This window comes from Coturnix japonica, chromosome 5, assembly GCF_054131305.1.
Source record: "Coturnix japonica strain WE chromosome 5, WE-NBRP24, whole genome shotgun sequence".
Lineage (NCBI taxonomy): Eukaryota > Metazoa > Chordata > Aves > Galliformes > Phasianidae > Coturnix > Coturnix japonica.
This window is the reverse complement of record NC_140667.1, coordinates 22,404,318-22,658,330: the sequence shown is the minus strand read 5'-3', so window position 1 is coordinate 22,658,330 and position 254,013 is coordinate 22,404,318. Positions and strand designations below refer to the sequence as shown.

Below are 254,013 nucleotides of genomic sequence, written 5' to 3'. Positions count from 1 at the left end.
GGCAAGTTTGCCCACAAAGACTGACTTAGTGGATCAGGTCTTTCTATATCTCCTTACATCAGTAGGGATGTAAATCCAGCATGGGGCTATGGTGCTGTGGCTAGAAATTCTTGTTATTCTTCTCCTGGTTACTAACCAGGGAACTGCTTTCGTTCATAGTCTGCAGTATATGCAAGAATCACTTGTGGAAAACAAGCTCTATGCCTTCTAAAGAGAAATGAGTCCTTCCAGTTAAACCCAGCACAGCCCCCTGAGCTTCACTATCAATAGCTGCAAGTATATTTAAAAAAAAAAAAAAAAGAAAAGTGCTGCTTCCTTATGTAGACTTGCATCTTAAAATTAACTCTGCCTAGTGCTACATATAGGCAAATACAGTTTTCACTGCACATTAAGATGGAAAGATTTTATGCAATTAAAGATGGGTTATCGGCAATAAAGCCTTTATCAGTGGGAAAGTAGTGAACATGGATCTTCTCACGGGGTCTGGTATTTACTTTATAACTAAGCTTCAGTTGTTAGGCATTAGATCCCACAATACCAGTTTTTCTCTCCATGTGGAAGTAGACTGAAATAGCTCTTGGGGGCTGGCTAGCATGCTTTGAATTTATTTCCTGCTTCCCTGTGCTCTGATTATGTCTTGTGGACAAGCCTGTTTGTGTCATTTGGCAACCTGAAGAATCAATTCAAGTGCATTAAAAGAACAAAAATACAAAATATCACTAGCATAATTATTTATCCCTCCTCACATTTTTTCTCCTGGAAGCAGATGAAGTTGATTTGATACCATGCCATCATGGAAGTTCTGTCCGTCTTTGTGCAATTGTGTAGCTCACTCATAAATAATTTAACCAACTCTGGATGATGATACTTTTAATACTAAAGTGTCATGTTTTCCATGTACTACGTGAAGCATTATAAACTCTTTGGGTTACAAAGAAGTTGAATTGGAAACCGGGTTTATTCCCTTGTGATGTGGTATTCTAGTCTGGGCAGGGGGAGGTGCTTAAGTATATCATGACACAGGGAGGAAGAGGTCACACTCAGGCTCTGTTTACTCAGGTGCTTTTCTTTTACCCAAGAACTTTTATGGATCCTAAAGAAGAAAGAGAAAAGCTTCTAAGATACTTCCTCTTAATATGTTTGTGCACCCCAACCGTTTGCAGCTCTGGCAGTTCATAGGCTGGATGTGGTTTTGAGGCATGTAGTAACCCTTAGAAGACTTCTGCTTGAGCCAACGGAGGGTTTATCCTCTTCAGCATTGCTGTGGCAAGGAGTTGCTCAAGACCACCATCTATCACATGAGGAACACCTTCCTTGTTTGCTTTAAACCTGACTTTTGTGAATTGCTGCTCTTCTCCAGACTAGTAACTTCAGTCATTCTCTGAATGGAGATCATTTCTGTCACCTTTCAAACTTACTGCTAGATTAGAGCCCTTTGATAATATAAATTATTTAATAGCCTTTTGAACAGTGAATCCTACAACTTGCATTACACAAACAGGTTTATTTCCTGCATGTTCCTCCATATCTATGTCTCAGGTTCTGAAAAGTTACAAACCTGTAAGTGTGCTGGTTTCAAAGAAGGTGGATCCATTCAGACCAAGTGGGGCTGCAATCCAGGATTTACATTTCTCTTTGTTGACAGTGATGTAAAATTAATAGGTGTCTATAGATTTTTACCGCCTTTGTAGCCTACTTTACAAATAGTGAAAATTTAAGCATACAAAATAATCTTTCTACAGAATTTCTTTTTGAATCTAGGCCTTGTTTCTCATTGGATTTGGTGAGAATCTGTGACAGCAGTCACTAAGTTGGACATATAACCTCTATAAATTATAAGTCCTGTAAATTGGCTGCATCTAGAAGGAACATTCAGTAGCATTCAAAGTGAATAGGAACTGAAACAAAGACTGGGAAACGAACAAAGTGGAGTCAACTGAATGGTTAAGACAAGGAGTCTGGGAGAAACAGGAAAAGGTGGAGGTGTAGCCTACTTTTTTTCTGGCTATTAAAAATCAGCATGCAAATTCTTCCTCCAGGAAGCCGCAGCAAGGCAAAACTAAATCAAGCAAGCTGCTTCAGTGCCTGGCAATATTTCACCCAAGCAAGGCTTGTTCCTTCTTGTCTGAGAGTTGCCAGCTAGAGCTCCAGGAAGTAACAGTGTTGCAGCCAGTGTTGCAACGACGCAGGCAGCAGCTAGCTAAACAACAAATGGAGCATGAAGTTGATGGTACTTTGCAGAGCTGGTCACAGTCTTATTGTGTGCTTTCAGCATATAAATATTAACTCTGATCTACACCTGTGCTATTTTTCAGTGGTTTGATGAGTCATCCATGGCAGCCACCTGATAAAAGAGTTTGTTTGCAAATTTGGAGCAAGATAACATTTAGCAGGAAGCAACTCATACAGCTGAGTTCTCAGTTCAAACCTGTCATATGCCAAACCGTATTTAACATCTAAAATAGTAGGAAATGTTACAATTTGTGGTTGCCACTGGAGTCAAGTGCTGTGCCTTTTTGAAAGAGAAATCTGATTTCTTTTTGGCTTGGTAAGCTGTGGGCAGAAGATGGCAGACTTAAGACCCATTTGATATGTTACAGTTTCTGTTAATTCAGACATCCAGTTTCAACCAGATTTTGTATAATCAATGAAATCAAGGGCTGATCAGGGCTATAGACTCTCATAGTTCAGTAATTAAATGTCCATAATTGCAGAAGATGAAAGGGAGAGGCTTTTTGAAGAGGCAGGTTATTTGTTAACTGCTAGTGGCAGAATCTCCTTAGGCTCTTCTTGAAGTACCTGCTGTGCAAATCTTGTGCACCGAGGAATATGAAAACATATTCTTGCTGCAGAAGCAGAACAAGCATGTTTCTATAAAAGAACCAGTTAGCCTCAGCTTCACAGGGAGCTGCAGGGCCCTCTGCCCTGTTCTCAGCAAGTGCGAGGAGCGCCTGAGCTGCAGGCTATGCAGAGCTGAGGCAGGGAAGGCTGCTGCAGGGAGCTCAGCACTGTGCACACCATTACGAGCACTGGGGCTCCACTCATGTTGTCTGTGTCTGTGTCTGTGCTTCAACTGTTTTCCTTAAGAAGGCCTGTTTTCCCTCTATGGACACACAGCAGCATTTAGGGAAGCTTTTAATTTTATTTTGGCTTCTAAACCAACTCAGTAGTACCTGAGGTCCTTTTACTCAATGCTGTTTATGTAACAGGTAGTACTTTAAGTGTACACCCTACAGGATCCCAGAGCATTTTCCAAAGTAATACACAAGTGTCATTTACTGAGCACTGTATGGGGTTTATTATTTAAAGCTGCATTTTACAGCTGAAGAAACTTGCCTCCCATTCAATAAAACCTTAAGTTACAGCCTGGGCAGTGTAGATCTTAGTAAGAACTGAAGGCAGTTGGTGTTGCTGGACAATATAAAATCTACTGAAATGAATTTGAACCAATGCATCTGTTAATAGCCAGGGAAAGTCCACAGGAATAGGGCTTGTTGGGAAAGGGAATTAAGTTTTCAGATCAAAAAGCAGCTCACTTGCATTCACTGAAGGTTTGAACTTCTCAGACAAAAAGCTTCAATACAATTAAAACCTTCCCAAGATACCAATCAAAGAACAAGTTTTCATGCCAACAGAGAAATAAAAGTTTGCAGTAATTTCTGACAAATATCCAGTATCCATTATTATTTATAAAGACCACGTAGTGCCACTGCTTATTACATCCCATTGCTGTTCTTTGATCTCTGAGCTTTTCTCAACTGTTGGCTCATTTCCCATGAGACAGTTGTCACCTCACCATTCTGCACATGTGAGTGGGAAAAGGGGGGATGAAGAGGATAATAAAGCTCGTCAAAGTTTTCCCTTTCAGCAGTGCAGATGGGAGAAACAAGTCATCTTGATACCAGTTCCTCTGCCATAGCTGTATTCATCTGTGTTTATGTTACATTTTAACACGGAACTTGCCCTGCCGGGTTAGTATGTTTCAGATGTGTAACTATCTGTGCAGCTGCCTACTGGAGAATACTTAGAACTGTGTAACCATTGTCTGTTTGTGACAACCCCTTCTCCCCTTTCAAGAGATGAAATGGTCAAAGGTTTCCTGTGTGTTGTGATTGTTGTGTTGATAATGAGTGTGGGATTCACCACTGGCTGCCACACAGGACTCAGGAAAGCCAAGGGCAGGTGGGACATGACTAGTATCCTTTGTTCCAATGGGAGCAGTGGCTCTTCCTGGACATAGAGGGTGTTTCATTGATACCAGTAGCAAGGGATCCAAGGGATGCTGCTGGTCAGCTTCTGAGGATATTCCTCCAGTTGCTTATGCCTTCACATCTTTGGTTTTTTTTGTTGTTGTTTTTTTTTGGTTTTTTTTTTTTTTTTTTTTTTGGCTGTGTTGTTGATACATTTGTAGTATGCATAAATATATACATATGTACTTGATAACACTACGACTTATTTAATTATGAAATTACATTATTTTATCTGTGCATAGTTTTGTGCTATGCAGGTATAAAAAAATAAAGCTTATAGTTATTGTTACAGGTTTGAAGTCTTCTGGAATGGTGCCTATCCTTTACGGAGTGACTGTAGAGAAATAATTGAATGATTAAAGGCTGCTATATAAATGCAGTTGTTCTGATTTGCTATTAACACCCTTTTGACTTCTCAGTGGTTAAACTATAGTGACACACATCATCTCTTACCAGTTCTCTCACATGGCACTCCTGTTTTCATTGTCACATATGAGCTTGGCAGCAAGATCAACAGGAAATAGAAACATCAAAAGGAAATAATAATTTGCTTTAAAATATGTTTGTAAAAGATTATATAAACTTTTCATCCTTGATGTCTCCAGTGATAGAGGAGCTGAGCTGCATTCCACCCTTCCCTGGAGGCAGCTCTTAGTTCAAACACATAGCAGGTCTCACTTGAATGTGGTATAAACATATACCGTGGCATTGCCTATGAGTGCATTGCCGTAGTTACTGTGATATAAGGTAGTATTAAATATATTGCTATCTACCAGCTGCTCTGTGGCCACACTGTAAAAAAGTAAATTCAGTTAGGTGGAGTTTGGTAATAAATTTTTGTTCATGTTTGCCAATGTAAGACTGAACAGATTGTATCTGTTTCTCTCTTTGGTCTGTCTGTCTACCACCTGCACAGAAAAAGATCATTAGAAGAGACTCACCCATTCTGAGTCCTTAAAAGATTGAAATCCTCACTTACGAACTACATGCTGTTGTGGCTTATCTCACACATTAGTAAACTGATTTTCCCTAGGTTTCCCACATAAACAAAAGTAATGTTGTGCCATCATTTTTGATAAGGTGAATTTGATGGTAACCAGGTTCCAAATGCAGCAAGCCTGGCAGACAAAAAGGACCAGATAAGCAATAAAATACAAACAAGTTAAATACCTTGTCAGAGAACAGCTATCAGACTTTTCAAAAGCAGTAGCTATAGATAGCCAAAACTGAAATAAATCCCAGTGGATTGTCAGAGATACCCTGAAGTCATTGCTTGGATTAGCATGAAAAATTAGTAATGAAAGTCAGGTTCAGTCCCTCAAACTATGCAACGTAAAATTTTTCCAAATTATAGGACAGTCTGAACAATTCGGCTTTTCTAATGATAGTGAATCTTATTTTATTTTTTAAGTTAGAAGTAATTGATTATCAAAAGAGTTCAGAGAAATTGAAGAAGCAGCCAGTTTTGAAAGGCGGTAGAAGTGTAACAGCTCCTCTTGGGTGGAAACAAGTTCTTACTATTGCTAGTGAATGTTGTTTGTAGTTCTGTGCTTGCAGTGGGACATGACCGGAGCTTCTACAAGTGGGAGTTCTGCGGGCTAGAAATACAGCTTTGAACAGCCTTGACATCTGGCTTAGAGCCACTGCAGATGACAGAGTAGCGCACTCACAACTGTCCTTCCTTCTCTGCATAGACCTTAGTGTGCTTTGAACCAGCTGGATTTTTTTCCAGTGATAATAGAATTTATTAACTAAGAGCAAAGTCCTGGATGCATCCGTCACTGCCACAAGACCCGTTCCCAGAGCTGCAAGTGGATGTTTTAGCTCGGTTACCTGGAATTCTGTTGGTGCTGGGAATATACCTCTTTCTAGTGGGAAATGGGAAGGATGGAGCTTTTGCTGTCCACGACCAGGAGTGCAGCAGAGAAGGCCAGCTGCAGAAGAAGGGCCTCTTCTACTTTCTGCTGCTAGGAGTCAAGGCTGAATTTCTTTACTGGTAGATAATTTATGATTGTGGGAAGATTGTTTTACTTCAGGAGATAAAAAGTTGTACTTTATACTTGTTTGTTAGCCATGGTTGTTGCTTTGTGCTGATGTTGCTAGAAACTGAACTGAAATCCAGCTGGAGGCCCTGAATGTAACTTTAATGCCCAGGTAGGATACAGTATCTGGTGCATCTGACACTTGCTGGCAGGGAGATCCCTTTCCCTTAATGTACTTGCTAATGAAAGGAAAAACTGGTCATTCGAGTTACACTGTGGGGCATGTGATTTGAGAATGGGCTGATAAGTTAGCGGTACTGATAAATGGCCTTGGCTTGCTTTTCTCACCATTTCCCCCTTTGTACCAGACACTGGTAGATGAAATAACAACTAACTACCCATGGGAAGTTTAAAACCTGTTTCAGTTTTAGCCACTGATGTAATAATAAATGCAAAGGCCTTTGTCAAAAGCAAAATAAAACCATCAAGCTTAATGAAAGTTTAATTCAATTAAAAGTATTTGTCCTGACTGGTTTTGGTTCACAGATGTACTTTTGCCCACAGCTCAGCAGAGTTTCACATGAGCTGCTGGGTCAGTCCTACAGACTGTCTTTCTGTGTCAGGTCTTCCATCAGCTGCTCCTCCTTTGCAAGTGTGTGCATAAACCATTTGCAAAGACAGCACTGAGAGGGAGGACAGCTGGGGTCATCATTTGAGTAGGTGATAGCATTTTGCTTGTAAGCCACAGATAAAGTGTTCCACCTCTCTGTTTCAGGTTATAAAATAGATCAGGCTGTGCTGGAGTGTAGGCTTACCTTCACAGGAAATCCATTGTTCAGAAAGAAGCTAATGGAGCCACCACACCCCTGTGCACACTGATGGAGCTCTCTGATAACTCCCGGCTCTCCAACAGACAAGAATAACTAGAAATTATCTGATGATGCTATTGTTAAAGCTCCAATATTAAAAATCCTATAAGAGATGGTGGATTTGTTTTCACAAACTTACTGAACTTTGTCTCAGCAAGGAAGCAAATTGCCAAGTAGAAATTACAATGTCCATTCCAATGCAGAGCCAACACCAGAATAAATTGCTGGAAGTTAGCTAGAATAGCAGACCCTAGGGCCAAGCTCTTCTTAAAAGAATAGAGCGGCCTTTGGCACCTCAGGGACAAAAATACGGACAGTCCAGTTGCTTCCTGTTTCTTGTAGGTCTATGCAAAAAGCAAACTACCCAGAAGAAACACTGTTGTATTTGTAAGCATTCAAAAGTAAATTTCACTTTCCCCTTTCCTCTGAGGCAGAAATAGGAGCCAAATAAAGTGAGGAAATCTTTGTGCTGTGCTGCTGATGAACAAGTACATCTTCACAGTTTCATAGAGGGAAATAGTGACTGGAAGAGAGAGTGAACACAGCCTTAATGCACTTTGCATAGAATGCAGACTCTAGAACTCTTTTGAGTATCATGCAGCTACATTGTAAAACTGAACAAGAAATCCTTGAGAATTAGCTTCCTTTCTAGCGGCCTGTATCGTGTGCTTTAGATTTGTGACAGAGGTAGTGCTGATAACAAGTGATAACAACAGAGTTGCTGAGCAGTACTTGCACAGCATCAAGGTCTCTGCTTCTCACTCTGGCCTGCCAGCAGAGAGGCTGGGTGAGCAGGCAGCTGGGAGGGAGCACAGAGGTGAAAGCTGGCCCCAGGGCTAGCCCGTCCAACAGAGCCTGTGCTCATCAATAAAAGCATGGGGGAAAGGTTTGCCAGAGCTGCCATTGCTTGGGGGCTGGTTGGGCATTGATAGATTAGTGTTTTCATCACTTGTTTTTCTTGATTATATGTTTTTGTATTTTTTTTCCCCTCCCTTTCACATATATGTGTTCTAATCTTTATCTCAAGCTTAGATTTTCCATCTTTTGCTCTTCTAATTTTCTTCTCCCATCCCACTGGAGGTCAGTGAGCAAGCAGCCATGTGGTGCTTAACTGCCTACCAGGGTTATACCACATTAAGCAATTTGTTTCTATGATTCTTCTGAGTATCATCGAAGTATTTACTGTGAATTTTATTTATTTATTTATTTATTTATTTATTTATTTATTTATTTTTATATTATACACTTCTTGGCTCCATATACAAACAGCCTGACAAAATGTGAGGTGATTCTTTGAAGAAGAGCTAAAGTTATATTCTTCCTACTGCAGTAATCCTGAGAGGTTTGGAATTCTGACTTTGAACTTAAAGTAATTCAAAAGATACCCCAAAAAAGGGTGGATAGGGTTCAAAGCTTTGAAAATGCCAGTCCAAATGGTTGACAGCTTATGAAATAAATATTTCTGCTATAAGCAACTGACATGGGATCTTGAAGTAAGAAGTGTTGGGCAGTCTTCAAGTGGCACTGTGCATGCTGCTGGTGCAGCAACATGCAGGTTGCGTAGCTGAGCTTTCATCCTAAAGCAGCTCTTAGTGTGCATAATTTTGCATGACCCAAAACACTTCTGAATATTTTGTAGTTTAATTGCTCATCTGCGGTGACAAATGACAGTGTTTGCATAGCCGTATTATCTGTGGCTCAATACTGTGAGCTGACCCTTGCTGTTCTACTGTGACACAGACTGCTGCTGTGCTGGTGAATCTGTCCACATAACCACGGGCACATCTAATCTAAACTGAGCATCTGCAATGTGATTTTGTGATTATGTGACCTGCCCAGCTCATTTTAATAGTGTTTGTACTTCACTCCTTTTGACCTTTAAGTGCTACTTGCAGTAAAACCAGCGTGTAGTCAGAAAAAAAAAGTTGTATACCATGTCAAACTTGTTGGAATTCAAAGCGAAGCATTGCAAGTGTCAAGAAAGAACAAGTTTACACTGATTTATATAAACACTTTATTCAAATGCTTTGAATACAGATAAACATTCCTTGTGCAATGTTTGTTATGGTTTCACCTGCTTTAAGCTGGAAACTGAAAGTGTTCTGCTAAATGAGACAGAAAAGTGTCTTGGGCTGATCTAGAGCTGCAAGTGCTTCCTTATATTATGCTGAAGTACTCATGTCTTGCAACATCAGTGCTTTTCAGTGATTAAAAAAGACATGTTTTTTGTTTTTTGTTTTCTGTCCCCCCCCCCCACACACACACACACAGAGCAGGAGCCATGGCCTCATACTGCATTTACAGGGGACTGCCTGTACCTGATGCCTCATGGCATTTCCTAGAAAATAAGGTCCGCTGATTCTGTGATCTTCTTTCATTGGCGTGTCTGTAAGTCTGAGTTAAAATGTTGCAGAAATCTTCTTGTAACACTGCACAGTTCACACAAGTAGAAAGTCTGTATCCTCTGAGCACTGAAGATGGACTTTGGATGTTTTGTTGTGTGTGTGTTTGGGCCAGACAAAGTTAAAATGTCTTCACATTTCATGTTAAGGTGCTATTCAGAGTAACTTCTGAGAAAGGTGGCAGGACGTCTCACCAGAGTAAAACTAGACTCACTGTGCTGAGTTTCCACCTGATGAGTAGAAGTGCTCCCACCTTCTTGCTGCCTTGATGCCAACAGGTTTTGAGTTTGTATCAGTTACAGGCAAGGTATTGAGACTATGAGGTAAAGCACTAGGAAATGTGCACAAGGCAACAAAACCTAAAAGCCTCTATCTTAAAACTGCAGAATTGTTTAACATAATTGTTTCCTAATCATAAGCATGAGAAGGTTCCACAGGTTGTAGTGTGAATTTCCCCTCATAGCTACTTAAGCTTTTCCTGAACTAGTAATTTAATTCTTAATTACAATTTTCTCTGTTTAGTTTCCCCATTGGGCTTTTTTAGGGGGTGTGGGAATGTGTTGGCACTAGGAAAATGGAGGAATATTAAAGCAGTCATTGCCTGTTAGACAGAGATCAGGGACTTTTCAAATGCTGACAGAGCTGGTTACATAGAGGGGCTTGGATGCTGCATCAGCTTCTGCTGTGTATGGCAGAAGAGGTAGCTGGAGACAGGTCTCCTACATCCATTGGATGGCACACAGCTTCCCAGGTGCTGCAGTGAAAATAGCCACAATCTTTATGTATATTGAAGAATCTGCATCTGTGTGTGCTGCAGTGCCCTTTATCTTTGCAATTCAGTGTGACTTAGGCATGAGTTAAGAAGACTGAAACATTGCTGGGAATGTGCAGGAAACATAATTGATGAAAACTTAAGTGCTTTTAAACTTCAGAAATATATGCTGTCAGTTACTCTTGATTTCACTTTTTCCTGAATTTCTCTTCAGTCTTTGTTTGATCTTAGATTTATATTCTTTGCTTAAGCTTGTTCAGTCCGGACTAAAGCACCTGATTCTTTTAGTTTTATTTATTTATTTATTTCATGATGGGGACAGCCTTATCATAAATGTCTCTCTAGGTTTGAATACACTCCATGATGTATAGAAATCTTTACCTGCACATGCACAGCAGATTTTATTAGAGACTTGTTGAGTTTGGCAACAGATTACATTTGCACTGTTGATGTCCCTTGTCTGGCTCCTTGTGATGGCTCAGACAATGCTTATTGACTTTTCTGTATTGACACCTTCATTAACCATAGGAATGATATCTTTGCATAGGTAAATGCACCGTACTGCTTGTGTATGGTCACTGTACCTTTACAGCCACTACCCAAATCACCACATTTGCCCAGGCCATGGATATGATTAGGAATTCTCAACTCTAAAAACATTCTAGTGCTATTTGGTGAATTGGACAATGGCCACGTGGCTCCATCAGGTCTGTGCAGAAATAAAATGCTTCCAGTGTTGCTAGAAGTCTTGTTAGCTGAAGTGCTTGAAGCTTTCGCTGTAGATTTAAAAATCACAGATCCAGCCATTACTGACATTTGCTTAAGGAAAGACTGTCATTCAGTTCTCATTAAAATTTCACATTAAAAAATTATGGTCGTTGCAAAGGGTAGATATGAATAAGGACAGATTGTGTAGTAAAAGGAGCTCTGACAAGTTTTTGCCTCTATGACACTGATTGACATCAGTCAAGGCACTTAAAAGAGTCTTCAGGAATGGGTATTCATTGTCCCTGGGGCTACACAGTACTCAGAGAATCTGAAAAAATACAGTTGGATTTTTTTAAATATGCCCATCATTTTCGGTTAACTTAATAAAGAGGAGGAATTTCTTTGTGGAATTAGAAGAGAATCAAAGGTATCAAAGCATCCATAAACTAAGGCTCTGACCACGTGTCACCTGGTGATGGATTTGTTGGAGTCACGGATGAGGTTCTACACTTCAAAATGATTTATACTTTGTGGCTAAAAGAATTCAACTACTGACTTTTTAGTTTGGCTTCGGAAACGTACTTCTAAATGTATGTACCTGCTGCACTGAGCACATATAAAAAGTCAGCACTCGGTAAGACTCTCTACTCATTTCATTTCTTCCATTAAGCCATGGCTTAGCACCGCTCAGGTCACCACTTGCACTGCCTCAAGATGAGGCTGCTAACTGTAGGTGCTGCAACGTGCTTACAACTAGAATACAAGTAAAAGTAATTGCTTAAGATAATATGCCTATAGCACAGGATACTGTGGGACTGGAAGCCGATAAACCAGCAGTAGTATCGTTATTACATTAAGAAATGATTTGAAATGCATTTAATTTCACACCATAGTAAGTACAGATGAAACCGCTACCAGCATAGTGATGAAACAGCCCATTTATTTGAGCCTGATTTTCTGCCAGTTTGTGGATGTTCTGTCTCAGAAGTGTTTGTGGCAAATGTGCCCATGTCATCTGTGCGTTACTGGCTGGACTTATGTGTGTCTGCACATCTCTATTTTCTCAGCACACAGGGAAGACCAATCAGAGAGAACTTCAGTTCTCAGATGCCTTCCTGAGCCTTGCTGTGGGTGAGATCCTCCAAGCAAAGGCAATGTGCAGTTGAATGTATCCATTGGAAAGCTGTTCATTACTTTCTGGATCGTCTCTGTGCAGCTTCCTTCCCTTGCTGGCGCTGCACACACTTTTGGCCTTGCTCTGCATGTTTTCTTTTGCAAAATGTATCTGAATTGTTGCATGTTTTATCCCCACGTGCAAAGGGTTCCTAGGAGAGCAACTTTAAGGTTGTTAATGACAGTTCATTTTTTCTTAGTTTTTCCTTATCCACGTTAGCGCTTGTTCACTGATGGAAGTGCCGCACAAATGGGAAACCTCTGTGACAACCTTTATTCTTCTACCAGTGTAAGCCATTCACTTGTCCCCGTGGGTTTTGGGATCCAAGTCGTTGGCTGAGCCTGCAGGCAATAGAACTGATGGTAATTATATCCATCCATTAATAGCGGCGAGCAGCAGCTCAATACAGGAGAGCCATTGGCAATCCGCTTACCGTTTCAATTTCCAAATTGATCTCTGGAGCTGGCAGGAATTGGAACCCAAAGGAAAACGTTATTTTTGTTATCTCTGCCTTTCCGGCTCTCTCCAGAAGGTTGCCGGGGGCGCACAATTTCCCAACTCTCTGTCCCCCACACACCGCCGTCGTTGCCCTTCCCCGCGCAAGATGGAGTGTCCCCGCGGGCCGCCATCTGCGCGTCGCAGGCCCGGGGCCGCCGGGCTCGGTGGGCTGCCGACCCGGCGGGAGCGGAGGATGCGGCGGGTCGTGGGGCGGGGCGGAGCGGGCTGTCGGCTGTCGGCTCTCGCCCGGCCGGGGGGCGCGCGGAGCGGGCGTTTCGGGGAGGGATGCCCCCGAGAGGCGCATGCGCTCAGCGCTGCGTGACGAGAGCGCTGGGGCAGCATCGGGAGGCCGCCTCGCCTCTCATAGGTCGCCTCCCAACGGCAGGCGCGCTCCCGCGACGGAGCTCTTCCGAGTAGGGCGCGCGGGGGCGCGCGCGCGCTCGCGCCGTCGGTTGCTCCCGGCTGCTCCCGTCGCACGCCCCGCGCGCTCCTCGTCGTCAGCTGCTCGCGCGAGCGCGCCCCGCCCTCCGCGCGCGCGCGCCCTGTCAGCGTGTCGCGCGCCGTGTCTCATTCCGCCGGCGGCTCCGCTACGCGACGGCGGGTTCCCGCTTCCGTCCCCGCAGCCCGGCGCCCGTTCCCCCCGTCTCGGCGTCTCCCCGCGCCCTGCAGCCTCGGCCGCGGCAGCGCGGGCCACGCCGGCCGTGCCGCACTCGGGTAAGAGGGATGCGGGGGTTGCGCGCGATCCGCGGCGGCGGGGGAGCGGATGCCGAGCCCGGAGCGGAGCTGCTCCGACCCGCGCTCCCCATCCCTTCCCCCGGGCCTGGCCCCGCCGCCGCCGCTGCTCGGCAACCGCCGCCGCCGCCACCGGGGGGGAGGGGGCCGCCCCCCGCCGCGCGCCGCTCCCGGCCCGCTCCTCACCTGGGGGCGACACCGGGGCCTGAGCCGCCTCCGCCCGGCGGGGAGCGGGCTGGGGAGGATGGGGCGGCGAGCGGCGGCCTCGGCACCGCCGGAGGTTGCGGGGCCGGGCCGGGGCCGGGGGGCGGCGGGGTGTCCGTGGCGGAGGACGGGCGCCGGGATGGTTCACCGTCCCGGGAACCGCGGCCGCCCGAGGGGACGCGCTGCCCCGGGCTGGGAGATAGAGGCGGAACTCGGAGCCGGAGCGCAGCTGGAGGAAACGCTCGTTCTCACGGGGCGTGGAGCCATACCGGCTGCTGCCTCGGGCGACCTTTACCGTGCTTCGGTACGTTGCTTGCTTTGGTCTTGGGCTCTGTTGGTGATAAGGCCTGTTTTTCCTCTCAAGTTTGGGTATAACGTCTGTTCGGGTCCTGTCGCACGTGTATGTGCTCGGTGTCCCCTCCGAAGGCCAGGCTTGTGCGCCTCTGCTTTCGGAAGCTCCTGACTCGAGGGGACAGAAGAGGTGGTGGAGAGGGCAGAGCAGCGAGCGAGTCCAGCGCTGCTGGTCGGGCTGAGCATCTCGTCTCTCGCACTGTCACTCGGTGCAGTTTGCTGCTGTTACTCAGTGCTATTTGCTGCATCGTACTGTGCTCCAGGTTGTACCAAAGAGCCTGAAGGCACAGCCATCAGCTGACGTTTTGCTTGGTGAAAGATCCCAAGTTCCTCGGGGCAGTGCTGGCTTTTGTGCGCGCGGTGCTCGCATAGTGTAACATTCAGCAATATGATGTCAGCTGCTGTGGTCCACACGCTGTGTGGGTGTGGAAGGGGAAAGCAGCCAGGTGTTCAGAATGCTCATGACTTTGTCTGTGGTGTATATAGTGTATATGTGCATACATCATTAAACACACACAAACACTTTAAGCCAAAATGCAGTGTTTTGATGTCTCGGTTTCTAGGCGTTAACTGAAAGCTGCTGGAGTAAATGCTTCAGAAGGAGTGCTTACGCATGAAGCATTTTTGGATATGATAGCATTAGTCAAATTTTGTTCCAAGTTATTCTCCAGTGTATGCTATCAAAAACTTTAGACAAGTCTGAGATCCAGAAACAAATGAATAGTCAACGTTGGCCATGCTGCTGCCTGGGGCTGTTTTACAGGCACCTCTGTTATAATTCCTTCCATTATTAAAGAAGCCCGGTTACTAGGACTTATCAGTCGGTGACTGCTTTGAAGTATTTCCAGTAATATCCATTTCTCTGGTTATTACAGGTACACAAAGTCTCATGTTTGTATGATACTTGTTGGTGTTTCATGTGTTGGTGTGTACCTAAAGCTGGCAAATCATCAGATTGCAGAGTTTGCATATTTTCCCAATAAAATATAACAAGACGACCATTTCTCAGTGTTGAAAGTTTAATCAATTATTCATATTTTCTGAGGAAGCGGCTCAGTAATGAGGGGAGTGCAGGAATCACCCAGGAATAGCAAATCATGCACATGGACTAATTGAGTGATGCTGCCAGGACATGCAGGAGTACAGAAATGTAGCATGTCTGGCTACATTGTAGCAAGTTGTAACTTTCTTTTCTTTGATAACTTTTATAACTGGCAAAATTCTAAACAAAGCAAGACGTATTAGCTGAGCGGGTTGAAAGACATTGTCTAGCTAATATTAGAACAAGAAAAAAGCATCAGTTATTCTCGCTGGAATACAAATCTATATTTTAAGTGAATTAGCGAAGGTAGTACAAAACCACAGAGTGACTTCCTTTTGTTTTGGCATCTGTGGTTTATGATCGGTCTGCAAACAGAGGCTTGATTGTATAACAAAGTTACCATGTTATCCATTCATGGGATTGCTCTGAAAAATTGCTTTTTTTGGTCCACTCCTGTCTCTCTAGCTGTACAGATTTGCCTCTTTATCTGTCACATCTGTTTTGAATCGAATGATTTTTTCAGCCTTGGAATTTATGTACAGTAAGGAATAATAGAAGATATTTTTTTGCGCTGACATTCTTTGATCAGTCCGTTCATTGAGATTTAAAGGGATAAAGAAAACTGGGACTTGAGCATTTAAATTTCATTGCAGTCAGAATTTAAAAAAAAAAAAAAAAAGAAGTAATTATTGTGACGTTCGGCTGGTCTGGAGGGGGAGCTAGTGTCAAACTAAAATGGGACCTGCTTCTCCTTAGACTTATTTAAAGCTTTCTTGTTGGTCACAGAGTTTGCTTCCAATTCTGTAAGGCAAACAAATGTAGATGATGCGTGCTATGTATGATTGCATTAATATGCATCTCTTTTATAGGACAACTGTAATTTGGAGATCATGCGTATGTTTTTCTATTGTGCAACAACAGACATCTTCAAAGAACTTTGAAGTTACAAGATGAAGCTTTCATAAGTGCCAGGGATTCTTGTCAAACTGTAACTTGGCCTGTAAATATACGATTAATTGTTGCAGTTTTCGCTACAACGTATTTTTTGCTACTTGGAGTAGAATGGCAGCTGTTGTATTCAGTCAGCAGCGTGAAGTATTTTTTTTCTTGGTACCCAACAATGTGTGGCCTCACCTACTCTTTGCTAAGTGCTGCTCTTACTGCACCTCATTAGCTTCCTCTTTTCCCATTTCATTGCCATCAGTCTGCAGTGCTTCTGTGTTTCCCTAGAAATACCGTCACAGAATTCTCTGGGGATGTGTTGTGTCCCATCATGTAGAGTATCCAACCCGGACATCTTTCAAAGTTAGCAGTGCTTTAACGGTCTGCATGCATTGAAATGCTTTCTTAAAAAGGTCTTTCTCCCTTTGTAATTTACTAACGGCTACCTGCATTTCCCTTGTGACTTGTTTTATAAGTTACTTAGCAGGGACCTGTGAATGGCCTTGCTACAGAAGCTCTCACTGCTTGATTTGTTGTTTGGTGTCTGTTGATTTAGACTGTAAATTTTAATGTTTAGATGTACTGTGAAGTCAGCACTGAGGTACGAAGTCAGAAATTTTGATTATCTATTGAAATACTCCTTTATTTAGGGAGGGGGAAAAAAAAGGACTTACCTACAAGGCACAGTATCCATAGTGTATCACTGAGATACAGTTTAGATGTCGGTGGTCCATCTTGATACTCAGGAAAACAAGCAGATGTATCAGGAGATGATCTTGGTGTCTGATCTCCTGTGCAAAAAAAAAGGAGGATTCAAGCAGTGGAAGTCAGGACAGAGTACGAAGGAGCAATGCTTCAATGATTGGACTCAGAGTAGCGGTTAATGGATCATATCCGGATGTCAGTAACAAATGTGATGCTTTGGAGGTTGATTCTGAGGCCTTGAGAAAGTGATGGAATATTACATTTGTGGAAGGCAACAAATTGAAGAGAATAGTGTACGAGCATCAGGGCAGTGCTGCCATTTGGGGGGACTTGGGCACCATGTAGAAAAGGCCTAGCCAAAACCTTATGAAATACGACAAGGCCAATTGCAAAGCCTTGCGCCTGTGTAGGAAGGGCACTTTGTAGTGATATGGGCTGTGGAGTAGCTCTTCTGGGAAGCTGTGGCAGCAAACATCATGGGCTGGCAGTAGTGTGCTGGTCCAATAGGAGCACAGCCAGTAGACGGAGGGAAGGGATTATCCCTCTGTCCTTGAAACTCATCAGACCACATCTACAGTGCTATATGCAGTTTTGAGATCCTCAGTACAGGAAAGATACTGATAAACTGCATTGAGTGCAGGAGGGGGAGGGGGGGGGGGGCTGTCATGATGGTTAGGGGCTGGAGTGCTTGCACTGAAGAATGGCTGAAACACCTGGGCTTGCTTCAGTGGGATACAACAACAATGTGCTGATACCTTTGAGGAGATCAGTGAGAAGATGAAGCCGTGCTCTTTACTGAGGTATATGATGGGAGCGAAAGGGGCAGTGGTTGTAAGTTGAAACAAGATTTAGACTGGATATGAGGAAAACTTTCTTCAGGAGTGTGGTCATGCTGTGGAAGTGATTTCTCATATAAGTGACTGCTCACCAACTGCTCTCTGTCTAAAAGGTTTTTGGTACCCAGCTGGACAACAAGCTGAGCAACTTGGTCTGATCTCATAGTTGACATGAGTTTGAGAAGGAGGTCAGATGAGGAACCTTTGGGGGTCCCTTCCAATGTTTATTGTCCTGTGCATCTACAGCTGCAGATGCTTCAGAGACGTTCTGTTGGAATGCAGTCAATACAGGCAGAATGTTTTGGTGACTCAGCTGTAACGTACCAAAGCAAAAGAACAAGGTTGCAGTCAGCTTAACAAAAGCATCGTTTGTACGTCAGGATATACCTTTTGCTGTCTCTTAGGAAGATGCATGTGGATCTTAAATGATTAAACTTTCTAAAGAAAAGATTGCCTTTTGTAACGTGAAAGGTTTTTTCCTGCGCCTGTCTTTGGAAAGGTGAAAAATGTATGTTTTGCATAAAATGAAAATATTGAAGGAGCTGAGCTTTAAGATGGATACACCCACAGAAAGGGTCATCTTGGAAAGCCTTTGGGAACTTAAAAGAAAATGAAAAACGAGTCTTCTATGAGGAAATATCTGGCAGCCTTAAACATGAGTGATCTTTCTGGGTCATTTGTCATGATAGGTGTGTTAATTCATATTATGCAGCTCATAATGCATCATTTCAAGGTGGTGATTTTCTGACTATCTGCTAAATTGGTTGCAATCAATTTTCATTCCCCTCCCCCCCCAATACATAATTATTGCTTTATGGTAGCAGTATTAATTCTGAGTGTAAATGCTTCTTAAGAGTCTGCTTTTGTTATGCTTGCTTCAAAACCTTATAGTACTAAGGAGAATGGTTTTCTGTGAAGTTAGAGTTGCTTTTGCAGGACAGTAATAGCAATAAATATAACCATGACATGATTAATTCTGCAAGGAAAGGAATTGGGAATGATGCTGCTAATGTCTTATGGAAGCTATTTCTGGCTTGCTATGTCTTAGCATCAGCCTTATGCAAGGATCTCTAAAGTAATAATAATAATAATATTTCATATTATTATTCAATAATAATAATTCTATTCCAACAATTTTCCTAATGTTTAACTTTTTTATTACATTTCTCATGCTGAACTTCACCAAAATTTGCCGACAGACAGCACGGTCTCTTCATAACTTTCTTTTTAGGGAGTATTTGTGAGCACATATGTAATAAAGTAAATATATCTGATGTGCTGTTTATTGATTGGCTCATAGTACTTAGTGGAGGTTTTTTTTTGTTTTTTGTTTTGTTTTTTTTTGTTTTTTTGTTTGTTTTAATTAAATGACTTTTTTACATTATCAGAACATTCAATTACGTGAATTACTTCTCTGTCCATGAGGAGATTTCTGCTGACCAAGAAGAAGCAACTCAGCATCTTCCAAAAATGTGAACTTTCATTACAATTGCCTGGAGCCTTTGTCTTCGGTTCCCTGCCTTTATTTATGATGATAAAATACGGAGTATACTTGAAAAATTAGTATGTGTTTCTGTTATGCTGTGCTAAGCTGACTTTTTGCTCCTTCTTGGGTATTTGCTAAGCAGCTTCCTCTCACAGTCATTATGGATATTCACACAGTAGATGGTCGTGTACTTGAGGTTGAATGGTTTTTGCTCTTGTACTGTACGTAGTGTGGAGATGGTCTCCTCTGAGCTGATGGTTTGAACGTGTTACGGAATTATGATAGTTGGTAAACATATATTTTTGCATTTACAATTCTCTTGTTAAAATAATATTTGATAAATACATTATTGTGTAGTATGGCTTGATTTTTCTATGCTTTTGTTATCCACTGGAATTACTGTAAGTGGATTTTTATGCTACCTTAGACCTCCAGCCTGTAGTCAAGAGAGCTGTCTGAAAGCTGGTGGCTGCTATTACTGGTAGAAGCGGTATGGCGTTTCTGCAGGGCTGTTTTCTCTTTGCTCAGGGAACTTAATATTTGAAATGAAGGTGTCTCATTTGTTTATCTGAAACCATAATTGCAGTGTTTTCTGTATTTATTTTTTTACTTAAGAAAGTTGTTTATATTTTGAAGGAGTTTTAAGTGAATGCTCAGGTTAAGTGCCTGTGGGTTTATACTGAATTATTAAAATTTACTTGTGCACAGTGGTTAAGTTTACTGTTTCTTCTGGATAACAGCAGCCCAACACTTTGATTTTCACCTCTCATTAAGATGCCCTTTTTTAAATTTAAATTTAAATTTTTATTATTATTATTTTTGTGTGTGTGTGTGTGTGACAGGTCAGCTCAGCATTTGGAACAGTTTCAATAGGCATCATTTTGTCAGATGTCATCACATGTGAGATGTGTATTTATTTATTTATTTATTTTCCAGACTAATCTTTCATTAGTCCTTTCATATAACACAGACCCTACTATTTTGTTAGTTTTGTGGGTCCCTGCTGTAGGACTTTGACCTGGCAGGCTTGGTTAAATAATGTCCTGCCCGCGCAAGTACAGTCCCCTTCCTAGAGAAAGTCTGTGAAAGAGTCAGGCATGCTGGAAGATGAGATGAGCCACGATACAATGCAGTAGAGGCTTACAGCTCATACTGTGTGCCATGTCATACTGTGGTGGTGAACACATCCATGTAAAACTTCAATTTTTCTTTCTTTATTATTTTTTTTTTCCTACAAATTATTTAGGAAACAAAATGATTGCTCTTGAAGACTGCTATTTTTGGTGTATTTCTGTGCCTAATTATTTATTTCTAGAATAGCTCATCTAGTGGCTGGGGATGCCATTTGGTGATCCATCAGAAGCATCAACCAAGCCATCAGCTGCCTTGTTATTTCTGAAAATAAATGTGAAAAGAGGAAGCAGAATTGTATTCCCCTACTTTCAGAGCGCTGGTTTGAGAGCGCGTGCAGATTTTTCAAAGCATCTTTGACTTCCTTAATGTTTGTATAGTCAGTGTAAATATGGAAACGCTTCTTCACAGTTCAAATATATTTTCTCATGACACTGATGTGAAATGTTACAATATGTTCACACTGGTTTAGACAGCAAGGGTGTATTCTGTGAGTTCATGAAGGTTATTGTTTCCTGCTGAGAAGTTTGAGTAGTGGGTGTAACTCTGGGATACCTGCTAGTCAAACACAACCAGCACAGCTTTTGTCCTACAAGGGGTATTTCATTTGTTGGACTCCATAGGCAGTAAGTGACTGCTTGCTTGCTTAATGTTATTATGTAGCAACTCCCGCATTCAAGTAGGTCTCAAAGTTATAAACATAGTATCATTAGATTGATAACATCTGTTAGTAGCTTTTCTCCTGAAGTCTCTTACAAATGTGTAATATTGTTGTTTAAATGTTTTAACTTCCTGGCAGAAGCAACCCTAAGGAGATTGATTATTTCTTTATCTGACTAAGACATTTCTTATAAAAAAAGATGATAGCTTTAACTGTGCTTTTCAAGATAGTAAGTGCTTTGAAATGAAAGTGAATGGAATGGACTTTTGAACATCTCTTTTCTTGGATGTTGCTCAACACTACTGTACCAACTCAGTGTTTATTAGCTGCCATCATTTGGTGGTGAAGTACATCTAGAGCTCAACAATCCCCTTAGAATGTGACTTTTTTTTAACTTATATATACCAGATTGAATGTAATTCCAGAGAAAAATGTGTTGTGAGCTGTGAATTGTCATCTGAGAATTCTTCATCTGTGTTTCAGCGTGCTTGCTTGAAGTCTTTACTGTATTATGAAGGAGAACAGTCCCAGATGTGCACAGTTAGAATGAATAAACATAAGAGAACACCACCAATAAAAGAGAACACAAATTGTAAGCTACACTTACTGCATGTGTCACTGCCAGCAGTTCCTTGGTTAGTGTGTCTTGCATGGAGACGTTTTGAAGGAGGAGTCCCAGGTTCTTGAAGATGCAATCTGAGCCTCAGCAAAACATTTTCTCTACAATCTTTTGCCTAGCCCTTTTTCAGCTTAACTCTGTGTGTCCTGATGGAGGCTTTTGAAGGTTAGTCCTTCTTTACCCTGTTTAATGAGTTCATGGATAAGAAGCATGTTGTCAAGTTGTATCTCTGTAAAACCGCATATAGTGAAAGCTACCACAAAATGTGCTCTTACATCAGACTTATGTTTGCATGTCTGTGTTTATTTTTGAATGATGTCTCAAAGTTTTTTGTTTATTTATTTGTTTTTCTCCATTTTCTTTGTATATATTGCCTTATCCTTTCTGTTATTTAGTCAAGATTTAGTGGAAAATCCAATTTCATAATTCTAAGCCCTTGACTTCCTTGTATGTTTGTCTGCACCTCCTCACTGCTGTGGGAAGGGATGACCTATGTGATATTGTTATGAATGAAAACAAAGGTAATTGATGTAACTTAGGAGGTTGTTTTCTGTACGGAAACAGGGTTATCCTTTAGTCTTATACTGGTCACTCAGGGTAGCTGGTACCACAGTCATTGGATAGTATAGAGGAACCTGGGTTACTACATATATACATACTTGCTTTGGAAATAAATGAAGGACTCAGTTGTGCAGCCTTTAACTCTAAGGAAATGCTTTGCAGGGAGTCTGTTTTCTTTCATATGTATTACATATTGAACAAGAGAAGAAGATGACATTGAACTGTATTAAATTAAATAGCAACAGGGCTAGAGGGAACAGGCTCAGGTTGCACCAGGGGAGGTTCAGCTTGGATATTAGGAAAAATTTATTCTCTGGAAGAGTGGTCAGGCAGTGGAACAGTCTGTCCAGGGAGGTGGTAGAGTCACCGTTCCTGGAGATGTTCATGAAATGTGTAGATGTGGTTTGATCAGGAAATGCTGATGGTTGAACTGGATGGTCTTAGAGGTGTTTTCTAACCTTGATGATTCTATGATTCTAAATATGTAGCTTTGAAAATGTTATTTTCTTTTTATTCCTGAGTAGGAAAGGTATGTATAATTTTCTAGAAATTTCCCTTAAAAACGAAGCATAAAAAGAACAAGGGAGAAATGCAAGATAGCCCAATGTGTAGTAAAAGCAGGATAAGAAGGCATTAGATCCACTTCAGAAGGAATCGTCATGCAAGCATTTAACTATAGTTTTTTCTTAACATCACGCTATGTTGGTCTGTTTATGGGCATGTACAGGTATGAAAAAGATGGGTCACAAAATGACTATGTGAAACTGAGCAACTTGAAAGACCCAAAACCTCTCTGAAATACAGTGTGCCTTATTCTTAGTAGATTTTTGTTGTTGTTGTTGTTGTTGTTTTTTCCTCTAACATTTAGGCACTATAAAACTTTGCATATGGTATTGAAGAATGGTCTCAAAGGTGTATTTTGGTGTACCAAAACATACAAATAGCATATTTTCTTGTGTGTAATATTAGCGCTGATAGAAATATATTTAAATCAATTCTTCGGTGTTTTTCATGGTCAGGTAGCATCAGCCACATAACAGACAATTTTTGACAGCATCGTTCAGGTTTTTCTGAAGTCAGTATCTCACTTAAAATCTCTGACCGCTTCTTTGATCTTAATTGCTTGTATCTCAGCTCTGATGATCTTCTTGATTTTTTAAATTTCATTTCTTTATTTAATTTTTAGGATCTATCTTTGATTAGCGTGTGTCTGATAAATGTGAAGCCATAACTCTTTAGCACTGAGGGAAGCATTTCAGCTGTTTTTTTCTTCTTCACGTTGTCTGTATATTCCTTTAAGAATTTAATTTCTCTTTCCTGATAGATTTTTGCAGTCTTTTCTTTCAGTAGGTTTTGTCTAGGGAGAGTTCTCTGTAATTCTGTTGCTTCTGAATTTGCTTTTTTTTTTTCTTTTCTTTTTCTTTTTTTTTTTTGTTTCCTTCAGTGTTTTTTGTTTGTTTGTTTGTTTGTTTTTATTTTTTAATTTTGTTAGATCTCTGAAGATGGTTGCTGTTTTCCCTTTAGTGCTTTTTCTGTTTTAATGGGGCGTGTGTGCATTTGTGTGTTCTCTTCCAGATTTATCTGCACCTAGTTTCTGTTTTCTTAAGTTAATTTGATTTCAAAGCCCTTTTGGTCTTATCAGCATCAATAAATGGAACCATTGTCTGGTCTTGGGGACAGCTGTCGTGGAATGAGATTTGTCCATTTGGTGCATCTCTCGGCTTTCAAAGCAGGTAGCTGCACACAATACCACTTGCAAGTTTTCCTGGCTGCATGGTAACCTTGATGCTGTTTGTTCCCAAGGGCTCACTGGGACAGTGCTGTTGACCCTTTCCAAAAGTATTTTATTGTTCTAATATAATGTTTTGCACTTCAGTGTAGCAAAGTTGCAGACACTAGTATATTGATGCAAACTTTCAGGTTCACTTTGACAAAACCAAGTCAACTCAGTTACTAACAGGGTTAGTACTCATGTCCTTGATCTGCTTAAAGCCTTACTCTGTGAGTCATTAATACTAAATCTCGTGCTTTGAAAATTCTGCTAGCTGTCAAAAAGAAAAGCAAGAGTCAAAACTAAACAGCCTCTCTCCCTCAACCACTTTAATCATCTTGTTTGGTAAGTTTTCTTTTCTTCTCTCATATAAAATTTTCCTGTTAATGCTATGTGGATACTTTCAGGGTATTTGGCTTCTGTGACTCTAGATTTCAAAATGAGCGTATAATCCTTTGATATTCATGATAAATTTCCTGCTTCGCCATTTGCGTCTGTATTTTCCAAGTGAAATATATCTTCTAGCTTCATGAAGCATCTCTCTAAACGTGTCATCAACTGAGTTGTATTTTTATTTACATTCCAGCTCATCTTGTTTTATTCTCCATAATTTTGTCATTAGCTTACAGAGAATAAGAAAGCTCTAAAGGTAGTCTACTGATTGCCGTCTTCCCTGTGATTCTTTAACTAACTGTGCTCCTGCTCCTCAATTTGGGATCAATATCTAGATTGCCATTTATAATTTTCATTTTATTAAAGAGGGAAGTCTCTGCCTTTAATTTGCTCATTGCTGATACAAATGACAGCAGATTTTTAACTTGCCAGTTTGGGAAGCACAGATGGCGATTCACATGGCTGAGAAGAAATGGGACTCTGGGGAAATGAATCACAACATACGTTTTTCTGGTTTGGAGGGAGCTAAGAGAAATCCAGTGCTTTCCTTTTCCCCAAGTTTCCCCAGATCTGCATTACACATGCAAGTGTATCACATTGAAGAAATTTCGTTGTAGTGTATGTGAAACTTTGTTGAGTGAGAAACACAGTGATGGAGGTACATCCCAGATCTGCCTTCTGGAAGTACTGGGATGTGTCAGTGAGCACCATTTGTTTTTGAAATAAAAGGGAAAAATGAGTCAAATATCTGGGCCAATGCCTTTTGAAGGGAGTGGAGAAAGAGCTTAGGAAAACAGTTCAAGTGCTGTTGGTTTACTACATCCAGGGTGAATTGCTTCTTCACAGTCTAATAGATTGAAAGTGTTTTTATATTTGGGATGTTGCTCAATAACGGAGTTATTAGATTGGCCTTTAGATATGTTCATGAAATAAATCCATTAATTGCATCCAATGAAATCCATTAATTATATACATTCTCTATCAGTTCTGTAGGCTGAAACCGGTATGTATGAAACTTTTGATATCGTAAAGGGACTTTATAACAGGGTATAAACCAAGACAAAAATCGAAGTAGTAAAGTTATACCTGATAACAGAAAAACAAATACAAGTAAAGCCCTGTACTTCTAGGCTTGTTTTGAGAACTTTGAGGGGAGTGTCATGCTTTCAAATTTGCATCTTCTTTGATTAAAGTAGAATTTAATTGGACAACTATATGTCCTCCTCAAACCTGCAATAGTCAAATCTTGTTTGAAGGGGAGCACAGAAGGAGTCCTCTGCATGTCGCTGCGTAATGGCTGATTCCTGAGACCCTTTATTTGCTGTGCTGGAGAAGTTAGGTGTGACGACTTTCATCCTTGAATATTGTGAATTCAGTATAGCTTAGCTTTTCCTAAGGTGTTAATGGTGAGGAATCTTTGACTAATATTTGTAAAAATTATTTGATACGTATAAAGATTGTCTTTACCTCTGTTCCCCTGGGTTGTATTACTTTTTTTACACATTGGTTTAAGGAAATTTGCTTTGTGTTAGCAGCTTGACTGATTCCAGACAGACGTATTGCAGGGTGTAAGAAATCAAATTCATTATTGAAGCTAAATAACAGGTTTTTTTCCCCCATAAATTTAACTTTCTCTTTTGTCTTTAAACTTGGAAACAACTTGGAGCTCCACCTAATTTACAGAAGGAATCATTTCTTATTTATTTTTGTTTAATAAAAATAAAAAAATGATCATTGTAACATTTTTAACTGTTCTTGTTGTTTCTTTTCTACAGATAAAATTGTTGGAATAAATTGTTTCTTTTCCTGTAAAATTTTTTTCTGAATGTAATTTTAGTTCTTATGCCTGCCAGATATGTGAAATAATAGAGACTGCAAAGTAACTGACTTTGCTAAAAATCTGGCCTGTTTCCTTCTGAATAGGAAGAAATGATTATAATACTCAGTAGCAGAGGATGGTTTATGTGTTTGGAGCAATAAATAATGGTTCAAGTTTCATAAAAGAAAATTAAAAATGCAGATGATTTATTTATTCCAGTGCTGACAAGAACTCCTGGCATAACTAGACTGCTAATCAGAGGTACAGGGATCTGGGCCATAACACAACTCTATCTGTTTTCTTCTCAGATGGTTCTAAGGCACACCAGGTGGTTTATAGCTTTTAAAAAAGGTTGCTAGGACCAGCCAATAAAGCACTAGTTAATTTGCATTTAGGACATGGTTTGTAATACTGATCAGTCACACTTAGAAAAGACGGAGTCTCTCAAAAGACCCAGGAACAAAAGAGTTTTTGGGATTATGCTTAAGTTGAATTCAATTTCTTAAAAGAGAATGAAAGAGAATTTGGCAAGTGAAGCTAGAAAGAAATAAGAATAGTCTTTGCTGAGTGTTGGAGAGTGCATGGGAGAGAGAGACAGCACAAAGTAAATATGTCTGAGGGAAACATTTAGTTCCAAAACACTGGAAAGTCAGATGATGAAATTTAGTCTTGAAAAATTAGTAATGGTGAGAAAGAAAATCAGTGGTTTTGTATGGTCTTTTCTACAGTTATATAAAGAGGATATGTTAGATGACAAAGCTGAACCTGGAGGCAAAAGTGATAGGTGAGGATTTGAGATTTTTTTGGTTCTGGAATATTGGAAATCTTGGGAAGCTGAGAAAATATTTGGTTGTTGTTAGTTGTAATTACTCCAATTTTACCTGTTCTGTTCTTTGAGGCTTCTGCTGGTACCTGAATGTAAGAGACAAGAGCATTTATTTATTTGTTTATTTCCCTTGTGGTGTGTAATTTATGTTTGCTGTTTCATTAATTCCCCTCCAAATAGGAGGCTGTTCATCACTGGCCAAAGATGAGATCAAAGTGAGGTGATTCTTCCTGTAGTAGTAGGAAAGTAGTCCTGGCGTGAAGAATGGGTCTGATATGTGAAATCAAATGTAAATGTTTGGCACAGTTGTGTGGGAAAGGGAGGGTTGGTATATTTGGATTATTTTTTTTTTTTTTTCCCCTCTGCATACTGAAACGATCAAATTCTAATGGGAATTTCCGCAGATTTACCATGTTTGGAAGATCATGGGCTCTGATTTTACAGGTGGAAGTTATGTCAAATAATTTATTACATGGTTAAAAAAAAAAAAAAAAAGTACAGAATTAACCATCTAAAAAAAAAAGTTATCCATGTTACTACTTGTGACATAATCTTAGAGTTGCCAGAATGGTTGCTCAACTTCTTTTCAAAATATAGGGGCACTTAATAACTTTTAAGCAAAAATAAGATTAATTTGGCAGAATTGTCATTGAGGTAAAAGCAGATGCACTTATCATTTTCTCTTCACTCCTGTTCCTGGTGCTATTGTTACTATAATTAGTTTCTTATTTATTTTTCTTTTTGCCTGCTTCCCCAGTTTCGTCCCTTTCCTTGAAGTCAAATTAACTTTTTCTATATCCAATTTATACTATCTTGAAGTCTGATATTTGCAGCTTTTGATTGCTTTTTCTCTTAAATGATCAGCAAGCAACACTTAGTTCAGTAGTCTGCAGCAGTTCTGAGGTAATGAGAACAGAGTTATAAAGTGAGGTAGTAACTCCATGCCTTGATAACTCAAAAGTAAGAGTTTATTGAAGAAAATACACTTTCTATACACTACAATCTGCTATGTATGTTATGTAAAAATATAAACAGACCAGTTCAATTTACTTATGTGTTGTTTAAAGGTAGTTGGTTTTTTTTGTTTTTGTTTTTTTTTTTTTTTAATATATTTTTGGCTTCTGAGACCATGTTTTAGAATCTTACTCCTATGATTTTTTGCAGTTCTCTTCCTCCCCCACCCAGGCCCGGCTATATATATCCAAAGAATTACTCCGCTGCTTTCTTTTTCCCTCACATCCTGGGTTTGTTTCCCAGCTGCCTTGAAAGCATCTACTTTGGGGCGGGGGGGAGGAGGGTGGACTTGAAGCAAACATCACTATTTATATTGCAAATTTTTTCAAGTTTCTAATTTTCAAAAGAGATTATTCATGTCTATTGATTTCTGTTTTCAGAGGAGTTATGGGACATGTCAGATGTTGAATTATAAATCATAAAACAGAGGAACTTTTTTAAAAAATATGGATGTTTACATGCATCTCTTGAATGTATGTAGTGGCTAAAGGATGAAAATGCATATAAAGATTTAAAAAGAAGAAGGGTATAAACTAGTGATCTTCTTTTCCTCTTCTGTTTTCAGAGAATTAACTGGGTTTCAAAATGAAAGTGAGGAAGTCCTGGGAAATATTAATTTGAACAGGAATTATTGTTGGTAAGTAGATACTTTTTTTTTTTTTTTCCTCCTGCAATATTGCTGCCACCAAAACAGCAATACGGCTGAGTGTAAAGAAGCTAGATGAGAAACTTTGCTACTTAAGTAACAATCAAAAACTGCCCTTCTAATGGTAAATCAGTGTCAGCTGGAAAAAGCAAACTTTGCAGCACAGAGGTCAGGTCCTTTGCTGGATGTTTTGTGGATTCCATTTATGAAGAATTTTTTATTTTATTTTTTTAATGTCAGATTGTTGACAAGTCTGGGTCAGTCAGACACCTTTCACCTTTTTCTTTCCCTATCCCATCTAAAAAGCGAAGTTATTTTATAGATACATTGTGTATCCTCTGTCATGTGTACAATGTACTTTGTCTCTATTCTTGGGTCCTTTCATTTGTATCTCAGTTGCAGATATTGCATTTCTCAAAGCTAAGTAGTACTTCAGTACAAGTTATACACACATCTGCTTTCTCTCTATCCGACCTGTGAGCAACTTGATCATTGCAGCTGAAAATAATTGTGTGCTTTGGGATATTCTAAATCCAGGGCTCTCTTTCCTCAAATAGTGACATATTAAAAATGTAATATTACACGTTCATATGCTTTTGAAGGTCTATCCAGGAACTGTAACTTACATTCAAATAAATGAATGATAATAAATACATCTTAAAATCTTCTTTTTAAATACTGATAAGAGTGAAGTTCACTGAAATGTGGATTCAGGTGTGAACTTAGAACCCAATCCTGTTATGTTTGTTTGATGCAACTATAGGGAGGACTCTTATGATCAGTAACATTAGTAATTATGGTAAGGATAAGAAGATTGAGAGAGCTTCTTGAATTTTCAAAACTGAGTTTCACAACCATCTCAGAGTAAGTTTGTTGCAGACAAAGATGCTTTTACTATTCACACAACTTCAGTAATGATTGTGAATTAATCTGGAGACAGCTAAAGCACTCTGAATTATAGCGATCTATTTGGAAGTATGGAAGTAACTCTTGAAGTTTGCTTAAGAATTTGATGTGTGATTTAAAAAAAAAAAACAAAAAACCTAAACAACAACAACAAAGGAATCTTGTGGCCAAAACAGAACAAGGGTATGGAGATAACTGAATGCTTGGAAAGCTGGGTTTCCTGGAATTGGGTTAGCCATTGTTAACAGCCCGCAGCTGGAAGACATTGGCTGTATTTCCTGAACACTGCTCTCACTTCACTTTGTTCTATTTCTGACTCCTGCTGAAACCATTTGTGAATTGATTTATGTCAGAAACCTACCAAAAAGGTGAGTTAGTGGGTTGGATTAGCTCATGTAAGAGTTCAGAAAGTGTTAAAACGATGCAAAGGATGAAATCAGAATGTGCAGGTGGTAGCAATGAGTGTGAGGGCATAACCTGACCGTTTAGGTAGCAGAAAGTCAGTAGATCTGTCCAGCAACTTGTGGAAGGGTCAAAGTTATTAGGCTAGAAATAGCCAATGTTACTTTTGAGTAGAACAGAATACAGATTCTGTGATAGTGTTTGACTAAAAGTAGGTGATCTTGCAAAATTTTTCCTGGTCTTTGCTGTGAGTAGGGGGTGACCTTCCTGTACTGACTGGAAACAATGATTCACAGAGAATAAGTTTTGAAAATCTCTTGGCAGACAGTAACAACATCTATAGTAGTCTCTCTCCCTCCCTATATGTAAATGTATGTAAGTATGTATCAACTTGAATGGTTTGTGCAAACCATTTATTATCTGAATTTGCTGATCCCTTGAACATGCTGCCCTAGAAATTCATAATACAGCAGTTGCTCTGTTGTCTTTTACTCATTTTTTGTGTCCCTATTTGGCTTACTTGTGAAGTTGGTGTTACAAAGCACTGTAAAGTTAAAAGGGTGATCTATATTTGTTTTCAGTGTGAGCCTTGGATGTAAGTGTATATACTTGTTTATATTTAGTTTCTGTAGTACAGTTTGCACTATGCTCACACTTCCTTGGTTTGTCAGTGGTGGTGGCGGCAGTTTTTCCTCTGTTAGATAATCAGTCCCTCTATCCTAACTAAAGGAACACCGAGGTTTAAAACTACATGAAACACCTTTTTGCTTTCTCTTTTCAATTTTTGTCCGAGGACAATCAAGAGGAATTGTACAGGCCTAAGAACTGCAGTGTGTAGGGCACCAGTTCAGCTGGTGGTTTTGGATTTATTACTCAACTACTGGGGCAGATTAGACTGAAAAAATTATTGAAAAAATTATTTTTTATTAGGAAAAAAGACAAAATAGTCTGAGAGAGGAATTTTCTGAGCTTCTCTTGTGGTTTTAAAGATATAAAGGCTCATCAGCAAGCAGAGATGGGAGGGAGGATGCAGCAGGACTGCATAGTGTACTGTCCACTTGAGAACGGGAAAAAAAAAAAAGGAAGATTGCCATTGACTTTGAAAATGGAACTGAAGTCTTACTTTATTGCTGAGGGAATAAATGTATTACAGAATCTTGCAGTCATACCATTAGCTTCTCAGTATCACGTTTCCTTTTGCTAACATCTTAGCAGCTGTCTTACTCTTAGCCAAATTCAGCATATTACTGGCAACATTTTACACCAAGTTCTATGTAAAACACAATGTGTAACAGTAATGGGGATATTAAATACAGTGAAATCTGTCTTTATTTAAAGGCATTACAAGCTTCTTTTCAATCAAATGCTTATTAAAGGGTCATGTTGCATCATCTTTTACAGCAGTTTTATCACTCCTTTTTTCTGTTTATAAGTATTTATCCTGCCGGACTAAGTGAAGAATACTTATTAACAACTATTTGTATTGTAATTCTGACACAGAGTATATGCTTTTCCATGAAAAATGCTAATTGTTTTTTAGAAAATCCTGTTCTTAAGAGTGTTTTCTGCACCCTCTTGCCCAACCATGATAACGAATATTAATTTTATTATTATTTCTTAAACCATGGGTTGTACTCCTTTTACTTTCATATTTAAGATTGGTTTAGAAAGGCAGAACTGGTAAATATATCTCCACTCTTGATCTGTCTCATTTTAGAACTTCCGTTGCCTTAAAATGCTGTGGATTTTTTTTTCCTGCATATTACAGTTGTGGTGCTACACAGCAAGTCATGTGTTCAATATCTCTTTATATGCAATGATTTCAATTTAGTTCATATTTCCCATTTCCAATTGATTATCTGATACCTGATGGTAGTCTGGGATTGCAGACATCCAGAGAGCAATCATTCCCCCTTTTCCACATTACCAAATGACTTTGACTGCCGTCAGTGGTGTTATATGGCAGTCATATCTGGCATGAATGTGAACTTCCTGTATTAGAAGGATGTGAAGAAATTGCTCATTGTCCTGTGACAGTAACAGTGAGTGATCTTATAACTCAGAGCTTTTTTTTTTCCTCACAGACCCACAAACACCACTCAGCACTGTGCAGCTGCTCTATGAATGCTTGCAGCAGTTGGTGATTTTTATGCACCATCTGTATTATGCATCTTTTCTCCTTGATTATCTTGTCTTAATTTCAGCATGATTTGGTAGTTGCTGCAGTCAAGTAAATATGGAAAAATTATGTGTGCTTTTGTTATATGTACGTAATACTCATCTGAGATGGATGATATTTCTTTGGAAGGGTAGCAGAGTGAAAACTAGTGTAAGGAGCCACAGATATTTTAGGAAGAGCGCCCTAAAAAGCATCTAATGGGAACTCTGAGTTTTCAAAATTCCTTGCTGCTGTGATTAGTACCCCACAGAACATTGCAAAGCCATCTAGGAATTGTATCTTAGGCAATGATAAAGATGGCTCTGGAATGTGACCTGTATTGGACATCTTTCTGTTGATGGAAGGTCTTGTGAACAGGAGCTGGAACATTGGTGAGGACAATTGTATGTGCGCTGTAATATGTCTCTATTAGCAGTAGGTTAGTTCTTGAAACTTTTTATGCTATAGTAATACTATTAGAATATGTTCTGAAGTTATTTTACTCAAAATATTTTATTGTATTTGTACTTTTCTATTACTGAACTAATTTTATTTTAAATTAACATCCAGGTCATCGATACCTGCACTAATTTTGTCCCACTCCGCCTTTTTTTCAATCAACCACTCTTTATTTTCTTACACTCTTTTAGGTTGTTATGTGTTTTGCATAGGGAATTTCAGAAAAGTAACTTGTGTACTTGGAGCCTCTGTTTTTCAGTCAGTAATTGTAGCTATTACCTTGTGGGTAGTTCTTAAACTGTGTTACAGTATGAAATAATTTGTATGTGAACCTGAATTATTAAGATTTTTTTGGAGGGAGGAAGGTAATTAGTGCTCATACATCTAAAATTGTTTTACACAAATTGTAAATTGAATATTCATACTATGTCAGCACTTTGCAGTAAATTTACAGCGTGGCTTATGTTCTGATACATACCCTTTGAGTCAAAATATGCTTACATGTGCAAGTATTCCAAACATACTGCACAATCACAGAACTGTTAATACAATTCCAGTGATTTTCAACTGGTAACTTACAGCCTTTGGCTTTTGCTGTTCAGTGCAGTAGGAGCAATCCAGGGTATATCAGTATGTTGTGCTCAGTATAAAATAATCTCTTGAGTCTGGAGGCATTTTACAACATTAATACCGGAGTTTGTTATTATTTTGGTGCTTTACTAGAGCAGAGAGCATAGCAGAGAATGATGTTAAGAATGAAGGAAAGTTAAGCTCTGTTCACAGAATCTCTGGGATGTAATTCACGCATTCTAATGGCTTCAGGAAGCATCTTAATAACATAAGTGCTCCCACGCCCTCACTCTGCTTATTTCTTCCACATACTCCACATACATGCCTTTTGAAGCAGCAAGCTTTCAGGCTTCTGTAAATCCCTCCAAGTTTTCCACTCCTGTGTTGTGGGTTTTTTTTTTCTTCCCATTTATCTTACATTGAATGATTGCTCATTGCCTGCATTTCATTCTTTCCTTTGCATTTACTATTTCATAATTTAGTAACTAGTTATAAACAAAAGATCTGGAGATGGAGTAGATGACAGAGCATGTGGGATATTTCCCTGATGTATGCCAAATACAATTGTTAGATTCTGTATGATTTCTTGACAACTACAGATCTTGTCTAGCGCTTTATGTACTGAGACTCAAAACAGTCTATAAAGAAGCATCAGAAGAATCAACTGACTGGTAATTTGAACAGAATGTTCTTGCAAGTTAGTACGTCCATGTAGGTGTGCGTTGTCTAAATCTGTAGACTTTCCCCAAGTCACTGCCAGCTACTTTTGTTAGTGCTTTGTGTTTCAGCAGGCTCTATGCTTATGTGTTTTTAGTGACCTTTTGTCATGGTTTTGTAATTTTGCTATCAGTATTCCACATCATAACATCATGTAAAGTATGGATACTTCTATTGAATGTGCAGTCCACAGAAGAAGACTACATATCCCAGAGAACAACAGGGGTAATGTTAAGTCATGGGACCAGGACGCTATATAATCTTGTTCCCAGGCTGGAGTGCCCTCCTTCTTCTCTTGAACTTCTCGGGGAGTGGGAAGCGTTCCAGCCGTGTCGCCTAGAGTTCACAGTAGGCCTCTCGGTTTTCGGGGACTCTCTCTCTCTGTTTCGTTCGATTTGTTAGCCTCAATTATATTATATTGTGTTATCTTGTATTTTGATATCACATTTAGTAAAATAAGTTTTTCCTCCTTAGATTGCCACTGTTTTTATCCCATTCCCCTTTTCCCCTCCTTTCCGGGCCCTGGGGAGGGGGGGGGGGGGCACAGGGTGGCTTCCCCTGTCACGGGCATAGGTAAATCTAAGTAACCCGTGACATCTTTAAAGTGAGTATATACCCACATACGTACAATGGTTTTTGCATTTAGAATTTATACTTTTTAGCAGAGTATAAACAAATGCTTTATCATATTTTTTTATACACATACATTTTTTTTTCCCTGAAATGCACTTTGTTTCTCTGCTTAATTCTTTTGATTTTTTTTTTTTTTTTAAATCTAATTCTTTTGCAGTTATGATGAGCAATGAACTGTCTTAGTCATCTAAAAATTGATTGTATTTATGAATTGATTATCTTTCTTCAGCTGCTCAGTGTGACTGCTGAAGAATCCTGGAGGCAAGAAGAATTGGGTTGTTCCCCCCCCAACCCTCTTTTTTTTCCCCCTGTCATTTTGCTATACAAAATTAAGGAACAGATTGGAAATAAGTTTTTTTTTTCCCTAAGTGAGCAAGTTATTTTGTAACAAGCAAAGAATGAGTTGAGCACTAAAATACATCTTCGAAAAAGTGTCAGTGATGAGAATTCTTTTGAGGTTGTTTTGGTAGAACTGATGACAGCTCAGAGTGTTTAGGTGAAACTGGTACTTATTATCAGGAAAAAAAAAAAAGAAAAGGATGTTTTTTGTTTCACTTTGTTTTATTATCGTTAATAGTCTGAACATTTTAAAACCATCTACATTTCTGGAGTTATCATAATGGTAAATATATAAGGAGTATTTTGATGATTGATTGAGATGACTTATGAGGTTTCATGTCTTTTTTGTATCCTAATAGTGTTTTTTGTTTATAAAATACTTTTAAGTCAAGCAGAGGGGGAAAAACAAGAAGCAAACATGAAAAAGCTTATGCAAAAAGCCTATATTTTACAGGAGAAGGCTTCTTACTCAGAACTGAAATGATCGTCCACAGTAATGTGAGTGCTGTTTTCATAGGATGTAGCTCTATCCCAATTGGTTAGAGTCTATTAGGATCAGATGCTGCACATATTTATTTAATAGAATTAAGTTTGTATAATATTAATTATATTGGTATCTGTAACAGAAAAAAATAGAAGATGACAAACTGAACAGAGCCCTGTTTTAAGAGAATTCCAAAGGCTGTGTTGGAGGCAAAAGATCTGCAAGTTTCGTTTTTGTACCAGGCAGATCTGGAGAAACTTTGAGAAAAAGTTGTTGGGTATATGCCTAAGTGTGGTGTATTGCTTTGTCAAGTGATCTGATCAGTAAACTGTACTTAAGTTTTCTGTTGTTTGCAAGGCTTTTTGACACTCTCTGCTGGGAGAATAAAGATGTCCTGTAATAAGAGAAACTGACATTTGGTGAACTTGTAACTCAGTAAGGGAACAGGAAAAACTGGAGTGTATGGTTGTTTTTCTTAATAAAGTATAGTGCAAGGATGAATCTTATATCACTCAAGGAACTGTGCTGAATCACGTCATAAGAATAAAAATTATCAGAAAAGCAGAGAATTGGAGTTTTTCTCAATAGACTGCATTGAAAACCTTAGCATTATACACGGAAGTAATCTTGACCTAGTGTCAGTTTTTGTATGCTCATCTCTTACATGGAGTAGGTGTAAAGAAAGTTAGCAATGAGCATGTATTGGGTAGATAATGCATTTTAAATATAACACAATCTGAATTAAACAAAATAAAGCTACAAATATAGCATTTTGTGGAAATGGTTATGTGTTATTTGGGACAGCGTATGAGCATCTTTTTACACACAGTTTCAAAACGTAAAATGACAACAATAGAAGCTATCAGACAAAAACAACAACAAAAAAATCAACCAAACTATTTTACACTTTATATCTATGAACTTTCATTGGGTACCAAAGAATTTTTTCTTCCTTCCCTTGTGCTCTGAGCCTTTCTGTATTTCACTGGAGCTGTTTTTATGCACGTAAATAACCAGCAAATTTTCCAGTTCAATCTGTGTTGGTTTAAGTTTAGCAAAATGTCAAAGAACTGCTCCGAGTCCTTTTCTGATTCAAGAGAAAGTGAGATTTTAAGTGAAATTTTTGGGTTCAATTCAACTCACTGCATTTAAGGCATAATTCAAAACACTGGCCTTAAATGTTCCCAATCTTAATATTTATTACTTAGGGAAAAGAAGTGAAATATTTTGTGCAGCAGTTGTTGCTATTTATGGTGTAAATAATTTATTTTTGTGTATTGCAATATGAATATTCAAATATTTTTAAAGTATTTTTCATTCTCTGACAATGCATTTCTATATTTATGCATAACTGAGTTTCTTCCGATTTATTTATTTTTTAATTATTAAATAACTTGAAACAGATTCTTTGGCATTTGTAAATCTGGTGATAAGCACACAGTTATTCTTCCTAGCATCAGAAATGTCTTACAGTTTGAGAAGTATTAATGGAGCCATAAAAAGCAGATCAGTGTGCTGCTGTCTTTATTTTTTGTTAAATATACATTGGATCTGAACTTTTGGTCACCCATTGCTAATTTAGATATATGTCTCCCATCGTTGCTCTAAAAATAAAGGCCTGCTCATATACTTAAAATGCTTACTCAATTGCATATATGTTTTTAAAAGTTTAAGTATGACTGAAATAAATGATTAAATAAAGCTCTCCATCTCAGGGTATTTTAGTCAATGAGAACTGGATCAGAAGTATTGTTTTTCTCTGGAGCCACCTGTGTGAATCATAGTGAGATAAACTCGGGTTGGATAATTTGCCTTTTTTTGTTGCAAGGAGTTTTTCTTTTGAGAAAGAGACTTTTTTTGAGTCTATTCCTTAGTATTAGACAACTTATAAGCCTAATGTTGCCTGATGCAGAAGTCATATTTAGTGATCTGTTATTCTTGTGCTCTCTGCAGCCTTTTTGAAAAACATATGGTGACGCTCTCTTCCCTTGCTGTGGAATCAAAAGTGATAACTTGCATTAACAGCCATGAATTTCATGTTATTTGAATTCTGTTACCATAGGTGTAGTGAGTGATTTAAGTTCCTTCTTAGTAACTGCTTATGCATGTACTTTGTTTAGCTTTCCTGCTATGGCCCTGTATTTAAGCTGTTGCAGTTTAAACATCATCTTACCTTACAGAATCTTCAAGAGTTTTAGTTCTCTTATGCTTATAAAAATGGCTCATAAAATTCTGTCTTTTGAATCAGACAAGCTACCATAGGGCTTCACTAGCGTTAAGCATCTGCTTATCTATGTGGGTGATTACATTTCACAGTTAAAACCTGCCTTCCTGTATCCTTTAGGATTCTTTTCATTAAAAATTTACTCTCTGTGTGAAAATGACATCAGTATCATCTAAGATCAGGTTTGTGAGACCCTTTCTGTCTTATTTTCTTTTTTCATATTGCCTCTTGGCCCATGAATCTGGAGCTGGTTGATGGAGATCTTTAAATGTCTTCTCAGTGTACTTATCTCTGTCAAATCTTTGATTTTAGCAAAACCAACTCAAAAAACATCTGATATAAATGGAGAGTTATTGAAAGAAATATCACTTGCAAGGTCAAGGAATTATGGCATGCTAATAATCAACAGCTAAACATATAGGAAGAACTGACCGTGAAATAGTTACATATGTATTACAAAGTGGACAAGGTGTTTATTTGGAGAGGAAAACACCACTTCTCTCTTAAAGAAAATGGCTCCCCAAGGTTGATAGTTTCTAACACCACCGTGCTTTGACGGCCAATTTATGACTTACTGATAACTGCATTAAAAACAAAAATAGAAAATCTGATTTACTATGTAATCTTAATCCTTGACATTTTATTAAACAAAATTAAACAAAAAGCTAATACCTTCCAAAAAGTGCTTTAAACACAGTACATTTTAAAGCCATATGTCATTTTCCTTTGGTAATGTGTTATATAAATTCTGAAACGAAAAGTTGTTGCCAGATTTATCCGAGATTTTGACTTGCAGCTTTCACAGTCTGGCTTATTCATGGCCTTGCTACTGTAGGAAGTAATTTTGAGTGTTTCAATTAATTCATTTTTTAATTAAAAACAAACAAAAAACCCAACCCAGATGTGGCCCACTTGAAATCATATTCTGGCATATCTATTGCACAGTTGTCAAATCACCTGATCTCCAACTCTCCCACATGTAGTAAGGAAGGCTTTTAGCTCGGTTCTGTGACTTTTTCAGCTTCTGAATACGGTACAGCCTTGCCTATGCCAGGAGTTTGCAACCTGGTTGCAAATAGAAGTCCAGTTTTCTTATGGTTGTTGTGTCATGCATTTTTGCATAACAGTTACAAACACTGCTTACTTATCTGTCTGCTATTTTGTCTTGATTTTTGAACATCCTGATAACTTGTAAACAGGCTGGTGCTAAGTTTCTTGTTTATTTTAGATATTGCATGTTGCTTTGATGCCAGTCGGAGAAGGAAGATCCTACCTCTGACCTGGTTTCTGATACTTGCAGCTGTTATGGAGTGATGTGCAGAAGCTGGTGGAAGAGAAGATTTGGTGAAGAACTTCAGCACCAGCAAGAATGAAAGGATCAAATACTAGCTAAAGGTTGCCTGTTTCTGCCCCTACCGCACTGTTCCTCACCCAAGGTATTCAGATTATGGTGCCAGTTAGCAGCAATGTCCCCCAACAACATCTATATCTTTCACCATTTTCTCCAGTTACTACCTCTGGCAAATGTCCATTCCTAATAGTCAATTGGTCAGTGCTTGTGGGCCTGAAGACCTCTATATACCTTCAAGAAACAGTTTCCACCTGGCTTTGTATCCCTGAATACACAGCTGCTACTGTAACTTGTATTTTTGTCTTTCCTGTCTGCCAAACTTATTTCCCCTTCATTTTTCTACATTCATCTTTGTAATCACCAAACTACAGCTACAAAATTTTATGCAGTTGCATTTCTAGCATTTCTTGTAATGGCAATAAGAGTAGGTTGATGTTTCTATACGATTGTGTATAATATATGTACTGCCTAATTCACATAAAATTTTATATGCTGCTAGTCAAGGACTTGCAGATACTTTTCAGTCTGACTTGTTGTTCAAAGTACTGCTGATTGCATGTGTAGTAGTTTGCTTTTCAACTTTTATTCTGGTAACTGCAGAAGAGGCAGCTTGTACTTCATTCTCAGCAAGGCACTAAAACAAAAAGTGAAGAAATTGCATGTATGAACCTGGATTCAAATGCAAAACTGTGTAGGAAAGTAATATCCTGGGGGAGCGGGGAAGTATCCCATTATTTAAAAAAAAAAAAACATGGTTAAGGGACTGTATTGTGTATGAATATGTATTGTGTATTCTAAGTACCTTTGGAAAATAGGTCCTTTTCTTAAAGCTCCTAATTACTGTGAGAAGTTCAGCTTGATATAAAGAAAAATGTCAGATAAAATCTAGAGAGCATTAGGTTATTTTTAAATTTGTGGCATTTGGAGAAAAAACAAAATCAGAAGTTAGATCTTAGTGGTTACCAGGTTGTCTGGAAGTTTATCAAGTTTGGTAAGCATTGTTGAATGCATTTTAACTGAGTCATGCTAAAGCACCTTGAGATATATTCTTCTGTGAAGTGATAGCTAATGTGTAGCTTGCACGCAGCTTAATCACAATTTTGTTTTGGAATCACATAATGATTGGTCATGCTAACACAGGGACTGTTGGTTAATGTAAATCCTCAGATGCTGGAGGAAACTAACCAGCAGCTTGTTACATTCAGTCTTGTTCTGATTTCTTTCTCCCTTCAAAACCTGCGATGTGTTTGGCTATTCATCATTCTAAGATTTTGGCATGTGGCTGTGATGTAGGCTAAGACTGGCCTGCTTTGCTTTAGTGGTATTCTGCTGAATCCCAGAAGTATTTCACACAACTATAGGCATTAAGTTCAATGTTTATTAGAAACATAGTTGGTTTTAGGTTTGGGGAAGAAAGCATGCATTTTTTGTTGTTATCAAGTCCTTCCCGACTTGTGCAGGCCAAAACTCAATTATTTTTAAACTCTAGTACATTGGTTTATTTTTTGTAGACATCTTTGATGCTTCAGTTTAAATTGGGTAAGTGGCGGAGAGTCCATTAGTTCATTAAATTATCTGTTTCAATAGCTTGTTCCTTCAGCGCTAGATACTTATAGGTGTAGGTTTTCCTTTCCCATCCTCATAAGATCAGTTTGATTAGATTAAATTCCTAGGCTTTAGGTAATGACTTTGTTTGCAAATGCAATCAACAGTTTATCATCAGAAATCCTTTATTTTTTAATATAAAGTTATTGTATTTTGCTAACCTTTGTAGTCAGTTCTTTTACGGTATCACTTCCACAGATTTACACTCACTTCTTGAAAGTAGGTTTTTACAAGAGCTTCCAGTAGATTATTCACTTATTACTTTGGAGAAAGATTATGCTTGATGTTTGAATTTTTAATAATTTGTTCTTGTCTGTGGCTATATTAGATTAGACTTGTATGGTGTTAATACAGTAAACAAACAAGAATAAATAAACCTTCCTTCTTATGTGGTTGACCTATTCATTTAGTAAGACAGCTGTATCTTCGAAAGGCATTTGGTTAGTTAATATAAGGCAAAGGTAATTTTTTTACCTTGCTATATTTCTGGTTAATGTATTATTTTTATAGTTAAAAAGACATTGTAAAACCAAATAGTGCCTTATTCATTGCATATTAAATTGAGTCTCACTCTATAATTTTCTTGGAGGAGCCTATTATTCTGATAATAATCCTCTCTTCTCCCTCTGAAAAAAAAAAAATCCCAGTTATTTTTTATCTAGGTGTTTGAGAGAGAACCTTATAAGTATTTGGGAAGTAAGCTACATTTCTCTTTCTAAGATACAATCCTCTCTTTTGCTTAAAATGGTATCAGTTGCTTACTGAAACTGCAGTAGTTGCCTAGGTGAAATGTTTAGTTTGTTGATGTCTTGTCTACCTTTAAAATGGTTTTACTTTGTTTAATTCTAAACTCCTCTTGAACTGTTTCATGTTCAATGTCCTATGTATACTTTCTTCTTAAAAATCCTGCACTGCTGGTATTTCCTCTTGCCAGGGAGTTTTCTGTGCTGAGATCAGAAATTATAGTATATGAAGGCTTCATTACTGAATAAATCTGCACTTGTAATGAAATTCAAATGGGTGGTGAATTTTCCATCAAGAAAATGTTTAATTAGAGAATAATCTGGTTGTATAAATAATCTGCTAATCTCACACAAAATTATAAGGAAGTATACAAAGGGAAAATCGCACAGATTGCTTGGAGGAATCCATTGAGATATACAATTAGGTTTTTATGGAAGCAGTAGTATAGCTGAAGGTATGGATGTAAGAATAAATAAGACTTGTGATTATATTTGCTTATTTCCTATTATGCATGTAAATAGAAATTAAGATAGAAAAGAGGAGTAACTTTACACAATAATTAAGTATGCATTTGGAATACTACAAAATGTGTCTGCGTTCCAGAAAAAGCATTAGAAAAGGAAGTGGGTGAAGTTGTGAATTGACATTGACTCATGCTGCAAGGAAGAATATTAGACTGGAGAAGAACAAATATTTGTGAAATTCCTTATGGACTGCATCTGTTACCTATTTTAGGTAAAGATGATGTTCTGATATGACTGTCCCAGCTATAAGGGATTCTAATGGAAGTTGCCTTACAAAGTAGATAATGGTTGTGATGATCAGAATAATGTGCAGGATGTATTTTACTTGTGATACTGGACTAGTAGAGTAGGCTTAAGTATAATTACACCAAGTGGAAAGGATTAATAAGAACTTCTGTTTATAGGATGGGAGCTCATCAATTTGAAGAGATATAAGTGCAGAAAGATTTGGAGCTTTCATAACTGAGGACTGCTGAAGTAAAGCGGCCATGAAAAAGACAAATCCGGTCCTGGGATGCGTCAGACAGAGGAAGTCCAAGAGAGAAAAGCAAGTATTTGTTTCGTGCAAGATACTGGCAACATCTTATGTGCTGTGTATACAATTCTGATTCCATATGTTATGAAAAGACTTAATCTGAATAGGAGCTTGTCCAAGATGTGGAAAATCTGTAAATCTCCTGTGGTGCAGTGCCTGCTATATTTTAAGTAGCACATAAGTCTGAGAAAGGTTATGCATGCTTCCTGTGGATGCGCTTTTGAGTACAGAAGAAGCACAGACTAAGGTCTCTGAACAGAACGTATACTTGTGCAAGAAAATAACTACAAATTCACAGTGTATAGATTTAGTTTGAAAATTAAAGAAGGAAGATGAAACTTAATTAATTAATGAAGAGGTTTCTGTGGGGTGGTTACAAGAAATATCAAGATGTAGATTTTGACTGAAGAAATCTTTTCTAAGCCCATAAAACTTGCTACGTATTTGCTTATTTGTATCAAAAGCTAGCATCATTTTAATCTAAAAATAATTATTTCTTTAGTTTCCAGTCCTTTGTCAGAGGCTGTGCCGTCACACATAGTCACACAGGAGTTAGAATTTACAGTTCTTTTCCTAAGATTAGAGCAATGTACTTAGAGTAGTATGCTTTCCTAAAGAGATAATTTAGTTGGTGAAATTGTGTATTAAGAGAAATTAACAGTGATGAGGGAGTTCAATTTAAGTCGCATGTGTAATGAATGTATCATGTTTTTTGAGTGTTTCACGTTTAGTGATTAAGAAGTCAATGTTATACCACTTAATAGTGGAGTGAGTTTCATATTTCATATTGTGAATTTTTTTTATTTTTATTTTTTCCCCACCTTACGTAAGTTATATGTGAATAGAGTGGAGAGCCAAAAGTTTGCTTGCTTAGAACCAAGTTTAAAATATCTGAAACTGTACATTGCCAAGAAAAACAAGCCTTTTCTGGGGCCATAATTCTGACCAGCAAGCAAAAACAGACAGGAAATCTCCACTCTCTCACTGAATTTATTATTGAAAGCATACTGCAAGTAGTAAGTTAATGAGGACCTTATTTAAATCATAGAAGTTTCTAATTTTAAGTATCACCTTGATCTGTAAGTAACCACAAGACATTCTGGGTGCATAGTATAGATTTTTTCATTAATTAATCATTTTTTTTGGTGTATCAAAAGTACTTTGACTTGTATGCATATTTTTCTTCTGATGATGATTATGGAGATACACATCAGTCTCTCATTTTTAAAATAAATAATTCTAATTAAGTTTGCATTATCCTTATCATTTCCTTTAGTCATTTTGTATACACTGCATTCGCTCCTGTGAAGTAGTGGTTTTTAGCAAAACATTTCCTTTTAGTTTGACCACAAAACATTTTCTATGCTTACAGTGAATTGTGGTTTACATGTGTAGTATGAATTTTTTGATTTTTTTAAGGCAAATATTCTATCTTCTCTTTATTGGGGTCTAAACAAATTTGTGAAGCTAACTGCTTTTTCTATGCTGTGCATTTAGCAGTAAATAAATTTTAATGTGACTTTTTCTTACAGCTTTCTTTTCCAATCAATTGATGTATTAATGAATGTGTATTCCTAATAATTTCTAATAGCAAATACTTATCAAAACTTTTTTGTTTCATTAAATGCTGACACACTTCATAATTTAATTGCTCCTGCAGGTGTAGCTGGTTTGGCTCTAGGCTTACTTTGCTTGCAGTAACAGTCCTCAATGAGCTCTGGGAATGGCCTGCATTGTTTTATGTAATGTGTGCACTTTTTATTTGGTCTCACACTCCTACTAAGTTAAAACAAAATGTGTATAAAGCCGTCTTAGTGATCTGTAGAAGATGACATTATCTTAAAACATAGAATTCTGCCTTGCTTTCAAAGCAAACAGGTCAGGTCATAATTCATACTCTCAAAAAAAGCATTAGATGGAAAGAACTCAGAGTTGTGCTACAGATCTTTTCCATTTCCATCGTGCACGCCATCCTACTAGTTTTAAATGGAATTCTTGTGTCTCTTTCAAACTTATACAAACAAAAGTCCTCCCACGAAATAGCTATGGGAAATTTTCAGCACTTTATATTAAATTTTACCTTTTTTCCTACCTGGAAGTAATTGCTCAGTGTGTATCCCTGGGATTGTACAAACTTGGAAGTTATTGGGAAATCTTTTCTCTAAACAAGAAATGGAATTGAAACAGCAGTAAAGGGTGAATGGGGGGAAAAAGAAATTAAGGTGAAGGAATGATTACACAGAAGAAGAACTTGGGAGAATGTGGGTGTGGAGAGCGTCTCAGAGAAAATTTGGTAGATTTACAGATCTGAGAATTGGAGATAATTTTGAAAATTGAGTACAAAAGGCATCAGGATAAAAAGGTGTGAGAAATGCTTTTGAACATTTTGGATGAGTCTATTGATTAAAGTTTAGTTTTTTAGTTTAGTTGTTTAATGATGTTTTGCCAAATGGAACATCAGTTGAGGTGATCTTGCATTTTTTTATTTTTATTTTTTAATGGATGCGGTGTTTTAAGATGAGAAATGGCACTTATTAGGCAATTTCATACTTGTATTCATGTTACTTGTCAAAATGATTTTAGTAGTTTTAACACAGAAGAGACCTCATTTTAAAAATTAAGTTTCTATGCTCAAACCAGATTTTCATATGTGTGAGTATCATAGTGCTACATAGTCTTGCTTGAAATCTCTCCTCTTTCTTTTTAAGAGTTTATTGTTTTCTTTAGCAAATGCAGTGGAAAGGTGTAGAGAGAAGCTGTATTGTCTGAATTTTGGCTTTAATTTTAAACAAGCATTTCAGGGTCTGCAAGAAAGGAAGATGGACAATGGATTATGTGTCTAGAAGCTGTTTCTTACAGTCTTTTCCATGCTTGCAATTGCTTAATTTGTGGTACAGCTGCCCCTAGGCCAGAGTACTTGGCAACTGTAAAATATTTTGTTAGAATGGCTATAACAGTATACAGATATATAGTAAGTGTACGTATATGTGCGTGCATATATATATATATATATATGTACATATATATGTACTCTTATAAAAATTTATGTTTCTTCTGGTCATTTGAAACCCAGAATTGATTGCATTTTGTTTATGTGATTTGTTCTTCAACTCAGTGGAAAGTTAAAAGTGCTTTTCTGCTTGTCAGAAAGTAATAATGTTTTTGGCAATTTACTGAATGTTAATGATCACACTTTTTGCTTAACTGCAATCAAATATGTTATATATCAGAATTATAATTTTAGATTTCTTAAAATTCTTTCCACAGAATATAATCCAGGAATGATACAATGTTAATTCTATGTTCAACTCCATAAGGATCTTCACTAAGGAGTTGCAGTGAAACAAACACAGAATAATTTTTCTTCAGTACAATGTGGTGAAGTGGAGGAACTGAAATTGTCCTCTTCTGTACAGGCTAAGGACTTAAAATGTGTGTTGCTTTGTGAACAGAAGCAGTTCTGGAGTGAACTGAGCATCTGAAAATGCGGCCATGGACTGGTTCCTGGCGTTGGATTATGCTCATCCTCTTTGCTTGGGGAACTTTGCTCTTCTATATTGGTGGACACCTGGTACGAGACAGTGAGCATCCAGATCATTCTAGTCGTGAATTGTCCAAGATACTTGCTAAACTTGAGCGTTTAAAACAACAAAATGAAGACTTAAGGCGGATGGCAGAATCTCTCAGGTAGGATCTGAAAATAAAATTATTCAGAAAATGATTATGTAGGATAAAAAAAAACAGACTTAAAGGTTGCTATTTTTTTTTAAATTTTTTTTTAATTTTTTTTTAAAACTTCAAATTTAGCATATTTAAAAATGCGGAAGTATTTGAGTCAGTGCTTTAAATGAAAATGTGCCAAAACATTTAAAGAAGTTAAATAATGTTGTATGTGTCGTTTTGCTTTAGTTCAAAGTTATTATTTGTCTGAGTGCTGCTGCCAGTATAACAGAGTGACTGACTCTTCACTGTCAACTTCAAATAGCTGCAATTGTTGTGATGTTTGAACCAATTAGAAAAGCTAGTGACTTTTGTGTATTTGTCTGCAGTAACTGAAAGCTTTCATTTTAAAATTGTGAGAATGTGTACAGCTTGTTGAAGATGTGTGTGAACTTGTTGAAGATGAACTGGTTATCACTAATATTTTTCTTTACTTTGCTGCTAAACCTGTAATGGTTCTTGTAGAATAGTGCAATCATTTCTGTTTTCCAAACTATTTGTTGTATTACAAATTGGAACTACTGTGGTTCAGAATGTTTTCTTTCACCTTTACAGACAGAGAGCTCTTCACACAGGTATCTCTTCTGATATCTCTGTATTTCTTTCCCAAAAACTTGTAAAGGAAGAACTTATTGGGGTAGGATGTGATGCCACATTCAGATTGCATCTTGGTTGCATGAACATTGCTGCACACAACCTTAAAAACCTTACTTAATAGAGGGGACAAGTGCAGAGGCTTTGTAAAAACCAGAGGAGCAAAATTCAGTACAAGATTTTAGAGAATTGTAGAATGTTATTTAAAATACATGTAAGTGATTTTGTGATCTGAATTCATTTACTTTTCCATCACAATCACATTCAGGCACCAGGGCATGTGTAGAAGTGCTCTTGAGAGCTGGCAATAAATTCAGGGCCTTCAGCAATTAATTCAAGCTTGTCAGCAAACATTATGTCTTGGGAATTTTTTTTCCTTCCTGGATAAGCAGGACATCTGGAGCCTAAAAGCAGAGTCTTAACATTCCACAAGCCTTGAGGAGGTACGCTGGACTTTGCTAGGGTTGATAATGTAAGGTCTATTACCAGGTCAAAGTGCTAATTAGAAAATAATTCAACAGCAGTGTTTTTTTGTAAATAAGTTCCTGACCACATGTGGGGCCTGGTCTATGTAACATGCAGATTATAGTTTGCTCTGATTTGTATCAATAAAGCAATTAGTTTATTTCTAATCCAAGCGTGTTAGAGTAGAACATTCCTTCTCTATACTACAGGTAATTGCTGCATATTTCTGGGCTTAGGCTAGATGATCTACTAGGATCATAACTGTATTCAATTCAGTGTTTATATGAATACATTACTGAAGTGTTTCTGAGACATTTTGTCCTAATGATTTTGTGTAACTACAGAAGAATTTGAAACTCCAGCACAAGAAAATCTAAAATGACCTTAAAGGCCTATTTGATTAGCAGCGTGCATACATGTACCTGGGGCTGGAAGGTGTAATTTTTTTTTGAAGGAAGTGATCTGAGATTGGTGAAGCACTAGACTTGGAGGGAAGTGATGTAAGACAATGTAAAGGCTTTCCATTATTTCTGTTGAACAAAATCAACTTCAGAAGATTACTGTTGCTCTAGATGTAGAATATACTGTGTCATGAAACAGGGTAAAGTATACTCACAAATTTAAACGTTTCAATATTAATTCCAGCTCAAAGTCATTGGGAATTTAAACATAACAGGAGTGCCTAGCCAGAAATTTGCAGTAATAAACAAACATCTGTTTAACTTCACAAATGAGAAGTGGAAGAAGATGCCCAAGTTAGCTTAATTTACCTCAGTGGGCAAAGAAGCTTTGTGAATGGCAGAAAACTACCATAGTATTCAGCTCTGCCATTAATATCAGATAGCTACAGCAAGGAGGAAAGGAACAGAAAGTGGATGTGATTACAAGAACTGTGTAGCTAGAAGTCACCGAAACAATTCCTCTTCTGAAATTAGAGAAAACTGGTATTTGATCATTAATTGTTTGGAGTCCTTATTTGTATAGTAAAATATGTTTAAGAACAGTACATTTTGATTGCTCAGTATTTCTCATTGTGATGTGTTGTTCCTGTGGCTTCTTTGACTTAATCTTCACTTGATAACAAAGCTCAGTCAATGGGGGGGTGCTGAAACTTAAGAGCCAGGCTGCACTTTGTTACATTTAATTGTGTAAAGAATTTTGGAGAATTACCATAATCTTTACATATTTATAAACAATACTAGTGTGAGCAAATCTGGATTTATTTTCGAAGCAGCCTACATTCTTATCAGTATGAGGCAGTAATAACATGAAGTTCTTTTATAGATTTTACTGATCTACTTCCAGTAGAATTGAAAGAGCTCTTTCAAGAACACATTATAGATGTCAGGTCATGCAGAAGAAAGAGAAATCTTTACTATAATTTTTGTTATTGTGGAAAACATGCTAGAATGTGGAATAAATTGCAATATTGCATAATGTTTCATTGTTTGCCTGCATTGCAATTTTGTCTGAAGTTTGAATTTACTAGTATGCTTATAATGCGATTGCTGAAAGCTGTCATCGTTGCATATAAATGATAGAAGGCTTTTAGGAGGAGGGGAGCTTAAAATGGTTTTTGGTTTTTGTAAATGGAAACTGGAAAAGGTACTTGTATGCCATCATCTGTTCCATAGACTTCATTTAAAAAATACATTAATGGCTCATAGTATTCATGTATTCCTTTGTAAGGTGCTGAGAAGGTGCTCACAGTTTTGTCTTTTGCAGTTAGTGGTATCCTTTCCTGGCATATTTGCATGACATTTTAGGAACCATCATTTTCAGAGTTCTCTGCAGGGAAACAGATAATCTTGCTAAATGTCTTCATATTATGTTCATATTGCTAATATGTCACACTTCATTTATATTTAACAATATGTATTTATTCCCTAAAGCCTACTAAGTATTACATATTGCAGAACCTGCAATTGTTGTAATAAATACAATAACCTATTTCTTATTTGAGTGGGATCAAATGTTATAAAGCAGAGCAGGAGTGAAAAAGGGCAAAATGTAATCAAGTAAAACTAAGAACCAGTGATTCTAGACATCATTTTTGTTTTTCTGAGTGTAGCTTCAGAGCAAAGAGTACATTTTGGGAGAGCACTATAATTGCTTTAATGCAGTTGGTGCTGAGGCTGGGACAGAATCCAACCTCAGGATCAATTGATTATATGCAAATCTAATTATTAGAGTACTTGTGTCCATTTTTCTGGGCAGTTTCTGGCTGCACTAAGCCTGCAGAACCTAATAAGTGTTGAAAGGCAACTGGATGCAAAAAATAGTTTTGATGCAATTCCAAATACTATTTTAAAATGTTATTTTAAAATATAATTTTCTATTAGATGCATTTAAATATTGCAAATTCAAGGCTGAGATAATCTCACAGGCCAAGGTGTTAGGAAGAAAATCATTCAGGTATAGCTGTGAATTTCTGTTCTTTATTGTTTTGTTGTTTTCTTTCTTTTTCTTCAATGATGAATTAAGGAAAGGGGCACATCTTCAGTGGATATAAATTAGCTCTGCTGATTTAAATTGGCTGGGAATTTTTCTTGCTGGAGGTAACCTTTAGTATTTCCTTTCAGTTTTATTTACTGGGGTGGTTTTATCTTAGAAGTGTGAAATAACAACTTAAATTCCTTCTGTTTGTAATTACTAATAATCAATAAAGAAAATGCTATCTGAATGTAGATTACATTATTTGTGAATCTTCCAGCACTATGCAAAGAGCTCAGAAAAGTGTAAATGAAAGAATGAGAAAATATTTGTGTGGGAACCGGAAGGTTATGGCCTGAACCTGTAATGGAGCAGCTGGTGAAGGGTTGTAGCCAGCCCTAGGAACACAGGTGCAAACAATTCAGCTCCCTTACCTCATTTAATGACTGGACATTCTCCCTGCGGGAGTTCCTAGTGAGCTGTGATCCTCTGAATGGGGGTAATCTGCTCCTTTATGACCAAATTGTGATCGCTGACTTTCTTAAGTGATCTGAAACTGATTAAATGCAACTATATCTGCTGCTGCTTACAGAATTGGTGTGAGCTTTTGTCATCTTGTAGTTTTCCTTTTGCTGACTATTTATTGTAAACTTTTAATACGTTGGAAGTAGGATAATATTAGCATATTTTTAATAATTTCTGGTTAAAAAATCTTTATAATATTTTACAAGTTATGGCAGTTAATTGAATGTCACTATATGACATTTTTGAGTGCTTCTTTTTGCTTTCAGAGGTTCCAGTTACAGATGGTTAATTTACCATCCATCCATAATACAAGAAGGCAAAAAAAATGGCTTCAGTGATATGTCTGGTATAGGTTACACTTCATTCTTTTTTTTTTTTTTTTTTTTTATCCTGGAGTGCATCTGGATTTGTTAAACAAGGAACGAAGCAGGAACTACATTCTATATAACTTAATCTCTCTGACATTCAAAGTTCTACAGTAATACATTCATGAGTTGATTATGTAAAAGACTTATAGTTAATTAAACTGGTAAGAAACAGCATGTGGAAATTACAACTTGTAAGTAGTGAGGCAAATGCTTAAAATAAAACTACTGTTTGATGTATTATCATGGCTGACTGTGTGAGTGGGTTATAAATCTATTTACTTTGTATTTATAACTTAATTTACAATGTTATCATAGCAATAAATGAAGGTTATGTACTAGGTGCTTACTGACATTTTCATTATTATTGACACGAATGATCATAATTCAGATAAACTTGTTTAAATTCACTTCTCGAATTTTAAGGAGCAAGTCAGTTGTCAGGACTCATTTTGGTAAGGAAAGTTATGTATATCTCAGTGAGAATTCTTGTTTGTAAGAATGTGTTATTTATAGGATTATCTGCACTGAAAACTATCTGAATAAATATCATGAATATAGGTAAGGATTGCAAACACTTTTTCCTCAAATGTTACCTTATCTTCAACTCAGTGTTATACTTGTAGAAGGCATTAATGAGAAAGCTGTGCTAATTATTGATAGAACCTTTTCCTTAACTCTAAGACTGGAGGAAGACAGTAGTTCCAAGTCCAACTAATCACAGAATCACAGATCACAGAATCACAGAATGACCCGGGTTGGAAGGGACCTCAAGGATCATGTAGTTCCAACCCCCCTGCCTAGCAGGGCCACCAAACATACGCCTTTACTAGATCAGGTTGTCCAGGGCCCCATCCAACCTGGTCTTGAACACCTCCAAGGACGGGGCATCCACAACCTCACTGGGCAGCCTGTTCCAGGACCTAACCACCCTTCTAGTAAAGAACTTTCCCCTAACATCCAACCTAAATCTTCCCTCCTTCAACTTAAAACCATTTCCCCTAGTCCTGCTATTATCAGCCCTTTCGAAGAGTTTACTCCCCTCCTGGGAGTAAGTTCCCTTCAGGTACTGAAAGGCTGCAATGAGGTCACCCCGCAACCTTCTCTTCTCCAGGCTGAACAAACCCAACTCCCTCAGCCTGTCCTCATAGGGGAGGTGCTCCGGCCCCCTGATCATCTTCGTGGCCCTCCTCTGGACCCTTTCCAAAATCTCCATATCTTTTTTGTACTGAGGGCTCCACACCTGGACACAGTACTCCAGATGGGGCCTCACAAGAGCAGAGTAGAGAGGGACGATCACCTCCCTATCCCTGCTGACCACCCCTCTCCTGATGGAGCCCAGGATCCCATTTGCTTTCCGGGCTGCCAGAGCGCACTGCTGGCTCATGTTAAGTTTCTCATCTATCAGGACCCCTAGGTCTTTTTCTGCCGAGCTGCTCTCAAGGACAACTCCTCCCAGCCTGTACAGGTGCCTGGGGTTCATCCGGCCCAAGTGCAAAACCTTGCACTTTGCCGTGTTGAACCTCATTAGGTTCACCCGAGCCCAGCTTTCCAGCCTGTCAAGGTCCCTCTGAATGGCATCCGTTCCCTCCACCGTATCGACTGCACCACTCAGCTTGGTGTCATCAGCAAACTTGCTGAGGGTGCACTCCATTCCCTCATCGATGTCATTAATAAAGATGTTAAAGAGCACCGGTCCCAAGACAGACCCTTGAGGGACACTGCTCGTTACCAGCCTCCACCTGGACATAGAGCCATTGACCACCACCCTCTGTCTGCGGCCTTTCAACCAATTGCTTATCCATCTAGTTGTCCACCCATCAAATCCACCTCCCTCCAATTTGGAGATGAGGATGTGATGGGGGACCATGTCAAAGGCCTTGCTCAGGTCCAGGTAAATGACATCGGTCACCTTCCCTTCATCCACCAACGCCGTCACTCCATCATAGAAGGCCACAAGATTAGTTAAGCATGACCTTCCCCTGGTGAAGCCATGCTGGCTGTCTCGGATCACATGCTCGTTCTTTATGTGATCAAGCATGTTGTCCAGGAGGATCTGTTCCATAATCTTCCCAGGAACTAAGTAACAGATTAAGGAAAAAAAAAAAAAGTTATCTTTGTTTTATCCTAAAGTGGTGTAATTTTTAAAAATCCAAATAACTTATTTAGGGTAATCCTTTCCTACCTCCATCCTTGCTCTTTTTGTCTTGCAATGGAAGCACTGTAAGCATTTTCCCTGCAGTATGTCAGAGCAAGTTGAGTTTTAAATGGCATATGCTTCTCTTTTTTAAAATCTTGATTGTATCAGATGATAACAGTTACTGTGCTTCATTCATATTATCCATCCTTCACTAGGATTTAGTTGCTACATTAGCAGACTGAATTTATGTTTGTAGGCTGTCTGAAGATTTCAAAGTAGAGCAATTTTATATCACATAGCTTACTTAATAAGTTCTAATTTAGGGAATGTGGCTTAGGCAAAGTAAGCTGTTTCATTTTTCCTTGAAAATTTACAGTAAATCTGTGGTGAGTTCTCCTGTCACAATCTAAATTGTGGTTCCAAATGGATGGATTACAAACAGGTTTCAATCTTGTGGTCACAAAACCTACTGCAGGAGCTGAAATTCGTTTCAGTTTTTTTTTTATTTTTATTTTTTTTAAGGTTGGCTTGTTCATGGTTAATACCATGTGTTGGTCCAGTACGGTACTATGACACTGTCACAGAATCAAATTCACTAACATGTGGTCTTCACTTGTTTATATGGGAGGGGGATATTTTGTGAGTACATGTGATTAAGCTTAGAATATTTTCTACAGTTTTGTTATGCTTGCTCTGTCAGTGCACTACAAAACAAATGAGGTTATTGATCGCTCCTTTCTATTTGCCACGGTAGAATGAATGGTAAGAGTTTTAATACGCAGACAAAATATCTCACACTGATTTAATTATCCCTATATTTCTTCTAACATGGAGTTTTAAGACTTTAGTTTTTTGTTGTTTTTTTTTTTTTAATGAATTTCTATGAGGCCACACAGCCCTTCTTTTATCTCCCTCTTCCCTCTCTCTCCAGAGGGGGTGGGGAATTAGGGGGGGCCTCAATGCTGTGCTTCATGTAATACACCTTTCTCATACACATATTAAGTATTTATCCCTTTGAAATGTTTAGGTGAAAACAGACTTTACCATCTCCTGAATTTATGTTACTTTTTCATTATCCAGATCAGAGGTTAATGACAGCCTTCTAAAGATCCTACTGAGATGTAATTTCAATTTTAGGGTGATGATAATCCCTCTAGCCTGTGGTTTCTCTGTGCAAGAGGCATCACTGGTCTGGCAGAAGATGTCCTTTCATTGTCTTGAAACAGTGTATTCATGTGTGGAGAGAGAATCTCTTTATGATCATTAGCTATTTGGTGATAATGAGGCATCATCTTTGTGATTTCCAAGAATTGTTTTCTTTATTGTTTTAGGGATTTGTCTTCTTTTCCTATTCAGGGTCATTTTTTATGAGAGTTTTGTACAAAATTGAATAGTTTTTATTGCTCAGATCCACCAGAAGCTTCATTTCTGCATAGTTAAAAAGGGTTTTTATTTTCTCTCCCATAAATTTTAATTCATGAAACATCATCTATTTCTATTCTTCCAAAGTTTCAGTTTGTTGATTTTTAAAAAAAATTTTTTTTTTATTTTTTATTCAATTTCAGTTGATAAGAAAACCTCTATAATATTCTAAGGGCTGATATGTGACTCACAAATTTTCAAAATGGTGCATTTAAGAAGATACAATCTTGTGCTGAATTTAAAAAACAACTAAAAGAAATACCCCAACACATTGCAATCATGTTTATATATGTAGGACTATTAATTGAAAAGTGGAGTTGCTATGGAAGTCAGAACTTGAATCTTTTAAAGACACATCCCTGAATTAGCTTGTGTGTCTGTCAGTCCAACAAATGTCTTTGGTTATTCCTATCAGAAAGGGAGTTAAGCTGCTGCAAATATTTCTTAAGAAAGAAAAAATTTCTTAAGAAGGGCCTTGGATTGGTATTGTCTGTGAGGGGAAGTCTTGTAAACAGCATAGTTTAATGTTAGGTTGAATCTATATGCTGCAGCTATGTTATACATTGTTCTATGTCCTTGAGCTTTTAACGTCTTTATGTTAATATATTTAATTTCTTCTAGTTAAAATGAAAAATCAAACCCAAGAACAGCAAACCAACATGTAATGGAAGTCAGAGGAGAGATGAAGTATCACACACAGTCTAGCAAATATAACTTGTTTATAAATGGTATTTCTTTATTTTGTATGTCGTAGGATACCAGATGGACCCATTGATCAGGGACCAGCTGCAGGAAAAGTACATGCTTTAGAGGAGCAGCTTTTAAAGGCCAAAGAACAGATAGAAAACTATAAGAAGCAGACAGGAGATGGTTAGTAGATAAGCTTTCTTTTACTTTTAAAAATGTTTTTGGTATTCCATGTGACAAACGTTTTAATTTCTTAACAATTGCTGATGCTTTTTTTTTTTTTTTTTCTTTTTTTCCCTCTCTGATTTTAATAGGAGGCCTTGGAAAAGATCATGAAATACTGAGGAGAAGGATTGAAAATGGGGCTAAAGAACTTTGGTTTTTCCTCCAGAGTGAATTGAAGAAGTTAAAAAATTTGGAAGGAAATGAACTGCAAAGACGCATAGATGAATTTCTGTCTGATCTGGGGCATCAGGAAAGGTATTTGTATTAGTTGCTTTTGCATGTGTAATGGAAGAACAAAGAATTGATTTAAGTATAATATTGATGTACTGCTTAAAAATTATTTGGGTAAGTTATTGGTATTTGGGCTAAAACAGCATGTCTGAAGCATGAAAACAAAACTATGATTTTATTTAGTGGGAGGTATAAATTATATATTCAGTTTATGTTACTACAGCTTACAGTGTAACTCTTTAACTTTGGATTTTTAATTGAAAGATCTGGGCCACAGATGCCTGTTGTTGCTTTTAACTTGCATCCATGTATGTGCATGTGTACTGCTTTGGTTTAACCCCAGTAGGCAGATATGTCAGCACCGCACAGCCCCTTGCTCACTCTGCCAAGGTGGAATGGAGAGAATTGGAAAGATAAATGTGTAAGAGCTTGTAGGTTGAGAGAATATGGTTTTCTAGGTAAAGCGAAAGCTGCACATGAAAGCAAATGAAGCAAGGAATTAATTCACTACTTCCCCTCTGATGTTCAGACACTTGCATGAAAATCAGGTGTGGCCTACGCAGCAGTTTCTTGGAAAGACAAACCTCATCACTCTGAATGTTCTCGCTTCCTCCTTCTTCACCCAAGCTTTTATTGCTGACTCTGTGTGATATGGAATGTCTTTGAGTCTGGGTCAGCAGTCTTAGCTGTGTCACCTCCCAGCTCCTTGTGTATTCCCAGGTTTCTCATTGGCAGGGTAGCATAAGAAGTAGAGAAGTCCTTAACTGTGTGTAAGCAGTACTATGTAACAGCTAAAGTAGTTAACACTACTATTTTCATCAGTAATCCAAATAACTGAGTCATAAATTATGTTGATTACTACATAATTGTAATTAATTTAAAATTGTGTACGGTCATTATTTCAGGATTAGTTATCATTCTGAAGTCATTTTCCTTAAAAATGACCTTAAAAGCTTAATGAAGAATATATTAGAAATTATCTTTATTAAAGTATTCATTATTATGTTGTTGTGGATATTCTGGCCTCCATATTATTGAAATACTATTATATTATATTAACATTCTCTATGAGTTTTGTTCATTCTCAACAAAATTAATTCAGTAAGTGTTGCAAATTCAGTGAAACCTCTGTAAACCTATTATATTTAAAATGTTATCTTCCCAACAGGATTACAGTGGCAATTTCTGTCTTGTTAGTAAACAGTCAGAAGAAAATTTTGGAATTAATTAAATATACTTCCTTAAACAAGTATCTCTCCCCAAAAAGCTGAGAGACCTGCATGTTTGAACATCAGTAGTAAAGCATGAGCCTTTGAAAATATTACTGTAGTAGAAGGAAAACCTGGTAAGAAACTTTTGGAAGTCATGTAAAATAATATTTAAACCGATAGTTTAAAAATAATGCTTTTGATTATAAGTCTGGGCAAAGACTTCAGTTGATTTAATTTTATAATTTAATCTTTCAAACATAAAATGTCACAGATTGATGGTACTTAAAGTGAGAAGGGACCATTCAATTATCTAGAGTTATTGTCTATATAAAATAGATCATTACATTTCATCCAATTATTTCTCTGCTGAGTGCAGTAATGTATGTTTGAAGTAAAAGAAGAGCTTGGGTAAAGCAGAATTTCAGAAAGACCTCATATCTTCTGTTAAGCAGTCAACAAACAAACAAATAAGCTACCAAATTCCCTAGGCAGTTTGTTTCAGTAATTAACTCTGAAATATTTGTTCTGTTCCACAGTTATCTTCTTTTAGGCTTCTTAGACTTCAAGCCATTGATTCCTGACATATCTTTTAAACTGTGTGCCAGAACTGGAGCAAATAGTATGTCAGAACTACTGAGATCCATCATGGAGACCAAATATCTTCTGTACACTACTGCTGTGTTTATATGCCCTAGTTCATGTTAGGCTGTCACGACAGTTCAATCTTAAATTGTGGTGTGATTTGACTGTAGAATATTTTTGTCTCTCTGTTACAGTTGGAAAAACTAATGTGGTGGAAAGGTGACGGAAGAGTGTAACAGCAAAGGAACTAGCACTGATGAAACGGGGTTGTGAGGGAAAGGAAAAGTACCCTCCCATCTCCAAAGATCTCTGCTTGCAGGAAAGACTCCATGAGGGATTTATCTCTAATCAGAGATCCTTCCACAGTGGCAGTCTGCCCTTAAATGGGGTCTGAGAGATGCAGCGAGGCTCCACTCCTTCTGGTCACAAAGGGGATTGTGCTCCCAGGGCTGACCAGGTCCTTTCCCCAGGTGCTGGATCAGTGGTTCAGACCATGATTCAACTGTTACCATACACCCTGCCTCCTATGATGAATTATTTTCTTATTCCTTTCTTTCCAATACCAATGACTGCTAGCTCATGAAGTCAACATGAAAGTTACTTGTACTTTTGTCTGACAGCCTTATCTTCATTTCTGTCTTTACTTAAGGATGTGAAGAAGCACGTACTACTTTATGCTAAATATTGAAAATGTGCATTGTAGACCTCTGAAAGTTATTAGATGAATAGTTCTATGGAATCATAGAATGGTTTGGATTGGAAGGGATCTTTAAGATCATGTAGTTCCAGCCCCAGCTATAGGCAGGGGCACCTACCTGTGACCAGGTTGCTCAAAGCTCTATCCAGCCTGGCCTGGAATGCTTCCAGGGAGGAGGCACTTATAAAAAGTTCCTCCCCAGCGCTTTCCTGTAGACCCCCTTCAGGTATTAGAAGGCTGCTATAAGCTTTCTCTTCTCCAAGCTTAAGAGCCCAAGCTCTCTCAGCCTGTCATCATAGGGGAGGTGCTACAGCCCTTTGATCATTTTCATAGCCTTCCTCTGGACCTGCTTCAACTACCTCAGGTCCTTTTTGAGTTGGGGGCTCCAGCATTGGACACAATACTCCAGGTAGGATCTCAGAAGAACAGAGTAGAGGGGCAGAAACACCTCTCTTGACCTTCTGGTTACTCTTGTCTTGATGCAACCCAAGATATGATTGCCCTTCTGGGCTGCAAGTGTGCACTGCCAACTCATGTTGGATCTCCCATCAATCAGCACTCCCAAATGCTTCCCCCTAAGGTCTGCTCTCGAGACATTACTTGCCCAACCTGTATCTGTGCTTGAGATTGCCCCAGTTCAGAGGTCAAACCTTGCACTTGGCCTTGGTGAACTTCACAAGGTTGATATGGGCCCACCTCTCAAGCCTCCTGTCCAGATCCCTCTGGATAGCATCCTTTCCCTCTAGCAAGTCAACTGCACTGCTCAGCTTGGAAATCTGAAACCACTGTGGTACTGAAAGAAGTTTGTATGTAAGATATAATCAATAGCAATTGTGCTTATTCTAAAAAAAAACCAAAAACCGTTACAAGCAAAGTGTCATGATGCCTGTTGAGTCTTAAAAGCAAATCTGTGCAGACATTCTGTATGGTAAGGTCCTAAAAGAAGACTGAAGTTTTTAAGCAAAAATTGAAATCCAAGAAATTAGAGAGTGGCTCACTTTGTTTTTAAAAATGTGTAGAGTGCTATTTCAAAATAGGAAAACCAAAAGAAACAGCATAAGAGAAAGCATACATAAATGCTTTGGCTGTATTCAGCCTCTGTATTCTGTATTTGCAATGTTGACTTCAGGTACCGTAAGAGCAGTACACTCTTTTTTGTTGGCTCTAGTCAATACTATGTTTGTTCTTTCATCTTTAAAGGTCAGTCTGCTTCTTTCATTGTCATGTCAGTCTTTCTCAATAAGCTGCAAGAAGGCTCCTATGTGCGTGTCCCTTAGCCTGTGAGGAACTGCTGTCTCAGTTGTCTTTTCCTTTAGGATACCCGGTAGCCACCTAGACTCTTTTTCCCCACACACAGTCTGTCTAACCTATTCCCTGAAGATAAGCATAACTTTAGAATGAGTGAATCAAATGCAGTCATTCACTCTGAGAATCACAGGATTTGGGGTGTTTTGGTAATTGCTGTGTTTTTTTTTCCTTTGGAAGTATGGGTGGACTTGTTGATTTGTTTTGGAATTTAAGAAGTTGTTGAATGTTCTTTTGTTGACTGAAGTAATGAAGAATGGTTACATATATATCTTAACTAACTGAAATTTCGTATGTTAAGTTGGCAATATATATACACACAAACTTGCAGATTTCTAATCAAAATTATATTATGGTATGAGAAAAATATTATTAATTTTGAGTACTTACAGTGGTTTTTAATTTCTTTGTCATGGGGGAAGCTGATGTAGGGGTAGGAAATGATGAAGTGACAAGATAGCTGTTGAAGCAAAGTAGCTGATTTTGCTCATGAACAAGAAGATCTTGTGTAATATGGAAGACTTGCTATTGTAGAGATGGTAGAATTGAAGATGGTTTCTGTGACTCAAGCTAAGCAGTATTGGAGTTCCTCATTAAACTTAATGCTGTTATGCAAATAGTCTATTACTAACATGATAGTGCTTTTACAGTCTGATGCCTTAATCATTATTTCTTAGTTATGTCCTTGGATTGTGAAGATTTTTCTCCCTAAGGGTGCTGGTCTTGGAAGATGTTTTAGTCCAGTACTTCATTACTACTTCTACTGAAGAAGCAATAGGGTTTGTTGCAAGTATATTATTATAGTTGCTAAAGGGAAGAGAGTCTTTGAGATTAGCTTATTTTAACAATGGAAAGGCTTTTTGATATAGAGTTAATGAAAAAGAACAAGTTAAACTACTAGTTGTCATGACTGTATCCTATGCTGGCATTCTGTTGTTTGCAAAGTGGTTGTTACCATATTTCATTCCTTCTCTTCCCCTTGAGCTTTTATCATGGCTTTTGTGGTAGCTGACCAAGCTTTAATAAATTGTGTTTGGCGTAATTTCAATTTGATGACTCATCTTTTTGTCCTCTGATTTTTTATTTATTGTGCTATGGTCCCTACCATGCTGATGTGTGATTTTTGTCACATGACTAGGAGAAATGTCTAGCCCTTTAAAATGTCTTAATCCATCTATTTATTTATTTATTTTGTGACAATCAAATGCAGATGAAGCATAGATCCAGATTCTTTAATTCTTTATTCTGCTTTCTAGGAGCAAAATAGTTTTAGACAGATTTTAGATTTGAATTTGTGATAGAAAGCAAACATAGCAAAAACCCATTTATGCTGCTAATTAGAAATACAATGAAAGACCAAATGTGACTGGAAATGGAGTATCTGAAGTCTTTCTGCCATCTTAACACCTGCAGTATCCTGTAATAATCCTGTACAGACTCATCTTTTGTCTGTGTTTTCCTATCCTGGGCCTATTGATCACTGGTCCACCTACTATAGCTCTCTGTACGGAAACTCTGGTCATCGGTATTTGTCCATGTCTTTTTTAAGTCTGTATTATAAAGCCAAAATGATGGTGTCTAATGCTCAAATGAACATGCCAGCTGTAAACCTAAAGAATGCATATTTCCCATCAAGAAAATTAAAGGAAGTCTCCATAACTCCAAGTTATACTCCAATTGACAGTACGCTATTGTGATTTTTCTTATAACATCTGTGAATTTTATTTTTTTTAAACATATATATATATATAAAAGTTTCTGGACATGATGTGATACCTCTTGAATGATCATAAGGTTAGGTTTTGTTGTCACGTGGCAATGTTGACTTTCTGTAGATGATACAGAGCATCTTCTCTAGTGTCCATGAGAATGATTCAGGATGATTTTTTTTATAGTCCATCTCCTATGTAACACTATAGTTATTTATGGTTATGGAACATATGTTAAGTGGAGAACACAGTCTTTCTTGATTGCTGTTTGAATTATGGGGTAGTATGAAGAAGCTGTTTTTGAGGCAATAAAAGAAATAACTTTCATTTTTCTTTGATTTAATACTCTTATGTTGTAATATTACAATTGTTTCCCATTGTTGTTTATAGGTCAATAATGACAGACTTGTACTACCTCAGTCAAACAGATGGAGCAGGAGATTGGCGAGAAAAAGAGGCCAAAGATCTAACAGATCTGGTACAGAGGAGAATAACTTACTTACAGGTAAAAAGAGTAGAGTATGTTTTTTAAATCAAGGGAAGCATTAAGAAATTTTTTGGTAGAGCAATTGGCTATATTTTTGTAATAGAATAATTACACTATAGATTGAAGTGAATGCTTATATATATACAGAATTCATACAAGAGAAGAAAACTCTCCCAATTCCATAAACCAAAAACTTGATGTGGAGTATTCTAGTAAATTTTTTTCACGTCGAAGGAATCATAGTACAGTATGGCTTTCTTGCTGGGATGTGTTTGACTGTGACAGCTGTATTATTTTGAGACATCTCCTTGGGAAATCATTTAGCTGAGTGATTGTGAATAGTGATGACTGCACTTTCATTTGGATGGTATTATCATAAATTTGATTTAATGAGGCTACATTTAGCTTGTTCCTTGTAGTCTGAGCAATACGTAAAAAACTAGGAGCTTATGGTTAAGCAAAAGACAGTATTTTCAGAGATGTTCATCATCAAGCCATTCAACAGAATGCATAAAAGAAGTCTGATCTTTAAGTTGTCAGACAAGGGCTTCAATAATATACTGTATAGCATAATACTGTGTTTTAGAAGTGTGATAGAGTGAGCAAACAATTAGAAGACTGGTATTTCATTTTCCTGCTCTTTTTAGAATTCATCTATTTCAGGAAGTTTGAGATATCACAGTGCCATCTCCCAGTAGCAGAATGTGTTTTGCTTTCAATTTTAAAAATTAAAAAATGACATTTAGTTTAACTTTGGAGGTTGAAAATATAGGTTAGGTGAAAAACCTAGTCATCATCATCAGTTACAATGGTCATAGTTTGCTAAAGTCATACTATTTATTTGAGGTGTTTGTGTGTGTATATGTATGATGTATATATATATACAAAGAAAAAAATTATTTTATGAAGTCTGAATTTCCCAATATTATTGTTGATTTAATGTGTAATTTTTTTTCCTCTTTCTACCCCTTCCTACATTAAAGTTAACATCAGTTTTTAATAAATGCGCTTTTATGAAATAACAGCAACAAAGAGGCTCAAGGTGCTTTGCGTATGTGTAAAGGGTTGTACTTTTCACAACTCTGATATGTATAAAATTGTATGCTTCAATAATTGAAATCTAATAGAATTTAACTTTTCTGGAATAAGAAACAATAAATGAACTTGTGGTAGAATTAATGTGCTAGAGGCCGTTAAAGCTATTTAGTCTTTTGATTTACATAGAACGTTTGTGACTAGAAACACGATCTGTTCTGCTCTCACTGTTCTTGTTGGTTATTCTATTTAAAATATTGCTGTTTGTTTAGGAGAAAAGTAAATCCTCATTCAGTGGTGTCCGTTTCCCACTAGAGGTATAATTTCCATCAAAACTTTTTCCATGTTTTTCTATTTATTAGTCTAATACATTCCAGGAGTTTGGTCTCTCTCTTGCTTTTTTTTTCCTTTTTATTTTTTCTTTCTTCTTTTGTTGCTGTATATATATATTTTTCTTTTGTATCATTTATTATTTTCTTGTATAATTCCTTTTTGCCTCAAAAAATGAAGGAAAATATAGTTGGATTTTTGATCAATTATTGCAAATACCTGTATTTAATACCATGAGTATTCTGCCAATCCTGTACTGAAAATTCTGAGACTGAAGCTTACAGAAGCATTTCATGCTGTTCAGTCATAATCCAATTGTGCTATCTCTTATGGGATAATAAATCTGTAGATTACAGACACCTGCACTGAATTATCAGTTATGTACAAGAAAGAAGGCAATCATTAGCATACACAGACATATATACAGATGACAATGCCATTGAGTAACAAGATTTTAAGGTTATAGATATTGCTGAATACAAACTATATTTTCACAGAATTATCTACATCATGGATATTCTGTGCAGTTTTTGTCCTGTAGTGTCAGAGGGGATGTAACAGGACTAGAAAACCTGAAGAGGATGATCAAATATATGAAATGGATAGTTCCAAGAACTAAGACTAAACAGATGTAGATTTCAGTCTAAGAGCTGAGAAGGACATGTACGAATGTCTACAAAGTCATAGCATGGAGAAATGATACAACAGTCTAGTTTCTTTGTAAAAAGACATGCTTAAATTAAAGGAGTTGAACAGCACTGCTCTTGCTGAGCTAAGGTTGAATTTAACAAGGCTTAAATATTTGAGATGGTCGATCATGATAGTATGGAATTCATTTCAGTTTCATTAGTCTTCTTGTAAAGATTTGTAGTGCCAGCCTTTCTCTGGTGAATCATAGATACTAGAAATAACTTTATTTAAAGGCTGATGGTTCCTGTTTAGCATATCTTAGGTAAAATAATTTTTAAATGAGTTCAGGAGAGCTATTTTTAGTAAGAGAAAGTAGCAACCTAAGTCAGTTATTTAAAAGAAACTATTCAAGGTTATTCCTTCAAACAGGCAAATCAATTAATGTTAATTAAATCCAAGACTAAACACTACTATTTCTGTGAGTAATAATGCAGTTTTGAGGGCTGCAAAGTAATGCATGATTTCCCAGCTGCAGTAAAGATGATGTCAGCCATACTTTTTTATCTCTGCTAATGGCCTATTGTACCTCATTACAAAGGTTGTTAAGTAATAAGAAAAAAAAAATATGGTGATAGATTTCTTGTAGCGGAAACCTGGATCTACCACTTTCCTTATAATTTAGATATACAAAGGCATTTGCCGTACAACTTCTTTGGGATAGAAGGAGCTGGAATCTCCAAATGCTAAGTAGGTGCAAGATAATTGCAAATTACCCTTGAGACAATTCAGTGGTCCACCCGAGATGCTTTTCCCTTAAAATGAGAAAGTGAAATCTTAAAGTAAGATGGTGATATTTGTTTTTCAGATCTGAATTGTTTTCCTTCACACAGTTGAATTCTGAAGTTAATTTTTTTTCTTTTTTTTCTTTTTTCCCCGAAATTTGTATTTTCTTTAGGATCACTGTTCTCCAAAAGGTGCTTGTTGAATGTGGGAAAGACCTGATTTGTTGTAAAGCTTTAATTACAGAAAATTTTATTTAAAGATGTCTCAGTATAAGAAAGTATCTATTCCTGTTCCAAATATCAGTATTTTCACAGGTTAACTGAAAACTAAGTTTACATCCTAGCGATTTTATAGGGGGGAAAAAAGCTTTTTGGAATGCAGAAATACATTGAGAGAAGGCAGGGCAAATATATGCAGAAATCTATGTTTCACAGAAAGGAAAGCTTACATAGATTTTGTTTCCACCACATTCAAATATCTAAAAATATTTAATGGTTGATATATATAAATATACTTAGCATTCACATCCCATGCACATTTGGAAGTATAGCATATTATGGATAGTGTGTACTGTCTTTTATCAATCTATTCAGCTATCTGTTTTGTATTCTGTATATGGTGTGTAGTAAATTAGCCTGGGAAGCAGTCCAATAATAAATGTTTTATTTTGCAGCCAGGTGAATTGAGATTTTTTTCTTTTTTTAATGTAATGTATAGACATTGAAAGAGAACTGACAAACTTGGAGGAATACCAAAAGAAAATTAAAAGAAGACCATTCTAAGACTGAGAATTATGTTGGTTAAACATGAATGATGTGTAGAAATATTCAAGAATCATGTTGATTGTATGTAAAATCTGAGTGAATTCAAAATATTCAAGAATCATGTTGATTGTATGTAAAATCTGAGAAGCAAATATTAGCTTCTCCCAACAGATATGTACAAGTGATAAACTGATTGAAGATATTCTATTGTACATAGTGAAGTATGCTCAATAACAGTTTGTGTTCATGGTGAAAGACTTGCATGAAATTTTCACGGAGCTGAAGCTTGCTCATTCATTTTAATGGAATGTACAGCAGGATGACTTGTGATTTATGACATTTGTCAGTTTTTCATAAAGAAGTATGTAGGTCTTTCTGTATGTCTGCTCTTCAACTTTACTTTTTCATCCATGTTTACAGAACCCGAAGGACTGCAGCAAAGCTAAGAAACTTGTCTGTAATATTAACAAAGGTTGTGGCTATGGTTGTCAGCTTCATCATGTAGTCTACTGCTTCATGATTGCTTATGGCACTCAGCGAACACTCATTTTAGAGTCTCAGAATTGGCGCTATGCTACTGGTGGCTGGGAAACTGTATTTAGACCTGTAAGCGAGACATGTACTGACAGATCTGGTACAACAACTGGACACTGGTCAGGTAACACTTAACTCACTTAACTCAATTTCTATTTATTTATTTACTACAAATTCTATCATGTAGGACTATATTGGTAACTCTTCCTTATGTGAACCGTAGTAACTATAACTGCAACTGTATGCATAAACATTGTTTAAATTTTATTTAATTGGTCTACTGAAAAAATAACATCCCTATTAAGAGGACACTACTGCTTTGGCAGGGATTTTTTTCCCTAATAAAACTTTCACATTTTAAATATAATCCTTCATCAGTCTGCCACTGTATTATGAGCCAGATATGAATTTGGTTTTTGTGGAAATTGAAATGTAAGCAGAAGCTGTTGTTCATGAACTTTGAAATAATAAAGCATGTCTGAAGTATAAAAACAATGTAAATATGAGGAAAATGGTATTCAGTGGGGGAATTCACACACATACACAAAACCATATTTGAAATACCTTTTAATATAAACAAAACTGACTCAAACTTCTAGTTATAAAAGTAATGGCAAAGTTAAAAGCCTTGCTATTTGTAGATCAATATGTTGATCCAATCTTATTCTGGACTGAACCATTTTGCTAGAAAAAAACAAATATTCAGATTGGCATTCATGTTTGGAGGATCAGATAGCTTTATCTCAAAGAAAACAGAGCATTCATTTTAATGAAATTCTTCTGGTCAACATCATAAGAGACTTAAAAAAAAAAATCAGCGTAGTTTTATAGTTTTTCCTATGTATTTAAAACCTAATTTGGGCATCTGTCAAATTGAGTAGCTGTAGTGTAAATGTAGATCACTGACATTTTCCTCTAAATTCATGCTGAATTTAGAAAGCATGAAAAGAATTTCTTATATTAGAAATACAGAAAGAATTTCTTATATTAATTTTTCAGCACAGATAACTTTTATGTGAACAATTGTTAACTTTTAAAACTGGATTTTTCAGACTCCGCCTTCCAAATGGTCTTAAAATAGTAATTTATAATGGTTTGAGTAATCCTGGTTGCTTTCTCCAATAATATGTTGAAGAAGAGTAAACTAACTGAGGGGTTTTTTTGTTTTTGTTTTTTGTTTGTTTTTTAAGTAATAAAAGAACAGTAAATGGAAGAAGAAAAACAGATTAAATCAGAATAAGGACAGGTCATAATACAGTTAGAAGTTATTTCTGCATTACATGATAGACAATGCAATTTACATGCTTAAATAATGGTATTTTCTCCCATGAGACCTCCAAACCATTAAGATGGATCATTAATTGACACAGGAAACCTGAAGCAAAGTTTCCTGCAGCTTCATTTGAATATTGACTCGATAGCCTCTAGGTATGGTTTTATGGATGAATTGTTTGAGGGCAGGGCTGCCCAGAGGGAAAGAATGTCAGAGCTGCTCATTTGTTGTTAGCATCAGCTTTCAAGTATTCATTGAACTATAATTTTTAAAATACAAATTCACTGATAATTTTATATGTATAATTCAAGACAGAGGGTAAAGATTAGTTATTTAGACACATAAGGGTAATCTAGGTTTGAGTGAAAGTCTCATCTAAAACATCTGTATGTTCTGCTTTACTTCGTATTTAAAAGATAACAAATTCTTACGTGTAAGTAAATCATGTGTCTGCAGTGTTTGGTTGTTTTCCATGATCTATTTAGTTTGCTGCTTACTTTCATAGCTTAAGTTCTTCAAGACAAGAATTGTCTCTGTCAGTAGAACAGCAAATTCAGTGGTTCGAATTGATGTTAGAAAAGCTGGCATTTACTGTAATAAAATGTATTTGAAAAGTTGAAAGTAAATGAAAATTACATACAAAAAAAAAAGTATATATAGTTTTGTGTTTTGTTTTGTTTTTAACAGTTTCTTGGGTATCAAACAGTCTACCTACTTTTATCTTAAGCAACTGAATTTAAGCATTTTAGCTAGCAAGTTACATTCAAGTAAATGTCTCTCCATAGTAATGCTCTGGTCATACTAAAAAGGAAAAACACGTATGAATATGTGAACAGAAATACTTAGCTTTTTTTGATTGCCAGTTTATAAATCTAGCCTAAAATTGTGTGGTTTTTTTTTTTTTTGTTGTTGTTTTTGTTTTTAAAATTGTATTCCACTAAAGGCAGAAAGTGTTTGGTGATGTTTTTGAAATTGAAGCTTTTGTTTAGCTGATATGCTTGAGATGTTGCAAGGCAATGATAAAGCTCAGATTTACAGATTAGTAAACTATCTGGCTTATCTTGGTATTGTTTTTAATACAGGTGAGGCTAATGATAAGGATGTACAGGTGGTGGAGCTCCCTATTGTTGACAGCTTACATCCACGGCCACCTTATTTACCACTGGCTGTCCCTGAAGACCTGGCTGATAGACTAATTCGTGTTCATGGGGATCCTGCAGTATGGTGGGTTTCACAGTTTGTCAAATACTTGATTCGTCCACAGCCTTGGCTGGAAAAAGAAATAGAGGAAGCCACAAGGAAACTCGGATTCAAACATCCTGTGATTGGGTGGGTATTAGTTTTCTTTATTTGTCTGTGCATTAATATGTGTATACAATTATTCCTGTTCATAAGTGTTGTTTTTTTTTTTATAATGGTGTTCCAAGGGCCTGAAGAATTTTGAGGGAGCAGGGGGGTAATTTTTAGATTGTCATCATTATTACTAAGCTGTGTATAATACAAATTGATCACAAGTATTCATTTTCATCAAGCATACTTCTTGTTCTGTAGTTGAAAATTGATGTAGGTTCAGTAGAAGAATTAAATGTCCTTTGATATCTAGAAATGTAACATTGAATTACATTCACGTAAATGACTAGCAGTTTGTATTCCAGACACTCTTCTATCTGTGTCTTCTTTTAAAGTGATCATAGCCTTTATCATTGGCGAGACTGTGCGCCACAATCCAGTAAATTTGTTGGAAGCATTTGAGCACAGTGTGTGCCTTTTCTGCTGATGCTTTAATGGCTGTTAGCAGCATCTGTAGATTGGAAAGGACTGTGTGGGGAGCTGTGGGGAGCAGGAAGGTACCAATGTGAAATGAAGAATAGCTTGTGGAAGAAAGGTTTTTACTGCCTTGTGATGTGACAGTTTTTGCTGCTGCTTCCTTTACTATATTATTCTTTCAATCCTTCATCTTTCTTTTTCTAGTCTATAGTAGTTCTGTCCAAATGTTAGTTCTTTAGATGGCTTTTGACCATTGACCTGGTAGGCCACACCTCTACTGGCAGGTCTTAAGACGTGTTAGGTTTCAAGAGTAGGAGGAAGATGTATTTTAACTACTTTCATTCAAACCATGCCGTATAGTGGTGTCCCAGTATACCTATGATGCAAATATTCCTATTTTGCTTATTTGCTTATGTATTAAACAAGCATTACACTTGATATTTTCTGCTAATAAGAAAATACTCAGTATGTTTTAATTGAAACTCCTTCATTTTTTTTCTTTCAGCTACTCCATGCCTTACAAGATAGGTTGCTCCAAAATTAATGCCTCCTATTTATTTCCTTGGAAACTACAACAGATAAAAAAGGACATGTTATAACACTATTTGGTAGAGCAAACTCTCAGCTACAAAACACTGGTTTTAAACATATTCACCACCATTAACTATGCACCAGTGATGAGCAAATACGTGCATACTACTTCCATAAAAATCTGAATCAGTGTTGCCACTGATGCTGAAATGCATCACCCACTATCTCACCATGTTTGTGTTCAGTGTTTGGTCACCATAAACATTCAGCAAGCATCGATGAGTGTCAGTGGGTGCAGTTTTTCTTGTGTGGAGGAATTCAGTTACACAGATTCGCTTCATATGTACTTCCACGTCAGGTGCTGTTTTATCAGACTACCCCTCTGCTGCCATCTATTTCAAAGCAACAACATGTAATGACATATTGATGGGGAGGTTCATCCTCCACTGCCATTCCACCCGCACCTGCCTCTGGCATTGTGGACAAACAAATTAGAAGGAATTACATAGCAGCCTTCATATATTGCATTCAAGAGGAGGCTGACAGTAGACTTAATGTTATTAAAAAGCCCGATATATGTTTCAGATTTTGCAGTTAATTTCTCAGTTCAGCATGTCTTGATGGATATCAGCGACTAATTCTAATTGTTCCTTGTTTTATGTGCAGGTTCAATTTGCAGCATAGGCATGAAATTTAAAGTTAAAATTTCACTTACTTAAGTATGTGCTGTGTTTGTATGCTGAATTCCTAGTTTCTGTCCTTTTCCAGTGTTCATGTTCGGAGGACAGACAAAGTGGGAACAGAGGCAGCATTTCATCCTATTGAAGAATATATGGTGCATGTTGAAGAGCGGTTTGAACTACTTGCTCGTAGAATGCATGTTGATAAAAAGAGAGTATATTTGGCTACAGATGACCCTTCATTATTGCAAGAGGCCAAATCCAAGTAAGATGAACTATGATTGTATTACAGTTTGTTTCTTCTAATTACTGTTTACAGTTTCTGGCTATTGTGGGCACAGGTCTTGGTATTGCTGTTTTATGATCTTTTATACAGCAAAGAATTTCAACTTCTTATGCTTTTTATTTTTCTCTTAGAAATTCTTTTTATGGATGACTTTATATATATATATGTATATATGAATATGTATATTCACCACATAAAAGATGTTGTTTTTTTTCATTCTATCAATGAATAAATGTAAGGTTTATCTTTTATGTATGTGGGATTCTTGGTCTGTATCATTGTCTTGATCACTTTATTGCTCTTTGTTTAATAGCTCTCTAGAATGTGGCTCTAACAAACTTTCCCTAGCTCTCATAGCAAATGTAACTGTTCAAACCTGTGAGTGCATGTATGCATTCATTTACTCCTAATATGGCCTGTGTTTTCCCAAACAAACTTGTTAAGTTCCATAGTTTGGTAAATTTTGCTGAGTTGGTAAAAACTTCCGTTTAATACAAGAAAGCAGATGCATCAAGGATTAATAACATTCCTTCAGATGTTTATGGCATATAAACAATCTTACAAATGCTTATTGCCCTGACTGGAAAGTAGGATAAGTACTCTAGGTGCATTGAATTTAAATGTATTTGCTTCAGAGTAGTAGTGCAATTTAGCATATTGTCATTTTCAGTGCTATTTATTTTTCTGTATACTAAATAGCTCTTATTTCTACTTCCAAAACTTTTTCTTTTGTGCAAAAGAAAGGATTTTTCTATTAAGCAGGGGAATGAAAACTTTTTTAAGACAGAGGTAACATGAGAATGGCAATACCTGAACTTGGTAGCACGGTTGGAAAAATATTTAAGATAACATACTGGATTTTCTTTGTGTATACAAGGTAACAGGAAAGTGTTATTTTCTAACAGGAATTATTTGCAGCCTTGCAAGCCTGTGTATTTAGATTTTGTGATTTGTATTTTACTTTTATATCTGTAAAAAGCTGCTGTTTAAAGTTATGGAGTTTTGAAAAAACTAAATATGGTGGCATTGTATATGTTTCAGCTGTGGATGGTGGAAATCTAATCCATCCTTTTTTTTATATGTATAGACAAGAACAGTAGCAGAAACAACTAGGGTAACATAACTTTTAAAGTGCAGATTTGAACAATGAAAAGACAAGTAATACAAAATTTAGGTTGTAATATTTAATGAATTCACATAATCACAGAATTGTAGGGGTTGGAAGGGACCTCCAGAGATCATCGAGTCCAAACCCCCTGCCAAAGCAGGTTCCCTACACCAGGTCACACAGGTAGATGTCCAGGCGGGTCTTGAATATCTCCAGAGGAGACTCCACAACCCCCCTGGGCAGCCTGTTCCAATGCTCCGTCACCCCCTCCAAAAAGAAGCTCTTGCACACATCCGTGTGGAACTTCCTATGCTCCAGTTTCTGCCCCTTTCCCCTTGTCCTTTCTCCACAAACTGCTGAAAAGAGTCTGGCCTTGCCACTTTGCCCACCACACCATAGATATTTATAGACCTGAATCAGGTCCCCTCTCAGTCTTCTTTTCCCAAGGCTAAACAGACCCAGTCCACTTAGCTTTTCTTCACAGGGGAGATGCTCCAGGCCCTTCACCATCTTTGTGGCCCTCTGCTGGACTCTTTCCAAGAGATCCCTGTCTTTTTTTGTACTAGGGAGCCCAGAACTGGGCGTAGTACTCCAGATGAGGCCGTACCAGGGCAGAGTAGAGGGGGAGGATCACCTCCCTCAACCCGCTGGACATGCTTTTTTTAATGCACCCCAGAATGCCGTGTTCTATATATGCTATATTCTGATTTTCTTTATTAAACCCTTAAATAATGATTAATTCATAAAAATATAGTATTAGCTGACTTTACTACCTCATGTAATAAAGTGCTTTGTAGTTGCAATGAGTTTTGAAAGCTGTATTTAAATTGTTTTATAATTAGCCTAATAGTGTGGATTTGTAGTTGGCATGTTAGTAACACAAGTTGCATTTCATGACTGAAATAAAATGGTACAGCAGTGTAATTATCATCTTAGTTGCATCTTTGTAGAATTTTTCATATAAAACTTCCCTTTGTTTGGAGGCTGTTTGCTTAATCCATCCTACTTTCAGCCATTTATTTCAGTTCTTTTGTAAAGGTTAAAAATATCCCGAGAAATACTATTCTCCTTCAAGGATTTAAAAATATGTTGGGTTTTTTTTTTTTTGTTTCAAAGTCATAGTTACCTGTTAAAAACTTCTGATTTGCTTAATGTTTTTAAATTGCAAAACCTGTTCTCCACACAATCTTAACTGTGAAAAACAGTTTCCTTTTTAATTTAGATTCATTTATTTAACTTGTCCCTTTAGAGGTGACTACTTTCCTTGCATGTCATAATAATCAGTATCTAGTAGTTTAGTAAGGACAGTCCTGTATTCCATTTAGTAGTAGAGAAAGCTAAATGTGTACATTTCATGTAGAATCAGTAGGATTAACAGAATACAGCATCCACTTCCTGGTATTTTACATTCATATCTTTGACTTTCTTCTTATTTAAGTTCCTTTTGACAAATTGAGGGTATGCATGGTGTAATATAATGAGTAATAATATTCTAATAATAAGTAGTAATATTCTAGAGTGTAAAGGAGAGACTCACATTAACTATCTTATCTTACAGCAAAGATGATGTTTCTTAACACCACCAGACTCTACTGTTAATGGCATATTATATTTTCATAGGTATCCAAATTATGAATTTATCAGTGATAACTCCATATCTTGGTCAGCGGGACTTCATAATCGATACACTGAAAACTCCCTAAGAGGTGTTATTCTGGATATCCACTTTTTGTCTCAGGCGGACTTCCTGGTCTGTACATTTTCATCCCAGGTAAACTGCAGTATAAATACAGTATAGAATATATGTACTGGTTCTGAATAGTATAGAATATATGTACTGGTTCTGAATCTTCCTTTTCTTCTTGCTTCTGAAATCTTGGTCTCAGTTCTCTCTGATGAAAATTTCATGGGACTATTGTGGGTTTTTAAATTTTTTTATTTTTAATAATATGTGAAAATTGAGATGACTTAGCACTGGTTGATTACTTCTCCCCTATTGAAGTTATTGGCTTAATTATGGCATTTCAATTAAGAAAAAAAGTTTTCTAGCTTTACATAAAGTTAATATATAACTTGTATATTTGTTTCTATACAGCTTAGTTAAGGCATGCAAGTAAGTAAAAGTAATTCTGAACATGTTGCTTGACTTAATAGCAGGAGTGACAAGGAAAGGAGAAATATAATTTCTAATTAAAGACTATTATGTTTCTAGAGATCCGAGGACTTTTATTTTATTTTTTTTAAGGACTACTTCTTAAAAAGCATATTTTGAAGGTTATTAATGTTGGCTACTTCAGGGCAAGATATGAATAAACTCCAAACTAAAAAATCCCTGGTAAGAAAAGCCTGTGAGAAGCTATCCACTTCTAAAAAATGCTCTATTCACCTATATTGACAAGGTGATTATCAGCTAAGAGCTAGGACTGTGTATGCCAGATGTGGTTAAAAAAAAAAAATAAAAATAATAATATTCTAAAGGAATGTTCTTCCTTTATTATGTGCTTTTCAGTAAAAAGAAAAAAAAACCAAGAACAATGACAAAAAACAACTTAATGAAAAATTTATGATGTGATCTGCTATTATTATATTTAGATAACTGTGCTGAAAACATGCTGGATATAAGCATAGAAGAACAGTGTTTAAGTTTAGGTTTTACAATTGCTTTGACAGAATATATTTTAGGTGAATTTTAACTGTTTCAAAAGACGAATATATGTTAAAATATATTAGTATAAAGTGATGAAGATTGAAGGGGAACTCTGGAGGTCATCTGGCATTAACCTCCCTTTGAGAATACATTTGAGTTGCACAGTATCCTTGAACTCTATCCTCATTCTCCATCTCTGTGCATTAATAGTAGATATTTCTGCTGAATTTTCAAGTTTTCAAGAAGTGTGTAAAATATATTCATATATATCTACTTTCACTATCCTTTCATCAATGAAATAAACAGTTTATTAGAATATTGGATCACAGCAATGCCATGCTAAAGATGACTCATCCAGTATGTAATCTGTGTGAAGAGAAAGTAAGAGTGAGAATTTATTTTCAGTGTGATTTTGGACTGTATATTTTATACTGGATTTTTTCCATTTTTCTTGAGGTGCAGGGGGAAATCAAGGTGTTTATTACAGAGGTATTTTTAGAAAGTTATTATATACTTGAATAGGATCAAACTTTTTAGGAAGGATCCTATATTAGTTCTTCTTTGTGCTATGAGGGCTAAATGAGTACCGAGTAGAAGTCTGTTGTTTAAAAATCAGGCATGCCAAGAGAAGGCCAGATCTACCTTGACACTGTTTGTAATGTGTCACAATAATTGAATTGCCTGAAAAAGCCACAAATTGCCACACAATTGCAGAATTAAGGTTGTATATTAAAACAAATAGCAATTTTGTCTCTTCAGTCTTCATTTGGATGAAGTTGTAGCTCTGTCTGCGAGACTTATTTTTCTTGATAATCTCATTTTCTTTTGGGGTTTATTAGTCCTATGTTTTGCATTGTACCCGTAAGTATATAGCTTACAAAGCAAGTAAATCTATGACAAAAATAAGAGACTTATTACTTAGCTTCACATATAATTCTTTATGTGGATTCTTTGCCTGCTGCTGTTGACAGGTTGGTTTTCTAGGTTCACAGCTTTATAGCTGTGGAAGTAATTACTGAATGGAAATTTTGCATGCTTTGTCAGATTTGAACGATTTACTAAAATGACTCATACTGAAAAAATTTAAAGTCTTTCACAGCATTGTGTGTCTTTCCTCTTTACTGGGTGCACACACAAAACATCAGAAACAACCACAAACTATGAAATAACCTGTTACTAATGTAATGTTAATAAAAATCAGAGAAAGATGTAGTAATCTAGATTACAAGTCAGAGAGATCACAATGACCAAATCAGGCATCTGACATATGAGACCGAATGTGTTCAAGTCTGTGGGGCCCAATGATATGAATCCCAAGGTCCTGAAGGCCACTGGTGATATAATTGCAAAGCATTCTCCATCATATCCAAAAATTTGTAGCTGTCCCATGAATTCCTCAGTGACTGGAAAAAGGGGAACATCACTCCCATTTTGAGGAAAGGGAGAAAGGAAGATCCAGGAACTGGACCACCATTACTGTGGAGTAGACTTTGAAAATGTAAGTTCTAGAAGTTCATCAAGAAGTAAAATATACTTCAGTCAAAAAAGAAAACAAATCTACTTTTGTTTGCTTAGCTAAAAGTTATCCATCTTAAGAGACATACTGGCTGGTGTTCATTTGGAAGTTCACAATTTTTACTGAGAAGTAGACCATTGCAAGTAGTTATTTGCTGTGTCTATGCAGAATCCCAGTTCAGAGCTGCATGCTGCTCGTTAGCAAATACATAGCATTTTCAAGTACTTCTTAACAAATAGACTGAATATTCCTTGTTCTTTCTTTTATAAAATTTAGTTGTTACACATTGTTTACTATAATATATTTTAGGCACACAGACACAATACTTATACGTTGTTTTTTTTTTTAATTTATTTCCAAGGTTTGTCGAGTCGCCTATGAAATTATGCAGACGTTGCATCCAGATGCTTCAGCATATTTCCATTCTTTGGATGATATCTACTACTTTGGGGGACAGAATGCACATAATCAGATTGCTGTTTATGCTCATCATCCACGAACTGCTGATGAAATTCCTATGGAACCTGGAGATATAATTGGAGTAGCTGGAAATCACTGGGATGGTTATTCGAAAGGAATCAATAGGAAATTAGGAAAAACAGGCCTGTACCCGTCCTATAAAGTTAAGGAGAAAATTGAGACAGTCAAATACCCTACATACCCAGAGGCTGAAAAGTAGAATAAAAGGAAGACATTTGGCAGTTAAATCTCACTTCTTTGACTCAAATCAGTCAACATACTAATGGTTTATATGGGATTTGAATTTGCATTTTAACATGCATTTAAAATCAAAGCCTTTGGTAACGAAACTGGATAAGAAACTGAGAACAGATGGATGGGCTATTATCTGAACTCACTCCTAAACATGTTTTGTTATATGCACTCTCACACATGCACACACACAAATGCATACAGCAGGAAAACTGTTGTTTTATACTTTTTGTCTCTTCAAGATTTGTCCCAGTCAGTAGTCTTATGTGAGCTCTCAGCTCTTTTCTCTGCCATTATATGACAATAATGCTCAGACTTATAACACTGCCATATTGTGTAATTTGAGTAACATGAACATATTTTGTATGTGCAAAATTTAAAACATGGTGCCTATATCTGAAAGATTTGTGACATTTTTAAAAGAGCCATGCCTGTTTCACTGATGCGCAAGAGTCAGTTTTCAGTTGTTACCATGATCACTGGATTTACTTCAAAGAGATTCAAATTTCAGACTAGATTTCTTTACAAGTTTATTTTTAGCATTCCATTGGTTACTTCTCATGATTAATAAAATAAAGGATACATCCAACACTGAAATAATCACTGTCTGTTAGGAGCTTTTGTAAAACCATGCCATAAACAAATTTGTCAGTACTGAATGTTTTTGGACATTGCTTTTGATTTAAAACAAAACAAGAACAAAAAACCAGAAGAAGAAAGTGGCAGAACTGGAGTTTCATCAAATGTACATGCACTTAGAATGACAGCAGGTGGTGGCAGAGTGGTTCTCGGTTCTGTGGACAGCAGGTTTTAACAGGATGACTTCAGTGGCATATTTTCTTACACCTGTTTTCAAGCATTTTCTTTTACCCTCTATGTTTCTCTTACGAAAGTATTTTTTTAGTACTACAGGTAGCTATTTATAGTTCAGGCATTGTATCTTGTTGATTTGAAGCAAAAATATTCCGGGTCCCCTATTTTTAGATCCCTTCAATTCACATTAATTCACAATTCAATTAACAATTCAGGAGGCGTATATGCTGTTTTCACTGCATTCGCGCTCAAAAAAGAAATTTAAAAAAAAAAAATCCATCAGTTTACCCAGAAATTAGTAGGTTCCAGTAAAATATACACAAGAGTACAGTTTATGCATGATATTAAGTTGTTAGTAATTTTTAGTGTTTTGAGGTCTGCTGCTAGTCTATACAGAAAAGAGAATTTAAAAATTTTACAAACAGATTCACAGATTTTCAGGGTTATGTATGTGTGTGTATATATAAATGTACAAGATATTAATAGTATTTCCAATTGAGAATAGTATTAAAAATATTGTACAGGTTCTAGTGCTATCAGAGTTGGGATACTGGAAGTAAAGACAATCTTTACTCTTCAGATACTGAGAAAGTGCCACATGAGTAAATGTTTTTAAAAAGTGTGGCTGTTAAAGCTTAAAATGATATTTAATTTTATTTATGAAGACATCAAGGACAGTTTTGACTCAAGAACGAATAAATGCACTTGATCATGAATAATTTCTACTATAAAGTAGATGGAAATCCCTGGAGCTGTGAAGTTTAGCAATAGTTTTCTAATTGAAATAGTGATGAATTAGGTGAAGTATGGTTGGTATATGGTCAAATTAACTAATTAGTTCGCTGTGGCATTGTTTGCAGGGCAGATCCTGTAGATCCCTTGCAGTTATGTGTTTCTCAAGTGAAAAGCTATTGTGTTTTGAAAAAGAACAAAATCAAAAGTGCTGTGGAGAAAAAAGATGTTACCTGCTACTAGTATTAAATAGATATCTTGGTAAAAAATATACCAAATGTTTTAATGAATAACTGAAGAGTAAAGGCAAATGAATAAAAGAAAGGCAAGAAATGCTGAAATTGAATATTTGTGACTAAAGCTGACTCAAGTTAACTAGTATTTCTGTATTTTTAAAAAGAACTGAGGAAGCTGTTTGGCGTTAGATTACCATCTAAGTGATTTTGACAAATTTTCTATCAGCTTAAGCCAAACTTGTGGCATTTTGGAGGTACAAATGAAAGCTAATACATAACTTTTCCTTAAATTTGTATGGTCCATGTAAAGCTATTATTGTTATTGAAACTTGAAAATATTGAAAGGTAAAAATATTTCTTAGTGGTTAAATCAATGCATTTTATCTTTGGGAAATGTAATTTATAACTATTTCCATACAAGTATTACATTATCTATTGGATATTTTTAGATTTTGGATGTTTTATTTTTGAAGCTCTTTATTTACACCTTCAGACATCATAGTTCCAAGCTCGTTTATTGAGACTGGCACAAAAATAGTATAAATGAATTAACATATGAGAAAATCCTCTGTAGTCAGGGAAGCTGATAAAAAATATCACAAGAAAAGATAAATAACAGAATATTTAAGATGAACCCAAAGGCAAGAACATATCTTCTGATGTAGTGACCATAAAACTGAAAACACTGATGCTGTGGAGTAAATATCCATATAATTTGGCAATTGCTTAACTAACTGTAAAGCTGACGAAATATTGGCAAGGTGCTTGTGTGTTCTTACGTATTCCAAGTACCTAATAAATAATTCTCTTATTGTCTTTGATGAAAATGATGGTTAAATCATATGAAATTATAGAATTATTGTTAATAATTAAGACACGTTTTAATGTAGATGCTGTGACCTTATTCCTCTGGATCATATTCTCTATTGCTTACAGTGCAGTGCTTCTCAGAGGAAGCATCATAGCAGTAGGCTGTTTGCTGGATGTATCTGTCTCTAGAGATGTTTTCCTAAAGACTGTGAGTCAGTTATGGCCTAGAGTTCTGGGACCTTGGGATGTTAAAAGTGATTATCAATTACAGTGAAATCAAGATAGATCCCTCTTTCCGTACTATGGTTAAATGAAGATGAGACCTCCAATTTTCTATTGTAGCTAAACAAACAAACAAAACAAAACAACAACAACAACAAAACAGGAATAAAAAATTGTCTTACATACCTGAAAGAATGCAGAATTTTTGAAAGTTTTTAAACTCATTAAGGTACTATCCAGAATACTTGCAAGCAGGCATTTACACACCTCGTTTCTTTCATTCACTTTGTAGCTCTGCAATGGTTTTTGCCTCATACCAAACTACCAAGTCCTTATACAGGTCCTTATAGTCTCTCAAACAAGATAATATTTAATTAAATTTTTTCTCTTTAAGAAGCATTTGTGCATGTGTGAGTGTGTTGTATTCATAAAGAAAAAAAAAAAACCATAAACAAGAAACAATACTGTTTCCTTCTTTGTTAATTTATAATTGTTATGTTCTTTGTAATAACTTATTTTCTAGGTAAATGTAGTCTCTGTATACAAAATATTCTAATTCTCAGTAGCTGGTCTAAGAACTATATTCTGACATTCAGTTAACTAGTCTTCTGTGACCATGGTGCACCTTATAGCCTGGGACCATAGTCAGCTCACTGCTGCAATTACACCAACCTGAGTTCTGTTCTTAATTTTCAGCCCAACATGCAGTCACTTGGATGGAATTCCCAAATTTCCTCTTCCAACATGCTGTCTTGGTGAACTGCAAAATATTGTGGATTTGTTCATGAAGGATGATGTTTTATTTCAAAATCTAAAAGTATTTTTCTTCAGAGAAATGTTTTGTCTACCCCTTCTACCAATGGACTTCAAGGAGACTTGTGATTATCAGAAAGATTTATCTTTACTGATTTTTCAGAAAATAGAACTGATCATACTTCTTTTACGGAGAGGGATTCATAATCTGAAAGCTTCCTCCAAAACTGAAACATGTTTCATTTTCATGATAGGCTTTTGTTTCTTTAATATGCAGTTAGAAGATCTGAGTATCAGCTTCTGAGGTAGAATCATAATAATATGTAAAATAGAAAATTTTCATTACATGTTCTCCTAGCTAAAGGGAGAATGACTTTGCTTCATGCCAATGGAGCAGCACCTACGACTTAGGTCTTTTTCAAAACAGTGAATTGAACTTTTGGTTTTTCAGTTCATAGGAGTCTTTGCAATGTAATCTCTCTAACGTTTGAAGAATCCAGGTGAAAAGCCTTTGCTTAGTTTGTGAGGTGGGGAATAAGTCTAAAACAACTAGATATTTTATACTTCTAAGTTGCTGGATCAATTTTATAAAGCCACAGGATACAAATAAACCTTTCAGAGATTAATGATCTTTGCCAGCAGATCCTTGCCAAAAATACTTAATTTGCAGTCCCTTTTTTGATTTTGCCTTGTACAGGTCTTAGTCTTGTTTATAAACATCATGCTGGTTATGTTCTGGTCATTGGCTGTTACTATATTACTTATTTATTTGTTGTTTTGTTGATGAAGTCTAGCTGAAATGTTCTTAAAGGACTTAAATTTTATTTGGTTTACTTGAATTAAAATCACATTTATATCTCACTAAAAATTCCATTTGCTGAAGCCATCACTAGAATTCTTTTCAGAAGCTGCAGGCTTATGTCAAGGGCTACATTATGTACTGCAGATTTTTAAGGAGCAAGACTGTAGCAAAAAAAAAAATAATTTTTTTTAAATCATGTACAAATATCAACCACAAGCAAGTTGGGCTGGACTTCTTAGTATTCTGTCATTTCTAAAGGTGTGAAATATGACATTACAAGGAACAAGTAGGTGGGCAGTATAAAATTTCCAAGCCTGCAAAAAATTGTTAGTGTCTGCCTGCATGACTGGTTGCATTAATTGTTTACAAGATTATTTCAGAATCAAAGTACATGAGGAAGAGTGTGAGGGGAATCTGAGAATCCCTGCCACAGTGTGGGTGCAATAAAAAGTGGTCCTTACCGCTGTTGGTACTTTGTGCAAGTGCCTAATGTTACTGATGGTGTTTGCTGTTCAATTGAACCTTTATTTTGCATGTTTATTTCCTTTGATGTAACTTATTTGTTGATGGAATCCTGTTGCCACTTCAGTTGAAACAAGTTTGGATTATACAAGGGTGTGCCAATTATTTGCACCAAAATATCTTTTATAGTTTCCTAAAATTATCTCCATGCTCTTAGGCTGATTTTTAAGGAGAGATTGGTGAGGGAAGGATCTATGTCTGCTGGCACGGACAGTTACATAGTTGCTGACACATACAAGTTTTACTTTCAAGTTTGCATGATTTTTCACTTCTTTTTATAGATTAAAAGTATATTTTTTTAATTTTAGTTTATTTATGAAGTGTTTTATTGACATGGCGAGATAAAGTCCCAACTGTCCTATGCTTTGTTGAATAAATCTGTCAACCCATTTCCTCTCATTCTCCTAGACATCTGCCAGTCTCAGCATTCCAATAGGAGGACCTTCTAGATGGTTATTTTCTGAAGACTATGACTTTTTTATGCTTTTTCATTAACACTGCTGACTGCTTGCATATGAGCCTGATCTGTATAGTTCTGTATGAACCTTTATCAAACCTTTCTGCTTATTGTATTTCGATTTATTTATTTATTTATTTTGCTTGACCAGAAAAACAAGGAGACAGCAAGTGTGAAAATTTAGTGTTTTTTTTTTTTTTTCTTCTTTTAGTGGTTTTATTTATTTGCAAAATGCATTTGAATCAGAAGAGAATACTTGCTACTCGTACCACAACAAATTTCTTGACCAGATGAAGGATTTCTTTGGATAGTGTTTTTTTTTATTTGTCTGGCACTTCTAATGCATTAACACTTGCAGTTTAGACAAGTGATAAAGGACGTAATCTGAATGCAGTCTTTTACAGAACTGTAAGAATTGAGTCATGTTCTTTGGTCTTAAAGTCCTTTATTTTAGCTTTGTCTTAGGCTTCCTGCTCTTTCTTTGGCATATATTCTGCTATAATAGAGCTGCACAATTCTCAATTACTTGACTAGAAGTACAACCACAAGAATATTACATACTTGTCTGCAAGAATGCATTGAATGTGGAGACTACTGTCCATTTCAGCTGTCTACAAAAGATCTGTCTCTGAAATAAGCCAAATGTGTTTGGTGAAGTCTTTCCTGAATTGCAGCCTGAAGGTGTGGAAGGAGACCAAAAACCAGGACATCCTACTTAATTCTTCACGAATGGAAGGAATCTGACATCTGTTATATCCAGCCAAGATGCTGGAAAGGAACTGACAAGTTGTCTTATGCTTCAACTTAGTGTTGGAGAATGATCTGCGATGAATTTATAATTTTAAATTTGTGGTCTCTTTGTAACATCTATAAAACTTGATTTGGTTTCACGTGAGTATGAAATTGTTATACTGAAGGAATAAATTCAGACTTATGGGCTTAAACTGCTAAATGGTATTTCTTCTTGCCTTGGATGGAGTTCATAGTACATTAACATTTCTTAAAATGATTTTTTATGTCTGTATTTCAGTTAATCAGCAAGTTGACCATTTTTAACATAAGCTTAACTAGATATTGTGCAAAGGCTGGAATTAATGAATCTTTACATGATAGTTTAAGGATCAATGGGTGTATAATTTTTTTCCTTTGTACTTGTATTTTTCTTTTTAATTTGATTTTGTAGTGTTTGCTTTTATTTCTGTTACATTAATATTTTGTTTAGGTGTTTATATTGATTACTGTTGTGTGAAAAGAAATTCTTAAACCAAACCAAACTGCTAGCCCAAATATCAGACGTCAGATTCGGGATGTATTTTTAGTACCTTTCTACATGCTGCTGACATTTCTTATTGTTAGCATATTTATATGTTTGATTCTGAAACAATGCAGTGGTTTAAGAAATAATCTGTTTGCTTCGTTGGCTCCCATTCCATCTTTTGTATCTTAGCAACTAACCTAGCATATGCTAAATGTATTTCAGCATGAACTGAATTAGGTTCATTTATGCCACTGCTGACTGAATTAGTGAGAGTTTCAGAAGTAAACATGAATGTATAAACTTCATTTTTGTGCTTCTAAAATTGTGTTGTAGGAGAGTCAGTGCAAGAACAAATGGAATAATAGGTTTTTGTCACCCTTTGCTGGCCTGGCTAGGGCTTGCTCCTGCCCCTTTTCAGTCTCAAGATAATAATTTGCAGTAATGTTTTGTGGAGTAAAATGATATGCCTTTGCAAACATATATATTTAATCGGAAGGGATGAAATCTGTTGAAGAATGTAGAAACCTCTAGAAGACATGGAGGATGTGACCAAAGTAATGGTTGGCTTGACATGAGATTGACTGGAGGTCATGGTCTTCCTGGTCTGCCCTGTCAGAACTAATATAAGACATTGTTCAATCATGCTGGATAGATGCTGGTTTCAGAACATGCTGTTTCTTTCTGATGAGGTGCATCTTGTCAATGTAGGTGCTCTGCTCCTTTATATAGTGAACAAGCCTAGCTTTTCACTGCGGTATTTACTTCATCTTGATCTCCCTTGAAAGTCTCCCTGGAAGCCTTTTTAGTGTGAGAAAGAAAGGCATACACTGGGATTAAAAAAAAAAAGAAAAGAAAAGAAAAGTCTTTTGATGTTTGTGTTTCATGTTTTATTTCTGAGGTTCTTGTAGTTGGTCTTCTTAGAAAATCTCAACATAGATTTTCCTTTCTTTGTCAAGTATTGAGATCTATAGACAATAATCTGGAGTTACTGTCATCTGAGAGGGCAGTGACCCCTTAGACAGTGGACATACAGAAGACATACAGAATTCTCAAAAAGCAGTTTGAGCTAATTCTGTTATATGTTTCATACAAGTATTGTCACTGTTTTGCCTTATACCTTTTTTATCCAGCTTTGCTTCAGAGTTTATCTTGCAGTTGCAGAAGGATGTGACAATATTGTTTCCTGTGCTCAAAAGGCAGTTGTAAATCAATTTTCCAAGTATGCTGCTAGTACAAGGCACAACAATGGTCATTAATCTCTTCATTTATGCAATTTCTTCCCCAACAACTTCTCTACAAGTGGTGCCAACTTAATTTCTTTTTTTACAATTGATTTCCTCCATCTCTGTTTTTATGCATAGAATGCTCTGCTACTCTGTTCATTCAGATCTCTCTGAAAAAGAAAAGGTTTTTATATGTAGAAAGAATGAAAACAGACTAAATACAATTATATTAACAGATCTGCTTTTTCATCCAATTCAATATTTTATATATCCGTTTTCTTATAATTTATTTTTACGCAGGAGCAGAAAAAAAAATGTTACTGCTCAAAAGTTCATGTATCATTTTTTAACAGTAAACAATAGAAAGGCTTATAGAGGGAGTGAAGCCTTTCCTAGCGCTAACATTAAAAACTAGAAATTCCATTAAATTCCTAAAAACAGAACTGCATGGAAGATTACTCTGAATGCAGAGTAAGAAACATATGGAATTATATTATTTCCTGACTCCTCAGTTTTAACTACCTCATCCAAGTTGCTTCTTATCTTTGAAGAATCAACATTAATTTTCACCTGCTGAAACGAACAGATTCTTTGATTTACAGACTATGTATCAGAGCAATGATATGAAGTTTTGTCTCAACATTCTTAATCATAAGATAAAAATGAACTTGATGTTTGCTTATTGCATATGGTATTTCTGCATCTTGAGGGATCCACATAACTACTTTATAGTGATACATAGCATGAATGATAGAACCTTAAATATGTGTATCTTTGGAAAGAGTAGGATTGTCTGCTTATATGTGAGGGCAATGGATTGGTTTGTCATGTTAATTAATCATTTTAATTTCTGTCACGAGTTATGCAAGTTGTATGACTGTCTACTGAACTTCAGTAAGGCTAAAGAATGATTTGTGAAAAATCTTGGTCCATTTTACCTGGATGCTTTTATTAAATTATGGTAATTTATGGATTCAAGGCCTGTCACCTTTTTATCCTGTCACACTTTCAATGACTTAATAATAAACTGTAATAAACAGAATTATATCTTATTATGCTAAGATTCAATGGGTAGCTTAGTCATGCCCAGCAGCAGCATGAATTTATTTGGGGAAACTCCTCAAAATATATAGTGAGCACCAGTACTGTGTTCAGAGTTTCGTGCTCGAGACCCTACAAAATATCTGTCTAGGAAAGATTTAAGTTTCAAAGCTGTAGTTTTCTTTGTAAACTTTGGGCACCTCCCAGTATTTACTGTGTGTGCACTTGCAATTTCTTAGAGCCTTCTGTCCTTTAAAAGGCAGTGTCCTTCGTCTTTACACTCTTCCATGAAATTTCTAAAATAATTTTAACTTTGCAACATTTCATGCATTGTGTTGCCTTTCTTCCATATTTTTTTTATCTGTACGCTTTTTAAGACTGAAATGTATAGAATATTTATTCGGAAGTTTTCACATCAGTCTTGTGCATGTGCTCTGTTTCATTGTTACAAGTTTTCCATTAAGTCATAAATGAAGACCCTAAAAACTGCAGAAAATATATGCAGCTCAGCTGTCATAATGGCCATAATCTTTAGTTGGTTTTGAATTAAGCTATTCAGAATTTGCTTATTTTGAGAGACTGTCAAGTTCTATAATTTGCACCAAAAACGTTCAGACTTCGTATCCCAGATAGGCAGCAGAGTGCAATGTTATGAACTGTCAATGATACCAGTGCTGAATATAGTCACAGTTCAAGTATTTTAACCAATTTCACTCATTGGTGCACACAAGAAAGTGATGTAGGCTTCTGCACAGACATTTTACAAAGCATTTTGAACAACTGTTCTTCTGGGTCTGTTTTCCATCTTGGATTTATTTCTTACCTCAGTCATTTATTGATGACAATTGAATAAGTATAAACACTTGAAGAAAAAGTTAATTGTGTATTTAAAAGCTTTACCTCTGTAACCAGTATATTCCCATAAATACTCTAATTTCATCCAACTTTTTCCTTAGCTTCAGGTTTGCTTATACTTCAGGAAATCTGTAATGGAGAAGGAGAGTGTTATTGTGTCCTTTACAACATGTGTAAATGGCAGGTGTGAATTTATGAACTGAGGGGTCTTAATTCTCTGACTTCAGGTTCAGGAATGCATGCCCAGCCCCATGGGATTGTACACAGCAGCAGTACACCTGGAAAACAAGCTTCTAAACAGGTATGTGCTTTTTTAATTATTAAGGTTTTCATATTAAGGGAGCGGTGTATCTGCTCTTCTCTCAGTAGCTGTCTTTCACATATATTCTGCTCTTCATTGTGTTATCAGTGTCACGGATTTTTTTAATTATCTTCTACAACACTTTTGGACTGAGTCAGCTCTTATGGCTGCAGTCTGAGGATTTAGGGCATGTGGAGAAAGCTAGTCAGTTCTTTCCCTCCCAGTATAGGCTAAGTGATGGAATAATTAGTAGAGTTTTTTCCAAATATATAGTAGCCAAATTAATAATTATCTCTTTTTCAGCCATTGCTGACTGTAGCAGTATTTGTCTATCAATGCTAGTTCTAGAATATGCGTAAACATCTCACTGTCTATTTTGTTTTTAAGCCTTTTATTTTGAGGAATGTAGTTAGAGGACACTGACTACGTTTATGAGAAAACCTCAAGTCATTTATCATAGGATTTTTTTTCCCTCATTATCTGAGTCCAAGTATCCACAAACAGTGGTGATCAAACTAAATGTCACTATGACACTGTAAATGATGGGTGCTTATTAGCCCTAATCCTTCTAAGGTCACTATAGCTTTACATTTTGGTCTTGTCAGAACTTGAACCCTGCTCAGCAATTTCCTTTAAAACAATATTATTTTTTTTCCTGAAGTAGAAATAATGCTATCACTAAGTGCCAGGGACACCAGAACTACAGGTGCCAAGATTTTGGACTGAATAAACAACTTAGTTTCAGTCATTGCTTAGACTAATCATGTTGATTTTAGCAGTATTGCAGAAGAATCTAGACTAGATCAGTGTTGGCTAAATACTAGCTGTAGCTATTACTGCAACACAGTCTTATTGCTGAGTGAAGTCACGGAATTTGTTCTCTGTCTCAGCAGGATAAACAATGCATATTAGCAAGACTCAATCCATTATCTCTAAGAATTCAACCACCTGGATGTGAAAATTAATTCAATCTCTATGCAAGTGTGTGGGAGATGTGCTGAATACAACTCAGCTGGCAGTTTGCTTTGTTTACAATTAAAACCTCAAATACAGTGCAAATCCATATATTCTTGTGGTCTGAGAGGAGATACATGAAACATGTTTTTCATATGGTTAGATGAGTAGCTTATGCATGAATGATGCTAGGATTAATCTCACAATGGAAGACTAAGCTTAGATCATATGGTGTCTTCACTTCTTAGCTGAATTAGAACTGTGTTTAATTGCAGGCCTGGGTTTTGAATTTATTATTAGGAGGTCTATAGTAAAAAACAAGTGCTAGGCAGAGACTCGCTGAAGTGAAGAAAGGGGTCAGTCACTTAACCATTGCTACCTTTAAGCAGTACACATAGTTCTGTGGTGACTGAGTGTAAATGTGGCTGAAGTAAATTCTTAGTTCATAACACGTAAAACTGACTTAAATATATTGTGATTTATAGAGGTTAAGTGTATTTCATGCTGTATGAACTGAGCTATTTTTGTCAGTAAATTGGGTACAAACCAACTATTACAGCATGTTAATTTCTTTACTCAGTTTATCACAGACTGTTTTGTATTCAGATTGATTCACTACTTTCCAGCATCATTTACTCAGCTGCATTATCATTTATGCACACTGTAGGTTTTTATTACTCTAATTTCAGGATCCATATTGATCTCTAGAAATTTATACTGGTAATACTATAATTGCTGGGAAAGCAGCCTAATCTGATCATATGTTGAATGAATAGAGGCTAATTTTTGTTGATGTAACTGTTACTAAAGATATGCCATCAGGTGGTGATCTCTATCATTGCCATGACTTCATTTAGGTTAGAGCAGTGGCAGGAGCCTCTTGGCTTCTAGCCAGGCAGCACATAATACAAGCCTTAAAATACGTGAAGCATTAGAAACCTGTGTTTGAGTTCATTCAGTGTCATTATCCATTGATGTTAATAGTTTTTAAAGTTTTAATCAACAAAAATATTAATATAGTGTAAGTTTAATTATTTACGTTGAATCTGTTTTCAGTCCAAATAATTGGTTCTCTCTTTTAAAAGTGAGGTAGCATTTCAAAATTAGAATTGAGGCTTGAAAGTCTGGGCTGAATTGCACATCTCAAATAATAGCCACTTATTTGATACTTATTTGGAAAAGTCTTCATGTGGCTCATCTCATTTGGTTTGAAAGACAGTTTACATTTTAGTTTCCAAGAAGTGTTAGCTTTTCTTGTATTATCACATTCTTTCTTGTTAATAAAATCACAGATACTTATTCCCCTTTCAGCACATATTAAACCCCTAGTTGGAGAATGAACCGCTTTGCAGCTCAGAGAAACAGGTGTTTGACTAATGTTCAGTGAAGATGAAAACATTTCCTGACAGATGTTCAGAGAAAAAAGAAAACATAATCATTATTGCTGGGTAATTATAAATCAATTGAGGTTTGCTTTAATTGTGCCTTAGTCTGTGAGTGCCATAAGATGGTAAAGCTGTGAGAAAAGTCCTGATCATGAGGTATGTTTGTATCTCAGTGGTCCACTGTCTATACTTCAGTTCAGCATAGTCAGACACACTTTATACAGTTTTGATACACAGTCTGGGCTAACAGCAGCAATCTAAACATAGTGAAGTGAAACTCATTGTAGTGTAACTAAATCTTCATTCTTCTTGACCCTGGATTAAGTGTACCTGTCCAACAGTAATGTTAATGCACTTAAAAAAAAAATTATTCTGAAGCGGACTTAAACTCCAAATGGCTATCAGACCTAATGAAAACTGTTTTGACCATCCAAATATGGCTACCTAATAGTGCTTAAGCACTTATTAATAGAATGGGGAGTCCTATTCAAGTCAGTTCAGAATTTTATCCTTTCCTGTTGGCAAGTTATTATATTCTGAAAGTGATTGGTTAGTTAACATATTGTGACCATGAAGGGAGCAGGGGGTTATTTGCTTCTTGTCCCCTGGAAAGAAAAACAGTATATGACCTTGGCTTGTATCTTGTGAAGGAATCCTAAGTGAATGTTCTGTACCAAAAGTGGAAAGTTACCCATCTGTTTATTTGTGACTGATTGCTCTCTATCAAATAAGTTTTAAGGGAGTTATTAAGACTTTTTAATTTATACTTAATTTTAGATTAAGTGGAATCTTTTTCCCTGTTCTGTTTGTACTTCTCTTCTGATTCTTCAAAGAATCATTATAGAATGTTTTCTTTTTATTTTCTACCTTTCTGAACTGTGATACATTTTTGACCTGTTATGCCTTAATTGTGGATCACAATTTTTAGTTTCTTTCATTTTTTCCCTTGTTCTAATTGCTTGCATGCTCGCTATTTGAAGAACATTAGTAGATTAATTCTGAATATTCTGAGAACATAAAATCAATTTCTGTGGCAAGAATATCTTTTCTTTCCCATGAAGCAAATGCTATTTTCCTCTTTGTCAGTACAGAAGAGATCTCATTTCTGACCCATTTTTTATTTGTGAATGAACTGGGCATACACAAGTCCTGATATGGACCTGACTCAGCAAGTGCTGATGAAGCTGATGAAGCTTGCTGATGTTCTTGCAAGGTCACTCATAATTTATTTATTTATTTATTTATTTTTAAAGGTAATTGTGTTTAGGGATGATCCCTAAGGGATAGAAAAAAAAGCAAATATCACTCCTACCATCAGGAAGGGTAAAAAAGAGGAGCTACAAATTGGTCAGCCTCACCTCAGTTCCTGGGAAGCCATGGAGGAAATAATCAGGGAAACTGATTCTAAACAAGTTAAAGACAGAAGATGATTGATAGTAGCTGGTGTGGATTCATGAAAGGACTAAATATGGTAAATATAGTTATTGAAAGGATGATTGGCAAGGTAGATGATGGGGGAACAGCAGATGTTATTTTTCTTGATTTTAGTAAGATTTTATGTAGCCTCCAAGTTACATAATTTAGAATAACTTGAGAAGTGCTGACTAGAAAAGTGAACTGTGGATTGAAAACTAGCTGAACTGCTGACCTTAGCTGTTTTAGTGAGCAGCATGAAGTCCAGCTGGAGACCAGTCAGTATACCAAGGGTCAATACCAGGATCGATACTATCTAGTATTTTCATTGATGGCTTAGGTTATAAAATGAGAGTGGACCTACTGCAAGTTCTCAGGTAATACAAGATTGAGAAGGAAAATTGATACAACAGATGGTTGTGCTGCTATTCAAAGGGACTTGAGATGGTTATTTGTATGTAGTGAATTTTTATAAATAAAACTGCAGACAAAATATAGAAAGCAATCTATTCAGTGTTTTGAATGTGAAGCTAAAACGTGGATTTTTTAAAATTTTTTTATTTTTTTAAGCAAAAAGGTTTTCTTCTCTAACCAATATATTGAAGCTTGCCTTTGAAAGCAAAAGAAATATCTTAGTAATCTTGAAGGTCTTCAAAATCAAACTGCGAAAGTTGCTGAATAATCAGGGCAGTTGCTTAGAACAGTGTTAATGGCTCTTTCCTGCTATGGTAAGCAAAGCAGCATCTAGGAAACTGCTCTTGTTTCAGGAAAGATCACGTAGTAGATTTACTGTTAAAGGTCTTTTTGATGACAACCAACCTACAAGAAATTGTCGCTGATGAAAACTTGCATAATACAACCTGGTAGAGTACTGAAATATAGTCAGACAATGAAAACTAAGCTCTACCAGTGTTCCTGGAAAGGTAGCATGAAATCAAGTAAACTGTATAAAAGACAGATAGGTTGTATGATTTGTCTATCTAGATCACATGTGCACTATAGCCAAAAATTAAAAATGAAGATTGAAAATTTAATTTAGTTATGAAAGACACAAAGTGAGAAATGTGGAATCATTGTTACTGGGAGGGCTGGTAGTGAATTCACTCTTAGGATTGTTTAACATTTTCCATTATGTTATAAATTTGTAATACCTTTTTCTTTCTTTCTTTCTTTCTTTTTTTCCTGATGCTTCTTACAGGGTAAAACAGAAGAGAAAAAGGCAGAAAAAAAGCTATTTAATTTCTTCTTTTTGTTCTTCCATGCTGATCATGGGACATCTTTCCTTATCTTCCTCTCTAGTAAGGAAACCTTTCAAGCGAATATAATTTTGGTTCTGGAGTCATGTTCTCAGATACTACCTTTGTGGTTGCCCATGTGAATTTTATTCTATTTCTTTAAATCTCTGTATTACAATACAGTTGGTAATTACATGATCATGCTATTCTTATTTAAGATTTGCATATCGCTTAGTAGCCGAGATTTTTACATAAGGGAAAAGATTAAAGTTTTATGAGGAACTTTTTCCATAAGGTTTTACTTTTAATGCAACATGTAAAATAAAGCAAAGAAAGAAAAATAAACTCAGTGGAATATTATTCTGTTTAAAATACCAGTGCTAAAGGAAGAGAACATTTGAAGGAAATAACTGTAATATTTTAGGAAAAATACAGTTCAGCTGGAAGGTTTACTGCTTTCTGAAAGAAAAATAGTCTAGAGATGCGGGGACCTGATCTGGTGAGGATATCATTTTGCATAACTTATTTGCTTCTTGTCAGTATTAGAATTGTGTAGAATATTTTCACAGAGTAATGGGAAAATGTAGGAAGGGGAAGATGCAGGCTTAGGGAGGCCTGTTGGACATTTCTGTAGCAGCATAGTCATTTTATTTTTTTTTTAATGATCCAAACCTTCAAAGTGTAGAATACTGAGACTGCAATTTTTAAGGATGGGGAATTCTCAGAAGGTACGTGTGTGAGTGTTGCTATCTAGCACTAGAATATTCAACTTCAGGGATTGGTATTAGGGTTTATGAATATAGAATGCAAGTAAAGCAGTAGATAAGTAATAGTGATCCCCAATTTTTGCTTACACAGTCATGTAAGATCTGCTGCTTACAATGAAAAATTCCTATGAAATATCTGGTGGTATCTCAGCAGAGAAAAGAGAGAGAGAGACAGGCTTGGTAGGAGACACTGTTTGTGCTAATTTGGACAAATTTACATTTGGCTCTGATTTTGATGCAGATGCAGTGAAGGTTGAAGAATGTGTGCATATATATATATTTTCTGTTACGCAGCTCAAAATGTGAATAAAAAATCATTTATGACATTGACCTGAAAATACATCGCAACATTATCTTATTCAGTCTTCAGTATCTATTCTGAATTTTGAGGGATATAATGGCCCTAAAAATGGTACAGATCTATGTAAATAAATGCTATGCAAAAATGCTTGATGGGAGTTCTGTCCTTACAGGGCATAACAATTGAATAAGGGAGATTATTTAAAAATAAACAACTATTAGTAACTTCCCTGACACTGGTTTTATAAACTGCTGCTGATATTGTGATGACTTGTGTATTTTAAATTAAGCCAGTTTAGGATAATTTCTTTTTCTACTACTCAAACCCATTAAGTTAGCGTAATTATCACAGTAGGGAACTAGCTATATAGTAAGAATGCCTGGACTCACTTTCTCTAGAAGGAATAAATGACAAATAGAAGAACTCCCACCAACTCTAATACAATCCACAGATTTTGAAGAAAGAACATTTTAATAGGATAGATTTAATATTATACCTCTTGGCATAATAACTAGGATATATCTTAAAAACATCATGCACAATGCAAACATAAGTAACAAATATGTATATACATGTATATGCACAGTATATAAAGTACAATACTCCGTGTTTCTTTGCATTGTTCACAAGAGGATATCAAAGAGACTTAGAAATGTTAAGTGAAAATATACTGGTTAGATTCAGTAGGATTTTAATCTGTACCTGACAATCTTATATTTAGTCCTCAATACTTCAGTTTATTCCTTTTCTTTATTCTCATGTAACAAACCGAAACACTACTGTAGGTTAGAATTTCTGATTAAGCACTTTACATCTTTCCAGATGTCATTACAAATGAATAGAGTAGATGTGCCTAATTTCTGTACCAGCAGACAAGATGTGCAGTGTGTTGTTTAAGGGAAATAGTGAAAGATTTCTACCCAAAGTGCACCACAAAAACTTTGCACCCTTTTATTCTGTTGTCATTCTCAAACCTCTGTATAGTTCACAGGGCTGCATAATGAATACCTGTCTGATAGGACGTTAATTGATGGGGCAGAGATCAATTACATCTTCTGTCTACTGTTACCAGAGTCTTACTGAAAGGAGTGTTTTGAGTTGTTTTCAGTGCTTTCTGTGGGAGAGAAGAAGATTTAGTCACATAGATGCCTGAAGTTACATTTTATATCAAACAAACAACATATATGAATAGGAGAGTTTTTAAAGAAGAACCTATCTAACAGTAAGACAATGTGTAATTTTTTCATAGTTCTTATTCTATGGGGTTTTCAGGACATGCTGTCAGATTGAAAACAAAAGATAAAACTTGGCCATAATTTTTTAAGAAAGCTCAGACAGGATGAATTCCCTGTGTCAAGGAGAGAAAGCTAAAATGATGAAAGTGATGGAGCTGAGACAGACTTGGTAATATGAGATGTGTATGGAAAGGAACCTGTACCTAATGCAGTCTGAATTGCATTATCTGAAAGTAAAACAGTTGATGATGGAGGTCCATCTACACAACAAATTGTGTGAACTTTGCAAAGCTCTGAGAGTAAACACTGTCTGGATTATGTTGATTTCTTTTTTTTAAAACCCCCTCATTTCCAAAACAAATGTTGGCTGAACGTTGATTGAATGTTACTCAGTTGAATGTCTCACTGCTGAACAGGTGGCTAAGACCTGCTTATTCATGTTGTCAACCAGTAGCATTAGCTTAACAATATTTTGTAGGATACAGTACTTTGCTAACAGTAACAGGAAATAAAATATTGGAAAGGGGTGATCTTTTGAAACTTCTACTTTTTACTGCATAGAGGAGCGAAGCCAGAAAAGAAAGTGGTCTCCTAAATCAGTCTTCAGATCATAAACTAAGAGAAAAAAAATGCACACAAAAAATAAATCATTGTATTTATGTATCAACACAGTAAATCTCTAGCACAGGTAAAAGGGATGAACTGTAGGAATGAGTTTCTTCAAAGATTTGATCATGAGGAATACGGAGAGGAGATTCGGAAGTATCAGTTGTCAGAATTTCTAGACTACATTTGACTAAGGTCTTTAAGGACAGCTGGGATGTGTAGATCATGTGTTGCTTCATTTAGCTGTGGTAAAGTTAAAGTGACACGGTTCTACATGATAAACTTTTTGACAGTTGTGGTCTAGCCTGATGTGCTTCTGTTGAGTAAGCACTAATTTTGTTCGTTTATGAGGAATGACAGAACAAATTTAAGAGAAAGGCAGCAAAGATTCAAATGTAGATGTGTTGTTCCTCCAAGTCTTCAAAGAAAGCAAAGTAGAATTCACAATTTATTGATTTTTAATCTGCAGTTAACTCATAGAATACTTTTGTCCTGCACTATACCCATTGAAGAAAATACAATTGCAAGGTAGGAAATGAAATAGATCTTCAGAATTTTTTTTTCTTCTGTTTCTTCTTGGTAGAAGTGCTAAATGGTCATTCCTTTCTTCAGGTGATTCTCATACTATAAAAACTGACATCCCTTTTCTCTACTACTAGGCAGGCTGCCCACACACTGGCTGAAGTAAAATACGTGTCCTCCCTGAAACATCGGAATTTGTTGAGGCTATTTATCTGGCACTTCATTTGTGTGTGTCGTAGACATTTGAATTGGTACAGCTTTTGTGATTTCACAATTCTCCTTTCTCCATAGCAAATACAATTTATATTGGGAATGAAAAGACATAACAAGAATTAATTCTGAGGCTTTATTAATCCTTTAAGTGATGAGATTCAGGATTATTTTTTTTCACTGAGGCAACTATGGGTTCTCTAATTGAAGGCACTGAATGCTAATTAGAATCACACCAATAATTCTGCAGAGGGCAACAGTTCTAATAAGGAAAATCATGGAAGTGGAACATTTCTAAACAGCGCCATTAAGTTTCTTCTATCAGGACTCAGATAACGATATAGAAAGAAGATGAAAATAGATGTTACATTTGGCTTAGGGAAGTCCTAAGCTGCGCTATAAATACCATATGCATCCTCGTGGAGATACTGGGGAGAATCCTGTCCTCATCTCCCTCTTTCTTTACAGACATTTACCATTTTGAGAGACTGATATAATTGTTTAATATAAGGAAGCAGTTGTGGAAATAAGAAAAAATAACATTATCCTAAATATATTTATGAATTTCAATTGAGAGAGCTAACTTCTTTTTCTGTCCCATTTAGTTTCTTATTCCTTTATTGCTTTGGAATTTGTATGTGAATGAACACAGGCATAATAACTTATAGGTGTTGGTTCATTTAAATTTCTAAATGGAATTGTGTGTGTTGTTTGCTGTCCTCTAAAGATCAAACAAACCTAATAACATGAATTTGAGTGATATCAAAATATTGTATTGTTCAAGCTAGCTACTCTTTAAAATATACTCAAGGAAAAGATAATTAGCCTCTGTCCAGGGACTGCCATACAAACGTCCTTCAGTGAAATATCACTTACACTTTCAATATATCTTGAAAGGCTTTATTAAAGCATAATACAAAATTCTCTCAGAGCACTGACACATGCCAGAGGGCAGATTAATGAGAGCTGGGTAGCCAAGCCACCTGTCTGATTTCTGAACTGAGAATTTGCTGGAGATGTAAGAAATTGCTGGATGAGTCAGTAATTTTTCATTGCCAGAGGTACAGAATCTTAGAATTTCTTTGACTTCCTCTGCAATATAAGGGGCAACAAGTGAAAAGCAGTCTTAGCTGCAGGGACATTTGTACTGCTTCTGGCTGTAATGTCAACATAACTGTCACATTTGTCACCTTATACGGTAATTACTTGTATCTCAAAGAGGAAGCAGCTGAGTGTTGGGGATTCATCTTCATGGCTGTTTAGCTGGAGTTAGAAAGATTACAATGGAATATTACAAATAATTAAAAAATGACAAGTATCATATGATCAAGACTGATGCATCACTGTTTTTGCTCAGCTCTTAAATAGTATAGACATACTTGTTTGAAAAGGCACACCAGTGCAACATTTGCTCTGCTGTGATTGATTGTATCATAATATATTCTATTTCAATAACGGATAAGACTAAATAACTTGCAGATTTCAGTGAAATTTATTATGGCAGCTTAAAATAGTGACAAATGAGAAATATTTACCTTTAAATCCTCTGATTAGAGCTCTGACCATTATTTCCTCTGACTTACAGGTGTTACTGTGATAGCTTCTTGAATATTCTGTATCTGAGAAGAGCTGTCTTCGTCCCACTACACAAGTAATTTTACTGTAAAAAAAGTTTGTAGTTGGAGTGAAGAATTGTCCATAGACAGCAATCTCTGTAGAGGAGATATAGGCTATACTTCCTTCTGAATTCAAGGTGCAATGCTTGTTAACAACTACACTGTTGACGTATTCATGAATGCTTAGTGTAGGAAGTTGGCACTGTCAGCAGCTTCCTCATCCTCAGGACTTACAGATTGTTTACTGGAGCTTGCTACTTCCATGGCATTTTTGTATGGCTTTGCTCTTCCTTTGGGATTTCATTTTTGTGTGAATCCTCTCTGTGGAGTTTCTTGCATGATTCTTGTCAGTCACCTTTTTATTTTATTACTGCTACTTTTTTTTTTTCTTTTCTTTTTTTTTTTTTTTTTAATTTATTATTGGAAGGAAACTTAGGTGCCTGTAGTTGAAAAAGATTTTACTCACTATTGAATGTTCGACTGGATTGGCTGCTGAAGATATTTTATCTGTCAATAATATGATAATAACAGTTGTCATCTCTTTGTGGTTTGGTTCTGTGGTGTGGAATCATCATAAAGGTCTCTAGAGTAATGAGGATGTTCTATCTGGAAAGAGGTTCAAACTCATGCAACATTAGGTAGGGTCTTTTGACCAATCTGATCTTGAAAGCTTTCAAATTCGAGAATTTCATTGCTGTCCACAGGCTGGAATAGAGTGTGCCTAAGCTTTAGACTTCTAACTTAAGGACGACTTAGGTATATCCTCACCTAAAACATCTCAAAGAACTGGCTTCCTTACCCCAGCTCCTCCAAAATGACTGCATCTTTCACTGTATTTGGGAAAGATGTATTCCCCTTAGGGCTGTAAGCATCTGACCCCTGAATCTGGAGCACCTTTTTCCTTTTCAAGATTTGGTGCAACTGGGCTTTTTCCCTTACTTCATACCTGTACTAAATTGAGAACTTAGAGGAGAGTAGGTGAGATTGAATACAGTATGGGGAATTCAAAGTGAATTACAGTGAGGTTGAACGAGCTATAGGGAAGGGCAAGAATCTTCTACTGTGCATGCCAGATGTGTCATGCCAGAACATTAATCTGGCTTGCTCCCACCATTTTACTTCACAGCAGCCCCTCAGAAGACAGGAGTCAGTGGGCTACAGGGAAAATAACTTGTGCTGGCAGTATTTATTCCCTGCTATACTGTTCTTTAGTAACCTTGCTGCTGATCCTCCTCCTGTCCCTAGCATGATGTCCCCTATCATGGGAATTACATGACAGAATACAACTGTAGTTAAAGTGTGGGGTGCAGATTCGGCTATGTGGCATGACTGCTTGATTCTCAAGCTATGTCACAGGGACACTCTCAATGTACCACCAGATGTATGCTTATTATGTTATCAACATAGCATATTTTCCATCATATGATCAGTGTTGAATATGCTGATGTTTTTAGAGCAACTGTGGTATCGCTTTGCTTTTGTAATGAGATGGATGGGGACGCCTGAGCACTAGTGCCTATGTGACTTGTTTTCTTTAAAAATAACCCACACTATTGTAGAATATAAAGTCTGCAGAAACTGTTCTATTCTTATATTTACTAGGAGATCTGAAGAAAGTGGCTTAGAAGGAAGCAAATTTATTACTGCATCTGGTTCAGTTCTTGCCTACAGAGCTTGTCTCAGGTCAATGCATACACAAATTAAAATTCTCAAATGTGACAGATGGTATTTGTTTTTGGTGAGTGTTCTCAGTTGCTCTCTGTGTCCCTTTGAGAAGTAGATGTAAAAGCAGCCCTTGGAAATGACAACAGGGGAATGGATTCATCTTCGGGGAGAAAGGAGCCTTGTCTGGGGAGCAGTTTCCAGGGCTGTAAGGTATGACATTAGGAGAATCTCGATGGGAGGCTTCAGCCTAGAGGGACTGAGAGACTGCTCAGAGCAGACAGCAGATATCTGAGGTAACAGAGTGAACTTTTTTGTTATCAGAGGAGACTAACAAAGTTCAGCACGGTTCAGAAAGCCAGTGAGTTATCCAAAGCTATGCCTACAAGCAATGATCTGTCTCCAGGGACACAATGGGCAGAGAGCAGAGTTATTTATGAGATTGTTTTACTTTCTATCTGTTTGATGCAATTGCTTTGAATTTTTTTTTTTTTTCACTCTAAGCATGGGTATCTTTATATGTATATAAACTTGTCCCTTCCATTTTGTGTCTGAGGTTATCTTGCTATAGATAAAGGTCTAAGCAGATCCAAGTCAAAGCTCTAACCAATATCAGCTTCCTTCAAGTCAATAATTTCTGTTTATTTACTGTCTTTACAGTTCCTGTCTATAGAGGACACCCTCAACTGAACTTTGGTGTGTGGCTCACTGATAGTTTTGACATGACTGTAGAACAAACAATAATGTCTAGAAAGTGAAACTTTTGATCTGTTGTTTCTGCTATATTAGTGTTCCCCTCTCTACCAGCACTGCATCTTGTTTCAGTGGCCTTTATAGAAAATGCATGATTTTTCTTTTCTGGCCTCTGTATTACTCTTAGCCACTCTTCTACTTACATGCACAACTCTTCAAAGCATTTGATGACTTAGCTTGTTTGAAACATGCAATTTTTTTATTTATAGTGCAAGTAGGAAGAGATCTAAAGAATACAGTTGGGTCTGAGTGATTGTGGGCAGCAGAGTTCTTCCACAACTTCACAGAATTTGCCAAGATGTGTAGGTGGTGAGAGGAAGTGGAGTCTAGTGGCTTGAGGGTAGATTTTCTCAGCCATCCGTGGGACTAGAGAAGTATTTATATTGTGACTTAAGACTGTGTTGGATTTTTCCCTGCTTTCCTCAGTTCTTTTTGCTCATCTCTGGGTTTTCTCACATCCAGTCTTAGCATTTACAGACTTGCACAATGACACACAAGTGAAAAAATCTGCATTAAAGAAACTCACAGAAGTTCTTTAGATCATAACATTATATTGGGCTGTAGGGAATATGGGATAGTTGCTTGTTATGCTGCAGTACATCTTATCTGCTGGTGCTCTTGCCTCATTCAGCAAGTGATAGTTCTATTATTTTGCAGGCAGATGGTCTCAGAGCTACAAGTGTTAAGTTGGCTGTAGTGCTTGTGGACTGGATTGGCTGCCGTCTCTAACTACTAAAAAATCAGTAAGTGCAGTGGAAGAATCCTTCCTGCCTTGACTTCTTTCAAGCCATGCTCTCTCCCTGAGCTGTAGCAATGTGTAGTTAGCCAGTTTGCTGTCCTCTGCAATGTTTCCTTCACGGGAACTTTCAAAAAATATTCTCCATCACCTTCAAGTATATGTTTGCAGAACTTTTATTTTCTAAAGAAAACACAGCAGTAAGATAAAGAATTAAAAGTATAAAATCTCCAGAATGAGGAAAAAACAATGAGTAAACCATCAGTGTTGCTTGTCAATTCAGAGAGATGGGACAAAATGAAGAGACAGTTTTTCCCAATCATTGTTGGTCTTAAGGTTGACAAGCCTTAAGCCAAGGATATAAAAGGAACATCCAAACATTGAACAGTGTTTTCCAGTTAAAGAAGGAGCTGGATGATGTTATGAGGACTTGACAACTGCTGTCTTTTTTCCATCATAGCCAGAATACTTGGTGCTTGTGAATATTATGTGGGTATGAAAGAATGAGTCTAAAATAATGAATGAGTCCAATCTATGAAATTGCACTCTCAGGCTGAGAGTGAAATGAGTTTTGATGAGATTTCTTTTTCCTTTCTGTTCTCTCATTGAGTTTATTCACACTAGCTGTACAGCACCAGTGCCCAAAGTTCATTTCAGAAGCATAAAACCATTTTTACAATGTAATAGTATCACTGATATTATGACATTTAGGGAAGGCGGGAGTAGAAACTCATAATATTTGAATATTTACTAAGTGTAAGGCAAAGCTGAAGAATGAGAAAGGGGGAGGACAGAATTATTAGTCCTTTCTTTAGCATGTCAGTAGGCAGTTAAGGAGGTCCTGTCACAATTCATTCAACATTAAAATTATATATTCTGTTGAAAAGTGACTGCTTCTATTAACAGCAATTACAGTCAAGGAAGTTCATTTCTGAGAAGTGATGCAAAATTGCAGAGTTGTAGTTATATGCACTGTTTCTGTATCATTTAGTTTTCATTGTTTGCAATGCTTCTTACCTTGAATGTAGTATTAGACTGTAATCTAGAGTCCAGTTTGCTTTTGAGCCAAATACTAATAGAAAATAGATCGTTCATAGCCTTAGATCACTATTGCTGCTGAGGCTCTCATTGTGTTTTATCTGTGTGCAAAAAGGAGACATACCAACATTCACAAACTGAAGTGAGATTGAGATACGGGATCATGGAGTAGAAATCACAAACATCTAGATTGCTGTCCTAGACCGATGAATTTCCCCATACCACAGAGAAAGGAACACTGTTGTGGTGCTCAGTACTGGGTTTATGAAATGCTGTGTGCTCTTTGCTATGTCACAGACCCCTCTGTGCCAAGGGGAATTTTGCCTGCTATGAGACATTAATACTGAGGTCACCATCTGCTTGTTTCTGCTTCTGAGTAAAAGGAAGGACTGTCTTTTATCATATTAAGTAGATCTGCAGCCAATATTTATTTTTAATATCTTTGCTAAAAGAAGAGAAAATTATCCTAATAATTATTCTAGAGGCTTTGTGCCCATGAGTAATCCAGGAAAAGCTGTCAGGCTGTGCAACCCTGAAACTAATAATATTTGTGCAATAGAGTTTGCTGCATTTGATAAGGTGACAACACAGGTTCTTCCAGTATATTACAGCACTGTGAATGCTCTGGTGTTTTTCTGAAGGACAGTGGTCCCCTCAAAATATTAGTCACAGACACTCCTGTAGTATCTTCTAGTATGTAAGATGCTTAAAGCTGCTTTCTGATCTAATGTATTTGTGTTTTCTCTACGTGGTCATTTGCACTCTCTTTGCACAGATTTAAAACACAAGGACATATGCATTTTTCATTCTATAGTGTTGCATCTTGGTTGTGCAGAAGCACTAGCTAATAAAGGTGTAGAGCAGTTCACAAGCGGTTTGTCTAAATCAAATTAACTCTCATCAGCTCGGAGAGATGTGCAGTCTCCACTGAAGTACCAGTAGCCTTCAATTCAATACAAGACCAAATACTCTGTAAATGGATAACAATGGGGAGTGCTTGCTGAGTGAAATGCTGGACAGTTGTGATACTTGTTCCAGGAAAGAGCTAGACTAATTGTTCATCACAGAACAAAACTAAACCACTATTTCTGGCCAGAGCACAGGAGAGCTTGATTTGCATTATCAGTTGTAAAAATACAAGATTCATCAAAATATCAAGGTTTCTGTGTGCTCCATCAGCCCTTTGAATCTTTTGAGATTTCTCAGCTATTTATAATACATATCTTAGTCATTAGATTGTGGAGGCTGTGTTCTAATGCCTTTTAAAGCTGGAGAGTCAGTGGAAATATTACAATTAATGTGACAACAGTTACTTTAAAACTAACCTTCTGTCAACAAAAAGCCCTCAGAGCTGCTATTTTGCTTGTTGGCTGTCATGCCTCTTGTCTCAGGGGAACCATCCCTGGCTGATTGTGCTGTGACACTGACAGCTTTTTGCTGCAGGGAATCTTCACATATTTTCCCCAGGTAAAGAGACAGCAATATTATGTCATTTGAGCTGTTTTGGAGAACAGACACAGTAAGACAGGCAAACCTAAAAATGCAAATGCATGGAAGTGGAACTATGTGGCTCTCAGTACTAACAAGTAGCTGTGAGATGCCCGCATTCTATTTCTGGCTCTGTCGTTTTCTCATACCATTGTGAACTAGTAAATTAACCTTGTTCAGTGACTGCAGCACCATTAAGAAAATGGGAATGGTAATGCTTAGCACCATGAAGGGGCAGTGTAATTCTTTGCTAATTAATATTTATATAGTGACAGCTTCTCCATTGCTCTGCACCTTTGCAGTAATTTACATATGTGCAAAATGAAGACAAAGTGGCTGAAAAATGCAGCTGTGTTATACAAACTCTGCCAGTATGAAGGGCTATGCCAGGATTGCAGCAGTGGAGAGTCTGTCTTTAATTTTCAAGATGCTTTTGCCTGTAGACATTAGATCTGTTAGTTCAATAGTGGAAGTATTTGTAATATTTCAAGTGCTTCCTTCTTAGACTATAGCAGATGAAAAGGTTAGTGTGGTGTTAATTAAGGTACAAACTTACAGGACACTAGTTACTTCACTAGTTATGTATATTTGTGCACATGTTCTTACATTGTAAGCTACCATATCTGTCAGTGAAAAAGGAATAAACCATATCTGAATTACTGTTGAGGTGTGAAAAGTCATACTGTAGCATAACCTTGCAGCAACTCCTTGATACTTGTCTTATATTTTGATAAGTTCAGTGGTTACATGTACTCCTCTTGCAGCAATAATGAGTTCTAGGGATGATGAGGAACACAGGAGTTCAGTGATTCAAGAGAAATGTTGGCTTTTGATCTTTTACCAAATTTCTTCTTTTTATAAAGGAAACCTTTGGAGGTGAGGATAGCAATAACTTTTACCTGCTGGAAATCTAAGTGCTCTGACAAGTTAAAGGAAACAGTACTTGCTCATGATTCTCTGCTAGGCAGACTAGAAGACAGCAGGACTAACTGCCATCTTATTTAATTAATGAAACTGAATCAAGGACACAAGTAACAGAAGAATCATCAGGTTATCACAGGTGGTGTCTTTTTTGTCATTTACCAAGATCCTGACAGACCTCTTTCTGCAGGATCACTGTGAGCAGTGCCTGTTTGCTATCCCCCTGCCTGGAGGTTATCCTATCCTGCCTGGTTTTTCTTACAACTAAATGTAGAACGTTTTTGAACTCTTACTGCATTATATATTCTAGGCTGTAAAGGAATGAATAAGGAGTACCAATAGTCTTGGAACTGGTAAGTTATTTATTAGCTTGTTTTTCTACTGTTCTCATAGACTGAAGAGAGTATGTGACTGCAGCTTTATTCCTACTCAGTTTAGATTTTATTTGCAAAATCATGGGAAGAATTTTTTTTTCTCTTTTTATCCACTTGTTCTTCTCAGCACTGTTTTCCATGCAGCAGTGGCCAGAATCTTATGTACTTGTTAGTCACAAAATTTAGTGCACGTTCTTATTGCTTCTTTGATTGTGTGCCTGTCACCTAGAGTCTAACTATCTGTTCAGAATGCTTTCAGATGAATCATGCTCTTCTTATCATACACTTTACTTTTAGAGTATCGGATAATATTCCTTCTTGCTGAGAGTTAAAGGATTCCCAATAAATAGAAACTTTAACTGTTTGGAATCCAGACAGTGTGGTCTCCATTAATTAAGTGACAGGAAACTATTCAGTGATCAATTTGTCTTTACAAAATTATCACATTACAGCACTCTTTACAGGTAAGAAAAACGCTAGATGAGGTGACATGATGTAAGCATAAGCATGACAAGGAAGTATAAGCTGATATTAAATGAACGTCCTACCTTGTAAACTTTGTGATTACTTCCCATCTGCTGTTTCTGCACAAAAAGAAAAGCCTTTTCTTTTGACATCTGTTCTGTGTTTGCTCCTGGAACACATCATATAATTGAAACAATCCTACTCATCCTGTCATAAAGAAAAGAACAGTGGCCTGCATCCTGTTCAGTCTATCTTCTGGAGCCCCAATAGTATGAGTTGTAGTTCCTTGTCCAGTCTGGAGCTCAAGAAACAGAATTTTTACTGCTTGTCTGTGGAGGCTCTTCTACAGCCTGAAACCATGGATAATAGGTATTTTTTATTTCAGAGCTGATCAAGTTAGAAAATAACACGTTACTCTCTCAATATCCTTTTGTATTATTAGCAATAAAAAGGGAAAGTTAAGTGGACTTGGGTGGCAGGAAGGAAGAAGCTAAAATCTGCTTTCTTGCCTTGTTGTTCTGTAAATTTTCTGAAGATCTGGATCTTTGTGCAGTTTCCCCCACCTTGAAACTTAGGCCCTGCAGGAATATTTCCTTATTTTTGTAAGGCTGTGAGATGAAAGGGCATAAAAAAATCTGAGACCTCCATTTCCCTTTATGTGTTGATGAGCATATTAAATATGTATATTATGTACTCATTATATACGTGTATATTTTTATATTTTGACAGCAGACAAGTTATCAAAAGTGATCAGTCAATGAGTTAATATAAATGTCAGCAGTTGACTTACATCAGTCTTCTACCAAAGCAAGATTTTAGGTCTTGAACAAAGTGACATTACAGTGATTTCCCTGGTCAAAATGCAGGTTTATCCTAGTGAGTGAATTACCATGTTTAGCAAGTTACTATTGTGCTTGATTTGCAGTATTGTTTATGAGTCCACTTTTAGCATGTAAAAAGCAAATTTGATTTAATTTAGTCAGCGATGAAGATATCTTACAGTGAATCAGATTTCCTCATGTTGAGAACAAAATAAGAGTAAATACACAGTGTTGTTCAGTTGAATCACAGTAGCCTGTTAGAGCATAGCAAGGTGACATCAGTCCTTACTCTAGTTGGAGGTGCAGACCACACAGAGAACAGGGAAGCAGTGTAATATAATACCTGATATAAGACTTGAATTTTAGGATGCCGTTGTTCAGTTTCTGCTTTTCCCAGTCAATCTGAAGCATGATGGCAAAAAATCATTTCCAACTCTGCACCTTATTTTCTCCAGATGTTGTTACTTGATAATAATTCTGAGCTGCTCTTAAAAGACATTTTTATATCTTTTAATCAAAGGTCAAATTTAAAGCCTTCTATATTGAGAATTTCATTCAGTCTTCGTTACGTACCAGACTCCTTATGAATAGGTGCCTTAACTGAGAAAAATCTTCTGCATTGTTAAGTAGCCAACTAAACATAAAATGACTCTTAAGTGTGGCTAAAATCAGATGCAGTTTTAGTCAAAGAATGAAACTTTTTTGTAAGGGTAAAATTGACCCCTATATGACAAGTTGGTGTGAGATTTTCACATCAATTTGACTCTGTTCAGGTTTATTTTTTTGCAGCACGGTGACTTCCAAAAACATGGCTAATCGTTCAGTTTGTGATTCTTCAACCAGAACTAAAATTCACAGATGGTATGCTGCTCTTCTTTAGTCGCAATGTTAAAACTCCAGTCAAAACTAAGATTCCTTCACGGGATGGGAGGTAACATGAATGTCAGACACAGATGCTTCTCTCTCATCCTTTGGGTAGGAGCAGATATCATGCATGCAATTTGTTCCTGTTCTCATAGGGCATTTAGTGGGAAAACCGGACCATTTCTTCAACTGCACACCCTGTAACGTATTTCCTGAGGGAAGGACGATCACAGATCTGTGAGTGGCAGTTGGAACTGAAAACAGTAATTCTGTCTTTGGCAGTTGGTGGCACAATCCTCTGACTTTTGCAACACTGTTGCAACACTTAGCCCAGGCACTGTGCACCTTGCAGATAGAGACTTTGAATGGGCCACCCTGTGGAGCTAAGGAGCACCACAGATCAGATGCCTTTGTGGAATGAGACTATCATGTGAAATTAAAAGGAGGAATAAAAACATGAAAACTGAGGGGGAAAGGTTTCACTTAGGAGTAATCAATGGAACTTCAAGTCATTTATTTTCCATTTACATGTCTCTAACTTTAAATCCAATTTTGTAAGTTGGAATTTACTGTTTAAATTATACTTAAACATTTCAATGTATTTTGTATCAATTCATTGAAGTCTTTATGTGTACAATAGATATTTACTTTAATGTGAAACATAGCCTTAACAGAAACATTATTTAGCAAGTCTGCAGTCTGCTGAGATCTGCCGAAACAAGGACAATATTTTTTCAGCTGCTACATTCAGCTTACTCATGGACTCAGTAAGTTTCTCACACTTTAAGAAACTGAGAGAGATATGAATTTGAGGTAAAAGTACATGAGTTCCTATGAGCCTCTTGAGGGACATTCAGCCTCTTTATTGTGTCTCGTTATCCCACAATGAGCTATTTCAGGAGTTAAGCTGGTTAGGGAAAAAAAAAAATAAAGAGTTCAGATTTCCTCTTCAGAAAATATCTGAAGAATTTTACAGGGGCTCAGATCATCAGTGCTGGCAAGTGGTTGAAAAGGGAGCACATGACAGAAAGTGAAGGAGACACTGTTCCTTTTAGCAGTAACATGAAATTTGATTGCTTTAGTCATGAAACCACCAGTGGCTGAAAGAAGTTACTGCACTTTTATTCACTGAAGTCAAAGTGTTTTTCAACTGCACACATGCTGGTGAATAAAATTCCTTTGAAGTTTTACTTCATTTGATGAGATTTTTAGATAAGAATTATACTTTTCCTGAAATGTTGTCCTGAAGTGCTAAGTAGTACATAGACCCCCTCATCAGCACATACAGACTGATTTCTAAATATTTCAGGATGAATGTTTTCAAGATGCATCAGGATTTTCTATATTTTTGCCACTGTTTATTGGAGTGTTACTTTGTGTTGAAGTTCCTCAGTAATATTTGTTGAAAGATCCCAGTTAAATCTATTGAAGGAGATAAATGAAGCCTTGTTTTATGTTTAAGGAAATGTAGGAAAGAGAAACAAATAATACTTGCATTTGAATGAGATACTATGTGAGATAATAGTCTAGAAAATCTTATGCAGCCTTATGGTCCAGTCATCTCATTTTGTTACCAAATAAATGATGAGGTTTTCATTCTTGCAATTTATACAGAAGTCACGACTTAAAAATGAACTATCAGTAGGGAAAGTTTGACATTCAAAAGAGATTACAGCACAACAAAAAAGCAAACAATTGCTCAGTGCTGCAGAAATATTAGTTGAATAATTTCTTTATTTTGATGCTTTCACATTTGAATTTAATTTTTATATGTATAAATGAGTGGTTGGCTTTTGAAAGTAGATTTGTTTTTCCTATGTGGTTATGGAATTGATATTCTCATTGGTAATAGAAAAATAATTCAGTTAACCACATTCAACATGGGAATGCATAACTGTTATACTAACTCAAGAGAGGAAACAAGAATGGCAAATGCTGTAGCTTAATTTTAAGTGAAAAATATTTGGGGAACTCTTCTGATTGGTACTTTGTGGTAGAAACTTTTGATACGTTCTATTTGGATCTCCAAAGATAGATAAAGTTTCGACTTTGCTCTTGACGTGCAGTGTTTGAATGGTTCTCCCTGCCTTCCTTCTATTACTCTTACTCTTGAAAATCAGAGCAGCTCCCAGCTGTTCACTGAGATGTCTCACTGAGCTGCTTCCATGGCAGCATCCTTTAAGAGAAAAAAATCCATGGATAAGATTCACTCCAAAAGTTGCCTCTTGTTGTGTTTTGATTTGCTTTTTTGTTGTTGGTTTTTTTTTCAAGCAACAACTTATTTTTTGTTCTTTTTATTGCCTTTTCAGCCAGTCCCTTTCCTTTCCCTGTCTTTTTTTCTTTTTCTTTTCAGTTTTTTAATTTTCTGCTTCTTTATCTCCTTTGCCTGCTTTGTGTGACTTTTTCTACAAAGCAGATATTGCTTTATTTCTTAGATGAATGTAGTATCTTTTTAGCAGTACATGCAGTTAACTTTAAGGAAGAATTTTAATGATAATAAATTGATCTTGTGATAATATCTTTTTTTTTTCTTCCCCAGATATGTGTATGTGCCATAAAACCTAGTAAGCACTGCTTGTAACACAAGCATTCTTTTGTGTACTTCCTAAGGCAACTGTTTGAAGATTTTCATCTGTATCTGACCATGCAGTTGTAAGTTTTGCTGCAGATGCCTTTTCAATGGCAGACTGTTAACATTTCCTTTTGTGAAAATGGCTTTAAAAATAATAGTCCTTGAAGTGGCATTGGACATTGCAAGCCCAACGGTCCATCCTAGAGGGGAGTAAGAAATCATAGGCTACCATGTGGATAGGAAGTCACTATTAACATGAACTTAATGTTGGAAATCACTACCTTTAATCTTGTTGCATCTTGCCTATAGATCTGTTAACAAAAAGCTGATCTAAGATCACTTAAGTCAGTGCTGTTTGTATAAGAATCCCAGATGAAAAGAGGCTTGAATTCCTCTGTCCTCTTCATAATCTGTTTATTCAGTGTTTACTTTCTTTACTTTCTTCTCTGTTGTTTGGTGTTTTTGTTTTTTGTTTGTTTGTTTTGTTTTTGTTTGTTTGTTTGTTTTTGTAGTTTAATAGTTTTAATTGTTTTAATGTAGTTTGTTGTTGTTGTAGTTTACCTGTGTCACTATAATGATGCCATAAATAATTGACTCATTTTTTTTCCTTTAGTCATTAATTCAAGAAAAGTAGCAGGAATTAAGGAATATGTGTTCTGTAATTCACTGCACTTGAGGGCAGGGGCAATATCATAATTTCTTTGTGGGAAACCCACAGAAGGGTCATAGACCTTGTTGCTTACTCTTACAGCAGATGAGAGAATGGAGGCAGATGGCTAGATCCTGGTGATTTAGATTTGAAAATCCCAGTGTCCATTTAATTCTTTCTCCTTCTTTCTGAAAATAGTTTCAACATTGAACATTTTCCAGATTGTACAGAAACAAAGAGAAATGACTTTTAGTCAGGATGACTCAGAAGGAAAAGCACAGGATGGGGAATCAGAGAGTGCTGTTCCTTGCTCTGCTAAGTTGGAGGAAAAAAAAAAAGCATTAACAAGCCTAGGAGTTTTCATTAGTTTTCCTTCTAGACTTTCCTTCTATCTAATTCACTGAGGAAATATGAGACTTAATATATTTGTCTTCAATAAGTGCTTCATAAATAGGGAATAGGAGGTACTGAAAAATGCAAATGCAAGAAGATTTCAAAAGATGGATCTAAATGCTAAAATACTAAAGATTGTTTGTTTCTTCTTGGTTGAAGGTTTTTGAAGTAAAAAAAAAAAAAAAAAAAAAAAAGAAGAAAATTAATAAAAATGAAGACGAACAAGGAAGTCTGACCCCAAGCTGCTTCAGAGCTTCAGAACCATTTATAATTCCAATGTCTAATGTGGTAAATACTGAGGTTCTGTGTGACAATTTGTGTTGTTATTGACCACTGTGTGACTGGGGTATATATTTCTATCTGCATTGGGCATCTTATTGTCTAGCAAACACAGAACATACAGGTTTTTGTTCTTGTTTTTTTGTGATCACATCTTTCTCATTAAAACCAATCCTAGAAAAAAGCAGAGAAACTAAAATAGAAAAAATATATGTAGCAATTTTATGGGGAAGGGAAGATAGCCTTTTAGTACTTTACTTGTCTCTTCTCAGGCTTCTCTGCACAGGCAGATCTTTCTTAAAAAATTTATAAGAAACTCCCTTTTACAGCCCCAGCTTTCCCATGTTAATAGACTTTAAAGGAGTGGTCAGCAATGAGCAGTACAAGATGATTATAAAAGGATGGATGTATGATAATTTACGTGAATCTCTATAAGCATCTCCTATACATCTCTTTTTAGTTTATCTGATTACTCATTTTATCATTGATATTAGATACAGTTATGATTTGCATTTTCTGGAGGGGTAAATGTGTAACGCTATAAATAATTCATTACACATGTATTTTAATCAGAACGGGCGAAAATAAATAGTGTGAACAACAGAAACAAAGGCAATGAAACGTGTATTAGAGTCCGTTCTTACTAAAGTACAGGTAGTCCTAAGAGATTGTTCCAAATTGTCCACAAACATATTCTGCTTCCCTTTATTAAGAAAGAGCATTTCCATTTAGCTGTGCATTTTACTGATCTCCTGAGGAGCAAGCAACTGAAGTAAGTTTTAAGCATAATTGGCACTTTATGAATGTAGAGAGCTATACTAATGTGTAGCAACTGGTGTGTTTTCTTCACATCTAAATCTTGCTGAGTAAACTCATTCCTCCAGTCAGAATGTTATCTTAATTTTTGAAAGACTGATTCACATCATAAAAACTTAGTGGCCTACTTAAATACAAAATATATTAGAAGTGTGTTTATAAGTAACTTTGTAGTTGTTGCTATTTTGTGCTTTAATAACAAGTTTAAAACTCTTGGCTATTCTTAAGGAAGCATTTAATGCAGTGGTTGTGTTTTGTAAGTGAGCCTATGGCTGTCACTGATGACTTGGAGTTAAATTCAGGACATACAATAAAATCTGTCATTCCTCATTTCCTTTCATAATATGAAAAATATTAACCCCAGAATTCAAACACAGCAAAATTGGGATAAGTAGATAGTTTGGGTCTCTAAGGCTTAAATACAATGAATATCCGCAAACCGTACTGAAAATATTAAGAGAAACAAGGATACTCTGTAGATAAGGATAGATCCATACTTTTTCTGACCTTGGAAAACTAATATTTATTGATCTTAAGAGAAACTCAGTGCCAGGCCCTGCTTCCCGAGAGTTTCATCTGTGCAGTGTATGTAATAGAATTTGGCAAGAGAACTTAGTTACGTCTGTAATATCAGAGACAATTCAGATTGCAAGGCAGCAGAAAACATCTCTAGTCCAACCCCCACCTCAGAGCAGGGTCAGCTATTGGATTGGGCTAGGATGTTAAGCTGTCTCAAACCTCCAAAGATGGAGAAAGCACAGACTTTATTGGCGGCCAGTTCTGCAGCTTGGCTGCCCTCTTGGAAAAAAGGTTTTCATTATATTGAGTCTTAACCTCTTTCTCCAGCCCATTGCACCACACAGCACTGAGAATTTGTTGTGGTTGTCCTTCCCATAACCTCCCGTAGGTGCAGCCAAGCTGCTGCAGTCATCTGAAGCCATCTCTTCTCTGGCTGAACAAGCCCAGCTCCATAACCCTCTCCTCATAGGATAAATGCTGCAATTGCCATAGCCCTTTACTAAGCATTTTTATCTTTCACCAGGAACTAAAACTGGAATCAGCACCGTAGATGTGGTCTAACTTGTATAACAGAGACATATAATCACTTCCTTTGTGATTTTCCGTATGTGCTGGTGTTGGCACAGATCAGGATACTGTTGACTTTCTTGTTGCTGAGGTGAGCTGTAAGGCATGTTGCATGCCAAGGCTCCCTGGACTTCATCAGCACAGCAGCTTTGCTGCTTGCTAGGAGACACACTGGAAAGTTCAGAACTGAAAGTGAAGATATGAAATATTTTATTCCAATTTCCAAACAAGACATTTTGATGTGTTCGTTGTTGTTGTTCCTTCTATTTTCTTTGTGCAGTGAAAACCCAATTACATTGATCTAATTTTGCAAAAAGCCAGAGCTACGACAGAATTGAACGTCATCCTATCTGCATTTCTTAAATCAGCTGTAACTATTAACCTGTCCTCTTTCTCAGGAAGGTCCTCTTGTGAATTGTTTAAATAATATTACATTTATTCAATTGAGTTTGACTAAAATCCATTATATTTCTCATACTGATAACTTAAGGGAGGGGAAAATATAACATCTAAGCCACCAGTGCAGAAAGAAAAATGGTATGATGAGGAAAAATGAAGCAAAAATAGTATCTGCCAGAAGTGCAGCAGTTATTCTTTGGCACCTGACTTGCAAAATTGATGTAATTTTTGTACATAGATCATGCTGGTATAAAATAAATGAAGCACGCAAGCATTTTGTGCAGGATTCTGTGGACTTCATAGCTCGTTGTTGTGCTCTTTGTCATGAGAAAGGACAATAGACTGGAAGAAGTCAACATTAAACAATAAATTAATGAACTGTAATGTCTTTAAATCCCATTGTGAGCTAATGTTAGATTGTCATTGGTTAAATGCTCTCAAGGACTGATATTAATAGCACTCTGAAGCGAGAGATGTCAGTTCTCTAATGGAATGGAGCCATTCAAGTAATATATTTGAAGACTGGTCAGCAAGCTAGCGAGTGCAAAGTGTATGCATGGAGACAGGGAAGAAGAAGATCAGAGGATCTTCACTTAATCTGTCCATCTTAGATTGTCAGAAATGAGAGAAAAGAATAATTTTTCAGAAGAACAGTTTGTCCTGCTGGGCTTCTGTGATGCTTCAGTTCCAGGAACAAAAGCAACAAGGGATGATTATTATTACAATGCTGCACTGAAAATGAAATAAAGGGAATGAAATTTTCTTTTCTCTAAATACAAAACAGAAGTCGGTTAAATATATTTCTGTCTTCTAGTTCTATGCTAACATTCACCTCACAGGTTGTTTAAACATTTTCTTAACGAAACTCCCAATCCTTATGGAAGGGCTTTGATTTGTTCTATTTTTCACAGCATTTACTTGATACAGGTTGGAAATGAAGAAAAAGTAACTGTTCAAATGAAAAATAAGAGGTATTTTAGTAGAATTAGATGGAATGATGGAATTTAGCCAGTTCATGCCATAATAGCTAGTAATGGTAATAAGACAAGACTTGAAGCCATATACTACTCTGTCTGTATAATTGCAGAGTATTTCTCTTTCATCTAGAGGAGGTGAAATTACATTTAGGTCAGGGCAGAACTCTCTGGTCTATAGAGCTACAGCCTCTTTCTCTGTCTTTCTACAGTTATGATCCATAGGTGCTTAAATCTTCTTTTAGGCTGGAAACCATTCTCTCTGAGCTAAGTTAGCCATGGTAGAAAATGAGATTGGTGTTGGGTACTAGCAGCATGCTACACTAAGAAAGCTGTGTCATGGTTTTGAAAGGCTTTATGATTGCTTGGAAAGTGTGAAGCTGGCTTGTATTGATTCTCAGAAGACAGCATGGGGAATGCTGAGGTGGGAGAATGTTTGGTATTTTATTCAGGGAACTATCAGAAGCTCTGTCTAAACCTAGTTGTGTTTCTGGGCAAAGAAACTGCTCATGTATTTACCACAGGTACTAGTAGTGCATGTGCCCAGGCTTCACCTTCACATCTGTTACAAGAAGGGGACTGTTTTGTGAATGCAATGGAAATGAAGGAAGTGTCTCTATTTTAAATTGAGATGTGATAATCGAGGATGTGTATACAGTTGCTGTTAAGAGTAACATAGCTGTTGAAAGAAAACTAAAACAAAAAAGCAAGCAAAAAACCTCAAACCAGAACCCTGTCATGACAGAGCTCAACTAGCAATTCATCCTTGGCCTAGGAACATATAACACTACAAATGTCCTGAAACCAAATAGCTGCATCTTGTCACTACTGGAAAGAAAGAGGGGGGTGAGCAGATAATGATCTTCTGGTGTGGTGTGTATATTTACAAGCCCCATAATAATTTTGGGATATATAGATACATCCTTTGGATGCTGTCTTATGTGTCCCAAGGAAGATCCCCTCCTCTACAACACACACAGTGTGATTCTTGATAGCTTTGACTGAACCTTTGTCATAGTTTTAAGAACATTCCAAAATATGGATTTGATTACATGATTATTCAGCCTTTATTAGTATCAATTGTACATTGGTGTCAGATTCCTTTCTTTGAAAATGGAAAGAAAAACACCTTGTGTGTCCACAGCGATCTATTGAAGACCAAATGGTAAATGTACAATGACCAAAAAGGCAATGTAGTGAATACACAGCAGGGTCATGTTCCAGTTACACTTCTGAGAGAGATGGATGTTCCTTTCAAACAATTGTATTGGTTAAATGTAATCACACAAAGTAGACCAGTCCTCACAGATTTTTAGAAGGTGATACTGTGACCCATAAAAGGAATACAATGTCTTTACATGAAAGATTGCTGCTACAAGGTAGCATTTTTGTTCTGTTTGAAGTCAGCATTTTGCAGGTGTTGGTTGATAGCGAGAAACAGTGAACTAATATTTTGAATGTAACACAGAGCATATGGCATGTATGTGGCAAAACAGTGAACTCTTCTTGGTGAATCCAGGTTTAAAAAAAGGGGGAGAGAGTTTGTAAGAGCAGTAAATGCAGCGTGTCCAGTGATAGAGGTTCGTCATGTGAATTTAACTGTTTCTGAAGGCTTTTCTATTTTAGTGATATTATCCTATTTGGGAAAATCCAATCAAGGCCTAGTGCAAGCTTACACTCCTTATATCTTTTTCTGAAGAGAAAGTTCAGTACTTCTCATGTTCCTCAAAGCAGTTTGCTTGAATTTAAGTCAGGGAAGGAGAATTGTGCTGTATCATCATAGTAACAACAAAAGCTCAATGTTGTGCCAGGCATCAGTGCAGAAGTTGGCACATAGCTGCCAGAGCCAAAAGGAAAAGGGGAAAGCATGGATTAAAACCAGTTTTAGATACTTCTATGGGTGTTTTGTGTGGCACTTTATAAACAGTTTGAAAACAGGTAGAGGTAGTTCATTTGGTGCCCACTTCAGAGACTGTCAGCCTGTGGGGCAGAGGGTGTAATTCATGTCTTCTGTCTTTGTGCACAGTAAGGACTCCAGACTTTTTTGTGAAGACAAAAAGCAGAAGTGCAATTGCTGACACAGCTTTATGTGTCTGATGATCTCCTGTTTCTCCTTTTCCCCTCACCAGATGGACTATCAGGGAAGCAGTGAAGAAAAACAGTTACTTCTGTTTCTTGTACTTCAGATTCCTTTGTGTGCAGAGGGAAAAGAAAATGGAAAGAGAAAATGTGCCAAGCACGAACAGAATCAAAGATAAGTAGGTGGAAATGGTGGCCACCCCATGTCTTATCTTAAGTGAGGGAGAGTAGCATAGCTGAAGACCACATGTATTTACTGAGATTTCTTCCATCCTGTCTGCAACTCCACACCTGCCTTGTCTCTGTTCTATAAGAAATTCCCCATATTTGTCTGTCCTGCTCTGCTTCCATTCTGTTCTCATATATATATATATATTTAATCAGGATTTGCTGTCTTCATCTCTTCCTGGCTTTGTTGGGCAGAGTGATGTCACAGTGTCCTCACACAGGGTGAATGGTGCAGATGAAAGGCTTGTAGGACTCATCTCTGCTCATTCCAGTGTAGGAGTTAGTCTTGAATCAGAATTGGCCTGATCTGCTGAACTTCTTTCCTCCAGCCCTTCATCCTGGAGAAATAGCTCGGCTCCAAGGAGGAGCTCTTTTCCCTGCTTGGGGGAAGACATTTAGTCATAAGTAGTTTCTCAAAGGAAAACTGGAATTCATATGAGAAGCAGAGAGCCACTCAGCCAGCTGCCACCACAATGGTGTGACTAGAGAATAGCACAGGCAATGCTGCAGCAAGCAGGATGCTGCCAACTGTTACTTCATCTGCCTTGAGAGTTTGGGAGTAAAGAAACAGAGAAAGGAAAGCACAGCCAAAGGCACTTAAATATCATTAGAGTTATGTAAATCAGGAACGTTAGAGAGACAGAACTGAAGTGTTATTTCCCTCCTGAGGAGTTCTGAGGATAACTGAAAGGGGAGAGGGATGTCTTGAACAAAGATGAATTGAGTTTTTCTACAGTGAGATGTTGTGAGTAGACAGGAAATAATCTCATATTAATGTCTCCTTTTTCACAGTCAAATATAGGTACACAATATAATTCTTTAAGAACAATATTTTCAAATCATACTTCAACATTTCACCCGTGCTGAGTGCTGGCCCCTGAAACAAAAATAAATGCATTATGTGCATTTTGTTTGTTGTTACATGCCCAGAATGATTAAAGCAGTTTACCTTCAACTGCATATGACTTGGATTATTGTTGAGTTGTAAACAAGTATTTCAGAAATCTGAATAACTAAAAAAGCACGGCTATTAAGGACTGCAAAGACCTGCTTCCCTAATGCTTACCTTTCAAAGGTAGGATGCGTTACACCATAGCATAAATATTGGGAAGTTATTCCCTACAGCTGTGCTAGCAAGGATGTTGTTCAGCAGGGTACCAGAGACCTGTGCAGCTGTACTGTATTGGGCATGTGGCTGGTGAGATGATGAGTGTATTTGCTCAGTGCTTGGCCTTTGTGGGCATTTCAGTTAGATGAAGATGGGACTGTATTTAATAAACTGTACACCTTGAGGTGTCCCTGATCTTTTGCGTAGAGGTCCAAAAGTAGGAGGAAGATGAATTGTGGTAGCGTAGAGAAGACTACTCAGAAAAGTATGATCAGATTACCACATAGTTCTCTGGTGCACATGGCTATGGACAGGCAGTAGTATGTTATGAAACCTAGATCAGTGTTTCCTATGCTACAGATTTCAGCTTATGCCTCTTCACATTCATTATGCAGATGTTGATTCTTGGAAGCAGCAAAATTACTTCTGATAAATTCTTTGTGATACTAGGCAAAGCATCGTGGGGAACATCAATAGTTACATATAGGAAAAAGTGATCTTGCCCAACTGGTCATAGAATCTCTGGCAACAGAGCACACCTTGTCGGGAAGCAACCTTTATTCAGGAGATATTCTTTCTTTAGTGGCTAGCTCTTGAATGAGGCCAGGAGGGAGTGGACCCCTTCTGGTCATGTGGGAAGCATGGGTAAATTGCTTGCACCTGTGCTCCCTGGGCCAGCCACTCCACCAGCTGTTCAATCATCAGGGACCTAACAGTTCTCTTACAATGGGGGGAAAAAAAATCTTAGTTGAGTGTAAGGCACTAAGGATGGAGATGCTAACATGTAGAAGCGTGACTTCCTACATGTAACCAGCCTACTGTAGGCAATGGCACTGCAAAGAGGTTGGTTTCCTGTAATCAAAACTTTTGGCTGTTAGCAGAGATACAGCAGATGAGGAGGTGGGAAGTTGACATAAGTGTTGGGGAGCAGTCAGCCAGGGGCAGCACTGATTTCTATGGAAAAACTATGCATACAGAGGAGTCAGCATTTAGAAGAAGACAGAAAAGAGCCTGGGTCCAAAAAGTATGTGGGAACATTTTTGCCTGGAAAATCCTACCACACAGAGATAACCAAGCTGTGGCTGCAAGGAAGTCTGTCTGGAATCACAAAGCCCAGAGGCTGAGGCTGATGGAGGTTCTGACTGCTGATAAATCTGAGTGTTTGTTACAGATGGTAGCTCTGGCATAAGTTCTGGGCAAGCTCACAACTTCCAGTGGCAGAAGAAAACTCTTCATATCAAAGTGAATGGAGGGATTTAGAACCTGTTCTTAATTTTAAGAAACTTGTCCTATCAGTTGTCTTAACACTGTACCTTATTACTTAAGAAAGTGTGATGGTTTTTGTTTTTCTGCAGAGATCTTAGCTGCTGAGCGTTTGGAAAGGGATGTGTTACAGAAGCTGGTTCAGAGCTGCGCTGCCTGCCCTGTATGTCTTCATACATACAAAAAAAATAAAAAATAAAAAAATAATAAAAAAAAAACCTTGATATTGAGAATTTTTCTGACCGGCGAAGGGACATTTTGTTTTGTATCCCATCATGTACACAGCACAGTGTCTTCTGAGAACCTGCTGCTTGGGGTAAGGACAGCAGTAATGTAACACAGGTGTGGTACATTGTTATCAGAAATAGCCAGTCTGCAGTGCCCATCAACTCAAGGATGCTCTGCTTGAAAGCTTATGTTTAAATTCTAGGTCTTTCTATTGCAAACACTTATTCTAACTACTTCATGAGGTTGTATGAGATTCTCAGGGCTGTCACTCACCAGTGGAACAAATTCTGCAATAAGGAGGAATACATGTCAGCATTCTGAAACGTTGCTGTGTTTCAACGATACAGTAAGATGCTGTTTGATGATACTGCCTCATGACTATTTTTCAGACTAATCTAAAATTAATCTCAAAACATTAGCATCAAGACACTTTATAGGTACCTGCTAATTGGACTACTCCCCTGGGGAACCTTTCGACCTCTGTCACAGGTGAAACTAAGTCATACGTTCATAATACTGTTTTATTCATAGCTCTTAGGTGAGAGATACAGAAGTGTGAAGTGTGCTTTCAGACATGCAGAAGAAAAAATAAGGAATGGGATGCAGTTTTAAGAAACCTGAGAGTTGTACTGAAGAGTTGCAAAATGATTCCCAGCTGAACAGAGCCTCACCTGAAGAGCTGCAGTACTGCTGAGGTCAGCAGTAATGGGGAGTGTAGAGCTTTCACATCAAACAGGCAAGAAATGGGTGACCTTACTGAGTCTGGACTTGACTATAAATAAAAGAACAGCTGCTGCTTTCAGAGTCAAAGTACGATAAAAAGCAGGGATTTACATCTTACAGCGAGTCTGGGACTCAGTGAGGCTCGCAGACCATAACACACAGTGGGGGAAAAATCCTGTGACCTAAATCAGTGGCAGCTGCTGTATAACAGGCTTGGTAATTTCCCACACCTGTGGAAGGCAGCTGTTTGGGAACCACAGCAGTTCCTCGTGCTCTCTGGCACTGCAGTAGGTCCCACCAAGTTCTTTCATGTGCTGCAAATGGAGATTTTCCACTCTGAGAAGACCAGCATGGCTGTTTCAATACCAAGGAAGTGATAACGTACACTGTTCTACCTTCGCACTGCCTTGAAATGCAAGGAAGAGGCAGCCAGCTGTCTGCCCTGTGCCTTAGAGGGGAGTATTATGCAGCTGTCTGAGTTAGAAAACTCTGAGCTGTTCATGCTATTTCTCTGGTGCAAAAATTCCCTAGAATGCACTGGGCAGCATGTGACAAGGTCTACAAACAAATGCTGAGGCATAAACAGCCAAATTTCTTATTCCCAGGTGATAGCCAACTAATTAAAATAATTATACTGCTCCAGGAGGTTTTTACAGCCTCTTTGCAGACATGTAAATGTATACTTAGAATATAAAAACCATGGCAAATCAGAATGTACATCTCAAACTCCACTGTTTTATGCAGCTTCAACTAGGAAAGGAGAGAGCTGATCACTGTGCAGAGGTGCTATGTACCATCCCTTGAACACACTTGCCTTGGCTGTATTCACAAGAAATAAAACTGCTGCTAATTGCCTTCAAGTATGGGACTTTGCCCTTGTGAGCAGTACAAAACCATGGAGATTTGGTTCATAAGATCTTAGCTTGCTTTCATATCTTTTACTGAAGTAGCTAATGTTGTATGAGGCCTCAGAAACATTTGAGCAATTCTCCTGGTGCATTAGGACTGAAAACAAATCCTGACTGTGTGATCTTAGATTTATTCTGCTGTTTGGTGAGCTTTTAAAGTGCCTTTTACTGAGAATAACCGGTCTGTTCTTGGAGTTTCTTTTATTTATCTTCTCCACTGTGCCCTGTGAGAACACTGACTTAATGGTACTGTTTTCATTGGTAAATGATGTTTTCAGTTCAAATTAGAATATGCATTTACTTAACGTAAGTAGGAAACATCTCATGCCCTGCTTAGAAATATGAGTTAGAAAGTAGAACAGCATAATGTAAAAGAAAGCTATTGAAGAAAATGTATAAAACAGAAGCAATAATTTTTTTAATTGCATGATAGTCCTATATGGGCCCTGGAAAGACAAAGCTGGAAATACTCTCAGAACAAGATCAGAAAATGGAAGGAAAAAAAAACACTCAACAACCACCAAAAACTCAAACCTGACTAACATAGCACATGTCCTGTGACAACAGCCATCTCACAGACCCAAGCTACCTTGCTTGGCTGTTATAGGTAGGGGTGTGCTGAGCGGTACACTCAGGCCACAGGTATAAGGAATAAAACCTGTTCTCCAAGCAGGTGACCAACTATCCATGAAACAAATGAAACAAGAGCCTACCTTCTTTCTCACATGGATCTCATGTTGCCTAATGTGCTTCTCATGTTGAGCTCATTTGTGTTTCTCTGCTTTCATTTTAAGTAATGGATAAGCATGAGTGATGCTAGCATGCTAAATTTAACACTTTGAAAGGACTGTTAATCTGTGCCAAGCTGATCACGTAGCAGCTGTAACTTTGCCAAGTGCTGGGCAGTATTTGAGGTAAGATGCTTCTTTTCTATTTTTATGTTTTTCAGATAGCTACTTTCTCTTGATCCAGTGAGTGCCTTGAGGTAGGTACTCTGTCTCTCCTGAGACAACTGCATATTAATGTACTGAAGTGGAAGGAGTGCTATTTCTGAATTCTTGTCTCTCTTTTAAACACTAAAAATTTCCTAATGTGTTGTGGCTGTTGTGCACAGCTGCTATGGTGCGTAAGCTTGTTTTAAATGTCTGCCTGGTGACTGCTTGGAGTTACAGGAAGGCACACAATCACTGAAATTTTATTTCTGACAGGGTTGCTGCGTGACTTCTGGTGAATGGGCATTTCCTAGGTTGTGTTGCATTGTTCTGATCTTGAATTCTTAGGATCGTCTTTTAAGACAGCTGTATCTGACCTTGATGTAGAATCACAGAATGGTTTGGGTTGTAAGGGACCTTAAAAATGACCTAGTTCCAAGCCCCTGTCATGGGCAGAGCTGCCCCAAACCAGATGAGGCTGCCCAGGGCCCCATTCATCCTGGCTTTGAGTGCCTCCAGTGATGGGGAATCCACAGTTTCTCTAGGCAACCTGTTCCAGAGAAGGGACGGTTTATATTTGATAGGAAGAAAAGTGCATATAGGAAGTCATAAGAGAATCAGAATTCTTGCTTCTCTTTAGGCTCAGCTGGAACTTTGATACCAATTTATTGGAGCCTGAGAGTGAACAACAAATTTACTGCTTAATTATTCCAAAAGGTAAGGCTCAGAGTTTCATGACTGCTGTTCTTTCTTCTTCTCCTGCCCCCTTTCCTTAATTTATTTCATTAATATAGTAGTTCTGTCAGTGCTTTTCCTTCTGCCTATACCCAACACTAACTTCAGACACAGGCAAAATTGAGTGTGGCTGCCTACTTGGCTTTAAGTTGGTGCTACAAGTGGTGACAGTGACAGAAGCTGCTACTGAGACGTGTCAGGATGTGTAGTATGATAGGAATGGTTGGATGAATAAGACAAGATGATAAGAATTTTGTATTTGCTCCTCTTGAATATTTACCTTAGCTCTTCATTCCAGTTTTGCCCTTCACACTCTGGTAGCAAGAGCAACCTGGCTTTATTTTCCTCTCTAGTGTTAGTTAAATTGCTAAGAATACTCAAGACATTTTTGTTTATAGTAAAGGCCTGGGCTAATTTCATAGGAGCTAAAGAAAAGCCCTTGTTCTTTTGACTTGTAAGCTAGATCCAACAGACATCCAGCTTTTTAGAGACCTATCTATTGATTGTGTCTGCCATCAACTGTGTAATATCAGTGGGAGTCCTCTCTGCAAAGTGCTCCAGTGTGTACAGACATTTTGGGTAATGTCATGCTCTAGGTTTTTTTAGTTCTCAGTCATTTCACTGTTTTTTTCATTCTCGTCTTAATAGGGGCAAGTGGGAAGAAGTTTTCAAGTGTTCTTTTGTGTCTGTTTTTTGTGTAGATATTCAGAAAGTTAAATTTTAAATAAAAATGCTACTTGCTTTGCTTTTATTAAATTCTAGGCTGTCCATATAAAACAGGATTGTTTATGCCAAACCTTCAGGCTGACTAATAGCTTCTGGACCATGCTCTGGGTTTGTCTGTCTCCTGCACTGTTATTGCGTTGGTCTTGTTGAACACATTTTGCCTTTGGTTATACATGTTTTTGTTAGTGCTATAGAAAAAATGAGGGAGTTTCTTTCAAGATAGCTGGAGAAAATTACAAAGATATTTGTTTAAAGATTTAGCAATGGTCAGTAGGAGGTGTATTTTTGTCTCCTGGTAAATTTATTGTGAGGCCACAGCACCGGTTAGTTGTGTTATTTGAAAACCATAGTTAGAAAAGTCTACTGTCTTCTGGTTGCTTTTATAAGGGTTTCTGTCTTCAAAGCTTTTGTGTGTCTGGGAGGTGTAAAGCTCAGTAGAAACATTTATGCAAGTTTATTTTTTCCTCACAGCAGATAAGCTTGAATCAGCTACTTCTGTGCGTTTAATAGCAACACAATGGTTTTCACTTGCATAGTGCTAACTGGGCCTCTGAAGTCAGTTGTGTTAGATGTGGGGATACCCTCAATACCAGATGGGGTGTGTGTGTGGGAAGCAACTCAGCGGTATTCTAGCAAGTTATTTCCACAAGCATCTGTTGATGCTTTTTTTTAAAGCTATGAAGTATCTCCTACTCACTGGTGGCTTCTTCTATTTTATGTGGCAGCTGAAAGTCAATCTAGGCTGAGGCTTTGAGTTAGTGAGTACATCTCCAAAGCCAGGCTTCTGCAAATGTGTTTATGCTGCAAAGCTGGTGTTAAATCAGTTGCAGCTGTCCTGGGCTAGTTTGCTAAGGGTTTATTCAGTTTCTTGCATTACCTTTGCAGTCCATGCTGTCACATGTGCGTTGCTAGCACTGCTCAAATGAGCTAATTAAAATCTGTGCTGGGTTGCACTGTAGATGTAAGCCTGACTCAGCAGAAGAATTCTTACTTAACATCTTAAAAACTCAGTCTACCTGAGTAGTGAGCTGCCTGTGGGATTAGGAGGTTCTCCATCTCTGCATTGTGGTTGCTGAGGGTGGGTGTTGGACCCTCAGTTGGGATCAGGCACTGGCATTTGTACACTTATTAAAGTCAAACAACAAAAACCTGCTTGCAAATGTTTACTTCAGAATGTCATTTTCATCCATAATTTTAAACATGGTGCTGTTTCTGTTATTTCCCCAAACTGTAGTGTCAGCTGTCGTTTTCAGTGATCACAGCTACTGAACTCCAGCGTGCAATAAATTACCTTCTGATCAAGAAGGGTTCATTTGCCAAATGCTGCAGCCTGTCAGAAACTTGTACTTAAATGAGAAGAAATGTCAAAGCTATCTATGCGTTAATTGCAGTGCCAAAAATACACTTACCTCAGTAACCTTGCCTTTATGGGATCATCAGTGTACCGCTTCTGTGAACAATAGAAAAGATTGGTATGGCTAGATCACATCAGCCCACTCTCATGGCCTGTTACAGGATTCCTATGCCCTCCTATAATGGCTTCTCTGCAGCTTATCTAGCCTGTTATGAAAGAGAACAAGAGATGATAATTTCTGTACAGCTCTTAGAAGGTATTTCTACCACTGAATGTGATTCTTGCAGTGTTTTCCCTGATGTTCGTGTTACATTCTAGTTTCACAATTTATAATAATAACAAAAAATAATGAGAATCACTGACATAAAAATACGTGCAGAATCAGCTCCATTTTTACACTCATCCGTACTATTTTGAAACTTAACTGTTGCACTCCGTAGATTCTGATTTATTTATTTAAATCTAACACATGCTATCAAATATAAACTATTGCACCAGGACCAACTATATTCCACTGTTACCACTAGAAGTATCCAGAAGTGAAAGGATTCTGTTTGTTTGGTTTTTTTTTCCTAATGGGTGTCTCGATATGTGAATATTTCAGACAGAAGCAAAGCCAGTGTGGTAAAGTTGGTTGTATTTAAGTATGACATCATGTGGTGAAGGGAGCTGTGCCTATGAGTAGAATGATGGTGATGATTGTTAGTAGTATGGCCTTGCAGATACTTCGAGCAAAATGATGGACAGTGAGGGCATGTGGATAATTCAGCAGAATGCAAGAGTCAATATGAGTATATCCTTCAGCCATTCAGTACTGCCTCAATGGTTAAACAGGGCCACCTAATTTTACAAAAACAGCAGTTTCTTTACCACGTCCACAGGTCATCATTCTGTCCCAGAGTTTGTATTTGTTAGTACAGTAAATAGAACAAAACTGCCACTGGGCATTCATATAGCTACTGAGTGTTGAGCTAAAGGAGCCTCTGTCTTCTGCATATGCTTTTCAGATGCATAAATGTTGTGCTCTGAAGTACAGCATCATCAATTTATGCAATGTAGTTGCTGTCAGTTCAGATCATCTTTTCAAATTGCTTACTGTAAACTTAATGGGACAAATGAGTGAATGCAGTCTGAGGAGCTGGGGATTATGTATCATCAAAGCAATGCATGAACTGTTGCGATGTTATGCTTTGTGAGCTTTGTGGTTGGTTGGTTGGTTGGTTTGGCTTTATGTTCGCTTGTTTGGAATGAACAGAAGTTTTAGTTGTGTTCCTGTGAGGTTCCACAGAATTTTGTGGACAAATCCTGCAATAAGTTCAATTTAATGCATTCAGAAAATATCACTGGGATAATAAGACTGTGGGTACCCTTTTCTTATACCTTATCCTGTAATCATATGCAGCTGTCTTCTCAAGTGCTCTTCCTTGTGTAGCCCTCCACAGGAACAAAACAAGTACAAGTTTGTGTGCTCCCACGGTGGAATCAGCAATGTGCTCGTTTTTGCTTTCTCAGTTAGCTTGTGTTCATTTCTATCTAGACAGCATAATATTAATAAATCTACGCTAGATGGAAGCCTGATACTTAGAATCTTAATGCTCGTGTCAAGTGTTGGAAACCTTAGGTTGCTCAGGTGGTTGGATTCTGAAATATTTGGAACTGGAAGTCCTGTATGGTTACCATTAGGTGATAATTAATCTCCATGTTCTGTAGTTTATGTTCATCGGTGCTGCTGAAACTATGTAATTGCGCTGTAGCTGGTGGCATCTGCTCTCAGCTTTGTTGTAACCAGAGAGAATTGCTGCCATGTGTGGCAATATGGTCTGTGTGCTGTAGACTGCAAGACAAGCAGAGTGGCTGCTCCCTCCATTAGAAACTACTCATTCTTGCTCTTAATAAATTGCAAATAGTAACTCAAATACTTGATTAAAAATAAATGCTACAGTGCTAAGGACTTGCAGTTATAGCTTGCTTTGTCCAGTGGGAGCAGTAAAATAGAGAACTAAATGTATTATTTCCTATATTTTACAGCTTTAAGATGCCCGTTTAAGTGGAATCTATCACGGAAAATTGTACTAGAGCCCTTTTTTGGCAAGGTATGGTATAGTGACTCTGTAATGCTGCCTCAGGGGCAATAGCATATCTTGAGCTTGTGTGCTTTTTTGTCTTTGCTTTTATGAGGATATCACTGGAAACTGGTTTCTGTTTAACCCTTGGCCTATTTTTAGTTCTACCCAACTATTTCTGCGGCTCTCCACCATAATTAACTGATTGTTGGTGTCCTCCCTTCATGCGTCATTTCTCTCTCCTTGAATATTCCTTCATTTTGTGTTTTTCTCCCCTGCTTCCTCCTTCTGTCTGCAAGGCTTTGTGAAGTCCTACATAAACAGATGCTGAGATGCATCGCTTACTTGTCAGGAAAATCTGTAGCCCCAGCTCTTCTTTGTGAGTCGTTGATATGCACATAGTTGTTCTGCTTTGCATCTGGTTTCTGAGGCAGACATTTAATCTCTCTTAAGTAAACAGCATCCACAATAGCGGGGAAGCTTAGCTGTAGCACTCTTAGAAAGTTGCTCTTTCAAATCCCTCTATGGAGAAGGGGGAGAAATCAGTAAGTTTACTCAGATGGGAAGTACTGTACATAATCTTGCAGAATCCTACAAACCACTGAGAGCTGCTAAAATGATTTTCTGGGTATCACCTATGCTTTGCAGTAAAGACAGGCCACAAGAGAGGCCAGATTACCTTCCAGGTAAATAATCCCACAGTCAGGAGGCAGATGAATTTCTGTCTTTTTCACCAGAAATTAATAATTTGCAGGTAGAAACAGTGAGCTTGCTGCATGGTAACAACATTCTGTATTGCAAATACTCAGCAACAGTGTGGTCAAAGAGTGCTGTTGATGTCATGTGGCCAAAACCTTGTCAGATATTTCCATATGAAGAGTGGCTCTGCAACCTTACTTGACCTATAAGTGTGTATTCTGTTCAATGTAATCCATAAATGCATTTATTGTGGCGTTGCTCCCCTGTGGAGTATTGCATTAGCCTATAAACAACAGGTATCTAATATAGGGATGGACTGGGAATATAATAATTATTTGTTGCTATAGCAAGCAAGCAGAGTGTACATAGCAATAAGGTTGTTTAGAAACTGTTCCGGGCAACTACTGGGATGTCCAGCTGCGATCTCCATGTCATACAAAGCCTTTCAGTTAGAGCGTGCTTTTCAGACATGATTAGTTGTTCTGTGTGCATTTTAGGTATCTAGAAAATCATGAAACCCAGGGTCTGACTTGCAAAAGTACAAACTACATGGAGATGCATTTAGAATCTAAGAGAACAATGTGCAGATAAATAATCATAGAGTTGGAGGAAGATGAGAGAATATCTGTTCTGTATTATGCCGTGTGGTAGCACTGACTCAGCCTTTATCAGCCATGGAGATGCTTGTCTAATTTGTTCTCCAGATCCTTCAATCAGCATAAGCAATTTATTACAGTGCTTATCTGGGTGGTTTTTTTTGTTGTTTTTGTTTTGTTTTGTTTTTGTTTTGTTTGTTTGTTTTTGAAAGTGAAGTATTGTACCTGATTCACTCTTCTTGCAGTAATGGATAGGACAAGACAAACAGGGTTAAGCTAACATTGAGAGCATATTTTTGATAACAATAAAAAAGGCTATCTTGGACATAGAGAATTCTCTTCCCTCAGTCTTTTAGGGCTCTATGGTGCTTATCTGTCCAGTCTGCTTTTTTGCAAGTGCTGTGTTTTAACTCTCATTTTCATTTCTCTCAACTGGATATTCTTGGGCTCGATTTTATCACTCCTGAAGTACCTTCCCCAGACTGCTGGTGATATTTCAGATGAGGCTTTATCAGTGGCGCTCAGTGCAACAAAAATACAGCTTCACATCTTGCTGGCTGTTTCCAGTGTGATAGAGAGAAGCAGGAATTTGCACTCCTATCTCACCTTGGATTTTAACAAGTACAAAGCAGCATTTTTCAATTGTCTGTTCTGTTTTCAGAAATGGATGAAACAATGAGGTTGTAGCTTTCCCAAATCATTTCATTTGAGAGGGGGAAAAATGTTTCAAGCCAAGTAGTTGGAATTCAGTGATTACAGGCAACAGGAAGGCTCAGATATTAGCCAGACTCAACCTTACCTATAATAAAGTTGTATGTAGTTAAGTATCTTTGCAAAGGTTCAGGATAATATCATTTTCAATCTGGATAATATCATTTTTTTTTTTTTTTTTTTTTTCTCCCAGAGAAAGCCTCGATGTCTTTTCTGAATAAGGGAGGTCAGAAACTGGGCATGATGACATGAATTCTGCCAGCCAGTGATTTCCATGGGAATCCGCTTCAGTGTTCAAGAAAAATAGCTTGCTTAGTGAATTGCCATCCTCATGTCTTGCACCATAGGGGTCTGTGTGTACGTTGGCTTTATTCTCTTCATATCTTTCATGTAAGATGACTACATCCTTATCAGCACTGAAATCAATGTGAGGGGAAATTTGACATTTCAGCTGTTTTCAAAACACCTAATATTTTTTGGTAGAGTTCGTTTAGTAGAAAATAAATTTAAAGTACTAGATGGTCAGTGTAAACATGTAAGATATACCCAGTATCTGCTTCCCATGTTTTCAAAAGCATTTTACTGTGATAGAAAGCAATGTTTGACTAGGAGGCTCAGTAATTTTAATAAATCTTTCATGTACAAAGCAGTGCCTTCTGTCAGCTGCTTCCTACATAGGTTTCAGGGTATGTGTTGACAGGCCAAGCAGGAGATATGCTCTGGTTCTCAACTCTTCATCAAGAATTTACAAGAATTCTTGTAATACTTTATTCCGTGGTAAAACCTTCTGGTGTCTACTCCTAAGTGATTATGTACTGAGAGGTGGCAGAGGAAAAGGGCTTCCATAAAACGTTTTCTGAAAGTTGCAGTGTCTAATTTGTATTATGCCTCATTAAGTGAAACAGTTGATTATTAGTTCAAGGTTCTGGATAGTTTTTGAACGTGGTCAGGCACTGTTGAAGCCTTGCTGCTGTCAGACTCATTAGCGAGAGAGCAATAAGCTGCTAGAGAAAGATATTGCTTTATTATTGTGTCATGATCAGTGTCAAGAGGAATAAGCTTTCAGTTTTGAAAATGGTTATAGGGAAATATGAAGGGTAGTTTAAAAGTTGTCTTTCTGCCTCATTTGTGGGCTTTCTCAGATTTCAAGCGTAACTGGATTCAGATAATATAAAAGTTAACATTTTCTCTGATAGATGTGTAAGACTTCTCATCAATGTTTCTGCCATCCAGAAACATGAAAGTTATAGTGAAAGGCTGAAAATTTCATCCAGATCAGACCTGTGCGCAGTAGTGCTGAATTCTTAACAGTGGAACACTTAGAGTCATAGAATCACCAGGGCTGGCAAAGAGCACTAAGACCATTGAGTCCAAACATCAGTCCATCCCCACCATGCCCACTGACCACGTCCCTCAGTGCCACATCCATGTGTTTCTTGAACACTTCCAGGGATGGTGACTCACCCCCACCCTGGACAACCTGTTCTAATGCATTACCATTTCTTAGAAGAACTTCTTTCCTAATATCTAACCTGAATTTCCCCTGGCACAATTAAGGCCATTACCTCATTTGCAGGCCATTACCTTCATCTTGCTAGGTAAATGGAACATTTTTCTTCTTTGTTTAATTATCTCTTCTCCATCTTTGGTTATTGTCATTGGTGTGACTGAACAGAAACCATTTATCATAATTCTTAATGATTCATTGTTAACTAATTAAGTCAGTGAAGTTCAGGAAGAGCTTCAAGGTATCCCCGGTACTGAAGGTAGGCATCTTGTAAGACAAATAATAATTTTACTTTGTGACAAATACTGGTATTCTTCTCTTATCTGCTGCTGGAAATCCGCTGCTTCAGACCACATTTGGTTACCCACAGCTGATGTACCTGATCCTACCTGAAAGTTCCCGTGGGGAATTGCTTAGTTCTGGATGACTTTATTGTATTCATAGTTGATCCACTTTGGAAACAGTGCAGTGAGGAGTATCAGCATTGCTACCATGTCTGGATTACTTTGATAAAAAGATATAATGCTTTCATTTTATCTGCTCTCTGAAAAAATGAATGAACTGGACTGTTCTGGTATTTTCTTAACCTGTTGAGTGAAGAGAAACTTTGTAATAGACAATCTTTCTTTAGTAAAGCTTCTTGTTACAAATCTTTATGCCGGGTTGTGTATTTGTATCTCTACTCAACCTGCTTTTGTTCTAGCAGATCTTAGCCTGTGGCGAGCTAAGGGGAATGTGTTCAGCCCTAGCAAAAGTATTCAAATCGGAGTTTTGTGAAAGCAGCTAGCAGCAGATCTACAGGATTTCAGCAGCTGCTTTAAACATCCTCCAAATGCTTTTATCTTGCCATTTATGTCCAAAAGGCAAAGTCATATTTTAGCCTTGCTCCCACTTAGTTCTTCAGCTGCCTCATAGTTGCAGTTGCAGGCTCTAAAGTGCATCCAGCCTAACAGTCTGTATTAACAGTCTGTTCTCTGCTAATTGACACTTAATACCTCTGCATATCTGAAACCCCACCACCACAAAAAACAAACAAACAAAACAAAAAAACCCCAAACCTGCAAAAGCCAAACAAGAACAACAAAAAGAAACATCAGCAAGCTTAAAAAACAGGACTCTGCTGAACTCCCTGTAAAAATAACATTAATTCCCTTCTTCTTTCCATTTGCCCTCCACAACAGCAACAGCAGCTCTGTCCTGGTGTGAGTGAGAAGCCTGATATGTGAGGCTTACACAGCTGTGTAGTTTTGGACTCCAAACAGAGGAGTCAAGCATCTGGAGCTAGAATATAATATATGTTTTGGAAACTGCAGTCTTAAGCTAACAGACTAGAGAAAGCTAAAGGGAATAATATCAAGATAAAGAGGATGCACCTGTAAAGTAACTAATAAAAAGCTTGAAAGGATCCAAAGACTGAAAGAATCTTTGGAACCCATGTTGCATACAGTTAGTGAAATAATGCTATGCTTTGCTGCACTGGGACTTTGTTGTACAGTGCAGGGGTTGCTATTGTTGAGAGCAGAGGGAGAACAGACAAAAAAAACCCCTCTGATCTTTGGCAGTAAGTCACAGAGGTCACCCTCAGGAAGGAGAACAGACAAGGCCTGACAGCTTCTCCACTGTCTCTCAAAATTGTAGATCAAAGCAGTTCTGTTGCTGTGGTGAAGACAACAAAACAACAACTTTCTTGTGCACTCATGCTCTCTAGAGATATAACGGTGCCTGCCTTCACGCTGACACCAGCCATGAGGACTTCTATTCAGATTAAAGGATTATTGAGCGGTGTGCAGTTTGATTCAGAATCTCAAGAATGAAACATGTCTTGAAGTTCCTTAGTAAGTTGTGTACAAATGAGCTTCTTCCTGTTATTGATGGTGATGTCTGATCTTCATTTCAAGGATAATCTGGTTCAGTTTACATAGATGGTAACCAGATTTCAGCAAAGAAAGCAGACTTTACAAGCTGTATTAATGGCGTAAGTGACAATAATGTGTTCTGGCGAGTGAGGTCCTGTAATGTTGTTTTAAAATAAAACTAGTTTAAAGTGGACTTGCTTTCCTGGGAGCAGTAAAATTAAAAATAATTTAAAAACAATTTATGAAGTTTTTAAAACTTTTTTTTTTTTTTTTTTTTAACTTAAATTGTGGACTTAAAATATGGAGGGTTTGGTACTCAGTAGTTAGAGCTCTGTTCTCAGAAGGTGCCATGGAATCTCCCTTCTAACTTTCCCTTGCTCAGGAGGGAAGGGGAATAAGAGCTACTGTGCGTAATGTCTGTGCAGCAAAGGAGAAACAGGACTCTGACGGCTAAGGTCATCTGTCACTGAGGCAATGTGTTCAAACAAATGTAGATTAATGCTCAACTTGTTTAAAACTTGATAGCTGAATCTACTTGAAAAGAAAAATATTGAAGCACTTTCATATAGCATCAGCTTGGCACAGATTGTCGTATATTGTTTAGGCTTTACTGAAGGAAAGTTGTAGATCTGTGTACCTTTCCAAGTGTTTCCCCGGAAGATTTCCCTGAAGTAATAGGATTTTCTGCTGAGAAGTGTTTTTCCCCAGCATCTTTCAGGGCCCTGTAAAAAAATATACCAGTTGCACAAATCCCTGTCCTAAGAGCTACACTGCCTGACATTTTTAGTCCTAAGCTCTGAACATACAAATAGAATACATAGTACATATAAATATGGGATTTTGACTACAAGTATCACTTGCATTGAAATGAATCTGGTGGTTGTCTGGCTTATCTTTATCAGGTAAATTACATTTCTTTGAAGTTTCAGGTTGTGTTGGCAAGCTTCTACATTGGATACCAAAACTTCTGGGGCTTGAACCAAAATCTGAACTCTCTGAGAACTGCCTGAGTGGCAGAGATGGCAATCAGAGTCTGAGTGAACCTGAGTGGCTCTGATATGAGATCCTGGGGTAACAAACAATTTAAAAAGGTCTGTGCCCAAAACTGTAGGTTGGGACATCTCATGCAAGGGCTAGTTCCTAACCTTGTCATGGACAAATGTGTCTGTGTAGCCGAATTAAGGCTGAAGGGCATCATAAACAAGCTGAGTCACTCTTCTGGTGTTGGGATGAACTGGCCTTATGGAGACCTGTAAATGGTAATGCTGCCTGGAAGGCTGAAACTGTAACTATTTTCTTTTGATGTGGCTGAGTAACCAGATCATAGAAGGCATCTGCTTTGGAAGTGCATTTGGCATGATAAATAATATTTACACAACTCTTCAGTAAATATCGCAGTGACATTTACTAGGCGTTTGTTTGTTCTTCTGTTTTTTAAAACCTGTATCCTTATCTTACCTTGTTGAGAGCAGAAGATCATCTGCTTTAAAGAGAGAGCTTATATTTTCCTCCTCCGAGCACTGGTTTTCTTACCATTCCAACAGTGCTACAGAGATGTGTGGCAGTTTGCAGATGTTTCCGGATCTTTACTCAGAGGGTTTTATAATTCAGACCCTGATTGTATTTCAGATTTTTCAAGAACCTTCTTCTTTGGATCTTGAAGATCCATGGCAAAGTGGGTGAAGCGCCCAAATGGAATCTTCCTGCCAGGTGTGTGAAGGGGTGGAAAAAGCCTCTGTTGAATTTCCAGATCTTGACTATGTTCCCTCAAGAGCTTCTGAGAAAGCCTCACTGAGAAAATGTATTTGCTTGGGACAGATGTGTGTAGACCTCCCCAATTCTGAGGAACAAATCTTACTACGGCCTCAGACTGTCATGCAGCCAGCCAGGTATGTACCAGCAGCATCCAGTCCCTGCCATTCAGAAAGCTGAAAAGAGAGTTTATAGTGTCATTAAGAAATTTGTATATATGGTCTTTGATGATACTTGCGCAGATGTTTGTGAGGATCTGCTATACTTTTCCACACAGAGATGGAAAATGTCTTATGTATTCTGATATTATTGTAATGACAGCTTGCTTGGTTTACCTTTGTATAATGAATATTTAAACGGTATTTAGTCTATTAGCTGTCATATGTGCCGCAACTCATAACTTTGTAAATCTTACTTTAGCTTGTAGTAATACACACTTGAGTGCTGGCACAACACCTTTACGGTTTGACATATGCAGATATTTGTACCTGGAGGTACTACAGCCCTGCAAAGTATCAGAGTTGTTTTATGACACTGATAGTGATGAACACTAAAACCTGTTGGATGTAGCATTCATTTGTCTTTGCAAGTTTGAAATTTCAATTAGATCAAGCAGGAGACTGTTAGAATTAAAGAAAAATAGGGACTGCAGAAAGGGAACTGGAATGATTGATTTCTATTTGTTGTTTTTTTCCATTCTTTCATGTCTTCTGGCCTATTCTGTTCTGCATCTGCTGCCCAGCATGCATTTGCCTCCATGTGCCTTGTTATAACATAGTTTTTCTCCATGATGCTCAAGAGTCATCGCTGTTGAGAATAATCAATAGGAGAACCTATCTTGTTCGGTGTCTATTTCCTTGAGCTTTTCTTATAAGCAACCTTGTTTATATTAGGGTGAATTAAAATGCAATAAGTTAAAAAGATCTTCACCTTCCCTTGAGCTTACATTCTACAGGAGTCCATACATGATCAATTTCTAGCATGCTGTTTTCCTAGCAAATTTTCTTTCATACCTGACTATATGACTCCTAGCAGAAACTATGCTGAAGTTTCCGCATTTTCTACTTCCTTACGAGAGGTGGTGGTACAAGACATCTGTATTGGGCTATTTTTCTTCATAGCAGTCAATATGGTGCTTTGTTTTGGATTTTTGACCAAAACAGTATTGATCACACACCAGTGCTTTAGTTAGTGCTGACCAATGCTTTAACAGTGTCAAGACTTTCTCCCTCAGCCCCCCCTCCCCAGTGAGTATCTAGGAAGGCACAAGAAGCTGGCAGACGACATAGCTTTGCGCAGCTGGCTGGGGCTACCAGGGCACACCACAACATCTTGTCTAGATTTAGGAATGCTGATCCAAGGAGTTGGGGCAATATGTAAGTGTATTAAAATGAAGAAAAGCAAAAGGGTTTGCAAATAAGCTAAGGAGTCTTTTTATGTATTTCTCTCTCCAAATGGAGATGAAAGCAGCTATGGCGGCTGAGGGACTGCCTTAAAACATCCCTCGGCAAATTGCAGGCCAATTCAGTAGCCATATGGGAGGCAAAACAGGGTGTTTTGCCACCCTATACTGCTTTGTACCTTTCTTGTCTCTGAATGAGACTTTAAAGTTTGGCTGTGTTCTGAAAATAAAGTAGGAAGGCTTTGAAGTTTCCATGTCTGTTGTTTCTCAAAGAAATGTGCTCAGTTTAAAAGTAAAATAAGGCTTCCTTTCCTGCTGCTTTTTAGAATGTTCAAGTGGAACTTTTTCTTTGGCTTTTACCTGTTACTAAGGCATACTGCCCTAGATTTAGACCCTTAAAAGCTAAAGCTGAACGGGATTTGTGGCCTTTTTTGCTTTGTTTTTTATTTCCATCTAACTTCACCAAATGTTTGTTTGCTAAAACTTTAAAGCAGGTTAGCAATTCTGGTGTTTTAGCTGGCTGAGATAAAACCATTGGCTGCTCAGTGTCGAGTTTTTCTCCTGTGTAAAGCAAACAAAAAAAGCCAAACCGAATTAAAAACAAAGAACATCATATTGTTATTAATACATTGGAGATTTAAAAAGAATTCAATAAACTTTTTGTGTAATAGTGACACCAGTGGTACACCAGTATCACTCCAGTGTGTGAGTAGCTGTGTTGATTTAGATTTACTTCCCTTAGCTGTATCTGCTCTGAAAAAGCCAGTGTTGGCCTTTTTCTGTGCTGACATCAGTAAGCCTAACAGTCACCACATAAGGATAGGTACATCTGAAGCGAGGTCTGTGTGCACATAGAATCTATTCACCTTGGAATCGTTAATGAATTTATTCGCTGTTTTGCAAGGTTGATAAAAGGTTATGGGTTTTTAATTTCCTGGTGGTGAAACTGAGGCATAGACAGTACAAGATATTGTGTAATCTGAGACTTCTGGAATTTCTGTTCTTACTTTTCCTTAACTTCATGTTCCAGAAGGCCTGAAATGAGCACTGTGTATATACGCTGCCTGCATGTGCGTCGTGTGTATGTCTCTATGCACTCACAGTAAAATCTGTACTGAGAGGAGAAGGAACAAAAATTTCAGCAAAGCTACTTTTTGGAAATCCTGTGTGACCTGAGACTTTTTTGTCACTAATTCATTCACTGTTTCATTTTAATTCTTCCTCCCACTGAAGGCAGGAGTTTTATACTGCCAAATGACACAACTGGAAGTTCCAGCATGAGTCACCAGGGTGAAATGGTGGACAGAGCCTGCGTGCCTGCTCTGTGCAGGAATCAATCACCTAAAGCACCTGTGAGGTGAATGGCTCACTAGAAAATTAAGCACTTCTGTCATGCTGGGTATTGTGAATCAGGTGAGTGTCAATTGCTAAGTAGATCTGGGACCAACTGTACTTCCCTGGGACTAAGGGCCTGCTTATAGTTAGGCCAGATGCTGGGTCTTAGCTATAGCTGTCTTCATGCTCATAAACCAGTTTCACTGTACTCCTATCCCTTCAGTTCCATTCACTCCCATATCAAATTTTTCATTGTCAGCATTGAGCTTTTCTCCCAGGTTTTCCTAAAAAGAACATGCATTCATTAACTTTAATAATGAATGAATCTGCCCTAATGGTCCTGTTGTGACCAGTGTATTCATGTTTGCTTCAAGCAATCTCAGTTCTATTTAAATTATTATTTGTCTGGTAGTTACTGTCTCTGTCTCCTTACTTTGTTCTTTACTCATTTTGCTGATTTTAGATTTTGAAGAGAGGTTTGCAATTTCATCAGATGAAGTTCTTCAACTCCTTGATGATTTGCATTTTCTCTTTTATGCTATGAAGGTAAACAAGAAAACTTCATACTTTGTATTACAGCAAAATTGTCCAATAGTTCACAGCAAGGAGTATCCATCGCTTCTGTTTACAAAGTTAGGCCTCTATCACTTTGTTAGGGGGCAATAAGAATGGACAGATAGCAGGAAGATCTCAGAAGTCTGTCCTCAAAATCAAAGTCTAACTGACATGAAAGAATGTCTCCTACACTTTGTTGATATTTTAATCCTTAAAAAACCCACCAACAAACAGCAAAAAAACCCATGCAGACATCTTACCATCCCCCAAAACATTATACACTAGTTGCACGAGGAGATTTTGATTCAAAGTTCATTCTAATGAGACTAGGCAGATGTTTGAGATTATTGCATAAATCGTGAAAAATGGGGGAAAAAATGATCTAGATTCCATAAATAAATAAATAACCTTATCTGATCTTCTGTTGGTGTGTGAATTACATAGAAAATATTTTGTTATACTGTGCTTCTAAGAGCTAACGGTGTAGCCAGAGCATTTTCTAGTCCTGGATGCTACTTGGGGCATTTTCATGGCCAAGAAGAGAGAAATTTTTCTTTCTTGTTTAAAGGTTCTGGTCAGAATGGATGAACACCTACAGGTAATGCCTTCATGTGATTTGTGTGGAGGATGCTGATGATGTTTTCAGAGCCATGCAGATGTGGAGCACAGACAATTGTGATAATAGAGGGAAATGTCTTTTATGATCTTTGTGTATGTTTGATGACAGTGTGATCTGTGACCATCTATAACTATCTGTTGTAGGAACAAATAGAAAAAAATAAGTTCAAAGAAGTTCTAATGTTGGAACTGAAAATTAAAATGCAGTTGAGAGTAGGGTGAAGGCTACATACTTTGATTCCTATGTTAAGTTTATATTGCTGTCATTAGTAGTTGGCAACCAGTGAAATACTACAGGGAGTAAAAAAAACCTATATTTTAGGGAACAGACTGAGATTTGTATCAGAGATGGGTAACATGGCTGGTTATTAAGACCAGAATTATTTTATCTTCCGTTAAGTATTTGGCATACCTGTCACTCAGCTACATTCTACTGAGCTAGATAAACCAAAAGCTTGATCAGGTATAGCTGATAATAACTAGTCAATAATGTTATTTCTTGATCAGTATTGGTCTCCACTTTGTATTGCTTTACGTAATAGCATTTGTTTCATGTTCTTTAGAGCCTCTACACAGAGGCTTTCTTCATCTGATTCTCTAAGAACTTGCTCTTTATTTTTTTTATTCAGCCTTAAATTTCTGTTTAAATGTGTTTAGCAGTAGTGCTATGTGGACTGTTTTCAATTTGTGCAGGTTTTCACTCTGATTAATAATTTCATATCTTTATGTAGTGTAATGCATATAGTAGATGCCACCATTTAACTTCCAGCTTTTTGGAAATCAAGAAATGTCACAGTGAGTGATATTTTTCCTGCTGTGGGTTTGTTTGGAAATGTTTCTAGATTTTTTTCCACGTCTTTTGTCGTCGATGTTGTCAGTATTTGCATGTCATGTTCATTCTCTTTGCTTTTTCTGATTCTTAAATGGGAGTTCACCTGTAATTGCTCTGCTACAAGCAACCACTCAAGTACCTGATACAGTTTCTGCTGAAACACCTGTGGTGTGCAGTATAAAACAAGTCCAGTTTATAAGCTCAGATGCCTGCTAAATGAGATTGCAAAGAGCTGCTATGCACAATACACTACACGCCAAAATCCATTTAGCTGTTCCTTATTAGCAGCTCCAACTGAAAGAACATGGAGTTCTGTTAATCTTGCCTAAGTAACATCTTGTTTCCCAATCAAGTGCAATCAGGATGATCTGATCTAACTGTATTATCAGAATGACTATTTTGATATGCTTCACAAGTAGTTGCTTAAATTTACTGGGTGTTGCTGTTGTTGGGCTGTTGGTTTTTTTGTGGTTTTTTTTTTCTGTTGTTTTTTTGAATATTCTGTAAGAACAGGGGTCTTTGTGTTTGGTTGGACGTGTCTGGGTTGTTGAGATGTTCTTGTTTGTTTTGTTTTTACTGCAGAATGAGTTTTGTAACATTTAGTGGGCATAGAATTGTGTCACAAATTTGTGATGTCTATTAATACTTCAAAATGTACAAATTATGGTTTCCTAGTATTCATTAATTTTTCCTGGCTCCTGCTCCATTGAGAATAATTGACTCCTTTTTATTGTTTCCTTCATCTGGAGTTACAGAATTAATCCAATATTACAGTTGTCTCATCTGCACTTGTCTGTTCTGCTACTTTCCCACATTACAAGTACTTGAATGCACGATGATCTTGGTTTTAACCAGAGAACAAAAAGTTTCTGCTTTACTTTGTGTTTTCTGACTTATTTCATTCAATATTCATCTTATTTTTTATGACAGAAAACTTTACTGCTACTGTACAGAAGTCACAGAGAAGTGCACAGGCTTTTTCTTGATTTAAAATTTCCAGTTTTTCAGAATAATATCCATCTGCTCCCTTCTGACACTGGAGGACAGCCGGTGTCACAGAACAAAGAAGGCTGAGTCCCGGTAAGCAAATTGCTTTGGACAGACGTCAGCAGGCTTCCCACTTGTTCAGAATTTAGAAAGAAAAAGTCATTTCTGTGCTGTAACTATGGACCCAAGAGCAGTGTTTGTTGAACTAGGACTTATGGCCAGTTGTAGAAGGATTCATTTTATCAGTAAATTCAACACCTTCATGAGAGAACAGGTGTATTTAAGGCCTGGTTAAGAGGCTTCCATATTGTAGTTTGAATACTTTTCCCCCCATCCTGTCCCTGTTGTCATTAATATCTATAAATCTTGATAGAAGTTGCAGAGCTGATGAATTGTGCTGGTCTGTAGTCTGTGGCGATAAGTAACTCTGATACTGGCCCAGCAAATGAAATGACATTATTTAGCCAGTACCAAGTACATACGATCAGTGCTTTCAGCTTTGATACAAGATAGTCACACTTCAGTGCTAGTTAACCACAAGTAAGGGAGACGGAAGGGTGGTGGGGTCCAATGCTCAGAATTACTTACACTGTGTGTGTCTGTACATGCGCCCATCATAATAAGCTTTTCATTTAAATGCTCATGTCTTCTGGCTGTGTGTTAATACTCAGAGTTAAGTCTTGGAGATAGGAGGATCTCTGAATTTAACCACTGAATGAATAATGTCAAAGTAGATGCCAGGGAGCTGCATCTGTTTGTTCACAAACGGAGTGGCTGAGGTGCTTCAGACAAGATGAGTAGTAAAACATTGGACCAAGACTTTGTGCAGGAATTCAACGTCTACATAAGCTCTGAAGGAAAACTACTGGGCGAACTTTCTGGAATTCTGACCTAGGTAGTTGTTATATTTCTAACTGTGCCTGTGTGGCTCCCTCTGTCTTTTCCCTACCTTGCCATTACAGTGGGGACAGCTGGAGTGCAGGACAAGTACCCTTCTAACCATTGCTCTCATGGTTTTGAATTCCTCAGGTAACTTTTCTTTGGAGTGAGGCTGTCCTGTAAAGAATATCCTACCTTGTCTTGACTTTTCACTAACATTTTCATCTGTCCTCTGAAGCTCAATTTAACTTTTATAGCAAACGCCACCTCTGCTGTACCTCCTGCTCTGAGGTCTTCATGGTTGATAATACATCCAGGAGTCTCAGCAAATTTGAAAGAATATGAAGGTTTGTTTCTTGTTTTTCCCATTTGAACTCTTACTTAAACACTTTGCAGGCTCTACTGACACCAAGTGCCCCCTCCTGCCCCTGTTTTGTCATGCACAGGGTGTATTTAATCTCCCGCATCCCAGCTGTGTTTTGAGGGCTTTTGCAAACTACTGCCATCTTCCTGGGGAGAAAGAGTTGTAGGGAAAGACATGCTAGACTGAGGGGGAAAGAAAAAGGAGGCTTTAAAATATTTTGTATACTCTGACAGAGGAGAGAAACAACGACAAGATAGAATAAGCAAGAAAACTCTCCAGGGATGTGACAGCTGAACTTTTGAATGAGCTGTGAAGTGCTTTTCAGCTCTTCTGTGCGCTGGTATTCAAGATGGCATCTCCTCATGAAGGTGAGTACTCTCTCTGCCTTCCTGTGCCTATCAGTGTTCACCCAGAACACTGGAAGGTATGAGAGGAATGAGCAGTACTCTTAGCTTCCATAAATTAAGGTACTCGAGCTCAATTGGCTCAGGTCTACTACTTCACAGTAGAGAATGCTATTTATATGCAAGCATGCAAAAAGAAAAGAAAAGCCTGTCAGTCACTGACTGAGGATCAGAGCCAAATTCTAGAATTCAAATGCTAGGTCTCAAGGATGCTTAGAAAAATATCACTGCGTTAAGGTTGTCTCAGCCTATGGAGAAGTCCAGAAGTTCAGTGAAATTTTTTCCCCCTCTGCCTTCTGATAAAAGAATTCAATAAAAGAATTCCCATCTATTTTGCAAATATTCTTCTTCTGCCATTTTAGTCAAGATCTTAGTAGTTTGTCTTGCAATATCTAATATGATTTATCCAGACAGGCTTTTTGTTTTTACTAGGAAAGGGACTTTTACTGAATACAGACCTGGATTCTGCTCTATCAGTGTTTGTCTGATGCCTTCAGGAGGTGAGCTTCTACACATCAATTCTGCAGAAGTGAGTACAGCTATTACGAGCTGTACAGATTATTCTGTTTAGCAACAAGGGAAAGGAGAAGGTTTGGGGGGGTGGGATTTTTTACCATTTTGCTTTTGATCAGCATTAACTGTAATCTTTCACCCTACCTGCTTCTTTCTGTCATTCAGCTCTGTTTCAGAAAAGTATGGTCCCTTGTACAGCAAAGTGTGGTTTTTTTCCCTCCATTGAGCTGTCCTGGATGAAATTCAGTGTGATGTATTATTTCATAATTTTTTGCACCCTAAGTGAGGAGTTACTCATGCTGAGATTTGAAACTTTTAATCTTATGGCGAATGTGACAGTACATAGTTTCAGTCAGTGCCATGGCACATATTTCAAGTTTTTCTGGAGTGAGAACTTTGAAGCTGAGGGTGGCAGCTGAATTACCCACATTCAGTAAGAAGAAACCAACTCCTTTCTTGTAAGTGATTTTGTAGGAAGAACTCTTTCCTTTGCCACTGCTATCCTTGATAGATCTGTTATAAAAGTTAAATCATTTATCAAAACTGCCACAGCTCCCGTGACCCATAGAAGAACAACCATCAGACCTTAATTGCAATAGCCATGTAATTTCAGAACTTCTCTTCCCCTGTTCACCTACTCTCTGACCTTTGTGTCAGCTTCTAATTTCCTTTTGTAATTGACTCTCTTTCTCATAGTGCAGCAGATGCATCTTCCTAATATGGTGTAAGATCCAAATAGTGTCATTGCATGCCTAGCAAATTTGCTTGTATCTATTTAATATTCAGGTGCCTGAGGGGAAAAAGATACAGATTAAAATATTACTTGCCTTAGCAGGATAGTGATATACCTCCATTTAAGATACAAGTCTACTTAGCTTCTTTTTTCTGTCTCGATTTCCTTTCAGGGGGTTAGAGGTCAGCTAATACCATTATGGTTGAAAACAGCTTTAACTTGAAGAACAGCAACAGCTGGAGGTCAAGCAGCTATCATCCCTGAAATAGTTGCCTCATGGATTCAAGGGATACTTCAGAGCTTAGCACAGACCAAACATTCAGCTTAAAAATCTGAAATTGCACAAGGTAACTTTGGAGGTTGGAACATTAATTAAAGCTGGTTTTGCCTAAGATCAAAATGTCTTTTGGTACTTATGGCATTAAGTGCCATTGTTGAAATAATTATTTGGAAGGAGAACGAAGACTTCATGAACATTCAACAGAAAAAAACTGAATCTAAAATGATAAACTAGATATGAAGATGCATCTTCATACTGCATTTTTGATCCTTGCTTCCAACCCTTTTTTGTACCTAGGGCAAGATAAAGCTCTCTTATTTATTTATTTATTTTTAAAATGCATTATAGGTCAGCCTTCCAGTATGAAAGTGCAGAATTCTTACAGTGCCAGTGGATCTTTGGAATCATAAAATGGTTTTTAACCATTTTATGGTTAATGAAGAACAATGTCTCTTGTTCCTCATTGGCTTTTCTCTCAGCTATAACTACTAGAAGACAATACTGAAAGCACTTCTGGAATTCTAAAGGAAAATTAGTAGTCATTACTTTTCAAATACAATGACAGGGCTTTATATACCTGTCCTATTATGTGAGGTGTCTCAGATCTGTCCTCTTCAAATCTGGACTGATGACCCAGACAGCACAGAGAGCTGTTCAAAGCAGTCAACATTCATAGGTTGTAATCTCTGATATTCTACTCATAATGTCATATTGTCATAATATCATTCATCATAATGAAATAACGCGAAGACTGTAAGAAGCACTACACTGTATTGGTTTTTGTCCACTTTCCCGAACATAAAATCTATCCCGGTCTTGCATATATCTTTGAAAGCTAAGGCGCACTGTTTTGCAAAGAGAAATAGTTATAACAGAGTACGAGTATACTTGGAAAAAGAAATACTTCGCATTTTGCTTCAGAGAGTACAAAATATGTGTTACCCATTTCATAAATCTTTTGTCTACGTCTCCTTAAGTCACACTTGAATAGCATGGTTCTGAGAGAAATGGATAAGACCAAGTTTTGATGCCTAAGGTGCTTCCATTCTGGTGATAGGTTGAAATAAAAAAGCATAGGGAAGATAGCAAGAAAATAATAGAACCATAAATAATAAATGTATTCTGCAAGTGTCATAGGAAAGCATCAGAAGCCACTTTAGTAAGCTAGAAATGTGCATGCAGATGCAAAGCTGTGAGTGAAGAGAGATGTAGTGAAGAAATAGATCTGGTGAGAGCTCAGACAGAAGGGGAAAAGTAATATTCTATCAATAATGCAGAAATAGGATACATGTTTTGTCTGATATAATTGTGCCTCTTTGGTATGACTGAAAGGTAGAAGCAGTAATTAGTCATGGCTTGAGACACGCTGGGTAAGCTGAGCAATGGGAAGTAGCAGAAGAAATTATTTTCTCCAGAGAACAAATGATGCACATTGGTCTAGGCATACAGCCCTGCTTTTGCACTTTCTTTCCTTGTAATGCAGCTGTTCCCAGCTAACAAAGAAACTCTGCATGATAAGCTCTAGTCATATCACTACTGTTGCTTTATATTTAATGAGGCAAGTATGAACTGTGAACTAGGGAGTAGATTAAAGTTTCTCAAGCAGACAAGAGAACATTTCAAACTCAGCCTAAGAAAGTGTTTGTGCTACTGGTGTCCAGTCCAGAATTAGTACACTGATAGAGATTAAATTGCATTTTCTCTGCCTGTAAAAAAACCCATTTACTCCATTATATTATCTGAAGATAAGCAGTGATCCAGATTGCTGCTGAGAAGAAATAAGCATTATAGGCCGTAGCTGCATCTACAGCCTGAACTTTGAATCTATCCCTTTTGTAACAATGGAAAGCCACTGGGGTCTACGGATGGAAAAAGTATTGATCCAGTATCTTAAGGTAGTTACAATGATTTTGTGTTTGTGACCATTTTACACTGCAGATTTTAGAAAAGATTATGGAAAAAAGACAAACTCTTGATGTAGTTTGCTAGATGTAGATTTCCATTGTTTTGTCTAAGTATTTCATTTCCCTCAGTCAGGGTTTCTTGAGATGGTTTTCTTCCTAAATTCACTATTATTATTGTCAGGGGCTGACTGCTTTGATAGACAGTGATAACTAAATCTACATAATCTGGAGAGCCCCTGCAGGAAGCTGAAAGTTATGGGACACAAAACTGCAAGAGAGACCCTGTTTTGAGGGAGAAACAGGTAGAGAACCTTCATTTCAGAGACTGTAACTTATTTTTTCTTCTGGGTGCTAACTTTGAAGAGAAGATTTGTCTAAACTTTCAACATTTTGTTCTTCTTCCCTTCATTATTTCCTTAAAAATTTTTAAGAACTCTATTGGGATTATAATAGCTGAACCCTTTTTAGATTAATAGCTTTCGTTTAAACAAACTTCCCCCTTTTCATTAAACTCACTTTGCTCTTGTTAATTAAAATCAATCTTTGGAGTATAATAGTGATTACCACCTGATTGTCTTCTCTGCATACTGAACTGGGACACCAACTGTAGTTCAAAGAATTATAAAGAATGTTATGATTTAACTACAGTTTAAATGTGCGGAGAACAATGTAAACCCAATTTGCTAAACATTTGGCAGTAACTTAGGAAATAGACAGTAACTAAGATGGTACGGACTCATTTTTTTCAACTGTTGAGATATCATGCTACAAAGAACTTGTCCTACTTTAGAATTTGACTTTTCATTCAAGTAGCCCTGAAGGAAAGTTTATTCTGTTAATACATATGACTTCTATGCAAATACATTAATTGCCTGTTAAGAAATGAACTTTCTAGGCAATACTGTTCTGTGCAAAAACCAAACTGTACAATCCTTATCCCTGGTCAGAAAAAAAGAAAATCAAACCAATCCTTGTTTCATGTAACACACAGCATTTAAATCACTTCCTCCCTGTCTATACTAGCAAGGTTTTTTACCTTCTGGAACACAGAAGCAAGATGACTCATGACTGTAACTCATGCTTCAAGACAAAACTTGTTGCTGACTTTTATTGAGTGAGTCCATGTGTACCAGTATGGCTTACCATGTACTGGGGGGAAAAAAGAACAAATCAAACAAGGAAAGCTTACCATCAAGCTCTTATGCTGAACCAGATTACAGAAATACCTCTGGCTTTAGCTGCATTTTGGTACTCACCCTGCATATAGATGAACCTTAGTTGAGGACTAAGGATCCCAAGCAGCAGAAGTAAAATGTTAAAAATGGAAGTTTGTTTTTTATACACTAAAGACACTTACTTGTCTTAGAGCTGTGGATGGATGTCAGCATATTTCTGGTTAGGACACACCATTAGCAAATAGTGCAAGTCTAGCCAGCAGAGCCGCTGCAGATAAGTTAAAGATTCCATCTGTTCTGTACAGATTTCTTTAGGCAGGTTTACCAGCTGGAAAAGAAAAAAAGGAGGCTAAAGGGGATTTTCTGATTTTTCCCGCCTCTCTTTCTCCCTCTTAGATATACTTAATTATCCACTTCCACTCTAAGAAGCAGGATGGCCAACAGCTAGATATATGGAGGACTTTGGATAGACAGTACTTCTCATTCCTCTTTGACATTTTTCTGTATTTTCTCTTTCCCATGTCCTTCTGGAGTGTCTGAAGCAATTGTTCATTCTGGCACTTAAAACTGTGAGATTCAAGTACTGTATCTCCCTGACAAACAAATTGCATGGCCATGAGGAAATGCTCTGGGACACTCTCCACAACGGCATCCTATTTTGCTTTTAATAAGTTAAAAGCAGGTGGGACAGGAACAAAGCACTTCATGGCATTAAAGCTAGGAAAAAACATGACCAAGTGAGCTGAGCAGAGCAAATGTCTTTAAGGCAGTATATTTTAAAGGTGACCGAAAGATTTCTGTGTTCTTCTCTATTTTCTTTGCAAGGAGTTTTTAGTGCTAAGATTAGCAGAAAGAAAGCAAGTCATGGATACAAAAAGTGTAGAAGCATTTTAAGCCAAGGAGCCAAAACACCAAACTAAATTCTACCTTACCACCCAAAGCCCTCACACCTCATTACTCATGTGGCACCTGGCAGCTCCGTTGCTCTGGTTTAGTAGTGGGTTTCTATATTCTACTGGGTGCAAATTGGTTCTATCTTTATGCTGTACTCACACTTGCAAAAAACACCAAATGCTGCACAAGTATCAGAATTGTTTTCATTCTGACAATTTCCAGGTGCCACAACACTTAAAAGAGCAGAAAGCACTGTTTACTACTCTGCAGTAAATAAATTTTCCCCTATTTACCATCCTACCCCAGTTTGTTAGAACTGAATTATTCCCCTTCCCAGAAATTAGTGACTGATTGAGGAATTGTAGATTCTGAATGATGGGAACCGGCCCTATTGCTGGCCTTGTTGCCCTGCTGGGGCTGAAGCAGGATTCTTACAGAAATTCTTCCAACTACCATGTGCCTGATTTTAAAAGCCTTAATAGTGCTGTTTTTTGTTGTGATTTTTTTTTTTTTTCTCATTCAAATTACTTTCTACCTCGTTTTTATTAGCTACATTTTCAAAGATAGCTGTGAGTTAGACTCATATTCATCATGTTTTTTAGTATAAGAATGAACAGATACAGCTGAAGTGGTAGTTTGCAAAATAATCAGATTCTCCCCGAGACTTACTAGAAAGTGCAAAATTCATTTGTCACAATCTTAAATTCCAGTTGTTTCTTTAAATGCTGATTTTTGCAGAGGCTTTAACTCTCCATATGGAGGCACTAAGCACCAGCTCATTTTGTTCCAGGCAAAACTGGGGGAAAGCTTATTTCAAATTTCTAATTAAAATTCTTTCTTGCTGCATAAAGAGTCCTGATGGGATTCCTCAGGGTAGTTGGATGGGTTTTTGATTGAATTACAACTGGCCTGATTGTGTGAATATTTCATTAAAATGTTCTGAACTGAAAACAGCAATTAATGACAACCTGAATAATAAAAAGCACCATTTTACCTTCAATCCTCTCTTCTCCCACAGTTGATTCAAATTAGATGCTTAGTCACTAGAAAAAAAATAAACAAACCAACCAACCTAGAAACAAACAAACAAACAAAAAACGATTAAGCAGGCATCAGTGCAGGGAAAGAGGAGAAGACTAAAGACATCACCCTTGAGTTCAAAAATGCTGTAGCTGGAGGCAATAATTGTATATGTGATTTTGGCAGAGCTGCCATCATGAAGCATAACTACACTCCTGATCTGTCATTTTTTCTCTATTCTATGCTAACTTTGGTGTCAATTTAATCTCATGAAGGGTAATTTCAGTCTACCTTCTCTTGTATTTATCAATATCATTGCTGAGTTTTACACTGTAGAACCACACTGTCCACTAGGAAAAATCTGGTTAAAAAATTCCCAAATAAGTAAATTAGCCAAACCAGGTTTTGGGGGTGAATTGCCTACACTTACAAATGGATATTATGGTTGGAGCATTTAGATATTATCCAACTGCATATTATGGCCTGGTTGGATTATGGCTGTCTCCAAAAGCTTACAATCACCTGCTGACAACTTTGACAGGCGCTGTGTGCACCTGGCCTTCTGAGAAAATTAGTTGAACTTAAGGCCAGGTTTAGACCATCTCAAATATGTTCGTAATTAGTAGCTGATGATTGATACGGACCTTTACAAATGGAAGAAAATAATACTACTAATGATAACCTTTACCATAAGGTATTAGTGATCCAGTCTTAATCACAATTTTAAATTAACAATTTAATCATCACAATTTTAACAGCACAGTGACTGAACTTGGATAAATTATTAGAGGGAATAATGTGTTCCTATTACAGAATATTCAATGACTTTGTCAATAGCCTTAGACCAGAATAAAATCTCTCCTTATTGTCATAGATCAGCAACGCCTCAAATTCACCTAGCAGAATTATCCTGGCACACATGCATGCAAAAGAAAAGAAGCACGTGAGAAGGACAGCAAAGAAACGTACCCACAAGCTATTTAGGCTTCTGCAACACATGCAATGGAGTCAGCACAAGGTATCACACAAGGTTTAATGCTACGTTTCTCTGGTACAAATATATGGGCATATTCTGGCATTGGAAACCATTCTCGCCGTCTGACCCTTGTTAGCCAGATATTATCTTTCACTTGGATTTACTTGTATGCTATTACCTCACAGGCAGATTCTTCAACATCAAAGTGAGCTGTTTCCTTACTTCAAGAGCGTTTGAATTGATTTTTAGACAGAAATGCACCAATATTGTATTATTTAAACATACCATTCTTCTTCTGGGGTTTTATCTCAGTTTCAAAATTCTGCAGATCATATCAACAATTTATTACATACAACTTTACACATATTCTACATCGTTCTTTTTCTGCAGAATAAGCTTCACACTTAAGGTGTGTTTATAAAAGTACCTGTACAGCTTTTTGAGCCCCTATCCTCACAGTAGGAACAGTTTCTTTAAACATATTCTCCCTCAATTTCTCATTCTAGCTTTGGTTCCAAACAAATTCAAATCTGTAAGTAAAACACATCTGTTACATAAAGAGGCTGAGAAAGCTGGTACCAGTTATGCTGAAAGACAAGGCTCAGGGAGATCTTATTACTACATATAAATACCTTATGGGATGATGCAAAGATGATGCAGCCAGGCTCTTCTCAATGGTACCGAGTGAGAGGATGAGAGATGAGACAGGTAGAAGAGGAGTTTGTTCTTGGGCATATTCAAAATCCAATGACTCAGTCCTGCACAACCTTTTCTAACTGACTGTGCTTCAGGAGGGGTGGTTGAATGGTGTCCTCAATTAGTTTATGATTCTATGATACCTGTTATGCAGAAAATATGGAATGTCATTGTAAGGCTATACACTGCATGTTTATTTAATCTCTTGAAGCCTGCTACATGCTTCCCCTGCCACCATGGAGGAGAGTGGGCAAGATAGAGAGGGCAGAGAAAGCATTGACTCCCATTCCTGGAAATCACTCTGCTGTCATTACCAAATTGAGTTTCATTGGCTTGCACATGGACTCACATGCAAAGAGGCAAAAATTCGTCATTATCTTGATGACAAAAAAAAACCTTGAACACATTATAGAACACTTCTTAAAGAGTCAAATATTTACCCTTGATGGAAAACAGTTGAGTCAGGATTTCCCCTCCCCCATTATGTTTCTGTTACCCATAACTTTTAGATATGACCTTAACGTTCAGATCAACTGTACAAGACTAAGCTATATCTTCTGGGTAAGCTGGTTCAGAAACTTGCTTGGTTTGGTTTTCATATGAAAAACATTTTCATCAACTTTTATATTTAAGCTATATCAAAGGAGTTTCATTTTGGAAACTTGATAGAAACATTAAAAGGACCCCGGCTTTTGTTTCAAGAGTAAAACGTTTTGATTTGAATTCAGAACAACCTGTCCAAATTAAACTGATATTAAAAGTTAAATAAAATTTATAAGAAGTCGAATTACATTGACGTGATCTGATTTTAATTAAACGAAAAGAATTTGAGTTGTCCAAGACCTCAGTTTTCCTTCATGAATTTCATTTTACAGCATAAATGAACCATTTCTTTTCCTGTGTTCAGATGTGTAAGAAAATTTTTAGAAGTAATAAAACCTCCAGCTAAGCACAAAGCCTGCTGTTCATTCACATTCCTTTTATAAGAAAAGCTGCTGCATTTCTGAGATTAGATTGCTAATTCAAAACCTCCAACCAGGAGTATAAATTAATACAAAACATCATTTCAACAACTATCAGAAGTACCCTACAAATGAGTATGTACAAGTGTCTATTGCTTAGATCATTACTTGTTTAATTTTTCTGATATTAAACTATTCTTTTTATTTTCTGGTCAGATTTAGACTTCTCCAAATTACCGAGTATGCATGCCCTGGACTATTCTAGAAAGTCTTTTCCATTCCATGACTTTTATATCTGGTCAGAGACTTTTCCTACCACAAAGGAAAAACAGTTTGTCTGGTACAGGCAAGGTGCAGGTTATAGAAACAGAAGAAGAAAGGTGGAAAGTCTGCTTTGCCTTACCTGCATTAGAAACACAGTCAATTAGATTTTAGATTTGTAGCACTTTTATTTGTAGGAGTAAATGAGTCAGAGCCAGCTGGACAGCAGTATTTCCAGAGCTCAGTTGGAAGTCCTGGTGCCAATACTTAATCTGTCTTTTCACTGCAAGCGTAGAGCATGTCTGATTAAAACACAGCAAAACTGGTGTAAAAATCACACAACTATAACAGCTTATGAAAATAAGGTTATGCTAAGTTTTTGTTCGTTTGCTATAAATAAGGGAATGGAAGAGCAGTTAATTTAAGAATGAAAAAAGAAGTCTTCATACATTCTTCATTTATCTGCTTCCCTAACATATAGAACTATTATAGTTAAGGAGGAGCATTTTTATCAAATAAATACTGAGCTCTCAAGGCTCATGTTAAGTCATGTTTACATTTTTGAAGTTTCTAATGTACTATTAGCTACATCCAAACAGGGTGCAGTCATTCAAGTACCGCTTTACACACAAACACAGAGGTTAGACCCTCAAGCTCCCTTGCTCAGTTGCTGTTCTGGAGATAACTAAAAATGGTGTTTAGCCATTAGACTCACAGAGCACTCCACAGTCGAAGCCCTGATGGTGATTCCATTGCATGGTGTCCAGCACCGGGACGTCTGTTACATGAAGCATTTCTTCGAGCTTGAGGAATGACACAAAAAGGTAATTATGGTTAGAATATTCCAGATATCTTTGACTTCCCAAAAAGTACATAATGGCTATGATGTTCTCCTTCTCCTTGATATGTCCTTCGCTCTGGTTCTAATCAGTGCAGTTTTGTAAGCAGTACTGGTCACCTTTCTATCCAGATTTGTCCCCTGCTTCTGATTTGTCCTGCTTGTTTGTGGTGACTGAAAACTTTGGCCAGAATAAATTACACCTTTGCTATGGGAGAGCTGTGAGACCTGGGATGTCACATGGCCAACAAGCTGCAGAATGCTGGTAGTGCTACAGCTCTCTGAGTGTGGCACTATAAATATTTGACAAACCAACAGTGCAAATAATTTTCAACACTGCAACAATTGCCACTCAGAAAATTTATGATTTTGTGGGTTTTCTGTTTTGTTTTGGGTTTGTTTTATTTTTTGCATGCTTGTTGTGCCCTACAGAGCTGTACAAAGCAATTTATTATCCATTAAATTCAATGAGGACCTGCTACAACTGCTTAACGCTAGTATAGTGACAGGTGAGAAAGAAACCTAAGGAAAGAAAACGACTAAATTTGCACTGATGGTGCATGCTGCAAAACACAGAATAAAAATCAGAATTGCTTGAAGCATCTGCCACTTCTGAGATATTTAATTTTTAAGTTACTTCAGATGCACACACAGGACTGTGTAAGAGAATCCATTACCATATAACCCCATGATAGCTGGAGACAAAGCTTCTCAGATTTGCTTAGAGTTAGGAATACTCAAACCTATTTAAAATCCTGAGATACAGAAGACAAAGCCCTGATACCATTCTGTATTTATGGCTTTCGTTAAATGTAACCTGCCTTACTTTGTTTTGAAAATGTTACAGAAATTTTAGCAAAGTAAGTGTCCCACGCAATCGAGCATGGCACACGTTTATACACCATGCAGGTGTTCCCCAGCATTCAAGCAAAGCAACTCTATCCCACAAAGTGGGCAGGAAATGAAAACACTAGCATGTTCTTCTTATTGAAATAAAAGAATATTATAACGCTTTGGAGCAGGGACACATTTCATTACATGGCTTCAAAAGGTAAATGTGAAAACTACCTGCTCAGTGATTTGCATCCTAACAAGTTTGGCAAACTGCATATAACTGAAAATATTTAGTTTGTGCCTAGTCTTATTAAATAGCTAGAATAGAATAATATTCATAATGTGTCTCGTGTCTCATCAGACATCCTGTAGCTGTAATGCATTTCACACAACTTTATATATGTCAACTTCATGCATTTCCCCAGGTAGGAATTTTATTTCCTTATAATAAGAAAATAATTGTTTTAACAGCTTAAATCGTATTCACATGGATTTCATTGTTTAACAAAAGAAAGCGTTTCTATTTCAACATCCATAACAGTACTTTTTATACATTGTTCAGAAGTGTGTGAGCTGAAAACAAGAAAAAATTGTTTACATGCTAAAATGCCTTTCTCAAATTTATGTTTTTAGACAAGAGAAGTGAAATTAGATCCCAAGGGCACACTGAGTGATTTTCAGAATTTTTTTGAATTTTAGAAGACATACATAATACCATATCATGATGACTGCGTTATCTTAATGCTTAGATAACACCGAACTCTTTATTAATAGCTGTCATGTACATCATGTGCTTGAAATCAGCTGCAGTGTGGAACAGTGGACATTCAGATGAGACTGCTAAAAATCCGGAGCCCATTCAAAAAAATAAAACAAATTCCCCACCCCAATTTTAATCAAAAAGGCACCATCTTACTGAAAACACACTGACAATCTAAGACAGTGTGACCTGCCTTTCTGGTTTTGAACAAATTGCCTTCTTAGTATGCTATTCTGTTTTTACTTCAAAAAGTGATTGAAGTATTCCCAAATAGTTTTTCAGCTGTAACACAATTCTTAGTCTAGTAGCTTAGAGACTGTAGGTTAAGAAAATGCATTTATTACAAAAGACCTTAGAATGGAGTAATTAAGTTGCACAACTGAATCATAACTAGAGGAAATCTCAAATCATATTGCATGCACACAGCCATGTTTTTGCTCCCAGACACACAATATACATTTCTGCCATAACTGTAAATTTGCTCCATACCACAGCAGCTCTCAGCAGGAGCACTTCTACAGAAGTTATCTGGGAAACCAAACCCATGGAGTACACCAATCCTGGATGGATTTGTTTTCTACTTAAGAGATGCATGTCTTGGTAAATTTGCCCACAGAGCACAGCATCCATGAAACACTGATGTGCCTGGGAAAGGAGCATGGACCTCTGAGTAGCACAGCAGGCTCAAGAGTCCAGACCTCCACTGCCTGCTCTTTCAATACTATTAATTATAGTAACCACCTCAGAGCCACCTTTAAAGAAGGTGCCCCTTCTTACTGAGCATGTTAATGTGCACTGTAACTGAGACCATGTCTGTGTGAGGATACTCAGGAGAGAACTAATCTCAGTTCCCGAGGCTTTACATTTAAAACATTCTAGAACCCCGTTGTAGACAACCATTTGGAAATAAATTTAGTTCAATTAGATTAATTCAGTCTAGCTGTAATATTGTGTTTGCCAGAGTGTTATATTCACATACATACATATAAAAATACAGCATGTATGTTTGTATGTATACTTATGTACACATTAAAGCCACAGGATTGTTACTGGATTTCAAGTAAAAAACAAGTAATAGGAACTCAGGGTATTTTTCTCCCCTCTGATTAAAAACAGAAGCATTGGGAATTCATGGCTGATGGGTCTCTCAGTTGCACACCACATTACCAATTTTCAACCAACAAAACACCATGCTGGCAGCAGCCTGCAGTACAGCCTGAGCCCTTTTATTTAAAATTCAGCTGAAATATTCCTTTGTAGATATGCCCAGAAAAGGAAGAGCACAGGGGAAAGGCACAAAGTACTGTGGTTGCAAAGGAGGCAAGCTGTTACATTGGACACCACTATAATTTTCCTTCCCCCCACCAATCCTCCATGTCCCCATTTCATTCTTTTTGCTAGTGGCCACACAGCAGGACACTAGAGTTTCACATCTTGCTGCTGCAGCACTGGCAGGAGCGCAAATTGTGTCACACTTTCCTGCAAGTTTTGGCATTTTCAGAGCATGTCTTCTCACCACAGGTAGCTTAGAAAATAAGGTGCCCCACCTTCAACTCAGCATTGAAATAGAACATTTTCTTTCTGTATTATTAGCAACAGGCATTCAAACCTGCCCCAGTCCCAAGTAAAGGTATGAATCCAGTTCTCTTCCTATGTTCTCAAAGTACTAAGATTCAGGATATTCATTGGTATCTAAATTATAAGTTCTTTTTCTTGTCATAAAACATTGAAACAAGATCTTCCCAACAAGTTTTCCAGCAGTCACAATAGAGTAATATTTCTGACTTGCTGCATGTTTTGAACTCAGAGATGTAGCCTCTTGAAAATGAGATGTTTTTGATCAGGATACCATCTATTGAGCAATACATGTACCTCTCTATATGAAATTAAGTAGAGAAAGAACATTAGTTTTGGTCTCCTACCAACCATATGTGGATCCTTAATACTGGCTGTTTAAGATAAGTGAGGCACTGGTGCTCATCTTTCTTTTTTTGAGGAGATCTAATTGGCCAGGTTTATAAAACTAATTTGGGAAGAAGGTTCACAGCTGTGAAGCCAGATGGAATATTTCTCTTAACCCTGGGGATAGTTGACTTGATCTTGAAAGAAAACTTTCTTAGAAAGCCTCCCCACCTGACTCCTTCCTCCAGCCCCCAGTGAATTTTCTGGTATACATGGATTCCATTAGTATTCGGACTTCCTATGCAATGCTTTGAAATATTACCAGAGCTCTTAATATGCTTTCATTTAAAAAAACAAAAATAAAAAAAGAATCTCTCACAGCCACTGCAAAATGACATACTGGTTACCAAAGAACGTTCTGATAATAAAACTGTGCAAACTAAGTTTCTTGCCCACCCTCCCATCCCTACACGACCCCATGCAAACAATAGCAGAAATAAATAAATAATAGAACAGCCAAAATCTTTACATTCCTCCCTAATGTACAGCATAATTTTGATTTGCAGCAATTCTATTTGTTTCAAGTTAGGATGCTTTGGTTAGTCAAAGGTGCTGGTCAGGCACCAAAACAATATAGAAAGGAGTTAGTTTTGTAGTTCTTACTTGACCCGAAGAAGAACTGAACTCAGTATCTCACAGTGAATATGTTTTAAATATGTGTTTTTTTTAAGCGCAGAACTCTCAGTAAGCATTAGTCAGCTTAGCTCTGCTGCAGTGAATGCTCATTTGCACCACTGGATACTATCGACACTGGCAATTCTCAGAACTCCACTGCTACCCACACTGTAGATTCCCAACCTCTGTCATAAAGGTTGTGTTGATACAAGTGCTGGTTAAATCCCCCATAAGATACTGGAGGTCTCAGCATGTTTAAAATTGAGCTTAACATTAGAATGCAGATAGAGCATAAACCCAAGTTTTTGCTTGCTTCCTTTAATTATTTTGATTCTTGTATTCCCACCAGCATTTGAACAAAGCTAATCTACAGAAAAGACATAAAAAAAGTTTAAACTCTAATTTGATTAATCTGAGGACACACAAAAAATCATTTTCTAAAGAAGCCCTTCTAGCTTTACAAATTTACAGCAATGGGAATTCTAATGAACTAGATCTTGTTTAGCACATTGAAAAACAAATTCAACAGTTCTGCTATTTTGCCCCTTCCTCCACACACTTACTTTAATCTGATCCTCTCTCTTTCAAGCGGAGCATTTTTGAATGTGTAGCTAATACACACTCTGTGTCCCTCTCCCCTCTTAAAAGCAATATTAGGTTCTTTGTCTCCAGGAAATGATTTAATCATGTAATCAGTCATTGCAATTTCTAGGGAGAAAACTTTGCTTAACATACCTTTCTGCTGTAGTGCACACAACATCCTCCCATAAGTATTTCTTGAATTAAGAGAGAAGGCAGACAGCAGTGCCACTTCCAACAGCTCTTGGCAAGTTTAGTGTACTCATGTGGAAGACCACTCTGCCTTCTTTTAGGTGGATGCTAGTGTTAAGACCTGGGAGGCCTCCTACGTTGTTTTGCTAAGGGTACTCAGCAATCACTGTGCACCACCCACCACCTCCCTGTGCTCACATCCACTGTTTGGTCTCCAACAACATTCAGCAAGCATCTGAGACTAATTTCAGCTTGTTTGTTAGGGGGCTGAAACTAGATGATCATGGTCCATTTCAACCCAAGCCATTCCGTGATTCACAATAACTGAAAGTAAAAAGAAAGAAGAGGTTGTAAGATAGATAGATATAGAGCTATACTACAGTCCTTCTCCAATTAAACAGACAACTTGTGGCTGCAGTTTTTATCTGGAGAAATTTGTTTAATGTCAAGAGATCAGAAAGAATACTAGTGTGAAGAAACCTAATCTCCATAAAATCCTATGATCAGTTTCTGTGCAAAATTGAGTACTCGTCTGGATGGCTCAGCTGTCATTTAGACCCAGAAAGAATGAGCTGTCTCTACCCTCCAGCTTTCTCCCAGTCTGAGCTCTTCAGGTTTCTGATGGTCAATCGGATTCAATCTCATAACCAAGTAGATTTAAAGTGCAAACAAAATTCTGCACATACTCCTTTAGTTCTATAATAAAATATGCAGCAGGATCCACCATCCCACACATCTGGCCTACATACTCTTCTCAGAAGCCACTTAAAACTATCTGCTGTCCAAAAATCATATACAAATCCTTCAAAAGCTTGTTCTGCCTGACCTCTTTGGATCAGCTTTTATTGTATCGACTGCTCCCTCTCAAAATTATTTTGTCGTAAGCTCTTACACTGGCCACTTAGCATTTTTCCCTTTCCTTTATTTTTGATAGCCTTACCAATGAATTAAGGAAGCTATGACTAATTTCAGTGCATAATCTATTAAGTCCTTCTTTCCCAGAGACATGGATACAGGCAGAATCTGTAGTTCATGCTGAGCTTAACACTTTGTGTAACACCACAGTCCTAAGATAAGCACCCACCTCTATACTGAGACAAGCACTTTCTTTCCCTCCAGTTACTGAAAGCTGTATTCAGATCATATTTTCAGCATCAGTTTTGATTCAGACTGATGATAATAATCTTCCAGATTTCTCTGACCTTTTTCTCCAGGAACTTATCCCAGTTGCCCCATGGGGATGACAAGAGACAGGCCATTACAGAGCTGGGACAAAGTGCTCCTTTAGAGCTCAATACCTGAATCAGCAGTATGCCACTTTAACTAGCTGACACAAATTATTTTGCCTTTCTAGAAACAAGTGGGCTTCCTGTCTCAGAAGACCAAAGTGAAGTGACATGTTGAGGCAGTACTGGCATTTCTATTATCACCATTACCAGGGCTTGAGTTTAAGAAGGATAAAGGTATAATATGTAGCCATAAGAAAATTGACAGGTTATAGCAACAAAACATCACTTTGACTCTCTATGAGCCACAGGTTAAAATGATTAAAGGAATCTGATAAAGAAAGCATGTTTACTACACAAGCCTTTATATGGAGCTTTGTGTGTTCTCTCTGGTACCAAGAATAAAGCCTGGGAAACAAGTAAAAGGACAGGAAACAACAAAACAAAACGAGGAAAGCCAGTCATTTTCCCCATCTACACCCCTTCTTGCTTCACCCTACCCCCTCTCTCAGCTACTTCTCTACAGATTTTGGTCCAAGTAACACGTGCTACCAGAGGAAGACACATTATATGTTTCTGAGTTAATAACCCTGTCAACACCAATCTTCAGTCATTTCAGGCCAGTGTGAGTAACCAACGCTTACTGACCTATAAGATGCTGAGCACATGGTACAGGACTCTGTGGGTGTCCCTTTGAGCACAAGCTGTTGTATTAACTGTCCCAATATATAAAAAAATAACTCCAGAGGAACAGCTGTATTAGCTATCAGTGAGCCACAGGTATTCAGATTATTACAAGAGCTTTAAGGGCAAGAACCAACTTTTTTGTATCAAAAATCTCTTTAAGGCCAAGAGGCTTGGTTTACAGACCAGAAAATCTCAGTTTGGCCCATTTTGATTTTATACCAGTGTACCTTTATACCAGTAGGGCAGAACACAGGTGAAGTCAAAGGATTTAAAAGAAAGGGAATCATAAAGACATGACCTAGAATTTGTACAAGAGCTCCCAAAAGATTTTAGTTATTCTTTTTCCCCTTTAGCCTTATTCTCCCACATTATTTCACATAGAGAAACACAATGCCAGAATACAGAGATTTTGCCAGACAGCTCAATGTTCATAGCCAGAAGTTGTTGGGTGTCATAATTTTAAAAAGAAAGAAAAAATATATAGAGAAAAAACAAATCCCTACAACCCCACAGACACTGAAGTATGGAAGTGCCCTTACTGCAAAGAAAAAGGCATCATAATTACGTAGGCCACTCTGAAAGCTATTCCTTCTATTTATTTCCATGGAAACTGCAACAGATACAAAAAGCACAATAACACTTTTTCAACATAGTCAGCACCATTAGCAATGCATTTTTGCCAGTCATCAACAAGAGCCTGCCTACTGCACTGAAAATCTGCACAGGTGGAGGTGACCCACTTGCTATTGCTGAAACACAGTACCTGACAACTCACTGTGCTAATATCCACTTGTTTGGTCTTCATAAACATTCAGTGAGACCCCTGTGCTCTTACTACTGGTTATAGTCTGTTTTAGGTAATACGTGAAAGCAATTTAGGAACCTGGTGTAAATCCAACTCACAGCAGAAACTCTGCAGGCTAACTCTGGTCCATTCTGACATGAAAAAACTCCTTGTGGAAGTGGCCACTGTTCTGCTGCATTTTAGTTCTTGAAGGACTCATTGGTGACTGATACTTCTATATGACTCTCCTACTGCTGCAAAAGTAATTTCTCACTAAAAAACAGGCCCTTCTTCATATACAAAGAAATCTTGCATTAATCTTGCCATGCCTTAGTTCCCCAGATAAGCAGAGAAGCATTACCTCAGTTTTGCAGGCAGGATTTTAAGAGAATAAACGTAGCATTGTTTAAAAATGACTTATATTCTGTAGTCACTGGAGAATGCTAGATGCACATAACCTAAGCAAAACAAAACACACACACGTTCTTTCCTATCTATTTCTTCCCTTCTCAGCTTATTTACAAAACTTCATTCTGGATTTATGGTGGCAATATTGACGTACAAATCCATCACAGCATGCTACTGGGGTCCAAGCACCTATAAGGAGCTGGAGTTCAAGCAGTAAATATCTTGCCAGAGCAGCTCTGCAAAGAGCCTTCTCTCCCTTCCCTACATGCTGGTAATGTTAGGCACTAGCTATGCTGGAGAGTGCAAAGTTTATGGAGAACAGAAGCGAAGTAGATAACATGTTAAGCCCCATATTCCTTCATCACTTGGTTATGTCTGGTATTTTATATTTTCTAGAAGAATGTTTTGGAGTTACTTCAGATTTTACTTCCAGAGCTCATCAGTCATCACCACTCTGTCTGGGCAGAGAATCTGATATAGATGTTTCAGCTATGACTGGACACTGTGACCTTCTAATAACGTCTAATAAAAATTTGTGCCCACTTCCTCTCAAAAAACTTGAAGATCTGAAGAGCAAAATTTGATATTTCAGATGTAAGGCATCACAGACTAGTATTTCTCCCTGTTATTGTTTGCCCGTGTCAGAATCTAGAAGTTGTTTAACAGAACCAACAGATTAATTCACTGCGGTGACCAAAGTGGTATGTTACACTGCACAGTTCTATCTCCATCAAATACATCTCACACATATGTTCCACCTCAGCTTCAGGTAACATGTTATGAGGTGACATTAATTCTTTGATCATTTGCTCTACATGGAAGGAATTTTCCCTTCTGAGCGCAACACCATGACTAAGAAAGGTGCTTCATCTAGAGATCAAACCACAGTTCCACAAAGCTTACATCTCTTGTCACAGTGAGCTTAATCCTTATGTTGGAGCCCTGAAACTGTCTCTTCTGATGGAGACAGACAATGGGAAAATTGCAATAGGATTCTGTCATTGACTGACTGCGTATGCACTAGGGAATTATAAGCAATCATTAAGATGCCAAAACAGGAAAAATATATCATTAAAAAAAATCACACTAGTTTAACTGGATTTTACTTAAAATTGAAACATACAATTGCTTATTCACATTACAGATATCACAGTTTTGCCAGAGAATACCTTCTTGTCCATATGGGCTTTCTACTCCTGATCCTGATGGATTTCTCCTGTTAAGCTGTGTTAGCTAAGGTCAGTGTTTTGATATGAGAACTCCAGTACGAGGGAAGAGGAGAGGAAAAAAGTCAGGAGACAACTAGAAACATAAGAATGACTGAACAAAGCATGTTTTTGCTTTTCCTTTGTCTTGAAGCAACACACAAGAGCACTACTTAGTCAAACAGTTTACTAAAATCTTATGTTGCTAAAGATTATTTCACATCTCAAGATGCTTGCCATTTTCAATCTAGAACTGTTAAAATAATCTGGTTAACCAACTCTGTGCTGTGTCTTTGCAGGATTTTTAATTCTAATTTGAATCTAAATGTGTGTAATGTTGCCATGTGCTGTTGTAAATTGAGCATTCTTCCCAATTGCTGCTTTTCAGTGGCTACAGAAATGAACTGTCTAGAGCCATTGTATGAGAAGTACCATTACCTGTCATGTTTAGTCAGCTCCACTTGCCATTCAAACCCCAATACTCAAGAGCCTTACTATCTCTAGTGCATTTTTTCCCCCTCAAATTACTGCTTTGGTTAGGAAGGTGTTGTTATTCAAATGTACAGATTAAGACACAAAACCATGAATTATCTGCAGCCATACAGATAGGGAGCAAAGCACCCCAGCAATTCTTTCATGAATCATTAACAGTCAACAAAGGATTTTATAAGTCTTTATTTGCAGCAAACTTCAAAATCTCAGCTGAATTTGTTTTAATGTGGGACAATCTGACATATATTCTCAAGAATTGTTATTTCCCAAAATTGTTCATGGTATATAGTGTTTGCAATCAACTGGTTACTTTTGGGATTCAGCAGAAACAAGTAATGGTATGGTAAACCCACTCAGAGAAGCTCTGACTCAGGACAGGGATAGAAAGTTAGTCTATTGTATTGCTTGCACTGGACTTGAGAAAGGAAAATAATAAATAAATAAATAAATAAAAACCCATAGTGATCCTGGTATCCAAACTTCAGAGAAGAGCAAGCAGAAAACCTTTTACTAGAAGGCCCTAGCTCAGAGCACTGAGGAGGAGACAGCCAGCCAGTGGCAGTCCTAATTATTTATTTGGAGGCTCTGTATTTTAGACACCAGTAAGATGGGACTGAAAGAAAAAAAATCAGCAGAAAAATAACTTTTCTTAAAAGCTGTATAATCAACAAATATACAGAGTGGTAAGGTTAGGCTGGTATCTACAGATTATACAACTAGAAAGATTATCATGGCTGAAAGGGATATTAAAAAAAAAAAAAGATAAAAAAACTCACCTATGTCCTGAGCTCACAGGAAAACTCCAAAGGGAGCAATCTCCAGAAAAAGATGCTCCTCCAAAGGCAATCAGCCCTTAAATGGGGTCCAGGAGAGATGCAGCCAGGCTCTACCCCTTCTGGTCACAGAGTTGCCTCCACCTGTGTTCCCAGGGCTAACTCAGTGCTTGTTCAGCCCATGATTCAACAGTTCCCATACAGAAGCAATTGAAGCTCCATGTCCCTGTGAAACTGGCTTTGAGCCATCAGTCTTTGAGATGCCTTGCATTCCTACATAACACAATGGCCTGAATGCCAGAATATTTTGTTGGCAATGTCCAGTGATTAGCCTACATCTGCTGTACACACAGCCTGCTTCCCCACCAGGTGTCCAGATCCTCAGACTTGGATACACCATCTAAGCTATGTAGACAGAGTGCTTGGGCACACAGAATCTATCACACAAACTTTTCAACAGGGCTGTTTTGCCACATCTATTTATTAGGGCAACAGCAGAGCTGAAGCTGCCCCCTTGCCATGCTGCCTTTAAAGCCTTTCTCTTGACTATGCCTCTGTCTCCATCCACGGTGATTCAGAAATGAAATTAATGCTTTGAGCCTAAGTGGATTTACATAATTTGTTTTAAACATAGCATGTCATCTCCAGATGAAGAGAATAATGCAGAGAATACATCATTTGTTCTTCTTCCCCAGACAAAAGGCAGAGCTGAGCCAGAAAGATACAAAAAGCAAAGGAGAACAAGCAAAGTGGAGCACAGAAGCAAAACTGACTGTTATCTGATAGCATCTTCCTAATTCTGAAAGCAAGCATTTACTGCTGACTTCTGGCACAAGCAGGATACCTGCTAGGAGTGGGCATGTTGAATTATTCATGCTTTTGGTTATAAATAATGCACTGCCTGCATATATCTAATTTAAATAGATCCATAAAGCCCAGTGGATTAGTCACTGCATGCTGCCTCAAAGTAGCAGACCATCTAGCCAAAGTCTCCTGGCTATTAACTGCCCTTAGCAAGCTTCTTTTAGAGGATAACATTTTAAAGAAATTTGCTCAGCTGCTTTTGTTGATGCAGCGATAATATTTCATATGGAAGAGCTTAAGAGACTGAAGTAGGAGTGCAGCATTGTACCAAGATACTGTCTGCTTCAGATTGTTCCTGCATAATTTTCCCATATGATCATATAGTAAAGAACAGTGCTGTCATTACTAACAAGGAGACTGCACATCTTGTACTGCAGACAGTAAAAGAGTTGGCAGCCCTATCACAGAAGGAAACTGTGCCTCGGGACAGCTGTTCTTTGGTATGATTTAAACAACAAAAATAAAGCTTGCACTCAAACCTTAAGCGCTACACTTAAATAACAGACTATATTTCTTGTTTCTATGCACTCAAATTTTGTACATCAGTAGCCACCTTCTGAATCTCCACTGTGTGTAGAAGTCATAATACTAGCATAATAGTGGCCCAACAACCCTGCTGTCCTCAAGTTAAGTTTTCATGTAGGCTAGAAACAAGGGAAAACAGGATGGTTTTTCATTTTGGGGCATCCCACAAAGAATCCAAAGAGAGCACGTACTTCTGAGATAACAGACATTGGAGGCTGCTTGCCATTTTTACCAGCCCTTCTGGGAAGGGTTTTCATGTTCTGACTGATAGAGGAAGACAATTCCAGCCAAACTGTCTTACAGGAGTTCCCTATGAGATCCTGAGAATTACTGTGTACCTGAGGTTACACATGCCCATTGTAAGTTCTGTTCTAGGATGGACAATCAGAAGTTTTAGAACTGCTCTACCCACAGTTCTATGCCTACCCTACTGCTGACATGACAGTGTCCTACCACAACACACCATCCCAGAACAAGAAAATGCAGGCCATCTGCAAACATTACTTTTTAAAGGATGAGTGAGTGCATATCTCCTCAGCTAGTACTAGTGAACAAAGTCTTAGTAACCACAGACCTAGCTTTTGGTTTCTATATAAGCAGTGCTGAATGTTTCACCTGGTGTCTTCCCTGATCGTCAGAAAAGCAATATCCTGATGAAGTTGAAGTTCCTGTTTTATTGAAATTAAATGCGTTTAGACAAGAATCCTCAATACATCCTCCCTCCCACAAGTGATACTTTTTTCTTCATTTGAGCCTAACAATAATGAAAAATAGGGGTAAGAAATGTCCTTTTAGCACATTTCGTCACTTTTTTTTTTTCTTTTAGCAAATGATTTCCGCACAGAATAGGAAATGTATTAAGCATTATTGACATGGTGGTTACACAGCAGATGAAATATTCATCTTAATTCATAAGAGCAAGCGCTATATAGTACTGAAAATATGTTGTCTATTTCATATTCAAGCATTCCTTTTTCAGAAGAAGGGAAAGGAGATCTCTGGCTTCAAGAAGCGGAAACAGTATATTGGGCTTCATTCAACACAACTTTGCCAGCAGGTTGATGAAGGCCAACCTCTACTCAACACTGGAAAGACTGCATTTAGAATTCTTTCTTCAGTTAGGATGTCTTACATGAATTCCCTCTGTGAGATGCTGTGAAGTACTGTGCTGTCTCCCTATTTTCATAGTAAATTAGAGGTATGGAACAGCCAATCTGTGCACTGTAAACCACTGTATTCAATAGCATTGAATTCTGTGCATTCACAGCAAACTGATAGAGTAGCATCAGGAACATCAAGGTTTTGTATCTTCCCTCGAGGAAAAGTATGAGATAAACTTTATCAGGAGGCAGTAAATCTTATTAAACCATCATTTCCTATGTCTACGCCTTCTGTTTCAGTCCAGGGAATCCTCAGCTGGCCTTTATCTCACTTGTCACACAGCACACCACTGTACAGTGTTTAGGACACCAAAGGGAATTTTTATTTTTATTTTTTTCTACAGGCATAATTAAATGCTAAGATCAGCACTAGAAGGTAACACTAGTTAGAAAATGACATTATGTTGCAGAATTCTACTAACGTTATTTCAGTCCTCAGAAAAAAAAAAAAAGAAAAAGAAAAAGAAAAAAAAAAAGAGTAGTAAGAGTAATATTCTCCTCAAAACAAAACTAAACAGTCAAAGCTCCATGAACTAAGAAAACCCACCAATAACAAATGGTGTGACAGAGAGCCAGTCTCATTCCAGCTACATACAGAAGTACATTTTAACTACCCCAACAGGTTAGGCATTGCAAAAATAGCATGATGTAATGCACTTAATGCACCAGAGGAAATTATTGAAATGGAAATTGTTAAGGCAATAGAATAATCAGGTAGCACTTCCTGACAGCTATAGTGGCAACAGTTTAAAGGCAAAAAATTTTTCTAGTTATTGTTATTGCTACAGAGTTGACCATTTGCTAGACATTCGTTGCCTATGGATAAATTATGGTTTAGAAGAGTATCATTGAGAAACCAAAACCAAACAAAAAACCAAACAAAAAACCAAAAAAAGCAAAAAAATAAAAAAAATTACTCATCATAAAATGTATTTATCATCTCACTTGTCTTCTAGTTATTTTCTACAGATAGCTTCTGGATGTAAAGTTGTTCTCATCTTCCCCTCCCTATGCCCTCATAGACAAGCCCTAAATCCCTTGAAATACAGAAATAACAATTAGCTGCTTGTTGCTTTTCAACACTCCCAATGTATAAATATCTGTTTTTGATTTTCTACTAACCTCCATTTCAGAAGTTCTCCAATCTCCTCTGCTAATAGAATTTCAACATTTGCATGCACCCACTCAATACACTCTATTTAGAATAAAAATTCATCACATAGAACATAACTGCACACTGCAATTGCTTGTTACGGATTCAAACCTTACACAATGATCAACAGTATCTCCAGAGATTTTATATTGATTCAGTAAAATTTTGAGGTCTGTCTAGGATCACATCTGCCATGAAAAATCTGTGGGTTTTTTTTGCATGAAACAAACAGACCTCCTCCTCCCTTGACTCAGTAATTTCAGTGCGATGTTAGTCTGGGGAAGAAACAGAAGCACTGAATCAGGATTGTAGAGTTTATCCACCTGTTAAACTAGAGCACTAACCAGTTAACTCTCTTGTTCACATGTCCTCAAACACTGTTTTCTCTTCTTGAAAAAGTCACTCAGTCTATTACTCATGTCAAGTCAAGAACTAGTAGATGCCAAGAGAGGAAGCCAAGTACAATTTGGAAGAGATTTCCAGAAAGCTGTATACCACGCACTTTCCATGAGTAGCATCCAGTCTGCAGAAGAGCAGGTGGCACACCGAGAGGAGAACTGGCAGTGAGTTTGAGTTGGTAGGAAAAGAAAAACTTGCCAGAGGCAAGATCACCATATCATCCTGCTGAAAACATAATATAATCTCCAAAGCATCCTTCTCTGCATCCTAAAGACAGAGACTTCAGAGATGACACACCATTTGGGAAATCTTTATTGGAGATGAAAGTCTTCCCCAGCACTATTGTGTGGGGAATATGGAAGAAAAGCTTTCCTGCTGGACTACTTCCATGGCCCTCCTAGACTTCTGTATCTTTTATACTTCACTGTTTTATTTTTCCTCACACTGTCATATTCAACAACAGCATGTATGCCTCCTGAAGGTTTAGGCATAAATGGGCACACAGATTCCCAGATCAACAAGCTCATCTGGATCCATTTTGTATTGACTAACAAAATCTCATGATCTCAACATAGTAAAACTGGCTTATTTTAACTTTATACTAAAATAAACAATAGGCAGACACACACAAAACAAAAACAAACAAAAAACCACAAGGACAAAAGACACCACACTGCAAAACCAAGTTTTTGAAAGAATCATAGAGTCACCAGGGTCGGAGGGCACCTCTGGAGATCACTGAGTTCAACTCCCTCGCTAAAGCAGGTTCCCTACAGTAAGTTGAGCCGGAATGCATCCAGATGAGTCATGAATATCTCTGTTCTAGAAACAGACTGCAACACAGCATCCCTGGGCATCCTGTTGTAGTCCTCTGTCACCCTCACAATAAAGAAGCTCTCTTGCATGCGTGCATGGAAGAACTTCTTGTGTTGCAGTTTTTGTCCATTGCATCTTGACCTGCCACTACACACCACTGAACAGAGCCTGGCCTCATCCATTTGGCTTTTCCACTTTAGTTAGTTATGAACAGTTATGAAATCCCCTCTCAGTCTTCTCCAGGCTGAACAGACCCAGATATCTCAGCCTTTCCTCATAAGTGAGATGCCCCTCTTTGTGGCTCTCTGCTAGACTCTTTCTATGAGGTCCCTCTGTTTATTAAACTGGGGAGCCTAGAACTGGGCACAGTACTACAGATGTAGTCTCTACAGGTCAGAGCAGAAGAAGAGGATCACCTCCCTTGGCCTGGCTGTGCCTTTTTTCGTGCACCCCACTGGCCACAGTGGCACACTGGTGGTTCGTGGACAACCTGTTTGTTCATCAGAGCATGTAGGTCTTTCTCTGCAAAGCTCCATTCCAACAGATCAGCCTGTAACCTGGGCTAATACATACGATTATTCCTTCCCAGGTGCAAGACTGCATTTGCTCTTGTTGAATCTCATTAGGTTCCTCACTGCCCTGCTCTCCAGTCTGTCCACGTCCTGTTGAATGGCAACCCAGCCACTCCTCTCAGCTTTGTATTATCAGTAAACTTGCTGAGGATGGACTCTATTATTTTGTCCAGATCACTGATGAAAATGTTGAACAAGACTAGACCCACCCCTGGGGAACACTGCTTGTTACAGGCCTCCAAGCAGGCTCAGTGCCACATTCAGATTTCCTCACTGGAAACCTATCCTGTTAGTCCTGTCATTTCCTTGCATACACAGTCTATGTTCTGATCTCCATAGAAGATCTCAGTACACTATGCTGTACTCAGCTAGCTTCCAGGTTGTGTAGTGCCCCTTTACAAAATGATCTTCTGTTATCTTCTACTTTTGCCTTCCAGGGATTGTCATTTTGATCAATAAGGCATTCATGGACAGCATAAAATGGTGTGTCCAGAATCAGCTACAGGTGTTCAACACATTACTTGCACCTATCAGCATCACTAATCCTCTTCCTGTTCAAAATAAAACTCTAACCCAAACAATACACCCCAACCTACAAAAGAAACCTCGTTAAAAATACTTTTTCCTCCTCTTCCTTTCACCCTAACTTTTCTTCCCCAAGTAGAAATAGGGTTAGTTTATCCTATTCTTCACCCCAGACTGGAAGCATTAATAATACAGAATAAAATTCTCAATTGACTGAAGCAATTTTATTTTCCGCCAGCTGCCCATTAAATAGCAGTTAGGAGCTATTGCAGCTAACAGAGTGCTCCATGGCCTAGGGGGATGCCACGCCACATTCTCCTTCACAGTCACTGCTTTAGTTACCCTGCATATTATCTAAGTTACCTATAATACAGCCTTCTCCATAAAAGCTATATGAAAGGAGAGGGACTATATGAGATTTTGACTTTTTTGCAATGCATTACTAACCCCCATCACCAGCTCAAAACACTAATATGTTGAATATTCAGAAGCAAAAGTTGGAATAATTTGTTGGTAGACAGTAACCCTATTTTAGAGGGAAAAAAAAAATAAAATCTGATGCTTTCCACACACAAACAACAGAATTGAAAATGTTTTTGAAGTATGAGAACTCTTCAGCAAAACATTTAACAAAGACTTCAGTTTCATGTTTTCTACTGTGGCAAGAGCTCTCTTCCTAACACAACAGAAAACATATCTTCTGAAAGTCTCTGAATAAACTGTGACTTTTTCCAGGACACGCCCATTCGATATTGATTGTGATACCTCAAGCACAAAACTCCAAAATTCTATTTTCTTTGTCTTGTAAAAAAATTAGGTAAGCATCTGGAAAAAGCCTGCATAAGATGGACAGACTTCATATGAGCTTTAAGAGGTCCAAGTTGCTGGCACTTTAAAGACTGAGTGAAACCCTAGATTGAGGAGTGACAGAAAAACACGCGAGTGTGGAAGAACACACAGTTCAGAATAATGATTTGTGGTATTCAATCATGAACATTCTTTAACTTCATACATATGACATGTCAGAGGCTGAAACTCGAGTAAGAAAGAGAAATTATTTCCATTAGATAGAATTAGAAGACAATTACAAAAATACCACATGCTTACTTCTGCATACCAGACAGATAACAGTAGACTCTGCACAAGGAAGTCAGGAAGTCTTGCCCTTCAAATTATGTGAAGAAACCAGAATGAATAGCTAAATATTTTTATAAGGCTTCTAAACAAGCCAAGCAGCAATATGTTAGAAAGGAACTTCCAGGAATGGGTGAACAATTGGCTAAAAGATTGAAGTGGAGGAGGTGTGAAAGGTAAATGCTTCCAATGGAGGGAACAAAGCTGTGAAATCCAATGGGTTTCAACTATTGGAAAAGGTGTATGTGCTAAGGCAAGTATGTTTGCCTGTGATACCGAGTATGCTCACTTGTGGTATAGTGTATGTTCAAGGGAGTAAGGATAAGATTGGACTGGGAAAAGCCACTGTGAAACCTTTCAAGATTCATCGGTAAAACAGCAGGTGAAACAATGAAGAAATAAGCAAAATGAGCTGGACATCACCTATAGTTGGTTCCACAAAGTCAGTTCTCAATAACAGTTTCATAAAAAGGTAATCAAAAACAACAACCAAAGCAAACACATGAAGAAGTAAGCATTTGGAATTAGGAAAAGAATGGAGAGCAGAACATAGCATTGTGTCACTATTTAAATCCACTCTATTTTAAGCGCTGTGCACTGCTGAATGTCTGGGCTTGACAGTGATCTGCTATCAGAAAAACAAAAGCATCCAGAATACAATAGAATAGTTTGATTGGAAGAGATCCTTAGAAAACATGCCTGACAACTTCTGAGCTAAGCAAAAGTTAAAGGAAGTTGATAGGGGTATTGTCCAAATGTCTCTTGGACGCTGTCAGGCATAGGGCATCTAGAAGGCCTGTTCCAGTGTTGGCCACCCTTACAGTAGAGAGATTTTTCCTTACAGGATAACAGGGATTATCAAAAGTATGGAATTCCTGTTGAGGAATAAAGGTAGGCAAAACATTTCATCTTGTGGCAGAGATTTGTAGGGGCTGTGCAAGGTCTACAAAATCATGAGTGACATGAAACGCACGCATAGGGACAGATGGTCTTTTCAAAGAAGCCCATATCTCACAAATCCAAAAAGTAAGTTTCCATACTACCATTTCCTTCAAAGCAATACCAACCCTACCTATGTATATGTAATATATATAGAGAGAGAGACAGAGATATAAGTTTTTATCATTAGTTTTTAAGTAACAGGTGAAGGTTAAGAGTACAAGAGGAGGGGAGAAAAGCATAAAGAAAGATTTCCAGAAACCAAAAGGATAACGTAACCTTTGAAAATTTACTAAGGCTTAAAATACATCTACTCAGACACTGCTTTTACCCATTTCATTAGATTTTAATTTTCTTTTTACGTCCTTTTCCTCTACAGATTCTGAGAAGTAATTATTTTAATATCAATTGATTTGGAGGAACAGTCCCAAGTCAGAATTAAGCAGCTTATGGAAGTTTGTCTTGTTCCTGGTTAAACATTCTTGCTATGCAGCTGGTTAAGCTGCTTGCAGTAATAAAATCCAGCTGAAATAATGGAATTGTGCTTGTGAGCCCAGACTTGGCTTGGCTAAGGGGAACTTCTCAAATGGCTCCCATCAATGTCAGAGATTTAGATAAAGCTTTCCCAAATAATCAAGCAGAGGCAAAGAAACAGAAAAAGCTCAATCTCTTTCCTCCAGTGCTTCTTTCATGAGAATATGATATTGTTACACACTAAACCAATAACAGCAACAACGGTTAATCTGCTGCTTATGTTGTAATAAGCAATTAGATTCAAAACCAATTTTTCCATTTCAAATGCAAAAGGCTCATAATCTATAAAGAAAATTCCAAACTGGCAGTTTCAGTTTTCAGGTATGTCAGATAAATTCATACGCCAGAAATACAATTAAATAAACAAACAAAAGAAACAAACAAAGCAAACAAATCAAATCAGTAGCTGTTTTGGAAGGTTCTTCCATCAGTTATTTCTAGAACTCATAAATTCCAGGAACTTAAACTTACACTTCAGATTTTCATCTCTTTTTATATTTTCACTTACAGATGAACAAGGAAGGTAGGAAAAAAACCCTGCAAATATTACTATGAATTTTAATAACTAGTTATCAAATCAGTAGAAAATAGGAGCTGGTCAATAACTGTATACAGACAAAAAAAAATGCTTCAGTATCATAGCTTGCACACAGCTGCAGGAGCAGGCTGCCATCAGTACCTTATTCTAAAGAGTGGAAATGGCTGCTCGGTCTAGAAGAGGGACAGCATGTGTAACTGCACTCTTTGCACAAGGCAATCTTCTATAATCCATTCCTTTATACATACAGTAAAGATGCCATAGGAAGCTACTTTTTAGGCACATCTATTACTAGAACTGCAAAGAAACACATTCTGTGCACACATGTAAACAGAATATTTGCTTATTTAGGGGTAAAAAACATGATCCTTGCTTATGGAGAGCAAAGTTAAGAGACAGCATTGCACAAATGAAACTCAGTAACACAATTTCAACAATCCTGGTAAGCACCCTACTGAGATGCTTATCAGACTTCAGAAAAAAATCTCTGTTCTCTGAATATCTCAGGCCTCTGAACTGCAAGGAATGATCAGATCCCAACTCTATCTCACAAACCCTGCAATTCTAATCAGGCTTTCGAGATTCAGGTATTCTCATTTGTACTCTTTCCAGAAAACTAAGGCTATACAATCCAACAGCCCACATCCATGTAGCAGCGCTATTCTTCCAGAATCTATTCAGGAGTAATTTAAAATGTTGCAGCAGCTACATTCTGGATAATATTCTTAATGAGACCCCCAAAATAAATCATTTTTTCGCTCTTAACCACCACATGAGGTATAACCAGAATTTTGAAAATAGTCAACTGCAACCTCCTTTCAGCTTCTCTTCAGCAGTAAGTTCTTCCATTCCTTCAGTACTTTCTTCATTTGCTTGTGCAAACTTTCTAATTTCTTTTAAATGCCTGTTACTGAAGTTGCCCTTCTGTTAAAGTTCCAGCCCTGGCTCAAGCCAGTCTGCTTTTGCTTGGCAGCAGGCCACCCAAAATCCTAACTATTCCCTGGCTGCAGCTAGCTTATTAGTTAAGGCCAGGAAAGCAGACTGCATTTTAGCTAGCACCACACAGTTCAGCAGGGAGAAACGTCCAAAGAGAAGCCAGGATACAGTGTCTTTTATAAATCAACTCAACAATCACAATCACAAATGGAGTTTGTGGATAGATACACAGCTGTCCAGTGCTTCCACTGAATTTCTTAGCCACCTTCACCACAAACTGACCTTTAAAGAGTTCTAAAAATAGGACAGGATAAATCCCATATTGGTTGCATTAAAAATGCTGCGCAAAGAAATCCATTTAAAACACATACAAGTCTGTCTCCTTCATCTTTTGAAAATCAGAATGAGTCACACATTTCCTGGTACTTCAAACTTTTTTTCTGAACTATATTTAGATTTAATTAGTTCTAAGGACAAGAATTCCTTCTTTAAAGACTTGGCCAAATGTTGCCTGTGCTAGACTTTCTTAGGAGCACAGTAGGCTTGGGGAAAGGTCAGGTAATTCATCAAAAGTAACTGCAAGAAAAGTCACAATCATAAGAAATCCCTCAGCCATATTCCTCTAGCTAAGCTTCTCTTCACCTTAAAGCATACCTTAAATTCACAAGACAAAGTGAAATTTTGCTGTTGAATCAGAAAACAGCTTCTGCCTTGAGATGTTGGTAAGTAGGGAAGATGTTGAATGACCTGGGTCATCACTACTACTCACTGGGGATGTTTTATTTCTTTTTAAATCATTTTATCAGAGGGGTAGATAGCAACAGTGAAATGGAAAAGTTAGCCTTTGCTAGAGAACTACTTTTTTTTTCTTTGAGAAATACTTCGTTATTCATAAGTTTAATATAAGTTTATACACACACACACACAAAAACAATCATCCTTCATCTAAGCTGGAGATGGTCATAGACATAATTTTGTGTGTTTCTTAGAAGGCTAATAGCTATCAAATATATGGTTGTATTTGTACAATGTCTAATTTGAACAGAATTCTTTCCCTTAACCTTTTTTCTGTTTTAGTCATATCTGCTCTCTTATCTCATCGTTAGACATCAGTTTCTTCAGGCATGAAACATTCCTTTATATTGGAGCTGGACAGCTATTAGTGAAATAATAATATTTATTAGTGCTTTCAACTATTGCTACAATGCAAGCACACAACAAGAGCATTCAGACTCCTATTAAAATGGCAACACACAATTCTTTTCTTTCCAGGGAAAAACTTAGGCATTTTTAGCTAACACCTAAGCATTTTAGCTACAGCATAACTGCCCTATATTAAGCATAATCACAATGTGTTTATTGAGGAATATCCTAGACTTTATAACATCTGAATGGATGATAATCCAACTAGGAAACATTTTACAAAGTGGTTTTCCAATTAAGACTATATATTTTTTCTAAGCAATTGACAGGACCACATGAGAGGCAACAAGCAGTTTTCAGTACAAAATCCCTCTGAATTACCCATAGCCTGCATGCTTCATACTGGATTGCTACCCAATCATACAAGCTTAGTAATGGAAAGTAATGAAAAAATAACTCAGTGTTTTATGCTCCAGGATGTGCTCATGTAGGCTTCCTTTGTCCAGAACTCAAAAAAGGGAAGAAGAACTTTGATAACTTTCCTGTTCCAAGCTAAAAATTTGATTTCACTGAGCACAAACAGAAGCTTGTTTTAAAGCCTGTTTTTACTTTGCATTTCTTGCTGATGAACTTATGTTATACACCTGTTCATCTCTGTTACTGAGGCACCACCTGTTCCATTTGCCTTTCCTGGGAGAGTCTGGCAGCACTTGCTTGTCCACTAAGGTAAAAAAAATGTTTAAGCTCTAATGTCTGTATAGTTGTCTGCAGTTCAATATTGTTCAACAAGGCTGAGTTGGGTGTGTCGCTGGAAGTATTCTGCTTTAGTCATAAATACAGCTAACAGGATGTGGTGGCAACACGCTGCTCCCTCAAACAGTGATGTGAAGGCAGGATTTCCAGTCTTTTTTTCCTGAAGAAAAAAGCTTATGCCATCAAGCTGTAAGGATACTTTATCCAGTGACTTTGGAACCCACTGGCTGATTTCAATCAAATTTAAAATATTAGGTGACTGAAAGGTAATTAGGATCCTAAAAATGTCATAAGAGTATCAATGACTGACAGCAAAGATATAAAGTGACCTCTTATTAGACAGGAGACAATCCACCTATGACAGAAACTTCATTAAGTCCCCCAGTAGTGGCTGCTCACAGCCTCCTAAAGTTCAAACTTAATTTACCACAGGCTATGCAGCTATAGGAAATCCAGCTTCCTTAGTCCTGGGACGCCATGATCTGGGGGGTTTCCAAAGCGTTTATTAAAAAACTTCTGAGCTTCAGCATCATAACAAATACACTTCCTACAATTAACCAGCAAAGGCAGCCATTTCTTTGCTAAACATTTAAAAAGCAAATAAAAGGTTTTTAATTTTTTTTTCTTTTGAAATCACCGTATAAAGAAAAACATTTGCTTTTATTATCTAATTAGAATTTAAATTTGTTGTCTCTTTAACTTATTTTACAACATAGTTCCTCTGTTTCAGAAACTCTAAAAGGATTTGAGAGAACCTCTGCACACTATATATATGCACAGTATTTTATTCTGTAGGTTATACTCTGAAGTTATTGAAGTAAGAAGGCTAATATCACACAGCTATGGAAAGATGGATGGGAATGCTAATTATTAATTTGGAGGTAAAGAAGGATGGACTTGGATAGAAATAATAAGTGTCAAGCTACTTTTCTTTGACTTCCTAAGTTATAAAGAAATTCAAGTGTCCTTTGGAAAGAGATCTCATTTACCTAGTTCTCTCTTTTGGACTGTTGATTCTGAATAATTCAAGTAAAGCTGAGTTACATCCATCTATCAATATTTGATGCATAAGATCATCACAGTGTAATGTTCACAGTGCTCTCATGGTTCACTCATTAGCATGAGTGCAGATTCTGCACAAGATGTATTGACTCACAAAGACAGTTACATGAAGTCTTATACAGAGACTTTGTAACCAGACTGTGCTAGTGTACAAAGGCTACATGCTGGGTGTTTGGGGAAAGACTATGAATTAAGTTACAGAATTCTTGTAAAAGAAACAGAAGTAGTTAAATTTAGAATTAAACACTTTAAACTTTAGAAGAATCGAAAAATATCCTAGACATTCTATGTAAAGAGCCACATTTCTATGTCTTGTTCCTGGCTTGAAACAAATTCTTTCTAGCTCTGTAGAAGAACATGATTCACACTGAAAACTGTTATGTATACATTTTCCTCAGCCCTGCTTGGTTGTTCACTGCAAGCAAGCCAAAGACAGAATACATCAGCAAAAGTGGTTGCATGTGGATAAACAAAATGCATAGCATTATCCTCAGTGTGATTTTCTCTGACCTCAGCCAAGCAGCAGTGCATTTAAACATTGTTACAGGAGCTTTGTGCTGTCCCAGACAAATTCTGCAGATGCAACAACAGTGCTAGAAAAACAACTAATGCTTACTAACGTCCTAAGTGGTTTTACACTACTCATCCCACTTTCTCTTTGAGATCGACTTGAGAGGAGTAGGTCAATCAAACCCTTGAACAGGGAGGCAAACATAAGTAAACACATGAGAAATAAAGTGCTGTACTGTGTCCAGTTCTGGGCTCCCCAGTTCAAAAAAGATGGGAACTGCTGGATAGAGTCCAGCAGAGAGCAACAAAGATGTTTGGAGCCTGGAGCATCTCTCTTGAGAAAAGGCTGAGAGACCTACAACTGTTCAGCTTGGAGAAGACTGATGCTGAAGAGTAATAATGCTTAAAATATCTGAAGGGTGGGAGTGAAATGGGTGGAGCCAAACACCAAAAGGGCAAGGCCAGGCTCTTTCCAGTGGTGCCCAGTGATGGGGCAAGGGGCAATGGGCACAATCTAGAACATGTGACATTCCATATGAGCATGAGGAAGAGCTTTACTGTGAGGGTGACAGAGCACTGGGACAGGCTGCCCAGAGGGGTTGTGGAGTTTCCTTTTCTGGAGATATTCAAAACCTGCCTGGACATTTTCCTGTGCAAACTACATAGGGGAATTTGCTTTAGCAGAGGGGTTAGACTAGCTGATCTCCTGAGGTCCCTTTCAACACCTATGATTCTGTGATTCAGGTGACATGGCTGCTTGTTGGATAAAGTAATGACAATCCTCTTTGTTTATAAGAAAGCAGTACTGGAACACCCACTAGAGATAATCACATAACTAAATGAAATCGATGTTTGATTGTTATTTATGAACTCATATTGCAAGATGTCAACAGTTAATAATCATATAAAATAACTTTAAATTATTTGAGACTAGTTATGGTTTTAGTGCTCCACCTTGACTGAAGTTAATATAATCCAGCATTCTGAAGACAACCGTATTCAGAATTCCCTTTTAATGTAAGACTGAAAGTGATGTTCCTTATTTCTTACAATACAGAGATATGGGTTTGGAATGGGGATGCATTTTTGAAAGTGTTGGAAACTTTTTTTTCCTGACTGGAGATGTCTTATTTTTGCTACCTTAATAGGAGAATGATTGGCTGGAGTTCCCCACTTCTCTAGCTCTAAGGCAATCATCAGACTATTGCCCTCCTCTTGGAGGACCACGGATCTTCTAACATCCATATTCTTAATTGGGTATCTTGGAAATAATTTATGGCTCTGCTTCCAGCTGGTTTTCATGCCTTGGAGCTTCAGGACCTGGAATGTTCTTCCAACACATTCAAATATGTTCAAAAAGCTTCAAAAGTCAAGCTGAGTCCTGCTGTGTATGGATTGTGTACAATAGGATGTCAGCAGCCTGCTAGGAATCAAGGTTGTGCTTCTATGCAAGAGCCTGCTTGTGTTTGTGCCCATCTTCCTACTAAAATACTTTACCCTGTTATCTAAGATGAAGGCAAAGTCAATTGTTGTGTGCCGGAGTATTAGGAAGGGAAAGACAGAAAACAATGACACTTGTGTGTGATGTTTTCATATTTCTATCACTGATTAATCAGCCAAGGCAGAATGTAATAAGCATTTCTTTAAAAGAGTCAGAGTATAACAACATAGATGTATGTGTTCTTAATCCTTGATGCTTTGAAATTAAATCTTAATTCTGTAAGTTGTCAGGAGCATAGATACTGTCCATCTTGTGCTTACTCCTCTGTACATCACAGAATACAGCCAGGTCTCAGGAACATTCCTAAGTGTATCTACTGTCAGTTGTAGGGGCTGAGGCAACATAGGAAAGAACTCATATCAGCTAGTTGATGAAACTGATGGAACTAGAGTATATGTTCAACTTTCTGCATGTGTTCAAAATGAATGAAATGCTGAGAAACATCAGTTCTGCCAAATATGTAAATAAATGAATGACCTTAATCAAGTGAATGTTCCCATTGGAATCAATAAGCTGGCCTGTGCTATTGTCACAAAGTACACCAGCATAAATATATCTGCTGAAAAACAGAAGGCAGTACAACAAGGAGCCTGATATTAAGCTACAAATTTGAAAAGTAAAAAAGAAGAAAAATGGAAATAGTAACCTTGATGTAGGGTGAGGCAAGGATGAGTCAGAGAAGATAGCGCAGGAGGTAGAGATATTCAAACATTAAAATTCCAGCAGCTTCTGCAGTAGCTAGGACATAGTTTTTTTTCCTTAACTCTGAGACCACATAGTGGTCTGAAAGCACAGTGCTCTTTTAATAAACTTGTGCTTAGATTTTTTTTTCCTTTTTCTTTTTTTTTTCTTCTTTTTTTTTTTTTTCTTTAAGTAATTCACTATCCAGAGCAAGGGAAGAGTTCAACAATGTCTTAATAGTGTGGGGCCTTATAGTCAACCATCTTGCAGTTGGCAGATAGGAGATGTGGCTGGGACATCAATTAAATGACCTTTGATTACCACAGCTCTCTCTCTCTCAGAACCATCCATTTAAGACATAGTGGTGCCAGGGTTGTTCTAATTTCATTTTGGACATCAACTCAGAATAGGATCCTTCAAGAATCAACACCCTGTTCATAGTGGCCTTGACCACTTCTCAGCTGTAAATGAGGATAAGGACCATAGCTTTGAGGAACATGAAAAATACCTTGCATTTGCCCTTTTAAAATGTCAAATTCTCACTTTGTTTTTTGCATATTGTTAAGTAATTTAAACTAAGACCGCATTTGGTATCATTTTCAAAGGAGCAGTCTCTCTGGGAACAGAAACTTTTGTTTGACCTTTGCATTTATAGCTGAAGAACACATTTTTATTCTTGACACTTGCCCAGAGAAGGTTTACAAAATTTGTCTCTTTCTATAGATTCACTGCACTTCCTCCTCTAGTGATGCCAGCAGCTACACAAATCTTTGGTAGGGTAGGTGCTAATATACGCCACTGATTTTTGTGCAAGTACAGCAATAATAATGGCTTCTGATCACTCCAGGGCACTGGATCAAATTTAGGAACTGACAGTGCCATCTTATGGTGGAAATAAAAACTGCAATTGCAGTCTGTGCAAGAAAACACAAAAGATTGCTTCCAGTGAGTTGAATGATTAAAGATACAGGTGGGAGGGAGAGGGAGTGAATAACTTTCATCTGCAGCCTTTTAAAAGTTATTAACAACAACTAAATTAATTTACATGCCAAAGATGAAGACATCCCTTTTCTTCTTCACCTTTAGCATAGAATTAAATAGAACTCTCAACCAGAGGGACATTTCAAATGGCCAGTATTCCAGCTTCTTCACCAACCTGGCTTAAAGATCAAATAATCTGTTATGTCCTTATTAGATATAATCTGGCCATTACAGACAAGACTCAAAGGAGACACTACAGACTACCTCAGTGCTGATCATTCTGACTATGCACAAAACATCTCCATACAAACAGGTAGCAGCAATTTGTTTGGCAATTTGGGACATCAGTCATTACCAAAGGGGCAGATAGACATATAGAGATCCAGAAGGTTACTGTCCAAAACAATAGGGCATATGGACCACTAAATGCAGTAATGTTCATCTGCATTGGAGAAAAGGTCTACGAATTCCCAGAGGAATACTAGGGCAAAACAAAGGGAATTGTTACTAGTCAAAAATAATAGAAACTGTTTGGTTTTCAAGCAGAAAAAATATGTAGAACAGCTGAGGATGGTCTCCTCAATGTAAAGGCATGTGGGGATGTGTGTGTGCATGGTTCACAGAACACAAGTTAACCCTGGTATGACTGTGATCTAAGTGTTATCCCACTTGCAGCACTTCTACACAGATCTCAGCAAGACTGGATCACTGGAAGTATGACAGCTGCCAAGAAGCATCCTGGGGTGTGGTGGGTAGTAGTTTCACTAATCCATTTTTTCAGTGTTGGTTTTGGGTTTCTTAAAATGCGGTGAAATTTCCTACAATAAAAGATTATTGTAGAATTTAAGACAAAGCTTGTCCAGTGACAACAAAGTATTGCAAATTTAATCCATCTTTGGTGAATAACTGTCAAGTGAACTCTCTTTAATTTTCACCTGAGAAAGAGTATGTAAGTATGAATTTTCAAGGTTGTTTATCTAGTTTCTATATTATTTTTCTTTTAATTTTTGCGTTTATGCTAAGAAATTTAAGGTAAGACAGAGTCCTGAGACAGAGAAAGCTTGTCTGCGAGAAATTGCACACATTCTGAATGTCCATATAGAATGTCAATGGCATTTGACTTCAGATTTTCAATGACATAAATCACTTCCATTCAGCTGTGAACCTTATCTCTTTGTCTTGACAATCAGGGAAAAACATAACATCTCGGACCAAAAGGACTGATTTCTTCAAACCAACCTTACAGAACACTAAATTAAATTTGATACATACACTTAAGTGTATGTTAGTATTGCAGTAAAACTATTTCATTTTCTCAATGACTTTACAGCATGATTCTCTTATGTAACTATTTAATTATTACATTAAGATAAGATTGGTGGTAAGTACTGACGCGCTAAAAGTCTGCAAGAATCAAAACTGCTTGTTCAGCTTTCACATTACTGTTACTTTTAAGTAGCATCACAAATATTGTAATATACTACTTAGAAATGATAAATTTAAAAATAATAATTTTCCTAGAACAACAAATACGAATGACATTATTTGTTTTTATCTATTACTGTGTCACAGATAAAGTTCATACAAACTGTTTTTGAAACAACTTCAATAAACATCCCAGTGAGAATGTCCTTCAGCTCAGCTCTCAAAGAAGTTTCTGTACTTTACATCAAAGAAGCATTAGTTTAAAAATCCAAATGAAAGTTCAACAGCAGCTCAGAAATTTGAATTTGACCTTTTCTTGCTCCTAAGCAGTACATGCTACCCACTATGCCACACAGCTGTGCTACATTTTTCTTGCTCTCTTATGGTGATGAATCTAAGCAGTCTGCATGTTAGCTTCAAAGTCACAGGGGTCATGTAAATATCTACAAGATAGGCAGACAGTGACGCTTCTGGAATTTTTGAAAAATATGGGTAAACAACAGAAACAAAACCAACCCAGCTGGATTCTAAATGAAGGGTAGTTTTCCATTTAATGCACACACACAAACCTTGAAATGAGAACATTCCATCATTCTTGCTCTTCAAAAATACCTCTGGGTCCTCTTATAACATGTAACTATCAAAAGCCCAAAATCCCAACTCACACAGATTATTACTGCAGTGCTTGGAAAGTTATTACAATGAATCAGAGATGGTGAAAAAGGAAAAAAAAAAAACAAAAACGGGAGAGAGCGCTGTTCATTTGAAGTCTGTCCCACAGCTGCTTAAGGTTATAGGCTGATTCACTTGGCTTCTTTTTTCACAGCTAACAGAGACCTTGAATGCTCTGAGAATCTTACATGCCAATCAAAACAAATTCTTAATAAACAAAGAAATCTTGCCTTTGAAATCCAGAGAGAATCATGCTGGAGAGAAGCAATATTTTCCTTTCTGACAAAGCAGCAGTAAGCCTCAAAAAAGAATTCAGAAAATGTCAGAAGTATCTTTTTCTCAGTCCAGACTGATTTTTTTCCCCATTATCTTCAGAGAATGAGCTGTTTGGGAATAGCAGGAAAACAACAGTTGGTTCATTCTTAGCAAAGAGAAGCCAAGAAACTTTGTGCACCATGCGCATTCCAGGACTTGCCTCTGTGGAAGTTGTATCAGGGCTTCAAAGGGCAATTGATTCAGTTTTGACTCTTTCTAAGGCCTGAGAACACTCCACTTCTGATCAAAACATAACTTTAGAAGTCTTGACTAACAAAGACAGTAAGCTGAGAGCAGGAAAAAAAAAAAAGAGAAAAAAAAAAAAAACCAAAAAAAACTGGAAAGTTTAGTTTTACTCAAAACTCCAGTTTTTAAACACAAACCCAAAAGTTGTGATTTAGGCTTCTAGACAGTGTGAGGGAACATACAGTGTTTTCACAATCTATTGATAAATTACAAATCCTGAAAGCCCACATGCATTCAACACAAAGGAGCTATGGGAATAATTAATCTATCATCTCATCTTACATTTCTCTGTGCTTGCTTGTTGAAGTGGTGTGTGATTATGGTCAGTGTTTTCCATTGCAAAGTCTCCAGCAGACACTATAAAATCTACTTCAAATTTCCAATAGACAAGGTCAAAATTATGTGTGCTACTCAAACTGCTATTGCGAATCAATAGGGATACAGGTGGCTCAATCAAGAAAGCCAGTATGCTCAATTTACAGCTATCCACTGACTGAGATCAATACCGAAGTCTGGGACACCTTGTTTGATTATAAGGAGTTCCATGTGTCCCAAAAAATTTGAACAGCAGTAAGACTTAAGTGGGATTTATGGAAAAGCATGGGTGGAAAGGGAGGAAGCACACTTCTACTTAGGGAGTGCAGGTACTCCTTCCTTTGTAAAAATTAACTGGACTTACCAATGATCAATATTGCAAGCTCCATGTCCACTCTGCTGCTATTGCCAAACCCCAAGGCCAGTCTCCAAGCATGGGGCCATATTATCATTTTCCTTCTCAGAACAATTGCTGAGACAGAAGTATTCATTTATCATCTGTACTCTGCAATGTGCAAGTGTATGAGACAAGATAGACCTTGCTAGGCAGCAGAACCTGGTAAATGCCCATGCATTTCTCCGTGGTTCATTTATTTCACTTCTAGCTCAGCATGTTGTGTAAAGTGTAAGTAACTATATTTCAGCATACTTAAGTTCCTGTCCCAAAAAACTCTCATGTGTATGGAATTCTAAGTTGTACACAGCTATGAGCACAGCTATGAGATATGAATGATCAAAATTTTCCTGACCATTTACTGTCTCTTGTAAATTCCTATTGTAGACATATGAGTCAAAACAAATAATTATTTTCTTTCATGTCTCCGCTTTCTCTCACGCAAACTTGCCTTTTGAGTGGCTGGTGATTGTTTATCCTCTCATGCTGCCTGTAGTCTGATTTAAACTGGTTTGTGGCAGCCTTCTCTATCCTTGCATTTAAGCCAAAGGGCATGATAATGTGTGTGAGTAAAATGTGTCTGGAGAATGGAAATAAGAAAATCTCAAGAGTTTGAATGTCTAGAACTGTTGTTTCCTCTTTGAGCAAATAATCAGTTGGGTCCTCCACACTGCAGTTACATTTTATTGTCTGTGCATGCATTTGACCTCAAATCCCTGTTGAAGGATAAAAAGGGACATGGTTTCACAGTAAGGCTCATAGTTTTCAAATTTAGAAGGTGGCCACAGGGGAGTTGAATAATACTGATGCTGTATCTCTGAATCACGCTTTTTTGGCAGACAAAGTTTAGCACATACAGTGTCTGTACGCGTAAACACCTTTGGGTAGATTCAGAAGAAAAACTCTAACTGGAAATGTTTCCTTTCTTCATGACCTCCTGTGTGCCAGCTCCCTGTTTCTCTCCGTACGCAAAAGCATTAAAGAGAACTGGGCCTGGCGGGCCCAGCCCAAATGAGAACAAGAGGTAAAAAAGACTGAGAATAGATCAGTTTGGACAGCAATCACACTAGTGTTGTTTTTGTCGTTGCTTTCCCTTCATATTTTAATGTCAGGGTTTAAAATTAACATCAACCTTGGGAGGAAATCTGCATATACATAAATATTTGATCTTGCATTGACTCTGTTTATATCTGTAATCACTTTATCATGAGGAGATTCTGGGATTCTTTAGGAAAGAAAGAAGAGATGGGATGGTATACAATATACTGGAGTCTGGCAAAAAGAACTGAACAAGGCAGGCCAATAGCCAAATCTTTTCATTACTGGCAGAAAGGCATTAAATGAGATGCTGACTGCATTTAATTGGGCTTTTTTTTTTTTTTTTTTTTTTAAAAATATATTTAATAATAATAAAGTTGTACATCTGCGTATGTTCTTTACAGATTTACATATGGATTTTATCATTCTGAAATACTTCTCTATTTCCCAAATTACTGCAGATTGCTTTACATTTTTCAGTAAGGTTGGAAACACTCCAAAAATGAAAGAAGCTAAGATTTATTTCAGGATTTATTTCCGGAGGCTGACTCCAATAAAAGAAGGGAGGGAGAGTCCATGCAATATTTCACTGAAATCTATCTTCACTCACTACAGGAGTGGTGCTTGAGATGACCATGCAGTTATTTTATACAGTGAGAGATGTGACCTCTGAGTACCCAAAAGAATGTACATGTGTATTTACATATCCACATGTATTTGCTTTTTGACGTTTAAGTTTCTTACTCACAAATCCCTTGCCAGTTCCATTTCTTTTACAGTCCACACAAAAATCATTAAGGTGTAAGTTCTGCATTTTCTCATACCTTTACACTGTTTTCTTATTTGAAGAAGCTACATGAGGAAAAAGACCAGAGTGTGAGATGAGTGGACAGAATTGGGTTTATGAATGTGCTGAAATGATCAGGTTATATTGACCTAAAGCTTCCATACGTACTTATACAATATGCATGCAACCTTATAACTTTCTAAATTGCCCGTGGAAATCTTCACTGAAACCAGAAATGACTCTGATGGTTTGCTTGTCCAAAACATATATGCTGTAAAATCAAGCATACTGTGAAACTTTGGGGACTTTTTTGGTGCATCAATCGAACCAAAAAAAGGCATTCTGTTTCAACATCCAAATTCTCTACTAGGCATAGGAGACTTAGAACATGAAGACTACTATTTTAGAATGAAGTTTCAACTTAAGTCACTATTTTTCTTTGCTACAAATGCCAGTTACCCAGTGACAGGTTTTAACACGAACTAAGTAGACTACCACAATAACCTTTGAAACTGTTAAGTGTTAAAAAAGGCCCTCAGTAAACATAAATTTCTTAATGGCTAGATCTCTAGTTTGCTTCCCTTTCCTGAGCAGCCTAAAATCTACACATAATTTAATTAATTATGAACTGATTTTAACTGCAGATTTCCCATTCAAACTACGTCTTCTCAGGTTCAAGGTTTGGTGTTGCCTTTACTTCTTCTTCTAATTGTAGTTTTATCATTTACATTGATGTTATTTGCTTATATTTTCTGTTGATACAATTTCTGAGGATTCATTCCAATTTCTACAAAATTTAGACAAAGCGAATATGAAAGACTACCAATGTAGAATGACAGTATTCACATTGCTTTTTTTCTTTTTTTTTTTGGCAGATAATAGTGACTGTCTAAGCTGCAGAGCAGATTAAAATCACATCCTGAGATTCTAAATTCAGTATGCTCAAGTGACTCCTAACTGCACTTTACTTCACAGTACCTTGCTTGATTTTGGCACTAGTGACAGGTCTTCAGAACTCATAATACCACTGTATCCTCCACAGCTGAGTTAATGAGCCCCCACTGGTTACAGGGTGTCTAGCATCATCACTGGTTCACAGTGAAATTTAACATATGTTGGATCAGCAAACGCAACCATATCAGATTACATCTATTTCCCTGGCTATGTATGTGCTCTTGGATGTCTACTGAAATAATTAAAAATTATACTGACTTCTCTGGAAAGGCCAGTATTCAGAAAAATAGTAGGTTTTTACTTTTACCTAATGGTCTGCTGCTAAAAAATGCTTGAGTTAGAAAGCAGCAGGTGTTTAGAGATAAAAATAATACTAACAGCAGAGGTTTGCTGAGATCAGAAGTGAAGTCTCTGACTGCACCTCAGTGGGCACAGTATCTAGCTTCAAAGAGATGAGGGAAAAGGAGGTCATGAGGCATTAGACTGATGAGAAGTAGCGGCTTAGTTCTGTGGGAGTACATCAGATTAGCTGAACTGATTTCCGAACAACTGAAAATACACCTTATCATTTCTCATTCTCTTATGTGAGAACAGGGACTGAGAGGGAACTTATAGATGTTTTGTGAAGGGGTAATTCCCTGATCATTCATGTGTCTGTTTATTAATTTCAGTTTAGGATTTTCTCTTAGATGAGCTAAACATTCCCAGAGCTGGGGTACTTTCTTTTGAGGTAGGAGATGTCTGCTCAGAGTATAAGGCACAAGCACTTGCAAAATCAAACTTAACCATCAAGACTGACCCACATTCGGTGGGGAATTAAGGAGCAGCATCCCCCTGGGAAAGACTTGGAATGTTTGTGTTGTGCATCTACGATCCTAACCTCTATCTTATTAAGCACCATGTTACAGAATGTGTAAAACCATGAGGTGCCATTTCATGGTCTGATCTGTCCCTTGTATTACTAACAGCAGCACTTGTATTATCAAGAGGCACAAGACTAGGTAGTCAGTACAAAGGAGAACTTGCACCATTGTCTTACAGAGCACACTGGGGTACGCTTGGCTTGTGTGTGAGGTGAACACACTGGAATAGGATGTAGTCCAAAGAAACATCTATTGCTGAGATGCAAAAGGGTTATTGCCAGTTCAGTTGCCATGGCGTGCTCATCCTGATGTGTAACATGGATTCAGCCTTTCCACCCTAACAGTAATCCTAACAAGTCAAGGAGATTTAAACAGCAGGGATTCAAGCTTGCCTCTGTCTCTTGGCTGAGAACTGAGAGAGATTCTACCACATTTTTTTTTCCTTGTTTATTTTTTCCTTTTCAAGTAGCTCCACTAAAGTCAAATATACTCCTACAAAATGGGAGGTTGCCATAAGTAAGATTATTAGAGTAAAAAAAGGAAGTGACTGAGAATTACAGACTCCACCCATGCTTATCTTACTACCAATATGATCTACTTCTTTTGAAACAGAGGATTTTGGCATTTTGCTTTTCCAGGTTTATATTAAGATGGTTTTATTTTTATTTTCCCACCAAATAACCATTTCACATTCTCAACTGCTGAATTACATGCTGTTATTGAACAAACTACTACCTTTTTCTTTTATTATGTAAATCATTTATATATCAATAGGTCCAACATTTATAGATGGTCCAACGTTCTTAAGATATGAGATATGAAATATTTGCTTCTACATTTGTAGGCTTGGCAACATTCTCATAAATACCTGGACTTTAGTTTGGGGTCAAGTTATACTATAGGGATGTGTTAAGTGTTTTCAATAACTATTAAATAGTTGCTTCCATCTTTGCCAGGTTCATTCATTTTGTTTTGTTCTTTTCCTGAAATGCCTGCACAAAATATTTCATCTCTAGTTTTCCAATGAATGCCTAAAACTTTTCACATTCTGTATAACAAGGAATTGATTCTGAAGTACTGTAGCCATGCAGAAAATTGGTATTGATCATTTTCACATACACAAAGGGAGAAATTGCACAGTACATAATACTCTTGTTTTTATATATTTCCTATTCAATTTTACACAAACACAAGATTATGTGAGAAGCTGAATAGTTGAAATAGTGAAGTTGTTTTTATCCTACCAATTAAAAACACTTGTTTTTTTTTAAATAGTAGAACTAAAAATAATGAGATACATATAGTACTGGCTAAAAGTTGACAAGTTGCATTTGACAGAAAAATTAATAAAGAATAAGAATGAATGGTTAATAAATAATACAGTGCAACTTTAATTTTCTGTCTTTAATGCAAAGTGATATCCCCAAGTGACTACAGAATCTTGAATGAGATCAATAACAGCAGAAGGAAAGGCAAGACAAGGAAAGTAAGAAAAAATTGTTTTGGCAATGTACTTGCAACAAAGCCACAAGGGAGACTCAAGAAGACCAACAGCTGTGTTAATTTCCTTAAATCTTTAAATCCACTAGTGCTCTACAGAGTACAAGAGCAGCAGCTCTTATCACATCCTACTATTCAGAGTCTTAAATTTTTGCATAAATGGCATTTTTAACTGTATGGAATTTTCTAAGGTGTGGAGTGCTGCCCTTTAAAAATGCTTCACAGTCTTGTAGCCATTCAGAAGGATGAAGTATTACATCATTTGGTCATAATGGACCAAAATGGGCTGCTCTAGAGGTAATGTGGGAAAGGTTTAGAAGTTTCCAGTTTCTTCAACTGTGCTTAACGTCAGCAAGACTTTCTACATTCAAGCACCGGTAATTGCCTGTGCCCTTTTCAAACAAAACTGCTTACTTTTGATTTCAGCACTTACTATGTATTTCCCATCCATCTGTGCACCATGTTAATACTGTCACTTTATCAGCTTCTCTCCAGCCTATTCACCTCACTGGAGAAGAATTGTTTTTCACAGTACATCCTCTGATGCTTTGCCAAAGCCTAAATTTGAACAGCTCTAATGAAGGGATTTTCTAATGCTTCCCCTAAGAGGTTGATAACACTATAATTAGTCTTTCTATCTGGCAAATAATTCTAGCTTTTCAGCCTTAGTTTCCTGTTTCTTTGTTTAATAGATACTTCTCTTCCTGTATTCATAAGCAATACTTTTCATCTTTTTTAATATTGCCCTTCCAGCATCTACAGGAAGATTTCCTACTTCTGTTTCTTCAGTTTGTAGTTATTTTATGCACACTTAATTCTTTTAACCTTTTCCTCATGAGTTTCGTCAGCTTTTGGTATGCCTTTAATGTAGCTAAATACATTCAGCTTCTCAGAGAGGATGAACACTCATTGCTGGTCATTAAGATTACATAAAGGGCATTCCACTGAAGACATATTTTGCTAAATAATTAAATGTTGTTGGAAAAGTAGATGCTTTTAACAAAACCTTCTGCAGCTACACCATGAGGCGATTTGTTTCCTCAAAATTATCTTTGGGCACTGAAAAAAGGAAAATTGTATTGAACTAGGGATTAAAATCCCCATAGTGTACTCATTACAAATTTGTATAAAGAAGCAGCAGTAATACATTTCTGGCACAAACAATATAATTGTAGGCTTTTCTTGAAGTACAGAAGAGTTACGTAGAAAATAATGGACTAAACCATAGTTTTTGATTTAAAAGTTAACACTGAGATCAAATAAAAAAGCAGTTAAGCCACTTCACAGTGTGTATTATTATGATATTTAAGATCTTTCATTGCTATATAAATTTTCCAACTAAAAAACTACCCAGATTTTTCAAATATCTACTAGAGAATTACTGTACCATATTTGGAGATCTAATTCATTTTTAGAAGATTTTCAGAAAGTATGGAGGAGAGGGATTTGAATGCTGTTTAAGTGGAAACCTCAGTACAGACTTAACTATAAAGTTCTGGCTCACATTTCTGTACTAGAAAATCAATTTTCTTTGTGATTTATTGGATAGGTGAAATATTTAGATTTAGTCTTTCTTTGGTGCAGTTCTAGCATGCTTGCTGGCTGGATGTGTAAGTTCCTAAAGAACAAAAGATGGAATTAGATCTTCACCTTGTTAAACAGCTAGCTGTATAGCTGTGTAAGATACACTAACCTATTTCATTAGACATAGGCACCCAAATACGAACAGTAGAAAAAGAGCAACACAGGCTTTGGAGGCCAGACTGATACACTTAAACTCCAAACAGATGTTTCTAAGAAGGGTCACTTCTGAAACAAGTAAAAGGTATTCAGTCACAGATTTTACTTAGCTGACAATCATTCACAAGTTGTTATGAAAATAAATAAAAGTCATCTAATCATGCCAATGACCCTTTTAAGTGAGAGTCTGTTCTAGATAGGTAAAAGTTCTGCAAAAGACCCTACTTTTCATGATGAAGCTAAGGGTGAGTATGAAGGATAATCTACAGTGCCCTTAGACAAGGGTGGCAGATATACTTCTGCGATACTCCATTAAGCTCCCACTTCTCTAGGTTCTAGAGCTAAAACATGAGCCCCACACACTGAAGGCACTAGGCCAACAGAGATTGTAAGATACAGATAAAGGTGTTGCTTTCAGAAGCTGCAGGGGTATAAACAATCAAAACACTGCAACAACTTCTATCTGTACCCTGCATTTTTATTTGTATCTACTTGATTTTCTATCAGAGAGCCAATTCCCAGCTCTAAGTGCCTTACATTATTCAAACTGTGCTGCTGCTCATTCAATCAAAACCTCTGCTAACATAGTGGTCTGATGTTACCAGGAGAGATACTTCTGTCATGCCATATGTTTATTTTCAAAGAAAGAGAGAAAATCTTATAACTCTGGATGTAGAATAAATGAGCATCACCATCTGGATCACATTATGTCACAAACTGACTTCCAAGTTTGTCCCTTTGACAAGCTCTGTGCTAGAAGAAGCTCTGCCTCTCTTATTCTACTCATCAGTTACATTCCCAGCTACTGCTCCAGCTTTCCATCCTCCTTTTTCACTCTTCCTGTTTCTGCACATTAAATAGCCTCCTCATCCTTTGATAGCCAAATAAGTGGCCGTTGCCTCACTTTTAACCATGTCCCTTGATACTGTGTTAAACTTTTATTATTTACACTTGCCTCCCTTTACAAAAAAAGCTTAATCACCTTTAATTAAAATTAAGACACTTAATATTCAACCGTTTTACACAGGTGTAAGACTGCTTGTAGATCAAAGTCCAAAGAATCTGAGCATGCAGTGTGACGTATCTAGCCAATCAAAGCTAATCCTTGGTTTCTGAGCAGTTAGAGCACATTGTTTGGTAAATAGCTAAATAAACAAAAGAAAAAAATATAAAACTTAAACCGCTCCCAGAGTAAGTATAGCTGTAGGATTGCAGATTCTGACTGCTATTCCACTGCTAAATCCAATGCTATCATAATAAATCCTTTCAATTGACTATACATTGCTTACTATCTGTTGAAAATTAATACAATAAAATATTTACTAAGAACAAAAGAGCCCCATTAGTGTTGCTTTTGAAAACTTTCTATATATTGTCTTTTTTGTTTGTTTGTTATTCATTATCACCGTATAGAAAAAACAACACATTATTATTGACCTGAATACAATCTGTTACTTCAGTCTGGGAAGGAGTACATGGTATATTAGGAATTAAGACAAAGCTATCTTTTATGTAAAACAACATCAGTCTTAATTTGGAAATGTCCGGTCAAACATAGCATTGCGATGGCAATACACATTCTTCATAAAGAGGTGAATCACCTCTTATGAATGATTAAGACACTGATCTCATTTCATCATCATTTATATAAGACCTCTAAGTTAAAACATGAATGACTTTTGCTATATAACTTAAAAATTCACTTCCTTTATATCTAATTTATCTTTGTTCCCTTTTGACAAAATGTCATTCATTATTGGAATGAGTCTTCTTAAATACTGAAAGGAAATATTTTTTCTTACTCCTAAGAGAAGAACATAGGATTTTAGCAATGAAGAGAGATATTCAAACCTATGTGCCCAAGAAAATGATTCCTTGTCAATAACACACAGTGTTTTTATTTAAAAAAAAAAAAAAAAAAAAAAAAAAGCCATGAACAGGAAGGCACTTCCTTGGTGCTGGAGGTAACTGCTGTATTTCAGAGGCCTTACTGATACAAAAAGCACGTGCTCTGGATATCTAAAAATTATCTTGTGGTAGGTACAACTTAATACAATTAATAATATATTCTTTTAATTCAGTGCTGTCCACTTTCTATGGCTGGTGGTGAAAAAAAGAAAAAATAGATTTTTCATATTCAGATCACAACTGTGAAACAATGTTCATCATAAATGGCAAAAAGCTGAAGAAAGTTGAAATTTATGTTTTCTATTAATTAACTCTGAAATGACAAATGGGCTTGTAGAACAAGACTGTGCATGGCCAACACTGACAAGGACAGTGGACAAGACTGACCAGACAGATGGTGCAGCTTCCATCAGTGTCAAGGGACCACAGTATCTGCTCCCACCAGGGGCAACATCAGCAGTGCAGTATGCTTGTTTTGACAGGAGCAGCCTGCACTCAGATACTGTCATTTTTCAGGGTACTGTGAATCCTCTTTTTATGTGTGACTAGTTCTTCATACACATGTGGGGAAGGAAGTGACATAAAGGAGATAAACTGATTTCTCATCAGTGCTGCCAAAAATCACTTTTCTGGTAGGCCATGCATCAGGCATTCCAGAGATAACATGCCTGCTTACTTGCTAACTTAACTACTAAATGTTACTAACTATATAAAAGCTTCTTAGCAGAGATGACAGTGGACTTTCCTGTAAAGCCTGAAGCAATAGATTTTCTCCTTCCATTTATTTCATGTTCAATAGCCTGTTTTGTAAGTGTAAAGGCAAGTTTGGAGAATGGAGTACTATTGCTCTGGGTATAGAAGAACAGGTAAAAGAGGGAGAGAGAAAAATAAAAGGAAAGGGGTTGACAGAATAGAGGGATACTGAGGGAGATTTTTGTAAGGGAAAAAAACAAAACAAAACAAAAAAACCTACCACCAACAAAAAGTCCCTTTTAAATTATCTGCCTCATTGAAAACCTAAGCATGTACTTTCAGCACAAGGTTCCTCATCTGCATGTTGCACCCTGGGTTTTACCCAATCACTGAAGACAAATTTGTTCTTCAACATTTTTATCTTTTTCTTTCTGCTTTCTGTCTTTGGAAAGGGCCCAATTTCATATCAAGCCAATGGATATGTGCCCATTAACTTCTTAAATTTAGAACTGAACTTGTTCTGCCTAGGTATGCATTTTAGTGGTAACATACATTAGGTCAGTTACAACTCATAATTGCATCCTCTTGGAAAATGCAGTTCATACAAATCCTGAAATAACTCAGCTTGCAGAGACAAATTTTTATATCTGTAACCTTGTTTTGGCTTAGCTATTAATTAAAGTGTATACAGTATTGTTGTGAATTAATTTATCTGTAAATTTTTAGCCTGGCACATAGCACATGCTAAATATATAAAATAGAAATACCTCACCTAAAGCAAATATCATTTAAAACTATTTAATGTGTTCTTCCAAATGGTCTGTCTTGTGTGGATCTCTGCATCCCTCTCATTCCATCTACCCTCCTCCTCAAAAATCCACACCAAAGCATTCAAGTACAACAGAGAAATACTTTGAAGAATTCCTGTAAATCAGGAGCATTATGTTTTCTTTTTTTTGTCCAATACTTTGTAGTCATCCATAGCACTGCTGAGTCAGGAAATTTTCTCAATTCACAGTATGTATTAGTATTACAAACACTGCCAATTTCTATTTAATATAACAAGCTTTGAGAGTTACCTGAAAGTTGTGGTTTTTCTTTACATCTTCCTTCAGGTGTTTGCAAATCTCTTTTGAGGAGGAAGAAATTCAGAATTGATTAACGTTTTACTTTCCCTTGCATGCCAAGTAACAAATGAATAAGATATAGGAGTGCTATCAAAAAAGCTATGTTATTCACTAAACCCATGTAATGACATGGAGTTCTCATAAAGGACCACACTCCTCCCCCATTACAGGTGGGACTTGACAGTTCTAAGACAAATACTCAGCCACACGACAAAAAAACAGTATCAGCTGATTGCTCGTTTCTGATATACTACCACTAAAATGTGAATCTTAAGCAAAACAAGAAAATAAATCTCACTAGAAAATGTTATAATAAAGATAAAACAACATTCTGAGTAGAGATAATTCTTTACTGAATGCTATAAAACTTCAGATGCCAGTGGAAAAAAATATGAAAATAAAGTCAGCTACAGTTTAATGGCTTGGTAAATGAAGGAAATATTATGTGGAGTCCTGCAGGGTGCTTACAGTCCACCCCATTATTGCATTCATGGAATGCTTTCTCTAAACATCTTGTCTTCAACTGTTCACCTCGGGGCAGTGAATGCAGTGAGTTTTGTCTGCCTGCAAAATGCACAGTAAGATAGGAGGAACATACAGGTTTCCTTCTAACAAGAAAAAGCAAATAATATGCAGCCAAGTTTTTTTCTGACACACTGTCTGTAAGGGTGCTACAACTTGTAGTTTCCTGGTCCTGGACCCTGCTTTGAAGAAGCTGAAGAAAAATGACTTTGATCAGGATATATGTAAGTGCATTATTAGGCCACTCTATATTTGGGCAAATCTGAGAATTCAAAAACAGGAATTATTTCAGAACATCCCAAACAAGTAGAGTTATATAAAAGTATACTTAAAACGCTCTAAATTTGTCTTTATTTATTTTATAGAAATCTCTCTCCTACATGTTAGTGAGTTCATCTTACAGATATCTCTGTGAAGTAATCAAGAACACAAAGGAGCAGTTAGGACTTGTAATAAGCTGCAACATCCTTTTCCAATTTCATTTCCATCTTTCTATTCCCTGTTCCCACCTAAGGCTCCTGTTTTAAGCTCTTGTGGATTTTTTGGAGGGAAAACAGCTGTTTCATACAAATGGTGAAATTAGAGAGGACAGTTGCTAAAAAAAGTACTGCTAGAGAATGAGAACAGTCATGTGAATAAGATTAAAGTTTCTTAACCTGAACCTAACTGTTCAGACAGGAAACAAAGAGAGAAAAAAATTAAACACACCATAAACCACATGTTGTTCATTATATGGCAGAACTTTTCTTTTGGCCTAGTCTACTGATTTCTTCTTCAAAGAAGAAAGTCTTCGCAGAGCATATAGGATCTGCAAAAGTTACATTTATAGCACAAAACTGAAATGCAATTTGCACATCACCCCTGAGTCAGTATTAGCAGACTATGGAGCTGGAGGTTTCTTACACTTCCTTGTTTGAGAAGATAGGAGATGTGAGGCACATCAACATGAGCACACTGTTAAAAGAGTAGACTGATGAACACAGCCTCGAACTAATCTGCTTCTTCAAAGTAGCAGTAGATACTGAATGTCAACTCTATTAAAAATCTTAAAACATTTTTGTGGGGGCAAGGCTATGGGTCATGTGTATTTGAGGCACTGATGCATTAAATGAAGTGCTGCCTTAATGTGCTATCAGCACCATCTCTGTATTGTGTGACTTCCACGTGAAGACACTGAATAGCTTTATGACAACTATTTTCTTGTCTCTGTGCTTACAGCATCTTCACACACATAGGAATTAATGTTGGTGTTGTTTGTTCAGTAGTGCAGAATGAGAGCTAATCTGACAGCTTGTGTCACAACTACAGTTTGTTATGAAATTATAAAAGAGAGAGCCGGGTCTAAAGGGTAAGCTTCAACTATTACAGATTGCGGTGAGGGGAAGAGGAATGGAGACAATATAGATCGCTCCATGCTTGAGCAAAGTGAGAAATGGAGAAATAAAGACATTGCTTGAAACAGGAGGAAAGATCAGAGTCAGATTCTGATTTTGTGTGAAGCAGAGAAATAGTCATTCTGGCTACCTTTCACTCTTTGCACCATGCATACACATCCATACCAAACTAAGTGTTGCCCTGTGCACATTATGCCTTCAACCTTGTGCTTATTTAAAGGATTCGTTTCTAACTACTCATCCTAGGCAGCCCAAAGCAAAGTCAGAACAGTTAGAATGCTATTCTGAATTACAATCTGCTAACGATAGGGTTCAGAACATCTGTATGGCCAGTCAGCAGCTATATAGGGTGTAGCACAAGCTTACAGTGCCAGTTTACACTGGCTACAGCTAACTGATTAAACATGAGTGTATTGCTAATGTCTGCAATAATTTATATATTGAGGAGAAGAGGGAGGTGGAGGGGGCATTTCCTGCCTATTCCGAGTTTCTTCTCTAATTAGAAGCAATCAAACTGGAACAAGAATTCCTGATAGCACGTCAAGTGTGATTAGGTGGTGTTGGCAGTAATACATTATAGAGTTCTTTGAAGCTGGTGTTTTCAAATTATAACAGCCAGATAATGCATGGAATTCTTTATATTCCATCTTAGAGAAGATTGCATCTCAGACTGCAAGCAGCATCTAACAGAAGTAAGATCTAAGGCTGGGAGAGTATTTTGAGTGTTAGCAGGGCTTAAAAACATCAGGCAGTATATTGTAAATAAGTCAACTTCCACAATTTTCATGCAATTCTGTCAATATTAGACTTAAAGATGGATACCACAATAGGACACAGGAAACTTAAGAAACATTATTAGGAAGAAAAACTGGTTTTGGTTTGACCAAATTTGTACAAGTGAAGGAGATGTAATGCCCATGGGCTGCAGGAAGGCAGCCTGATCCACTGTGAGCCTCTCCCAGGCTGCAGAGAACTGCTGCTCTGTGCCTGGATCACCTCCCACCCTTCTCCTACATTGACTTTGGTACCTACAGGGCTGTTTTTCTCACAGTTTCTTACTTTTCCCTCCCAGCTCCTGTCACATAGTTTTTTTCTTCCTTTCTTAAATCTGCTCTTCCAGAGGCATAACAAGCATTGCTCATGGCTCAACTCTGGCCAGCAGCTTGTTCCTTTAGAAGCCAGATGGAGCTGGCTCTTAGCTCACATGGAAAAGCTTCTGCACTCTGCTCACAGCAACCACCCTTGCAGCTCCCCTACTACCGAAACCTTAGTGCATAATCCAAGTACAGTTTCTGTACTAAGTTCTTGTTGATGGTTTGAACTTGTGGACTATTTATAATTCAGAGCTGGCTCTTTTTGGCTTAACGAAGGCATGTAGGCCTAATTTAACTATCTCTTATTTTTAAGATATCCAGATGGAAAAACAGCCATCTTGGTGTGAATGAAATATTTAGTTCCACTGAAAATAGCCTTTTCTTCAAAAATTCTGCTTTCAACTGAACATGAATCTGTATTTGTTTGAATTCTTCTACTAAACGAATTAGATAAGACAAGCAACTACTTAACTTTAAAAATATATCCATATGTATTTACATTTTTACATGTAAGGATTCCTCTTTCTGTGATACTCTGTGTATACCAGCAAGTTTATTTACTATTTGGTATACTGATATGCATAAGCAGATCATTGCAAGTACTGAAGAGATCATATTTCATTCCAAGTAATCAGTCTTCCACGTACACTGCCATAAATTAGGCAAGAATATTTTCATTTGGAGATCGACTGTCTGAAACAACAGGATTTGGCCACAACTACAGACAAGAATGGAAGAAGATAATACTGTGACTTGATCTGGTATTGATGATTCTTTTATAAAATGATCAATGAGAGCAGCATGAGGTAACTGGAGAGTTATGATGACTAGGGTGATGTCAAGGTTCCAGATAGAGACAAGAAAGAAATGAGCATGCAATGAGGTTTTAGGTCATAGAAATTGAGAAGAAAATAGTCAAGGAAAGAAGTATTTTAATTGTCAAGCTCTCATCCAAACATATTTTCTGCAGTACTGTACCATCAGAGAAATGCTTAATTTCAATCAAGGCTATTACCTACTTGTGATTGGAAATTATTGGCCAGAGTATATTTCACCTATTGCTTGCTTCATGTAATTCCATTTCAAACATTTCTGCTTGTACTACCATAATATGTTTATGTTACATAGTGACATTTTGCTGTATATTTCAGTTAATCAAACTGTTTAAAACATTGATCTTCTTTTGTGGCTCTCTATAAGGAACGTAAAAAGAAGCCATAATGTTGGCTTTGTAACTTGTTAGTGAAACATGTCTGTCTGAAAATGTTAATTCATTAAAACAAACCATTCAATTATATGCATGTGTTTTAAGCAATCTTCCTATATGGGGCTTCCAGATTGTTTGGGATTTAGGCTCTGAGAGGCAAATAAGCAGCAAGTAAGAACCAGGACTTAATTACGAAAGCAGCGAAAGAACTCATTTCGGCTGGATCACCTTCCAGCAATAAGCCCCACAGAAGCTCTTGTCAGCACTACGACATATAGCCTTTCCATGAACAATAGATATCACTGCATTCCAGTACTGAGAAGTGTGCAATAACATGATTCAGCATGCCAGGAGGTGCTTTAATTGAAGGGAATCAGAAGGAACCATACTTTAATGATCTCTATAGGCATTTTGCCTCTCCACTTTGCACTGCTCATCTCATTAATAGCCGAGCACTTTACAACAGCTCATTCAGTTTGTAGGGTAATGTGTAACTGAGCAACTATTAATACCCAAAGGAGACTGCACTTCAATTACATACTATTTAAACAGCTCTCCTCAACAGCCACCACAGTATCTCACTCTGATTTGGCTTCTCTTTAAACAAGGTCAGCTCAGCCAGTCCTTTGCCCATTTTGTATTAGGGTTACACATACCAGGCCAAGGGAAAGCCACTCATCACCACTTGTTGCTGGAACCCAGATGTGTGCTCCTTAGCTGATTGTGCGACTGTCATCACTTACAGTTTTGCAAGACAAGTGGATAACTACATGCTGCTTCTCTTTTACAGTGGGCATCCAGAGGGTGCATACATTTGAATTCTGGTGTTACCCTTTTGGGGTTTTCCTATTATTTTCTTTCTCTCATCTTGGCTTTTAACTGCGTCCAATCAAGTCAACATCTGTTTCCAGAACCTAAAAGCAAGGCAAGGGTATTTCTTTACATCAGTCACAGTAGCATTGGAAAAAGACCTTTCATTCAGAACTACCCATGATCAGCCAGTCTAGACTAGACTGGATGAACCTTACATTAGATCTTAAAAAAAAATAAAAAAATAAAAAAATAAAAAAATAAAAGTAATTATCAGCAGATGAACACATTTTGGTAGGAAAGAATCTGGACTAAATAAAATCCAGTAACGTCCAAGTGAAGAGCTCTGTGTCCTATCAGCTGTTTCTTGATAAGTATAGACCCAAAAAGATCTGCCCTATAATGATTAGTGATGATAAACCACAAAACTGCTATTATTAAGCTTTGTTAATAGAGAGAAGTTCAACATAGCATTTCAACTACATCTAATTTCACTGCATGAGACCACTCTATATTGCCAGTCAGCCTCACCTTTGTCCCTGGAAAGGTGATGAAATACCTTGTGCTGGATGCCATCTCCAGACAGTTGGAAAGAAAGGAGATTATCAGGAGCAGTCAGCATGGGTTCACCAAGGGGAGGTCATGCTTAACCAACCTGGTAGCCATCTATGATACTGTCACTGGCTGGGTGGATGGGGGAAAGTGGTTCATGTAGTCTACTTTGATTTCAGCAAGGCATTCGATACTGTCTCCCACTAAATCCTTATGACAAAGCTGAGGAAGTGTGGGATAGATGAGTGGACAGTGAGATGGGTCAATCCTCCCCTTCTACTCTGCCCTGGTAAAGCCTCATCTGAAGTACTGTGTCTAGTTCTGGGCTATACAGTACAAAAAAGACAGGGATCTCTTGGAAAGAGTCCAGCCACAAAGATGGTGAAAAGCCTGGAGCATCTCCACTATGAAGTGAACTGGGTCTGTTTAGCCTTGAGAAAAGAAGACTAAGATGGGACCTGATCCAGGTCTATAAATATCTGAGGTGTGGGGGGTGAAGTGGCAAGGCCAGACTCTTTTCAGCAGTGTGTGGAGACAGGACAAGGGAAAACAGCCAGAAACTGGACCATAGGAAGTTCTGCATGAATGTGTGCAAGAACTTCTTTACGGTGAGGGTGACAGAGCACTGGAACAGGTTGCCCAGGGGGGTTGTGGAGTCTCCTTCTCTGGAGATATTCAAGACCTGCCTGGACTCCTACCTGTGCAACCTGGTGTAGGGAACCTGCTTTGGCAGGGGGGGTGGACTCGATGATCTCTTGAGGTCCCTTCCAACCCCTATGACTCTGTGAAACACTGACGATACTTCAATTTTTAAATAATATAAACATATATTGAAGACATCAAATTCTGCTCTATATTCTTTGCCCCCACATGTCAATGAATGACAAAATAATGCCCATAATCATACAAAAAATTTAGGTATAAAATCACTTTCTGTGTGTAAATTGAAACACCAATGAACATTTCTATATAATTAGTCCATAAGAAATTAGGTCTAATTTTCTCAACACTTATGAGAGACCTTAAGTCTAAGGGAGATAGGATTTTGAGGAGATTTCTTTGTCTATCATTTGGGTTTTTAATATTATTAGACTGAATTAGCTTTTAATGATAATATGCAGTGAGATACTTCTTTTATGACATCCAAAGAAGTCATTCGCAAACCATACTTTCACAGTGCAAAATCTGATAGAACATCTAGAAGCCAGAAGTAATCATCTTATTAAATTGGTTTAAAGAAAAACATTGATCGCAGTAAATGGATACAAAGAGAAGCATTACAAGAAACAGGCAGAGTAGAAATTTTACTTGGGAACAACATGAATCTTTCCACCAAAGTACTATTAATTTAAAGTAATTAACTGAAAGTCTGTAAAAAACAAGAGATGCAAAAAGGTATTAAAAATGAATGGCATATGTCAGGAATTTGCTTATGTAGACTGAGTGTTCATTTCCTAAGAGGCAACTGGAAATTAAGAAAAAAGTTACACTAAAATGATGCCTGTACTACATAGTAATGGAGCTAGCACTGAATTACTGCAGGCGAGAAAGTTTTACATCAGAAGATGCAGACTGTACTTTCAAAATCAAACTGCAAGGAAACTTTGGTACGCAATCTGTGCTTTCAAGCTGTGAAATGTTCACAGAATAGTGGCTACAGAGAAGACAGCTTTCTTTGAGAATGATATTTTAAGCTCTGCAACTAGAACTGCAGTGTGTTTGAAATCAAACAAAAGGAAATTAGGCTCGCTGGTGGTTTTTGGTTTGTTTTTTTTTTTTGTTTTGTTTTGTTTTTGGTTCTCAGTGACACAATAGAAAAGACTGTCATGTTTCCACAAGAAATGCATACCATGGGAAAGCACTGGTCCCAAGGAATATTCACAGGCCAATATGAGCTGACTTTAAAAATATACATATATCTAACCTGATGTAATCAGATCTTTATATCCAAACTTATTTTAAATTACAATGTACAGTAAGTAAAAACTGAATAATACTCAGTTCTGTAATGTGACTAGAAAAACATTTGGTGCCAAAATTCCAGATGGCTACTGACTTTCACTGGCTTTTTGGAAGCCTCCATAAGTTTATTTGACAATAAATATAACTTCAACTAGTTTTAATTAAGAAAACCAAAGAGCAACAACTACTGAATATGTTATGCAGGAGGGAGTAGACTGGAGATTGTTCTCTTTCCTTTGAAGATTCTGCAACTATATTTAAAGAAACAAAAACAAAACAACAACAAACACACCCCATAATGCATTACCGATCAACATCCATGATTTTTGGCTGTTACAAAACATGTCTCTGTTTAAATGAATCAAAACATTATCTAGATGATTGGGAAAATTACTTCAATCATTTCAATATTATCTATTTCAAGAATGCATTTTGATAAATTTGTTCTTCCACAGAAAGCTTTTCTGTTGAAAGATTTCCAGCCAGGTTTCCTGTATGACATTTAGTCCAGCTGCTAGAACTGCCTTGCATTCCCCTGCATCTGCCTTGGACTTCTGGGGCCTTTTTGGTGGCAGAGTACAAGACAGTATGTGAAAATCAAGTTTGGAAAAAAAAACTGTTTTTCAGTTTCCATCCTTTTCTTAAAAGCAATGTATAGTTTCAGTTACTAGCAAAGAATGTAGTTAATTGTCATCCAAAGAGACCACTTATTTCTTGATTTTAGACAATATGCTTGTAAATGTGAAACACTCACATCTAATACCAATTTTGATATAGATTCAAATGTGATTAATGGGTATTAATAATTAATCATAAATGGGTACTTGAACTGATGAAAATTAGGTATAACTTCTAATTGCATTTTTTTCTGGTAGTTGAGCAAGCAGAGTTCCAGTATTATGCACTTAGGGGGCAGAGAGTGCTGACATGGTAAGAACGAGATGATGAAGAATACAAATTAGAGAAAAATATGATTATTTGCAGTTTTTTTCTCATTTCTTTGTATTTACATTGTGGCACTGGGTTACCACTAAGCATGTGGCTACAGACTTGCCAAAGACAGTGACATTAAAGCCCTAAAACCTCATATTCAATGCATTAAATAACTAAAAATATAATATGGCTCCATTGTTTGTATGACAAGCCTATGACAAGTATCTCAGCCATACCAAACTAAAGAAGGACAAGAAAAACCTGCTCCTCCCTCCCCAACATGCATAGCCTTAGAAGAAAAGTTGAAGACTATTCTTTCTGAGATTAATGTATGAGAAATTATAAAATGCAGTTAGTACTACTATCATTATCTACTATCTTCTCGTGTAGAAAGATGAATACAAATATTTCATTATTGAATTGTGCTTTCAATAAAACTAAGAAGCGAACTATTCTTTAGAAAATACCTATAAAATTATGTCTCTCAAATCACATCACTGATTAAAAGCATAGAACTCCCAATCAGAAGTTATAGATTCCAGAGTTAGGTTTGGTAGATCCAGTAGTAGTGCTACTGTTGTGTTTATCACATCACTCCAACTATTTCACTGTGATTAACTTTTACTACCAATTGCCCACAGAGCACCGGTTACAATAACCTCATACTCAATTATTTCTGCACAAATGCCATGCCACAAGCTGATCAGAAGAGGACTCTTAGGAGTCTCATAGGAGTATCAATATGAAACTTATTAGATCTGGGATGGAAAGCCTTGTATCAACACATCTCAAGTATATATTATACAGGTAATCCAGCTTAAAAAGTGCATTTATGCATATATTTTACAGGTAACCCAGAGCTGGACAAGTCCATGCAAAAATCAGAGGAATTCAGGAGTTCATAAATTTTTTTACTCAATTTTGTTTTGTTTTAATGATAACTATCTGATCACTGACACAATTCAGCTTAGGTGGCATCTACATCCAGTAAGTGAATTTGATTGTATGTCCAAGAGAGATTCTTCAGTTCAATCAGAAGAGTAATTCAGGAATGAAGCAGCATGATTTTATGACTGAAATAGCATTTATATATAACAGTGCTTTCTTACTTCAAACATCTTACTCATTTCACTCAAAGTTCGATGTATGCTGTTTATATTCCATTCAATATTACAGTTTCATTATCTTGATTAAAGAGAATCTAAACTATTCCTTGAATTACCTTGAAAATACAAAGCAAACTTGGAAGCAATTCGGCTGTCACTCTGAACTTGCATTCTCCTCTATCACAGTATCCTTACTGTCAATTCCCAAATCCTTTCTAATCAGTAATTCCATCAATGCATCAGTACAAGATCAATAAGCTAGGTTTGAAGACTGGCTTTTTATCAAAGTAAAAAATCCAGATGTTTTTAAGATGATAAGGTGTTTTATCATTCTATGAGTAAGTTCGGTTGAGGATCCAAATGGGATGTCTTAAAGGCACACAGATGATCAGTTCATTGAGTAGAAAAAGGATAACAAATCAAAATTAATCTCATTTTCTATTTTAATATGTTTCAAATAACACCACAAAATATGACATTCTTTACTGCCTCAGATCTGAAGTTATTTTAAGATGAAAGCTACCTGCAGTGGTCAGAGTCTTCTTATCTGCTGTGTGCAGAAAACCTTGGCATCCATTTTTACCTGAAGCTGAAGTATAAATAATCTTTCCTGATCTTATGAATTTGAATGAAAACTATTGCAAACCCATTGAAGTCTAATGATTTCAGCTTCAAATCAGAAAGAACATGTTAATAGCAACCAAAAACCTTTACATTTTACTGTGCTTGAGATGGTAACCCTCGTATTAATTTATAGCCTTAAATTTCTGATATGAAGCACATAGAGAAAAAAGTCCTAAAAAAGTCAAAAATCAATGAAGCCAACAAAACACTGTGGGAAAAACAAACAAACAAACAAAAAAAACCAACCCCAAAACAAAAACAAAAATGAGATTTATGGCTTCTTTGCCTATCTTCCAAGCAGTGATCTGTGATTCTTCCCAAATTAAGTGTAAAGATGACTTGTTTTTTTCCCTTGTTCTCGGGACAAGCAAATCTCAAATGATGCATAAGCACTTAAAGTCTGGCTTCTTAATTAACCTTCACACAGATTGTTTAACTGTAGTGTTTCATAAATTCCCACAGGTCAGAAATACAAGAACAACGTTTTCTTTGTATTTCTAAACAGCAGAAGAAACTTATTTAATCCTTTAGGGATCTGTACTGATATCTGTTTTCACTTGCTTGAAAATTATCTGGGAATGGACTGAATGACACAATGATAAAATTTGTTGATGTCAAATTATCTACTTAAAAACAAAACTGGGTGCATAGAATGAAAGAAAGATATGACTATACTGAGCGAATGGACCACAAAATCACAAACTAAATTAAATATAAGGAATAAAATGTAAGGCAAACGTGGGGAAAAAATATTATTCATACATGTATGATTGCATTCTGTATATTCAAAATATATTAGATTTAGATAGTAGGGCAATTAGACTCTCAGATCTCTCAGCACCTGCCAGTACTCATTAATTTAAAGGGGAAAAAAAAAAAATTAAGAAGGAATTGACTGAAACTCCACTTGTTTTCCCAAAACAGTTTCTCTGGGTGGCTGTGAGCTTTTCTAAAATGATTTCTACTGGAGTGTTATGAGCCTGAACAAAGATTCTATATGCAAGTCATTTTGTGGCTGTGGGCAGTGCTACCATGCCTGAATGACGTATGCCATTTTTGTTTCAAAGAACTCGAGCAGTGGAAGCACACCATCCAAACAAGTGGTTCTCCAGGGAAACCAGGTCTGAGGGGCTTTGCTGTCACACTTCCACTCCCCTTACTTGCAATCTTATCTCTTCAGAAGCAGCTTGCAAGGAACTGTAACCTCTGAACTAGAGAGCCTATTACTGCTGTTCAGACTGTAATGTCTGAAGAATACCAACAGAGAAATAACAGGCTGTATGTGGAACAGGTACACGAGTACTCTAGAGCTGCTTTTGCTTCCATATCACAGCCACATTAAAGTTCAGCAGAACCGTAAGAAGTGTCTGCAGATTGTTTTTCCCCTCATTGAAAACACTAAGCTATTCATTTGCCAATTTCTGCCATTACAAAAAAGGAACTTCATTGTTTTTGTTTCTGACTTTGACAGGACCATAGGTAGGTGCCTCCAGCAATTACATATCGTAAGTTGATTTTTTTTTTTCTAAGAAATTACACTTCATGCAGTTGTTCTGTGTATTCAGTTGATCGCTGAGCTATTCATTTCCTCATATCATTTTTTAGGATGAAATTAGTGAGCAGAAAATTCACCAGAATAATGCTGAATATAGATAGGAAAAAGAATCAAACAGGTTCCTGCAGAATCAGCCTAATAGCATAAGTATCTAATGCATCCACAGCACATGCTGCCACTAGCCCATTTGAAGAGGAAGGGGATGTAGAATTGCTGAGGGAATACAACTAAATATATCATTACAGTATGTTTAAAGAAACACTGCATACACACCTGCAGAAAATCAACCTCTATTAGCTCTGTGGCTCATGAAACAACTTGCTTCTGTATTGAACTATACTGTGGCTTAACCTTACAGGTGAAAGTCCAAGACATCTCTCCCTTCAGCTGGCCCAGAAAGGTAACTTTCCCACCTAGAACTTGCTCACCTGACTTTGTAATTTAGCTGCTGTTTTGGAGAGCACAGAAAATGCATTCATTGTTTTTTCAATAATTGTTGACATGCAGGGCATTAATAATTGGCTTGAAGTTGCTGATGGCCTGAGGCACAGCTACAGTAATCAATAAGCCCTGGAACACCCCGTGCCAAGGTTGTGTCCACAGAAAAGAATTTCAGGGCAGGAAGATAATTTATTTTGCCAACTTATATAAAAGCTTTTTACAAAAGCATTTAGAGATGTCTAAACTCTAAGCATTAAAAACAAAAAACAAGAGATTGAAAACAAAAACAGCGAGATGCAACACTCAAAAGGAAATATTGCAAAGAAACACAGCCTGTTGCTGTTACTCCAAATAAAAAACAGACAGAATAAGAATAGATGCACACATAACAAGGGCATCCTAACTAATGAAAGAAAACTATTCTGTTCCTAAAAAACTTTGCCATATTCTGTGAAAGCAGCCAGCAATGGGCATTCAGATTTCAGTCTCTTTTGGAGGTGATTTTGCACCTGAAGGTTTCCAGATGATAATTTCCTTGCACATCAGGCAAGGTAGATGAATAGCAGATATCCTTACCTAACCTCTAAAATCACAGCAGATCCAGCTCAGTGTAATCCAATGCAAAACAGAAACTAGATGTGAAATGTTGAAACATTACAAGTTATTTACTTTGTGCTCTTTGTGCTATTTGGTTCTAATAGTGCTGAAGGATACTTGGAGAGCTATAGTTACTTCAAGTTTTTTTTCTATGATACTGCTACAACTGTGTCATCCCTAAAGTGTCATGCATTTCTAAACTAGTGGGAATTGAAACATTTTCTTAACTAGGAGGTAAAACATTGTCCCAGGTTTTTTGTTTGTTTTTGTTTGTTTGTTTTTGTGTTTTTTTAAAATTTCTTGACAGCTAAGAGATGAGCAAGTTTTATGCATTTGTTAGTTTATATATACACAAAGTCTAAACTCCATATACACGAAGTCTAAAAAATATCTGTACACAGAAAGAATAACATCAGTACTTGTCACTAGACATTGGCAATACCACCAGCCAGATACTCATTTTTTCTATTTGTTATTCAGTTTATGCTGTGCCATCTTTTGAGTTATTTCTACTGGGCTACTCTAAGCATGCTAGAAACTTCAGACCTATGGAATACATGTACAGTGCCATGCATGTACAGGTTAATACAAAGTTATACTAAGCGAGAGCAACAAAGCTGAATCGTCCAGAATCAGATCTGCTTTGATTTACCAATAGTACCCTTTCAAACAGGGTCCAGGGACTGGAATTACAGACTTTCTCTGGAAAAATAAAAAATGTTTTGTGTTATTGACTATGGAAAAGGACAGTGTTCTATAAAAGCTGTCCACAAGCAGGACATAGTTCTGCAGGGATCCATTAGAAATTCTTGTAAGAAATTAAAATCTTTTCATCTCCTTTGGGTTAATTTAAAATATGCATCCCACAACAATTTTGTTTCCCTGCATGAGGTATTCCCCTCAGAAATTATTGGAGAATTTTCACCTTCTCTACTCTTCTGTCATTTTACTAATCATCTTTATAATTAACTTTGTAAATTCTTTCATGATCTGGAAGGTTGATAGGACACCCACAGAAGTCAGTTTGTGCTTCTCTGTTTCTAGATGTATTTTACTAATGTGTACTTTTTAAAAGATAGACTCTCTCAAGAGGCACTAAGCCCAATATCACAGCCTCCCTCAAATGGCACATAGAACAACCTGTTCTTCAATTCCAGCTACTGCAGCAGCAACAGCACTTCAGAAAACAGAAAGATACTGTGTAGAAAGAGTACAGTAGTAATTAAATTATTCACCATGCTGAAAGTGTAAAAATGCCACTGTAGACTTCTGTGTTTATAATACTTGACTCCAGATGTACTCGTTCTGCAGCTAGAAGATTAATTACCTACTTCCATCACCAAGCCAATCTGAATTAGAGTCATAGTAAGGTCCTTCCTTCATTCCCTCCATTACTACTGGCAAGTAATGGGCATAATTGGCCAAAAAAGAGTAGTTTCAAACAAATCCAGCAACACAACCAGCATCCTGTCACATCATAGCTTACACTGAGGTTTGTCTAATCAGTGTGATTCCAGTACTTTCAGAACTATTTACCATAGTAGAAGATTTTACTTACTGTTAATGGTGTTGGCTCTGCAGGGATAATGTGCAGAACTTTTACTGCAAACATTAACATACAAAATTTAGAGAATTAGGAAGATTTGCTGGGCTAGAAAGCACTATTATAATAACCATTTTTTTCCTGCCTTGGATAGCACTTTCTGTGGACTCGAGCCCTAGGAAAATCACTTTATGATGATGGTAAGTGAGCTAAAAGTGAATCTCAGTATTAATTTTTTTTATTTTTTTCAGGATTAATTTTAGGGGAAACAGTTAATTTTAGAGGCAACAGAGTAGGAAAAATAAACCGGGTTTGTATCATTCAAGAATGTGGAAGTCTTCCTTCTCCCAAAATAATGCATTCTGCTTTTGCTTATCTAAGTAAAAATAGAAATTGAAACAATGAAAACAGTGAGCTCTTAGATTTTGTTTGCTTGTTTTAAGGGGGGAAATTTCTCACTTGCTGTTCCAAAGGTCATAAGATATTGAAAGTTTCAGCAAAATGGGTCACATGGAGTCAGGACTACTCTGGCTTTGTTCTTTCTGGGGCAGTATGTCATTTCTTCATGACTGCCTGCCACCCTTACTTCAATACACTCTATCTCAAACAGGCTCTCTACTGATGTTTATTTTGCTCTGTGAAAAGTCACTTAATCTTAATTCTACCTCAAGTACATTACAGTCACCCTCTGCTTTGTTGAAAAAACATCTATATAAGTGTAGATTTTTATACCTTAGTCTTTGACACTTATCTTTTCATTCCAAATAATATTTTTATCCTTATCCTTCATGCACATAATCTGTCTTCCCAGTTATCTGAACTCAGTCCTTTCTGACTTTAAATTTCAGTCATCTCAGTTGGAAGAACTAAACAAAGCACGATCTGACCTTATGTATGATCTCCCAAAGGAGCATTTTCATTGTATGAGGAAGGATTTATATGTCTAGCTTCTGCTATTACAGTTGTCACTAGACTGTGCTGATAACTTACTGAAGATAAGATGCAGAACATATTCTGCCTGGACCTTTTTGTCCAGAAAATCTATGAGTACTGGTCTACTCTACCTGGAAGGAGATTTAATCCACATGCATCTAAAGCCCCCCTGGCTGATGCCCAATATTCTATTCTAATACTTTTTTAACTACTGGCTACATCTACTTTTTAGTGTTTCAGGCAATGAATAACACTTCATACACTGTTATGATACAGTGACACCATCTGAATATTTCATGGCTTGGTGAATGTCGTAGGAGAAAAATATGTAACTTGCAGGCCACAGATAACTTGTTGCATGCACATGGGGGCAAATGGCCAAAAGCAAATGTTCAAACTTTCTAGCAGATGTCTATAAACCAGTAGATGTAACTGATACAAAGGGGTTTTATGTTTGTATAACAGCTGGAAGTGGCACATTGTGAATCCTCAAATTAATATTGACATGAAAGAAAACAATATTTGTACATCTGTGCCTAGGCAGTTCAGATTGGATTCCCAAAAAGCAGCATTTCTGGATCAAGGAAAGTAGTCTCTGTCTGGAAAAAGGGTCCTGGAAGTGGTAATGCATGGAAATAAATGCTGGAGGACACAAAAAAAAAACCTTGGCCAATAATACCCAGGACTTGTAAGTGAAAGCAGCTGCAGTATCAACTGACACAACTTTCTGCCTGATCTCCCTTGGTCCACACTGATGTCCTTGTTTGGAATGGCAGGTACTGAGTGAAGACAGTACTCATGATAGGGATGAGCATGTGAGATAAGCATAGTAAAAGATCTAAATTCACTGGTACTTAAACAACTATCCGTAAACCAGACCTGCTACGGCTCGTAGTTCAATGTCTTTCCTGTCTTCCATAAGAAGGATGTTTTTCATAACTTGCCATTACATTTAATCACAGTTATCTACTATGGTTTCTCTAAATTTTAGCAAACTTCACAGTACTAATTAATGATATTCTTTAAACTGTGCCTTCTGAACAGCAGTTGCAACATAATAGCCCACAGTCTGCCTCATAGTGTTATTACACAATCCCAATCCTCTAAGGAGGACACAACTGACCAATAAATATATTCATTATGGGTTTAACAGGACTTGTGTAATTTGCATTGCCTTGTACTATCCTCTTTACTTGACCATGTACATTTGTACACAAAAGTTCAGAAATTCTGTTCAACAACTATTGTGCTTTTCCATCTTTTACATTCAACTGTCAATTATTTCAGTGTTATCTGTGAAATCATTCACTTTGTCTGCCCCTGCACCCTTGCTCCATTTAGTAAAGATAGTACAGATCGTGATTATTAGATAAGGAAATAAAATGTGAAAGTAGAATAGTAATAATGTAGTTCATATTAATGCTCTAGGAAAAAAACCTACTGCCAAAAACAGGCTTTATTGAATAATGTGTTCTAATCTCAGTTAAATTTCAGAGAGGGAGTTTCAGATGCATGAGAGGCAGAAAGAAATATCATGCTTACACTATAAAGTGAAAAGCCCTAAAGCTGCCGATCTGAGATTTCTAGAAAACTAAGCTGACAATGGAAGTATGTGATAAGTTGACCTTCCATATATATGGAATACATAGAAATATACCCACTTCCTCACTAAAGATAAAAGTTAAGTAAGGTGGATGTAAGAAAGAGAATTATAATGTAAAGGAACTTGCCAACACATCTTTCTGAGAACATGTGCATTATGCACTAATTGTTTTGGTTTAGCTACTAAACTATGCCCCAATCTTTATACATCTGCCAATTTAAACGTAAAAGATGGTGTACAACCTTTTACAAAAACAAAACAAAAGAAAAAAACACAAAAAAAGACATAAGTAATTAAATAGGATATAATTTTTTTTTATCGGTGCAGTTGCAACAAGTAATATAAAACAAGCACCAGTTTCTGGATTGTTAATCTCAGTCAAATTATGACCAATAAAGACATAGCATGAGGAAAAAAAAAAACCAAAAACAGGAGGAGGAACTCTGACCTCCTCTGACCTCTAAAAGAAAATGCTTCTTATGCCTAATGGAGAATGTTACCTGGATTAGAGAAGTGAAAAGGAGAAGAAAAATCCCTCTATCAGGAAAATTACTGAATTTTAACAATCTACTCAGCTGTCATTATAGACAAGATCTGGCAGAATGTGCAAAGACAAAGCTGGACCTGGACCTGGAGTAAAGGTAAGCAGAGAGACTGGATTGCAGGTATGAGTTAGAGGAAAGCTGCTAATATTCCATATTCCATTTCCAAATTACACATTTTTCTCCAAAACAACATTAATTTCTGCTGCAGTGCTCTGTAAATGTATTTCTACATGCCAGGCTCCTGTTTAAGTTGCACTGCAGAGCTCTCACATCCCTGCCCCAGTTTTCATACAGCCTCTTACATAACCTTATAAGAATTTCATCTGTGATATGCACATCTTCCCAGAATGCATGTCAGTCTCACAGATTCTTTGTCAGGAAAGGTCATAAGGTTACCCTGAAGCAGTATTTCAAGCACTAAGTAAAAAAACATCTCACATTACCAGATGATAAAAAAATAAAGGAAAACCAACAGACATTAAAAGGAGGAAACAAAGAAGGCCAGAAACAGAGACTGGAGGGGAAAAGAATGTGTGAGACTGATACGAAATATTGATCATAAAAGTTTAATCCTTTAAACCCTTATCTTTCTCTACAGCAGTCCACAGAGGTACAGCAACACTCCTTGACATCCTGGCATGAATTGGCAAGAGAGTGCCTTAGCCTCCCTGCACTCCTGAGACTTATTAGGAGATGTAATGCTAATGAAATCAGTAGTTACTCCCCTTTAGTCATCATACATTTGCAAACCAAATCCAAATTTTAAGGCTGAATATGAACATTATGCAGATTTAGCCAGTATATACAAGGATAAATACATCAGGTTTGTTAATACATACTGCCCTTTTACAATACCTGTTCTCAGAAGGCTTACTATGGTTTCTGAAGTTTCAGAAATACAAATTTTAACCTCAGCAAATGAAGAGGTAGGTAATGACTGTTTGTATCATACAAGTGGTAAAGAAACAGTTTAATAATCTAGTGAGTACTTTACAGAGAGTGATTTCAAGCAACAGAACTGGTCACGCTTTCTTTTGCTTAGCTCTGGAGAACCAGTACATAGAGATTAAGAGCTGTTCACTATTCCAATTAAAAATGCCACACATGATATGGCATAAAAACGCCAGCATTTATGAGAGTCTTCTGATAATCAGCCTGTGTGGCTAAGTGGGAGCCATTCAAAACTGTAGAAAGTTTCTGAATTGGTTTTAATTTCATAGCATTGCCTTGTGCCTGACATAAGGTTGTAGCAGTATATGCAAACTGATTATTTACTTTTGGACTTCCTAATCTCTTGCTGGGAAAACATTTGAGTGTTCTTGAAAATGTCCCCCCTTTTTTTTTTTCCTGTGCTATTTACTCAGTAGACTGCTTTTTAAAATCCTTCCACATATTTTACATTTTACAGTTTCTTTGAGCATGTGGGTAAATATGGCAAAACCACTTACACTGAGGTGCTCAGGGAACAAAGCATGACAAACCAGCTTTAAAACAAAGATGAGGAAAGTTGTGTTTAGTGTCAGACCAAAGGATCGGGAATAAACTTACTAGCCCATTAAAAGTGTAGCTGCTAAGGAGCCCATTAAATTCCTATACTTCCATCTTTGAATTTGTCTTAACTTTAGTCATCTTTGTACAAATCAGAGCTGTGTAATTTTAACTTAATTGGCAATGAACAGTAATTCATAGAAAACATGCAAAATGAAATGTAAACTTTTAAGAATTGTGAAGTGGTCATATTTAATGCATTGTGGTAGTTTTTGTTTTTACAGTGGAAAGGAAGAAGTATTTCCCTCTTCAGTCCTCTCTCTAAATCAGAAGAAATTCACAGAGGAAAAAGTAGCAGATTGAGCATTCCTGCTTAAAGAAATCCCCACTCAGTCTTGCTTTTGGAGTGAGACAGAAAAGCTCTTAACTTTTCCAATTAGAAACAGGAAGTAGGCTGGCCACTGTTCATATGCATAATGCTTTAAGGGATAACCCCCACTCACAAATATTATGCAAGGAGTTTTCTGTTCTTTGGCCACATTACGCGTACTTTCAGTATATGAGCACACAAACCTGGACAAAATAAATCAGAAACCAGAGACAGAACAGCTTTTAACACATCCTTCATCCTCCCAGTGACCAGATGTGATCTCTTCTCCTCTCATTGAGGCTGAGACATATTGGCAAGGGCTGAAACTGTCAAGCTGTCAAACCAAGTAATATCCATTCAGGAGATAAACAGAGAGCTTTTGTACCTAAGTCTGGCAGGCTAGCACCAAATTCATTTTCAAATACAAGATTAAAAATAATAATAAAAAATCCTTCTCATACATGTTTTGACTGTAAAACCTAGAATTCCCCATTGATTACAGTCTAATACAAACTGCATTTCATCTCATTCCAACATCTGCACATGGGACAGTTAATATCCTTTGCCTCAGCAATATATGCATGAACTCAGATCTAATTAATGAGTCTTCAGAAATAGCACAGACATAAATGTCATTCTATAACTATTTTGTTCTAATTGACAAATTATCCTGCCACCTCTGCAGAGTGGGCAATGCATCTATTTTCCATAACACTGCAATTTTATAGAAAGGATCCAGAAATCATCTTGCTCAAGTGCAAGATTGATAATTCTGCAATGGGAAAAGACAACAATAAACAGAAGAATAAATTCTACTGTGTATGGCTTCCTATTTGAACTAAGACCAGCTGGCCACTACCACTCACAACCACACAGTAGGTGTAGGAAGAAACAAAACAGTTTCTGGGTCTTCACATACCTTCACAGGAGTGGCTGAATACACCAGCTCCATCACACACTTGCTGGTACATCCCCTGGGTGGGCTCTAGCGTAATTTTCAGTGGCAAAGTCTAGGTGCAGACTTTCCAAAGGCTCACCAAGGTTTCATCTACTTGCTGTATAGAAAGAGACTGCTGCAAGTTCTTTGCACAAATATCCTTACTTTGCCATCTGTCCTTAATTCCATGACAAATATGAGACGGGCAAGACAGATCACTTCAACGTGACCTGAGGAGAGGTGAGATTTCTGCACAATTTGAACTCAGTTCTCCTGAGTTTCCTACAGTTCAAATATCTGCATGCACTGCTAAGAGCTCCTCATCACTGTAAATAAAATATGTAGACAGAAAGTATTCACGCTAGATTCAATAACAAAAAACAAAACTCAAAGTCTAACTTAGAATTACCTACAGATGCCTGTTTTTCTGCTAGCTCTATTTCCAAGCCTCACAATGACTGGAAGACTGGAAGTCCTGCCCAGTCTACTGGCAGTGCACTTGGAGAAGCACTAAGTATTGCTGCTGTCCCATCAAACAGTATCATTTCATACTTTCAGATGAATTTAGAGAACCTCATTTCAATTTCAAACAGGAATAACTCCTTTCTCTCCTGTAGTCACAGCCAAGGAATGTTAGACTGCAAAATTCATCACACTATTGTTGTATTAATGATGAAGAAATGGCAATTATATAATGCCTTTAATCCAGAGGTCCCAAATTAAAGGGCAAACAATTAGTATTGTGCCCTGGAAATGCTTAGAGTGGAATACTGCAAAGAGAAGGACAAATCAATTGAAATTGCTTCTGGCTTTTAACTTTCAGCTACTGAGCTTCATTCTTCATCCCTGCTGTGCAGGCAAAGGCCAGAACAATAAAAGATAGAGAATGGGACTTGAAAGATAGCCAAAAAGCAAAGGTACTCTGGGTGTTCTGTGTTCTACTCAGCTTAAAGAATGTTTTTTACTTTGTTTGTTTTTCTTGAAGTATAACTTCCTAGCTATGTCAACACAGCTGGCTCCTTGATCATTAGGCTGTCATTTACAGCACCTACAGAATTTATTGTTCAGTAGTTTTGGTTTGTTTGTTGGTGTTTTGTTGTTGAGATAGCTCCATCAGTGAGAATGTGCCATGAGGAGGGGGAACATTTCCTCGCCTTTCCCTACTCTTGTGCAAAACAAACTACCTTTGCCCAATAATCTTTCCACCTGCCCACTTCCTTGGCTTCTAACTTCAAGTTACAGCCTTCTCACATTTTTATGTCTATGCTATAAATTTTACACTTACACAACAAATACTGTTAGGATACTTACAAGATCAAGCTGTGCAGGATATTGCTTATAAAACTTGCTAACAAAAGTTGCAACATGAAGTATCTGGATCTGGAGCCTGACAAAATTTTTGAAATAAAACACAGTTCTTTATAGCTTTCAATTTCTTTGAAATACTACAAATTATGTTCTGAAATTCACAGCAAATGAATATACTGATTTTTTTCTTTCTTTCTAACATCTGAATTTTCAAACCTTTCAAGGCTAGAAACACTTCTGGAAAATGTGTGACTGGCATTATTATTGAAGTAACAAGTCTCCAGAAACAGTGTATTTTGACGAGAATCTTAGAAAACGATAAAAGGAGGATCACGCTTATTATTAAAATGTTTTAAATATTTCTCTGCTATGGAGATTACAGTCCTCAAGTGGCAAAGAAAAAACGTTACATTTTTACACTGTCAATTTTCTCTCTTATCTGAAAGATATTTGGTGAATATACTTTGAAATCTCCTGCAAGCAGGTACTGGTGCATCCCATAAGAAAGCTATTCTCACAGATAAGAAGCCAAGTGCACAGCAAAAGTGATTAATGAGAAATGTATAATCGCTTCCAGTGATGTAGCGGGCAGCTGGAGGACAGTGCAGCAAAAACTTACAGAAAAATAGCCATGGCATTTCTATACATAATATCCTGTGCACACAAGTGCTACAGCCAGCACTGTTGCTAACACCCACCACAAAATTACAACAGCTTTCGCCATGCTGGTGTAATCAGAGTCCAGTTCCCAATCTAACACAAGTTAAACCAACATAACTTGAATTTGAAATCTTCAAAACTTCCTTATTTCTCAACTCATATCCATTCTCAAACAGCATTCTTGTGCAACCTATTCTACTGCATACACAACTAGTGAGTTGCTACTGTATCTCTAATAGAAAGTAATTATTATTCCTGTAGTAACATCACCATGACCATCCTGGCAAATATTTTTGCTATTAATACCACACACCTTCACATCTACCTACAGTGTTTATCCCACGTAGCTTTTGCCTTCTGTGATGTAGTGCCTTCAATTGTGACTCCTTTTATTTCATTTGCCCTGAACCAGACACTAACCATATGAGACAGAGCTCTGTACGTTAATTTACTGAGCTTTGATGTACTGCAATAACTAAGGTATCTCAAGTGGGTATCTCTGTATTACACTACAGCACATAATACAGAAATAGTAATATATAAATAAATAAATAAATAAATAAATTAAAATCAGAGTGCAATATGACACACATGTATTCCTACTGAATTTTCTTTAGTACTACTAAAAACTATAGCACTAAATACATGCAACAGCCACTGAAAAAAATCCCAACTACATAGATTTATATTTAGTGAATTTTTGTAGCACTGTCATGTGATGAATATTTCTTAATATACTGTTCATACACACTACAGAAGAGACGGATTGACTATGCAATTCTAAGTAAATTCAGTACTGTTTGTGGCGAAAACTCAAGGCTCATACAATGATACTACAAGAACTTGTTCTTCTTCAGGGGATAAAAAAAAAATCCCAGCTGCTCACTATCAGCATGAAATTCAGTCCAACTACAAACAAAGAGAAACCTGCAGCTTGTACATCTTGATAATCCAGTTACACAGGTGGCCAGAGTACTTTCCTTTTTAAGGAGGTAAGGCCAAGGTATGAATATGAGCCAGCAGTGTGCCCAGGTGGCCAAGAAGGCCAATTACATCCTGGCTTGTATTAGGAATGGTGTGGTGAGCAGGACTAGGGAAGAAACCCTGCCCCTGTACTCAGCATTGGTGAGGTCTCACCTAGAGTACTGTGTTCAGTTTTGGGCACCTCTGTACAGAAAGGACATTGAGGTGCTGGAGCAGATCCAAAGAAGGCTTGTGAAAGGCTTGGGGAATATGCCCTATGAGGTGTGACTTCAGGAACTGGGGCTGTTAAGAATTGGGAAGAGGAGGTTGAGGGGAGACCTTATTGTTCTCTTCAAATAACTGAAAGGTAATTGCAGTAACGATGGTGTTGGTCTCTTCTCACTGGTGACCAGTGACTGGACAAGAGGAATGGCCTCAAGTTAAGCTTTTTTAAGGTTTAGGGTAGTTACAGGAAAAATTTATTTACAGAAAGGATTGTTAAGCACTGGAACATACTCCCCAGGGAATTTGTTGGGACAACATTCCTAAATGTGTTTAAAAACTATTTGGACGTGGTGCTCAGGGACATGATTTATCAGTGGGTTGTTAGAGTTAGGGTAGTATGATTTGGTTGTAATTGGACTTGATGGTCTTTAAGGTCTTTTCCAACCTGGGCAATTCTATGATTCTAAGAATAAATGCTGGAAGATTATTACTTAAGTGCACAGTCCAAGTACCTACCAATATAATTTTGTATTCAGACATTTGCTCAAATCTCAAAGCCAGCAACTGCCAATTGCTCAACATGATATCTATTCCCAGCACTGCCATTGATTTCTGTGGGATCCTGAGCTAGTCACTCTACTTCGCATCTTTTGCCTCATTTATGAAAGAGTAAATAAACGATTATTGACCACAGTACCAGAAATACTGAGCTTCGCATACTGACCTCCCAGAAATGAGCCCAAATACAATTCTCGCTTCCAGGATTCAGAGTGGGAAAAAAAATGACAGAATTTACTGCATACTGCTAAATCCACCACCATATTTGGAAGGCTTTTGATTCCTGTTCTGAAAGCATCTTGTCTGAAACAAACCACCATTTTGCTCCTGTTCTTAATAGGCTACTTACATTTTTTATGAGGAACTGCAGCAGATGTTTTTATACTGGACTAGCATTTTCATGTAGGAGAATTTCATCTATTTTACTGTGAATTATAATCTTTCCAACATTTAATTCATATTACATTCCTACTTTCACATTCCCCCCCTCTAAGTTCTGTATTACCATCAGGGACAGAACAGTTCTAACAATTCACACTGACATTACAGACACCATTAAGTCTACATACCTCAGTGAAATTGCCTCTTTGCTGTCTCCTTAATGGCGTATAAAGATACCTTACATTTCACAAAATCCTATTTTGTTGTGGAATACATTACGTTGTCCTCCACAAACCATATTCAAGGCTAGAGTAATTTTTTTTCCATGAATCTTCATGCTGATACCCAGTGTGTTACATGGGAGAATGACTACTCTTTATCTGCTAAATTTTGGCCTTCTGCAGAATTCACTCCTTATTGCACCAGAACTCATTTTTGAGATTCAGTAAAACACAAATGCACTTAAACAATGTTTGTTCAATACGGCTATAAGGAAATAATCATGAATGACTGCAGAAATGAATGTTCATGATCAGTTTTGTGACATGCAGGAAGACTCGGAAAAGAAAATGAAACTGTAGATTCTTCAGTATAACCCAGGATCAAGTATTTTTAGTTCATTTTGTACCCACGCCATAAGGAACAAGATGACCTCAATGTACTGACCCAAACTGATTAATCTGAGATAGTTATGATTTCTTCAGCTACTAGTGCAAAACAGATCAGAATGAAGGAAGATGACATCTCCTAAGGACAACACTAACAAATTGGATGTAATAGCAATGAAATATTGGTGATCAACAGTTGAGAAGTATTAATAATTCCAACCTACCCATAAAGCAGCATTCATTCTTCTAATTCTATTCATTTATTTGTGTGAAAGGCCAGGACAGAAAACAAAATCAGATAATCTGGGTTGCCAATGCTTGCTCATATTTAGCAGATTTGCAACAAGGCATCAGCCACTATTTTATGCTTTGTATAGAATTAACTTGTAAGAACACCCGCCAAATACTGAGGTAGAAACATGAGGTTTAATGAAACTTGGTGGAAAACATCCAGAACCCAAATATTTCTTGGTAAAGCATTAGTGTCATTATTCTACTCTCCAAAGTATAGAGTTTTCAACGAAAAATGTACATGAATAGTAAATTGGAATTACATGCAACTTCAAGCATATGAGCCAGAAGTGCCAAAGCAGAAGGGCCTTTGCAATCATTGGTGTGCAAAGTGAAAAATGTCAAAGTATTCCATGTACATAATTACATTAAGAATTTCAGACTTACTGAAATTTCATATGACAAGGAGTTCTTTGCACAAGAATAAATTATTGTTTTTAATTTCCCATGAATCCAAGTACCTTACAAGCAGGTGAGAAATAGTAGGAAAGAAAGGGAACATAATAAAAGGTGAGTTTCAGGTAACAAAAATGTTGATGCTATTAAAGCCTCTTATCTATCAGTACAGGCCATGAAGAATAATTTGGAATGGTGTTCAGTACAAGAAAGATGATTTACTTAAGCAGTGGGAAAATAATTAAACTATAAGTTCTTCACTACTCAGATACTAAGTATAAAAGAGGCCACTGCTTAAGATACATCGGCTTAGTATTCTATCCATGACAGGTGTAATAATCATTTTAGCCATGCAGAACTGTACTGAAGCTTTATTCTTTGCTTTTTGTTTTTCTTTTTTTAAATGTCACATAAGTAACTTTAAGAATTGAGAATTCTTAATTCCTTCCTTAAATCATCTACTAGGTTGATTATAATTTCACTTTCCATTCACAGTAACAAAAGACAGCTAGAAAAACTGGCTGTTAAAATCAGCTTTTATACTTAGGTTGTAACAAAGAAATATGGTTTTTTTTCTTTTAAATTATAAAGTTTATCAGCTATTAAAAAGTCTCCTGTCCTCAAAATGAAAACCAGAAAGTAGGAGAATGAATTAGATTTCTGAGCAACATTCCATTTTAGTAGACAGTCCCACATATTTTCAGTAATACAGATAAAGATTTTTATTTTTTTTTAACTATGTCATTTTTATCTTAATAATGCTCCTTGAAACTATTCAGTTCTGTCTCTCCAGCCCTGGACTTTTCCCTCTGACTCTGAGGTTTCATCATGCATTTTCAGCCAGTATCTTTTCACCTAAATAATCTCTCATTTTCAGATTCTCAAAAGCAGTGTCTCAGCTGCAAGTCTAATCCTGGCTACTGTCTGTAATAGTGGCTCTCAGAAATCACATCAGTCATTAAAGGAATTTTGGTGTTCCTAAACAAAAATACATTATTAAATTGGAAAATTATATTTATCTTCCCACTGAAAATACACGAACTGAACTCTACCTGTACATTTTATTAGTCAATACATATTAACATTTCACTCATTTATAATCAGGCAAACCACATACCCTAGTCCCCAGTACCCTCTCAAATTGTACTCGTAATAGAACAGGCTAGTAAAAACAAAATATCCTTTATCATTTAATGCAGACCCAATCACTAAATGTTCAGAAACCATGGTCACTTCACAAATTCAACTTACTCTCCCCAGAACTTATCTACAGTTTTCTTCTCTGCTGTCCTTACTGGATATCTTCCAGTATGTCATCTTTTTGAAGTGCTCTCCCAGCAGAAACACCTAGGATTCTACTGAGGAGCAGAACTACTTAGCACTCCTTTTGTAGCCTATTTTCTTATACCCTGACAACTGTCCCATGAGTACTTGTTTCTAAAGCACCAATTCTTCAATTCTTATGTATCAGATTTCAGAATAGCTGTTTCAAATCATAATGGGGAGCAAACTCAATCTGTGTCTGAATCTACTTGTAACAGGTCAGAGTTTGGCTATAGTTCCCTTATTCTCCAAAATACAACTATTTCCAGAAGTTCATTTATTTCAAATCATATTTATACAAGCAAAAGCAAAAAATCCCAAACATCTAAGTACTTCCCACTACTTACTTTCTGCCCCAAATTCTAGATTAGCTAGTCTTTCAAATGAGACAAAGTACATTTGGAATGTGTTTAGTAATGAACAGATTAAGTCCTCCAGAGTGGTGGTAATTAGGTGAGTACAACTGTAGGCACACACACCGTACTCTAATCATGGTTGTCATGTACTTAGTTCTGTCAACAGAAAATGAGGCAGTTCAACAGAAATAAATACTCAGTAGCTGAATCTGAGTTCAGAAACCATGACTGGAGGTTGCTGAGGCTGCTGTAACTTGGTGATGCTGCCAGAAGTTGTTTATGTGGCAGTTAAGGATCACCAGGGCAAAGCAGTGGATCCCTTCTATGCCTACTGTCTTCTAATTGAGTCACCTTTGCTCCATTAAAGATAGCAGAAATGCATGTCTTATTCTTTTATCTCTTTTGATTTATTACATTTAGTAAACAGATGGGCTATATCTTTTCTCAACACTGACATATTATGCATTTTATGATATCTGCCATTAATGGCCTCGCTGGATTTGATTCTGGCTTGATCTGATTGACTCAGGTGATTTATGTGGCTATGGTTCAACACCTGAATGGTGGATCTGACAGGAAATCTGTCCCACTGGGAGAAACATGGGTTATCTGATGGATGGAGGTGAGTATCTAGATTATTACCAGAAGCTCCGCTATGCAGTGAAGCACTCCAAACCCTCTGAGCCATTAGTACCCCTCAGCTCAGCACCAGAACACTTAACAGTAAATGCTGAACAAGTGGTCATTTTCTACAGCCTTAGCTATAATAAAAACTGCAAGTCAACAGCACCACAGTAGTTCAGTGCAAACAAATTAATATAACTCAATGAATAGGATGTCCTCTACAAAATAAGGCAAATCCCATGTAAACAATCCTCAAGTATTTCCAGGTGTGTCACTTTTGCAGTCTACTCAACATTAAAGCAGTTTTCCTCATCAGTCAGCAAACAGTATATTTAAGCGACCAAAGACAGAGGCGTACGGAATCATGGGTCTTTAACTGAGATGAGTTCCAGTACCAGGCAGTCACAAACAGCTTAGAGAACTGAATTTTTTCAAACATGTAGAAGTCAGGAACTATACCCTTTGAAATAAGGGAAAATTGTTCCTTGAATTTTAGCAACAACTTGAGCAGACGAGCTTTTTGTTGCTAGATAATGAAGTTTCTATATAACAGAAGAAAACAATCCACAATGCAATAGCATCCACACTAACTCCCTAGTAGAAAAGTGCTTCCAAATCCCCAGCTAATTGGAAAATTTCTTCTAGAGAACAGCAACGTTTTTACTGGGCTGGCTGTTTGGGCAGCAACACATGAGAAAAAAGAATAGTGAAGATCAATAAAGTACTGGAAAACCAGAACGAAAAAGATGTTCATATTGATAATTAACTACTGAGTCTCAGCTTTCTTACATGTTTCTCAAAAATTTCTGTGAGTGACTGAGGAATACTAATGAAGCAAGAGCAATGGGACATCCAATGAAATTGAAATATACCAAGGACAAACAAAAAAGAACATTATAAAAGATTTCACTTTTTAGTCACACTGTACAGTTAAGCTGTAGAACTCTCAGCCAAGAGAAATCTCAGATATCAAGCACTCAGGGCTCCAAGAAGAACTTCACATTTATCAGAATAATGAGGGCATCCACAGTAATATCAGGTTAAAAAAAACCAACAAAGAAACAGTAAGCCTTCATGTGTCAGGAAACAAACACATTTTTAACTGTTGAGAATTAAGAACAGATCTTCCATATGGGCAAGTTATTTTGTAATTGCCCACCTTGGGGTTTCTTATGCTTCCCTCTGAGGCATCTGGTATTGGCTCTTAGCCAAGGCAGATGGATGATGACTCATTCCTTAATGCAATTCTTATTCCAAAATGTAGTGTAATCTTTTTTACTTTGTTGACAACATTATGAGCTAAGGATATGGAAACCTATATCATTATAAAAATGATGTGATACCAGCTAATCTCAGCCCTCTAGGATGCTACTGGTAACATATATATTTGATTCACCTTTTTTTCCAGTGATAATAACCTGACCAGTACTGTCCAGTAGTATCAACCTCGGTAACATAACATTACCCTGTAGCTCTGTGTTATAATATAGCTATTGCTAACAGGCCACAGGTATTAGAATACTTCAGGCTTTGCCTGCAAGTCCAAAGGACTACAACTTATTAGGCTTTGTTTTACTTGATTTAGCTGTAACAATAACACCATATAGCTATAAACAACACATCAGAGGTCACTTAGAGAAAAGTGGACAATGAGATGGACAGAATTGGTCTTAGGGCCAGCAGAGAGAATTAGGAAATATTTAGAACATAAATTGCAGTGTCTACAGTAAATTAACACAGACTGTGAAACTACAAACCAATAAAGAAAGATCAAAAGAATAAAGGGTGTTTATAACAAAAAATTATCCCTAGCTAGTCCTGAAGATAGGAAGAAGAAACTATAAAAACAAACATCACATGCTTCCCAATATAGACCTCCACACACTGCCAACTCATTGTATTATCCATTACAAACCAAAATGAAACAACTGATGTTAGGACTCAAAGGAGCAGTGGAAGGGTAAGTATAATGCCAGGAAAAGGGGACAGAAAATAATAATTATTCTTGTAAGATTCTTAACTATATTATTCTGCACTTTCTCTCCCCCCCCACCCCCCCCTGTAATAATGAATTAATAGTTATTCTTTGATTGGATGGACAAGATTTCCACTATATTAAGAATAATTTCATACCTTTATAAAGTCAATAATTTATTGTGTAATATATATACAATACACTTGTGTATGCATTATTGTATTGTGTATATACACACAATTGTATAAAATGTGTAATAGCCCACATGGTTCTCCTCTTTGCTCATGAAACAAGATTTTGAGCACAACTCTGCTATGAAAGAGAGTTCTTACATCTTCTGCATTTCAATCTTGAGCAACATCGTTTTCAGCCTTTGAAAAGAGTAAGGAAAAGGAGAAAAGAAAGAAAAAATATGAGAGAGGAGGAAGACAGAACAAGAACAGAGGTAGTAGCCTATAACATAGTTTTTTCAACCTCCCTAAACTGTCCTTTTCTCTTTCTTATGCTTTCTAAATATTAGTTACATGGATGGAGAGCTAATAGGCATTTATCTGAGGATGTAACATGAAATATTTACATACTTCTGCTGTTCTCTCGAGGCATAGAAGTCCCTTATGGCATTTCTGCAAAGTTAATGAGAAGTGAACTGACAGGTCATTGATGTAATTGACAGCTCTTATTTTTGGTGTCTCTCTCTCCTAACAGAGTTTCCTTTTACTTCAGAATGGGATTACGGGCAATGGTTATAATGCACTTAATTATATTTATAATCTTTTGTGGTTATTCTCCAAGAATTTAGTACTGTAATTCATTCTTATTTTAGATATTTTGGTCTCCTGTTTTGCTCAGTGTCCAGGGTAGTGAAAGTCACATTTTACTAAATGTGACAAATACTGAAGAAGAAAAAAAAAAAAAAGAAGGAAAAAAAAAAAATCAGATTGCAGAAGGAGAAACTGTTCCCATTTTAGCTTAATAGAATACTTTCCTAAAAAACAATATCAAGATCTTCCTCTTTCTCTGCTGTAGAATGCTTGGGCAGTATCAGGTGAAGCACTTGGACTGAACCTTTCACAGCTGAGCACTGACTGTATTCTTTGCCTTATTTTCTGAATGCCTGCTTTAAGATTCCAGGTCTGCTCTGTGTAATAGATGATCATTTCCAGTTGCAACTGAATTATGCTTTGAACAGACAATAAGCTATATAATGCAGAGAGCTCTTAAAAATAGCACAGATGCATCATAGAGGATGCCTATAAATATATGGCACTCCTAGCCTTAATTTCTGTGAATTGGCTCAGTCAACTGTTAATAAATAATGAAACTCTTCATTCTATGGAAATAAATGCATTACTACTTATGATGCATTTAGATATATATGTAACAATTACAAGAGAAAAACACATCTCTAACTGACTCCGCAGTAGGAAGTTTTATAAACAGCAAAACCTGCTGTTTATAAAACCTGCAACACACACTGGTTCACTATATGAGCACAATTCATACAGTAATCTAACTGTCACTGAAAACTTAAGGAAGGGATGTTAGGTAGCCAAGTAAAAACAAGAACATATTTTTCCCCCCTCAGTGTTCACTAAGTTACAACTGTTAAGAACAAGAGGGAAAAAAAAAAAAAGAAAAAAGAAAAAAAGAAAAAAGAATTCTGTAGTATCTTCAGTGTCCTGAATACATAAAGTAAACAGTAAAAGAGAAAATTGTGCCTATTACATCAACTGGCACATACAGGGTCAGGAATGTCAGACACCACACAAATCCCAAGAACTTGAGTCTGTGCAACAAGTAATAGCAGCAAATTCTTCCCCTCTTTTTAGGTTCTGAAATTCCTTTCCTGTCAGAGTTTTCACAGACATTTCACAGAACTTCTTTCTTCATGTTCCTGGTCAGTACCTTAACCCAGAGACAAGATTCTGCTCTCACAGCAATTTTACTTTCTTTCTTCCTTTTTCAGGTGGTTTACTTCACAAATCCACTTCTTCCCACCCACAAACTCCTAGAGTTTCTCCTCAGACTCTTCATTATACATTTTTAATGCGCTACTCCATTCTGACCCTTTTCCAACTTTCTTTGCCTACTCACTACTGACTAACCAAAGAGATTTTCGAATTTTTTCCTATTGTAGCTAGGATATAACGTCACTTTTGCCAGCTGGATATTTTTCCCTATCACGTTTCCATTTCAGAATGCTGAGACACCACTTCCCCACTAAGCAGACAGAGCTTCCCTCTATACGCACCTATTTCATCTGCCAAATTCCAATAGCATTATTCTACTTCAGCTTCACTGGTTCTTCTACTCTCCGTAAAAAAAAAGCAGATTCTTCCCTCAAATTCAGTGTTTCACTGTATTTTAATCTAAACAGAAGGTGACTGCATGTTTCAACACATACATTTCAGTCCTAGAACAGACATGTCAGAATGAGTTATAGTTCTTCCTTCTTTTTGGCAATAAACATATGGTCTTGGCAACTGTGGGAGCTGTAGAAGAATCAAGCATGCTAAATATAATAGCTATAAAATTAAGAAGTTTAAATACTATAATTTGGCCAAATTTGGTCTCTTTAATAAGCATTTCACTGCAGATATACCCTAATACAAAGGCTCCTCTTGTTCCAAGTTTCACATTTTAATCTGAAGCATGGATGCAGAAGAGCCTCTAAAGGAAATGGGCATTGTATTATTTAACACTGTAAAATGACATACCTTTCCCAAACATGCTTCTAATTATCATTATATTTTAATGACAAACTCAACCTCAGAGCCCAGAGTTCCCTGATTCTTGCTGCACCTCATCATAAGATACCCAAACTTAAAAGTATGAGTGTAGTTAGCAATAAATAAATAAGCAACTGCTATACCAGAAATATTATGTGATGAGCCTTATATTTGTATTCTGCAGCTCCTACTCATATTAAGATTTTTTTCCACTCACAAAGAAAGCAAATGCACCTATGCTCAATTATATGACTGTGAATACACAACACTTTGGTAGAGGGTTAAAAAAAATCCATCATATATTCACTCATTATTAATTATATGAAAGTGCTTTAGAGCTGACATGTACATAATAATACAGCCAGAATCACCAGGATATATTTACATATTTAGTTTTCATTTAATATATATCATATACCTAACGTATTGTAGAGACACATGATAAGCTAGAGTTATCTAAACTGACATGAAACAAAACTGACACAATGCCAGCCAAATACCCAGAATAACAACTCAGTCTGTCACTGAATTGCCCTTCAGGCAAAGGCCTGAGAAAGAAAGATTTTGCTGTAACCCTTGAAGGTCAATAAGCACAGGTTCAGCTAGGCCTCTGGAAATGAAGAAAATACTACCTAAGGAATATTTTCCAGTATCTTGAACACTTAGGCTGTGCTTGGAAATTTTGACTTGACCTTGAAGCTTAGTCCTCGGTCTAATCAGTACCTGCTCCGATCTTACAGCATTGTTTGCAAGAATGTCTGAAAGTCCTAAAATTTTTGAGGCATATTAATAAGTGCTATGAATAATAACTGAAATTCCAATTCAGAAATTTTCAATCACCTTGCCAGAGAATGGGAACAAAATGTATAATACCCTGAAGTCACACATTTAATCCATCCATTATGACATTTTGCCTCATTTGTGCACTGAGAGACCCTCTAGCTGAAAAGCCCTTTGTCTGGAGGGCAGTTTTACAAAAGAATCAGTTATCTGATGTTTGATATGAACATTGCTGGGTATAGGGTTTAGATGCCTGTCACATGACAAAGAGCCAAAACATTGCTGAAAAGTGTTGTCTTAGCATCTCATTACTACTCTTAGCTGACTATTCAGCATGCATTGAAGAGTATGTGTGTGCATTCTTTTAAACAGTTCTACTGTTTCAAAGTAACCTCAGGATGCTAGGCCTTGATTAGGATGACTAATTTGTGTCAGAAGCTGCAACACTAATCTGTAATTACAGTGGACACTAATAACATGCCTGAGGAGCAGGGCAGCAGCCAAAATGACAGAGATCTCGCTAACTCTGAAGTTAGAGGTTTGCATAAGAACACAGCATACCCTATATTCTGCTACAGTTGGAGTGCATACATAAATACTGATCATTACTAGCATCTATTTTTCTTCTCAACTGTAAGAAAAATCACTTCGGACTTCAATAACACTGAAGTAAATTGCATGAGCAAAATTAGGAGAAAATTAAGAGTGCTGCAATACGTGGAGCTGTTTGCAGGTATGGTCAGAACTTCAGTCTGCTGATGCTCACAGACCTGCTAAAGACTGATGGTGGCACTATTATCTGGAAATCAAATGCACTGTATATCTTTTTATTTATTTATTCTTTTCCTCATTTATCTCATACTCACCAAATTGAGCGTGCTAGAAAGCTAAGATAAATTTTACCTCATGTAACACCTGCACAAACTAGAAATTCTATCACAGCCCTGGACTACCAGTATTTGATACCTAAAGTACCTAGAGAAGGTAATAGATTGGATGTGAATACATACTAGCTGTCAGAAAAGAATTTTTGATCTTTGCTACTGGAATTCTGGCTCAAATCCAGTCTTCAATCACAAGAACACAATGATGTGCGAATAGCTGAAAGCATTTTTATTTTTTTTAAATCTTTTCTTATATAAGGATTTGTGCATAGCTGCTGAGGGGAACAAGAGGTAATAAAAGAGAAAATGTTCTGAGTGATGAGTAGTCACTAATTACTTGGAGATGGTGGCATCCAGCACGAGTTATAACAACTAAAATAAGAAATACAGAGTAATACGATATGAAAAGCATGGAGCACTACAGTAGTGCTCCACTTTGTCTAACATTCTGAGCTCTGTGACAGTGGCCATTCAGAATAGATGAGAGAAAGTTATCTGTTTAAAGAGGTAGCATGTTAATTTAGTATAAGTACTTCTTGGAGTAGATTCATTACACTGTGGAAATGAAAGAGAAAGGAAAGATAAATCATGATTTTACAAATTGCCCACAGAGAGTTAAAAGAAATAAAATGTTATTAAATTTAAATTACAGAACTCAATGACACAAAAGCATCAGCTAGCTTTGCAAAGATATCCATCCATGAAGCTCTTTAATATCACAGTGAAAGTATTAGGAAAAAAATGAAACTGTTTTATTTAAAGCAAATGAAAGACTCAAAGTGGAGAGCTGTAAGAAGTGAGTGGAATACCAGGTGTTGCCCAGCTGAATAACAGCTAGACTGTACAACTCTGAACCATCAGAGAAAAGGCAGACTTTAGAAGAAGGGGACAAGGGAGAAAATGGGATGCTGCAAACCTACAGTATTTTTATGCAAACCAGCCCTGGAATAAATCTTGACATAAGTGATGGGCTCATCAAATTACCTAGGGATGCAGTAGTGAGATTGACTTCTGGTAATTATAGGAAGAATAATTCTGTATATCCTGAAGATAAAATTGCTGGGAAATGGCAGAATCCATTAAATAGTTCATTAAATAATGAATTAGAAAATAGGAGGAATTCTGTAAAAAGAAAATCTAAGAAGCATACACTGTTTTCTTAAACACGATAGATTCACATGAGCAAAGCCCACTACCATCCTGCATTCAGGACAGCACTGATAATAGGAAAGAAAGTTCAGACAATTAATTTGAAATCCAAGACAGAAAGGAATATAAATGTGTTTGGTGTTTTGTTTGTTTGGTTGGTTTTTGTTTGTTTGGTTTTTTGATTGCACAATATGGCCCTGATGCTCAGAAAGACATTTCTGTCAGAGACTGACAGTGAATGACAAAGTCATATGAGAGAGTGGACAGCTACAAATATAGAAGTCTACTGAAAGGTATTTTCAGCTGAGTGCCAGAATTGTGAGTTTTAAAAAGAGATCATTAGCTTCAATCCAGTAAGCCCAGTGGTACATTAGGACAGTTGAACACCACATATTAAATGCAATGGGCATCTAATTTGTGTGACTCATGTCATAATAAATTACTACTACCACAGCTCCTTTAGTAGAAGCCATAGAAATATCTAGAGCATTTGAACATATTGCCACCACCCTGATGAAATTTATCACATCATTTCATTCTAATATAAAGTTAGTTACATTTAAATGTGCTGATATAGTGTTGACCTGTTTTTGTTTTAGTCTGAGTATTGGCTACATTGGGAAAAAAAAGACTCCAAACTCACAGAACAAAAGATAAGTAGAAAAGAACATGGTAGGAATAGGTCAAACAAGTACTGATGACTTTGTGACTGCTGATCAGATAAGTACTCACAGTTCTGGCCCATCTACCTTTTTATGCATACAGAGTATGTGCTTGCTATGTAAGTTGAAAAGCATATACTCAATAATCCACACTAGCAATTTCATTCAGGAACAGAGAAAGCTATGTTTTGAAATCAGCCTTTTTAAGTAACTTTTTTTTAATGAATATATTTGTCTAATTACATGAGCTTAATTTAAATACAAAACTGCATTGCACTAGACTAACATTATCAGTATGGAAAAAGAATCAGATTTTCTATGTATGTTTGAACACATCAGGTTTTACCAACATGTACCAGGGGCTGCTGCTCTATACACGAGAGAATAGGCAGCCATCCCAGAGTGACCTACCACTGTTTTCCTTTTTCTTTTAAGCCTCACTGAACAAGAACAGAGTCTCTTCATAGCCACGCAGTATGCCCTGGATTCTGAGGAATATAAAACCAGAAGCAGTATTTGAAGCCAAAGCTGAATCAGCACAGTTTGTTAATTTTGCTGGGAAAAGCACTAATCAGTGCTCTCTGTGTTGACATTTTATTTCCTGGGATAGGATATTGCTGCTAAAATTTTCAGCACTGGATCTACATTTATAGGATTGATTTTTTATTTTGGTTTGTTAGGGTTTTTTTGTTTGTTTGTTTTTGCTTTTGTTTTGTTTTTTGCTTGTTTTGTTTCTTTTCCCTCTGACATTTCAAAGGCTTGAATGTAGACCTCTAGTTGGCTAAGTAGTTTAATGACCCTTAACTCAGTTTTGTTACGGCTATACACACTGCCCCTAGAGAAAGAATGGAATTTTAGTAATTGTCCATTGAATACAGTCTATCAAATGTCTTTATATTTTTGTATACTACATACTGAAGAGGAGGAAAAAAAAAAAAAAAAGATAAAAGAAAGTATGCAGTGTCAGGTTCCAAATCAATCCACTGCTAGATAAGGAAAATAGGATCTATGAAGAAACCTTGAGGAGCCCGCATAGCCTTTTAGCTGAATTCTTTTTACAGAATTTCTTGTACTATTGACTGAATAACTTCATATTGCTCACAGTCAAATTTTAGGACATCAGTCCCCAAGGACTACTGATGTAAAGTTGAACACAAATACTACCTAAATAAATGATCTGCACAGGTGAAGCAGTTTGGTGCTATTTTAAAAGGACCAAGAACTTTCCACTAACTTAAAGCCAAGACAGCATTGACCTTATTTCAACACCATCAGTTGTAGATAAAGGAGCAGAAAAACCCATTAACTGCACACATCATAGCTCTTCTTTCTTTAATGTATTGGCAGGTATCCTTCAGCTGCCGGTGAAGGAGCACATGCAATAGATTTTGGTAAATCCCAAACTTTCTGTATGAAAAACATTTGTCAAGTAATTGTCCTCTCACAGTCTAATCACCAATCTCTGGCCTGGTTTTTCTCTGTATGCAGCCTAAGAAAGATTCCTGTGATCAGGAAGACAGGGGAAGGGGCTTTTCTCTTCAACTCTAGTTCTCCAGCAAGAAACCCTTCAATTTAGCTGGAGGAGGCTGTTACAATCAAAAAACCAGACAGGGAAATTGTACCTATATCCCATAGTGGAACATAAAATTGTCCATGCTATTTTTTCCTAAACTAGGGTGATTCTCCAACAGTTCCATGATTACTGAGACTCTGAGAACACAAAAAGGGTAGTGGGACATTTGGATTTTTTTCCCCCCTCTCTTCTTGATACATTTGACACATGGCCTAAATTCCTATTTAAAGTCTATCTTTGCATTTAAAGAGGGGGAGTGCTACCTGGTTGTTATATCTAATCAAAAATATTCTATGAACCAGTCTTCTTAAAAGATGAACTGAGCAATAAAGAAGAGAAATAGCAAATGATTCACAACTGATGTCACATCAGGACAACTGCAAAATCAGAGAAGGACTGGATGAGCCAATACAGAGGATTTTTCTAGGTGACAGAAATATTACTCTCCTCCAAAGCGCTCTTTGCTTAGCAATACCATAATTTTTAAAAACTTATAAAAGGAGTAGAAGATGTCTACCCCCAACAGTCTCCTTACTTCAAAAAAAATGTTTCCCTCCACAAAATCCTACCTTTTATTTCACTTTAAAATGTAATACTATTCCAGATGGAAGGGCCAGATAGATAAAGAATTGCTGCATGATGCTCAGACTAGATACAGTACAAGACATTGAACCTAATATAAAAATCAGTGACTGATTATGGAAAAACATCTGATGGTCATAGCCTGGATCTGAACAAACTGGATATATAAAGTACTGTTATTAGATAATGTTTTTGTCAAGACAAATTTCCTGTCCTGAGTTAGGTTGCAATTTGGGCTGAAACTACATAAAAGACTTCTTCACATATAGAGCCTATTTTCCACTGGTATGCAGTAACCTGAGTGTTTTATAGTAATGAACTCCTTTAAAGAAGGTCAGTTGGACTTCACTATTAGAACTGATTTTCTTATATGAGAAGAATTCATACAGGGCCATCCATAATTGATTTACCCAGTAGTTAAAGGAAAAAGCTTTGACTCACAAATGACTCACAAAGTAATATACAAAAAAAGATACATTAGTGTGTTATGTTGTATTGGACACATTACCTGTGATGCCAAAGGGAATATGCAACAAGAAGAAAAGGGATTAAGAATTTTGTTACTTTAATAATGAAATAATGAATGTTGTCATATTAAAGGCTACATGTTCAAGTGCTAAGGGTAGATTCAATGAGAGAACTGGTTGGGTAAGGAGGTCAGACAGGAGCTGCAGAAATTACTTCGAAACAAGGATGATCAGCCCAAAGAATGCTGCTTTGTGCCAAGGGTGGCCTTAGATTCAGATAGACGCTTCAGGTCACAGCCTCTCTTCTAAAGATTCTAAGTGGTAAAGAACAGACTCTACTACTGTACTTGCTAGTGAACTCTGCATTTACTGGACCAAGATAACACAAATATGCAATCCCATCGACCCTGACACTTGATTTACAGAACACTGCTTTCAGTAGTAATGTAGAGTTTGAGTCATTATTTCAACAAATGGTCATCATGTATGTGTGAAAAAGAAATCTGCTTTGTACATGAAGTTACTCCAACATATCAGTGCATAAGACTCACAGAGAGCTTTATACACTAACAAACTGTACGCTCAATGCATCTAGGGCTTGCCAGCCAATTATAAGAAAATACTATAGCAGCATTTCAAAGAGACTTATTCAATCCAGCTGAAGATGCTGTTGCAAGAGACATCGCAATGGAGATTCCCATTAATTACCCTTTCGACAGCAACTGATGACCTGCTACACAAATTCAATTCTCCATAATAACTTTATCCTATGGAGAAGAAACCAAAAGGGTTTGAATGTTTTTAAACAAGCACTGTAACGTAAGTGCCTGAAACAATGTTACCAATTAGTTTCTACATAAGAAAATTCCATTAACCTGCAATACTTGCTTAAAAGTAGACCAAGAAGGAAACAGCCTGCCTAAAAAGCCAGCAAAGCAAAGACTTAGAACACAAAGCACATCTCAGATGTGGTATCACTTTAAAACTCACAAGGCTGACAGACTTTTGAAGAATACGAGCTTTTAGTTTTGGATCAAATCCTAGAGAGAAAACTGGCTGTGTTCTATAATGATTGGATTAGGTGAAGGTGTTCCCAGACACGCCTCCAGAGTTACTGCATACAAACTACAAATCTCTTGTTTAAAAGTTTATCCAGCAAAGTATTACTTACAAAAATATGAGGAAAACAAAAGAAAACTGATTTAGACGTATTTAGATACCATGAAGTTAAACAAAGTTTCCTGTTTATAAGAACAGATTAACATCTGTCAAAATATATAACATTACCTTGAATTCTGCTTTTCCATTCAAACATTTCCCTACATTCAGATTCATTCCTGCACTAAAAGGATGTGAAATACCTCAAATGTTAGATGTCTTTGTGTGGTGGTTGTCTTTTTTCCAGTTAACTATGGGATGGCAGAAGGGAGTTAGTGGAAGTAACAACATCAAAATACATCCAGGTTTCAAGGTAGTCCTAAGTAGAATGAAATATGCTTAATCTAACAGTCATTTCCAGTAAGAATAAGAAATTCCCAGTAAGAATAAGACATACCCAATAAGAAACAGTAATGCTGTAGTTCCTCTATTTTGTCTCAAGGAAAGAGGAAATGGTTACATGAATAGAGCATATTACATATTTATATACCAAGTATAAATATCCCATTTATTTATACTATGACCTAAGTGTAAACTTGTCTGTTGCTTCTGCTGCTCACTTTTCTGATTTCCTGGACAACAGTAATAAGGGAGAGAACAGGATTTTAATTTAAGAGCATCAGAACTTGTCGTGTATACTGTGTCTCTGAATAGCAATCATATCTTACAACTGTGCTTCCTCTCCCCATTCTTTTATGGATGGAAACATCACATACTACAGATGTGCTACAGTTACAATTTAAATCATGCTACATTACAATTTAAATCACGCTAATAATTTTTTATTTACATTTTTACTTTGTATTTATTGATCATAAGACTCCATTTTTAAATAACCATGCAGTGCTTATATTTATTAAAAAAAATGTTTTCTTTTTTAAACATTTCAATGATTAGAACAGCATTTGGAAGCAGTAACTTATGTCTTGAAAGTGAGTAAAGTTCTCCTTTTCTTTTATCTCCTTAGTCAATAAATATTAAGCACTGGTTCAGAGGCTGATTTTAATCTTAGCCTAGAACATACATTATTTTTGTAAGTTACTGCAGGATACTGCTGGATTGTTCATCAAGAAAGGTGAAACTATTAACAAACTAAGACTTTAAGGTGGCTTTAAATCTGCCTAGTCTAATTGCAGTCAGTGGGACCAGCGAGTATATAAAGCTTAGTATTTGTGTACCACATACAATACTGGTGTCCAAAACATAATTTTGCTGAAACAGAAGGGACAGCTTACTGTTTTATTTTTGGACTGCCAAAAATGTAACAGGCCTCTTTTACAAACCTAGGTTACACTGACATCACTCTCTTTAGCTTGTTTCTAGGTGTGACCACACTGAGATCATTTCACAGAAGTATGTGCTGGCCGTACATGTGAAGCCTGCACTTAGCTAGTGCATTTGGCCAAACTTTTGAAGCATTCCTGGCACACTGAGACACTACCTTCCACCTTTCTGCCTACACACCATTGGGAAGGCTCAGTAAGTATCAAGTGCCCACCTTTCTGCTCTGAGACAAAGGCAGTACGGACAGTAAAGGAACACAGCTTTTAAGAATTAACTTATTCAACCTAACCTGGGCAGAAAGGGGTGGGATAGAGCATCCTATGGTTTAACAGATTAATTACAGAATAGAAGCTGTTTAAACACGCGGAAAAATTCCATGCTAAATTCCAGGAATTTCATTCTTGCTTTCATGGAAAATCTGTCCCATTTTCTTGTAAAGAAGAATTTACTCCAGTTAGGAAAACAACAGAAACATAGAAAAACAGCTATGAAACTTGCTGATAATTACCAAAAGAAAGAGAGGCCTGGACTGAGGGTTATATATCTTGTGACTCCCCCCTCTGGGTGAGGGGGGAAGCAGGAGAGTGGGGGATGTGCACAAAGGGAGGAAAGGAAAGGGAAGACAGAGTCTGTGATGTTTACATGATAAAATGTGTTCCTATTTGGTTATGTTTCTCTAGTTCTTATTTGACTTGTGCTCCTGATGGAATGATGATGGATGATGGAGAAGGCTTAGTTTTTAAAAAATGGAAATAAGTCTTAATAATTTACAAGTAGATTTCAAAAGTCTCTACAAAAAAATAAATATTATCATGCACTCTTTATAAAGACCAAAGCAAAGAAGAATGACTTCGATCCTATTTGTTAGCTAATGTCCAACATCACCCAAACATTTCATTTACAGTTGCATTCTCCTGGCCCCACTTTGTGCCTCTCCTCTAATATGCCTTTCCTTCTATTTATTTTCCCTGTCTGCTCTTTATGTACATCTATCTTGCTGGTAGATCTCTCTTGCAACAGCTGTTTCTTGTTTATAAACAAATAACACCCATTGCTTAAATCTCACCACTATGAATTTTCTTCCTGATCACACTCAGGGAAGCAAAATGAAATGGTTAGTTCAGGAAAGCAATAAAACAAAACTGTAGGGAATATCTCAAGCAACACAAAATTTTAAGGATCATTTTATAATCAGAGTTGGAGAGCTGACATCTGCTGCTCATTTGTGGAATTTATTATAATGGATTTGTTCAGGAGTGGTCCTGTAAGGATCCTCAGTTCAGGTGTAACAGCCCCCCCCTTGTGTAGATGTTTTATAATAGGTAATTAGAATATGTTGCTTATGATTTTAAGAAAACACTATTGGAATTAAGAATGAAAGCAGAAGTTTAGGCAGAGGAAAGGCAGTCACAATAAGACACACTTTCATTTTCAAGGCACATAATTGAGATAATCACTTTTCATTGTATGTCTCCCCTTGAGCCAAATGAACCAGATGAAATTGAATGGCAAATGTCATCCCTTCAATTGAATAACATTATGTGCAGCTTTTGCTTTAATGGGAAGGGAAGGGAGAGAAATGCATTTAACTGAAGTCAATGACACAGAGGTACTTAAAGTTTAAGTAGTATCTCATTTGTTGTTCTGGCACGTGAATAGCAAGTTTTAGATGAGAAAGACAGACCAAGATAAGCAAGAATTGTAATTATAAGCAGATGAAATGCAGACTGTAGAATTCATGCTTTAATACATAGGCCTGACAACAGATGTCCCTGTACCTTCACACAGTATCATAGAATGATACGGCTTGAGTCTCCCTGCTACAGGCAGGAATACCTCCCACTAGACCAGATTACTCAAAGCCCCATCCAGTCTAGTCTACAGCGCCTCCAGGGAGGGCGCATCCACAGACTCTGTAGGCAACCTGTTCTAGCATCTCATCACTCTTACAGTAAGTAATTCTTTTCTGATATCTAATCTAAATCTACCCTCTTCAAGTATAAAGCCATTTTCTCATCCTGTCGCTGCACACTGTTATAAGAAGTTCCTCCCCAGCTTTCCTGCAGGTCCCTTTCAGGTACTGGAAGACCAGAATAAGGTCTCACCAGAGACTTCTGGTGAATCTCTTAAAGACATTAATACATGTGCAATTTCCTCACCTTAATAGTAGAGATCATTATTAAATTATTTCTAATAGACCTTGTCAGATGGAGTAATTACTGTAGTGGTAGCAATTAAAGCAAATGCTGATCTCTCTCACAGAGTATGCATGACTGGAAATATAGTGAGATATGCTTCAATTATGTTTTTGTTCTATGTATTTTTAGACTAACTTTCAATGCTTTCTCTTGGGAAAATCTAAAGTAAAATGTGCAATCTATCTAATTCTGTTATTTCACTTGTTGTGAAATAGTTGGTTGTTTTCCTCTATAAACTGACCATGAAAAGTGGACAGTGCAAGAGCACATCACTAAGCAGTTCTAGAGAAAAAGCACATTTAAAAATAAAAAAGAGAGAGATTTGGGCAATTCTTTCTGAAAGCCAGAGTAGTCAGAGTATCTTTTGCATTAGAGATTTGAAAGATCCAAGAATTCTTATATTTTCACACTCTTAAGTCATGGAGAAGAAAAGCTGGCACACCAGTTGGGAGTAATAATGATTTGTTTTTTTCTCCCATTCATGATGCAGGATACCATGTTAAGCACAGAACCCAGCAGGTGAGTCAGGAACTTGATACTAAAGTACATTGTAAACTGTTATTGTCATGTTTATGCAGCTGTTTCCTGTGAAAGCATATAACCTGCAGTTGGAACACTAAAGCCTTTTCTGTCTTCTGTGTATTCTGACTTCCAAAGGTTGTAACTTGGGCAAAGTAACAGATTCCCATTAGTCTATCAAAGGGAATTTGATACCATAACTATAGACCCCGGTAAGTTCATATAGCCATTTTCACAAGTAAACTGGCTCCTACCAGCAAGTCTTGCTTTTGAAAACCCATTTCAACATTCCCCAGTCAAACTAAATAAAACAAGCATAGGTCTAAGGTAGAGATTAAAATGAAAGCTTGCAGTCTGAACTATACCGATTGATTAAAATTAAAAGCATTATGGTAGACAGTGTTCAACACTAACAGCGGTTGTACAAGCGTCTCATCAGATGTATAGCTTCATCTCTACAGAAAAATTGCACTAAACATACAGTGCAACAACACATGCAGCTGAAGGACAGCTTCACAACTGTGCATGTACAGAAAATAGCCCAACTGGAATGAGCACTGCATTCCTCACGTTCTCATGATACATATTTTGTGCACCTCACTTCTAATTCTGTCAGTCAACACCTAACCTACTACTGCAGATTTTTAAATCAGGTAGCTTATCTCTGTCTTCTTTCCCAGGTAGTATAATTCCCAACCTCCCATCTTCCTCAAAGTACAGAATCAAATATATAAATGGTTAATATGAAATTCTTAAGAATCTGTAAGAAGCACAACAAGTATGTTAATAAAGGCTCACTTCTCATGCCCAAACATACTTTAACTCCATAACAATCCTACTGAAATCAATGGAGCAGGCAACCATACTTGTCTTACAAACTATTTTACTCTTTATGTAATCTCAGAGACTGTATGTACAGAGCCAGCAGTCCAGCTGTCCACTGTGCATTAGACAGTGCACTCTGGTATCACTGGGGAGCACAATAGTGGAAAAGACTCACATGGGTTGGGGGAATCTGAGATTTAGGAAGGCCTTCAGTTACAGGAAAATATGAACGATCCACCTTCAAAATGCCCCACACTGGACATTCCCAGTTCAGATAATCTGTTCCACAAGACTTTCACCAACATATCTGTACAATATGACCATTAGCTCCGCCACAGATGTGTCAACATCCAAGCCAATCAGATCAGCGTGCAAGTAGAGCTATATAGCTCAAAACCTCGCTGCAGTGCACTGGGTTGCATCTGCTACCATTTTTATTTATTTTTTCCCCTTAGGAAACCCCTGATTGCACTGTTTGTTTATTCGGCTCCCCTCTTATGCCAGCTGGGATTGTTATCAACCAGCTGCATGTTTTTGAACAGACATTAATGTTGCCATTAGGAGATTTGCAGACAGATGTGCATATAGGTAGAAAAAAAAATATTATCAGGAGCTGGTTTTTGTCTGTGAATCATTTTTTTCAGTGTCTAGATGTTTCTCCATGGTGTCCAATAACATCCATTCTCTGACCATCTGGTCCTTCCTCCATGCTCTTACACCACAATATTTATGCTATCTATACCTTACTGAGTAGCAAGATGGAGCATGGACTTACACAGATTAAGTTTTATGTTCAGGCCAGAGACTAAGAATACAAGCACAAATATAAATTCCAGGCTGGATATGGTTCTGAGCAGCCTGGTCTAGTGGTTGGTGACCCTGCACATAGCAGGGTGGGGTTGAAACTACATGATCACTGTAGCCCTTTTCAACCCAGGCCATTCTATGATTCTATGAATGACAAATCTGAATAGAATGAATCATCCAAGGATGGCACAGTAATCTCAGAAGCAAAACCTGATCTAGCTTCTGTCTGTGTCTCAGCTGGTTAACTGGGCCAACCTTTCATAGCTAAGGTGGGCTTTTTCAAACAGCATCACCTTCTAGAAAGGCAGATAAGCCAGAAATAGGTTGCCCAGAAATATCCCAAGAACATACCTTTAACCACACCTTAACCTGACTGAGATGTTGTATTGTTCACAGTCACCTTGATTTTCAGTGCAATCCACAATTACTGCTCTTTTTTTTAATCTGTTTGGTATAATATAGAACTATAAGCTACTGGCATATGTATACAGATAAACCAGGATCTTCCTTAGAGGAATGAGAATGGTGAAGCTGCTCTGGATATTGTCTATTTGTCTCCTTGTCTAGAGCCCTGTCAGTGAATAGCTGAGTCCACTCCATGATGTTTCAAAGTATTGAATGACATGTGAAAACAAGGAATCCCCTCCACCTTGTGCCCAGTGCGGCAAATGAAGTGTTCCTTGCAAACTGTAAGGATCTGTTCAGCCACTGACTGAAAAAAGGTGCTTTGCTACAAAAGAGGATTCCAATCTTGCCCTGTTGAAAGTTTATAATATATTTTGTCTCCCAATTAAATTGCCTTTGACCTACAGATGTGCAAAATTCTAACCGGTGGCTTATGCCACAACTTTTAATTTTCATGGTCTTTCAAAGGAAATAACTGAATATGAAGTCAGCTGCGAGGAAATGACTACAAGAGTATATAAGGCACATCAGTGTGCTCAGACTTCGGCTCTGCAAAGCAGAAGGGCCATTCTGAACTATGAAGATATTTATGCAAACCAAAATCTGTCAGAATGGGTGCTGGCAACAAATGGTTATGGGATACAGGCCTAGACAGAGCATGATGGAGAATGACAGAAAGCTGACACTGGCACAGTCTTCAGTAACAATCTGATAGAGCAAAACAGATGTAGCAATTGAGATAACACAGCTGGTAATAGAATAAAATAGCACATGCTGATTGCTAAGGAAACAGCACACTACTCCAAGAGAAGGCAAAAGGCAACCCTAAAGATAAAACAAGAGTTTAAGTGAAATCACTAGAGATAATGTTGGAAGGCATGGAAAAATTCTAAACAAGAAATACACAGAGTTTGCATAGCAGCTTACATAAGGTTTCCCCCAGTCTAACAGATGCTACAGAAAAAAAAAAAAAAATCCACAAATCCAAGAATAGTTTCTATGGAAGCACAAAAAGGAAAAAAAAAAAATATATATATATATATATATATATATGGCATCAAGGGATAATGGAAATGTGATCAGTGTTATATACAGGGGCAGAAAAATGTTTAAATAAAACACTTCCTTCTGGTTTACTATGCTAGTTTTCTTCTTAAGTGAAGCAAAACCATTGAGACAGAAGCCCTGTTCTGTGTATTTAATCGCTGCACAGAGGGTGGGATATTTGAAGCTTTGGGGAAAAAAAACATTAGAAATAAAAAAAAATGTAAAAAAAAAGGAAACAGCATGAGACCAAAAAGGATCTCAAACATTTTTCAGGGCAATAGGAAACTGAATATTCAGAGCATGCAGTTGTCTTCGGAGATGGGTATCTCTTTAGTATGCTGCTTCTTGGCTGCATCCTTCAAGCTTGATTAATACTTAATGTGATTGTCTCTAAAATTTGTCAGCATTTGGCATGGATCAGATAAGTGCCTGTGACAGAAGTGTAAATATTTGTAATTGAGTTTTGTAGTCTGTTGTGGTTATGATTTATAAGTTTGGCTTATGTACCTCCAGAGATTGTTTTGTAAAATTACCCTGCTTGGTTTATATTAATCAAGATGCTCAAAATTATTTTCCTGTGGGTTTACTATCTTAAAAGATTAATAAGTAGCAACACTGATTAAAGGCTCCAGCTAACATATTTTAATATACTTAATTAATATCCAATCATGCTGATGTGGAATAGGCATTGAATTGACCAGAAAAGTAACTCAATCGCAGAAGATGCTCCCTGACAAGGAGAGAAAATATGAACCAAATAGTTCTTAAGAAAAAAAAAAAAAACCACACAACAGGATTTTTCAGAAAAACAGAAGAGGTGAAAGCCTTAACAAGCTCATGATAAATTTCAGACACTGAAATGCAAAATCAACACAAATCAGGTTGAACCATTAATTTAGTTATTTAGAGGAAGAGTGAGGAAAAATGATGTTAACTGAAATAGCAATTACGTATCAGAGACGGTTTATAGCATCAGTTCTTTATCTGAAGGACACAATACAAGGAGTCTTCTACTCAAAATGGATATGCTGTTAAAGATAAAAGTGGAGAAGATAACAAAGCTTTTGTTTTCCCTGTATACCTCTGGATATCTCCTATTAGCATAACTGTGTAGAAGATTCTGAAATCGTAAATGAAGGCAATCAACAACTATATAAGAAACAAAAGCCTATATTTGCTCCAAAATCGTGGTAACGATTAACTGTGAAAGGGACTGAGGAGAGTATTTGAGGTAGGTGACCAGTAGGAGTCTAGAATACCTATTGATATTCATGGTATTTATAACAGTATAGATTCTAACTAGATGCTTGAGTATTAGGGCAGCTGAGGGATCTAAAAGGAAAAATCCACACTGCCTTTCAGTAGTTTGGAACTCAGAGAACTTGTGGGATTTGGTCTCCGGAGGGAGATAATTACCATCTCTTGAACAAAGATGACATTTGATCCAACAGAGGTCTGAAACATCTGAAAGGGGATGCAACACATAACACCAGCACTCTTACTTGGTTCTCAGTCCAAATGTAACATATAAAAGGGAAGCTGGACTGATAATGAGCTACTGCATTACCTGTCCTGCTCAGGGTTTCACCATTTTACTCTTCTGTCACTTGATCCTACAGATCAAATCACTTATCTATTGATCTCTATCCATTACACTCCTTGGAACTTACTTTCCTATTCATGTTTTTGTTCCATAAACTCTCCTCACTAGTTTCAATCATGTGCAATTCAGATGGAGCAAAAGGAACAGAGTGTGAAAATATGTTTGTAAAGACAACAATGACAAAATGAGAAATTTGGCAATGGTAAGGAAGGCTGAAATGTGCCAAGCCCTTATTAAAATAACAAATAATAAATTATTCCTAATCTTCTGTTTACCATTTCCTAGCAGTGTAACTTCTGCCTAAAACCTTCCAGCTTCTGCATTTTGCCTTAAATCAACTGTAAATAGACTTTTATAATAAATATTTTAAAATCTGTCACTAGCAATCATTACTTCCCAAACAACAGAAACACTAAAAAAAGATACTGTCTGTATTTTAATGATCTTAAGACTAATGGTATCACTGAAAAAGCCAGATACCTATAAAAGTCAGCATGCCCCATTCTGTCCTTCTTAAACTGTGGGCAAGTTGTGTACTGCAAAATATAAAATCTGAACCTTGGTTTTGTGTCTGAAACCTTACAAACTACAGCATCCATCCCGCAATTCTGTTTTCATCACAATCAACAATGTAATGTGTTTATAACCCTGTGAGGTCTTCCCTCTCCTCCAAAGAAAGCTCACCAGGACAACATTCTCTATTACATATCTAATACAGGAACCCAGAGACACCATACCTTTTTTTAAAAAATAAAAAAATAAAAAAATCAAACAGCACAATATTGGAAAAAACAACTTCTCAGGTATTCAAACTGCAATGCAGAATGTGTGCATTCTGTCTCTTGAACTTAGATGCCTAAAACCTATCTAAATTATATTTTGAGTTCAGCTCTTTTATATCTTACATTCCATTTTAAAAGGGTTTTAATGTGTAGGTTTTCTGGTTATCCTACTTTCAACTATTCCTAAATTTCAGCTCAAGCCATCGCAGCATTCAAGTTTGAAAATACTTTAATCTCTAGATGGCTTGTCAGATATGCACAAGAGTGAGTCTTTGTTGTTTATTTTTAACTTCAGCTGTTATCTACCTGTACTATAACAAAGGAGCAAGCATAATACCCTTGAATTTCTGATATACTTCCTATTCCTTTCCAAACATTTTCCCTGCTGACAAACAAGTTAAAAACAGCTGGAAGAAAGAAAAAAGCCTTCAAATATCAGACCAAAGACCTATGAATATGCACTCAAGCAGACAAGGGCAAAGAATTTCCATAGTTCTCAAATGCTAGACAGTCAAGTGTTTTTTGGCTGCTCAGAAAGAGGTAATTAGAACTCACAAAATGATTCTTAAAATGTAAACAGCACCTCAAATTTCTTAGCTTTTATAACGTACGGTGATAATAACGCAAAGACAGTAGTAAATATCCAAAAGGTTATTTACAGGAATAACTCACCGGTATAGAATTCAGTCTGCTGGGAAACGCTGAGGCAAACTCCACCGAGGAGCAATCTCCAATAGATGCTGCCTTAGTGGTGGCCTGCACTTAAATGAGGTCTAGAGGAGGTGGAGTCAAGCTCCACCCCTTCCGGGAGCACATCTAAATTACTCTCACCTGTGCTCCTACAGCTGACCCAACTCTTGCCTCAGCTGATTAATCAGAGGTTCAGGCTGTAATTACCAACTTCACATACATATAATAAGTTTTGTCAATTGCTAATTCTGTAGGTTTGCCACAGGCAGCTCTGAAGTCTTTCACCAGGCTTCTGTGGCAGCTCTTGTGCCCTTAAGCTATTTTTCTTAAGGTCTTGCTCCTGAAATTTCTAATATTGCTGCCCTTCTAGGTTTTCATTGGAAGTTACTGCCACTGGTGTGGGACTTACCCATCCTGAACTCCCCTTTCTTCCCATTCCCCATTCCTATCTCTAGAGCTTAGTGTTTTGTTTGTTTGTTTGTTTAATTAAAGGACAAAATAATACATAGAAAGCTCCAACAACTAGTCAGCTTGCAACACCTTTCCACAACAAAAGCATACTTCAAGGAATGCTGACTGTAGGAACAACCAAGTGTCAGTTCTGCAATTCTTTAAATCTGGCCCTACGTATTTTTTGTGTTTCTCCTGAAAATCAAAAACTAGCTGTATCACTGTCATGTTTTTATCATAAAGATAAAGACAACTGATGACTTAAATCTTGGTATTTAATGCTACTAATAACTAAGTGACTAAGTTTTATCATGCAGACCCAGCGTAAGACTCCTTATCAACACAGGAACATTTCAAGTTTTTCACTCTGAAATGAAGTATATCTGCAATAAAAAGGGTAAAGAGAAGAGGCAGAAAGCAGCCCTCAATGCGGAACTCACTACTCTCACTGCCAACAGAAAATACGATAGCTAGAGTAAACATTCTTGGGTGGGTTTTTTTGTTTTGTTTTGGTTTTTTTTGTTTTGTTTTGTTGTTTTTTTTTTGCATTTCAGTAGTTGTTCCTTTTCCACTTCCCAGCAGCTAATGCCTTACCAACTGTTCTGACTTCTAATAGCAACAATTGACATTACTTGGTGGAAGCCTACACAAAGTAGTAGACTGCAGTGCCATGCTTTGCAGTCTTTTCATGGTTTGGCTTTCTACCAAGATGTTTACTAATGGTTACTAGCAGGTATTTTATTTATCCTATCTCTGAAAGTCAACAGCAATCACTACTAATCCCTGGCAGTGGTACAGTGGCACTGACTGGTAATCAGCCAGTGTATGGCAACGTCTATCACTGAAGCACATTCCCAGAATGTTCTCACAAAATGCTCGTTTGTGAATCATTCAAGCAATTTCTAACCACACTCCAGCAATCAGCAGAGATGAATCATCATCACTTGACACTAGAGATTAATTGCTGCTTGTTATTTCTTACCAATAACTAGCACAAATTGTCAAAAAGTCACTAGTCACCAGCAATCATCAGTATATAGCTGAAAAGATAATTTGCTATATTTAATTAATTACAGAAGCTGTGATGTTGCATAGATAGTTTCACCATGTTTAGCACATGCTGGGAATAAGCAACAGGTAACATAATATTGCTGTAGTCAAAGGACTGAGGATTCCACTCCATCCAGAATCTTAAGTCCTTATCTTTCTTCAGAATGACAGTTTCAACATGCATTTGATGTCCATCCCCAAGAGGAAATATTAAACAAAAAAACAAACCAACCAACCAGCATCAAATATCAAGAAAGAGTTCTAGCAAGCATCTGAATTTCAGAGTAATCTTCACTAGTTGCTCTTAAGGCCTTCAAACGTTTATAATCTTGCAAAGCATTGGTGTGCAAGACAGTAACTGAAGGCTTTGGAATTTGTGAACATACGTAACACCATACTAAATATTACAAAGAGTGCTGTGTAAACGCTGGAGAAGTTAATCAGAGCTCATTAAAAAATGTTAGTATGGAAAAATTAATGACAAATATGGTTATTACATGGAATTGTTGAGCTATGTTTTAACCCCACTCCTCTAGTTCACTGTAAACTGGATTCTTTAAAATGCTATAAGGAATACCTAAACTGTTTAATGAATATACATAAGGATTTCCCTAATATTTTTGTAACATTATTCACTCTCTTGAATAAAGAAATATTGGTCTGAAAATTAATAATCTACCAAGATATATCTGACACTTAAGGATGTAAAGAGATTCCAGTTCCCAGTTTTCTCTGTATGGCTCACCATTGCCTCTGATTAAACAGATAAAATCTTTCCTCTTTTTGAAATGTAGATCTTCTTCCTTTATTTTATTCTGCTTGACATAATATCTGCTGATGATTCACATATGATATGCACATCTATTGGAACACTGATTCTTGCCAGTTACATATATTTATTCCTATAGCTCCAATGCAGAAATAGCTATGCAAGAAACCTGGCAATCATCAAACCTCTTTCTTGTGAAGATATCATCCTTCATCTTAACAAAATCTTAAAAAGTAAAAATAAAAATGCTATGATCAATAACAGAAACTCCCTTCTCCCTGTCCTTTTCAACTCATTGTGTTATTTCCTATCATGTCCCCTCAGAGTTCTGCCAACATGTGCTTCATAAAGAGATTAGAAATGTATGTTAGACAAATATAAGGAGAGGGAAGCACGGCAAATGGCCCCTGCAGAGAAATCCTCACCCAGGGGATGGCATCTGCTAATCCCAAATGAATTTTCTTTTTTCCTTTTTTGTCCCCAGAGGCTGTTGAAAAATACTTTCACATGGTAAGGAGCAGGGAACAAAAATCACAGCTATAGGACTTCACATTACTGCACGATCTAATGTTTATTAAGGTCAGTAACTCAAAATGAATTCATATGATTTTAGTCATATGAATTGAGTGTTTCTCAGGCTCACCCAATATTCACTTCAGGTTTCTCAAAAAGGCACCATAAAGACAATCTGGAAGCAGATCAGAATTCCTGCACACTGATTCATTGTGAATACATCATTTGCAGTGCTTAAGTCTCAGTATGCCATATTTTTGCCTTAAACTCCTACCTGATTCTAATTTTGTCAAATGCTGTGTGATATAACCAGATCAGGAGCCTGTAGCTGCAGAAAAGTTGAGATCAGAGATCTTCTTCTCACTAAAGCATTGGAAAGTAGCAAATATCACCTTATAATTTGCTTTACATCAGCAGGATTTGTTGTGCAGCACATGAAATGTGACATTCTGCACCACATGTTTTGGGAAAATAAACAGTAAAATCCTAGCATAGTTTTTTGTACTGTGTATCACAAATTCACTTGTATACTTACAGGTTGGACAGAGTTATCTGAGGCAGCTGTATGGGCATAGCAGAGTTATTTTTGTCTGTTTAAAATTAAAAATGTGCATTTTTATGCTAGACTTTTACTTAGTGCATCAGGCATTTGGAGATCTCTAAGAATGTTTATGTGAAGCACCGCTTTAATTATTTTCTTTGTACTAAATGCCAAAAAAGCATTGTTTCATTCATCTCAACAATGACTGAAACAGAAACTCAGCAGACTGTGGTAGAACAGCAGACAAAATTAAAATATGGCCAATAACAGCAGCAAAGATAGCAGCTTTCATTTTCACCTTTTTCATTTTCTTCCAACAGTACAGTTAGACCAGTTGTAGACTTTACCTTGAATGTCTTTCACTAACTGAACTATTTAATCCATGTGCTGCTTTCATATTGTAAAAAGAATTTTGTAAGGCAAGTTAGATTTGCAGGACCAGAATGATTCAGTTGCGCATGCTAAAGGGAAAATATGATAAAGTACTGTTTCATTCTCAATAAAATTTATGTACATTCTACTACTTATGATTGAGTACTAAATTATGCATGCACTACAAACATTACATGAAAATTGAAAACAGTCTTCTTAAAGTTTAGTCGAAGTAGCAAATGAGGTGAAATCACACTAAGAATTTGATTTCTTTTCTCTGGATTAAAAGTCTTTGCTAAAATCCTCATTAAATCTTAGAGAAATACTGAGGTTAAATGTTGCAAGGGTACTTCCTTATAGCGAAAGTTTCCAGACGTGAAATAAATTCATCAGAGAAAAGATGTCAGCTAACCACTAGCATTACTTAGGAAAGCAGTAGACGATTAATTGAGAAAAGATCAGTGATTTTAAAAATAATGTTCCCATTTTTATTCCTATGATACTCTTGTTATTAGACAGAATGTACAAGAGGGATCAGTATTTATGATGTTGCTAACAATTTCCCACGTTTTTAATTTTAGTTAATTTGGATAGATTACCGATTACTTGGTGGTATATTAAACAAACTGAATACTTTGGGGAAATTTGAGTTAATGATTTAAGGAATAATTGTCACTTCCTGCTGTGAGATTATTTAACCAAAATCTTCCAAAGCTTTGTTTTGCACTTCTTATTCCTGTACCTCACACTCAGTGATGTTCCATATCCTTTTGCCCTTGGAAGCAGAGTGCTTCACAACCAGAGCAGATGGAATCAAATTACAGTTCTACAAGAAGCACTATGACAGCTGCAGTGATCACCTGAACTTTCCATAAGTCACATGTACAAATTCACACAACAGACCTAACCAGTACACAGTATGGGGTTTTGGAGGAATAAGACTGAGACCATTTAGAGTACTAAGAGTTTCTCTAGAATCCATTAACAGCAAGTCCCTTACTATTTGCCTCCAGTCAGCTCTTGTCCAATAAATATTAGCTTGCTAATAATTCAACATCCTGAATCAATTTGCTCTCATGTTTTTTAGTATTAATTGGAAACTTGTTCATTTTCCATTTCATGCTCAAAATAATTTATTTTCTAATAATTACTATGTAATTTATCTGAATACAAAGTACATTTGGCTTAGTGAATATGTGAATTCACTTGAATAACCAACACAAAGACAAGAGATTTTGGCCTATAAAATGGTTAGACATGGCTAACAGTTAAGGCTAACATCACATGTATATGATAATCTTAATCCACATCTCACAAGAAGGTAGATAAATTGCTACCTAGCTATAGAAATGAAGAAGGATCTGATCAGAAGGCTATATTCAGGGATTAAAAGAGGAAGAATAAACTATGACAAAAATCATAGCTTTTAATAAACCATAGCCATCATGCATAAATGTATGTGTACCAGCAGAGTACAATACAGGATGGCAACATTCAGTTGTTCCTTTCAAAAGGCTTTTGCAATAGTCTGCCTGAGCCCTGTACTTTGAGCAGAGAGAAGTTAATTAAATATATTCATTATGTGCAGAGCAGCAAAAGCAGAGTGGACACACAAGGGTCCTAATAGGGAAACAGGAAAAAAAAAAAATGGGGGAAAAAAAGGTATGCATCTAAAAGCCACATGTTGAAATCTAGTAGTAGTGTAACATAAATGAACAAGGTTAGTGTACTACATCCAGAGACCAATTGTGCAGTGCAATGCCAATCTGTCATACTTTGGTAAATCTATGCAGCAGCTCCATGCATTGACAATGTGTCATTCAGCTTTTCAAAGTTCAGCCTTCATAACTTGTGCTAAATAGGCTATGCAAGGTCATCATTAGGAAAAAAATATTCTCTGAAAATATAGTCTGGGGCTAGAATGGGCTGCCTAGAGGGAAGTGGCTGAGTCACCATCCCTGGAGTTGCTCAAGAAGAGATGCTGTACCAAGGGACATAGTTTAGTGGGGAAATATTGGTGGTAGGTGGGTAGGTGGACTAGATGATCTTGGAGGTCTTTTCCAGCCTTAGTGATTCAGTTCTATTAGTAATCATAACATGCTATCCTGTTTTCTAAGACCATATTGTACCAAAAACAGCTGCACAGTCTTCTATATCACAATGAAAACATTTCAAGTAGACTCTGGTTCTTAAAACTTTTAAAGCTTTTTTGTTTTTGTTTTCCCATGACAGAGTATTAGACCTTCAGCAAAGGCTTTCTAGATGAAAAATTCCAAAATATTTGCTATTAATGTTAAAATTACTAAAACGACTTGTTAAAATTACCAACCTAATACCAAACATTAAAAAGGTGAGGAGGCTGGAACAATAGATTTATTGTGAATGCAACCACATTTACGAAGAAATTAAGCAGTCTTGAGGCATTAGCAAGTTTAACACACATGGTCTAATCCATGTTCATTGTTTAAATAATGTAGATGGTCAAATTTTCAGCCTACTTGTACTAATGAAAATTCTCTAGGCCCAAATTGTCACTCTGCACTCCTAACCAGTTCTCTCCAACATCAAGCATAAACTCCTTCCCATGACCAACTTATTATCTGCATGTCTATAGGACAAACAGCCAAGACAACGTACTTCAAAGTATGAAGTAGAGCAAGCACTTTTTATTAAAACAGGCAGAGGAATTAATCACTACAAACATAAGTTTAAGATACAATCCAGTTTCCCCAAGACACAGAAAATTATTTCAGCACATTTTGTAGCAACTAGTGAAATACTTCATAGAAGAGGTAAACTTGAGAGCTGTTCCTACCTGATTGCTCCAGCTCTGTCAGCATGAGAAAGCAGTCCTTGATGTTCTGTTATCCACATATGCTGAAGTCCCATTAGACACTCCTTATAATGTCTTGTCTATCCATTCTGGCCACAGAGGCTGGAAGTGGAATGGAAATAGGTCAGGAAGCTAGAAATCAGCTTATAATATTTACCAATCTTCAGAGAGGCAGTAAGTAGTGTCTCTAGTGTTAACTGAAGTTGATATACTTCTGATATGCTATGCTATCTGAATAACTAAGTTAATGAAAAACACTCAAAGTAAATGACTCAACTACCCAGCATGAGTAGGACTTAAACTGTATTTTCATTTTCCTAATTTTAAGAGGAAAGCTGTAATAGTTGAAGGACAATCAGCTTTGAGGCATCCCTGCCCCAGCTGTTATTTATTAGTTTATTCCTTACTTTGATTCTAACTGGTGGTAGTGAAGTAGCCTGGCATTTGCAAGATACCAAGAACTCATTACAGTCTACTGATGCTTTAGGAATCCCCTAATCAATATCTTTTTGGCCTTGATCAATAATTTTCTTTAAAACTAAAATGTGTATTCTGTTATGTTGGATTTCTACTGCACATGAACACACATTCAATACTGAATAAAAGCTTAGAAGTACTGAATAAACCTTCAGTTTTATCTAAATATAGCACTTTCCTTCACTACCTGTCTTAAACAGCTCTCATTCATCACCTCAGAAAGGTTGTTTTTTAGTTTTTGAAATAGTTCATGAATGCAAAATACTTTTGACTCTTATGGAAGAAAACATGTCATAAAGTTCAATATGCCTTATGCTGTGCAACATTAAAGAAGGTGTCTGAATAAACACACCACAAGCTTTAGGTTCTGTAGTGTTTCTGTTACAACTGACTGCAGTTTTCCTCCTACCTGTTTTGGCTGTTTCAGGTTGCAGATAAATTAGCACATTTTGAATATCTAGCCAGTCTGTCGCTTCATCTTTTGCTTCTACACATGAAAGTGAACAAAACCTGACATATATTTGTGAAGACACTGTTTACCCTGCAGTGCTTGTTTGTTCATCGACTTCATCTGAGCCACTGGAAAACTCCATGTGTTGGAAAAGGCATTCCTCTCACTTGACTGAGCCACAGCTACAGAACAGGGAAAGCCTTGAAGCACAAAGAGAAAGGCATCTGACAGTGCTATTGCAATCAACTGTCCCTCCGCTGCCCTGAAGAATCTAAAACACAGCTTATGTCTGAAGAAGCACAGACACTGCTATTTCTTGCAGGCTTTGTGCTCAGTACTAACAGCATCTAATCAAGTTATGGAGCTGAAAATACCTCTGTGGAATTCAAGAGCAATGGGGTAGAATACAAAGATGAAACTGGGATTAAGCAGCTGGAATTTATTCTGGATACTAGCAAATCTTTTGAGTGGTGGAATTAATAGAATGGAATTGCCTCTCTAGGATGTGAGAAGTTAAAAAGCTTGTATTAAATGATAAAAATCAAACCTAGCACACAATATTCCCATCAGACAGTAATTTATATTCCTCTGCATAAACAGATTGTATGAATTAAGAGGCTTCTGAGTCTACGTTTTCAAAGATTAACAGCCTTTCTACTTATAGGCAAGTAGGGATGTTACTGTCATACAAAGAAAAAAAATAGAGAAAAAAACATCACTTTAGTTTCTTGTGATATTTTTTATTGCTAGAGGAAACTGCACAATGTTGAGGATTGCTGTTTTAAATGTACGTTATTGGCTTCCAACAACACATTCCCACTCACTATGCTTGACTCTCTCATGACCATCTTTCATGGGTCATCTGCCCAAATTCCACTTGCAATTGGTTCTAATATTAACAGTATAAACTTCAATTTACTTTGAATTTGCGGTCTATAACACAAGTCCAGGAACATGTGAAGTTCAGAATATTCTAAGGATACTGCACGTTAAATGAACCTTAAATGAACCTCCAGATTTCTAAATGGCAGCAACAGCCAAATTAGCAACATGGACCATATTAGAAGAATATATTAGAAGAATAGTCCTGAGTTCATTTCTGAAATTCTTTCTGAATATATGTTATACTTAACTATATATATATATATATATATATATATATATATATAGAATATACACACACACTTAGATGTCATCTTCCATCAAATAATTGGACTGGTGATAATGCAGACTATTGGTAATGCATTTGTACATAAATTTAATTGCAGAATGCTTAACCTCACTGCCAAATAAATAATCACCGAATTGTATAATTTTATTGCTTGAAGTATATAATCTTTATAGAAAATGGATATGTGTAAACACTGCTTAATTATAGTACATTCTTCAAAGGTTATTTCACAGACATGAAAACAGCTAAATGGACATTTAGCTGAATTCCACTTTTATTCTTTCAGTTGTTGATTTTTGTCCATCTTTTTCAGTGTCCTATCTAACAATCATATCCTGATCCTGAAAATTCCAGAGACTTTAATTTTTTTAATTTTTGTGTTTGTTTTTTCCCCCAAATTACATAATCAGTCCCTTCCCAGCTACTCTTCATGAACTGTTCTAACCAATTCCAGCCTGGTTCCATGAGTAATGTGATGGAGGGATCCACAGACCCACACCCTTGGAGAGAGAGAACAAGGTAGGAAAAAACATAAGGAGGTGGGCCTAAAAACAAGACAGCTAAGGGAGAAAAATAATTTACTCTCCTAAAGGAGAAAAATAATTTACTAGCATAATATGAGATAACACAATATGATACACTGTAATTGGAATTGAAGCTAATAAATCAAATAAATGAGAGATAGCATCCGAAACTGGAGGCCTTATTCTAACACTGAAGGCAAGATGGCTAGGGAGCACACACTGCAAAGAAAAGCAGAAAAATAAGTTTCTTGACTCCCAGACAGTTTTATTTTTCCCTCTACATGGAAAATGGAGATGAAACAGTAAAGTCTTCTGGATTTTGTAGTTCTTATTCTCTTTCAAGAAAGGTATACCCAGCACTATCAACAATCCATGGAACTAGAGCACTAGCTCTTTAACTCCTCATGTACTATGTAATGTTATAATTCGAAATGCGGATAACAAATCATAAAACCCCAACAGTTTTGTAGGTTTGCACTTTTTTCCTACTGGAAAAAAAACAAACAAAAAAAAAAACACACAGCAAAGAATTGTCTCGAATATTCCTGCACTTTTACTTTGAACATATGTTCTGCCAGAAGATGCTGAAATTCTTACCCCTAGCTTTTGTGTTCATACGTGCATCTTCCTATCTGCAAGTTCTTACAGTGATGAATGTGATTATATTTCCTGTGAAAGCAAAAAAAAGGTCTTGATGGAAAGTTCTTTTAATTCAAATACATGGATTCTTGGACATTCAGTAGGAGCTCTCTACTTGCTCTCTGTTTTGATTTTTTTCCCTCTCAGTTCAAATTCAATGAAAGAAACTGTGTTACCAAGAAAACAAAAAGCATTTTTTGACTCACTGAAGGGGGTAAATTTTGAATTTTGCTAGCTGTGATTGTTTGTTTTCACAAGGACTATTTTCCATGTGCAAAACTGTTACTTCTCTTGAAAATGCATTTTCTCAATGTTCTGACACAATTTAAACTGAACTGAAAATAGCATTGGCCATATCACTTCTACAGGATGAAATTTCCCACTGAAATCTGTATATAGATACTAGATGTGAATACCCAGAGGACACTGTTAGTAAACTTTCTTAGCAGGATGCTGTTAAGGCAAAGCCTAAAGTCAAAGCCACACAATTCCTTAATATGAACCATCACATCAGGGAGTGATTCACTTTAAGTTTATGCTTCTTTCAAATCAAAATGTCTTCTATCATTCAAAAATGTTTCAATTCTGCTGCCAGAGGAGGAAGAAAAATGTTAGCACTGCAGACCCCAGACATAAAACAGACAGTATTATGGCATTCAACCCTAGAAGCAACGAGCAGACGTTCTCTGAGCTGCAAAGACCACCTGAAGTTCTGGGATGCTATAGTTAATACCTCAAACTTCAAAAGAAAACTTCATTTAGTATTTTTACATACTCAGTTTTTCTTCCAGTGATGCTTCCCATCAAGACTGATTTTTTTTTCCCTGTCAGGTTGCACTAGAAAAAATGTTCTTAGAAGAGGTTAACTCTCTTCAAATGAAAGGTAAGCCAGGGTAGTGTAATCTTAATCCAGCCCAGCATGAGCTAATTTTTTTTTCTAAACCAATGCTTCAAAGCTAATCAAATTACACTCTTGGCATATAGTGCTGTAAGTCTTCCAGATTTCCCTGGACCAGTCTTGTGTTGCAAAAATTCGTCATATACCAGGCACTGGTTGTGAGATTCTCCCATGTGATCCTCTCTCATACGCTCTAATCACAGTGACTGCAAATAATAGATTCCCAACACAACCAATGGCTTCTCTCTTGCTCCAAGATGTGACATGCCAAACTCAATGGGTGAAACTGTATGAATGACTATGTACTGATGCCATAAATACTTCAGAATTATTCTTTTTTTTTTTTTTAAACAAAGCAAAAGTGAAAAGACAAATAAAAACGTGGGGTGTTCCTTGTTTTTTGTTTAGTTTTGACCATTTAAAAACTAATAATTCTGTGCCTAAGTAAAGGCAGTTGAAGCCAAAATATAGGTCAGATGTGCAAGATGACATGGAAGCAATCACCACTGAAGCAGAGAGAATGAACTCTGATTACTTTGATTTCAGCATTTGAGAAACTGTGGGTATTTGAGACTTGTCTGTGGGACATACCCAAAAGAAAAGTTTAGCAAAGTCTAAATATACTCAATCAACGGGGCACAGGGAAACGTATCAGAAGTACCCACTGCTCTCAAGAAGAAATTTCCAAGAGCTGACATACATAAACACACAGCCATTTTGAAGGTTATTTTAGAAAGCAGGTGATTCTGGAAGCCAGTATTGTATGTTTTGTTTGATAGAAGTGAGAAATTCCCTACTTCACCTATGAATGTGGCAACAAAAATTCTCAGGTACACAGTGATTTTTTTCTTCAAAGCTGCACATACACGACTTGTTTGAATTTTAGCCAGAGTACTAACAGTATATGTAAGCTGGATGGTATATCCAGTAAAAAACTAGTTTGTGTACATGGTAGCATAATATAGTCCACTACACAGCTCACTGAACTACACTGACAATATTTGTACTTTCCAATATTTCTGGCCAACCCATTCCAGTGCCTCACCTCCCTATGAGTAAAGGATTTCTAACATCTAACCTAACTCTCCAGTCCTTTGGTTTACAGTCATTCCCCCTTGTCCTATCACTATCAGATTGTGTAATATGTCAGTCTCCCTCTTGTTTAAAAGATACCCTCAAGTACTGGAAGGCTGCAGTGAGGTCTCCCCAGAGCATTCTCCAAACTAAACAAGCCCAGCTCCCACAGCCTTTCTTCATAAGAAAGGTCCTTCAGACTTCTCATTATCTTCATGGCCCTTCTCTGGACCCTCTGAAACAGCTCCACATGTTTTTTTGTGCTGGAGGCTGCAGTACTCCAAATGATGGCAGAGTGGAGAGGGACAGTCACCTCTCTCATCCTGCTAGCCATTCATATTCTGATGTAGCTCAGTTGGTTACCTGGTCTGCAACTGTGCACTGCTGGATAATGTCCAGCTTTTTGTTCACCAGGACTTAAGTCTTTCTCTGCAGAATTTCTATCAATGAGTTCTTCTCCCAGCCTGTACACATCTGGGATCATTCTGAACCAAATTCAACACTTTGCAGATGGCCTTGTTGAATGTCATTAGATTCACACAGAACAACTTTTCAAGCCTGCCTACATCCTTCTGAATGGCATCTCATCACACAGATTCACAGAATCATATGGATTGTAAGGAACCTCTGGGAATCATCAAACCCAACCCTCCTGCTAAAGCAGGTTCACTACAGTAGGTTATACAGAAAAGCATCCAGTTGGGTTTTGAATATCTCTGGAGAAGACAACTCCTCTACCTCTTTGGGCAGCCTGTTCCAGCTCTCCGTCACCCACACAGTAAAGGAGTACTCTTGCATGTTTCTAAGGAACTTCTCGAATTGCAGTTTTTGCCCATTGTCCCTGTTCTACTTCTGCAAACCACTGGAAAGAGACTATTTCCATCCACTTGACTCCTGCACTTTAGATACTTAGAAAACAGTGATAAGACCAGTATACAACTTCACACACCACTTCCACGTCACTTCAGTTGTCCTTGGAGGTTGCCCTTGAGACATATGAGCAGGTAACGCAGCATAGAGGGGAAGCTGCTATGTTATACTGGCTTCCATGTACTACTACTGGAAATAGTTTCATAAACCAATTGGACACAAGAAACAATGACTTACAATCTACACATTCAATTCAGGATCCAATTATAGTAAGATGAGGTTATTATAAAAGGAAAACCTATACCTGATTTTTATGGGATTGACTGTCCAATAGGCATAAACTGCAGGTGATGAAATTTATAACTTTTGTTTTTGAAAAAGATCTGATGAGTCAGAGATCCTAACCTTCAGTCTCAGCTAAAATTCCTTACAGTATAGATAATATAATTGGTTCAGAAAAAATCTTAGATGCCTTTGCAGCCCTATTTGCTCTACTTAGAGGCCAAGAATCACAGAACAAAATGAAAAACAAAGTATACCTTTCTCAGTCACACAGTGTATACACATAGTGTATATTGAGATCAGTCACAAGGACAATAAGGACTATATGGAGCCAACTGACATCCTTCTACCACACTAGAAAAGAGTTAGTAGTTTGGAAAATATTTCACTTACTGTTGCTGTTACCCAATTTAACCTTTCTTAAACTTGAAAAACAAAATGCAGAAAACACCTTGATGAAGAGGTGTTACAAAAGCTCTATTGATTTTGACAACGTGATACTCTTGAGACTACGAGGAGTGAAAATGTGGCAGAACATTCAGCCTGAAAGGCCAGGGCATGTCTGAAGAAGTACAAGAGGAAAGGTCTGTAATTGACAACAAAAGATACCTGCAGAAAAACCATGAAGAATTAAAGTTGATGGAATGTACCCCACTCTGGGAAATAAGGCCAGCAGAAACACTCATGAACATAATTTCTGGAAGAATTGTAGTATGTTGGGCAAGGAGAGTGTATTTTCTTTCTACTGGTACAGTCAA

At 37.1% G+C, this 254,013-nt stretch overlaps 2 protein-coding genes and 2 long non-coding RNA genes across 30 annotated transcripts; 2 read left to right on the top strand and 2 right to left on the bottom strand.

Annotated features, from left to right (window-relative positions):
• Positions 1-11,903: 11,903 nt before the first annotated feature.
• LOC107314794 (uncharacterized) lies at positions 11,904-17,631 on the bottom strand. The gene is made up of 3 exons (XM_015864464.3): positions 17,560-17,631; positions 12,591-14,141; positions 11,904-12,498 (listed from the first exon to the last, which is right to left on the bottom strand). Exons 1-2 carry the CDS (start codon positions 17,629-17,631, stop codon positions 13,017-13,019), a joined length of 1,197 nt encoding a protein of 398 aa, XP_015719950.2. The 3' UTR covers positions 11,904-12,498; positions 12,591-13,016.
• On the top strand, positions 13,178-76,038 carry FUT8 (fucosyltransferase 8). Of its 9 annotated transcripts, none has more exons than XM_085548695.1 (14): positions 13,178-13,369; positions 28,314-28,385; positions 37,407-37,468; positions 38,587-38,722; positions 41,915-42,057; positions 45,313-45,732; positions 54,464-54,579; positions 54,711-54,876; positions 60,747-60,861; positions 64,806-65,043; positions 67,275-67,521; positions 69,259-69,435; positions 72,185-72,335; positions 75,089-76,038. In XM_085548695.1, the coding sequence occupies exons 6-14, from the start codon at positions 45,530-45,532 to the stop codon at positions 75,404-75,406; spliced, it is 1,731 nt and encodes a 576-aa protein (XP_085404821.1). In that variant the 5' UTR covers positions 13,178-13,369; positions 28,314-28,385; positions 37,407-37,468; positions 38,587-38,722; positions 41,915-42,057; positions 45,313-45,529; the 3' UTR covers positions 75,407-76,038. The 9 variants fall into 9 exon arrangements, with proteins under 9 accessions (XP_085404821.1, XP_085404822.1, XP_085404819.1 ...); XM_085548696.1 differs by having other exon boundaries at positions 38,515-38,722; XM_085548693.1 differs by lacking the exon at positions 37,407-37,468.
• Positions 75,532-169,236, bottom strand: LOC107314795 (uncharacterized). Of its 19 annotated transcripts, XR_014946553.1 has the most exons (13): positions 159,614-169,236; positions 148,971-149,058; positions 148,398-148,557; positions 146,969-147,175; positions 145,335-145,412; positions 143,629-143,774; positions 131,172-131,641; positions 124,690-124,866; positions 122,337-122,487; positions 99,876-99,997; positions 85,208-85,291; positions 83,161-83,436; positions 75,532-79,011 (listed from the first exon to the last, which is right to left on the bottom strand). It is a non-coding gene; the product is annotated as an uncharacterized LOC107314795 (long non-coding RNA). The 19 variants fall into 19 exon arrangements; XR_014946550.1 differs by lacking the exon at positions 75,532-79,011 and having other exon boundaries at positions 80,972-83,436; positions 122,337-122,377; XR_014946555.1 differs by lacking the exons at positions 75,532-79,011; positions 83,161-83,436; positions 85,208-85,291 and adding an exon at positions 94,881-99,041.
• Positions 115,276-140,487, top strand: LOC107314796 (uncharacterized). The gene is made up of 12 exons (XR_014946570.1): positions 115,276-116,991; positions 119,484-119,519; positions 120,107-120,183; positions 124,310-124,374; positions 126,544-131,602; positions 134,101-134,748; positions 135,326-137,287; positions 137,966-138,089; positions 138,331-138,420; positions 138,671-138,805; positions 139,274-139,370; positions 140,260-140,487. It is a non-coding gene; the product is annotated as an uncharacterized LOC107314796 (long non-coding RNA).
• Positions 169,237-254,013: the final 84,777 nt, after the last annotated feature.

What these genes read in the sequence shown, in the direction of transcription:
- FUT8 (XM_085548699.1), top strand. Translation starts at nt 45,530, where the DNA reads ATGCGGCCATGGACTGGTTCCTGGCGTTGGATTATGCTCATCCTCTTT. An exon ending in CGGATGGCAGAATCTCTCAG is followed by an intron (nt 45,733 to 54,463) that starts GTAGGATCTGAA and finishes TGTATGTCGTAG; the next exon opens with GATACCAGATGGACCCATTG. An exon ending in AACAACTGGACACTGGTCAG is followed by an intron (nt 65,044 to 67,274) that starts GTAACACTTAAC and finishes TTTTTAATACAG; the next exon opens with GTGAGGCTAATGATAAGGAT.
- LOC107314794 (XM_015864464.3), bottom strand. Translation starts at nt 17,631, where the DNA reads ATGAGATCAGACCAAGTTGCTCAGCTTGTTGTCCAGCTGGGTACCAAA. An exon ending in TTTTAGACAGAGAGCAGTTG is followed by an intron (nt 14,142 to 17,559) that starts GTGAGCAGTCAC and finishes ACCGAGTGACAG; the next exon opens with TGCGAGAGACGAGATGCTCA.